Raw genomic sequence first — 242,857 nt, forward strand, 5'->3', positions numbered from 1 at the left:
TTTCAATAAAGATAATCAGAGAAAAACAGGAAAAACTACAAAAATGTGTACATTGTTCATTGAAAGCCTGAGTACAGGCAATTAATAGTCTTACTTTAGTACTTTTTTGTCATTCTATATCTGCAATGAAACAAAGAGTTATGAAGGAAATAGCAATTCTCCATATTAAATGCTGATATGCATACTGGAAACAATTTGTATATTAATATTTAAAGTTTTCATGTGGTAAGTGAGCTTACTTTTTTTCATTTTATTTTTCAATTACAGTTTACATTCAATATTATTTTGTATTAGTTTGAGATGGTGAGCTTGCTTTTTGCTTGTCAATTTATCTTATCAAGTTTGGATAGATGATAGCACTACGAAGAGAGGATCATGTATATCTAAACAGTTTCTAGGTTTGCTTCAAAAACATTCATAGTAGAGAAACCAGTCTTACAGAGATAGGTGGGGAACACAAACATTCAATTTATAGCAACCTGTTCAATGAGATTAGTTCTTTGGTGATGCCCTGACATGTTGTGACAATGTCCAATTACTATAAAAGTTTCTAAACCATCATTGCTGATTTTTTATTTATCTTGTTGTAGCTGGGAACAAACCCACAGACCACACTTTGAGTAACAGTGATATGGAGCACAGTGGTGGAATGATGAGTTGCATAATTTTAGGAGGAATATTACTGGATGACAGATGATGCTTCAGTTCTTTATCAAGACTATTTCCACATTTGGAGAAAAAAACACAACAACTCCTATACACACATTTGCATTTCAGGGGCTAAAGAAATATTTAGAGGACTACAGAAGCTATCAAAGTAATGCTACAAACTTTACTGAGGAAGGAAAACTGGGGCAGAATTTGTCCTTTCCTCTCTCACTACAAACAGTTCATACTCACAGGCTTGGGTAGTAATTGTTCACACACACCTGTGAGCTTCATGAGAGCAAAGACCATGTATTTTTTTTACTTGTAACTGGAGCACTGAGCACAGAGATGGGCCTATAGTAATCACTCAGTAAACATTCGTTAAGGGAGTGAATTCTAACAAACTTAGCTGTCTTACATCTTTGTTGGAGTGCTGCAGAGGCATAGTTACTGGGGAAAGAAGGAACAGTTTAGCAGTATAGGAGATGTACACATCTTTCCTTTTTCTTCATTCTATTTTGCTAGGTTATCTTCTCATGAAAAGCAAACACACATTCAGGTGTGTTGTATTCACTGAAAACCAATCTGAACTCCACTCTTTTGCAGAGCAGAAAGGCATTTAGATACAGGAATTCTCATTGATCCAGGTGAGCATTTTTAGATTGCTCAGAATCCTTTTTTAATTCTACTTTCTCTCTATCACAGAGGTCACTGTTAGTTATCTTAGTATTACTGCGGCCTCATAGAGGGCCTGGCACACACCCCAGGACTGTGGCATAGTGTTATCAGCACATCTGCCAGGAAAAGGCTACGTGCGTGAACTAGAGCAGAGCTCCTCATCTTTCATGTGCATGTGAATCACCTGAGGGATCTTGTTAAATGCAGATTTTGATTCAATTGCTCCAGGTGTGCTCTCAAGAGATGCCAATGCTTCTGGTCGAGGGGCCACAGTTTGAGTAGCAAGTAACCAAAAGGAATAAAAGGAACCTGAGCTTCAATTTCACTGCTTGTTTTAGCAAATGAAGCTTAAAAACTGTGGTTAATATGACTTAGGAATGATTTTTAGTGATCTGTAGCTAGCTCTTTTGGCGATACCAGGAAAGACCTTTTTAAGAAAGGAAAATAAGTCATGTGGGCCACATGTGATTCCACAATACTCCCTTGGAACTCACCATTGCCTTAGAACAGAAACATGAGACCACAACAGTCAACCATCTTTTAAAGCTTGGTACTCAAGCATCTGGTTCCATGGGGAAACAAAACACAGTGAAGCAGTCATAGGATACATTCTTTTGTATCTTCTGGAGTATATGATGGCACTGTCCTTAATTTTTTTTAATCACTTACTACTTATTACCATTATGGTCGGTGCATTGTAAAATTTCAATGTATGTTTCTTTCCAGGTTTCTTTGCTGCCAAGGCAACAAACTTGGGTAATACTCCCAATTCTGACCCATTTATGACTGTGTGGCTGTAGACATAAGCCACAGGTTCAACAGTAAAATAAGATTAACACTCCTACCTTGGAGTTCTATTAGGATAAACTGAGGGGGCACTTAGGCCATGGTGGGATCCCTGTAAATAATTTCTGTTCCCTCCAAATGTTGCCAACCTAGGCTCTAAGGCACCTACTTAAGTAGGATGAATGTGAAGCACACCCTGTAACCCAATTATACTAATTTGGAACCTAGATCTTGTCTGACTTCCCTCCTAGGAGCAGGGGATAGAGGTTGGCTAAGAAATGGACCTCCCACAGCTGTGACTAGCCTCTGGGCAGTCTAATAAGAGGGTATTCTTGAAATTCTTTCACTACTTCAGCTTGGTGAGATTTTGGAGTTTGTCTTAGCAGGATAATAATAGCCATCACTGCCCTAGACAGTTTGGCTTAGTGGATAGAATGTGGGCCCCCGGACTGAAGGGTTCTGGGTTCCATTTCAGCATATACCTCAGTTGCTGGCTCCATCCCCAGCCAGAGGAGGAAACCAATCGATGTGTCTCTCTCACATTGATGTTTCTCTCTCTCTCTCTCTCTCTCTCTCTCTCTCTCTCTCTCTCTCTCTCTCTCTCTCTCTCTCTGTCTCTCCCCCTCCCTTTCACTCATTCTAAAAATCAATGGAACAATATCCCCAATTGAGGATTAAAAATAATAATAATAATAGCCATCACTTATTAATGATTAACTACATGCTAAGCACTGTTTTGAGATATACTGGCTTTTAGTTTTCAGATTGATAACTGAGATGGACTTATTTTTTCCAGAAAATTATATTTTATTTTAGAAATAGTTATGACAAATGAGATTTTTGTAAAACAATCTTCAGATAATCACATAAGATAGAAAGTAAGCTTCTTTGAGGGTGGGAAGCATGTCCTGTTTATCTTGTTCCCACAGCCACACTCCATGTCTCACTTCTCTGAGGCAAACCCTGTTAAGAGTTCAAGACTGTCTCTATTAAGAGAGGGACAATGTCTTGGTCTAGTCGGACCACAAAGAATAACTGTGGGCCACAAGTTCTAGATGAAATCTAGCCATTTCTTGGACATCTGGTGAAGCCCTAAGCTTAATACCAGCCCCCAGGACTGTAAGTGACCAACAAGTGGTTCCAGGTTGGGGCTTGCTATAGTGGGTGGGGTTGGAAAAGCTGCTCCTGGGGAGGAGTTGGGCCTGTTTCTTCATTTCCTTCACACCACACACCTGACTGACCCTTGTAACAATGGGCTTGCAGAGAAAGCCCAAAATATTAAGGAAGTGTAAGTATCATTTCATTTTCTCAAAAAGCCTATCACAGAAGGTTGACTCTGGCATCACAGAAACCCAGGACAAGAGGCACACATGAGAACGGGAGCTGGACATGGACAGTGACACCGACTCTGAGTCAGGCTTGGACTCAAGCAGGACAACAGAACTGACACCGCAGTAGGAGGTGTGAAGGAATTCTAAAACTGAATGACCAGGAGGGGCTAGAGACAATCTTCAGGGGCTTGAGGTACCCCACGGCTGGGGAATGGTATGTTAAGCTTTTCCACTATTCCTCCAATGTTTATTAAGTGTATATTTTATGCCTGAGACGCTGCAGTGAATAGAACATGCATAGCTCAAAGTATTTCACATAAATGAACTTTTCAGACAACTGCAAGTTGTGATTTTCTTAAATACTATCAATGGAACATTTTATAATATTGTATTTGTTACATGGCTTTGGACTGTGTGCTAAACATAGGTTGTGCTTTACTGATGACTTGGGTCATCATCTAATTTAGGATTGCCAGATAAAATAAAGGACACCCAGTAAAATTTGGATTTCAGATCAGCATAGGCAATATTTGGGACAACTGTACTAACAAATTATTCCTTGTTTACCTGAAATTCAAATTTAACTGGGTGTCTGACACTTTTATTTGTTAAATCTGGCAATCCCACCATTATTATATGATGCTGTAGTAATACAGTAATGCCTCCGGTGCATTGCGCTGATTGTCCTGATATTTTGGGGCTCAAGGCTGTTGTGCTTTTTGAATTTTGTAGTTATTTTTTAATCTTTTTCTTTTTATTTATTTTTTATTGTTTAAGTTATTACATATGTGTCCTTATCCCCACATCACTCCCTACCTCCCCCCACTCATGCCCTCACCCCCCTGTTGTCTGTGTCCATTGGTTAGGCCTATATGCTTGCATATAAGTCCTTTGGTTGATCTCTACCCCTTACCCCCACCCTCCCCTACCTTCCCACTGAGGTTTGGTGGCCTGATTGATGCCTCTCTGTCTCTGGATCTGTTTTTGTTCGTTATATTCCACAAATGAGTGAGATCATGTGGTGTTTATCTTTCTCTGACTGGCTTATTTCACTTAGCATAATGCTCTCCAGTTCCATCCATGCTGTTGCAAATGGTAAGAACTCCTTTTTTACCACAGCATAGTATTCCATCGTGTAGATGTACCACAGGTTTCTAATCCACTCATCTCCTGAGGGGCACTTAGGCTGTTTCCAGATCTTAGCTGTGGTGAATTGTGCTGCTATGAACATAGGGGTGCATATATCCTTTCTGATTGGTGTTTCTGGTTTCTTGGGATATGTTCCTAGCAGTGGGATCACTGGGTCCAATGCGAGTTCCATGTTTAGGTTTTTGAGGAAGCTCCACACTGTTCTCCACGGTGGCTAGTCTTTTTCTTTACTCTCCATTGATTGTGCTGCTTGTTGTAGTCAGCGGGCAGCATCTTCGTTTCTCATTCCCCTCTCCTTCTACTTCCTTGTTCTAATTGGTGTGGGCTGAGAAAGAAGATCCCAAACATGGTTGACTTTTCTGTAAAGTAAGAGCAACTAGTTTCTGAGTAAAGATACAGGTACTTGAAGGTACATATTTGAGAGAAGTATGCAAATTTTAAAATAAGGACTTCATAAAAAATTTATTTTGACTGCCCAGAGATCATCTTGTAGTTTCTTTCAAAGTCCTTCAGGATTTTGGATGTTGTTTCTGAAAATCTTTAGGAAGAGTCAGATATATATTGATTTGGCTTGAGGAATCATAGTAATCGTGCCTTGAGTCTGGGGACTAGACTAGATGACCTTTTGAAACCACTCACAGATATGTAATTTTGATTACTTTATGACCTATCCAACCAACTCAAAATAATGACCACATCCAAAATAATGAAATCAAAGTTAAATGAGCCCACATCTTATCTGCAATGGAAAATAGTATGTATTCCAATGATGGTGCTTAGAAGAGGTTCTGGCCAGCCTGCAAAATCTTATGTGGAAGGAATTACAATGTCTAGTCCTCCCTGCTGCACCCATTTACGCAGTGATTAAACAATTTTTTTTGTCTCTAGGCAATGCTTGTTCTGAATATAGATTTGAAGCCACTCCTGAATGGGAACTACTGTTCCTAATGCTAAGCCTACCATTACTCAAACTCAGCATGCAATGTCAGCAAACACCTCTCCACACCTTACATATTTGCATTTATCTTTATTTGATGTCAGAACAATAGTTTAGAAATAATTTATGGTGCGAAGAGGATCTTCAGGCTCAGGATGATGAAATTTTGTGTCATCCAGCTATGTCTACTTTTATAAGCTTTAAAGAATGACTCATCTGAATCAGATCCTGGGGAATATTTTGGGAGGTGTTAGAGAAGTCGAGGGCCAAGCAAAGACCAGCATCTTGGTATAATCGTTTGATTCTTTTCAGAGGCTTCTGATATTATACAAACTGGAAAATGCTTGCTTGACTGTTGCAAAAACTATTCTAAATATTTCAAGCCTTTAAAGTTTGTCTTAGGCCTTTTAGTCACAACAAGAGCAATTCTGGTCTGTGTAGGTCACTGGAGCCCTTAGCTGTACTATATATTTAGATTCATGTGACCTGAATCAACTTCTTAATGTGTTAAGTATAGTTTTCTTTTCTTCTTGATCATCAAAATAAAAATTCACTTCTAAACAATGTTAAGACTTATGGGCTTTAGTATTATTTTTATTTTGGTCTAAGAAATATTTCCTTAATTTTTTTTTTCTTCAACAGCTTTCTTCTACCCTAACATGGTTGCTATAATATTTTAGTAGATATCTATCTCAAAGGACAAGGATAGTGTGGGCTACTGGAGGATAGGGTGATTAAGACATATTTAAGAAATATTCAACTTCAATTGTTGAAGTTTACAAGGTACTATACTATAGGCAAGGAGTTAAATAGTACAGTGGTGGGAGAGGCAGATTCATCAACAGAGTTATATTATAACTTAGAGGCCCGATGCATGAAGATTCGTGCAAGAATAGGCCTTCCTTCCCCTGGAAGGCTGCTGGCACCGCCTTCGCTCCGGCCCAGAGCCGCCTCGCCACCTTCTGCCTCTCACCTTGTGGCGTCAATTTGCATATTCCCTCCTTATTGGCTGTGGGTGCCGCCATCTTTATGGCGAAATGATGGTTAATTTGCATATTACTCTTTTATTAGATAGGATGTGGTGAGGGTAATGATGAAGATATGCAGAGAGGTGTCGCTTTCTCTGTGAATCTATATAACAAATTCATCCTAGAAGTGTTGAGGAGTTAGCCTAGGTTGAGTCTTAAAGGTGAGTAGTCAGGCAACAAGTTTGAGCAGAAAGCCTGAGCAAACACACAGAAGTGACTAGAGAAAGGTCCCTCTTGTTCCTCTCAGCTTCTTAGTCATTAGTAAAAGGGGAGGCTGCCCCAGCCCTGTCACTGTTTAATCATAATAGAGAGGACTGTGTAGATATGCTGGGCAGTGGTGATCACAGTGGCAGCTATTATGACTAAAATGTTGTTTACTAGGCATCCCCTACCACCTTTACATACAACTCTTTAATTTTCCAGGCAGTCCAGTGTAGCTCAAATCACCACAACCCCCTGCATTAGTTTGCTAGGGCTGCTGTAATAAAGTACCCTGACTGGATGGCTTAAACAACAGACATTTATTGTCTCACAGTTCTGGAGACTAGAACTCTGAGATCAAGGTATCAGCAGGGTTGGCTCCTTCTGTGGACTGTGAGGAGAGTCTGTTCCATGCCTCTCCCAGCTTCTGGTAGTTTGCTGGCGTCTCTGGCTTTCCTTGGCTTGTGGACACCACCTAGGTTTCTGTTTGCCTTCATAGTCACACAGTGTTCTGCCTGTCTGTGTCCAGATTTCCCCTTTTTATAAGAATACCAGTTTTACTGGATTCCCAGTAACACCTCATTTTAATTAATTACATCTGATATTACCCTATTTCCAATATGGTCACATAGATAACTAGTTTTATATTGGACTGGCGATAGATTACATGGGCAAAGGACTAGTGACAGGTTTTTTTTTTTCTTCATAAATCACTTTTTTATTACTGCTGTATTTTCTGATTAAAAGTACAACTTACAGGGAAAAGTTTTCTCTGCTTATGAAATGGGCTCAACATCTACTCCCTAGACATTGTCTTTTACTTTTTTTTTTTTTTTTTTTACCTTTCACAAGGTATACACCAATATTCAACAGAGATAATAGAATTCCCTATATCATTCACTTTTTCTCCAAAGCAAAACAATTTGGTTCTGAATGTTGTTCAAATTTTATTCAGTTACAGGGTAAAACTAGCTTAGCAGAATTACTAAGTGGATGCAAGTAACTACTTCGGAAAGGCAAAGCATCTAGTTCAGGCAAGGATCCTGTAACCTGATACTATTACTGTTCTCTCTAGCAGTCCTAAACACGTTCTATAATCTTATTTCATAGCCCCTCAAGGTGACAGGTTTTACTTTTGGCACTCACATTATCGAAATTAATCTGTCTTGGGCTGTTGTTTCTTATTTCCCGGTTGTTAAATAACTGTGGAATTGGAATCAGGACAACTACATTTTAAAGGTCTTTAAGCCTGCTTTCCCTACTGGTTAGTTTTCCTGTCTCCCAGTTTCTCAAAGCCTTTTCTTTTGCTGAGTTCTTTTACACTCAAACTGTGTGTAGGGGGGATTTAAATTCCAACCCGGAACTCGGAGTCACGCGCCTTGAATGACGGGAGTCGTAGTTTGGCGACTCCTTCCTAACCCCTTCTCACGCCGATTCCTACCCACAGTGAAAACCTACAACTCCCAGAATGCACCCTCCGGGTGTCCGCCCCTGGGCGCACGCGCCCTGACGCCGCAGGATTTGAATCGGCGGCGTTGTTATTGACGCCATATTGGGGCCGGTGGCGGGTGGAAGAGTCGTACCGCGGAGGGGGAAGTGACTGGACGTGTTTGCCGGAGCTCCTGACGCCGCCGCTGCTGCTTTGCAATCTCCTCTCATCGCCCGCCGCTCTCAAGCTTCGGACCCCCACTCGGTCATTTGAGGAGCCACGTTCCAGCCTCACACCTCACGGGGCTGCTATCGACTGCCGAAGGGAGCCGGTTTCGGCGCAGGAGCGCCTCAGGAGCGGCGCAGAGCTCGAGCGGACGGCGGGGGCGCCCGGAGCCTCTCCCGGGGGATCCGCGCCTGAGGAGGCGGGAGAGCCCCCCTGACGCGGCTGGCGTGAGCTGGCGACACCGCCCCTCCCGCTCTCGCCGCGCCGGCCCGGGCCCCTGCCCCTGCCGCGGAGGCGGCGGCCTCCCCTCACGCCGGCGCTTCCCCACACGCCTGTCTGCTCTTGAGCCCGCGGGTCAGCCGCGCTCGGAGTCCCTGCTCTCCCCCCTTCCCTCGCCCTCCCCTCCCGTCCCCCCTCTCCACCCCGCCCGAGCCCGGCACTTCGGCGGCTCCGGCCATGGCGTGCGGGGCCACTCTGAAAAGGACTCTGGATTTCGACCCGCTGCTGAGCCCGGCGTCCCCGAAGCGGCGGCGATGTGCGCCATTGTCGGCGCCCACCTCGGCCGCAGCCTCCCCGTCTTCGGCGGCCGCGGCCACCGCCGCCTGCTTCTCGGCCGCCGCCGCCTCGCCGCAGAAGTACCTCCGAATGGAGCCGTCCCCCTTCGGCGACGTCTCGTCCCGCCTCACCACAGGTGGGACTCGGCCCCGCGGCCGCCGCGGTGGCAAGTGGGGTGCCGGGGCGGGGGCGCGGGACCGGTTCTGGGGCCAAGTCGTCGGGCGACCCCCTTTCTGTAACTTCTCCGGCTTCGGAGACACAATGGAAACGGCCCGATGTGAAGGGGCGGGGAGGGGGCGCCGGGACGTGGGGTGAGTCGGGGCTGCGCCCCGCCGGGTATTGTGGGGAGGAGGAAGGTCCTTTGATTTGGGGCGAGTGACGGGAATGGAGTGTTTCCGCAGCCCGGAGAGCCCCAGCGGAAATGATCGGGGAGGGCGATATTATTCATAGGCTTAGGCTGTAGAAGGGTCACATTTCACGCGAATCTCGACGCCTGATCTCCCCGAATCGATTGGCCGCAGCTCTTCACTCCGGGACTGGGCGGTTTCGGGCGCGGAGGCCGCCCTCCTCCAGCGCAGACATGGCCGGCTTCAGCGCGGAGGGGGTGGGGGTGGCTGTCATCGGGGCGAGATCTAGGCCTGTCATTAATCACCCGCAAGAACGCCGCTTTGGCTGAGTCAAGACCTGTTTTCCTAGCAGGGTCAACAACAAAGAAAATGCTCTTCCCGAGTCCGGTAACGCGAGCGCACTACACTCTAGAGACCGAGTCTAGACCTTGAACAACTTGAACTTTTCACGAAAAGCAAATTGTATCGAAAATGGGGACTGAGTAGTTAGTGGCTTTTCGTAGGAAGGGCTTTATTTTTGCCCGGCAAAGTGCGTTGGGAGGAAGCCTCGGTCCTGAGAATAATAAAGAAATGAACCCGAGATTCCAAGGGACTTCAGACTATTTTTGCTTTTCATTTTGAAACATTTCCTGAAAGTGACTAGGGGGCAAGGCCCCTCGGGGCTGCTTTGTATGTGGCATGTGTATGCCATTTTTATGTACTTTTAAAATCCTTGTGTGCCCTGGGCACAGTCCCAGGATAGGCTTTTGTGGACTTGATAGTGTAAATCTGCTTCCTTTGTGTGTGAGCCTTTGGTAATAATATGACCTGTAGACAAAGCCTTTTAATAGCTTCATTAGATGTTTCGCTACCTTGAGCTTAAAAAAAAAATCTGTGGGTAGTATATACCACCATGTTTAGTCGCTTCCATTTGGAATTGACTTAGTTTAAATATCCTTTTCTAAATAATATAGGGCTTCCTTTTTTTCTATTAAATATTTTATCTAACTTGAGTATATATACTATCTTATAGTTGTAGTGAATTTTCAGAGAATTTCCACTTTTATTTAGTGACCACGCCTAAGCTGTCTTCTATGTAAAGGCATTTATTGGTTTATTGTTAGGCTTTACATTAAAAAAGAAACAAGAATGGGCTCCTAGTGCTGAACATTATTTTTAGAGTTTGACTCTTTAGTAAAATCATTGGAAATTGAAATGATACCATGGAACCTGTACTTAACTAATTAGGCCACTTAAAAATAGCTGTAGGTAACCAGCAATAAATTTTAGTCCACAGGGTGAATTAATGCAGTGTTAGGTTTGGGAGTTAAAGTATATCTTAATGCTGAAATAGTCTTGAGCACATAATATGGTAAACCGCTAGGAGTTACAACATTTGTCCTCACTTTAAAAGGAACTTACTCAGAAAGAATTGTGATCCTTGGCAAATTTGCTGTTTCATTGATATATTTGTAGCATTGGCTAATGCATTTGCTTCACATTATCTCAAATTTCAATTAAGTGGATAGTAAAACGATTGAAATTGCGTAAGCCTGCTGACTCAAATACATTTTCCAAAATATTGCTGTCTTCTGTTCTTCAAGGTGTTTTTGACATCTCCTGAAGTTTGATCATACCCTGAACTGTAAAATCACACCGTAATTGAATTTTATTGAGTTTGCTAATAGTTATTTACCTATTACGACTAATTTGAATATTAACCTAAAAGGTTGCCTTGAAAAAAGCAGCTAAAATCGCTAAAGTTTTGAATTGCTAAAGTTTGCTTTTTCTAATTTTGGATAACATTTTACATGTAATTTGGCCTTGTGTGTTTTCATGGCCGGTTTGGGGTATGCTCTTGTGTGGTTTTTGTAATAATGTCATAATGGGAGCTGCAGTGTTGTGCAGGTATCAAAGAGCTTCCCAGTTTTGTGGTCACCAAACTTGGAAATAACTTTCCAACCACCTAATATTTAGATTTCTCTTTTTAACAGTGGTGATTCTTAAGCTTTACAAAAGTGAATATCCATATATCCTTAGCTGAAATTAAGTAACTAGGATTGGAAATGGCAAGTGACTTACCAAATTGAGATTGGGATCTGCAGAAACTCTTTGTTTTCCTTTCATTTCTGTGAATTCAAATATAATTTAAACAGTTCAGAGCATTTATATAATTAATCATTATCATTGTTCTTTGGCTACTTAATGTTTTCTGATGTGTAGCTGAAGTCATGTTGTGGCTTTACTAGTAGTTTCAGAAAAGTGGACATCTGTTTTAAACCCTAGTTTATTTTACTCATCCCAGGAAGGTGATTCCAAAGTTTGACTTGACGACTATTACTTAAATCAATGTTTTCCAAACTGTTGCAACCTCATACCAGGAAAAAGGAAAGGGCTGGCAAATAAAGTTTTATTGGAACACAGCCTGTTCTTTTTTTTTTTTTTAAGTATTGTTTATTGCAGGTTATCACAGCAGAGTTGAGTAGTTGTGACAGATTTTTTTTTTTTTTAATTAGGGTAACTTTTAAAATGGGGGTGGCTGCAGCAGAGATAGACTTTTTTATGGCATTGCTATCTATGTACCTTGACTAAAGCTATACCACTTAAATTGCCATATTTCCTTAGTTTGGGTTCTATTTATTACATGAATATAATTTTTGCTTTATCACTTTTCATACAGATGGTGTGTGTGTGTGTTTTCCCAAAGCTCAAATATTTTGTCTGGTCCTTTACAGAAAAGTTTTGCCTATCCCTGGTCTAGAGTGTCAGCAGTTTATGATACTGTGTATGTGAAAGGGGAAAATTGAATGAGGAGAGGAGGGTAGAGGAAGCATTGACCGTAATTGGGTAAATGAAGGTCTATAATAGCTATGTCAGCACTCATGGTAAGTTAGTTGAAAACAGAGTCAAAGGTTTCTACCTTTCTCACTTGGTTTTTGAAACATCTTAGAATATTCTATTTAGCCAAAAGATCGTTATGATATTCCCAAGAACAAAATTGTTTTAATAAAACCAAAATATTATGCAACATTATAAAAGTCTGTCAGTCAAATCCAGCACAATGTTTTTCATAATTATGTAGTGAATGAATGAATTGTCTGGTTGAAAAGATCCTTCTGTAAATGTCAGCCTATTTTGTGAGTTTCCAGGCACTTTTGTACACATTGTTTTGTTACCATTGTTCTAGTCTAGTCTGCCTTAGGAATTGAGTTGGATGAAGAGTTAAATTCCACTGTAAGGACTCATTGTATTTGCTGGAAACTTGCCATTAAAAATGGAAATTGCAGCTTGTGAATGGGGAAGGGTTTGCATTGATGCATGCCTGCAAACAGAGACACCAGCTGGCTTAAATGAAGTATAAATGTAGGTTCTAGGCAAACAAATGAGATTCTGTTGGAGGAGGCAGCATTTCACTTCAGATGTCATTTATATTGAACCAGAAGTGTTTTTAATATTTTGTGGTTATTTAGACAGCTGTTAAGTTGCTTCTACTTTCTCAGTGGATTTGGCAAATAAACAGTTTTTAATGGTCTTTGTACTTGGGATTTTAAGCCTGTATATTATTTAGGACTATGTGTGTAGCTTCATTTATTTTATAATTCTATGAATTATGCATTTAAGAATCCCGTAAGCTTATGGCCATTAAAAGCAGAATGCAGTTGTACTCATTATTGAGCTATTATGTTTTGAAAGTAGAAAAATAAAGCCTAACTTCAGCACAGAAACACATTGGGTAAACATGGCTAGATCAGAGAGAAGTTAGCCCTTTAGATATAGATGCTACTAGCTACCATGGTTGCCACCAAGATATAACCTCAGATGTAAAGGAGAATAATTTCTCTGTCCTTGAATGTCATTATGGGAAAAAGAATATACTGTATTTTTCAGGTAGGTCTTTCCTAAGTGTTTAGGTAGACCGAGGAAGACAATGATAGCAATGCTTTTGTTTTGAGAGGTTAAGAATAAGATATTCAGAGGAAGTGCCCAGTTTTGTGTATTTTTCTTATTTAAAAAGGAACTTTTGATTCTCCTTCAGAATATGGGTTACAGTAAGTTTGGACCTCTTGGATAGTTGGCTTATGAAACTAGATAATGGTGCTGGGGGTGGTGAGTCTTTTCAAATACTTACTTATAACTGAACTAACCAGCAGCTTGTGGTCCCTGCAGTCTTGGCCTTAACACTGCTAGTACTGTGACTCAACAGTATGTTCTCTATGAATATGTAAAACCACAGTGAATTTCTTGCCTCTGAGAAGACTACCTACTTTCAAAAAAGTATGAAGGGCGAAATACTTGTTGGAGCCTATCTGAATCAGTCTGGCATCTGCAGTTGGTAAAGAGGTCTTCACAAATGAATTTAGTTAAAGAGATTTATCTTTAATTTTATTGCTGAGTGTAGGGATTCTAGAACTTGGCTTAACATTTCTCAGCTTATAAACAAACACACCTGAGAAATGTGATCCATCAGTAGCAGCCTTGTAGCAATGAGACTTGTTAACAGGATTTGTTAACCTGGATTTTGAGGTGGGTGGTCACATGGGTCTTGTATAATTCGAAAATAATCCCAAAGTTAATATTTTCTGCCCTCATAATCACAAAGTTTAAAATATTTATGAATTAATCAAGCCTTGGCATTTCCCAAGGTTCTTAGAGATACTGAAGCTGTTTGTGTGTTTTTTTTTTAAATATATTTTTATTGATTTTTTACAGAGAGGAAGGGAGAGAAATAGAGAGCTAGAAACATCGATGAGAGAGAAACATCGATCAGCTGCCTCCTGCACATCTCCTACTGGGGATGTGCCTGCAACCCAGGTACATGCCCTTGACCGGAATCGAACCTGCAACCTTTCAGTCCACAGGCCGACGCTCTATCCACTGAGCCAAACCGGTTTCGGCTGAAGCTGTTTTTTAATGTAATTTCAGTTTTACCCCTCATTCTGTACCAATTTTTAAAGACTTTTGGGACAATATAGTTATACTTTGTGATTATATATATTATTTTAAATTGTGATGCAACAAAATGGGTAGTGATAATAAATATAGCAATTCCTTTAAGACTTTAAACGGGACTTTTTCTTAGGCATTTGAAGTATACTTAGTATTCCCTCATCTTTCTGGATAATGGTAAACATGGATTATGTGCATTCTAGTTTTTTGTTTTTTTTTTAATGGAACGCTTCACGAATTTGTGTGTCATCCTTGTGCAGGGGCCATGCTAATCTCCTCTGTATAGTTCCAGTTTTAGTATATGTGCTGCCGAAGCAAGCATGGTTCTAATGTTTGGAATAGCCCCATTTACAAATATTTTACCATTTTCAGAGATTGGCTCATTTGAAGAAACACATTTTTAAAGATTTTACATGATTTTTAGGAGAAAATATTTTGTATTATGAAGTTCTAATCTTTTCTAAAATAATTGAATTATTTTAAGTTACAAAAATATTCTCATGTGTTAAGATGTTGCCAGCTATATTGAGCAGGGAGATTATCTTTGAAGATAAATTAAAATTCTAGTGTATGTCAAGTTGTCAGCTTTGATATTTATTTTGGGTCTTTTGATCAGAATTTTGCAAATATGCCAGATTGTGTAGTCTTCCTGAGATAATAAGCTTTTGGGGGATGGTGGTAATGGTTTTTAACATTCTAGTACTAGAAAAACAGCTCATAATAAATATACTTGTAGTTTGTCTTGGAGTATAACTTAATTTCTTCCTCTTTTTAAAAATCATAAGTCATGAGTTTTTGCCACAATCATCATAGGTCAGATCATTCTGACATGAACTAGTGATTTGCAATATTTTTATTTTATTAAAATTGTAGTCTTTCCATTGATATAATTTTTGGATTTGACTTAAATTTTAATTTCTAGGTCTATGTAAGTACGAGCTTTTACACAACATTCTTTAAAAAGTCTAAATACTTACTCTAGCAGTCACTTGCTCTAGCTTTTAACAGCCCCACTTGCATTCCAGATACTGTGCTGTTTAGGCAAAGAAAAGACAGTCTCTGGAGGGGCTGATAAAGCCACCACTGCTAATACTTTATTAGCTAGCTAAACTTGAATAAAAATACTGTAGTGTTTATACTTTATCACATCTTTAATTCCGCTTTAATAATGCTTATCCACATTAGCGTTAGTATTTTCACCTTTGGCAGCCTAAGTCTTGAAATTGGGTTACTCGATTAAATCACAGGTTTACTACTTTTGAAACCTTAAAGAAAAAGTTACTCTTTTTATGTGAGTGTTGAACCTTGTTTATTGGCTATTTCTGAAATTGCTTCAAAGTATGATGTGTAGTTTGACTTTAGCATTCATTTTCATTAATGTTAATTCTTAAAAAACACCTCCAGAAATCAAACTAAAAGGAAAGGTTGGAGGGAGGGACCTGGGAGAATTGATTTTCTTTAGTTTCTTTAAAAAAAAAAAGTATTGGTGCATTGATTTAGCAATCGAAGAACAAAACATAGAGTGGAATTTGAAAATTTGCAGAAAGCCAATTTTTAAAAACATTGTTGTCCTTGGAGTTTGCCTTTTAATTGTTGTAGAGGATTGCCTTGTTTCTAGTGCTGGCGTATTCTCTGGAGCAAAACTTTTCTAAGTGTATAATTGGTTTACTAGTAAAGTATAGGAGGTTTTAGGTTGCTATGACAGAACGGGGGAACCTGACACTCACTGTAACCACCCATCCATGGCCCATGGTGAATATAGTACATTATCAGAGGCTGGCATTGTAATCAGTACTGCATGGCAATGCTGATCTGCCAATTTAGAATACTTCCTCACTTTTAAAATACCAATAAAACATTCTGGTATAGGTGCTTATCCTGAGAGGAGACAGTTTAGAGACTCTTGAAGCATCCTTTAAGTAAATATCTGAATGTAACAAAGATTTCTTACAATCTGTTATAGCCAGTGATCGTTGTTTCAGAGTTCTAGGTAGATGAGAATTATGCTCCGTTTTGGTTACTACCTTCTTAAGAGTCGCAAAGTTTGAAGTTTCAGGGTATGATGTAGCAATTATACATGGTAGTGATCTTATATAATAAAAGCCTAATATGCAGATTGTCCCCTTGGGCGGTTCGGCTGGGAGTTCCACCACTTGCAATGGCATGCGCTGACCACGAGGGGTGTGGAACATGGCGGGCATCAGCGATGCGGCAGTGGAGGCACTGCTGGCCCTGGTGGGCCCCAACGAGAGCGGGTCTGCGGCGGGATGGTGGAGCAGGTGAGCAGGTGGCGCCAGGCCAAGGTGGGTGTGAGCGGGGCCCCATCACCCCACCAATCCCCCCACAGACTATGGCAGTGGGGGGTGGGGCCGCCACCTGGCTCCCAGGTGCTGAGGGAGCCAGGCAGGGGGCTGGGCCCCAGGCTGGGACGGGGACCTGGGGGTGGGTGGTGGTGACCAACCTCCCACGGCGCCTGGGAGGGGGTGCTGTGACCTCTCAACGGCTACCAGTGGGGAGGAGGGGTGATGGGGACGGAGGTGTGGTGAGAGTACAGGGTGTCCGCTGAACTTGCTGTCACTCCCCCTGCTACCCTCCACCGGGAGGCCAGGGCTCACACGCTGGGAAGCCCCACACTCAGGTGCCGGGTGCCTGCAAGGAGCCTGTCCTGCACCTGCGCGCCTTTTCTAGGTGAGCCGGGCCCCGCAGGAGCCCGTCTGTGGGGCTGGCCGGGAGAGAGCATGCTGCCCGCCTGGCTTCCGCATGGCACCTCTGGGTGGCCCAGAGGCCCATGCTGTGCCCTGGCCCACCGCGCTCACTGCATCTCCTAGTGGGGACCTGGGCACCATGATTCAGGTGGGGGTGGGGGGGGTTCCTGGGGGCCCAGGTGCTGCCCAGAGGTCAGCTGGGACCTGCCCTTCCACACCAGACGCTCATGCTTCGATCACTGGCCAGGCCTAGGGACCGCACCCATGCACAAATTTCATGCACTGGGCCTCTAGTCCCTCTTATAACTGGCATCCTATGTGGTTTTTTTAAAAATTAACTTTATTGTGACTTATTGTAGCTTCAGGTGATTGTAGAATGCTGGCTAGGTCTAGTAGTACAATACTGGAGAGGGGAGTGGATATTAAGAGTGTAGGCCCAGAGATCAGGGTTGGCTCTGCCATAATACAGCTGACGTTAAAGCAAAATTTCAAATTATGCACATGGTGATAGTATCTCCCTTCTAGAGTTGTTATTAGGGTTGAGCTTTCCTGTCCCTGAGTGCTGAAAACAGTCACAATAGAGCAACCTCAAATGTGACATTTTACACTGTCCAGCAATCCTGCTATTTTAGTGAATAACCTTGTCTTGTATTTCACAGAAAAAAATAGAAGCCATCGTATGGCAGACTTCATTTTTCCCCCATATCAACACTACCAACCAACATTTGTGCCTATCTTGTTTCCCTTTTAGTATCATTGAGGAAAATTGAGATCATTAAAGCACTTGACACAGTGAAGGGAAGGGTCCCACTTCTCTCCAAAGGAACATTTCCTCAACTATTTTTCTCTCCCAACCAGACCTTTGCTTTAATTTCCCATTATAAAGTAACTAAAACATCCTCATTTTCCTTCAGCAGTCATCCAGAGTCCTCCACTTCAAAATCTAATTCAAAAAGCTTTCAGGTAGTCTATTTGCTTCCATTTCTTGGGTTCTCAACTCATTCCAAATATAGTTGTGCCTCAAACAGCTCTTGTCAAGTCACCAATGACTTTCATGGCACACTGTGACTCCTCTTCTTGTTTGACCTTTCTTACAGCACATTGCAGACTTATTCCCTTTTTGAAATACTTTTTTTCTTCCCTTCTGTGACAATACTGTTTTCTTCCATTTCTCTCTGGCTGTTTTCTGTCTTCATGTGGCCACTAAACTTAGGAGTTCCTTAGTTCTAGATTCAGCTCCACTTTGTCTAGCTTCATAGTCCCTAAGCAGTCACATTTCATGTTTCAGACTTTAGTTTCTCTTCATAGATAACTCTTTAATTTATATCTTTAGTTCAGACCATTTCTCTCAGTTTGGGCCATTGAGCATTTGGACCTTTTTATTGTCATATCTTCTTAGTAGCCTTCCTTCCTTCTAGAAGTCACAATTATTGTGAAATATGTTGACTTTTAAATATTCATCACTAATTTACAATATATAGGGGATAAACAAGATGTCTGTGGGCTTCTAATCAGTACCTTCTGGTGTGAGATAGTCTTAATTGCTTTTTTAAACAGAAATAAAAGCACATGCATTCATTCACTATCGATTACATAATGAACATGGATTTTAAGAAAGGTGTGTTAGGAAAAATGAATAGGTATGTGTATGTTAATGTCATGTAATGAGTCTCCTGAGGTAGATCCAATCAAGTTCAAGTTGATTTACAGGATATTTTCCTGCTGGGGAGGAGGGCATGTCTACCATTGAACTAGAATAGCTATGCAAGTGAGGGTAGCAAAGTGTATTTAGTACACCTTACGTATATTTATACTTGTAATAATTTCTGTTGTTACTACTTTTCTTCTCTCCATTTCCTGGTATGGCCAATAAAAAATAAACCAACCACTTTTTAATTGGATAGAAACTTTAATGCCCATAAAGTTTGTGGGAACCAGTGAGTTCCAACCTTGCTATTGATCAGCAGCATCACCTGGAAATTTATTAAAAATGCAGAATCTGAGGCTCCATTCCTGTCTTCATTAAAAAAAAAAAAAAAAATCCCTAGGTGATTTATGTATTCATTTGAAGTTTAAAAGCTCTTGAGAACTTATGCCCAAAAGGTAGCAGCTATTCTTAGCTGAGTTTTACCACATATCCAATTCCTCTCTCACCCCAACGTAGCCAAAAACCGACTTTTAATGTAAAATACCCAACTTTTAAATGACAGCCACAAGTTCATACTTGTTTTAAGTATTCAAGCCAGACATGTCTTTAGTCTGTCAATCATCAGTTTGCAACCTGGTTTCCAGGTATGCTATAGCAATGTATGTGTGATTTGGGTGTCCTAATAACTTGTTGTAGAAGACTGGTTTGTTCTTCAGGTTGATTGTGCTGTCTGTCCTTCCAAGGCTTACCTTATGATGGCCATGGTAAATTGGAATAAAAGCTTCTGTAACATGCATGCTTGAGGATTTAGATTTGGATGGTTCACTTTCCCCTTTCTCTTATCCATTGTTTTGGATAAGACTGCTTTTTTGTTCTTATTACTCTGTATTTTTCTAGTTTGTAAGCTATTTGAAGAGATACTTGCAGATAGTAAAGAGCTGAACAGCAAAAGCAACAGGGTTAACATACCCCTTTAGAATCTATCTAGTGTAATATAAAATAGAGGTATGAAGCTTCTTGGATATCAGGGAAGAGACATCTGCTGGTTGAGGATTGTTGGACTCCTTGCATTAGTGACTCCCGTTGTGCAGTTAATTTGTGAAATTTATACTTAGGCCTGGCAGGGTTTTAACAGATTGAGTCATTTCAAAAAAAATACTCAATGGCTATTATAGTACCAATGAAATAATAGAATTTGACCTATAATGATTATAGTTTTTCTTCCTCCTGTAGGAAACCAATGAATGCTTCTTATACATTAAAATATTATATAATGTACTTTTTTTAAAAGAACTGTAAATAATACCCTAATGTTATATAATTGTGTGCAACTATATTACGCTTGTTAGGATTCATGCTAATCCAAGTAGAAGTTAAGACTATAGATATAACTTTATAATTTTTTGGTTAAAATTTGGTTTCAGGTCCCTTTGACATAGCAATAATTTTAAAGTGAATTAAAAACAGCATCAGCACATTCTTTTTACTTACATAGCTCTTGGCTGGATAAGAACATTGTTCTTAAGGATTCCTTCAAGGAGAGTGTGAGAACTGTTAGTTTCTGAACAGATGATCATGGGAAAATAATTGATTTACAAAAAATGGGTCTCCATAGCAACTGTTAATTGAGTATTTTAATTTATAAAGTAGGCATGACATGCCTAGTATATAGTTCAAAGCTTTAGATTTGGTCTTAATTTGGAACATTTTCTTAGTTTTAGGTTTTAATGGCTACTGCAGGTTTTCTGTACTTGTGTATAGGCTTTCCATTAGCTTTGTGTTCCTGCCTGGAGCTGACAAACTTTCAAGATTTATTTTATTATTTTAGTCCCACTGTTGGAGTCATCTGTCTAAATGAACTTTCACTTTGTGTTTTCAAAGATATGCCATAGAAAAATTAGTATACAATGTGAAAAAAAGGGTATTATTCTACACTTAAAACAGTTAATGAAACTTAGTGTTTGATTTATTAATGATGTCAGTAGGAAAACTAGTAAGTCTATACAAGTCCAGACCAAAAGTTTAGTATCACAGATGTTTAGACATTTTGTGGCCTCTACTCTAGAAAAAGATACTTGATTCCTCCCCTCCTACAATATTTTGTCCCCTCTAAACACATTTTTAGTTGCTTCTAATTCCGTATTTCTCCTTTTGCTCTCAGTCCCATCTTAATGATATTTCTCTTACCCTCATCAACTCAGGCTTTTTCTTTTCACATTTACCTGGGATTTTTTGTTTTTGTTTTGTTTCTGTTTGTTTTTCTCTTTTAATATCCCAAAGGAGTAAGTGTTGTCTAATTGATAATCTCCTACTACCTGTTAAAGGAGGGGAATTTTATTCACAATCTCAATGTCATTTACTAGATTTGGGAATGAAAAGCTATAGTCATAGAATTTAGTAATACTGATTATTTAGTAATACTGATTATTACTTAATCTAGTACAGTGGAAAAAAGAAAGTCTTAGCAGTATTCATAAAAGAGTGATGTAGGATTTTTGAAAAATGATATACAGCCATTTGTTGTGGTAGATTGTCATGAAGGTAACTACATATTTTACTAGTAAGTGATTTACTTCAAATTCAATCTATTTTTCCTGGTCAAGTATGAAAGCTGCATGATTAAAACTCAAATGTGCAACTAACTGATCGTGTAAGTGAAGCTTTGACTTTTTCTTTAATGGACTGCAAATTGTGTTGGCAAAACAATGTCAGATGTTACATGTACTTAGAATAAAATGTCATTTGCTAGTTTGCTAAGAGATGGCTAGATTTAAGTAGCTTATGATTAAGTGGACATAGGTACTTTATTGATATATGGAAGGTCTTTATGCAGCTGGTATGAAAGCAACTTAAGTCAGACAAATATCTAGGCTGAGCTTACTATGTGTGTTGTATTAAATTGAATCTAGGGAAATTTCTTGAGTTACCAGCTTCAAAATTGCTTTCACTCTGAACTGAGATAGAGGATTAAGTTTGAGGCTTGCAGTTATTAGCCTTTTGCTATTTGTGTTGCTAAGGTCTTGGTTAAGTTATTCACATGTTACCATTATTAGAGCATTTGAGGGCACATTGAGGCTTGGATGACATAGTTGCATCCTGTTAGATGTACTAGTAGTACATTTAAATTGGTGAACTAGTTTGTAAATTATATCTTAAAAAATCCTTAGCTTGTTTGATTCTTCTTAAGATGGTATGGACGTTTATAAAGCTAAAATTTTAAAAGTTTGACCGTATCTTTTTTTTTTTTTTTTTAAATCCTCACCTGAGGATATGTTGATTGATTTTAGAAAGAGGAAGAGGCTGGGAGAGAAACATTGATTGGTTTGCCTTTTGTTAGCTCCCTGACGGTATTGGAACCCTCAACCTTTTTGGTGTATGAGACTATGCTCCAACCAACTGAGCCACCTGGCCAGGATAAATTTTACCATATCTTAATCCCAGGCTAGATATTTTTTGAGAGTATTAAAGGAACAAATTGCTTGTTATAACTATTCTTTTGGTACATCTTAGTTATGCTTTTGCTGACTTTGTGAAACAAAAGGAAGACTAAGTACTGTGAGAACAGCTGTGTGGTGATCAAAGAATAAATCATATAAGAGATGTTAAGGTCAGGTTACTCTGTGCCTAGTACATTTGAAATCTCTGGTTGTGAATAAACTTTAGGATGCTTTGAATGGCACTTTTGATGGCGATGATGTTAGCTTTCAGCAGAAAATAAAAAATGAATGAGACTAAACCATCGTAACTTTGAAACCTTTTACAATATTGCTACTGAAAGTGTTAAAAAATAAGGATACTTGAGCTTGTCCTGGTTGGTATAGGATGTTGCACCAGTTTTAATGGACACATGTGAATCTAAGGAAACCCATTTCTATTAAGGTGCTTAACTGTTCAAATAGACAGCCATTTTATTTCACTGGTAACTTTGATTTTAAATTATAAACTATTGCAAATAAATGGATCAAGACTGAAAATAACTTTGACATAAACAAATGTTAATATTGTGAAAAATAAAGCTAAAGCATCCCTCACACAACTACCCTAAAAGTTAATTATTCCAAAGTGTTATTTTTGTACTTACACTGCACATTCATCTATATGTAAACAGGTTTGTTTGCACACAAAATTTACATAAATGAAATCTTCACTGAGTATATCTCTTGCAATTTTTCTTCCCCCTTTTTTCAGTTAAAATAATGAAATGGCATAATCTATAATGTTCAAAGGAGTGATTGATGTCTGCTTAGTCTATCTCTCAAAAGCCCTAAAAGGACACTTACTAGGAAACAATATAAAGTGAGAAAAGAAAATTAAATATATACCTAAGAAAACCACCAGTCTGAAATATTTTTTAAAGGATCATTCTTATCTTATAAAAATTGCTAGCCTTCAGTGAGTTTTTAGTTCATATTTAAATTAATCCATCATTGTATAATTGATAGTTACACTCTGTTATATTTATGGATCATATTATTGCCTCTTAGTTACCATAACTTTTAATTTTTATTTAATTTTGCTTTGGATTGGCATTATTAGCTTTTGGGATGTACAGTAAGTCCTCACTTCACATCATTGAAGTACAACTAAACTAGTTTTACCATGGCTAATTGATTCTCATCAATGTTGTTTTAAAACAACATTCAATGAAATGATGTTATAAAAAGACCTGTAGTTTCAGATGGGTAGCCTATTAATTTAGGGGCTGTGGTGGTTGTGAGAAAGTCTGTTAGGAGGGACATTGGAACCTCAAGGAGGGGTTTTCTGGAGAGGCTAAATGGTAACTATTTTGAATTGGAAATTATTCTAAAGTGAATCATACTCACCTTAGGGATATGCTCGATATAATTTTATCCCTGTTTCCATGGTTATGGTTGAAGATAATGGCACCATGGTATAGTGATTCTAACTAATTACCTGTGACATACCGATCATTTAACATGGGTTTTTACTCCAAATATTCAGAACAAAAGTTTGCTGTTAATGCCTTCATTGTCATAGGTTCTGTTGAGCTTTTACCATTAAATGGCTATTACCATTTAATATGTGATAATTAAGTTCCCATGTATTCTGTCATTTTGCTGAATGACAATTCTCACTTTTAATTTTTGTTTGGCTTTGGATTGGAATTACTAACTTCTTAAAGATGTACAGTAAGTCCTCACTTTACATCATTGACAGGATCTGTGACATTCAGTGAAATGACATATAACAAAACCAGTTTTTACCATAAGCTAATTGATATAAACAACGCTTTTTAAAAAACTTGAGTTTTTATCTTGCCAACTTTTAACTTTTTTCTTTTAGAACAAATTCTGTACAACATAAAACAAGAGTATAAACGCATGCAGAAGAGAAGACATTTAGAAACTAGTTTTCAACAGACGGATCCATGTTGTACTTCTGATGCACAGCCAAATGCATTTCTCCTCAGTGGACCAGCTTCGCCAGGTAATAATAAACTAAGTGAAAGGCAATGTTATTTAGTATAGGAAAAAATAATCTGTTAGACACTTAAACTCCTATTTCTCCCCTTGATTAAAAAAAAAAAACCCACAACATTTATTCAAGTAATGCATGATCACTTAAAAAATATGGTACAAAAATAAGTAAATACTATGATTTGAAGCCTCCATTTTTAAAAAAGTAACAGTATACCACGTGCTTCTCTGTTAGGTATATACGTACTTTGCCATAGCTGAATACTATGCCATTTTATGGATTTCCCACGATTATCAAACCATTAATGAATTAGACTCAGAATTTCTGCTATATAGTATTTACAAAAATTTGTCTTTTGTACATATACCCTCATGCACTTGTCCTGTTAGGATGGATTCCTAAACATGTATTGTTTTGATCCAGTGTTGTTTTATACCTACCTTTTAGTTGGGGGGAGTAGTTTGCAAATACACTTTTTAAAAAGAGCAGGAAAATGAAGGCTATTTGAAATGAAGGGAAGTAAAGCTTCTTACTGAAAAAGCCATCAAAAGTGGCTCTTACCTTTAGTAAACTTCTCAGCAAAATCGTTTTTCTTGTGACAATAGTTGCCTGCCTTCTTTCTCTTCCCTCCCAGCCGGGATAGGAAAATCTGGTAGAATTGAAAAGAAAAAAAACATTCAAAGTCTGTAAAAACAGTGAAATAAAATTAGTTTAGGAAACAAACTTATTCAAAACTAAATTCTGCAGCACTCCTGCCAATTTGGGAGGCCAGGTATAAGTGGGTGAAAATGTAGAACGGGGAGGTAAGTGTAGAGACTACCAGTGATGGCGAACCTATAACACGCGTGTCAGAGGTGACATGCAAACTCATTTTTTGGTTGATTTTTCTTTGTTAAATGGCATTTAAGTATATAAAATAAATATCAAAAATATAAATCTTTGTTTTACTATGGTTGCAGATATCAAAAAATTTCTATATGTGACACGGCACCAGAGTTAAGTTTAGGGTTTTTCAAAATGCTGACACGCCGAGCTCAAAAGGTTCGCCATCACTGGACTAGACTATATCAGAGGATGAAGATCATAATCATTCATTAGTCTGTTTATTTCATAGATCAATTAACTGTCAGGTTCAACTAACAAAGCTGGGAATTTGAAAGTAAATAAACATAGCCTTAGTGTAGTTATGCATTACTTTAGGTGGTATAAATAAAGTTCTGGGATACTTTATTCTTGCTATAGACATAGCTCTAAGAAGCAGTTAGTTAACTGGTCTCAGTCATACAGATTATAAGGAGCAAATGAAAAGAGGAATTGAGGCTACACTGGGAACAGATACACATAGCAGGAAAAATTGTTGATAGCAAATCTATGTATTTGTGTGCATAAAATACTTGCAGCAATGTTATAATGGATGCTCATCAGTTCTGAGTTCTCAAAAAGATTAATTTTAGATGTTCTTTTTAAGACATGAGGAATGATATTTTTTGAAAATAAAATTGCCTTAAGAGGAATACATTCTTAGAAATCTTTTTTTTCCCTTTAATCTTCACCCCAGGATATATTTTCATTGATTTGGAGAGAGGGGGTTGGGGGGAGGAAGGGAGGGAGAGAGGGGGTTGGGGGGAGGGAGGGAGGGAGGGAGGGAGGGAGGGAGGGAGGGAGGGAGGGAGATCGATCAGTTGCCTTTCATACGTGCCCCAACCAGGAATGCAACCCACGGCCTTTTGGTATACAGGACAACACGCCAACCAAGTGAACCACCTAGCCAGGGCTGAAGAAAGAAATCTTTTGTATCAAGCATAACTATCTGGTTATGCCAAGTGGCTTTTTAGATCAATAAATCTTTAAGGACTCTGATCCATTAAATTTAATACTGAATATTAACAGTATTTATTTATAAATAATAGTATTTATTTTTACAAAGTGGTCTCCTAGCTAATATCACTAAAAAAAACAAACTTTATTAAACTTTGTTTGTATTTTATAGTTTTCTCCACTCATCTTCAGGCTTTTCCTCTGATATATGATTGCATTCATCTTTCTGTTTTTCCGATCACAGCAAAAGATTCAGATGAGACCTCTTCCATTACAAGACGCTTTTCTATGGCAACCCTAAATCAGTTGCTTTTCTTTGTTCTTCATGTTATACATAGGGACTTCATCTGCAACAGCCTCACCTTTAAAAAAAGAACAGCCCTTATTCACTCTACGGCAGGTTGGGATGATCTGTGAACGTTTGTTGAAAGAACGTGAAGAGAAAGTTCGAGAAGAGTATGAAGAAATACTGAACACAAAACTTGCAGGTATGAGTTTATTTAGTCTCCCAGAAACTCACCTTAAGAAATGCATTATTTCCAAATTATACTTCATGTCAATTAAATTACTCCTTTCTGTATACACTGGTACAATGTTTTCTAAGAACCAGAGAATTCAGTTCAAGAAAGGAAATGCATCTTTCTGTAGCTCATGGCCCTCAGTAACTTCAAGAAATGGTGGTATTTGTTAGCCATGTAGATCAGCACCAATATTAATGAACTAGATTTATTTTTCCTGATATAAATTTGGTTGGATTTTTGGGCTTTATTTCTTTGGTGGTAACTTTGCCATCAACTTTTACTAGAAACTTGAAATAATCTAATGAGTATTGCACATCAATTTAGAGTATCAAGCTGCTGTAGCCTTTTTTTTTTTTTTTTAAAGTATGCTCTCATTGATTTTTAGAGAAAGGAGAGGGATAGAGAGATAGAAACATCTATGAGAGAGGAACATCATAGATTGGTTGCCTCCTGCACGCCCCATAATGGGGATTGGAGCCGGCGACCTGAGTGTGTGCCCTGACCAGAAGTTGAACCATGACCTCTTGGTTCCTGGGTTGACGCTCAGCCACTGAGCCACACTGGCTGGGCTGCTGCAGTCTTAATTATATTAAAAAAAAAATTTTTTTTTTTTTTTTTTTTTTGTAAAATTTGCAGTAAAGACAATGTGTTACATGTGGTAACATAATCAGAATCCTCCCACCCCCATTTTTATGCAGATTTTACGGGATAGCAATATTATAAGCTTTTTGATTCTTAAGGAATTAAATCAAGGTGCTAATATAGTCTGGCTGTTGTGGCTCTATGGGTTGAGCATAGACCCATGGAACCAGGAGGTCCCTGGCTCAATTCCCAGTCAGGACACATGCCTGGGTTGTTAAGTGTTGTCTTATTTTCTCTCGTTGCAGTAAATTTGCCATTTAATAGACAATATAATATTATATTATAACAATATAATAATAATTTCAGAATAGAAAGTCATCTTTTTATTTCAAACCCTTTATTTTTAATAGGTTAAGAAATATGCCCTACCCAGCCTATACATGGTCTTGTGCTGTGGACTAAAATGTGGATTTTTATATGATACATTATCATTATTACTGAGGTTATGTGTCTGATTAAGTGCCAACTTAGAATTGTTTCACTATACATACTGGACTTTTCAGTTTATCTGGCTCTAATTTATTACAGAGGACATTTACAAGCCATGTAATTCACATATACCTTTATTTATAGAACAATATGATGCATTTGTGAAGTTTACGCATGATCAAATAATGCGACGATATGGAGAACAGCCTGCTAGTTGTAAGTATTGCATATATGAGCTGAAAACAAGACAATCTTTTAAGAAGACATTATAATTATCTTCATACTTAAGAAGAGAATTAAACAGAAATGGTGGAAATACCCTGGTGGAAATAGGACATTTTACTAAGGCTTATTTTTTATTTAAGTATGTAGGGCAGTGACTTTTTTTTAACCAGTGTGCTGAAAGAATTTTTAAAACATGGAATACCTGACTAGTCAGGGGCACTGACCTTTCCCCTTAGATTGTCAGATAAAAACAGCAGCCATTGGGTGTGAATGAATCAAAATTATACTTTTTTTGTCTGGTGGGCAAAAATATATTTTTTGGTCTGCTGCAGAATTTTAGTAATTAGTTTATGTGTGCCACGAGATGAAAATGGTTGAAAATTGCTGACCTGGAGCAATATTGGGAATAGAGATGTGGTATATGTTTGAATTTTGAATTAGACTTTGCACTAATTTTCCTTTTCTCCCCCTTTAGATGTTTCATGAATCACATTTTCTGCATTTGTGGGCTGCCTTGTTCCTTGTTGAATTGTTGCAAGAGGTCCCAATTATGACATGCAGCAATGCGAATACCCCCCTGTGAATACAGGTTATTTCAAGCTTTCGTCAGTGACAATTACTCTTAGGCAGCAACTGGTTTTGGAAATTTCCCTGATGTCAGTACCACCTGGATATGGACCTTTGCTACCTGTATTAATACCAGTGGTCTCACTTGCTGTATCATTACAATTTGGCTTCTTATATTAATATGTTTGAAAGGATTAGCGCTGGTATTCTAAGAACATGCCCTTCACTGGTTATGTAAATAAAACTGTAGAATGACACTTCAGATGAAGTTAGTGTGATTTTAATTGTGCACTACAAGCTGTAACCAGTTATTAATAATTTAGAATGTAATCCCAGGACATTATTAAGCAAATAGCCTACAGTGCTTCCTGTGAAATAGTGAAGGAGAAGGGCATTTCTTCTTGGGGTTTCAAAATGGATTTATATGATTTTCTCTCTCCTTTTTTTTTGGTAGTTTTTATTTATTCTATCAGTCTTTTTAACAAATGTTTATTGCTGCATTTCCCCCACCCCCAGTGTATCATTGTTTTACTGCCCTTGTAGTACTGGAATTTAGTTGGAAGAATAAAATCTTTACTTCTAATCTGCTTGTTTTTTAATGTACAGATGGGTAGTATTTGAATAAAAGCAATGTTTTAAATGTAAGCATTTTCCAGGAACCATCAATTTAATCTGACTTAAAAGATAAGACTTAAATATCAGTATTTTCATTGACCAAATCTAAGATTTGAGTGCTATTTTCAAAAGCTGAGTCTGATTCCAAATTGCTTATAACTGACTGCATGATAGAAGGTTACATGATTGATCAGTTTTAATAGCTTTGGAAGTTTTACTTCAAAAGCACATTTAAGTCACTTTCAACACAGCTTTCCTATAATGAAATGAATGGAAATGCTTCAGTGAGCTCTTCTGTGAATTCTATTAGCATATCCTAGTCATAAATGGCCTAGGAGATATTTTATATATACACTAGAGACCTGGTGCATGAAATTTCGTGCACTGGTGGCCGTCCCTCAGCCCAGCCTGTGCCTTTTGCAGTCTGGGACCTCTTGCTCCTTACCGCCCGCACGGGAGAGGCTCCCCCCAACCGCCACTGCGCTTGTTAGTCCTGAGCCCCACCTTCTGGCTGAGCAGCGCTCCCCCTGTGGGAGTGCACTGACCACCAGGAGACAGCTCCTACATTGAGCATCTGCCCCCTGGTGGTCAGTGCATGTCATAGTGACCTCCATTTGTTTGATTTGCATATTAGGGTTTTATTATATAGGACTAGAGGCCTAATGCACGAAGATATGTGCAAGAATAGGCCTTCCTTCCCTGGCTGCCGCACTGGCTTCCCTCCTGCACCTGGGACCCGGGCCTTAGCTCTGACCGCTGCCTCCCGCCTTCGCTCCAGGCTGGAGCCGGCTCTTGGCGGCCTGCCGGGGTTTACAGGAAGCCAAGTGTCTGCCTGCTCCGGCCTGCTCCGGGGCTCCAGCCAGTGCCGCCATCTTTGTGGCTATGGGTGCCACCATCTGTTGCAGAGTGACAGTTAATCTGCACATTACTCTTATTAGTATAGATAGGATTTATATATGACCTAATTTGTCAGAGAAAGCAAAATGCTTATTTATCCTTTATAAAAACTTTAGTGATTATCTTTTACCAATTCTTTGTTTAAAATAAGGCCAAAATGAGGTACAGAACTTTCACAAGATCTCCAGGTAACTGATATGCCCATTAAATGTTTGAGAAACACTGGTATAACAAGGTGCCATCAATAAGGGGGGGGAGGGGGGATTCTGTCTGGTTTTAATGGACTAATAGATTCTCAACTGCAACACATCAAGTTGAGCCAGATGATTCTTTGTGGGGTTATCCTGTGTAGTATAGGACATTTAGCAGCATCTCTGGCCTCTCCCACTAGATAACAGTAGCACTGTGACAATCAAAATGTACCTCCAGATACTGCCAAATGCCGGGGGTAGGGGGAGGAGACAGTCCCCAGCTGAGAACCAATGATATAGTGGGATAGCATTTTTAGGAGAATGCAAGTAGGAAGTTAAAATCTGGAGCGACTTTGAATATATTTTATCAGAATATGAATGAATGTTCTTTTTTAGTATGTAATTTTTCACATAGTATTAAATATAAAACTGGATTTTTTAATTAAATTTTTTGGAGTGACAACTTTTTTTTTTTGCATCACAGTATTAACTGGAGAACTAGGAAAGATCCCATGTTCTAAACCCAGAGACTGCTTTAGAAAATGAGGGAGGGGAGGACTGTTAGAATCTGTTTAATATGTTCCCTAGGTGGAAGTGATTATCTTATTTGGGTTATCTACTCCCTTCGAAATTATACAGTAATTGGTATTACTAAGTGAATATTCAGCTAAAGCACCTAATAACCTGTCCCTATCTACTCAGACATGGCTCCAAAGATTGTTCCTATGTTTTAGGTAAAAACTAGATCCAAAATCCTCTCATTAAAAGACCAGTCTAGCAGTCCTCTCTCCTGCATCTGTTTTCTTTTTCCTACCTAGATCATTCCCATAAGCATAATAAACATGCCATTAGAAATCTTTTAATCCTGTAATCCCCCTCTAGCTCTATTACCCTGTTTTTTTCTGCTTTATAACCTTTAGAGCAAAACTCAAGAATTTTCTTCATTCCCACTTTTTTATTCAGAGAACATTCAAGCTGAAAACAGTCAATAAATACATTTAAAGTGAACAGTTACTGTACCATATTTGTTTATATGTTTATATTTAATTATTTCAAAGAACATACATAGTGCAGCTTCTAAGAATAAGGTAGTCCTATATAACTAGAAACTATTATCTCACTTAAAATAATACTCCCTTAATTTAACATCCAGTCCATACTCAGATTTTCCCATGTCTCCAAAATGTCTTGGAGTAGGAATGAGTACTATTAAATCAACCGCAAATACTTTATACTCCTGAATAAAGTTATTACATTTACAGACTATGTTCAAGAACATTTTATTAATATGAAAATTAGTGATAATGTGAGAAAGGTTTCAGTTACAATGTAAGCTTGTTACTGGATTCCAAAGTATGCCGAAAGTGTTTTGATATAGTCCTGTTTGGGATTAACAGTCTACTTGCTGGTTAAATATCATGTGGGGATTATACATTTGTCCTCTAGTGGTAAGTATGACTGGTCTCTCTCTTCTTTTAAACTAAATGTGATCCTTGTGGCTTCATTCATTTGCTTTCTAACAGCCTCCCCATGTTAGCCTTGCCACGTGGTCAGTCTTCTGTTTGGTAGGTTTTATAAATCCTAAAAGTTCCAGTTCAGAAACAGCTCTAATGAACCGAGCACTGGAAGATATAGTTAAGGAAATGGGCCATGTTGTATTTTGACAGGAGGTTAAAATATCAATGTTAAAACATTAGTAAATGGAAATATAGTTCAAAATATACTCCTAAATTAAACAACCCTTAAGGGAAACCATTAAATGTAATTAGAATCCAGTCAATAAGATATGACTGGAAAGTGCTTAATATTTACCTGATTTTTTTGCATAGTATGAAAACTCCTGAAAGTACATTAATAACCTTATAAAAATAGAGAATTCAATAATGACAGTTTCGGATATTTTTGGTGAATTTTGGAATATGATCTTGCTATAAGTTTCAAACCAAGTATTTTATATTTGACCTCATTTTAGATTGTTTGGATTAAATATTTAGAAACATTCTGGGATGGAATGGTTAATATCAATAAGGTTGGCTGCATCACATCTTTATAAATCTCGAATGTAGATCTTAGAAAATTATAAACATTCTATACATATACTTGGACATTGCAGAGTGGTTTTAAAAGGATACTGAATAATGTCATTCCTTTCTTCTGAGGTTATAGAATTGGCATCTGTTTTTTCAGCAGCTGTCACAACTGTTGCAAAAGCCTTTTGAGAGAGAAGACAGAAGAAAATAAAAATCTCTACTGTTGCCAAACATCTTTAATTGCCCTTGATGGCTCTATATGAAGCCAGGTCAAGCACTGCTGCTGCTAACTGGCACATTTTTAACAATTACACCAAGTTTCAGATTCTCAAAACTATATTAATATTCACTTTAAATCAAATACACATTAAAAGATAATAAGAGTGGTTCCTGCATAATGTTATTTCAGAGAAGAAATGTGCAGAGAAAAATTACTAATCAAAGTTGAAATTACTAATCAAAGTTGAATCAAATTTCATTACAAATTACTGAATCCTCTACTCCCAACCTCTATTACCCTAGCAAAATGCCTGTTTTTCTTGGAGGCAGCCAATTATTTTTAAGTGGTGACAACAGATCTGTAAAATAGGGCCTTCAGCAGTTAACTTTGTAATATTCTGAGGAGGGAAAGAATCGTTACTTAAAATAAGAACAACAGTTGTCCATGGCCTTGCCAACTATTCCTTGTGCTTCCTCATTGCTAGTGTAATTATTCTAATGGGTTTTTTTTTTGTTTATGCTGTAAGAGAAATGGTAGTTAATATACTTTTACTTTGTGGAATAACAAAACTGATCTAAACTGCTCAGCTTCTGCTTACTGTTATCTTGGATTTGATCCCATGAATGCACCATTGGCTTGGATCAGAGTGCAGGGGATTGGGAGTGGGACTGTTGAACAGTAAGCTGCTATTTTGGAGAAATTTCTGAAGCATGAGGTGATTTATGCTTTCCAAAAAAGACATTAAGAAAAACATCCCAGGAAAGTGTCATGGATAGTGTACAAATACACAGTTTGCTCTTCTCCCTCCACTTACCTCTGACCAGTCCACAAGGTTGATGAGCCTGCTGCACTCGAGGTGCAGTTTATATGCTATGCAGATGTCTGGGGCGACATTTGGAATGCAGCCTTCTTCACTTTTCAGTGCTTCATTCTAAAAATAACAGTAAACTAAGATGATTACCTTTCAGAAATGATTAGGTACAAAATCAGACAATAAAACTCCTGACCTAAATTTAGTAAATCAGTATGTGGAATATAATTTCCTTTATTTAGTGAGTTGCATTTACTCTCCAACAGTTAACTGCTTGTTTAGGATTAAGTCTTGGTCATAATCCTGGTAACTAAAGAATACTCCCAGGATCAGAAGACAAGCATATTTTTCATTTTTTTTTTTTCATTTTAGTAATACATTACTAATTTCTGCAACCCTAATGCATTTCTGGTTTCCATAAAAAGTTTATGAAATTCTTTGTGGATTTTCAACACAATGCTACTTCCAACATTTGAAATTACTTGGATTCTAGCAATTACTATAGCGTATTAATACCAACACACTACTATCAAGTCTATAATCCCAAAGGCTTATCAACACTGCAGATCCTAACCCTTACAAAAATCGTGTTTTTCAATTTATTTGAAATCCATGGTTCTTACTTAGAAACAAAATCTTTCTCACACATTCACTTACACATGGAATTTATTACACTAGAGGCCTGGTGCATGAGATTCATGCACTGGGGGGGGGGGGGGGCAGGAGAGGTCCCTCAGACCGGCTTCTGGCTGAGCAGCACTCCCCCTGTGGGAGCACACTGACCACCAGGGGGCAGCTCCTGCATTGAGCGTCTGCCCCCTGGTGTTCAGTGCATGTTAGTAACAGGTCATTCCGCTGTTTGGTCGAGTTGCATAGTATGCTTTTATTATATAGGAAGGATACTCCCAAAGACTGCTAAAATCACACCAGTTCTTTTCTGTGACCTACCACTAGCCAGAATTATTTTGTAAGAGACTTAATGTGTGCTTTATATAATAAAAATGACTTGATATTTTGTGCTGTGAATATGAAATTACTCAAGCTCCCCCACTACCCACCATCACTGAAGACCCCTGATTTATATCTTCCCACTCAAGATTTCTCTTATAATGCTTAGCATGCCTGTGTGCCATTTTGGAACAGGAAACTAGTACATTAGGATACTTCATAGGTTTCATGGAGTCACTTCTTAGGTGTCCTTTGTGTTAAGATTTCTACATGGTAAACTGAGTTGACAACTTAGTGACTAATATTTTAACTTAATATTAACTTATTAAAAAACTGTCAACAAACTTTTTAATATATGTATATTAACTTACTGCAATATAGCTTACTAAAATGTTTAAAGTGACCACTTTACCTTGCTAAAGAAAGTTGATTTTTAAGATCCTGATCTGTCTTGTACTCTCAGTATAAACAACTTCGTAGAACTATCAAATGTGTCTGGTTTTAGGAGCCTATCCCTGGCAGATTCCGGCCATCTGGAGATGCTCTCTCAGAATAGATCTTTCCTTGGTTTAAAATTCAAGATGAAATCCCAGAGCATTTCTAAGTAATTTTAGTAGGCCATATAGTTTGAGCCATTATTTTGCTGTTATTGTAGGAAACATTTATTTCACAAGAGTAGTAGCATTTTACTCATGTTTTAGTATCTACTGATTTTATCACACGAAGGGGAAGACATTTACAATGATCCAATGTTGGCAGCATTAGTTGATTATTTTCACTGGCTTAGAAAACACCCTCCGAAAGTCTAAAGGATTTTTAAAGGTATCTGACAGAGGTGACAACTCTGGGCTGCCAACTAACTGCCTGGTCACTAGGAACTGTAAATTTATGTTTTTGTGATGAGTAATTCCTGGGGTCTGACCCAAACTGTCAGAGAGTGAATCTGCTCCTTACCTTGAGATAATAATAGGGGTTGTTGAGTGCAGTGTGGAGGGCCATGCGCGGAGCAGCATTGAGGTGCTCGTGGAGGGTGTGAGCAGCGGTGAAGTACACCACCTCGTGCAGAGGCTGTGTCTCGGGAAGCAGAAGGTATTCTCTGAAAAAGCCCAAGTCAGCTATCAGCATTTAGATAAGCACAGGTTTAAATTCAATGTAACATTTTTGTGAATCTGGGGGAAGACTGAGCAATTTGCTTAATGGGCAAAATCAATAACAACCAAAAACAAACCCAAATATCAAATTCAATGCAGGTTTACAAAGAATTGTACCTATTCCATTATTTTTTAAAACTTCCAGAACTCTTTAGAGCACAAGAAACTATATTTGTTCTGATTTAAACCTTTAAGAACAAATGCACATAAATTACATTTCTGCTATGAACCTTTAGAGTACAATTTCTTAAAGTATTAAAGATATACTTTCTTAAATTGTTTAGAAAACCAAGATATCCACATTCCTGCCAGAGCAAACACTTAACTCTTGCAAATATTAAAAAGGCCTTGTGCCTGGAATTAAAAGTTTACAAAATTCTTTTTGGATCACAGAAAGTGTTTTAATTGGTATCTCTCATAGAAATGGTACCTTGAAAGTTTTTTATGTTAGAATTACTTTTTACTTTAGAAGGCAGAAAAGGCTAAATGATAGCTTCACGGAATTGAAAAACAAGCAAATTTAAAAAGTGTAACTTGGGATTCTTCTGAGTTAGATGATAAACATAATTAAATCTGAACTTAAAAAATAAAGCATTAAAAAATTCAGTTTGAGCCAATGTGGCTCAGTTGGTTGGAACATTGTCCCATGCACCAAAAGGTTGTGCATTTGTCCTTCAATTGCAGTGTATACAGGAGGCAACAAATAAATGTTTCTCTCTCACACTGATGTTTCTCTCCCTGTCCCTTCCTCTCTCTAAAATCATTTTTTTTTAAATTCACTTTGAATGTATAATGAGCCCATCAGCTGGTCTCAACCATGATAGCGACATAGGTCTTTGGTGGCCTAGAGGACGGGTCCTCAAACTATGGCCCGCGGGCCACATGCAAATACAAATATTTGTTCCCGTTTTGTTTTTTTACTTCAAAATAAGATATGTGCAGTGTGCATAGGAATTTGTTCATAGTTTTTTTTTTAAACTATAGTCCGGCCCTCCAACGGTCTGAGGGACAGTGAACTGGCCCCCTGTTTAAAAAGTTTAAGGACCCCTGGCCTAGAGGGTAACAAATTGGAAGAAGCTTTGGTATACACTACCCAAAGACAGAGTAATAAGTCACTAATTCAGTGAACTCACATGCCTTCAGAAAGATTCCTGGGGCTTAGTCCAGTCCTAGCATTAAAGTATTTTGGCCACATGACAGACTGTAACAGCTCCTTTTCCCATGTGTGCAAGCAGCGCATTTACCTCAGCCCAGTTACCAGGGAAATCACCCTCTTCTTCCTGGAGTTCTGGCTTTCTCCCTCCTGCAGAGGATACCATTCCCCAGAAAATCCCACTATTCCTGCTCACCAGTGTGTCAGTGGAGGAAGAGATAGTGAAGAGGGTATTAACCATACACATCACTCCCCAGTATCTCCTTCCTCCCTGTCTCAAGAGCTCCTGGCCCCCAGCTCAGTCCACTTATGTAGACATCTGCAGTCAATCAGAATAAAAACCAATTGCAAGGAGTATGACTTGTAACTTGACCTAAGGACCAGCATTCTGTACCTCAAGTACTGCTAACACCTTACTCAAGATTAAGTTAATTTAGCTATAGCCGCAGGAATGGTTTTGGTGATGCTGAATGCCACCCTGGATGGCTGGTTACTCATAATTTCTGACCATAATCTCTTCCTACACCAACCTCAGGCTGTTTCTCCCCAATCATTAAAGACTCTATTGACATCCCTGCTATGTAATAAGGACTAGAAGTTTAACAAGGCAACCAGATAGTTAATTTCAGAAAAAATTATTGTCTCACATTTGTAATCCTCTCCCTTTTCAACATCTTTATATTTAACTAGAGGCCCGGTGCACAAAAATTTGTGCACTCGGGGCGGGGGGCGGGGGGTCCCTCAGCCCGGCCTGTGCCCTTTCTCAGTCTGGGACCCCTCGGGGGATGACCACCTGCTGGCTGAGGCCTGCTCCCTGGGGGATTGGGCCTAAGATGGCAACCAGACATCCCTCTGGCAGCCCTCGGGGGATGTCCACTTGCCAGCAGGGAGCAGACCTAAGGTGCAGTCGGACATTCTTAGCGCTGCTGAGGAGGCAGGAGAGGCTCCAACTACCACCGCTGTACTGGCAGCCATCAGCCTGGCTTGTGGCTGAGCAGAGCTCCCCCATGTGGGAGCACACTGACCACCAGGGGGCAGACGCTCCTGCATTGAGCGTCTGCCCCCTGGTGGTCAGTGTGTGTCATAGTTGACCAGTCATTCCCAGTCTTTCTGCTGTTGGGGTCAGTTTGCATATTACCCTTTTACTATATAGGACAGAGGCCTGGTGCACGGGTGGGGGCTGGCTGGTTTGCCCTGAATGGTGTCCTGCATCAGGGTGGGGTCCCCACTGGGGTGCCTGCCCAGCCTGGATGAGGGGCTGAGGGCTGTTTTCAGGCAGGCCAAGCCTGCAACTGAAGCTCCCAGTCTCTCCTTTTTTTCTTTTTTATTCTTGGATTTATTTACCTTCTGTAATTGAAACTTTGTTGCGGCTCCAGCTGCAAGGCCGGCTGGCTGAAAGCAGGTAGCTGGGGTTTAGCTTCTATAATTGCAACATTGTTGCTTAGAGTGCAGCTCAGAGCCCAGCTGCAGCAGGCGGGGAACCTTGGCTTCCTCCATCACTGGAGCAAGCAAGCCTCATGTTCGCTTCAGCTGCCTTGCTGCCAGCCGCCATCTTTGTTGGCAGTTAATTTGCATATCGCCCTGATTAGCCAATGGGAAGCATAGCGGAGGTATGGTTAATTACCATGTTTGTCTATTATTAGATAGGATGTTTAGAATTCCTAAGGGAAAAAGTCTTTTTTAATATCCTCAAAGTATCTCCATCAGAGGTAATATATTTGCCTATATTTTGTTTCCACTGGGCTACATTAAGGAAACAACTATAAACCTGGAGATTGGCACAGAAACATTCTTCTGCAACTTATTTGCTGTGAGAAGAAATATGCAATTAGTCGGACACTACAGCATCTACCATGCTCATTTTGGATTCAGATCAGAGAGGTGTTTTTAGGGAACTGGTAGAACCACTTAATATCAGGGGCTAAAAAGTTGAAGCTTATATTTTGGTAAAAACCATTAACTTAGTCTCTGCTCTCAGTAGTCTCAATAAGGCTCATGGTACACTGGGAACCCTGCCTTTTGGAGTCTATTACTTATGTTTAATTTTTTCCCCCCAAGCAATATGTTTAACTCGATAATTTCCACAAACTATATATGAAGTTTCTAACTATCACAATTCAGTGAAGTACAAAACATTAAATAACAGGCTGTGGGAAGAAAAGGCAGCACCAATGGTAGCACCTTCCAATCTTGGTTGGCCTAAGGGTAGGGGGTGTGGACAGATTCTTTTTAAACAGAGCCCCTCCTTTCAATGTACAAAAGAATTACTACTGATATAAAATTGAATTGCAAACAAAAGTAGACTAAAAAGAAAATACTACTCTACTTTGGGGTGGAAATGGGAGTAAAGAATGAGTCCTTCAGAGTCGGAGGGGAGAGTTGGGGGGAGGTTATGTGGCTGTGACCCCCGGTGGCCACTCAACACTGTTTCACTTTTACTTTCGGTGGTTTCAGGAAGGTCCGATTTTTCTTTTCTTCCTCTTGGTATTTGCTTCGAAGTTTGCCAAATGTCCACAAGGCCATTTTGACTTTCCTCAAGCTTTTTCTAGCCACTTCCTTTCCCATTTAGCTTTTTGAACTTAAGTCTCTTCCTTTGTCACTTCCTTTCAAGCATCTCTTTGGCTTCTCTCTTCCTTTTAATTTCCAGCTCAGCAAAGTTTCACGGTCTGTTTGTATCACTTGTTTGAACAGCTCTAGATCACCTTCCTCCAGAACTCCAAGCTCTTCTCGAACAACTGTAATGTGACTGATCCTTGGCAACAGTATGGAGAAATAACGAGGGCCTTTTGACAGATGTCATCATACGGGGCCTGGGACTTTCCACAGTCAGCCTCTTGCTGGGCTTTAGCTGCTACATGACTTCTCGGGTCCCTTTTAGCTCTAATATGCTACAAATCCTAATCTCTTTCCTCCTGGGAGAGTCAATCTTAGTAAAGAAAGTCAATCCTAGTAAGGAAAATTTTGTGATTTCACAACATATTTCAATCATGTTCAGTTTTATTTTAGTAACTACTCAGAAAGGTAAAAGGTCTGACATATTAGGTCAAAGATCACAAATGGGAAATGGTTGTCTGGTTTCAAAGCCTACAATTTGGGATTTGTGAGAACTACAAAAGGAACCTGATATTTGGCTTAGAAATTATGCTACAATTCATTGCAAAATTATTTTTAGCAACTGCAATGGTCACAACCTGGTAAAAGGGAAGATCCAGGAACTTGGGTCAGGAAACTATAAGAACAGGGAAGCCAGCAGGGCAAGATTAACTCTACGAGTTCTATAAGGTCATTTCTGGTTTGTAGGTCAGTTCAACATTGCATTGCATCACTTTTATATGACACATTTCTCTCACTGTAAACTGCCTTTGTCATACTTGGTTGGTCATTTGGACCTCTTTCATGACATTAGTAATTTCTCCCCAATGACTAGGAACAATGACTCTGCCCCCACATTGTCCTGGAAAATGGAACTTTTCACTTTCAAGAAGGTCAGGTAATTTATCAGAAAACCACTTTTTGTCTTCAATAACTGAGCTGCTATATTTTTAGTACTTGATTCTATTCAGTGTCTAGCTGGCTGCTGAGTTAGACTGCCATTAAAATATAATCAGCAATGATAAATAACAGTTTGTTTTCCTACTCTTTAACTATTAAGTCATTTTCTTTTTCTCACTTGCCTTGTTTTTCGATAGCAATGATCTGGGTTTCCCAAAAAGGAATCATCTTTAAAAAACAAGCAAGACTGGTAGAATTCTAAGTTTGCTATGAGTACATTTCTCAACATGAATTTAGTGCTGATAATGAGTCGCACAGGTATTCTCTAGAATTATAAGTCCTTTCTTTACTCGGGATAAAATAGGGCATTACGGCTAGTCTGCTCTGGGGCTTGGCCCAGGTCCAGCATACTCTTAGCAGAGATAGAGAAAGAATAAAGTGCAATAATCTGAACAATAGATTTAATTAAAAAAAAAAAAAGAATAAAGTGCAATGCAAACACTGTGTTATTAGAGAGGGGGAAAATGCTTTCTGTTTTCATCACCACCCCTCCTATCCCAGTCTAATGAACTAGATCAAATTTAAACCTGTATTTTTGAACTAGCTGTAAAAGAATGCACTAAGTCATTTTGTTTACACATCTTCATAAGGATGGAAAGACGATCAAAATTACAATTCTAAGCTGGAAGGAGGAACCTGAAAAGCATAAAGCCTAATCTAGGGGGAAGTGTCCCAAAATGGGTATGGATGCTATCACATCAGTGCTATTTGGGAAAATAGCCAGATTTTTAGCCCTTAAGAGCAACCACTCACCTCACCAGACTGTCAATGAAGTTCACAACTTTTTCTCTCAGGATTTCAAACTTGGTTTGTTTCTTTCCTGTTCTTCTTAACTCCTTCATTTCCAATAGTGACTGTGGATGGAAAGAACATAGCTTTTCTGGTGATTTGGAGAAAGAAAACCCCTCAAAGGCAGCTGATGCCCTTTGCCTAAGACAGAATATGCAAGAAAGAATCAGATCAAAATGGGTTCTTTTTTATTTTTAAGGTCTGGAAAGAATCTTTCCTCCTAGTGTTTTGCTCCAAACACTGAGTAAATTTTCAGGGAAAGAGGAAAAGGGCAGTTAACATCGTTACTAAGTTATATGGCAGAGTGCTCACTATCCACAACTCATTACTTCATTTAAGTAAAGGACTTACAAGGAAAAGAAAAACCTCACCCTTTTGCCATACTAACAGAATAGATTTCCATGTGGTTTGCTTTTGCTTAGATTGAAATTTTATTCTACATTTATCATAACTTGGTATCATGCTATACAAAGAAGGTTCTATACTCTGGCAACCAAGATTCTAAAGTTAGAACTAGCCCTAACCAGTTTGGCTCAGTGGATAGAGCATCGGCCTGCGGACTCAAGGGTCCCAGGTTCGATTCCGGTCAAGGGCATATACCTTGGTTGCGGGCACATCCCCAGTGGGGAGTGTGCAGCAGGCAGCTGATTGGTGTTTCTCATCGATGTTTTTAACTCTCTATCCCTCTCCCTTACTCTCTGTAAAAAATCAATAAAATATATTTTTTTAAAAAAAATAAATAAATAAAGTTAGAACTACCTGAAAAAGATTACAATGGGTATACTGCAGTTCAATTTCTGCTCTACATGACTATACATTTAAAAAATCAACAAAAGTATCTAAAACTAATGAGGTAGGCTCAACAGAAATACCAATAAATACATCAGATAAATAATTGGATTCTTTTTTGCAACTATGTTCCCATTTTCCCTATTGCCAGTTAATTTTCTCTCTCTCTGAGGCTACAGGAACAGTTTCCACCTATGTTCACTAGTAAATTCCAGACTGTGTACATGGAGAATGAGGCTGGCAGTGAGATAAATAGGATGTTTCATTTACAAGTAAATTACAAAATCTGCTTTGTTCCTGGGTGTGATTTTAAAAGGAAAATAGAAATATCCAGGCAGAGCTAATCTACAGTACATACTGGAAAAAAGGGAGTATCACAGAAAGTCACTGGAAGGAGAAGTGACCTGACCTTCTGAAGATGATAGAGGTCTGTCTTCTGAAGCCCCTTTGACTGTGACCCAGAAGCATCTTCTTCCTCTTTGACTTCTGCTTTTAATACAAAACCAATATACAGCAACTGGGATAAATTGATTCACGTCAGGAGAACCAACATTTCTACTATTCCAAGAGAAATACAGTTACATTTGGCAGGGGATCAAGGGTCCATCAGATAAATTATTTCTTCTAGAAGCTAAAGGTCAATAAATATTACATAACTTATGCTGCAGAGGGGTCTTGAAAAAACCAGCTACTGAATTTTTAAAATGTGACCACAATGAAAACAAAGTACAAACAAATACCCTCCTCCAAAAAAACCAACAGCAAAAAGCGCCAAGTCTTTGTCCTGTTATAAATAGCTTCTAAAAATCAAATTTAAACTGTATTCCTTTGACTATGCCGATGATCAACAACATAAACCTACACACTGGCAAGTTTGGCCCTGATGTTCCAATGTACTATTTTTGACAAAATGCTATTAAAGTAATAAAGAGGGTGTGTAAAAGTTTTGACATAATCTATTAAAACACAAAGTGCACCTTTGCTCTTCAGCATAGGCCACAGTAAACCACATCTGGCCAGAGGTGCAGCTGTGCTTCTGGAGAGGTGAGGCTGTATACCCTCTTCCTCGTGCAAGGCAGCTGCTAGAACTGCACACTCACACGGCTCATTCGGACCAAGTCTGAAACAGGAGGATGCAGCTAGGGAAGCGATCTTGTTCTCAAAGAATAAACTTCCTTTTAGCTATGGATTATTCTTGGTTCAAGAAAGATATAATTTAAGGTTAAAATATCTGATAAATTCTTTGTCCCATTTCATTAACACGTAGCAGATTCTTAAAAATAAATATGACACTCTGACCTACTTAACCCTCCAAATGTAATTTTAAAACCAGACTATAATATGTAATAAGTGTGAAGGAACCGGAGATAGCATATAGTCAAATATTTCCGCTTTCCAATGTAGGGGGTTTTAATGTCACTTTATTAACAACAATGTATCACTTTTGGAAATAGAGAAATTACAAACATTTCTTCTAGACACTAGTTTTGCTTCAACTTGTAAAATTCCTTATTCTTTACACTATTAATCATCTTAATCTCCATCCTTCCCATTAAGCTACATTACTTCATGTAGTATTTAGCACATCATAGAATTTGTTCATTAGCTTATGTTACATGAACTCTAATTAAAATTATATATGCAGTTTTATTTTACAAATATCCGAATCCAATTTGGTGTGGGGTTTTTTTGTTGTTTGTTTTTATATTTTTATTGATTTCAGAGGAGAAGGGAAAGGGAGAGAGACAGAACATCAATGATGAAAGGAAATCATTGATCAGCTGCCTCCTGCACGCCCGCTACTAGGGACCAAGCCAGAACCTGGGCATGTGCCCTTGACCAGAATCAAACCCAGGACCTTTCAGTCTGCAGGCCTACGCTCTCTCCACTGAGCCAAACCAGGTAGGGCTGAGTCCAATTTTGTAAAAGATTGAAATTTACCTAATTTATCTTAAATACTCCTAAGTCTTGTACCCTATTTATGTCCTTAAAGTGGACTTCACTGTCCCAGTGACCATAATTAGGGGGCATTTAAAGTGAGAATCGGTGAGAAAAGAACAATGAGCTGGTGATTAAGAGAGGTAGGTACTGGTCTGGGTGCTAGCTGGCTGTGGGATTTTGAGCAAGTTCCTTTCTCCTCTGAGCTTTAGATTCTGTATTGAGGCTGGACTCAATGATATCCACAATTACCAATTACAGCCCTTTTGAAACATGGTTAGGCTCATGCCCACCCACAACCTGGAGGGAACCCACCCCTTAGTCTTATGGGGTACTTCCTCCTTTTGCCTGTTCCTGCCACTTGCTCTTTCACCTTGCATTAACTAAGCATTCCTCCGGTGCCTAACACTGCAGCAGGGAGACGGGGAGGGGTATCAGCAAAAGTGGTTTCCTAAATCCAAAGGCTTTACAAGACAAAGGAACACTTGCCAAACAGGAAGGATTACTATGGGCATTACAAGTAAAATATTTCCACTAATCCATGTCCAATCTATGTGCTTATACATTATCCACCAAGCTGTCTCTTTCCCCCAAGCTCCATTACAATTTTCCTGAATAGGGGAAATGCTTTACCAAAAGAATTCCATACTTTGGTGCTAGAGAGAGAGCAGAAGAGCCCATGAGAATTAATGATCAGCACCAATCTGTGGTGCCCACAAGAACAAGAAGTCCTGGAGCATGAGAACAGAACGTGGGCACTTGTACACAACCAGGTACCCCAGCATCTGGCAAATATAAATATGGTCACATGGGGGCCATGAAAATAAGGGAACTGGTAACCCTTCAACACAGAGAAATGGCAGGCTGCCTCAGTTCACTTTCACTGAAGGATTCAGGCTCTTGTAAGTCTGATTAAAGCAGACCTCATGCACTGGTAATCAGCACACCAATGAGCCTCACTGCTGTGAAAGCAGTTGAGAACTATTAATTTTTCAGGCTTCCTAATGACTTATGCAGTGTTTTTGAAATCTATAAAGGACCTGATGGAATGCTTAAGAAAAAAAAAAAATCTAAAAGGAGTCCTTAATTATGATGCCCTGCTAATCTTATCAATCTTAATATTTTTGTCCCTCCCCCACCTTTTTTTTTAAAGGTAAGTCCTCCAAATTATCCATCTGCACAAAGAATGTTTCTATTTTTCGCCCATTTGATGTTTTTCATTGCTTAAACCAAAGTTGGAAGATAACCATGTGACCTGTTTGTAATTATCAATATGTAATATTCTGAGGCTTGGTATACTGACTAATCATGAACTACTTTATGCCTTCATCTCTCAATACATCTGAACATGGGGTTTTCCATGTCATTTTAGCTACATGATTTTCATAGCCAGTAAAATTGGCAGGATATCATCTTCTCACCATCCAGGCTCTGAAGCTGGGCCAGGAGCTCCTCTATCCTCTTTGCTGTGCTGCCAAGCTGCTTTTCAGAAGAGGACTTTAAAACGCTGCAACACTTCTGAAGGATGGTCATCAGTTCATCCTTTGCCAACATTCTAGAATAGAATCAGTGACTGGAGATGTAATATAACTGGAACATTAATGAGGTTAAAAAATATTGTCTACATATGAAATGATTCTGATCAGAAGAAGATGGTATAAATTCTTCATTAGTAGCTACCAACATTTGTTGGAGAGATTTTCCTCAATATGTATGACATTCAGAAATATTCAGAAGAGTTCTCATGATGAAGCTCAGCTTAGAAAGCTTACAAACATGTGGGTTCAAAGTCTGGCTCTGGCACTTACCATGTCTGCAATATAGAACAAATTACCAAACACCCCTGATCCTTGGTTTCCCTGTCTGTAAAATGAAACAGGGACTTACCTATTTCACAGCTTAGAATGGAGGCTTAAAAACTAATGAGAAGATGTATTTGAAGACTCTAACACAGTGATTGCCATACAGTAAGCATTGAAGGTTTCCCTTCACTTCAGATATAAATGTAAATATGAGACAAGAAATGTTTGCTGAGGAAATAACACTTATGCTAAAAGAAAGCTTGCTTGGAAGGACCAGAAGAGTATCACAATAATTTCTCTAATTACTATTTTAGCTATGCTTTATATCTTTTATGGGCATTATAAACATCAGTCAGGAAATCCACTTAACTTTAAGTAACATGGGAAATTCTGCTTGTTTTGTAACAAGCGGAAGAGTTGTGTGACTCATTTAAGGCCATCTTGGAAATCTTTGTTAGAAATGGAGAAAGAACACAGATATTCTCAAATTAAGATCCTGTTCTCAGAGCCATTACTTATAGGATCTCTCCACTAAGATCATATTCAGTAACAGAATGAAATGGAATCAAGTTAATATTAGTAATGTTAAGCGCTATGACATAAGTATACAAGCTATTCTCAGCAAACAGTCCTAAATTATGAAGACTACAATGATTAAAACTTCTTATATTAATCATGAAGAAACAATCAGACAAATCCAGAATGTATGCTATTCTGCAAGATAATTCTCTTATGTTTGACAATTTTCATAATAAAAAATGGGGAAAAATACTAATATTACTAAGTTAGGGGGAAAATACAAATCTAACTAGATTATGACTACTGAAAAAATTAACCTGGTTACTTCAACTAAAATTTAGATGCCGACTGAAAAACAAAAAAATATCATACAACCAAACCAATATATATAGAAACTGGTAGGGGTGGACAAAAGGCAAACTTTTCCTGATTTAAGAAAACATGTAAAATCTTCTCTTCTGCCCTGGTCAGTGTAACTCAGTTGGTAGGAGAATCCTCCCATCCACCAAAGAGTCCAGGGTTCGATTCCTGGCCAGGGCACACACCTGGGTTTTGGATTACATCCCCCCAGTTTGGGGTGCGTACAAGAAGCAACCAATTTAAGTTTCTTTCTTTCTCTCCCCCACATCCCTCTAAAAATCAATGAAAATATATCCTCAGGGGAGGTTTAAAAAAAAAAGTGATGAGCTATGTTAAATGCTGATAATAGTTTAAAAATACAAATGCACACGGAGAATAGACCATTACATTTAGGTACAAGAAGGTCACTGTTGACCTTGATCAAGGTAGTTGTGCAAAAAACAAGTAAGTTAAAGAGAGAATGGGAGGAGAGGAATTGAAGATAGTGTGACAATGCTTTCGAATTTTGGTGGATTCCATCCAGCACATTGCCTTCAAAGAAATAGAATAAAACTGAAAAGAAAATATTTGAATTTAAAAGTATAAAAGCCATCACACTAGATTACTTTGAAGAGAAAGGAAAAAACACATCTAGGATAGATGATATTAATGTGGAAAATGAGCTATTTATCTTTAACCAACTTGATTAAGTGATTATATCACCATCAAGTAAATGGTTCAAAAAAGTCTTGTCGTACTTAGTGTGTTAAAAGTTTTATAGGTTGCCCATAAAAAATGTTTCCTTAAATGAGACAGAAAGAGAATCCTTTAGCAATCATTAAAAGCAATCATCCTGCAGGGCAATGGAGTGTTCTGCTTCATTGTGCAGAATAATATCTGGTTAAGTACTGATTATATAAACGTCTGATTGAGAACAGACTATAAGGAGAAACTAGTCAATCCACGGCTAATGCAAAGATCTGAATAATGAGCTCACAGGTTTTCAACACACCATTATAAAACTGCTTTGAAAAATATTCAAAAACGTAAACCTGAAAATATATCAATGAAGACAAGAAGAAAAAACAAAAATGCTTACAAAAAAAAAAACTACAAACATTTAGAGATTATCTTCTTCAAAGACAACACAACAAAGCAATCGTTATGATCATGACAAGTGAAATAAAATATGCATAATTCCTCCTAAGCCTCGCTATTTCATCTTAGATGCCACTTCTCCAAGAAACTGCTCAACCTCCAAATGAAAGTTAACTGTACAGTCTATTAGTTCCTCACCCATCACAGCCCTTATTACTCTGTATTTAATTGCCTATCTACTTGTCTACCTTAATCTCTCACTTGGGCAAAATTCAATGTAGGTAAAAACAAGGGTCATCTTTGCCATCAGTGGCTCAACATATCAAGCACAAAAAACTACAAAAGTATAATGCTAAATTCACAAGAAAAAATAAGTTGTCAAACTAAGTTTGATTAGCTATTTCTCCATTTTATTTCTTAGCTACCTCTTCATTTTACTAGCAGAAAAGGAGTAGTGGGCATTCACTTTAATAAAAAAAAACTTAAAATACAAATTCAGATTTTTTTTCTGTTTATTGATATAAAAAAACCATGGCTCACTATTAGCAGTTAAATACTTTTTTCCAGTTTTGGACTAAGAGATCAATTTGAGATCAATGGCCCAAAGTCATGCACTTCTCTATAATTAAGACTTATCTTTTCCTTTAATGGCTTCATTTCTTCCTCAATTTCTTTTTTAATTGACTTGAAAGAGAGGAAGAGGGTAGAGAGAGAGAGAAACACTGATGTGAGAAACATCGATCAGCTGCCTCTTGCACATTGCCTGACTGGGAACCAAACCTGCCACCTGGGTATGTGCCCTAATTGGGAATTGAACCCACCACCTTTTGGTGTATGGGGCAATGCTCCAACCAACTGAACCACCTGACAAGGGCGCCTATTCCCTTATTTTCTAGAACAGTGTTCCTCAAAGTGGTTCCTGGACCATATGTCCAAATGTGGTGGAGTGCTTGTTAAATTCAGGTTGCTGCTCACCACAACACTGAGGTTCCCAATAATAAGATTCAGAATTCTGGGGGAGAGGGCATAAATTTAATATACCTCAGCTGATTCTTATGCACACTAAAGCCTGAAAAGCATTACTCTAAAAACATTACTCTCAACATATTTTGCTGTAAAATGAACTTCAACAGTTCAGTAGTTTGTCTGACTTTACCACAAGCCTACAAATAATTGTGGAGAACCCACTGTGATGCAAATTCAGAACTGGCAATCCCTGCTCTAAACATAAGAAATTAGATGTTAATAGTGCAAGCTCATGTATCTCCTGCATGGATAAATCTAGATCAGTGATGGCGAGCCTTTTGAGCTCGGCGTGTCAGCATTTTGAAAAACCCTAACTTAACTCTGGTGCCGTGTCACATATAGAAATTTTTTGCTATTTGCAACCATAGTAAAACAAAGATTTATATTTTTGATATTTATTTTATATATTTAAATGCCATTTAACAAAGAAAAATCAACCAAAAAAAATGAGTTCGCGTGTCACCTCTGACACGCGTGTCATAGGTTCACCATCACTGGCCTAGACCATCCAAAGTTAGATTACTGCTATTTAGGGAGCATCTCACAGACTGCAGAACTGTCATTTTCATCACTAGACCTTTAAATATCATCTAAAGATGATCTGCAAAGTCAGAAAACAACGCATTATTTAGATTCCAAATCTCTAGTCTCTTTGAAGTAAGCTAAAGTGATCAAATGTTTTTTGAGTCATGTTTTTTCAACTCAGTGAAAGCTGAGCTATATATTACTGTTTAACTCAGAAGCCTTCCTCAGAAATTAGAATAATTTCTTTCAGTATAAAGTAAATTCCTTCAGCTATCAATCAACTTCAACTTGCAAATCTGTTTCTGCAACAAACTCATAAAGTTACCCTCAGGATAAGCAGACTATACACTATGGCTTCTTTTATTTATGTCTGCAGCCTGTGCCAAGATGACTAGTGTCAGGACATGACGGGGAGGAGGGATGGGGACGTTGAGTCCCCTGAAACTTGCTCAGCTGGCTCATTTTTAAATATATTTTTATTGGTTATTTTTACAGAGAGGAAGGGAGAGGGATAGAGAGTCAGAAACATCGATGAGAAACACCGATCAGCTGCCTCCTGCACACTCCCCGCTGGGGATGTGCCCGTAACCAAGGCACATGCCCTTGACCGGAAATGCCCATATACATTTCCTTTTATACCACCTTTCAAATAATTAAAACAGGATTAAAAAACAGACTGAACTTTCAAAATTCAGATTTAAATTCCAGCTCTGCTAACTGCAAAAAAATCACTCAATGTTTCTGGCTTTGGTTTCCTTATTTGGAATAAAATGGAGTAAGTATGGATGAGTAAATCTCAATTGATGGGGTAGGGGGCAGAATAAATTCCCTAAAAAGGGGCACACTTTTCATTATCCCAATTTAAGAATCGTTGCCATAGCAATCCATCGCTCCTAATGTGAGGGCACAGTACTCTTCAGGCCCAGCTGATCCATCACCTTCCTCTAAGTTGAGGACTGTGACTTAGATCAATCTTATTATGAAGCAAGGTTTTTAGAATTACGTATATCTGAAAAATTCTTGATCTAGTATTTAGTTTCTAGATGGCTGTTGAGAGAGTCTCTCCAACAGGAAGGTAAATTTTTCGTCTTAAGGTCTTTCATAGCTGACCAGGAAAAGCCAGTGTACTCCCCCTAGCTCACTGCAGAGATGGCATCATTTTTACCACTTCCTGTTCCCAAATGGCATTTTTTTTTAATATATTTTATTGATTTTTTACAGAGAGGAAGGGAGAGAGATAGAGAGCTAGAAACATCAATGATAGAGAAACATCGATCAGCTGCCTCCTGCACACCTCCTACTGGGGATATGCCCACAACCCAGGTACATGCCCTTGACCGGAATCGAACCTGGGACCTTTCAGTCCGCAGGCCGACGCTCTATCCACTGAGCCAAACCGGTTTTGGCCCAAATGGCATTTTAACTTAAATATGTCCTTATATAATTGGATGTAGTTGAGCAAAAAATTAACCAATTCATATCCTGTATGTGGTCTTCATGCTCCAAGAGTTGACTCAGAGAGGAGAAGTATGGAAGACATGCAGAACCATGTACTCATATCAAATTATGACATATTATTACGGTATACTTGCATGCTCCCCACATACACATCAATGTCTGTTGCATAGATTTTTAAAATAACTGTGATATAAAATCCTGTAGATCTTTTCCTAAAAATCATTGCCAAGACCAATGTCAAGAAGCTTATTTACCGATTATGTTTTCTTCCGGTTTTATGGTTTCAGGTCTCACATTCAAGTCTTTAATCCATTTTGAGTTGATTTTGTGAAGTATAAGATAGTGGTCTGGCCTCATTCTTTCACATGTATCTGTCCAATTTTCCCAACACCATTTATTGAAGACTCTTCTTCCCTCATTGTATTTTCTTGGATCTTTTGTCATTAATTGCCCAAATATGTGTGGGTTTATTTCTATTATGTTCCATTGATCTATCTGTCTGTTTTTATGACAATACCATTCTGTTTTTGATTACTACAGTTTTGTAATATAGTTTGAAATCATGAAGCATGATGTCTCCACCTACATTCTTCCTTAAGATTGTTTTGGTTACTAGGGGTCTTTTATGATTCCACAAAAGAACTTTTTCAGTTGGTTAGATCATTGGCTTGATACACCAAGGTTGTGGGTTCAATCCCAAGTTAGGGCACATACAAGAGTCAACCAATGAATGCATAAGTAGAACAAATCGATATTTCTTATTCTCTTCCTTCCTCTCTCAAATCAATAAAAACATTTTTTAAAAAGAATTAAGTACTTTTTAAGGGTCATGAAATATTTCATCAAGTAGATCTATGGTTATTTTAGCATGTCACTTTCCAGATAACAGGGATTTTTCAAGAGAAGATATTTGAGATGTTACTAGACTATGGTTCTAACAGTACCTTAGTTTTTCTTTCCAAAGTAACATTCAATTATAATTTTATTCTTAATTTCTTTCATCATTTGAATTGTTTGAAGACAGATGATAAGAATGTCTAGTTTCCTAAATTCAGATGATTCCTAATTAGAATGCCAAACTGACAAGTGTCTCTGACTTCCTGTCTATGTCTAATCTGCACAAAGGGGAAAAGAAATCCAGTCCAGGTTCCCAGATTCCTTCCCTTTTGTAGTGCCCACTCTTGCTGGTCCTTTCTGTAGCTGCTTTATTTGCTCTTTGTGCCTTTTACATTCCTATGTTTCTGACCTCAGCTTAGCAAAATGACTAAAACTTTGCTTTCTATTGTTTATGCTTTATGAAACCTCCAAATCCATAAGTACAACAGCTTCAAAGTGAAGCCTGGATTAGAACCTGGTTCCATCAACAGTTAAGAGAATCTGGAAAATCACTAAAACACTATCTGTGCTTCAGTTTTCTCAGCTTTAAAGTGTGGCTAATAGTATATACTAGTAATACTTGAGTACTGAACTGGAAAATGTATTGAAAGTACATAATGCAGTGCCTGGCACCCTACAAGCCTTCACACAGAGTGGTTATTATTCATGTTTCCCTACCCTAGTTTGGAATTGCTATCCATGATCCTTGACTTGTACCCCAAGACTACAGGCCAAGGGAGATACAGAAGGAAAAGAACAAGTCCTTCCCTGACAAAGGAATCTATGAGTTTGGAAATACCAACCTGGAGAAGGAAGACAATCGCTAATCATGAAGGTTTAAGAGGAAATCTAGCAAGAATCAATTGGGTGTTTGAGATAGGTATGTTAACTTGAATAGAAAACAAAAGAAGTCTCAGAAATATTTCAGTAGAAGTATATAAATACATAGAAATCTCTTACTGGCATTTAAAAAAATAAAATACAGCTTTTCAGTAGCAACCTAGTTTCCATGGGGAGTTATTTTTCCAAATAGCATAAAATTAGTTTCCCATCTTAAACTGCACCTGCTAGATCCTAAACATTTGTATTATTAAGTCTCTGGACTTAAAGTGCTGTCAATGTGAATTTTCCTCCTACTGTGCCCATCTGTTCTTTTCTTGTGGGCCCAGAGGAAGCCAAAGCTTAATAAATATTCAGTTTTCAGACATCTTTATATTTTCATATGCGCATTTATATCCACTGAGGAAAATTACAAGACTGTGTGCAGAAACTTAACTCACACTTGATTTTCCTTTTCTCATTGTCCAAGTGGTCACTATTTTTATGGAAGACTAAAGAGTCACCATACATATAAAGCTAAGGAAAACAAATGATTATAACTTTAAAAGATGCATTTGTCAAGGATGGTAACTGATCTTTGATAATAGTAACTCCACAATATACCTTACTTATTCATGTAATATTAGATAAATAATTTATGAATTATCCCATGTTGATGTGAACAGGGCCAGCTCAGGTGGGGAAAAGCATCAAGGCCACTGCCTACTCATGGTTGCTCCTCAGCGAGGTCAGCAGTGACCTCCTTCACAGGATGCATTTTCCCTAGTGATGCTGCTCCGCCACTCAAGCAGCGAAGGGCCATGGTGAGCTCGCTTTCCATGACTACCTTCCCTGCCCCGATGTCAAGCTGGCTCCATGAGAACTATCCACACCTACTCGTGTAGTGTTACTATTTGACTTGTTTTACTTTAAAAATCACACTTAAAAACAAAGTAACACCAACAAAGAAATGGACGGTTGCTACATTAAAAACACTGTAAGCTACAAACATAAATTCAAGATAGATAGAAATATTAGACACACATGGCTACTTATAAAACTACTTGGCAGGCAGAGGTCTGGAGGAAGATGTTACATATTGGCAAGCTTAGAGCAGACTAAAAAAAAACTACCTCAGCAGCTGCAAGGCCGATGCATACTCCTCTGAATCCCATATGTTCTTTTCTAAACATGTGCAGTACAGCTCTCTGATCTGTAAGTGAATAGCACACTTATGAGGAACCAAAAGTGATGTACTAAAATGGCATACTACTAGTTTGACAAAATCCACATAAATAGTCAAAAAATTAGGGTTATTAAAAACAACCATTTTCTTTAGACGACAGCAAAACTGGCATATATCACATGGATCAGTCTTTATAAGAACTTCATTTGCATACAAGGAAAACGAAACTATATTGGAATTGGCTGTTAGTCACTGGTCACTTTGCAACACAAAAATCATGAAAATGATAATGTGATTAATAAAAAAAGGCTTAATGGCAGCAATCATTTTATAAACAAGTCATTTTTAAAAAATATTTTTATTCATTTCAGAGGGGAAGGGAGAGGGAGAGTTAGAAACAGCAATGATGAGAATCATTGATGGGCTGCCTCCTGCAGACCCCCCACTGGGGATCGAGCCTGCAACTTAAGCACGTGTCCCCACCTGGAATCAAACCCGGAACCCTTCAGTCTGCAGGCCAACACTCCATCCACTGAGCCAAACCAGCCAGGGCAACAAGTCATTTTTTACATATTTATTGTCTAAACCTTTGAGTTAGGTGCAAACTTTTAAGAATACAAAATTCTTCCATTAAAATCCTACAGATGGTTCATGGGTTTATATGACACAAAGGCCGGCAGAGGATAATTTTGCAGGGAGAAGTACTAATTCCCTTTTAGTTCTTAGTATAATGCAAGGTTAACCATTAAGCATTCTTAAACAGAATTTTTCCATTTCACTAAGGTGGAGGGTCACCTTTGTTTAAGTGATGGAAAGTGTTAAACAGAGAAAGCTGAAATGCCTTAGCACAAATACACTGTAGAGGAAGCAACATCAATAGGATGGATGTGGTCGTTTCTAGTTGTGGCCATCAGAGTAAAAAATATTGTTTCAATTACCAGTAATGGGTACAGCTGGAATGGATTTAGATTGTGCACTCACTGCAAGATTTGGATCCATTTCAAATTCTGATGTTTGAATGTTACCTAAATCAAAGCAAGAAACTACCAATATTCCGACTTCACAGATTCCAAATGAGGAAATTTTGGTTACCTGTCGACCCAATGGGTACTTGGGAAGAGAAGAAGTGAACTGATGAAGACATCTCAAAGCCAGAAAGTAATTTGTATGGTACACATGCAGGCTTTCTAGTAATGATTGTGTCTCCTCCTAAAAAAATCACAGAATACATATGTAAGTCAGTAATTTAAAAAATACAACAATAAATCTACTTAATGGATATATATAATTTCAGAAAAACTGAAAAGAAATGATTCAGAATAACAAATTATCCTTCTCAATTCTGAGAATTTATAATGTATACAAAATCCAGACTAAAGGCTGGGTATTTTTTATTTAGAATAAAGTCTACTTTACACACACCAAAATTAATACTGTGATTTAATCTCCTATCTACAGCACTGCCACAAATACAAGTATGCCCCCCCCTCCCCCAAGATACATGTGTGAAAAATAGCATCTTAACTAGCCAGTGTGGCTCAGTGACTGAACACGAACCAAGAGGTCACAATTCGATTCCTGGTCAGAGCACATGCCTAAGTCATGGGCTCGATCCCCAGTAAGAGGCACGCAAAGGGCAGTCCATTGATGATTCTCTCTCATCTTTGATGTTTCCATCTCTCTCTCCCTCTCCCTCATCTCTCTGAAATCAATATTAAGAAAAACAAACACGAAAGAGAGCACCTTGTTGGATGCCTGCCTGTGCCAGGCACCTAGTGTGTGCCAGAGCAAAGTAGGCCCATTACCCTCTACCTCACTGGCATCAGAAGAGTGAGATGACCAGTAATTAACAGTTACTGAGGCCCCACTTACGATGTATGCTTTTCTTTTTTTCTTTTTTTTAAAATATATTTTATTGATTTTTTACAGAGAGGAAGGGAGAGAGATAGACAGAAACATCGATGAGAGAGAAACATCGACCAGCTGCCTCCTGCACATCTCCTACTGGGGATATGCCCGCAACCCAGGTACATGCCCCTGACCGGAATCGAACCTGGGACCTTTCAGTCCGCAGGCCGACACTCTATCCACTGAGCCAAACCGGTTTCGGCAATGTATGCTTTTCTTAAAGCACAGCTAGAGCTGTGTGCTGGGAGCCGGTCCATGCTTGCTGTTTCAAGGGACCTGGCATATATGGCATACTGTTCTTAATATGTTTGCTCACCTTCTTGGCACTATGTGTTTTAACCAAGGTCTCTGAGAAAGGTTGTTTCCCCAGGTAGGGATTTTCCCCTGAAGTTAGGGAGGGAATAAAACCTCTTAACTAAGTGCCAGGCGGGTAATTAATCACTTTAACTACGAACAATCATGCTTAAGTTACATAATCTTTACTCCCTGGAATGGAGATAAGAAACGCCCTAACCTTTGGAATAGAGATTGATAGGATTGGAATCAACTGGTATAAATACAGATGTAAGAACACAGAACTTAGAAGACAGAACCAAGAGAGACAGAACCTAGGCACAGAACCTACACAGAACATTCTCTAGAGACAGAAGAACTTCGCTGGAGAGAACATGGCAAAAGATCCTGGACAGAAACTGGCCTCAGAACCTAGAGACAGAACCTAGCGAGAGAACATGGCAAAAGATCCTGGACAGAACCTGGCTACAGAACTTGGTTGGAGAACCTAGACAGAACCTGGCTGAAGAACCCGGCTACAGAACCTGGCAACCGAACCTGGCTGGAGAACCTAGCGAGAGAACATGGCTACAGAACCTGGCTGGAGATCCTGACCAGAACTTGGCTAGAGAACCCAACCATGCTGATCAACTGAACGCTGCCTCTGAGTCCCTCTTCGCTGACTCCATCCACACCTTTGGGGACCCCTGGACCTGCTGGGGTGGGACCCCAGCAGCTGTGTTTGAAAGGGAAGAAACATCACAGGTGATTCTGCCTTTTGTTGAGATTCTTGAATATGTACAGGTTTTTCTTTCACTTCACCAATTAAGAAAAAAAATAGTGAAAAAGAGAAATCTAAAGCCAACAAGCTTTATAATTTAGAATTCGGTATGATATGAAAGATAGTGTGTTAAGAAACCGAAAGGATGACTAATCTTGCAGATCAATTTCAAAAGGTTTTTTTTTCTAGGGGGGAAGGGAGGTTGAGGAGAAGGAGCATTGTTTTTTAAACCTTCTGAAGTAGCTTAGAAATGATTTTAAAACACTGCATCCTAGCAAGAGCTTTTCAGGCCTCATATTTTCATGACTGCTTACTTCTGTAACATTTTCTTAACAGGATTATGATTTGCTTTTCAGATTTCTTTTCTCTTCTGAGAAGTCAAATAAAGGACTTTAACTACTGGCCTGTCTTTTTTCGGTAATATCTTGCAGATACCCATTAATTTTAGTAGTCAACCATGCAGAAAAGAACACTTCAGGTATCAATAAATTCAAACAAATCTAAAAAGCAGCAAATCTGAGATATTTTCCTAAACTCTAAATCACTTAGAAATCAATTCCTTGTTTCAGCAATCTATGGATTAGCCCCTAGGCCAGTGATGGCAAACCTTTTGAGCTCGGCGTGTCAGCATTTTGAAAAACCCTAACTTAACTCTGGTGCCGTGTCACATACAGAAATTTTTTGATATTTGCAACCACAGTAAAACAAAGACTTATAGTTTTGATATTTATTTTATATATTTAAATGCCATTTAACAAAGAGAAATCAACTAAAAAAATGAGTTCACGTGTCACAGGTTCGCCATCACTGCCCTAGGCTCTAGGGCAAATAAAAAAAAAAACCCTGAGAGCCTAGGGCAAATTAAAAAAAAAAAAAAGCCTTTAATATCAAAATATTTTTCTCCCCAGTATTTGAATTAGTTGGTTATTCAAAAATCTAGGTCTGCTATCATCATCAGTACACCAGTACATCAGTGCAAATAGTACTTTAACCACCAACTGGGAGAGCATATTTTAATTCTATGTTTACTGTCAACCAGCAATTTTTGCTGCAAGAATTTTTAAAACAGGTAATACCTGACTATTTAGTCAGCAACACTGATCTCTTTCCCCTTAGATTGTCAAATAACAAGAATGACAACAGCCAACACAACAATAGCCATCCAGTGTGAATGAATCAAAATCATACCTATTTTTTTGTCAGGTCAGCAAAAAATGTATTTTTTGGTGTCCTACAGAATGTTAGTAATTAGTTTATGTGCCATGAGATAAAAAAAAAAAAAAAAAAAAGATTGAATATCGCTGCTGTAAACTGTAACACAGGAATTGCATAAAGGCAACAATTGCTTCCCTTGATGAGTGCTTAAATAGCTTTTAAACAGGGGAAGCATTCCATAGAAAAAGGAATCTATTACTGAATAAAGTCATACTTTATGCTACTTGCACTACCCATTACTTTTACTCTGTGGAGTAACAATATATACAAATAACTGAGTGGTACAGTAGAACTGAGTAACATCTTTCCGGAATTGACTTGTATGAGAGAAAAGAATACTTTACACAGCATGGGCAACATTGCACACTCAGGAACTGTGCCCTGGAGTGTGAGATATTTGAAAACTCCATTTCAGATTTCTCAAACACTGATAAAGAACCCTGGGCACCTGCTCCTCAGCTTACACTAACTCTTCAATAAAGTGTTACAGAAAGTTGTGGGCTTTGACATCAGGCCTGGAAATTAATGCCAGATCTTCCATTTGCTAATTGTGACACTTTAGATAGGCAACTTACTTAATCACTTTGTGACTCCCCCATCAATACAAAGGGATGTAAAAACATCTGTCTTATGTGGTGGCTGTGACTCACAGTGAGGCAACGCATAAAAACTAATTGGGAAAAGCTATTAATATTCCCCCATTTCCCCAAACATTTGCTCATGGAAAGGAAAGTAATTTTTCATTATTTAAAAAACCTTTTCAGTATTTCAAGGCCTAGTGTTTTTTATGATCAGATAATGATGACAATTATGCAAATAAGATGAGGCCACAGTCTTATATTTCAGGCACAAGCAATTATAGTAAATTTGAAGGTTCTTTTGACTTCTCAATTTTTCATGAGATACAGTTTCCTAAATGAAAGTTTTAAAGTTGAGAAGAAAAAAAAGAAGGTTTAATTACTAAAGCAACACTATGGGGCAAAAAACACGGTAAAAGTATATCCAGTCTCCTGCTATTTCATCTAAAACCTATAGTTGCCTAACTAATAATAACTAATAATTTATCTATCTTCCATGAAACCTATACATTAAAAGAAAATTATAATGAGGAATTTAAATGACTTAACCAGCCAGGAAAAATTATTACTAATCTATTTAATGAACAAATTCATAGCATTCCAGAGCCAAAAGAAACTCTAAAGGTTATTTGGTTAAACTTCTTTTAAGGGTCTGAAAGCTATGAGTCATCAGAAGTTTCAGTTAGTGATAGCTGTGTAAGCTTATTCTGCTTAAACTTACTAGAACTTGATTGTTAATCGTCAGAGTATACTCTTTAGCCATTGTACCCAGTTGCACTGTACAATTATTCAAGGGACAGACTTTTCAGAAATAAGAAAATGCACAGAATCTTTTAGTCTTTCATCAGCTGCAAATGGTCTAATGTCCCACCTTAGTTTAAACTTCCTAGTTAATTTTATGCAAATGTACATGGTTTAGTTAGCTGAATTTTTTAATTTAAAAATGCACTCTCAAAAAGCCCAGTCCTTAAGTTTATAAAATACACAGTTGGGATACAGTTTTTTTGTTGTTTGTTTTTTAAACCTTAACTGCAATTTTTGTGTGTATGTGTGTTTTTTAATTCTTTATTGTTTAAAGTATTACATAAGTCTCCTTTTCCCCCCAATGACCTCTCCCCGGCTGCCCCCACCCCCCAGCACATGCCCTCACTCCCCTACTGTCCATGTCCATTGGTTATGCTCATATGCATGCATACAAGTCCTTTGGTTGATCTCTTACCCCCTCACCCCTGCCTTCCCTCATAGATTGGACAGCCTGTCTGATATGAGATACAGTTTTAAGACAATATTTAGTAAACACAAAGTCCATAATTTCAAGGGAGTTGAAGGTTTTTTTTAACACCTTGAGTCCAGTCAGAGGATAATGAAAGTGAATCATTTGTTCAGATTTGGATTTCACATATTAGTATAATACTTAAAATAAGGTAAGGGAAAGATAAATAACATAGGGAGTCAATCTAGTTCTGTGGTTCTCAAGAATGGTCTCTAGCATTACCTGGAACCCTGCTGGAAATACAGAGCTACAATGAGAACCTCTGGGGATGGAGCCCAGAAATCTCCTTTAACAATCTCTCCAAGTGATTCTGATCTGATAACCATTGGTTTAGTTCATTAGCGTAAAGAGGAAAGTAGATTTTTAGGGCAGAAAGAGCCCAGACATAAAGAGTATACATTTTTTGGGAATATACTTTGAGGTATATGTCTTAGAAATCTTAGTTTAGAAACTAGGTACAAAAACAAACACTAAGCCCATCCAGCACAGCTCAGTGGTTGAGTCAGGGGTCCTCAAACTACGGCCCACGGGCCACATGCAAATACAAATATTGTATTTGTTCCCGTTTTGGTTTTTTACTTCAAAATAAGATACGTGCAGTGTGCATAGGAAATTGTTCATAGTTTTTTTTAAACTATAGTCCGGCCCTCCAACGGTCTGAGGGACAGTGAACTGGACCCCTGTTTAAAGAGTTTGAGGACCCCTGGTTGAGTGTTGACCTATGAACTAGGAGGCCACGGTTCAACTCCCAGTCAGGGCACATGCCCAAGTTGCGGGCTTGATCTCTAATGTGGGGTGTGTAGGGGGCAGCCAACTAATGATTCTCATTATTGATGTTTCTATCTCTCTCCCTCTCTGAAATCAATAAAAGAATATTTAAAAAAATAAAAATAAAAATAAACTCTAAGCGTAGGAATGTCTATATAACTATGTAATCTATATGATTATGTAAAATATTTTATATATAATCTATATATATAAAAGTCCAGCGACCGCTACAGTGGGAGGACTGGACGACCAGAATAACCGGTCGCTATGATGCGCATTAACCACCAGGGGGCAGACGCTCAACACAGGAGCTGTCCCCCTGGTGGTCAGTGCGCTCCCACAGCTGGAGCTCCACTCAGCCGGATGCAGGGCTCACGGCTGGGGAGTGCAGTGCCAGTGGCGGGAGCCTCTCCTGCCTCCGTGGCAGCGTTCAGGAGCGGTGAGCAAGCAGTAAGGAGCAAGGGGTCCCGGATTGCAAGAGGGTGCAGGCCAGGCTGAGGGACATCCTCCCCTCCCCCACCCCCACCCCTGAGCACAAATTTCATGCATCGGGCCTCTAGTATTTATATATAGTATATAAAACAGTATAGTATATAAAACTATGTATTCACATGAGATCTTAATTTTTATAATAGTAAAAATAGTAACAATATGATTTACATTTACAAAAGTTTTAGTTATATTTGTTTTTAACTTTCACTTGCTGAGCAGACTTTGATTATCACTAAACCTATAAGAAAATTGTACTAGGAATTATTATCTGATTATTTAGATAAGGAAATAGAGGCTTAAATAGGGTAAGTGATTTTCTTATGTACACATGGTTCTTGAGTAGCTGAAGATAAAATGTAAGATTTCTGAGTTTAAGATAAGGATCTTTCCCTACATCACGCAGTACCATATTTTAATGTGAAATTTTTTCCAATTTTTAAAACTGTAGCAAAATACACATGAAGTTGAATTATATTGTATTTAAAAACAAAATTATAAAAAGAAAAAAGCATTATAAGAATAAAATATTCAAAGATACTTTCACTCTACACTATTCAAATCAACAGACACACTAATTTTTCATAGACCTCTTCTGTCCTTGGAATTCAGCAGGTAGCCTGTAGATAACTTTTTCAGGCTAAGGGTATAAATCTTTATGCTCCTTCATATTCTATGTAAGTCTCAAAAAATATGCCTCTAAATGAAAAAACATAAAATCCTAAAATGAATTCGGGAAAGATAAGAAGCAGGCTGATGAGTGCAACAAGAACAAGTACAGTAGAAATAAATGCTTAGAAAGTACACAAAAAGTTACTGAAAAGCAGAGATAAATATCAGGATATTTCTACAAGAGACTAGCCTAGACATTCTCTCCCTTTGTAACTCAATGGTTAAAGGTACTCTAAAAATCTATCCCTGGCTTTTAAAAATAAACTCTCGAAAGAAAGTTCTAGCAGGAAATGCACTTGGCAACAAGCTCACTTAGCAGAGAGCTAATCTATGTGATCTTAAAAGACTTTAGTAAACATGCACTCCCAGTGGCTCTTAAATTTCCTCTCTACCAAAATAACCTGCATTAGGGTTTGAGGACTTTCTGTACTGCTCTAGAAAGGTTACAGAAATTATGAAAACGATTCTTAAACTCAATCTAGAAGTAATTTTATATTAAGGCCCAGTGTGGATTCTGCATTTAAAATGATGTTTAATAGCTTAGCTGGTGTAGCTCAGAGGTTGAGCTTTGACCCAGGAACCAAGAATTAGCTGGTTCAAATCCTGGTCAGGGTGCATGCCCAGGTTGTAGGCTTGATCCCCAGTAGTGGGTGTGCAAGAGGCAGCCGATCAATAATGTTTCTCTTTCATGGATGTTTCTATCTATCCCTCTCCTTTCATCTCTCTCTAAAAAAATAAAGAACATATTTTTAAAAAGTAATCCTATATAATAAAAGCCTAATATGCTAAGTGTCCGGTTGTCCAGTCAGCCGTTCAACCAATCAAAGCGTAATATACTAATGATATGCTAAGGCCGCTCAACCACTCGCTATGACGTGCACTGATTACCAGGGGACAGACACTGACCTTTAGGTTAGCTTGCTGCTGGGGTCCGGCTGATCGGGACTGAGTGACACAGGCCAGACACACCCTGGAGCCCTCCCGCAGTCCCTCCCCGGCTGGCCAATCTCCTGTGTCCCTCCCTGGCCCTGACTATGAACTGGTGGGGGTCCCTCGGCCTGCCCTGCACCCTCTAGCAATCCAGCACCACTCGGGGGATATCGGAGAGCCGGTTTCTGCCTGATCCAACACAGGAGCTGCCCCCTGGTGGTCAGTGTGTTCCTGCAGGGGGAGTACTGCTCAGCCTGAAGCTGGGCTCACACCTAGAGAGCACAGCAGCGGTGGCGAGAGCCTCTCCTGCCTCCTCAGTAGCGCTAAGGATGTCTGACTATTGGCTTAGGCCCACTCCCCGGGGGTAGCAGGCCTAAGCCATCAGTCAGACATCCCCTGAGGGCTCCCGGACTGTGAGAGGGCACAGGACTAAGGGAGTGCACGAATGTCGTCCACCAGGCCTCTAGTCTATATCTATTTATCTATATAAAGAGCCAGGGTCCATAACAACCAAGGTTCGACCAAACACCAGAAGTCAGTGCTGGGTTGCCATGGCGACCCAGCACTGACTGCCAAGGGGGCTGTGGATCAGGTCCAGAGAGAGGCCTGCAGAGAGAGAGGCAGGGTCTGATTCCCAGCCTCCGTGGAAGCTGTTGATCAGCCGTTGCCTCTCTCTCTCCCGGCTTCGCCAGCAGCCATGCCTCTGTTTCTCTCTGGGCCTCCTCGAGGGCTGCTGATCAGCCCCACCTCTTTGATCAGGCCCAGAGATAGGCCCGGAGATGCTGACTGGCACAGAAATGTACCAATCAGAACCAAATCTGGGTGAATGCCAGGAGCCAATGGCTGCCTAGGAGGCAGAGCTTCTGACGCTGACCGGCATAGAAACTGACCAATCAGAACCTAGTCTGGGTGAACTGTGAAGGCAGAACCTAAGGTGGGGGCTGAGGAGGGGTTTTAAGGGCAACAACTGTTTGGTGTAAGGTGTAAGAAAGCAGTTCAATTTTTTCATGACCAGTTTGGTAGTATAATGCTTATGGCTGGCTATCAGTCCATAAGGATTATGTGTTTTTTTCTGTCCAGAGCATCTCCTCCCGCTGAAAAAGGCAATCATATCCTATATAATCTATCTATACTACTAAAAGGGTAATATGCTAATTAGACCGGGTCGACTGGCCATCTTCCGGACGTCCAACTTCCTTCCAGACAAAGCCGTTGTGGTGAGGGCCGAGGCAGAGGCAGTTAGGAGCGATCAGGCCAGCAGGGGAGGGCAGCTGGGGGTAAGATCAGGCTGGGAGGGGAGGGCAGTTGGGGGCGAGATCAGGCCAGTAGGGGAGGGCAGTTAGGGGCGATGAGGCAGGCAGAGGCAATTAGGGGTGATCAGGCCAGCAGGGGAGGGCACTTGGGGCCAAGATCAGGCCGGCAGGGGAGGGCAGTTAGGGGTGATCAGGCAGGCAGAGGCAGGTAGGGGCCATCAGGCAGGCAAGCAGGTGAGCGGTTAGAAGCCAGCAGTCCCAGATTGCAAGAGGGATGCCCCCAATTGGAGAGGGTGCAGGCTAGGCTGAGGGAAGCCCCCTGTGCACGAATTTCGTGCACCAGGCCCCTAGTATATATATATATATAAAGGCCTAAGCAACCATTACGAGCAGTTGACTGGTCGACCAGTTGCTATGACGTGTACTGACCACCAGGGGGCAGATGCTCAATGCAGGAGCTGCCCCCTGATGGTGAGTGCGCTCCCATAGCAGGAGCACGCTCAGCCAGAAGCTGGGCTCACAGCTGGTGAGAGCAGCTGTGGCGGTGGGAGCCTCTCCCACCTCCGCAGTAGCACTACCGAGCGGTGGCAGCAGGCACAGCAGGGCCGGGATGAGTGGAGCGGTGCCCGCCCCAGCTCGGGATCCTTCCAAGCCGCCTGCCACTTTGCACACTGCTACATCCCCCGAGGGGCCCAGGATTATAAGAGGGCACAGGCCAGGCTGAGGGACCCCACCGGTGCACAAATCCATGCACTGGGCCTCTAGTGTTTAATAAAAGTGTTTAATTCTCTATTGTAATGTTGTATGTCAATTGTACCTCAAGAAAACCATTCTTAATAATTTTTTAGATTTTACAAAAAGGAGGTAAATTAGTATTTAGAACTATACAGAACATATGCCCTCTGGGGACTAACATTCTTTTACTCAAAATCTGAAAATAATACATAATAGCAAAACTCACACATAGCACCAGAGCTTAACTTCAATCTCATCTTAATTTTATTACAATTTTCTAACAACTTTTTCCTTAAAATGGCATAAAGAGTATAAAAATAAGTGTGACATTATGAATTTCTATTGTCCATCAGTAAGAGACTTGTTAAATAAAATGAAGGGACATTCATTCAATAAAATACTATGCCACTGTTTAGTACAGATATGCAATGATTTCCAAAATTAAGTGCAAAACAAAGCAAGGTAGATATAATAGTGTATATAATATACTTATTTCTGTAAGACAGTGGAGGAAACCCCCATAATATATATATATAATTACTTGTGTATGTGGAGAATATCTCTAGAATGATATGTAAGAAACTAATAACGCTGGCTATATTCAGGAAGAGAAAGAGGGCAGTTGGAATCTTTTCACTCTATATTGCCTTTGCCTTGTGAATGATGTACCATGTCCAACTATTATTCATGAAAGATATAAACCAAACTCTTTCTTTTGATATTCCCTTCATTTTATGGCTAATTCATAATATTTTAAGCTCATTACTTCTTTCCTGGCATTATATTATCAATATATAATGACATTGTATCAAATCAATACCCACTTAGCAGTGGGTTCCTAAACTACATGGCTTCTATGTGCTTTTATTTATGACAGTCTTTAAAAGGACATTAAAATGAAACTGTCTGCAGTTTCCAAACTGTCATGTGGAAAGAAAACTGAGATCTAAAAGTGTTTTCAAAATAGACCATAGGAGAAATCTAATGTTCTAGTTGTTAATAAAGTCTTATCTTTGATATGAGGTTTAGTGTAATCTTTAATAGTCACATTCCTATATGATTATCAAGGACTACTTCATTCTACAAAGCATATTAAGATATACAAATGTTTTGTAAAATTAACTCAATATATATTATGTGTATATTCTTTTTCATTAAGAAAACAAGGAGAATAAAACTGAAATACAGCCACACTCCTACCTTTAAAAATCTCTCATTAGTCAACAGTGCAACCTGCTTTTCTGTAGCTTGCTTTTCCACGTACCTAAAATGTTTACCGTATCAAACACAAAAAGAGAAAATTAAACATTCTAAGTATTTGAATAACACATGGGGGAAAAGAACTACCTAGATTGGTGGTCACATTCTTTCATTTCTTCTCAAAAATACATTCAAGATGATAGTTTAATGATATTTTTAACTCCTTAAGTCAGCTGCAGTTCACAGTCTAGGGGCCCAATCATAATCTCCAGAAATAGGAAATGTTATTTATAAAAAGTAACTCTGGAGAATCTGTAAATTATGTCTCCTTGTAAAAAATACTTTTCTTCATGCCAAATTTTCAAATCCAACAAAGAAATCTCACAGTTAAAAACAGAAGGGGCACAGCCAGTGTGGCTCAATGGTTGAGCATCAATCTATGAACCAAGAGGTCACAGTTTGATTTCCAGTAGGGCACATGCTGGGTTGTGGGCTCCATCGGGGCATCAGGAGGCAGCCAATCAATGATTCTCTCTTATCATTAATGTTTCTATCTCTCTCTCCCTCTCTCGTCCTCTCTGAAATTAATAAAAATATATTTTCAAAAAACACAGAAGGGTTTAAATCTGCTCTAAAAAAATTAAGTTTCTTTTTCCTTTTTCATCTTTAAAAATAACTGCATCTGAGATCCCTCATTTTGGCCCAAACTCTATCGTAAGACATGTTAAATATACACTTTATTTTTTTTTACCTCCTAAATGATGGAAGACGTCGGATGTTTTCACATTGATTATCTGATAAAAAATGTATTCTTCTCTTGGCTTCTGGGAGATTACAACACAGAACACTGAGGGGCTGGGAATAGAAATGCTCTAATAGAGAAAGCTGAAAAAAATGTAAAGGTTAAATATATTTGTTATATTTTGGCTGTAAATCTTTTGCCCTATGTCTGCTCAATTTTTTAGTTGTTTTTTTAAACAGCAGAAGTATTTATGACACAAAACATACTTAATGGTCACAGTAACACTGCAAAAAATACATAAATGGTTAATACCTTTAATATTTTAAGGTTTTCATTTTGTGGACAAGGTCAAAACATTATAATCTCTGAAGTATAAACTAAAGAAACTAATACAAATAGATAAATTAGTTATTTGCAGAAGTAACTCACTTAAAATAGCAGTACAGTAAATGTTGTGGGGATGAGACTGGGATGTGACCTAAGGTTCTAATTGATGTCCCAAAACTCATAAAAAAATACCAATCTAGAATCAGTGTAAAAACTGGTCTGCTAAATAAATAAAAATGTTACAATGGTAGAAGCTTTGCCTATTCTTTTTTCATAAAAAGAATAATGAAAAGTGATGATGGCTAAAGAAAATGTATCTTTTAAAATTCAGTTTTACTTCATGGAGGAAAACATAGTACAGTATCTGATAGGTACAAGTAATCTAGTAACTAGAATGCTGTAGTTGTCACAGTATAAGGATGAATGATTTTCCAGATTCTGGCATAACTGATAAGATATATCTCGTAAAACTCTCCAAATATTAAAAACTTTGACTCTAAGCAACCTTTTATTGACCAGTTTGCTTTTTTCCAGGTACCTTGATACTGGAGAGACAGTTCCCTACATAGTAGACAAAACACACTGTGATCACTGGGAAATAGCATTCCCATCACAAAATAAGAAGTTAATATGCTAGTTTACATAACACTCTTAAGGTATTTGAGCTTGGTCCTTCCTGGGTAAAATAATAATGAATTTCTGAGCCTACAGAGCTACAGACCAGATACCCCAGGCTAGAGAAAATCCTCCAAAATAGTTCATTCTGGAGGAAATATAAGGCTGTAAGGTGAAGGACCAGCCTAACTTAAAAACAAGTATAAATCAGAAAGCAACTATCCATGCCAAGTGCTAAATTATTTTTGCACATATTAACATAATCTTGTTTCTTACTTATATTTTCCAATGACATTAATGTGGTAATACTTATTCTAATGTTAACACCATTTTTTAAACATAAGAAAAATAAAAATCAAACATGATAAGGAACTTCCTTGAGAAGATGAATGGGAGCAAGTCACAAGTTACAGTAGAGCTACAAATAGGATAAGAACCCAGTGTCACTTAACTATTTTGTCCAAGTGCGTCCTCAATCTCTGGGTCAATTAATAAGTTGGTTAACATATCCACCTGATGAAGGAAGGATTTAAACATATGCAGAATGATCATATTCCCTATTTATCACTACAGAAATCAGGACTTACACATATTTCCCACTGATGATTAGGAAAACTGGAAAAATGGGGTCTAAATGTTCTGCCACTTATTAGCTATGTGACCTAGGCCAAGCTACTTACCCTAAGGCTGTATTTTCATGTGCAAAATTGAGGGTAATAATACATTAATGAAACAAAGAAAATACTTAGTAAAGTGCATAAAGGAGGTGCTTAGTAAATGATCAGAAACCTATAAAATCATCCAATCTGATTCCCCTGATTTTATAGATGAGAAAACTGAGACCCATAGAGATTAGTAACTTGGTTAATGTCCTTTTCTTCACTCACTTTTTCAATGGTATTTGAGACTACAATTTATATTTCCTAAAGCTCCTTCTTCCCTTGACTTCAGTAGTATTCTACTTTCTATTGGCTTTCCTTTTGTTTTTAGTCTCCTTTTCTATTGCTCATGTTTATGTATCAGTCTGCCTTACGGTTCTACTCTTAGTGCGTTCCTTACTCTTCTGCTTGATGCTTCATACTCATTACATGACTTCAACTAACCACCTTTTAATGATAAATCCTAAATATTTCTAGCCCAGATTTTTTTCCTCAGTGCCAAGTCTTTATATCCAAGAAAACCTAAATTAACCTACTCAAAAACTCACCCTTTTCTAACTGGCTTTCATTTATATTAAATGTACACTTAATAAATGGTACCAACCTCCAATCTATCTGCCAAACCAGAATCTTTGTATCTGTCCCTTATGCTCCTCTCTTACACATCCTATCATCTACTTAAGTCACCAGATTCTGTTGATGCTATCTCATCCTCAAATTTGTTTCCTCCTCTCTATTCCCACTATCACTACCTTATTTAGCCCTTGTCATATCTTGTCTATATTACTGCAGTAGATCTCTGATAGATCTCTCCCTCTCTGGTTGCCTTTGCCGGGACTGCTCTTCCAATTCTGACCTGGCTAGCTCTTCTTCCTTAGGACACACTTCTTTCTATATAATCTCCAGGAATGTTTCTTTCATAGCATTGACTCAGAACTATAAATGCATGTTTACTTTTCTGCCTCCTTCATTAAGCAATGAGCAATTTGAAGGCAGACATTTCTTTGTCTTATGCATTTCTAGAACTTAGCATGGTGCTTGGATTTTAGTAGGCTCTTAATAAATAATTATGAATAAATAAATAAAATGAAATGAATAAGAAGTTAGAAGTTGTTATAACTCCATCATCATTTAATTTCACATATTGCTAAAGTAAATATTTTCTTGCTTTTAAATACTTTTATAAAAAATATCTAAACTGAAAAAAGACATATATTAGCCACAACATACCACTACAGTGTTTTATATGGAAGAAGAGTGGATATGGAAAGTAATTTATAATCATCTAGGCACTACATAAACATGAGGTATTATATTGTGCTTTTGTACTGACGTTACTAATATACAGGTTTTAATCAATTTGACAACTGACATATGTTCACAATGATTACACTTTGCTAAGGTATTTTAGGTAGTCACCAAGAGAAGGAAATAATATTAAGTTTTAAACAACTAAAGAATGGGGTCTATTTTTAGTTTAGAATAGATGTTATGAAGCTAGGTTAATGAATTTTTTTCTGGCAATTTAGGAAATCTTGGTGAAAATGCATTCCCAATATATAAGAATAAATATAAATGAACACATACACATATATGCAGAGGACAGCAAGCTATGACCCACAGCCCATTTTTATATGGCCTAGGAATGTTTTTTATATCTTTAAAGGGTTGTTGTTTTTTTAAAAGAAAACAAAGACTATACAACAGAGGCCATATGTAGCATGCAAAGCCAAAAATATTTAATATCTGGTCCTTTACAAAAATGTTTGCTGACCCCTTATATATAACACTAGAGGCTCAGTGTACGAAATTCATGCGGGGGGGGGGGGGGGCCCAGCCTGCACCCTCTCCAATCCAGGACCCCTTGGAGGATGTCCAACTGCCAGCTCAGGCCCAATCCCGGGGATCGGGCCTAAACCAGCAGTCGGCTATCCCTCTCACAATCCTGGACCATTGGCTCCTAACCACTCACCTGCCTGATGGCCTGGTCACCCCCAACTGCCCCCCTGCCGGCCTGGTCGCCCCTAACTGCCCCCACTGCTGACCTGGTCACCCCCAACTGCCCCCACTGCTGACCTGGTCATCCCCAACTGCCCTCCCCCTGCTGGACTGGTTGCCCCACGCAGTCTGCTGTTCAGTCGTTTGGTCATCCCTCACTAACTCCCCTGCTAACCTGGTCGCCCCATGCAACCTGCTGCTCAGTTGTTTGGTAGTCCCCTCACTAACCCCCCTGCCAGCCTGGTCGTAGGCAGCCATCATGTGAGGGCATGAGGGTCAATTTGCATATTACCTCTTTATTATATAGGATTTCCTAGGTAGAAAGTCTATAAGCTTTCATCAATTTTTTTTAAAAAGGTCTCTTGCCAAGACTGGTTTGGCTCAGTGGATAGAGCGTCGGCCTGTGGACTGAAGGGTCCCAGGTTCGATTCTGGTCAGGGGCATGTGCCTTGGCTGCGGGCACATCCCCAGTGGGAGGTGTGCAGGAGGCAGCTGGTCGACGTTTCTCTCTCATCGTTGTTTCTGACTCTCTATTCTCTCCCTTCCTCTCTGTAAAAAATCAATAAAAATATATTAAATAAATAAATAAATAAATAAATAAATAAATAAAAAGGTCTCTTTTCCCACCCCACCCCCTAACATGGTTAAGAATCATTGGAATGGACAGGGGCCCTTTTCTATTTTGCTATCCAATTAATGCATTCTCTATATTTTTGCTGCAAGGTAACAAAGCAATAGTAGGACCTAGAATAATATAACTTGAATTTACTTACTCTAGATTTTGCCATTTAAAATGCCTTAAATATCACACTAGTCAATTTGAAATAACATGCAAATTATTTAGAATCAGCTTGGGAATTTTCAAATCCATTAGTGTCTTCTTACCTGAAGTCCTTTTATAAAGTTCTGTATTGAGAAATCATAATATAAAAAGATGCTGGTCAGAATCTGTAATACTTTTTCACTTAGTTTAAAGGGAAACTGAGTTGTAAGAAGTAGCTGAAAGAGATAAATGGGGGATAGGACATACTCCTTGTTAGTCTTTATTCTTCATAAATATCAAGTATAAGTAATGAGTCAAAGAATAAGACTATGACACAGTAACTATAAGAGTTATAATAGTAGCTAGGTTTTTTAGGTTTAAACATCAACTAAAATTTTAAATTAATTTACACAACAATAACAAAAAGGAGCTGTTCATACCACATGCTCAAAATCAAAGATGTCCATCACCTCCTATTCAATTCCTCATTTTTAAAAATACTGCCTATCAACTATATAAACCCCTTTCTCCCACCAGAAGCCATTGAAGCTACAAGTTTTAGCAATTCTTGTTATCTGATTTCTTTCTCATCCCTACTGATACACTTTATGTACTATTAGATAAGAAACCCCAAATTAACATGTTTATTTCAAAAATATAAAATAGCTGAATTTGTATTAACTAGCTAATTTTCAATGGCCTATAGTGAAGATTTCACATCTGAAAATGAAGTCATATTAGACTTCAAAATTTTTTTTTATAATTTATCTTTATTGTTGAAAGTATTACAGATGTCTTCCTTCCTCCTCCCTCATTGGCCCCCTCCACCCCACTCCTGCCCCTCCCCAGGTCTAGACATTTTAAACAAAAACATGGTCATAGAAGGCCAACTGAACTTGGCTACAACCAAGCAATTTTAAAAACTATAGCTGGAAAAATTTTCCCTAGAGTGTCAGCAAACCAATGGATACCACCTTTATGGGGAAAAATTGTAGAAGTGGTTAGTAACTAAATGGAAGGTTGTCATTAGTTTACCTTACACAAGCAACATAAAGCACATCTCAAGGGAGCTGAGTCTAGCAACAATTTGTGGAAGGTCAATACTAAAGAAGTGTATTTCTATTTAGGTAGAGGCATAGAGCTATGGTTTGGGAAAATATTAGTATTTATTTTCAGTCAAGAGCAGCATGACAAGAGTCCACTAAAAATTTCAAATCATTTAATATTAAATATGAGTCAAAATATTGTTACCAGGAAGTCATTAAATTCTGTAAAAATTTATTTTTAAAACCAATAATTTTCCATTGAGTAATAACTGATTGATAGCTATAGATTGACAGATATCATTCTTTTCATAAATCTTATCTCTTTATCTCAAGAGGCAATACTATACCACAAAATCACTCAATAAAAATATTAAAATATGTGAAGGAATATGTTCAATATCATACTCTGAAGAGATGCAGAAATTTATCATTAACATTTATACTTATAATCTATTCTTGGCAATTTTCTTTCATCCTATTTCACTGATAAATTTCTTTATTTTTACCTTATCAATTACTGTAGTCAGGTGCTCCTTGCAAGACAAAGATTGGAATATTTCTATACACAACATAGATGATACTGCATGAGGAAGCAACCGATGGATGATAACAGGAGATGTGGCAATTCCAAAAATGAGTATTAGTGGAAATTCATGTAGATGCTGACTAGTTTAAAAAAAAATACAGAAGTGGGATTTCTTTAGCAAATATATTTCAAAACAATCTCAAGTGTTAGAAGAGGTGTAAGATACCATACAATTTAACCTCTCACCCAAAATTTGAGTCCCATTTATAGTCTTCCTCAGAGTTAGTTATCCAGCCTATGCTTTAAGAGTTCAGTGACATGAAGATTACTAATTTTCAAGGTAACTTATTCTATTTATAGACATTTCTAACAGACACATTTCGAAGACATAGTTTTAGTGGGCATTACTAAAAAATATTACATCCTTTCCTCGCATCCTTAACTCAACCTTATTGAATATGATTGATTCTTAGCATTACCAACAGGAACACAAATGACTTCCCCAGAGTAAAACAGTTCTCTTCTTGAGAGCTACTGCAGGTTAGTCCTATGTAACAAGGCTGCTGATCTTGCTTAGTCCCTCCTGTTAGCTATTGCTTTTCATAGTATAGCTGTATACAGTTCTACCATCATAGGAGTATTGCATGGACTCTGTTACTGTTTTAAGTTCTTTTTCCTTACTTTTGATGGTAAAAGTAGTCACAAGTCTGAGCTTCATAAAAGTAGAGCTTTTCCATCACTATTCTATACTGTACATTTTTCCAGTATGTTAAGCATTCAGTATTAGCATTACGAAAAGTCTGAGGCCCTAACTGGTTTGGCTCAGTGGATAGAGCATCAGCCTGCGGACTGAAGAGTCCCAGGTTCGATTCTGGTCAAGGGCATGTATCTTGGTTGTGGGCACAAACCCAGTAGGGGGTGTGCAGGAGGCAGCTGATCGGTGTTTCTCTCTCATCAATGTTTCCAACTCTCTATTCCTCTCCCTTCCTCTCTGTAAAAAATAAAAAAATATATATATATATTTTTAAAAAGTCTTAGGATCTAGAAATCTTAGTTTTAGTGGGGAAAAAAGACACTATCAAAATAGGAATAATAAGTATATTAGTAAATTAAACACATGTAGCCCTGACTATTAAACAAGTTAACATATAGGAAACAAAATAAATTATACTTTAAGAAATGTACCACGGGTAATGCAAGCTATTGGATTTTAAAATAGAGTTAAATCTCACAGGACTGCCTTAAAGATCCAATGAGATCAAGGAAGTAGATTCTCACTAGATATCTACAACAATAAAAGCATAACACGCTAATTAGACCGGATGACCTTCTGGACGAAGCTGTGGCGGTGGGGGCCAAGGCAGAGGCGGCCACCACGGTGGCGGGGGCTGAGCCACTTGCACAAATTTTGTGCATCAGGACTCTAGTATTATATAAAATAATATTATTTAGAAAACATTCTTGCTCAGTAGAGCTAACTCAAACAGTAGGGCTAACTCAAAACTTCTAAGGGTGGAGAGGTAACAGAAAATAATACCTGACAAAAACATCTCAATCTGTAATACTTTATACATTCAAGGAGCAAGTAAGAGACAGACAATCTTGGCGAGATAGAAATTAGGTTCTATACTGCCTTATCATGCTAATTTAAAATTGGCTGACTTTTGTCTTTTGATTCTCATTCTTTGGTCAAAAAGCAAATGAAAATCTGATAGGAGATCTTTGAACATTCAATTATAAGGAATTTGAAATCATCTTGCTTTACATCCTTTTGGTATTAAAATAAAGATTATGTTGCCATTCATTTTCTCTGAAAAAGATTGTTTTTAAGTTAAAGATGGTATGGTTTCTTAATACAAGAAATTTTGTGCAAAAACCAGGTGATACATCATCTACCTGCTGATAATTATGAAGTCTTGGAGTACTTTTGTGGTGAAGCTTTCCATATCTTTTAAGATAAGCACAACAGGAGGAGATTGCCATTGGCTAGAAGTCCTCTTTTTCCGTGGCTTTCCTGGGTCTGTCTTCTTTTAAGCCATTGTGAAAAGAAGGAGTTAAAAAGTAAGCCTTACCAACCAAATAATGCTATACCTGTAGATCTCTCTCCCTTTATATTTCACAGTAACAGTGTGTGTGTTTTTTTTATTTCTCCCACATATTAAACTGAAACTCATTCCAACATTTATTAGCAGAATCTTTCCATTTGACATGGGAATAATAACCAAGAAGAAAAAGGTCCAGTAAAATCTATAACTCATAAGAAATATTTATATTTTCTGCTATCTGAAAAAATGAACGAAAAGCATAGGGAGAAGAGAACATTCTCTATAAAATTTATTTTTCTGTTGGCAGAATGTCATATTTTCCTTTGCTTTAAAGGTGAGAAGTAGTATTTTTAATTAAAATGCATAATGAATAACCCAGCTCCACTACTGTAAAATTTCAAGTTGAAAAGCATCTTAAATTATCATCTAGTCCAATCCCAATCTTTTAAATTGCATACAGTATTTGATTTCTACAAAATCTAAAATTCTGGCCCTGGCCATTGAGGCTCATTTGGTTGGAGTGTTATCCCGTACACTGAAAGGTTGTGGGTTAGATTTCTGGTTAGGGTACATACATAAGTTGTAGGTTCAATCCTCAGTGGCGGCATACAGGAGACAACTGATCAATGTTTCTCTCATACATTGATGCTTCTCTCTCTTTTTCTCTTTCTATCTCTCTCCTTGCCTCCCTCCCTCTCTCCCAACCTCTCATGAAACACATGCAGGAGTCACCCAATTGATGTGTTTCTCTCACATCAATGTTTCTGTCTCTCCCCTTCCCTTCCACTTTCTCTAAAAATCAATGGGAAAATAACCTTAAGTGAGGATTAATAACCACAACAAAAAATCTAATTCTGGATCAAACTAAGATACTGCAGTAAGCATTAGACCCAATTTGATACCTACATATTGCAAAAGGAAGCTTCACTTATGATGACTTCAGCAAATACATCCATCAAAAAATGTCAATACAGTATTTTTTCTCATACTATCTGGCTACACAGCATCACAAACTAAGGCTATAGTTTTATGGTATAGTTACCCATGAATCACCTAAGTTATTCATTTTCACCAGAGACTAACATGGTAGAATAAAATTTCTTTTTATTTATCTGTTTATTGAATACACTTTACTTACAGAGCATTTACTCCCCAAGAATTCTAAACATGGAACAAATTTAAAGTTCTTAAAAATATATACCTATGGCTATTTCTCATCAGACTAAGTTGATAACAGATACTGACAGCATGGTTCTACTGCACAAAAGCAAATATTGAGGAACCTATGAGATAATATATTAACATTATAGACATTGTTACAGAGATAAAATCTGCAGCAGAACCAATTCCAAATGCTGTTTTTGTCACTAGATGACATTCTCCCACAAATAAAATGGCCTTGTAGGAACCTAAACTTCTACCAGGAAATAGGCTGCATACTGATAAAAGAAGCTACTATTAAATTAACAGCTAGTGCTACATAAGCATATCCTTATTAGAACAAAATAGTACTATGCTTAATATAATCCCAAGCCTCTTCAATCATATGCCAATTTCCTGGGAGAAAATTGTCAGTGTACATTTACCTGTGTGACATTCATATACCAACTCGAAAGAGAATCCATTGAACAATGTGTCCTTTTCTGGATATCTTTTTCCTCCTCTTTGGATTCCACATCTACACGGCAGTCCATCAACTGTGAGAACACCTTTTGTAAAAAATGTTTCATATCTGCAGTAGATAAAACGTAAGAAAGTTTATCTCTCCTTAAAGCAAATCTAAAACAACTGAAACTTCCCGATCAGTAGAATGTGTTTTCTATACTTAACATTAATTAGCATAACATTTAATGTATTGACTATTAATGTTCATTAGTATTCTCTCAATATTTAAATTTCATTAATTGAGACTAACACTAGGCCAAAGTTTATTTGTATTGTCTATAATAAAAGTGTTACCTAAATAAATGTATAACTATGAAAACTATTAATTATATTAGGAATAATATATATTTTAATTACTTCAGGACAGCAAAATGTTTTTAAGGACCCTAAAAAAGACCAAAAGTGTTATTTACATAAGTTATTTTACTGATTATAAATCTTCCTTAAAGTCATTTTTACAGATATCCTAAGGGCTTTTACTTCATTACAATCAATTAATGAATATGAAAGTAATATAAAGCACATAAGCACATCAGTCCAAAGCTAAGCACATTTTACTCTTAGTGTCTACATCCTTTATGATTTATTTAATGGCTTCAGATACCCAAGGTAAGCTCTGACAATGGACCATTTTTACCAATGGTGGCCTTTCAAAATGGAACAATAAGATGATCTGAGCCTATAAATATAAGCCTACGTAATCTATTCTCTGTTAGGCTAAGTAAGAACTCCCAATTCCTCAATTCTCAGCTCTCTGTCCCAAACATTCTAACTTGAAATGCCTGGACTATTACTGGCAGTGAAGCTCATATGGCAGGAGGAGGGCTGGAATAAAGTGTCAAAGACTCCTGCAACTTGGGAGGCACTAAACTTCACCCTGCTAAAATATAGTACCATACTCTTCCCACAAATAAAAAGGGATGAAGAAAGCTTGAGAGACACAGACAGACAGATATGGAGAGATACACAAAGAAAGATGGAGAGAGAAGGGCCAAAGAAATTGGTAACACCTCACCAAGGTTATTAAAGCATTTATACTTTACCTGGACAGTCTCTAGCTTGTAATGAGACTACATATGGAGTGACATTATTCTGAACGGCTTCTGTTAGGCTTCTGAATGTAAATTCATGATCTGTTACATTCACACCTATGGGATTATACATCAATATTACACCATCATTTTTATTATTAATAATTTAACAACAAAAGCTATTTAACATGTCAAGTGAATTGCTAAGTAAAAGTATTTTTACATGATTAATAAAACAACACACTGCATAAATGAAGAGATCTCCAGTAATACTAGATATCTAGAGGCACACACTATACTTATTTGTTAGGAAAGATATTTAGCACAATTTCTCTTTTAAAAAAAAATTACTGGGGATGTGTAGTTGACCCTTGAAAACATCTTAAGAACATCTTGAAAACATTTCATTTCTTTGTCACATTCATTAAGAGCTCTTTAAAATAATTACTCAAAAATAAAGACTATGGATTCCAATCTTACTGTGACCCTCATTTAACAGCTGAGGAGAATCCAATCAGTAATATTATTTATGATCACAGTAGTAAATATAATAGGTAAAGTGTACACTAAACTGATTCCTGAGGAAAGAGTCTAAAACCAAATTATATTATAGTTTTTGGTCCTTTAGGTATTTACTAAATTCCAATTCTCATTTCCACACATCAGAATTTTAGTGCTCTTCATGCAGTTATCAGAATTGAGTGAAAACTTCCCACTACTTTGGAAAAAATTCTATTAACTGGTAACTTCCCTAAGGTCCCAATCTGTGCTTTCTAGAAAGAGCTTAGGCATTTCGGCAGATGCCAGCAGCAGACATCCTGAAACTACTTGAGGCTTGCTACTATAAACCTTCAACTGCTTGCAAGAAAGGTTCAGAATCATCCAGACCACCAATAGTCAACATTTTTTTCCTAGGAGAGGCAACACACAAAAATGTTGGCAGGATATTTTTAAACAGACATACACTAAAAGAAATAAACATATACCTTACGGAAAATAGAAACTGTGCAATGTGCTTAAATAACTTTGAGTACAGATTTTTTTTTTAAAATATATTTTATTGATTTTTTACAGAGAGGAAGGGAGAGAGACAGAGAGTCAGAAACATCGATGAGAGAGAAACACCGATCAGCTGCCTCCTGCACATCTCCTACTCGGGATGTGCCCGCAACCCAGGTACATGCCCTTGACCGGAATTGAACCTGGGACCTTTCAGTCCGCAGGCCGACGCTCTATCCACTGAGCCAAACCGGTTTTGGCTACAGATATTTTAAAGTGTCAAAATGATATTCCTAGCATGCATTACAGTCTAAGATTATGATACTACATCTCTGAACAAATTTAGGAGTTTAGTAAAGCACTGGCTTATCTTGTCTGACTGACTTTGTAAGCTATTTAACACTGTTCTTTAAGATAATGCACTTGTCTATTGGAAACAAGATAATCAGCGTCTGTAACTGGAAAAATGTTCTCCTCAAACTACTGACTTTCAAACACATGATTTCCATTAGCTTCTCTTCTCCTTTTGGCACGAGGCAGAGAAGAGATTTAAACAGTGCTCTCACAACAACCTATCAGGCCATCCCTCTTGATCGTGTTTCTCCCACTTCAATTACTGTAACATGGTAATAGAGAAAGAAAGCACCCAACAAACAGTATAAGCCAGCCATCACTGGGCTTCAATTTCTCATCCATAATGGAAAGAGTTTTCAAATTAATTGGCAGTTTGCACTGAGAAGCTGATCCACAGCATTTTAAAATCATTCCACAAAGTCTTATTACTCAGAATGGTCCTGGGATCAGCAGTGTTGGCATCAGATAGAGGCGTATTAGAAATACAGTGTTTTAGGCCCTGCCCCAGACTTATTAGTGAAAATTTTCATTTACTAAGATCCCCTAGAAGTTATTTTTAGGTACATGAAAGTTTGAAAAGTACTGCCCTGAATATCAGGAAGATAATTAACAGTATTAGGCAGGATGTTTTAAACGAAATGAAAAAAACCTGCTATTATTTCAAAGAAAATTTTTCCATTACCTGCAAGCCAGATATTTGGTTAAAATTGCATGTTAATGATAGAAATTTAAGTAACTGAGAAATTTACAACCTGTAGTCTGAAAGTAGTTTATATATAATTCATCCAAAATTCTTTTAAACAATTACTACTAATACAAAATTATGAAACAAATATTAAAAAAACTACAAGGAAATAAAATTAGTCATAGAATAACTGCACTGAAGAAATGATAAAAAGATATAAAAATAAAACCTTTTAATATACTGGTTTCTTTATTACCAAATTCAAATCTCATCTACTTTCATAATATAACTAAAGAAGAGAAGAGAAAGATATATATATTTCCCCTTCATTTTTTAACAGAAAGTTGATGAGGGTACTAGCTAACCCAAATCAATTTCTTCTAATTTATAGATTCATGATCAATATAAAGAACTTTTATTGGTTTTGAAATTATGCCTAACAAAATATGATTGTTTTAATTCTGTAAATGAGAGCGACAAACAGGTTTACCAGAACAGATTATTCCCCACTATTCTCAAAAACAGAGCCACCAATTTTAAAAAACAAACAAATCTGTACATACCTAGAATAAGAGCAGCAGTTGGAATTTCTCTTAGTTTTATTTGACAGCCCCAGTCTCTTGAATTCTTCTGGAATCCAGAATGAGACTTTTGTAGAAATTTGATTAGACTGTCAAACAGGTTTTTATTTAATTCCTCTTGCATTTGCTACACAGAACACACAAAATTTATTCATTATAATTAGCAATAATCTGATGTGTCTTTCAAAATTTGGGAAAGAAAACTGTCATGAATTCAATTCCAAAGATTACATGTAAAATTACAATCATGATGAAAAAAATGTTTTTCTTTAAATCTCCAATGATTAGGGCTTTGGATCTCCTCATTAAAGAGACTCATTTAATCATTCAACAAACACTGATTAACCACCATCTTACAAACGAAAGATACAGTAGGTCCTCAGGTTATGTTGGAGATCCGTTCCTACGGCGCAATGTAACACGATTTTCGCATTAAGTGGGAACCCACCTCCATAAGCACCTACGTTACTCACATGGAGCACATACACAGCAGTAATGAAGTGAAACAGTAAAAAACATTTAAAAGAAAGATAACAATTCCTGACCTTGTGGTAAATAATAAAAAACATAAAACACATATGTGCATACGTCGAAATGACGGAACTTATTTTTTTATAAATAAATGGGAGATGGTGACGTAACCACAAAACTACGTACGTGAGTCCAACATAACCCGAGGACTGTCTGTAGTCCCTACCCTAAAATGTAAAGAAATTGAGCAAGAACACTTAAAATGCAAATAATGTTGTGTAGAGTGCTATGACAATATAGGAATAAAGAGTAGGACCATCCAACTTAAGCTGAGGAGGTGATATATCTGAGCCAAAGCATTGGAGCAGGTGATGGAGTTGGTGATGGTAGGTAAAGGAAGTCTGAATGAATAAATAGTAAAGGAGGCAAGGAAGGAAGAAAGTACCAAACAACCGAAGAGTCACAGATATAGCTAAGCATAAAGAACATGAAAAGTGGTAGGGAATGAGATTGGACAAATAAGCAAAGGGCTAGACCAAGAAAAAATATATTTGATGGTAAAGAGTTTGGATTTTATCATGTAGGGAGAACCACTGAAGACATTTGAAGTAGAGATATGATTAAATCGGGATTAGGAAGGGTTAATCTGGCAGCACTGTGAAGGCATTTGGCCCCGGAGTTGGAAAACCCCTGTTGCAGGACCTAAGACTGTATCTGCATGAAAGGAGGATTTTTCTAATTTGGCCAACAGTGCCACAGGGACTAGTGGCAGATCTGAAGGATTTTACACTAGAGTCAGTTAGGAGGATATCATGACAATCAGGTAAAAAAATAAGGAGGGCCTAAACTGGAAACCACAAACTCAAATATCTTCAAGGGTCACATGGAATACATGCATGAGCAAAGCCACTAGGTGTAAAGCAATAAAGTGTGGCGGGAAGCAGTAATAAACTGAAAAGCACATAAACGTCTGAAAGGCATTAAAAAAAAAAAAAAGTAAGACTGGTGCAGCCACTGTGGAGAACAGTATGGAGTTTCCTCAAAAAACTAAAAATGGAACTCCCATTTGACCCAGTGATTCCACTTCTAGGAATATACCCCAAGAAACTAGAAACACCAATCAGAAAGGATATATGCACCCCTATGTTCACAATGGCACAATTTACCATAGCTAAGATCTGGAAAGAGCCTAAGTGCCCATCAGCAGATGAGTGGATTAAAAAACTATGGTACATCTACACAATGGAATACTACGCTGAGGTAAAAAAGAAGGAATTCTTACCATTTGCAATAGCATGGATGGACCTGGAGAGCATTATGCTAAGCAAAATAAGCCAGTCAGAGAAAGCACATGATCTCACTCATTTTATGGAATATAAGGAACAACATAAACTGATGAACAAAAACAGATCCAGAGACAGAGAAGCATCGCTCAGACAGTCAAACCTCAGAGGAAAGGTAGGGGAGGGAAGGGGTAAAGGGGAGAGATCAACCAAAGGACTTGTATGAATGCATATAAGCATAACCAACAGACACAGACACCAGGGGGGTGAGGGCATGAGTGTGGGAGGGTGTGTGTGTGGGTGGGGGGGGGGACAATAGGGCGATAGGACACATATGTAATACCTTAATCAATAAAGAAAAAAAAATACAACACTGTGTTGGCCAAAAAAAATCTGTTAGCTCTAGAACAATGAATCTGCTATAGTGGAGAAATTTTTCAGAGCTGGAATATAAAGAACATAGTAACTGGATATAGGATGAGAGAGTGAAGTATTTAGAAATAGCTTGATTTCTTATTTGTGTAACTGAATGGGTAATTTGGACAGTGCCAGCATTTCAAAGCTGTGAGGATATGTAAAGAGCCCCTTGCCTTAGCAACTATCATTATAAACATAAGTTCCAGTACCTGAAGCTATGCTTAATACTTGGAACATGAGGGTTTTGATTTTTTTACGATATACAGATTGTGCTTAACCAGTATTACCAACATTTCATCAATCGTCTTATAAACTGGTGGAAAAGAAGATGAGAAACAACAAATATGAGATTTACGGTATTAGAGAAATGTTATTAAAAAAAAGTATTCACCTCAGTTTCAGATTTCATCTGCTGCCATATCAACTGATAAGTTTCAAATCGAAGCTTACTGTCCTCAGACTCATTTTTCCCTTCATTAAAATACTCCTCTGAAAACACAGAAATAAGTCAATGTCTTTTTTATATAATATGTGTGTGTGTGTGTGTGTATATATATATATATATTTGGGGATAGGTAACATTATCTTTTATATTTCATTTTATTTATACATCTTAAATTCTTATTGTAAGTATTGTAAGGTTAAATATCTTATTTAATTTTTATAATGTATTTCTATCATTTACTTCTGAACTTCTAAGTTTTTATTTAATGGTTTTGATTTGAAATGTATACATTCAATATTAATATATTCTCATTATTTACTCTTATTCTAAGGCTGTATATACTTTGTTTTATATATCTGTTTTGAGTTCTCCTTTATTAAATGATTCTTACTACTACTATCCTTGTTCATTTGTTCAACTGAGACAGTTTTAGCCCAGACTTATATTTATTCTGTCTGCATTATGTTATATATTTTTGGAATGTTTTCCTCCCAGTGGTTGGCCATTTATCAAAATACCATTTGCTGAAGTGGTTTTCAAACTTTTAAAACCATGATCCACCTTATGGAATACATCTTACATCATAATCCAACACACACACATATAATAGAAACCAAAACAAAGTCCCACAAAACAATACTTACCATGTGATACCAAATGTTTCCTATTCTCTTTTTTAAAACTCTCAACACCCACTAAATTCATTTCATGACTTGCACTTGGATTATATGTAAAAATTTTCAGTTTGAAAAACAATTCATTTCTTCTGATTTGGGATGTCCTTATCATCTAAATGCTTATAAAGACATTTGGAACTATTTTTGAACTTTTTCTTTTGGTCTACTGAATTTAACCATACCAGTCCTGAACTATTTTAATTATTGTAGCTAATATTTAATAAATTCAGGTCTTCTTCCCATCACCACAAAACATCATCATTCTTTTTCAAAAAAATTTAAGCCATTCTTTCAAACTAATTTTGTCATTTCTAAAAAATAATTACACTGGTATTTTGACTGGATAAAAGAAAATCTATAGATTGATCTGGGGAGAAAATATATTAAAAATTCATGTCCAAAATACTACAAGTCTCTTCTTTTCATCAATATTTTACATTCCTTAAATCTTGTTCACTACTAGGTATTTTATTGTAATAGCTAGAACTTTCATGATATTACATAATTGTGAAAGTACACATTTTGTTCTTGACTTCACTGAAATGCTGCTAGTATTCCACCATCAAATTTAAATGTTAACTCAGAGTTTGTAATAGAAATTCTCTTTCATATTAAGGAACTTTCCTCCTAATCACAGTTAACTAAGTTTGGGGCAAATACTGATTTTTTAAAAATTTTATCAAAGGGCTTAGAATATACTGAAGTCATCATATAGTAAAATGATAGACAAGGTTATAGTATAAAAATGCAAACAACAACAAAAAAGCAAGGGGATATACTAGTACTAAGAGACAAAGCAGAATAATAAGTTAGCCTTAAACAGAATGAAAATAGTCATCTTTGAGAATCAGTAAAATCCTATCAAATGTTAAAATGGCAAATCAAGACATGAATTTTTTTGTGGTGAATAACGCTGCATCAAAACAGATAACAAAACACTTCCAAAAATTGGAAAACAAGAGCACAGGACATGTTAACCTGTTACCAAGACTTCTCTCAGTCATTTATCAATCTAGTAGGAGCTACAGAATAAATGCCAGCTTTCAACGCTGACAGGTTCCCTCCTGCTTCTACTCATAGCCCTCCCAACCTCTCTCTCTCCACAGAATACTGAGGAGGAGAGTCACCAATCTTTTCTTAGACAGATGGTGGGCACAATGCAAAACATCTTCCTACTTATTCAGGCAATCTTGTTTCAAGAACGGAAGCCATTGAAGGCAAGTGCTAAATTCTGGATGTTTTCTTCATTTCTGGTCCATCTGTCTTAAAATTAGGGTCAGTTCCTCTAAGATTTTCATATTATAACAATATCTGTGGGTCTTAGATCAGCACAATGGGAAAAACCTAATGTACCTCAAAGTTCATATTATACAATTGTACACATTAGGTTTACTAATACTAAAAACTTTATACAAATCTTAATAAATTATAGCTGAAATTCAATACAAAAAAAGTTCTAAGCAAAAACTCACCTCATATTTTGAAAGTAAAAGTTAGACCATGGATTTGAGAATCAGACAGCTTGGGTTTAAACCCAGCTCTGTCACTTACGAGCAACATCACTGAAAGTTCTTTATGTTTAAGTATCCCCATTTGATATGTCCTAACAAAAGTATGCACTCTCATGACCACCCCCTCAAATGTAGGGAACTATTTTCCTAATTCCAAAAAAGTCCCTATTGCCCTTTAGCAGTCAATACCCCCTATTTTGCCCCAGAAAAACCACTGAGATTTTTAGGACAATCTCTTTTAAAGAATGGTGACATATCCTTTGAAGGAAATTTACTTTTCAATTTGCCCTTTGTAAGCCATGCTTAGACAAGAAAAGTACTAAATTCAATCAGGGGTAGAAAAGTAACAAATTTGATATTAAGACATCATACCTATTGGCACAGAGATCTTTCTCTTCTTGAAGTTTGGCTTAAACACAAAACAGCCCTATAAAAACAAATACAAAGCATAAAGTCAAAGTAGCCAAGGAGCAGATAAATCTGTTAACCAAGTATTCTATGGATAAGCAGATTTTTTTAAAAAAAGGTGTTTCTTTAAAGTGCTAAAATGGCTCTTTTCTATCTGAGTTATAGAAGGAAAATTCTTAAACAAGGACTATCCATTTCTTTCTCTTCCTTCTCATGGGATGTTCATCTTTGATTATGTTCTCTGGGACCTGATCTAAGAGACAGACAAAGAAAATAAACTCTGATGAAATTTAAATGCAGAAAGATTCCATTTTTATAAAACTTAGAGAAGAAAGAACATTAGTAGTATACATTAAAATGAAGATCAAGAAGATATAAAATAGTGTTGCTCTCCATCTCAAAAGAAGTATTTGTTAATTAAACTCCAACTGCCGAACCGGTTTGGCTCAGTGGATAGAGTGTTGGCCTGCGGACTGAAAGGTCCCAGGTTCGATTCCGGTCAAGGGCATGTACCTGGGTTGCGGGCACTTCCCCAGTGGGAGATGTGCAGGAGGCAGCTGATCGATGTTTCTCTCTCATCGATGTTTCTAACTCTCTATCTCTCTCCCTTTCTCTCTGTGAAAAAATCAATAAAATATATTTAAAAAAAAAACAAAAAAAAAAAACTCCAACTATCTAACCATGATGGGAAATAGATAATTTGGGCCATTATTGTATCACCTTTCTTCATCTGATAAATACATATTCATTTATCTATTACAGATCAACTCAAACTCAGCCACTCTAGTTAGAATTATTCTTTCTCCTACGCTCTCACAGGACTTGAGTATCTTTATTTTTAATCACTTTCACTCTGCATCATAGTTATTTTGGGTTTGTCTCCCTAAATAGTTTCTGAGTGTCTTCAGAGCACAGATTGCATTTAGTGCATGATCATTTTCCCAATGTTTAGGACAGTGTTAACATATACACTAGGCAATCAGTATATAGAATGAATGCTTGCCAAGTAATATCCCTGGTAATTTCCTAGCTACATCTAATTTCATGTTATTATTTGATTAGTGATATATAGTCCCCAAGCTACTGGTCCTATGTTTATTCTCCCAATCCTAAAGCATGGACAGCTTATTAAGACTGCCATTTCTGTGGAAATGAAAAAGTAAAAAAAATATAGGGTTTCTGAAAAAAATGTATATACACTTTAATAGCTGATAACTCAATTTTGAAAATGAACTGTATGTTAATAAACACTGACTTTACAATCATTCAAAGTGTGTATATCTTTTTTGGTGGATACCTGTGTATCTAGAAAAAGTCAGTGCAAATATAAAGTGGCCATTTGGATTACAGGATCCAAAGTGAGAACTTTGCCCTATACTCTTGTATCTGCAGCTAGTGCAACTATTTAAAATACACATACATATTTAGAAAAATCATGTGGTACCACGACAAGCTTGTTATCACCTCCTTTCTATATCTATCTGCAATTCAGTAAAGGAAAAGGAGCTTTGAAGGAGTGAAATATAGTGTCAATAAGGAATCCTAATGTATGGCAGTGGTAGTAATATGGTTAACCACTTTGAACTCCTGATCAAGGAATGTTTGAGATGAAGGAAGAAGTCTAGGAGGACAGCTGACAGCAAGAAAATATGACAAAGAAAGAGAAGTTTAGATAGGTTAGGGAAAAATAGCTTAAGATTCTTATTCACGTAAGGTTCCCTTCATAATCATCTCAATACAAGCGTTTCTGTTATAATGCCGTTAGTGCTTTTCTGGGGGGGAAAACTCTCACAATTCTGCAAGATATACAAAAATAAGAGGCTTGCCCTGGCTGGGTGGCTCAATTAGTTGGAGCGTGCTCCCATACACCAAAAGGTTGCAGGTTCAATTCCTGTTCAGGGGATACTTAGGTTATGGGTTTGATTCCCCGTCAGAGTGGGTACAGGTGGCAACCGATTAATGTCTCTCTCTCACATTGATGTTTCTTTCGCTTTCACACCCTTCCTTTCTCTAAGAATCAATAAAAACATATTCTCAGGTGGGGATTAAAAAATAATGAGGCTTATGCAACAAAAGGGATTAGAAGACAGACCATCCAAAATCTGTGAAACTTTACAACCAGGGCAAAACAAAAACAGTACCAATCGTAATAAAATTTTTTTTAAATACTAGCAGTTAAATCTCTTCTAGCTTGCACCTAGCAACACAGTTAGTCCTTTGTAAACTTAACCCTAAGCTTGTAGCTCCTCCTTGATATATAATCTTGGAAGGCACTGTTCTCATAATTTTATTTTAATTTTAATCATTAAAAATTAGATCCATGGTGTAGCCTTCTCCATTCATCTGGTTTCATACATAGAGAAATGTCTTTGCAGCTTCTTCATCTGCATTCTCATTTTTACCAGGCAGCATTAACTTAAGATGCTTCCAGTTGCACTCATATTACTAAAGGTATTACTTGACCGTCTATAGCAGTGCTATCCAATAGGACTTCCAGTAACGAGGGAAATATTAAAATCTGCACTAGGATGTAGTCATATTAGTGAGACTGAGGAACTAAACTTTTTTCTTTTTTTAAAAACTGTTTTATTTATTTATTTTTTAAATATATTTTATTGATTTTTTACAGAGAGGAAGGGAGAGAGACAGAGAGCCAGAAACATCGATGAGAGAGAAACATCGATCAGCTGCCTCCTGCACATCTCCCACTGGGGATATGCCCGCAACCCAGACACATGCCCTTGACCGACGCTCCATCCACTGAGCCAAACCGGCTTCGGCAGGAACTAAACTTTTAAGTTTACTTTATTTTCATTTAAATACCCCCATGTGGCTAATGGCTACCGCACTGGACAATAGGGCTCTAAAGTTTATCTTCTTACCAACTATACCAGTGGTCGGCAAAATGCGGCTCGGCAAACCGCGGCTCGCGAGCCACATGCGGCTCTTTGGCCTCTTGAGTGTGGCTCTTCCACAAAATACCACGTGCGGGCGCGCACATACAGTGCGATTGAAACTCTGTGGCCCATGTGCAGAAGTCGGTATTTTGTGGAAGAGCCACAGTCAAGGGGCCAAAGAGCCGCATGTGGCTCGCGAGCCGCGGTTTACTATACCATGTCTTGCAATCCCTGGCCATCCAAGCAGCCAGTATGAGAAGATCTATATGATCTCCTCACACACACACCCGTACACTACTTTTCATAAGGCTCCCTTTTCTATTTCTACTCTAATTATACAGATTTTTCAACTCCTTTATTTAATATGCCATTTTACTTCTATCTTCTGGACCAAAGCACATATTCTCTTTGCGAACACCCTCCACCCCCCACCCACGCCCCACTCCTTGACCTAACTTCTCACTTTTCAGGTCTCAGCTCAAATGTCTTTCTCCAAAGGCCTTCCCTGACCTCGGGCAATCTAGGTTCTTCTAGCTCTCCTGCTCTCTCGCTTAGAACTTTCTTTCTTGCTCACATTTATCACAGTTTGTGCTCAGTTTACCCGTGTTTAATGTGTTTCTGCGGTGCAAACAGTCTATTTTGTTAACCCCTGTATCCTGGTACCGCATGGAGTGTTTGGCACAATAAACATTTGAGAAGGAAAGAAAGAGGACGGCTGACTGGGGCACATCCTCCGGACAGCCGACCTCCACAAACCAGAATTTAAAAATCCTCCTAGCCAAAACACTAAGGCAGGCGGGCGGGCGGGCGTCTTCGCTCCCCAAAGTTGGCCTGAACCGGACCGGGAGCCAAGATCTCAGCTCCGACCGCCACCTTCCCCTGAAGTCGGTACACCGAGGCCCAGGTAACCTCCGCTCCGTGCCTTCCCCGAAAGGGGATGAGGTTGCGGCGGAGTCTTAGTGGCCGCCCGCCCCCGCGTACCTTGGACACCGAGGAGGTGGCCATGGTCCCAGCGGCAGAACGGCATCCAGAAACTCGGGATTTCCCGCGCTCCTTCGCGGCAGCAGGGCAGAGGTTAGTGACGAGCCACTGGGCTTCTTGATTGGCTGGCATCACCCTCGAGGCGGGCTTCCGGCGCGTGAAGGCGGGGCTTCAGAGGAGGGCGGGGCGTGGCTCCGTCTGGAAGCTCGGGGACGCACTACGTGGAAGTAGACATGGCGTGCGGCTTCCGCAGGTCCATCGCCGGTCAGGTACGGTCCCAGGAACGGAGCCCCGCGCCCCCGAAGCCGTCAGCGGACGGGCGGATTCTGAGGAAACCCCGCTTGTTTCAGCCGCAACCCCGCTTGTTTCTGCCGCTTCCTCATCGTCCTCTGGATGCCTCCGCTGCGGAGGCAAACCCAGTGGAGGGTCGGGCGTGCGGCTCAGACCAGCCTTCAGGGTGGAAAGTGAACTTGGAGAGGCGCGCGTGGCTTCCCTCACGCCTTCCCACCCTACAGCTTTGTACGCCTTATCTGGGTGGGGGAGTCACGGGGCCATGATTAGACCCCACAGAAATGAACGTTGACCTAGTCCTAGGGAAATCAGGAGGCTTTGGCTAAAATGAAAGATAAAGGCTTATTCAAGGGTCTTAGGGTTTGTAAACCGAAGATATAGCCGTGCAGTACCCAGAGTGTTCTGAAGGAAGGAAAACTGAGGGTTCTTATAGTAAAAAGGAAGTTCTGGGGAAATACATGGTTCTGCCTTCTTGCCCTCTGAATCCCTAGGTGGTGGTAATTAGTCCTGATTGTTAACAGGGAGGGCAACTGGTGTCTCCCTAGACCAGTGGTTCTCAACCTTGGCTGCACATTAGAACCACCTGGGAATCTTTTTAAAATCCTGGTTTCTGGGCCTCATTCTCCGGAAATTCTGTTTCTTTGTTATGGGGTGAGGCCACAACATTAGTAACGAAGAAACAGAATTTCCAGAGGATGAGGCCCAGAAATCAGGATTTTATAAAACAAAATCCCGGGTGATTCTAATGTGCAGCCAAGGTTGAGAACCACTGCCCTAAACAGTGGTTCTCCAGCCTTGGCTGCAGACTGCGGTCACCTGAGGACCCTTAAAAAATACCCAAGCCCAGGCCCCCCGTGTGGGGGCGGGTCTTGAAGTTCTATCAGGTGATGTTGATGTTCATCCAGGCTTGATAACTGCTAACCAAGGACGGCCAGGAGGCAGAAAGGTGTAGTGCAGTGGTCCCCACACTTCTCTGCACACTACAATCAACACAAGAACTTACTAACATCCTGTGCTCACACCCCATCCTGTGCTGGTTAAATGAGAATGTTTGCATCAGTGTTTTCTAAAGATCCCTGGGTCGTGCCGATGTGCAGCCACGGTGGGAGCCATTGGTATAGTGATTAAGAACACTGACCATGAGGACATGTGGGTTTAAGTCCCGCTTCTCTGGTAGGTATGTGAGTTCTCTGTCCCTCATTTGTAAAGTCTGGAAAGTTATTTAGCTACTTTATAGGATTGTCATGAGGATTTAATGAATCAATCCGTATTTAGTACTTGGGGGTTGTGTTTGGTACATTGTATACACTCAATAAATATTCATTACTCTTAAATTAGAATGCTGAGGACGGTATTTTGAATCCCCTTGCTACACTTCTGATCTGGGAATCTAGTTATACATTATTCTCAGTGAATGCTTTAGTCCCACATGAGGTTAGGTCACCAGAAAGCTACGTATCTGAACCCTAATTAATTTTCAGTGAAAATTCCTTAGCAGTACTTTTATAAAGTCAGGAAAAAAGAAGGAAGGAAGATAGAAAAACTGGGTAGATAATGCTTTTTATAAAAATTGTAATGAGTTTTTATTTTTAGGTTTGTTTGCTTCTTTAAAAGTTTTATGATGAAAAATGTCCAACTACTAAAAGTGTAATAGTGTTAGGATTCCCCATGTATGCATAACTGAAATATTGTTTTAAATAAGTATTAAGCATAGTTTTGCTTGAATTTAATGAAAGAAAAAGAAACCAAAGTGCAATGCAAAGAATTATTGATGTATTTTCTACACGAATCCTCTGCAGTTAAGAGATTATGCAGAACAATACAATTTGGAATGTTTCTTTAAAATCTTCATGTTTCATATTTAGACAATATCAACCCCTGGTGTGAGAGACGAGGACATTAGAACTCTTATAGTTGGCATAACTTTCCTCTACCACTCCTAATTTGTTTGGGTAACTTTCTCATTCATTTGTAACACCCATAGTCTGTTTATTAGCCATATATGCACAACTTATCTGCTGTTCACTTTATATTGATTTGGATAAGATGCTTATTACCAATACTTTTCCTGGTTACATGGCTTAATTGGCCGGATTTCTTTATAAATATATTTTTTAAGAAGGGCTCATGGTGCTTTATTTTTTTCAAACATTACTTTAAAAAAAATTGACTTCTCAGATAAAATAATCTTGGAGGTTTAATTATTAAAAAAATTAGCATGTTTAGAAATATCAAAATAGATTTGGAAATATAAAAAATCTTCATTTTAGAAATAAAGCAATAACATTATTTAGTTCTAATTTTGAATTTTCCAAAGACTTATACCATATGTACAAATGCATACAACAATCCAATGTTATTTTTTAAATTTCCAATTTTCATATGTTAGCAACTAAATCAAACTAAAAACAACTGAGCAAGTGAAACAAACATGCCTGTCTGTAGTTTTTCTAGTGGATGAATTTAGTCCTATATAATATTGCTAAATTATTTGCTTTAACCATGTGATTAGGCAACATGAATACAGAGTAAAGTTCTTTTCATCTCTAGATTTTTGATTGGATGCTTTATCTTTTGAAATTTAGTAACTTAGCCTGATGTTTCTTTGTTAAATTTTCTGTGTTATATTTTCCTGACATACTAATTTACTATCATCTGTGGATTCAGTTTGTTTCTTTTTTTAATGAAATATTTAATCATGGAGAAGAAAATAGATAATATTCATGTACCCATTACTAATTGGGATGCATTCATATGTTGTAAATGACATGCACAGATATGGTAAAACAAAACCTCATATGTGAGGAAAAAGAATTTGCAACCAGGGATGAGTAGCCAGGAGATTTTAATATTTACAATAATTTATTTTTCAGTTATTAATTTTTTTTTTTTTAAATCCTTACCCAAGGATATTTTTCTATTGATTTTTAGAGAGAGTGGAAGAGAAAGACAAATATCAATGTGAGAGAAACACATCCATTGGTTGCCTCCTGCTTGTGCCCAGACCAGGGCCCTGGCCAGGGAGGAGCCTGCAACTTAGGTACATGCCCTTGACCAGAATGGAACCCAGGACCCTTCAGTCTGCAGGCCAACACTCTATCCACTGAGCCAAACCAGCTAGGGCCAGTTATTAAATTTTATATAAGTGATAATCAAACTGTAATTATCCTTCTGCAACTTGGGTTTTTGTTTGTTTGCCTCAATTTTTAAAAAATATTTATAAAGATGTATGGAGGTTTAATTCTTTCACTGCAGAGTGGTGTGCCATTCCCATAATATACCACAATATAGATTTGGTTCTTTATTTCAGGGACATTTTTCCTGTTATTGAATATTATGCCCTATTATCTCCCATCACTTGATCACACCTGTGATTCCAGCTGCCACTTTTGTGTGAACAGTTTCACATGTGCTCCCATTCCTTATTGCTAACAGCATCCCATTCTGTTTTTGAAAGCCTGCTAATCCCAGCCTATGGGCTCAAGTGTGGTGGAGTTAATGTCAAGGACAGCCCTCAACCAATGGGGGATGGAGGCTCCTGCTTCCTATTTTTGGATGGGCATCATGTATGCTTCTTAGGAGGTGGTACATAATGGAAATTAAGGCTCCATTGCCTATAGTAGTGGCCTTGATAGCACAATCTTATATTTGCTTTTTCTCCTCTTTTACTCTCCTTCCATCACTTCTGCCCTCAGGGTTCACCTCCCAAATAAACTACCTGCATACAATCCTTTTCTCAGGCCCTGCTTTTGGGGGAGCCAAGATATATATCAACAAATACTTTAGAATTTTCTTGGGTTTTGTTTATTCATTTCTATAGCTTCTGATAAGTGAGACCAAGTTAATGTCTTTCTTTGGCTATCACTTTTTGAAGAGTGGCTTTGAGCTTTGTCTCTATCCTTATGTCTTTGCTACTGGAGAACCAGTGTACCTATCATCCTGTCCTCTTGCTTCTACCCTTTTTATATTTTAGGGACATCAAATATACTAAGGATGGATTGTCGTCATGCAATTTTTATATTGCTCTGATTACTTTAATTACAAATCTTGAAGCACTTATGAATAATGTTTTTGTATTTATTAGGCTATATTTTTCTTTCAGACAAGAGTTCTTTGATCTCCTATATGCCACATTCCTTCTCTTCTGTATTTTTCTTTTCCTCCCTCTCTTCTCCCCTTCACTTCTCTCTCAGTTTGTTTGCCTATTTGTGATGCTTATTCTTTCTCATCTCGCTGAGGCTTGTCACCTCTGCCCAAACTCTGTATTTGTTCCTGCATTGTGTGGATGACTTCTTCACTTTCCATTTCAGATTTGTTCTTGGCTCACCTCACTTTTGTGGTTACAAAAATATAAACTCCACAGCTGTCCATTCCCCTTTTGCCTCTCCAGTAGGTTGTGATGACTTGTACACATATTTCTGAACTCTGACTTAGCATATTCGATTTCTACTAGGTAGCCCTGATACTTTCTATCTTCCCACAAAAGTTCCTTCTCTGATTCTTTCTACCCATGCAACACCAAATCAAGATTTACTTCCTGTACTTGGGGGAATGTGTTGTGTTTTCACTGGGAGGCTCCTCAGTGTGCTGTCCTAGAATCTGCACTTAGGCTGGAAAGTGCTGAAATTCACTTCTGTTTTACTCTTCCCGAAACTCTGTAGCATCACCTATTCATCAGTGAAAAAAAATAATGGAATTCATTCCATTTTTTCTTTCTCCAGATTTGGGGTATTAATGAGAATTGTTAATTCATGTCAGGAGCCTTGCCAAACAGGCTGCATCCATTCCTCTTCAAAATTTGTATCTTTCCTTGGCTATTGCTTTAAGTGTATATCTTTGGACTGTGCCTATCTGTTGTATTTGATAATGGAGAACCGATAACCTACATACTTATTACGTACCTTCCTTCCTTCCTCTTCTCCCTCCTTTTCATTTTAATTTGAAAATAGGTGGGAATTGGGAGGTGGGAGAGTATATACAGAAGCCTTCATTCCACTACTTTATCCCAGTATTTCTTTTAGAGTTTTGTTTTGTTTTTAATTATGGGGAAAGATACATAACATAAAATTTACCATCTTAACTATTTGTAAATGTACAGTTCAGTAGCATTAAATACATTCACATTGTTATGCAACCATCACCACCAACCATCTCCAGAATTCTTTTAACCTTGCAAAACTGAACCTCTACTCATTAAGCAGTAAATCCCCATTGCTCCTTTTCCCCCAGTCCCTTCTTTTTGTTTTTTAATTTGCATCATATAAGAATGTTTCTGTGCCTTTGTAAAACTACTATTGAAGATACTTTCTATTTTGGTGTTCATATCTCCGTGTGAATATAACTTGGTCTTAGAATTTACTTTTAGGAAAAGTTGGTTCCTCCTGACATGCTAGATCTAGCCCAATATATAAAAAGCCAGGGGCCGTCATAACCGAAACAACCTGGAGACGACCGAACAGCAGGCTGCCTGGGGTGACCAGGCCAGCAGGGGGGTTAGTGAGGGACGACCAAACGACTGACCAGCAGGCTGCATGGGACGACCAGGCTGTAAGGGGGGGCAGTTGGGGGCGACCAGGCCAGCGGGGGCGGGGGGGGGGGGTTGGGGGGCAGTTAGGGACAATCAGGCTGGCAGACAGGTGAGCAGTTAGGAGCCATTGTCCCAGATTGTGAGAGGGATTTTCAACTGCCGGTTTAGGCCTGATCCCAACTGGTAGTCGGACATCCCCCAAGGGGTTCCAGATTGGAGAGGGTGCAGGCTGGGCTGAGGGGACCCTCCCTCCCATGCATGAATTCTGTGCACCGTGCCTGTAGTTACTAGATAAAACATGCTGTGTAGTTATGCCCTTTTACCTTGGTTTTCAAGAAGCATAGTAACTATCTTTAGCTTGGTTTTCTGGTATAATTTTACACCTTCATTTTATTTATATGTTCTTAAGCCCCACTCGGAGCCCTTTTGGAGCAAATAAATGTAATTTAAAAAAGAAACATTTAAAAGAGTTTTTAGTTTATATAAGAAATTTTTTGTTTTGTTCACTTGAATTAAACTTTAAAACTTTCCTACATCACTTTTTTTCCCCCCAGCAAAGTTTAGTTTTATTTAAGAAAGGCAGAAAATGTTAGTGGTTGTGGATGTTTTGAGATGTAGAAGGAAATAGGATTTATTACATCCTTATTATGTGACACATTTTTCTTAATCCTCACAAGAGCCCTACCTGGTTTCTTATTTAATAGATTTATTATCCCTGTTTGTCAGATGTGTAAACTTAAGTTCATGCATGTAAAATGACTTTCCCAAGGATGCAAAGCTAGTAAAACTAGAACTGGAATTTGAACCCCTTTTTTTCTAAGAGAAATTATAACAGAACCTTTATTACTGAGAATCTCTATTGGCAGGAATATTTTGTAGTATAAATAAGAAGTATTGCAGCTTTCATTCTATAAATGCTTTGAAAATATCTACTTCTGAGAAAATATCCTAAAGAAATACCTTTTTGTAGGGGATACAGTAATGGCAGTTCCTAAAGACCAGAATTTAAAAATAAAGATTGCACTTTAAAATTTAAAAGTCAACCTTTACTAGATCAAAGCAGAAAATTACAGAGCATCTTAAAGAGAAATGACAGCTCCAGGTCGGCAAGTTTTGACTTTTTTTTTAATGTTTGTGAAATTCAACTTTTTTTTTTTTTTTTTTTTTTTTTACAATTTGAAGGTAATACTACCAGTTAGGAGACAGTGCTTTTAGTTTTATTCTTCTCCGGAATAGTTACAAACACATCTGAAGAAGAGTTCTTCCTACATTCTTTACTTCCTATTTACCCCATTTCTTCCTTGTCTTATCCCTCAACAGCCATGGTTTGTCCATTGCAAAGGCTTCATAAAAATTAAGGAGACAAGGAGAAAAGAGGAAGGCAGTTCTGAATTCATTATGGCAGTACTGCTATCTCAGTCTTTTCATGCATTGCTCATTGAAAGGATATGTGTATGACACCGGTTGGGTGTAGGTTCTGGTTTTAGATTGCTTGTGTTAACATCTGAGCTTTTTCACTTAGGCATGTTACATAAATTCTCTGTATTTCAGTTTCATCGTTCTTGAAATAAATTCTATAATAGTGTGAAAGTCATGGAATTATTTCAAGGAAAAATTAAGGCATGTAAGATGTGCCTGTCCTGTAAGAGTCATTCAATAAATAGGATTGACTAAAGCAATAGTTCATAACTATGGCTATGCATTATATTCATTCAAGGAACTTTTTAAAAATACAAATGCCCCTGCCCCTGCTGTTCTAGCTAACCTTTAATAGGGCCTGGGGATCATATTTTTCTCCCATTATTTATTTGTTTATTTTTAAGTGCCAAGAGATTTTTATCTCTCTTGTTCATTGCTATATCCCCAATTTCTAGAACAATGCCTGGCACAAATTAGGCACTCAATAAATACTTTATTAACGAATAAAATGAATTATCTTTGATTCCTCAGTGGTTCATCTCTTTTAGGAAAAAAACATTAACTCATTTTTAAATTTATAAGTGCAAAATTCTTTTTTTTTAAATATATTTTATTGATTTTTTACAGAGAGGAAGGGAAAGAGATAGAGAGTTAGAAACATCGATGAGAGAGAAACATCGATCAGCTGCCTCCTGCACATCTCCTACTGGGGATGTGCCCGCAACCAAGGTACATGCCCTTGACCAGAATCAAACCTGCGACCTTTCAGTCTGCAGGCTGACGCCCTATCCACTGAGCCAAACCGGTTTCGGCGCAAAATTCTTTTTTTGAGGGGGTAGGGGACATTGTGTTTGTTACTTATAGTCACACCCTCTTCTCATCCTCAGTCCCTGGAAACCATGATCTATTCTTCATCCTTACAGTTTGGGGTTTTCCAGAATTTTAAGTAAATTGAATCATACACTATATAGCTTTTTTAAAAATATATATTTTATTGATTTTTTACAGAGAGGAAGGGAGAGGGATAGAGAGTTAGAAACATCGATGAGAGAGAAGCATCAATCAGCTGCCTCCTGCACACCCCTTACTGGGGATGTGCCTGCAACCAAGGTACATGCCCTTGACTGGAATCGAACCTGGGACCCTTCAGTCCGCAGGCCGACGCTCTATCCACTGAGCCAAACCAGCTAGGGCCACTATATAGCTTTTTGAGTCTGGCCATTGTCACTTAGCATATTGTATTTGAGGTTCATTTATGTTGTTAAGTGTCTCAATATTCCTTTTTCTGCTAAGCACTGTTACAGTGAACCTGGAACAAATATATTAACAATCTTACTCTGTTTTGTTTTGTTTTTCTTTATTTTTAGCTTTCCAGAGTATTGGATCTTCCACCAGAAAACTTGATCAAGTCAATATCTGCAGTTCCAATTTCTAGAAAAGAGTTAAGTATAACATACTTGTAATAATATAAAAATGTTGCTTAACTTTGTAGATACCAAAAAAGAAAGTTATTCTTCAATTTATAGAGTAGTCCTTAAAATTAACCCTTTTAGTAACCTTATGTTGTTTTGACATTTATGCTAATAACTATAATTATGGCAAAGTCTTTAAGAAGAATGCAGAATGAAGTTCAAATTTAATTGTGTAACAGCAACTAAAAGAAATAAGATTATGGTTAGGATCTAAGGGTTTTTGAAGGACTCGGAGAGATTATACACCTGATGCTTGAATACTATTGTACAATATTTACCTGCTAGTTTTTTTTTTATGGTTTTTTCCCCCCTCCATTTGGAGACTCACGGTGTTACAGGGAACTTTTGGTTAGGACTACATGCAGCCAATAGTTTACCTTGTTGGTTGCAAGGGAAAATCTATCTATCTGTGAGTTTTATCATTCTAAATGGTACTTGTTTACCATGTGACTAGAAAACTTTAATATTTGGATAAAATGCCCTCTTAGTCAATTAATAATGACAAGAAATTTGCTAGACATTTAAGCCCTAAGCTTTAGAAAGATGTAAAGATATAATCATCAGTATCATTATGTCCTTATGTTTTGTCCCCTTTGTCAGGAATTTAGATTCAGTAGGATAAATATTCTTGCTCCCAGGTAGGACAAACAGATAAATGGAAAAGGAAAAGAAAGCTACATGTAGCATTGTGAAAGAGAGCATCTTTAAAATGGCCTGATGCAACTTTCTCTATATTGAGTTCTAAGGCCCACTGACCAAGGGGAACTTATAATTATACTAGAGGCCCAGTGCACAAAATTCGTGTACTCAGGGGTCCCTCAGCCTGGCCTGCACCCTCTTGCAGTCCAGGAGCCCTCCGGGGATGTCCGACTGATGGTTTAGGCCTGCTCCCGCCAGCATTTGGACATTCTTAGCACTGCCACGGAGGCGAGAGAGGCTTCCACCCCCGCCGCTGCCCTCACCAGCCGGGGGCCTGGCTTCTGGCACACTAACCACCAGGAGGCAGCTCCCGCAATGACGTCTGCCCCCGGTGGTCAGTGCACATCATAGCGACTGGTTGTTCTGATGTTTGGTCGATTTGCATATTAGCCTTTTATTATATAGGATATACACTGATGTAACGTTCCAAACCAGTTACCTATTTATAAAGCCTCTAAATGACATTCTGCATAATCATGGGAACGTCTCTGTTTTTATTTTATGTTTCAAAGAGCTTTAATAAGCTGAATTGTCTTGGCCTATCTTGTGAATAACATTTCCTTTACCTGCCTGGAGCTCCTTTGGGCAGTTCCACTTTAGCACTCTGAAATGCTAAGACTTTGATTTATAGAAAATAAATACTGGGGAGGACCTCAAAATTTTTCTAGGCTACAAGTATAAAATTATACATATTTATTTAAAACAAAGGGAATTTCTAATGCTTTGTCATAATAAACCCAAGTGTCCTTTACAGTACTAAAACCAAGCCTAACTGTTCTATATTTCTAACTTTATTCTAAAATACTATTAAGTGCCAGAATATTAAGAAATACTATTTTTGGGGTAAGAGAGCAACCCAAGGACTTGTATGCATGCATATAAGCATAACCCATGGATATAACAGTAAAGGGGTTAGCAGGGGTGGGCAAACTTTTTGACTCGAGGGCCACAATGGGTTCTTAAACTGGACCCGGAGGGCCGGAACAAAAGCATGGATGGAGTGTTTGTGTGAACTAATATAAATTCAAAGTAAACATCATTACATAAAAGGGTACGGTCTTTTTTTTTTTTTAGTTTTATTCATTTCAAACAGATCCGGCCTGCGGGCCGTAGTTTGCCCATGGCTGGGTTAGGGCATGTGCTGGGGGGTGGGAATAGCCGGGGAGAGGTCAATGGGGGGAAAAAAGGAGACATGTAATACTTTAAACAATAAAGAATTAAAAAAACAACAACTCAGTAACTGTAAAAAAAAAAAAAAAAAAGGAAATACTATTTTTGTTAATGTGACTTATTTAATGTAATGTGAATCAATTTGCTCAGGTCTCCTAGTTCAAATTTGTCAATTATGGTGAAATTTCTATTTAATAGTGATCATAGTAGAGAAGATTAATAATTATTATAAGCCAGTAGTACTCAAGTGTAGGGATTTCATTCCAGCACAACAAAAACTCCTCAGAAATAGTGCAAAAGTAGCTATTTTTAAACCTTTTCTTTTAATTTAAACAATAATAAAGTAGAGGAAATAGATTACCATAATGACCCCTACATGCCCATCAGTTACTGTCATTGTCTCATGGCCAGTTTTGTTTCATCTATACTCCTGTCCACTCTCCTTCTTCACAATGGGTTATTTTCACAGTTACTGCTTTTTATAGTCTAGACTCTAGATGTTATGTATTGGTATAGTTTTTTCTTAATTTGTTTTTCTATCACAAGAGCAAAACAGATAATGTTAAGGAGATTCAGGAAGAATAAGAAGAGAAAAAATTCCCATTAGCTTTACTGTGTTGAGACATCTGATGTTAGCAACTTGGTGTGTTTTCACACTTTCTTTTTGAATATGTCTTGCAGCCTTTAAAAACAAACAAACATAGTTATAGCCTGGCCAGTATGGTTCATGGTTGAGCATCGACCTATGAGCCAGAAGGTCAAGGCTCAATTCCTGGTGAGAGCACAAGTCTGAGTTTGGGCTCAATCCCCGGTAGTGGGCTTGCAGGAGGGAGCCAATCAAGATTCTCTCTCATCATTGATGTTTCTATCTCTCTCTTCCCCTCTGAAATCAATAAAAATATTTTTTTTTTACAGCCACAAAACATAGTCATAAAACTGTATGTATAATTTTTAATTCTTTCTCTTGACATCAATCTTTTTTTTTATAAGTATCACTTAACAATAGCTAATTAATACTCTAATGCTCCCCTTTGGACGTTTAGAATGTTTTCAGGCTTTTTACATAATTCACATTTAAGAATACGTCTTTAAATAGACAAAGCAAAAGTTTCTTGTGGCTATATAATTGAAAGCTCCCCAAAGGGAAAATGGTAAAAGAGGTCAAGTCTGGTTGAGTTCCACCTACCTCCTTAAAGCATTTATTTTTCTTTTGGGTCTTTTTTACTGCCAAATAACCCTTCACATAATTTCAGAATTCATGTTTTAAATATTCCTAGTTTAACAAATGATTGTTCATCATTTTTAATAGACTAAAAGGGTGATGTTTTAAAATGTGTCCTATCACTGAACTAATTGGGAATATTTGTCATGGTTCTATTGAAATAATAAAATTTTTAAATTCAATTGAACTATTTTATTATTCGTGTCTAGAATAAAATTGTATTCATGATTTTAAATAACTATCTATAGAAAATCATGTGACCTCTGTGTTTCCTAGATGTTTTGAGAGCCCACCTATAGGTTTATGGTCATATTTAACCTTTTATAAATTATCCTTGCTTCATGTTAAAAATCATAGCTTTTTTTAATCTTTATTGTTGAAAGTATTACGTATGTCCCCTTTTTAAAAAAATCATAGTTTAATCTTTGGTATATTCAAATCTGTATAATTTCAATTAACATTGTTTGTATGGATTTTATTTTAATTTAGTATTTTTTCATGAAAAAAATCTTTATGTTTGTGTGTTATTCCCATTTTGTTAAATTTATATTTTCAATGTCCCACATTATTGGCACAAATACTTGACTAGGCTGTCAGAGTCTTTTGGAAAGAATAGGTAAAATAAATACATCTAGACCTTATGTGAGTTTCCAGAGTTAAAATTAATCTTTAGAAAATCAAATTGTCATTTTATCATTAGAGAATAGTCTTAGAAAAAAAAAAAATAGAGTACAGTTTGCCAACCAACCTACTGAAGAACTACAGACAGAATAATTCCCAGGGCTCAGTACTGGTACTATTAAACATTTTTATTTAACATCAGAATTAAGATCAGTATTATTTAACTAGAATTTAATTTTTCAGCAACACTATGAAGTAGGTACTGTTATTACCATTATACTGAGGTTACAAGGGAGATTTAAGCAACATACCGAAGATCACACAGACACTGATTAATAGATGAACTTGGGTTTGTAGTTACAGCTTAAATGTCAGTAGATGAGTTTGGGTAGGTAAATATAATTCACACTAGGCTGCTGGATAATGGATTAAGGCTCAGGAAAATTCTCAATGGTCATTGTTGACTAGGTTCGTTAATGTGCTGTTAAACGAAAGATACACAGGATTTTTTAGGCACATCTCTAATTTGAAGAGTGATAAGAATGGAGTCACTTGTGGCCCTCTGAAATGTGTCTTTTGTGTCAGTGAGAGTGGGCTAGCCGCTAGACAACGGTTTAACCCACTTACTCTGCCCATAGATTCTCATTCTCTGGTTTCTTATTAAATATCAGATGTTCAATATGGGTAATTATGTAGATGTTTCTATATCAATTAAAATTATTTTGCACTTTGACCTATTGTAAACCTACAGAAAAATGTATAGAAAACAATGTAATAAACACTCATGTGCTTACTTTCTAACAAGTCAGGTCTTAATTTTTTCCAAAGTGGCTGCTCTTCCTATCTCACAGAGATATTACGAAGCTACAATTAGGTAATAGAAGAGGAAGAATTTCATAAAATGATAAAAGATAAAGTTCTAAAATACAAGGTGATGATATTTCTAATTACTTTTATATTAAAAGCATAATACCTTTTTCTTATAAAATTATGTCAATGTGGGAAACTCATAATGATTAATCTTTTTTTGTTATATTAATAATGTTTGTAGGGTAATAACAGTTTTCCCTACTTCTTTAGAGAAGTAGCTGATTTTCAGCTTTCTGTGGATTCTCTGTTGGGGAACAATGACTATTCAAGACCAGATATTCAAGTTCAAGCCACACAACTGGCAGAGAAGGTACTTTAGCACTATTACTTGTTTTTACTTTATAATACAGTTATTATTTTAAAGAAAAAAATACTCTGCAGGTTATCTCACCCATACTAATGAATTTAATAATGTTTCTTTGTTGAAAGCACCTTGGAAAACATAATTTAAATTCATTTTAGCCATGTACTGTAAGATTAGTATGATTTTTCAAGTTAGTTATAGAGCATTCTTCTTGAGCTGACATTGTTCAGTTTTTTTATTAACTACAGGAGGACTGAAGTGTTAATTAAATTTACAGATTGAAGCTGGTTGGACTTCTGAATTTAGGAGAACAAGTTGATAAATTAGAGCAGTGGATTGCACTTCTTAAAATGAGTTTCTGAGAAAATGAACATTAAAATATGAGAAGAAATTATTAGATTGCAATAGAATTATGATTGCAGAGACAAAGTGGTTAGATGATTTAATAAACCTCTTTCATTTCTAATTTCTGTGATGAATTTGGTACCTAAAAGAGAAATTGAAAAGATTGTAGAGAATGACCAAGTTGCTAGTATAATACCACCAGAAAAGGCAGGTGTTGGACAAGTTTTTTGTTGTTTTTTTTTAAATAAGGTTATTACAAAAGAGGTGTGTGGGTACCCTGAAGAATTGGAACAATGGAAGTCATTATCATAGAAAAGGATGCTTAAAGAATGAGTGTGATAAAGGAGCTTTGGTAGCTGAGTATTTATTTGATCAAAAACCACCCCAGATTTTTATCAGGAAGTAAACCAAGAATAGAATCATCCTAATTACAATATTTAGTGTCAAAATAAAAACAAGTGGTTCTTCAGTGACAAGTGTTTTTTCAAGGTCCATGGGTATATCAGGTGCTTTGAATATCTAGTTGGTTAAAATTTTAAGGCATATTCACTGAAGGCAAAGTAAGTTATTTACATTTTATGTGTTGACACAAGTGCTTTAGCATAGGCCCTGACATAATGTCTTGTTCTGTGGCTTCTGCAACAGGTGGGTGAGATAAAATAGTTCATTGCATGTCAGGGTACATAGGGTGGGAGTAAAGCGGTGCTCTCCCTTTTCCATGTCAGATGGAGAATTTGAGGCGAGGGAATGAAAAAGAGGAAGCGACTTGGAATACAGAATAGTATTCTAATCAGTAAAGAAGAAAACATGTTTACCCAAATAGAATGATTGATTTGAAGGGACTGGCTAAGGCCCAGGTCCAAATATGAAGACAGACAGATGATGCACCTTTTGCCTTTAGACGGTTGAAAATCTGATAATTTTAGAACTACAACTTTCATTGGGCTTACTTTATAATATAGCTCTTTTACTTGATCTGTTATCTTTTCAGCTAAAATGTGATACAGTGGTGACTGAAATCAGCACTGGTCAAGGGACTGTAAATTTCAAAATAAACAGAGAACTATTAACAAAGGTAAGAATGGGTTGTTTTAGCTCTTGCATCTTCACTCACTCTCTCTGTTTTAGCTACAGTGGTTTCCCTCCAGTTCTTAAACTTATTGTGCCTACTCTTGCCTCAGAACGTATGCACATTCTAATGCCTCTGCCTGGAATGCCACCCCATGTTAACTCCTGCTTATCCTTCAGATCTTGATATTTCCTGGGCAGTGGCCTTCTGACACCTTCATTTGTACACTCTCATAGCACTGTACATCTCTCCATGTAGAATTTACCATAGTTCCTTTTACATTCTTTTTATTTGATTAATGTCTGTTGCCTTTAAACTCTGATTTCCATTAGGGCTTATAGTTTCTGCTTTTCTCACTCACTATTAAATCCCCAGTTCCTAGCACAATGCCTGGCATGTAGTAGATGTGAGATAATTATTATTGAATGAAGTAATGGGCTCTGTATCAAATGTAAGAAAGGTACTGGTTTCTGCTCTCAGGTAGCCTGTATTCTATAGGAAGCATAAGAATTATACAAATGCAACCGTAAGACAGCTTTTTTTAAAAAAAATAAAACAATAAATAGTCCTGGCCAATGTGGCTCAGTTGATTGGAGTGTTGTCCTGTACACCAAGAGGTGGTGGGTTCAATTCCAGATCAGAGCACATACCCAGGTTGCAGGTTTGATCTCTGGTCAGGGCACATGCTGAGTGCGGGAAGCAACTGATCAATGTTTCTCCCTCCCTCCTTCTCTCTAAGATCAATAAAAAAAGAGAATTTTTAAAAAAAACAACAATTAATAAAGATGATTGGTACAATAAGCATAAGAAAGATCAAAAATGGAAAAATCAGGATGTCCTGGAGGGTTGGGGAAATCGCATAGAGGAATTAGGTCTCACATGAGTAATGCCATGGAGGACATGTAATTCTGGATAGGCAGTGGTATGAGACCTTTTGTTGAGAATCTCATCTCAAACATTAAAACTTACCATAATGCAGGCTTTGGTGTAGTATAGTGGTCAGCAAACTGCGGCTCGCGAGCCACACGCAGCTCTTTGGCCCCTTGAGTGTGGCTCTTCCACAAAATACTGGCATCTGCGTATGGGCCATGAAGTTTCAATCGTACTGTACATTTGCGCCCACAAGTGGTATTTTGTGGAAGAGCCACACTCAAGGGGCCAAAGAGCTGGGCTCGCGAGCCACAGTTTGCCGGCCACGGGTATAGTATGTAAAAAAAACCCAAAAAAACAAATCACACCAGTATTGAGTTGGTCAGGCTTAGTAAATGCTGCCGCTTGAATTGAAAATAACTATAAAACCAAAATTTCTAGTAATATATTTTTTCACTGAAAGAGAGAGGTGTTTTATACTTGTCTCTAGATCTTTTAATTTTTTTCTTTTATCTTTTTTCACTCTTACTTCAAGGTAAATTAGTTAACCAAAATCAGTCACAAGGACAAGAAAGAACAATTTTTTTTTGAGCTTTTTACAAAGTGTCTACAACAGGGGTGGGCAAACTTTTTGACTCGAGGGCCACAATGGCTTCTTAAACTGGACCGGAGGGCCGGAACAAAAGCATGGATGGAGTGTTTGTGTGAACTAATATAAATTCAAAGTAAACATCATTACATAAAAGGGTACGGTCTTTTTTATTTTTTTAGTTTTATTCATTTCAAACGGGCCGGATCCGGCCCGCGGGCCGTAGTTTGCCCACAGCTGGTCTACAACATGCTAGGCTCTTGATAACATTTCATGTCAATTAAGCAAACCAGTGACTCTAATTTACCATTTTTTGAATTAGTGACTTTTCTAATTGTTGACTTAATTTTGTTGAAGTATAAATACAGCTCACCAAAGTGCCTACCAAACTTTAGGCCATTTGGTAGGCAGCAATATTGTACTGTTTTTGTTTCTTCTAAGATGGGAAAATGTACTGTGGTAGATGGAGTTTGCCTTTACAGCTGGCTTAGCTGAAAGAGATGTGATTTGTATTTTAAAGCATAGCATATATTAATAATTTAAAATTTTAATGGCCATGGATTTTCATGCTTTATTACAATTAAATAGATTTTCTCTGGTTTAAGGATGCCCATTTGCTTGCTTATTAAAAATATTCCCAAATTCTTCTCAGTTGACAACAGAGGGAATAAGAGTTAGGGCCTTGAGAATCTGGATGTTAGTGTGATTTTTGTTTTAAAGGAACGAGCAGATTGCTCACATAGACCTTCTCAGTGTCACAGTAAAGATACATCCTAGAGCAGTGAACACCCATAGACTAAGGAAAGAATATTGAATGTACCTGTGTTTATAAATTATAATTTTTTTTATTAACAGAACATTATTTTTATTGGCAATACAATCATAATTACAAATGGCTTGTGTGAACGTATTGGGAAATAGTCTCTTTGGGGGCCTCTTCTATATTTTATCAACCAATGGCAGTAGGCTCTAGATTTTTTTTTTTTTTGCCTTTTATTTTTTTTAATTTAAATTATAATTTTTAAATGATAATACTTCTTTGCTCAAAGTCTAATTTCAACAGTGATCATTTGCATGTCTAATGAATTTTTCAGGTCATGTCAAGAAAAAAATTCAACCATTTTAGGTCCATTGTAAGTCTTTTTTCCTTTTTTTTGTTTTTTTTTTACGTTTTAGAGTTGGCAAGATTGACATGTAGCCAATGATCTATGTCCAGAATTTACTCCTCAAGCAGAGAATTGTGAATTTGTCATTGCTTACACGTGTATAAACTTAGACGGAATGAAACATTACCTGTCCGTGAATTGCTATTGAATTATTAGCACTGGCAGCACCAGGGATGATTAAATGTTAGCTTAAGTTTGGATCACACATAGTGGCTTAAAATCTCTTCATATAAATCATTCTCAAGGGTAGGAGGCTAAAATATGAAATTAAAGGCAATAGAAACTGCCAGATATGTGGGACTAAACCATAAATTTTCAAAGCTAGAAGATTATGTGACCAGTTCATACACTGTGAAGAACTATCACTTTTACCAAACTTCCACCTGTTAGTAGCTAAAGGATGACTTTTAAGAGAAACTATAACTTTGAGTAATAATTAATTCAGTCTAGGGAGAGAAAAGAAAATAAGAGTTTAACTAGGAAAAGGGCAAACAAAATCCTGTTTTTTAGGTGTGCCCTAGAAATACAGTGGATGACATTTTATTTTACATGTACAAATGCATTTTTTATTTTCCAAATTCAACTTTGTATACTTTATCAAGACTTGAGAAGAAGAAAAAATGATACTAATTTTAGTGGTTCTAATTCTGTTCATTATTTGACTAATTAAGTTTGTCAGTAGGCAGTCAGGATGCATTTAAGTCATGTGTAGTGCCAGTTGGCTGAACACACGGAACGAATGAATAATTAAACACTTCTCTACTATTGACCAAAGAATTGACTAGACAAATAGTTAGTGGTAGCTTGTTTACAAATCCTGTTGAGAGCTGTACAGAAATAGCAACCAGCAGAGTTAGATAAAATGACAAAAGTTATCCACAGGAAAAGTGATGGTGATCGACAAACAAAAAATGTCAGCCAATTAAAATATTAATTTTCTAAAGCATTCCAAAAAGTAAAACCTTTGAAAGATTTAATTTTTTATTATAAACTCATTATGCACCTAAGTTTACTGAGTACATTTTACATTTTGACATTCTTATTGGTGAATGAATTGGCCTCTAGCTTGTTCATCTATTGGAATATAAGGAAACTTTACTAGCTCACTGACATTCTATAGTTAATAGTTTTCTTCTGTGTGGCCACTAATTTAATAAGCCTCCTGCTTATTATTTATCAGGGACTATATTATAGAAATCTACATAGATCCTACCTTTTAGGAACTTACAATAAAAAAAGAAAAGCATAGGCCTAGCCATTTTGGCTCAGTGGATAGAGCGTCAGCCTGCGGACTGAAGGATCCCAGGTTTGATTCAGGTCAAAGGCACATGCCCAGGTTGAGGGCTCAGTTCCCCAGTGAGGGGTGTGCAGGAGTCAGCCTAACAATGATTCTCTCTCATCAATGATGTTTCTATCTCTCTTTCCCTCTCCCTTCCTCTCTGAAATCAATAAAAAAAAATATATTAAGAGAGAAAGAAAAGCATAAAAAATGGTGTAATGTGTGATGGGTATGATAATATGATGGCTAATATCATGGAGGCGTTTAAAGTTGCAATCCAGGGGAAGAACCAAGATGGCGGTGTAAGGTACAGACCTGTGCGTGCTGCCTCCCACAACAACATCGAGACTACCAACTATAAGACAAACAGCTATCATTCAGAACCATGGGAAAGCTGGCCCAGTGGAAGCTCTGCAACTGGAAGGAAAGAAAGAAGAGCATTGAGACTGAGTAGGTTGTGCAGAGGCTCCAAGAACGGAGGTACGGAGTCGCTTGCCAGGAGAGCTGTAACTAGATGCGTGGTTTTTTTCAGTTGGAAGGGCTTGCAGGCTTTCAAATCCATTGAGCTTGTTTGGGGCAGGATTCTGAGGTCCCAGACCCCTACAGGGAGAGGTGGACGGCCTTGCAATGGGTCAGAGAGCGAGGGTGGTTTTCTTGCGGAGCTGCTCGCCGGCACTCGGGGACGCAGAGTCGCGGAGAGGCGAGGAGTCACGGAGACGCCATTGCCCTTTGCTCCGCCCTGGTGATTTGCCAAGAACAGAGGTGCGGAGTCTCGTGCCAGGCGGGCTGCAACTGGATGCCCGGTTATTTTCAATCAGAAGGGGTTGCAGACTCTCGAATCCACTGAGCTTGTTTGGGCGGGATTCTGAGGTCCCAGACCTCTACGAGGAGAGGTGGGACGGCCTTGCAACGGGTCAGAGAGCGAGGGTGGCTTTCTTGCGGAGGTGCTCGCCGGCACTCGGGACGCGGAGACGCGGAGTCCTGGAGAGGTGAGGAGTCGCGGAGATGCCATTGCCCCTTGCTCCGCCCTGGTGATTCCCAGAGACCCAGCCCTACTCAATTTATATCCCCACCCAAGCTGTGTCAGTGGCACAAAAGGAACCACCTGTGCTTTTGCAGCCCAACCCAGCAGACTGCAGATTTCAAGTCCTCACATACATAAGGAACACACCCAAGAAGCAGAATCAGGTTCGGAGGGAGCCGGAGCCGGAGCTGGACCCGGCTGGGCTGGCGTCGTGGAACCGATGTACCAGCAAACTCACAGACAGGTCCACCAAATCCAGTCTCACATGGGACGCTGGGAGACGGCAGACAAGCATTCTGTGCACTTAGTAGAAAACGAAATCCAAGCAAGCATACCAGATATTCAGCCACCAAGAATGCCTGGAGATTTTGTCCAGCAAGGAGCCACCCAACAAAAGACAGAATGCCAAACTTCATGTTGCTGAGACGGCCCCCATGAGGATGAGGCGGCCCCCGTGAGGCTGGGACAGCCCCCGTGAAGCTGGGGCGGCCCCTGTGAGACTGAGACGGTCCCTGGGAAGCCAAGAAAAATACCACATGATTTCACTCATTTATGGATAATAAGGACCATTATAGACTGATGAACAAAAATGGATACAGAGGCAGAGCAGCATTGAGCATACTGTCAAACTACAGTGGGAAGCCTGGGGAGGGTTGGGGGTGGGGTAGATCAACCAAAGGACTTGTATGCATGCATATAAGAATAACCAATGAACACAAGACACTGGGGGGTGGGAGAGACCGGGGGAATGTCAAGGGTGGGGGGGGGGGGAAGGAGACGTGTAATACTCTTTGTAATACTTTAAGAAATAAAACAAAATTAAAGTTGCAATCCAGGCTAAATAAAGGTACACTTAGGTCTGTCTTGAGGTGAGAGGAGATAACTTTGAATTGGGGTAAAAATGAAGAATATACCTGGGAGGTACAAGGGCAGGCATTCCAGGCAAAGGGGACAGCTTGGGCCAGAGTGCAGGCAGTCAAGAACATGGCATTGTCTGGAAATCAGCAGATGATTATGTTTTGCACACAGGATGGTATGGGAGAAGATATGAAATTATATACTGTGAAAGGCCTTATATGCTCTGCATAAAGAATGTTAGCTTTTTCTATTTAATCATTTTTCATGGTATGTTATGTGTACCACAGCTGGTACATGTGATGATTTTTGGTATTACACTAATGAAATTTAGTTTTAATAGTTAAACAGTTGACTCTTAAATAACACAGGTTTAAACTGTGTGGCCCACTTATATGTGGATTCTTTTCATAAATACAGTGGGGCCTTGACTTACAAGTTTAATTTGTTCCGTGACAGAGCTCGTAACTCAAATTACTCGTATGTCAAATCAAAAAGTGAACAAGTGAGACACGTGATGCTGGGCTGATGTTGTGGCGTTCACTGTGACGTTCACTGTGCCAACTAGCGGTGGGGTATCTGAAGCTGGCTTGTAACCCGAATTTTAGCTCGCAACTCAAAGCAAAAAAATCGGCTCGTATCTCGAAAAACCTGTTAGTTGGGACACTCATAAGTCAAGGCCCCACTGTACTGTAAATGAATTTTCCTTATGATTTTCTTAGTATTTTTTCCTCTAGCTTTCTTGTAAGAATACAGTATTTAATACATATAAGTACAAAAATGTGTTAACTGACTTTATTGGTAAGGCTTCCAGTCAACAGTAGGCTATTAGTATTTTGGGGGAGTCGAAAGTATACATGCATTTTTGACTGCACCAGGAGTCAGCGCTCCTAGCCCACACATTCTTCAAAAGCCAACCATGTATTCATATGTACATTATATAAGAAGGTAGTTAAGGTATAATTGTTTTTTAGTGGTGTAGCTGAGATGATGAGGGTCTAAACGAGGCCAGAGGATAACTATAATTTTTGGGAGAGAACATGAGCAGGGCTTGGTGATTAATAGATGATTGGTTGTGAATATTAGGGAGAGAAAGGGTAAATCTTAGGAACTCCTAGGTTTCAGACTTGGTTAGCTGGGGGTAAAAGTCATGGAAATGGAGAATGCAGAAGGAAGAGAAGTATACTATTTTGTTTGAAGTGCCTGAGAGAGCTGTCTAATCCTGAGCTGTATATATCACTCTGTGGCACAGGAGAGATTTTGTTAGGTAAGTAGTAGTTGAAGTGTTAGCAGTTCCTACCTAGGAGATGTGTAAAGTAAGGAGCTAGAAGCAAGGAAGTAGTACAGGGAGGGGAGTGGGGGGGACAGACAGTGGAAGAGGAACCTACAGAGGAAACTGAGAAGTAAAAATCCGTAGACAGTGATGTCATAACAACCAAGGAGGAAGGATAGTTGCAAGGAGAAGAAAGTAATCATCAGCTAAGTTGGTGTATGAAAGTGGTTACCCTGGAGAAGGCCGGAAGGGACTGAGGAGGTTAGGGTGGATGATGAAAAGGAACTCTAGACTTTAGCCTTACCTTAATTGTTTATTTGTTCATTTCACAAAAGAATGTATTCAAAAAAGTAATATAATAAAATTTAAGCATTCATTTAGGTTTGGCATTTGGAATTTTGATTTGGAGAGCACTTTCAGTGAAACAGTAGAGGAAAAAAGCTCCAGGTGGCAGATAAGTCAAATTGTTAAAGGAATGTTTGGAAGTGAAGCATATAAGACAGTTTTTGATTAGTTATTTTTTTTTTTGTTTGTGCCAGAGAAATCAACAAACAGAGAGTCACTTGTAAAAGAGAATTCTAACTTATTGCTATTACCATTTATGGAGTCTACCATCCATTACTTGAAAAGGAATGGAAAATGAAAAAGATGCTTAGACTTTAACTTTAGAATAATCTTGAGAATGAATTTCTTTTCACTGTTTACCTCCTCACTTGCAGTCTTCTTGTTGCCCATATTCTTGGAGTAATTAACATTTAATAGGCCCTTAGTGTATGACAGACTATTCTCTTTAATGTCTATATATTTATTAATATTATATCTCTGTGTCCTACTGTACGGTGTGAGTGAAGAAAATATTATTTTCTCTGTGTCCTTGGGCAAATACATACTGTTTCTGAACCTTAGTTTTTACAGCTGTTGCCCACCTCTAAGATTGTGGGTCTTATGGATAACATAAAAGCATCTAGACTTGAACCTAGCACTCTGTAGATGTATCTTAAAAGTATTGCTTTGCTGTTTCTTTTTACCTCTCTGCCTTTTCCATTAAGTGACCATTTTAACCTATGATAGTGAAATTCTTTACATCATAAACTGCACATTTAGGACTCAGAATCCAATTTGAGAAGCAAAACCAATATAAGAGTAAATTAAAGTCTATCACAATAAATTTAAAGCCTTGAAGTAAATAAATCGTCACCATTAGCAAAAAAAGTAATAAAATATGAATTTTGTGAACTATACGCTAGTTCTGTGTTAATAACTAAAAATTAACCTGGAATATGTTTTGGCAGTTTCTGTATGGTTTCTTGTTTTTATTTACTTATGTAGCCAACTAGAGGGCTGGTGCATGAAAATTCATGCACTTGGGGGGGACCCTCAGCCCGGCCTGACCTCTCTCACAGTCCGGGAGCCCTCAGGGGCAGGAGGCAACCTGGGGATCAGGGGAAGGTGATGCTCCCATCACACCTCTGCTGCTGCCACTGCCGACAGCGCAAGCCTCGGCCAGCCCTGGTTGCCTGCACCTCGGGCCAGCCCTGGGCGGCTGAGGGGTCTGGGGGCCTCCAGTGGCAGGCGTGCAGCAAGGCCAGGCTGCCTGGGAGTGGGCCTGGCCTTGCCATGTGCCTGCTGCCCTGGTGAAGCCGAGGGAACTAGGCACCGCCATCTTGTGGCTGTGGGCGCCGCCATCTTTGAGAGCATGGCAGTCAATTAGCATATTCCCTCCTTATTGGCTCTGGGCACCTCCATCTTTGCGATGGTGTGAGGGTCAATTAGCATATTCCCTCTATTAGATAGGATAAGCATTTGAATTATATTTTGTTTTCTAATCGCTTCTCGGCCTCTCGGCTAAGATCAAGTGTAGTATCTGTTCTTATCAGTTTAATATTTTGTTTTCTACCATTGCTTGTTATCATTAGTATCAAAAAAAGTAGCAGCATACAATAGTTAGCTATGGAGAGAAAACACTTTTCCAAGGTATGACCTTGGAAAGTTACTTAACCTTTCTGTGCTTTTATTTTCTCATTTATAAAAAATGATACTTATCTCTTAAGATTGTTGTGAGGATTAAAAAAGTAAATACATAGAAAATATGTAGAATAGTGCCTGACACATAGTATGCAGTCAATAAATATTCAGATGCTGCTTCTGGTTTCTTTATTACTACTTGCTGTGAGACTTTTGGCAGGTACTTAACCTCTCTAAATTCTGTTTCTTCACCTCTAAAATATTTACTTCATCAATCACTGTGAGGAGGAACAGACAGCATGTATAAAAGAGCACAGATGTGAACTCAAGAAGGTGATGCTGCTGACAGTTCTATAAACGTCTCAGTTCCACAAATTGAAATGAGCAAACTAGCAACGTTTAGTTTCCAGTAGCAGAGTACTTAAGAAAACTAGTTTTTTTTCTATCATTAAACCCCAACCTTTACTTTTCAGACAGTGTTAAAACAAGTTATCGAAGATGGTTCAAAATATGGATTAAAAAGTGAGCTTTTCTCTGGTCTTCCCCAGAAGAAGATCGTGGTTGAATTCAGGTCAGTGCCTATTCTTCTTATGTGTTTGTTAATCAATTAGCTGATCAGATGAGTGTTTTACTATTTATAATAATAAAAGCATAATATTCTAATTAGACCGGACGTCCTTCTGGACAACCTTTGGGACGAAGCAGGGCTGCTAGGGAAGCCTGGGTCCCAGGTGCCTGCCAGCGGCCAGAGGAAAGCCTGGGTCCTGGGTGCCAGAGGGAAGCTGGTGCTGGCATCCGGGGGAAGGAAGGCCTACTCTTGCACGAATTTTGTGCATCCAGCCACTAGTTACCATATAAGGGCTCACGAAATTAACGTCTTTAAATTGATGCAGAACACAGCACCGTCTTCTCTAGTGATACATTTCAGTACTAACTATATTACTCACGCTCCTTGCTGTTACCTAACCAATAGTAAAGGAAAATCAGTAGGAAGGTGGTACAATATCTGTTCCCATGCATACATCCTTGAAATAATGCCATTGTAAGTTTCTTGAAACTTGAAAAGTTGCCACTAGGGCTCACTCCTAGCACCTTTCTCATTTTCACTTCACTGTTACCATCTCTCCTCCCCAACTAAGCTCAAAATACCAAAACTTTAGTCTTCCTTACTCATTGATTCTCTGGCTTTTCTCCTCAGTTTTCATTTCCCATATACAGTCAAACCTCAGTTCTCTAACATCTCCCATCTCAAATAATTCGCCTCTCAACCCAACACCCTTCACGCTTATACCTGTATGATCAGTCACATCTCTCTAGGGCGACAAAGGAAAGAATGTGCGAGTATGAGTCAGTTTACTACTAAACCTCACATTGTTAACATCCCCAGAAAGTATGCTGTGGATATTTGTGTGTGTATGTGTTTGGTGGTTTTTTTTTTTTTGCTTTTGTTACTGCTTATTTTATTAAATTTTCATTTTTTACTGTACATTTTATGTCCTTTTATTAAATTTTCATTTATATTTCATGTCCTTTTTGTTTTTAAAGTATTTATTTATAGATTAAATAGTACCTTAGACATGTACTATATATAAGAAAGGTTAAAAAAGGGAGTCATTTGGGAGTCTGGAACAGATTAATTCAATTTACATTACTTCTAATGGGAAATAATGATTCAGTTTTCGAACAGCCTTCCGGAATTAAGTTCAAGGCCCGAGGTTCCATTGTACTGCTCTTTTTGTTTATGCTTGTAAGAAATGTCTAAAAATAACCTGTTCTATTTGAGTTGTATTCTGTAGGCTTTTTCTCTGGTGTTATTTGCCTATGGATTTGTCCCTCTCAACTTTTTTTCTATAGCAGTTACGGAGGTCTGGAACTTAAACGAGCATCTGAATGCTGATGAAGGCAGGGTCCCTTTCCCAGCAGCCATCTTTGCTCTCTGGCATTGCTGTGGGATGACCATAGCTGCCCCTCCCTTAGAAGTTTTCTAATTACTGTGGGGCTTACCATTGTGGTTTCAAAGTAGAGACAGACAGGTGGGGGATGGGGCAAAATTGATAGAAAACATTATTCTTGAATTTCTCCTGAAAATGAGAGAGATGACTGAAGAGAATGTTTTAAATATGTACTATCTTAAATAAACCAGGCAACTTTCCCCACAAAAGCAAGAGATATAATCACTGTGCTCAAGAAACTTGCTCCTTGCATAAAGATGTTGATGATAATAGGTCAACTAACTTGCTTAGGGTCATAGCGCTAACTGATTCTGAAGCCTACATAAGTAACCTTTACTGCCTCCCTGATACAGTGTTGATTGTCATAATATTTTGTCAGATGTCGGAGCAATGTGATGAAGGACCAGAGTAGATAACTGTACCTGGTAGGTGGTGTAAAACTTATAGATAACTACTATTGCCTCTCCTCTCTGCAAAGTCAGCCTTTCCTATTTTGTTCAGATCAAACCTGCAGGAGCACAGTCAGCAGTTTCCTCAACGTAGTCTTCTCCCACCCTCTGCTGTTCCCAGTCTGAAGTGTTCTCAGAGAACAGATTGAGGACCTCTGATTGGTAAAATGAGAATCCAAAAGATGAGAGTACCAGATCTGACTGTTAGTAACTGATTTGGTGATCTCAGATGAGACAGCTTTTTTTCCCTGGTCTCTTCTTTTCTGGAAAATAAGAGCAATAATATTTGTCTTTTCTTACAAAATTGAGAAAGTTACATGAAATAATTATTTATAAGTCCCAATAAGTTGTCCAAACTATAATTCATTCATTGCGGCTACTTTGGTTGCCAAAGGAGTTGAATTTGTATTTTCCATTTTATTGATTCCCTTCCCAGTAGGAATATGGTAACAGAGAATGGCAAATTGATGATTTCAAGTGATCTTTTATCAAGGCTAAAGACCTACATAGATTGAGTTCTTCTAATCCTAAAGGAAAAAATATAAAAGCTCTGTGAAAGCAAAAAAACAAAAAACAAAAAAACTCCTCATAATATAAATACCTAGTTTGAAAAAAATCAAAGATTGCAAAAGGATACTCAGTGAAAAGCAAGTCTCCTCCCCATCCAGTTTCCTGGTTCTCTCCTTTGGGCAGTCACCAACACTACTTATTTATCCAACTAGAAATAGTCTTTGCATTTATAAACAGATCTCACACATTATATATTGTTCTCCTTGCTTTTTTTTTTTTCACAAAACAATGTATCTTATGCTCCTTTAATATCAGAACATCCAGGGCGGTTTGTAATTTTTATTGTTTCATAGTAGTCTGTTGATTTTTTAAAAATCATCTTTATTGAGGTCCAATTACATACTATACAATACAGTTCACCATATTTCAACATATAATTTGATGAGTTTTGGTAAAGATGTACAGTTCATGTAACTACCACTACACTTACAGTATAGAACATTGTCTGTCTTTATCTGTTTCATTGATTTTTGCTTTTATTTGTCTCATTCTCTTTTATTTTGCTTTCTTTGGTTCTCTTTTTCTAGTTTCTTAAAGGAAAATCTTAGATTATTGATTGGAAACCTTTTTTCTTTTCTAATATAAACATTTTGTGCTATGAGCTTTTCTGCTTTAGCTCATAGAGTTGCTTTTAAGGCAGTCCTAGGGATCACCTTGTTCTCATTCTCACAGGATCACAGATCTTATACAGTTTCATAAAACCAGTGTTTTATGTATGTTTCTGGTTTCCCGGTCAATTTACCTTTTTAGTATTGAAAAACTTATGAAAATTTCAAACATATACAAAACAGAAGAGTGTAAGGAAATCCCATGTGCTCAGCACTAAGATTCAAGTCATCAACATATTGCCACATTTGTTTTATCTCTTTTTCCTTGTTGTCTCAGTTCCTTCAGCTGTAGAATAAGAGTACCTTACTTCACACCTCTTATGAGTATTAATTGAGTTAATGCATAAAACTGCCTGTCAGGTAGTGAGTGCCTTAGAAGCACTTGTAGTGTTAAATGATTGATTAAAACTTCTCAAAACACACAGAGTAGTTATAAAGGTGATGACTGAGAATTTTAAGTGGTGAATCAGATTTCTGATTATTCTGGGAAGCTTAATGCATGAATAATTTTATATTTTAATTTCTGATCCAGTAAATATTGATAGATATTACCATACAGAGTAAATTTCTTTGGGGTCCTGAATTTTAAAAGGATAAAGGATTTGTTAACTGGTGCACTAAATTTAATTCCCTATAGTCAACATTGTGTCAAAACAATATCTCTGAATTTCTTCATCTTTTTTTGAATCCTTAAATGTATCTGCGTTTTCCTCAGTTTGCCACTTCTGTGTATGTTACAGCCTCATGAATCACAGGGTCATTTTCACTACACATGATTCTTTGAGTTCTAATTTATCTTTGCTCTAAATTTGTAATTTTTAACTTATCTTTGCCCTAAATTACCAAAGGCCTTAGTTCCCAATTGTATCGAACTATGGAGGCATGACCTAGTTCACTTTAGAACCTTTGTTCTTAGCACAAAAATATAACTTTTGCAATTATTTGCAGTTCACCTAACGTTGCCAAAAAATTTCACGTTGGACATTTGCGTTCTACCATCATAGGTAAGTGTTGTTTCACAGAAAATATTAAACAAGTCTTTGGGGTGCATTTGATAATACTGTCTAATGGTTTAATGCTTAAATAGCAATAGGACAAAAAGTTCAAATTTATATGAGCCTGGTGCTCATTAAATATTACATGAAATGGGAAAAACTGGTTTAGAAGTGGAAAAAAGAAATTTGTTTCAAAACTTCAAGATTAACTCAGGAAACAGTTTTAACTGAAATGTTTGTTATGATTTTAACTTTTAAAAAATTTGTATGCATATGGAGAAAATATGAAAATGTTATGTGAAGATGATAGTGATCTCCCCAATTTTTTTGTTCGTGTATTTTGTTTTAAAAAAGAAACTGTTGCCTGGCAGGCCTGGCTCAGTGGTTGAGCGTTGACCTACGAACCAGGCAGTCACAGTTCAATTTCCCCCATCAGGATGCCCGGGTTACAGGCTCGATCCCCGGTAAGGGGTGTGCAGGAGGCAGCAGATCAATAATTCTCTCTCATCACTGATGCTTCTATCTAGTCTATGTGTGAGGAAACGCAGATACCAAAAATAACTTTTCCAAAATCACATAGCTAGCTAAGTATCATAGCCAGGGTTGGAAATTAGACAGTCGGTTCCAAAAGCCTAGGTTCAGTCTTTCAGTTGGATTTGTAACGTAATAAGGTGTTAAGAAAAAATAGGAATACAGTCTGAGTACCACCTGAAGAGGTGGTTCCTGTTGCTGGGACTCTATAGGTTGGGAAGACCTTGAAATAGGGAAGCTGCAGTAGTTTAAGTCAGATATACATATAAGTGAGGGATTATTTGCAGAAAACTGGATCTACTCTAGTAAAAGCAGGAAGGGATTTACTACAGGATATTGATTAATTTACAAAGTTGTTGGGAGTGCTGAAGAAGCTTTGGATTAAGCTGGCAAAAATTACTCCTAAAACTATACCATGAGCTTGGTCATCAAGGAGCATCTCCCTTTTCTGCAATCACTTCCACTACTTTAGAATCATGCTGCCACTGCCGTAGTCAGAAAACTCCACTAGTCCCGCCTTGCCTTCTATAATTCATACTAGCAAAAGAGGCAGCCCCATTCATTCTCAGTCTTTCAGTTAGTTACCTTGGAGGATACATGGTAGGACACCAGGCCTTCTATTTGTGGTCACATACACACAAGCCCCACAACTATGTTTGTCAGAAATAATAGAAGTAGTTCCCCTTCCACCTTCTGAATCTCATGCAAAGTATATCTGATTGACTAAAGCTAAATTACTTCTGGAACTTTAACTGCAAGAGATTCTGGGAAATGTAATTTTTAGGTTTCCAGCCTCTGCAGTATGTTGAGTGCACACTAGAAGGAAAGTGGAATAGATGTTGAATATCAAACCAGTATTAGCCGTTCCGGGAAGCCTTGGGCTGCTGTGTGCTGTTAGGGAGCAGGCATGAGAAGATGGACTTCAGTGATTGAAGGAAATTAAAGTGAGCTATTTAAAACTAAAACCAGTATGGCTCAGGTTCTGTAGGGCACAGCCAAATTATTCCTTACTAATTACTAAAACAGTATTATTTTCTGCCCTTGGGATTAACTTGGAATGGCAATTACTCTAACGTGTTCCCAACTCCCATTAATGTTAATGAAAATTCTGTTCTTATGAAAGTTAGGGGATTTCTTGTAATAACCACCCGCCCAATAATGCCTTACTTTCCATAACATAGATGAAAACACAATAATGAAAGTTTTACTAAAAAACAAAACAAAACAAAAAAAAACTGAACTGGTAAATTTTGCCAAAAGAATTTTCTGTGTTATATTTTGATAATAGAGAAGCACACGATTCCTATGCCAAAATGTTTAACAAGAATGAGAAACTGTATATTTTATCATTACTAGGAAATTTCATAGCAAATCTCAAAGAAGCTTTAGGACATCAAGTAACGAGAATAAATTACCTTGGAGATTGGGGTATGCAGTTTGGTAAGTAAGTTCAAGATTTTATTTTTCATTTCACTGTTAAATTTAATATGTTTTAATATCATGTCACTTGGTCATCTGCACAGAATATAAGCAGAATCCCATTAGATAAAATAGTACCTCCTGCTGAAACCAGTTTGGCTCAGTGAATAGAGCTTCGGCTTGCAGACTGAAGGGTCCCAGGTTCGATTCCGGTCAAGGGCATGTACCTGGGTTGCGGGCACATCCTCAGTGGGAGATGTGCAGGAGGCAGCTGATCGATGTTTCTCTCTCATCGATGTTTCTAGCTCTCTATCTCTCTCCCTTCTTCTCCGTAAAAAATCAATAAAATATATTTTTTTTAAAAAATAGTACCTCCTACATTTTTTTTCCTAATGGCTCTTTTGCATAAATCTTGTATTTTATTTTTTAGAGTAATTCTCACCACACAAGTAAGTTTGGGTGAGGAAACTTCACACATTCAGAGAAACACCTGATAATACAGGCCTCTTGTGGTTTTATTAAAGAAAAATAGCTTATATTTGTGAGTTAAATGGAGGAGTGCGTATACAGGGAAGAAGATAGGTCTAGCTAGCTATATACACCCTTGTCAACCACAGCCCCTTCTGGGCCATTCTATGTGAAGAGTGATCTGTTTTTATATCCTGGGCCCGTGGCCTAGAGGGAAAAGAGGAGTGAGATCCAGACAGGTGAGTGCCACAAATGATCTCCAATGTCCAGTTCAGTCAGAAACATTCCTAGTTCATATACACCAGAAATTAAGGTATAAGAAGGGCAAGGTAAATGTAGTTGCTAAGGCAGGAAAAGACTGAAAGCATGTGAAGTGCAAGTTTTTAAAAATCTCTGGCAACTACTATGTTTGTTTTAAGATCTAGCTTTTACACCAGGGGTCCTCAAACTTTTTAAACAGGGGGCCAGTTCACTGTCCCTCAGACGGTTGGAGGGCCGGACTATAGTTTAAAAAAAAAACTATGAATAAATTCCTATGCACACTGCACATATTTTATTTTGAAGTAAAAAAAAACGGGAACAAATACAATATTTGTATTTGCATGTGGCCCGTGGGCCGTAGTTTGAGGACTCCTGCTTTACACTGTCACGTCTAAAGCATTCTGACACCCAGACACACCCTTGCCCACCTTCTTGCATCACCAAGTTCCTAGTACCCAGCTCTATTCAAAGAGGTTCCTGTCTTACTGTCTTCTTATTTTTGTCCTTCTTTCCCTGCTACACAATGTTTTTTGAGGGCATGGAGTGTGTCTTAATTATTTTTGTATCCATAGTGCCTGGCACATTAGAGGCACTCAGAATGATGAATGACTCTGTCCTGGAACGTATTTTACAATCCTAATCCAAGAGAAAGGCTAGGTAATATTTTAAAGTTTCTTTAAGGTGTAGTGTACACTGCTAGTTCTAAAGTTCACTGTTAATAGTATGTTCCATATCTAGTGAAATGGAATCAAAGCTTTCAAAAGACAGACTTATCAGGACCTTCTCTTGTGAATATTATACTTTTAGTTAATAAAAATCTTTCTTAGACCTTACAGTGGATAAATTTGAACCTGTTAATAGTGCCCTTTTATTCACTGTAGAGGAATCAGAAAACATGCCCTGCATTTAAAAAATCTATCTGTAGTTCACAACAGCTAGCAGAGGTTTAGGCTCTAGGCTCAATAGTCAGACTTAATAGATGGTATCTACTTTATGTTAGTTTGTCTGATTTAGGCATTTCACAGGCATTAGCAAATATGTGATGATGATATTCATGGAATTTTAGCTGCAGGATTTTATTGTAGTTTTTCTCTAAAGGACTACAGTGGTTAATGACCTGTTAACATTTCCGTTATAACCGTCATTGTTGAAGAGTTTTAATTTTGGTTGTTTCAGCTATCCCTTATTGAAAGTTGGCAGAGATACCTAGGCACAGAGGTTTTGAAAATATATTAGGTGAAATGTTAAATGGAATTGGCCTTTTCTTTTCCTATTTCTGTTTTTTAGAACACTCTGTGCATCTTTCCACACCCTGCTTATTCCCAAGACCCTGAATCACAATCATATTTGCTTTTGCTTGAAAGTGAATAGAGCTGGTACATATTTTAGTCATCTTTCTAGTTCCTGTCTAAGCTCCAAAGTATCTATACATATGAAGAGGTAATATGCTAATTGTCCGTTATGGTGTCCCAGTAACAACCAATTTGCATATTAAAAAAATATATTTTATTGATTTTTTACAGAGGGGAAGGGAGAGAGAGAGTTAGAAATATCGATGAGAGAGACACATCGATCAGCTGCCTCCTGCACACCTCCTACTAAGGATATGCCCGCAACCTAGGTATCGAACCTGGGACCTTTCAGTCCGCAGGCCGACGCTCTATCCACTGAGCTTAACCTGTTTCGGCCAATTTGCATATTGACAGACCAGCATGGGGCTGTGCGGGCAGCAGGGGGCGGGCAGCTGGAGGCAAGTTCCCAGGGGTCTGAGGAGAGGAAGAGGAAGCAGCCATGGGAGCTCTTTCAATCCCCCTGCACGGACACCCTGCCCCAGTCCCTGCACCCCCAGGGGGACGGACGGACACTCTACCCCAGCCCCCGCACCCCTGGGGGAACAGGGAGGCTGGCTGGGTGGGGAGAAGACCCAGCCTCGGAGGTAGCTGCAGCCCGCACCTCCGACTCCCAATCTCTTCCCCCGCCAGAGGCGCCCACAACAATAGCACGCCAGCGACCACCCATCAGTAACTCCGGGGCCCATGGCCCGCTGCTGCCAGGCCCCCTCCACTGAGACTGGGCGTGCCTCTCCTCCCTACAACTCCAGACTCGAGTGGAGTCAGGCCTAAGTTGTCCCCCAGGGTCAGACCCTTCCCCCCGACAGCAGCAGCTCCGTCTCCGCAGCAGAAGTGCGCTGAACCTCGCTGGGGGCACGGCTAAACTTGCCCTCCTAGCTTGCCTGGCTCCGCCCTCGTCTGGCCCCCACCCCATTCCAGGAGATTGGAGCCCCTCCCTGAGCTGGTCAGCTTGAAACAGCCATGTACAATTTAAAGAATGATGCCAAGAAGGAAGGTTTGACAGTTACTCCCCCTTCAGCCGCACCACCGCCCTAGCACCCCCCTAACGCCTTGCCCCCCGCCAGCACCTCCAGGGACGACCACCGCTACAGGGCTGCTGGCCAGAACCCGCCCCTCTGAGGCCTGCGGAACCCTCTGCAAAGCTTCATAGCTACAGTCCCAGGAAACAATCATGCCCTCTTCCCCTAATCAGCATCTGCTACCTGCAAGGGTACCCGTGAGCTTAAAAATAATAATCTCTTCCCATTTAGACACCACTTACTTGATGAAACATTTCTAGGTGTATTAGCTCAGAACCTCCTCATGACAACCCAGTGAGGTAGGCTGAGAAGAGATTACAATTCCCATGGTATATGCATATGTATTCAGAAATGAAGATCCGAGAGGAAAAGTGTCAAGCCCAGTGGTTCCCAAGGTGCAGCACATGCCCCACAGTGGGGGCAATTTCATTTTAAGTGGGGCAATTTGAGAATGAGTTAACAGTGAATTTTTTGCATTTCTTACGGTTCTGGGAGGCCTCATCTACAGCATATCCTACATAATAAAAGGCTAATATGCAAATGACCGAATGGTGGAATGACCAGTCACTATGATGCGTGCTGACCACCAGGGGGCAGACACTCAACGCAGGAGCTGCCCTCTGGTGGTCAGTGTTCTACAGCGGGAGCGCCTCTCAGCCAGAAGCCGGACTCACGGCTAGCGAGCACAGCGGCAATGGTGGGAGCCTCTCCCACCTCTGTGGCAATGCTAAGGATGTCCAACTGATGGCTTAGGCCCACTAAGCCGTCAGTTGGACATCCCCCCAGGGCTCCCAGACTGCGAGAGGGCGCAGACCAGGCTGAGGGACCTTTCCCCCACAAGTGCACGAATTTCGTGCACCGGGCCTCTACTTGTATACATAACATGTCAGTAGCATCCCACTGTCTGCTGAGCCCATGTAGAAAAATGTACCCCAATCAGCAAAGCCCAGTGGCAGTAGCTCCTTTAGAGCTGAAGCTTGGTAATTGATACACTTGTAGAAACAGATGTTTTTTTAAATAATTAAACTACTTTTTATTGCTGTTGACCCCAGGCTGCAGATATCCTTTCAAACTGAAATTGTGATTATCTTTTAGCAAAATATTTTAAGAGTACAAATATTCACATTCCAAACTAGGCATTTTCATTGCTGGTTTATAAACTTTAATTACTATTTTTTAAAAGGGTTCAAACTAACACTGTCACTGAATGCTAAACTTCCCACCAAAGATTACCCCCCAAAAATTGTCAAATGGCAAAAATTTGACCAAGTAAAAGAATTTTGTTGCTTGGTCACCTTGAATGAGAGAAGTAACCAGGGGTGTTTTGAGTTTTATCTTTTACTGTTTTCATTAATTATTTGTGTAAGAAGTGATATTATAATATCCAGAGAATTCCTACCTTTGTTTTATTTTAACAGCTACAAGTTTAAAAAGAAAGTTTTGAAATCACTTGCCATCAGTTTGTTTTCACAAATTTTGAGTGCCCAGTGTCCAGCGGGGGCAATTTTTGGTTTTCCCCAGAGTTAGCTGCTCAACAAATGCTACTTTTATTATGTTTGCTAGGGAAGTGTGGAGCACTGTTAGTACAAAGATAAATTACTTTTACCTCTGCCTTTGATGAGCTCATAGTCTATTGGTTTCTGTAAAGTTAATTTTAGTAACTCAATATATTGAACTTGTGATTCAATATATTGAATTTGACTTGTGTTAGTTTATTGGGTAGCAGGTGATAGCATGTGTTTTGCAGTGTTTCAAGATACATAATTATGGGAGCTTGATCTTTTTGTAGAACTATACCTGTTCCCTGCCATGACTGATCTCTACTGTTCCATTTTATAATGTTTTCACTTATGGATTATTGTGGTAGGTCTTCTGGGGACTGGCTTCCAACTGTTTGGCTATGAAGAAAAGCTCCAGTCCAATCCTTTGCAGCATCTCTTTGAAGTAAGTTTCAATAAACAATATTAGAAAATATTTCAAATTTTTTTTTTTTTCCAGAGTGCTATACAGTTTGGTAACACATTTTTAATCCCAGAGGTTTTAACAAATGTTCCTTAAAACAAGGAACTACAAAATTGAAAATGTTGCTTTTATTTTACTGGGGAGTTATTTTAATTTTCAAATCCAAGAGTTCTTTTATTACTATTTTAGTTGATTTGGGACACTAGTTCTCCAGGTATCAAATCTTCTTAGAATAAACACATAGGATAAAAATTTAATAATACAGAGAGAAATTTCTGAATTTTTGTTAGTTGTTATATACTGCAGCTTTCTTTTTTTTTAAATATATTTTTATTGGTTTCAGAGATGAAGGGAAAGAGAGAGAGAGATAGAAACATCAATGCTGAGAAAGAATCATTGATCGGCTGCCTCCTGCAAAACCCACATGGGATGGATTGAGCTCACAACTCGGGCATGTGCCCTGACCGGGAATCCAACTGTGACCTCCTAGTTCATAGGTCGACGCTCAACCACTGAGCCATGCCAGCCAATCAATGCTCCCCTATAAGGCAAAAGAACACTTTCGTGCACCGGGCCTCTAGTTGTATACATAACGTGTCAGTAGCATCCTAGTAGCATCTCTTTCTCCTTCCTTTGCAGGACAGCCTTTGAAGCTTTGTTCATGGTAGTAACTATAATTTATTTAGACTTGAAAAAACATGAGATTATACTCTTTTTGCTCTTCTTCTGGTATGGAAGAAGGGAGGTGTGTTTCTCTCTAACTTTATATGGCCTTTTTTCATTTCTTTCAGCTCTTTATCCTGGCTCTTGCCCAATGTGAACTCTTCTATTCTACTTCATTTAGTCCCTTCATTTCTCTGTCATCAATCCATCCTGGAGTTCATTAATAAAACTCTTCCTGTCCAATTAATCTCCAAGGATGTGTTTCCTTTCATTGTCTCAGTTGTTATCTCTGCTATTTCTGGGCCTCACATGAAGAAATACAGATACACCATTAGCCATGTTGGTGACAGTCCATGGGCTCAGACTAAAGATGTTATGCCTGTGCTGTGTGTGAGGAAGAGTGGGTGTCAAAATATGCTTTATTCCTCTAGCCAAAGCCACCAAGAGCATTTTGTTAGTTTTCTTTTCTTTCTTTCTTTTTTATTAAGGTATTACATATGTGTCCTTATCCCCCCAATGCCCCCCTCCCCCGCTCATGCCCTCACCCCCTGGTGTCTGTGTCCCTTGGTTAGGCTTATATGCATGCATACAAGTCCTTTGGTTGATCTCTCTCCCCCTTACCCCCACCCTTCCTCCCCTCCCCTCCCCTCTGAGGTTTGAGCATCTGATCAATGCTTCTAGTCTCTGGATCTGTTTTTGTTCATCAGTTTATGTTGTTCATTATAATCCACAAATGAGTGAGAGTATGTGATATTTATCTTTCTCTGGTTTTCTTTTTGTTAAATGGTTTTCTCTTGCAGCTGGTTTTGTAGTTAAATTTCACAAAAACACATTCTAATTCTTGAAAATCTTTAAAGATTTGTAATTTCCTTCTGAGTCCATGCCTATACTGCACTTGAAATTCCTACATTTTTATATATAATACTAGAGGCCCGGTGCACAAAAATTTGTGCACTCGGGGGAAAGGGGGGGACCCTCAGCCTGGCCTGTGCTCTCTCGCAGTCTGGGACCCCTCGGGAGATAACGACCTGCTGGCTTAGGCCTGCTCCCGGGTGGCAGAGGGCAGGCCCAATCCCTAGGTGCAGCCCCTGGTCAGGCTCAGAGCAGGGCCAATTGGGGAGTTGGGGCGCCGCCCCCTGTCATACTCAGAGCAGGGCGGATTGGGAGGTTGCGATGCCACCCTCAGTCACGCTCAAGGTAGAGCCGATGGGGGATTGGGGCACCGCCCCCTGTCACACTCAAGGCAGGGTTGATGGGGAGGTTGCAGCGCCACCCCCTGTCACGCACAGAGCAGGGCCCATCGGGGTTCGGGAGCTCCCCCCTGTCACGCACAGAGCAGGGTCAATCAGGGGGTTGCAGCGCCACACCGTCACTCACGGAGCAGGGCAGATCAGGGGGTTGGGGCGCTGCCACTGTCACACTCAGGGCAGGGCCGATGGGGAGGCTATGCTCTACCCCATCACACACAGAGCAGGGCCCATGGAGGGGGTGGGGGGGTGGGGCGCCGCCCTCTATCACTCACAGAGCAGGACCGATCAGGGGGTTGGGGCGCCGCCACTCTCACACTCAGGGCAGGGCCGATGGGGAGGTTATGGCTCTACCCTGTCACACACAGAGCAGGGCCTGTGGGGGGGGGGGGGGTTGGGGCACCGCACTCTGTCACACACAGAGCAGGGCCGATCAGGGGGTTGGGGCGCCGCACCCTGTCACATACAGAGCCGCAGGGCGATCAGGGGGTTGGGGCACCTTCCCCTGTCATGAACAGAGCAGGGCAGATAGGGAGGTTGTGGCCCCGCCCCCTGTCACACACAGAGCCGCAGGGCGATCAGGGGGTTTGGGTGCTGCCCCCTGTCACGCTGATCCCGCTGCTGGGAGGCCTCTCGGCTCCGCTGATCCCGGTGCTGGGAGGCATATTACCCCTTTACTATATAGGATAGAGGCCTGGTGCATGGGTGGGGCTGGCTGGTTTGCCCTGAAGGGTGTCCTGGATCAGGGTGGGGGTCCCCACTGGGGTGCCTGGCCAGTCTGGGTGAGGGGCTGAGGGCTGTTTTCAGGCTGGCGGGTTACTGAAGCTCCCAACTGCTCCTTTTTTTCTTTTTCTTTTTTATTCTGGGCCAGCTTTAGCTCTGGCTCCAGCTCTGAGGCCTCTGCTGCTGAAAGTAGGTATCTGGTTTGTTTGGGTCCTATAATCGAAACAATGTATAACTCCAGCTCTGAGATCCCGGCCAGCTGAAAGCAGGTTTCTGGGGTTTTGTTTAGCTTCTATATTTGTTACAATGTTTCAAACTGCAAGCTCAGAGGCCGGCAAGGCAGGCGGGAACGTTGGAGTCCTCCGTCCCTGGAGCAAGCAAGCTTCATGTTTGCTTCCAGCTGCCTGGCTGCCGGCCGCCATCTTGGCTGGCAGTTAATTTGCATATGGCCCTGATTAGCCAGTGGGAAGGGTAGGGGTCGTACGCTAATTACCATGTTTCTTGTTTTTAGATAGGATTAACCAAAAGATTTTTTTCTCTCCCATTAAGAGTCTTATTGATAGGCAAGAGTTTTAAAAATAATTCTTTATGGTTGTCTATAAATAAAGTATGTCACATTAATGCCTGGAATTTTTACTGTGTTATTTTATTAAACTTTGAATAATGGCAAGTATTTTTTACCACAAGCTTAGTGAACCTTTCATTTGATCCAGGCCCACAGAGACAACCCAGGATGCAGAAAATACCAGCCTTGGAGACCTTGTATCATTCAGAGAACATTTTTAAGAATCTTGAGTACAGCCCTAGCCAGTTTGGCTCAGGTTTAATTCTGGTCAGGGGCAGATACCTCAGTTGTAGGCTCAATCCCTGCCCAATCCAGGTCAGGAGGCAACCAATCATGTGTCATTCTCATATTGATGTTTCTCTGCCTCTCCTCCTCCCGTCCATTCTCTCTAAAAATCAATGAAAAAATATCCCCACGTAAGGATTAACAAACATTTCTTGGAAGAAAATTACTTTTTAAAAAAAGAATTTTGAGTATTGCTTCACATGGGAGAGTAACTGTTCTCACCTTTCTGCCACCCCACACAAAAATTTTTATTGAATCTTGAAAATAGTAAATCTTTGTTGGCCATAGTGTTTTAAATATTTTAGTAAAGTCTGTTCTTAAACTCCATAGAAACCTAAACATGTGTTTCTTTCTATGTAGTTTAATGTAGCTTCCTGTCTTTTGAGACTCATAGGAAGATCATGGGTCTGTGTTAGAGGTGACTATTTAATGGATACACAGAAGGAATAAATGGGCAAGAGTACTCCTATGAATAACTAAAAACTCAAGGAACAATGGCTTTGCTTTCATTAAGTGTTCTTTTGCCTTATAGGGGAGCATTATTTATGGACAAAAGAGTACAAGTCAAATACACCCACCTTGCTGTTTGTAGTAGAAGATAGAAATCCATTAGAGCACCCACCTGCTCTCTTTCTCCTTCCTTTGCAGGACAGAGAAAATGCAGTGCCTAAAGTGACATCCTTCAGGTTATTTTAGCTTTGTGCTAATTCTTGCAGACCTAGATTTTATTTTAAAATTACAGTTGTCACTGTAGATTACTTTCAACAACTTTTAGCATAAATGTGGATTTTTCCCCTTTTTTAAAGCTTTAAGCAAATATTATAAAATGACTTTATCCTGTTCCAAAAACAAACAAGCAAACACACAAAAAAACCTGACCTGTGGTCTAACCTCTGGTTTTTTCCTTGTCAAATTGTAGTTGTAAGCTCTTTGAGAGAAAGGACTGTGTTTTCCTGATCTTTTATCCTCAGCCCCAAATGTTATGCCTTGCAGGAAATGTTTGAATGAATTTGGTCTTGCCCCTTTCTCTATCTTTCATTTAAGTTATGCAGTAAAAAACCTGTGTAGCTCCAGGAAAGGGCTAACTGTGGTAGGACATACTAGTTACCATTTGTCAGATTCTAACTTACTTTGTTATGCAGTTTACTAATGAAGAACCCAAGGACCAGACCCAGAATTCCAACACAGATAATTTGGCTCCCAAGTGCACTATGTACTACACTGTCCTGCCCCCACTGGCACTATAAAAGTACCTTTTTGAGCCATTTATTTCCATTGGTTGTAGTTGTTTATATAGCATTTTTCTTTTCTTTCATCATCAAATTGCTGTAGCAGGGATGCAATTAGTAACTTAGTTTTGGCAGTTTCAACCTCTGGCGTATTTGTTTTGAATTTGGCTTAAGTCATCTAGTAGCATATTTTGTGTCCTACCTCCCTTTAAAATGCACCATGGTCACTATCTCCTTTTCAGTGTTTCAGCCAGGTTGGAAATGATATTATAGAATACTTTTAGCATTTCTTTTCTGTGATGAAAATGTTTAACACTTTTAGTCATTTCTCTACTGCATTTCCATTTTTGTGCTCATTATTAGTTTTTCTATGTATGTGTAGTCATTCTTTGCCAATGACATCTGGTTGTTTTGTACATAAAATTAGGCCTTTGTAAGCCAACATTTGAAACTTTTTCTTTTTTCTAATTTGTTGTTCTAATTTGTTGTAACAAAATAGGGAAATGGTTTCATAATAGTTTCTCCCCAGTGAATTGGCTGATGAGTTAACAAGTTAATGCATTTGCTGTTTAGAATTTGTACTGTTAATTCAAGGAAAACATTTGTGATAAATTTTGGAACACTTACAAAAAGACTTTCCGTTTATGTTGAAAAGTAATTTCTTATGGTAAAAAGTTAACAAGTGTTAAATCTAAATCATGGATATATAGGTGTCATCATTTATTTTTGTTTTAATGCTGATATTTAGAAGAAATTTCTCAGGGTTCCTCCTAGATTTAAACTACTTGAATAGACCTTGATTACATCTAACGCTGTACCTTTAGGAATATATATATAAACTTTTCTTTCTTTCTTTTTCTTTATTTTGCTACAGAAGATTTTAAAATTCGACTCATTGCATGCTTCTTATTAATATGGATTTTGATAACTATAGATATTCCTCTGAAATACTAGCAGCCTCTCACAAGAGTTAAAAATTATGTCAATAAGTACACATTAGCTCTGTACCCTAGCTCTGGCATTTATAACGGTAACAAAATATATTAAAACAGATAATATTAGTTTTTTATTTAAAAAAATTATTTTGTTCATCAGTTTCTTTTGTTCATTAGAGTCCACAAGTGAGATCATGTGATACTTAATCTTTTTTCTGACTGGCTTACTTCATTTAGCATAATACTCCTGAGGTTCATCCATGCTGTTGCAAATGATAAGAGTTCTTTCTTTTTTACAGCTGCATTATATTCCATTGTGTAAATGTACCACAGATTCTTTTTATCTATTCACCTGCTAATGGGCACTTGGGCTGTTACCAAATCTTAGCTATTGTTAATTGAGCTGCTGTGAACATAGGGATGCATGTTCTGATTGGTTTTCAGGTTTCTTAGGATATATTTCTAGAAGTGGATCACTAGGTCAAATGGGAGTTCCATTTTTAATTTTTTGAGGAAATTCCATACTGTTTTCCACAGTGGCTCCACCAGTCTGATTCCCACCAGCAGTGTACTAGAGTTCCCTTTTTTTCCATATCCTCACCAACACTTGTCCTTTGTTGATTTGTTGATGATAGCCATGCTGACAGATATGAGGTGATACCTCATTGTCGTTTTAATTTACATCTCTCTGATGATTAGTGACTTTGAGCATTTTCTCATGTCTCTTGGCCTTTTCTGTGTCCACTTTGAAGAAGTGTCTATTTAGGTCCTTTGCACATTTTTTAATTCAATTGTTTATCTTCCTTTAAGTTGTATGAGTTCCTTATATATTTTGGAAATTAACCCCTTATCAGATGTATCATTAGCAAGTATGTTCTCTCATGCAGTGGGCTCCCTTTTCATTTTGTTGATGGTTTCTTTTGCTGTAGTTCAATTTGTTTATTTTAGCCTTCGTTTTCTTTACCCTAGGAGATGTATCAGTAAACATTGCTGCAAGAGATGTCTGAGATTTTGCTGCCTATGGCTTCTAAGATTTTTATGGTTTCACAACTTACATTTTGAGTTTATTCTTGTGTATGGTATAAGTTAGTGGTCTAGTTTCATTATTTTGCAAGTACCTGTACATTTTCCCCAGCACCATTTATTGACAAGACTGTCTTGTATGCTCTTGCCTCCTTTTCAAATATTAATTGAGCATAATGGCTTGGGTCAATTTCTGGGTTCTCTGTTCTGTCCCATTGATCTTTATGCCTGTTCTTGTGCCAGTACCAGGCTGTTTTGAGTGGCTTTGTTGTATAACTTGATATCTGGTATTCTAATTTCTCCAACTTTGTTCTTCTTTCTCAAGATTACTACTGCTATTCAGGGTCTTTTTTGTTTCCATATAAATTATTGTAGCAGTGGTTTTAGATCTGTGAAATATGCCATTGGTATTTTAATAGGGATTGCATTGAATCTGTAGATTGCTTTGGGTAGTATGGACATTTTAATGATGTTGATTCTACCAATCCATGAACATGGTATATTCTTCCATTTGTTTATATCTTTATCTCTTTTTTCCAACATTCCGTAGTTTTCTGAATGCAAGTCTTTTACCTCCTTGGTTAAGTTTATTCCTAAGTATCTTAATTTTTGTGTTGCAGTAGTAAATGGAAGACAGCTGTGCTCACCACTATGCCACCAGCACTGCACTGCAATTGCAAATGGGATTGTGGGGTTGTTTTGTTTTGTTTTTTCGTTTTTCTCTTCCTGAGAGTTCATTATTGGTGCATAAAAATGCCATCAATGCCATAATTTTGTATTCTGCTACATTGCTGATTCATTTATTGAATCTAGTAGTTTTTTGATGGAGTCTTTAGTGTTTTTTATGTACAATATCATGTTATCTGCAAATAATGATAGTTTTACTTCCTCCTTTCCAATTTGGATGCCTTTTATTTTATAAAATTTTTTGTAAGTTCAAAATGATCCCCATAATATTTTATTTTTACCTTGCTCCATTCGAAATGGATTTGAGGTAATGACAGTAATGGGCACTTAAAAAAGACACAGAAAGTCAGAGGATAACATATAATTAGGAAATCTATATATATATAAAAGCATAATATGCAAATCGACTGGATAGGGCAGGGGTGGGCAAACTTTTTGACTCGAGGGCCACAATGGGTTCTTAAACTGGACCGGAGGGCCGCATCAAAAGCATGGATGGAGTGTTTGTGTGAACTAATATAAATTCAAAGTAAACATCATTACATAAAAGGGTACGGTCTTTTTTTTTTTTTTTTTTTTTTAGTTTTATTCATTTCAGACGGGCCGGATCTGGCCCACGGGCTGTAGTTTGCCCACGGCTGAGATAGGGGAACGAACAGTCACTGTGATGTGCACTGACCACCAGGGGGCAGATGCTCAATGCAGGAGCTGCCCCCAGCCCACAGGCCCCGATCACCCAATGGGGGCCTGCTGGCCAACCTCTCAGCCCCTCCCCCCAGCCAGCAGGCTCCGATCACCCAATGGGGAACAGGGAACCAGGCTGGGTGGCAGCGGGCAGCGCCAGGCCAAGGCAGTGTGAGTGGGGCCCTGATCACACTGCTGGGTGCCGCACACACAGAAGACAACTGACAGCGGCAGCCAGGGAAGAACGGCCCTGATCGCAGGCCAGGCCTAGGGACCCTACCCATGCATGAATTTTGTGTGCCGGGCCTCTAGTAGTATATAAGAGATTTGACCCTGAGTTTCCCTGTATCAGTAGCAAAAATAAAAGTAAAAAATAGTAGTAATTGAAAATACAGGGCAAGATCAAAACCAACTTGATGAGTGCTAATTTGATGAGTGATCTCATGATGCTCTCATTCTTTAAAATGTGGAGGAAAAGTATCTACTCCTTAAGAGAGCATATTTTTTTCTGGTGTTGAGTCCCAGAACAATTCCTCAAACTTAAGTAAAGAAGATAATTCAAGACTAAATTGATTCTAGACATCCAAATAATTTGCCTTTTTATTTCCTTTGTGTCTAGATCTAGGCTCAAAAGAAAGCTGTTTTCAAATGCATACTTTCTAAGAGTAAAAACTTTGTAGTAGTTGTAAATTAAAACCTACACTTTCAGAAGTACACAGTATTAAATTTATTTGTGAAAGAAAAGGCATTTCTTTTCTAAAACAGTGATGAATGTTAATAATTATAGTTTCTACTAGAGGCCTGATGCATGAAACTTGTGCAAGGGGCTTCGTCCGGACAGTCGTTCTGCTGTTTGGCCTAATTAGCATATTAGCTCTTTATTATATAGCATTGTGCCTTTATAAGCTAATTGTTAGGTGCCAATTGCGGGTTTTTATTGTTCTGTTTGACAGTGTCAGTTGATTTTCAGTAATATTTGGTTTATAACTACAAATTGCTGAAATGCCAAGATTCTTAAAGTATTAGAAAGGGTGGGGTTTTTTGGTTGTTTGTTTGTGTTGTTTTTGTTTTGAGGAAGGGAGAGGAAGAAATAGAAACACCAATGATGAGAAAGAATCATTGATTGGCCACCTCCTGCATGCCCCCACTGAGGATTGAGCCCAAAACCCTGGCACGTGTCCTGACGAGGAATCGAACTGTGACCTCCTGGTTCACAGATTGACACTCAACCAGTGAGCCACGCTGGTCGGGCAGAAAGGGTTTTTATGTTTTGTTTTACTTATTTCTATTTTAAAATTTAAGAAAGGAAAAAGATTTTGGTTAAGTTTTTCAAAGAATATTCTTACTAGTAGTTTGAATGCTTATTAGATTTTTAAATGTTTGGCTATTTGAGTTTAGAGTCCTAGATTTAAAAAGACTAAAATATTTCCTCTTCTGAAAATAAGGGTATTTTGTGTATGTTTGCTTATAAATTGTGTGTATATGTTTGAGAGAGAGAGAGAGATTGGTTTTTAATCATAAACTATATAGGTATATGTCTACTCCTATAGGCTGGAGTAGAGGCATACCTCATTCATTGTATTGCACTTTGCTTTATTGTCTTCATAGTTGTAGGCAGTCTTGAGGTATGCCTGTATTAAGCAGTTGTCATTGTAGATAGGTCATTCAAGACTCAAGAAGTTTGCAACTTACCCTCTTACATTGACTCTCTCAGTTGCCTATACTTTACCAAAATCATGTTTTTCTGTTTTCTCACTTATTTGGACTTACTCATAGGACCATATGGAAATTAATTTTTATGATATTTGCGTCAGGTCTCCCAGGTTTGGTGATTCACTAGGAGGACTCACAGGACTCAGCATATAATTGTACTAATAGCTATTATTTATTACTGCAAAAGCATGCAAAGCAAAATCTGTGAAGGGAAAAGGCACTGGGGAGAAGTCTGGAGGAAACCAGGCCCAAGCTTCCCAGGGTCCTTTCCTAGTAGGGTCACACAGGATGCACTTAATTCCTTCAGCAGCCAGTTGTGACAATGCATGTGTGAAATAATGTCTACCAGGGAAACCATTAGATACTCTGCGTCCAGGAGTTCTTTTGGAAGATCATGTAGGTACCCTCTACATAGCATGTACTAAAATTTCAAACTCCCAGAGGAAAGCAGCTGTTTAGCATAAACCGTAGTGTTTGCACGAACAGTTTAGGCACAGTGGGACACTTTTATCAGTGAGGTTGGTGAGAACATTCCCAAAATCCAAGTTCCTAGATGCCAGTCAGGGGCTAACCTTGCAAACAGAGTGTTTTAAGGATTTCAGTCTCAGACTTGCTATTTTAACTCTTTTCTACACAATATACTTTAAAGAGGAAAAATATATTAGGGTAGTTTTTGCTTTTAGTTAGGTATGTATTCATTCAATTCTGCCATTCCAATAATTAACACAAGCCATCTATGAAAGATGAGATATTTGTACCTTGAGACAGATGTTTAATGCCCTGTCCCTTGTGGTAATATCTCATGGGTATAAGCCATATTCTGGTTCTCCCAACATATTCTCCAGCAATCAATGCATTTTCTCTGTAAATACTCCTGCCATGATATTTTGATGATATTACTGTCAGAGTTTAGAGGCCTGATTTTTTTTTTTTTTTTTTGGTAGTTTGTCAAATTTTATTACTTTCATGCTACTTTAATAGTTTTCTGGGGGAAAATTATGGGGGTAGGTAACTTATTCCTGTTTCTCTCTGGAAGTGAGTTACAACTTGTAAATAAAATCTTTATAGTCCATATGCATAACTTCAAAACTACTTGAGCTATAATGTCAATTTTTAACCTTGCATTTTGGAAACTGGAAAATAATTAACTGTGTTGTGGACACAGAATCCTAGAACTGCCAGAGTCCTTTATACGCTCTCCAACTCCACACCTGTCATTGGGTGGTACAGAGCTGAACCAGCCAAGGCAGATGGTGCAAAAGCACTCCAGCGGTGAGGGCTCTACGCATTTTCAGGAGCCCACGTTGGAGTATAATTAAGCTAAGCTAACTGTCCTGGATCACCTATTTTACTGGTCTTTTGTGCATTTAGAGAACAATTAAAAAATATTTCATTAAAAAAAAACCTGCTAAATCATTCTTTGGCCTTTTCTTTGCCAGATTGAGCCAAGTTGCAGCAATAACAATTTGACTTTTAAAAATAAAAAAACAAGACATGCTATTCTAGTCTAAGCCAGGCTTTCTTAATGTAAGGGTCTGTGAACTTGGATGGGAAGAAAAATTTACACATTTTCACTAACCTCTATCAGAAAATTAGCATTTTCCTTCATTACTATATCTTAAATAAAAAATATTTGGATAACTGTATTTCAATGTAATTATTTCCTTTGTAAATGTATGTATTTTACTTTATGCATTTAGAGAAGAAGGGGTCCATAGGGTTCACTAAAGGCTCATGGCAAAAAATAAAAGAAAAGGTTACACTCTGTGATGAGGGTAGTTGGATAACCTTTAAATGAGAATTTTTAGGGTTGTTTTTCCTTCTTTTCCTTATTGAAGATAACTGTGACTAGTAATATGTATTACTGTTGTGCTTTTAGGTTTACGTACAAGTTAATAAAGAAGCAGCAGAAGACAAAAGTGTAGCCAAATCAGCACATGATTTCTTCCAGCGATTGGAACTAGGAGACATGCAAGCACTTGCACTATGGCAAAAATTTCGGGACTTGAGCGTAGAAGAGTACATTCGGATTTACAAGGTACCTGAGCTCTCTCCTGCTTTCTTGAGATACGGTGCAGCTCTTGACTGGTACCACCAGGCAGCCATGTTTCTTCTTATGCTCATGTTTTAAGAGCAGATTTGTCATTGAGTTGGAATTTAGGACTCAAATATTGTTCTTTGGGCTGAAAGTTAGAGCTATGAAATAATCCTACAGCCTATGAGCTTAACAGACTGACATTCTGATACTTCATTTCGGGGAGGCTTTTCTTTTCCCTATCATTCCTTCACTTTTTTTTTTTTTTTACAATTTTTTCTTCATGATGGGTATAAATTTGTTCATTTAATTAACATTTTAGGGCATGGGAAAAATACAACAGTGAATAAAAAAGATACGTTTTCTCATGGACTTTACATTCTAGCATGGAGACAGTGCATTAAACAAAGGCAGTGTGAATTAAATAAGAGCATGTAGTCTGTTAGATGGTAATGATGCTGTGGAGAAAAATTAAGCAGGGAAGAAGAGGTCAGGCATGCGTGGACTAAAGAGAGTTTCTGTAAAGAAGCCCGTGTGGCTGGAGTAGGTAAGCAAGATGCGGACTATAGGAGAGGAGATTGAAGAGGTTGTAGGGTGGGACGTGATGTGGGATATTTTCCAGGGCTGTCCAATCTGGCTTCGTGAGGTGATGGAAATGTCCTATATCTTTGCTGTCCATTATGGCAGCCACTAACCTTGTGTGGCTACAGTGTGAGTAATGTCATTGAGAAACTAAATGTTTAATTGTATTTCATGGGAATTTCAATAGCCTCCTGTGCCTAAAACTACCATATTGGACAGTATGATACTGTTGGGAGGACTTGACTGGTGGAGGAGCCTTTAGAAGATTAGAGCAGAGGAGTAACTTGGTCTGTGTGCCAGACTGTAGGGCAGAGGTTCTCAACCTGTGGGTCACGACCCCTTTGGGGTGGGGGGTCAAATGACCCTTTCACAGGGGTCTCCTAAGACCATTGGAAAACACATATAATTACATATTGTTTTTGTGATTAATCACTATGCTTTAATTATGTTCAATTTGTAACAATGAAAATACATCCTGCATATCGGATATTTACATTACGATTCATAACAGTAGCAAAATTACAGTTATGAGATAGCAACGAAAATAATTTTATGGTTGGGGGTCGCCACAACATGAGGAACTGTATTAAAGGGTTGCGGCATTAGGAAGGTTGAGAACCACTGCTGTAGGGCATCCTATTTTGTCTTAGGGTAAGGTAAAGGACATTTAAGTAACTCTTTTTCTTTTGTTTCTGAACCCTTTTAGCGTCTAGGAGTACATTTTGATGAATACTCAGGAGAATCATTTTATCGTGAAAAATCTCAAGAAGTCTTAAAGTTGCTGGACAGTAAAGGACTCCTGCAGAAAACAATGTATGATCAGGCTACTATTCTTTAGTAAAGGTTTTTCTTCTTTTTTGAAATTGGTGTTGATATATTCACTCAGTAAGCACAACAGAATGTGCTTTGCAGCCCTTTCTGGCATTTTTTTTAATAGTGCTTTTGCTATTCGAAGTACTTTTACACATGCTGTCTTTTGCTGCCATAACAAAAGTCTGGTAAGGTTGGGAGAAAGGATGTTATCTGCTGTTTGCACATGAGCAAACAAGAACAGAAGGTACGCATGACCTGCCTAAGGTCACAACGGCTGATAATGGTATAACTGTAAAAAAGCAATAGAATTAACAACTTCTTACTTAACCCTGCCTTTTAAAAAAAAAGTAATCCTATCCTCGTCAAAAAAAAGATTTAAAGCAGCTCATGATAATAGGTGTAATACAACAAGCTTTTGAAAGAGTGAAGGAGAAAATCAGGAAGTGGGGGCAGAAAATAATATGAAGTTAGGGTGATATTAGTACGTCATGTAACACACACTGGGATTCTGTTTCCTGGCTTAAGGTAGATTTCTAATTTAGCTTTGAGCTTCCTGTCAACCAAACAGAAAAATAGTACCAGTCATAGCAGCTCAGATATCTGTAATGTAAAAGCAAACCAGTTGCTTAGAGGGGCTGCTTTTCATAGAACCAAAGAGCAATTTCTTTTACCATCTTTATAAGGAAGACATGGAAACTGTGTTTAATAACATCCTTAGCAATGTCGTTAAGGAAAATTTTTAGACTACTGTATACAAATTCTAATTTTTGCTCAGGCAGGAAAGACAATAACAAAATCCCATGGTTTTATTATTCAAGGGTACTTTATGGCATCTCAAAGCTAGTCCAATATTTAATATTAAAATAACTGGAATTAGAGAAAAAATATGATGTTTTATAGTTAAACTACGGTTGTAATTGCATTTTTTTTAGGTATGTTTATGACATTATCTAAGTACCTTACCCAGAGTTACAAGATAACCAAATATTAATTGCACTAGAGTCCCAGTGCACGAAATTCGTGCACTCGGGTGTGTGTGTGGGGGGGGCGTCCCTCAGCCTGGATTGCGAGAAGGTACGGGCCAGGCTGAGGGACCCCACTGTTGCATGATTGGGGCCAAGGAGGGACGTGGGAGTTTGGCCAGCTGGGGAGGGACCGCAGGAGGGCTCCAGGGCGTGCCTGGCCCATCTTGCTCTGTCCCAATTGGCCAGACCCCAGCAGCAAGCTAACCTACCAGTTGGAGCATCTGCCCCCTGGTGGTCACTGCATGTCATAGCAATTGGTCTACCAGTCAACTGTCTGCCCCCTGGTGGTCGGTGCATGTCATAGCAAGTGGTTGAGGGACCTTAGCATATCATTAGCATATTACGCTATGATTGGTTGAATGGTTGACCGGACGACCAGACAGTAGCATATTAGGCTTTAATTATATAGGATTATACCCGCTCTTAATAGATTCATGGTCAGATTCCATCTTATTTTTCTTTGTTGTTGGTTATACCACTTACTGCTACTTAAGCAATAAAAACAGCTTCTGGTTTGCCAGAGATAATGTTATAGATATTATACTTTTAAAGGTCTTAATTTTTATTATGTTGCTTCAAGTTACCTTTTTGCATTTCTAGAAAAGGAACGGCTGTAGTGGATCTTTCTGGGAATGGTGACCCCTCCTCAGTTTGTACTGTGATGCGTAGTGATGGGACATCTCTGTATGCAACCAGGTTTGTATCTTATGTGAAGGTCAGCATTAGAATTAGCATGTGTATATGACTTCATGTTATTTGTTCTAGAGTTAATGCTAAAACAATTATGTTATCCTCAAAACTATTACCAAAGGCTAGTTTCTAAATCTCTTGTTCTCATCACTAAAATATACTTTTTGGGTTTCTGTTTAGTGCGAGTTATATTGCCTGGGAAGGTTAAAAATCATCAGAAAAGTGACTGAAAACTACTTACAATTTGTTAAGAAAACGTCATAGGATTCCACATTATTCTACCAACTATAAAATTGAGATTTCTTATAATCAACTATAAATACTTTACAATTGCATACTGGGAGGGAATGTATGCTAAAAGGTGGCTGTGTGAGCTCAGTGGTGTCCTCACTCTGTAAAGACCATCTTAACAATCAGTCCTCATGATTGTGGTAAAACAGGCCATTTCACTTAAATTTTTTTCTTCTGTCTCCATGACTGACTTCTGTGGAACAAAGCAGTCTCTGTTAGTAAGATCTAGGATTGCCAAACACACTTATTTCTGAGACAAAGCTAATAGGAAGGAAAAGACAGAAAAATAAAAAAGCCACACAAGCAAACATGGCCATACTCAAGCAATGCTGGCAAAAGGCTCTAGTCTCTTGGGCTAGTTTTATATTACATCACAAACCTCTTGTAAGCATAGTGACAGTAATGATATTTTTAAAAAATTTTTGTTAACTACTATCATTTGTTCCAAATGATTTTAAACAGCCATCCATCTACTGTCCTTCAGAAAATTCATCTACTTTTTATTACTTTTTGAAATGTCCTTTTATCAATTCCATACAGTTGAGGGTGAGAAATGAAAAGAACTTATATATCTAAGAAGTACATTTCTTTTTCTAGATACAAAAAATAAATAGTAGAAAACATTATTGTGCCAGCTAACTATTGCTGGACAGATTACAAAAGAAACCCATGAGCAATGGTTATAAGAATTGTGTCCACCCAGAATGGAAGTTCCATGACATGAAGACTCTGTAACTGCCCTGAATCTGGTATCTTTTTGTGGTTATTATTAGGTCTAGATTTTTTTGTGTACAGTCATCCCTTTGTATCCATGGGGGGTTGGTTCCAGGATGCCCCACAGATACCAAAATCCATAGATACTCAAGTATAGTATTTGCATATAAACTACGCACATTCTCCCTTATAATTTAAATAATCTCTAGAGTACTTAACAATTCTAGTACTATGTAAGTAGTTGTTACACTGTATTGTTTAGGGAATAATGGCAAGGAAAAAAAAGTCTATACATGTTTAGTACAGTTGCAACCATCATAGAGCAGTCCTGACTACACAGTACACATGTAACAACAACATAACCTTTTTGTCCAAAATTTCCTATTTACAGTTGTGATACCTGTGGGTGTGGAGGGCCAACTGTATTTATCATAATACTTACACTTTCTCTTTTTTCTTTGGAAAATGATTTTCTTTTTGCTACTTGTTTGAAGTGTTTGATTTTTTGCCTTACTCTATCTTTAGTAATTTCTGCCCTTTCATTGGGTTCCTTATAGAATACATCTGTGTAAGTGTGAGTTAAAGGAGTTGTTATAACAACAAAGAAAAGTATAGAATACTGACAAGAGCACAGGGTGAGGCTGGATACCTGAACTTCTGGGACCAGGCCCATCACTTACCCTCTCTGGGCCATGGTTCCATACTTTGTGAAATGAGAGGCCTGAACTAAATGACCTGGCATATCTTCTAGCTTTCAATTCAAGTTCTACAAACTCAACCTACAACTTTTTCTTATATTCCTCTCGTTTATTCTTTCAACGGATCAGAAGGTTTATCTGTTTTGTCCTTTGCTCAAACCAAAAAGTATAATTGGGGTATATATATGTGACTTCATTTTGGGAATAATTGTCTCTAGACCAGTGTCGCACAACCTTTTTTTTTTTTTTTTTTTCATTATAATCCCTCTCGGGAACCATTTTTCCTACTTGGCTACTCTCATGAATTTTAACAACACAGATATACTATATACCTGTATGTATTGTATGCAAATATGTGCTTCATACATAAAAAGAATAAGATTTTACTGTCCCTAAAGAGCCAGTTTTTGCCTCCATTGAGAGTGCATGTTTTGTGTTATAATGGGACTAGAGGCCCAGTGCACAAAATTCATGTAGTGTAGGGTCCCTAGAGGCTGCCGGCTACCAACCGGGGTGCCTCCCTTCCCCCAGCTGCCTGCCGCCACCTCAGACCCTGCCACCTAATCGAACTCCCAGTCTAGGGGGCAATTTGCATATTAGGCTTTTATTACATAGGACTAGAGGCCCAAAGCATGAAATTCATGCAAGGAACTCAGCCCTCACAGTCACTACAGCTTGCCTCGGCCCTCACAGCCCTGGCTTCATCCAGAAGGACGTCCGGAAGGTCGTTCGGCTGTCTGATCTAATTAGCATGTTACACTATTATTATAGATTATGAGGTGAGTACTAATGATATTTTGATAATCCTAACATTTCAAAAGATCTAGGAACTTTTTAAATCCTCCCCCAGTATCATATATTATCAAAAATCACTTTAATTTCAACATTTTTATCATCTTGACTTGAAATTTCATAGTTTATGGTTTATTTTTTATTATTTTATATAACATGTAAACTGGGTCTTTTCTAGTTAATCAGAGATGAAAGAGTTAAATAGAACTTTTATTAAAATACGTTATAATCTTTTAAAATGCTTTAGAAAATATTACTTATGACTGATCCAAGACTGAAACTCCTTAATCATACTAATAGAGGAGTAGCTAGAATTTATCTATTTAGATAAAAAATCAACTATTTTTAAATGTGTTCTTTAACAGAGTGGATTGCAAATAGGTGACAATTAGGTGATTCTTTACAGTAGGTTTTTTATTTTTATAATTAAAAGATACTGAAATACTTACCTACAGACAATTACCTAGAGCTATCTTATTTATTTATTTATTTATTTATTTTTTACTTTAAATCTCATTTATTTTTAACTTTTTCTAAAACATGTGTGAAGACACTTATACTTCCTTTTGACATTTCTTGAGATTTTATTTTATTAAACATTTATTGTTTTTGAACTTACAGAATTAAAAGTACCAAATGTAAATCACTAACTTCTCCTCATGTATCTACTCCCAGAAGTGACATTGAAAATTAAAGTAAAGCAAACTAGTTATTTCTTTTTTTTAAATTTAATTAAATCTTTATTGTTCAGATTATTACAGTTGTTCCTCTTTTTCCCCCCAATAGCTCTCCTTCACCCAGTTCCCACCCCACCCTCTTCCCTTACCCCTCCCACTGTCCTCATCCATAGGTGTAAGATTTTTGTCCAGTCTCTTCCCACAACCCTTTCCCCCCAAGAATTGTCAGTCCACTCCCTTTCTATGCCCCTGATTCTATTATAATGACCAGTTCATTCTGTTCATCAGATTATTCACTTGATTTTTAGATTCACTTGTTGATAAATGTGTATTTGTTGTTCATAGTTTGTATCTTTACCTTTTTCTTCTTCTTCCTCTTCTTAAAGGATACCTTTCAGCATTTCATATAATACTGGTTTGGTGCTGATGAACTCCTTTAGTTTTTTCTTATCTGTGAAACTCTTTATCAGACCTTCAATTCTGAATGATAGCTTTGCTGGGTAGAGTAACCTTAATTGTAGGTTCTTGCTATTCATCACTTTGAATATTTCTTGCCACTTCCTTCTGGCCTGCATAGTTTCTGTTGAGAAATCAGCTGACGGTCATATGGGTACTCCCTTGTAGGTAACTAACTTTTTTTCTCTTGCTGCTTTTAAGATTCTTTGTCTTTTGCTCTTGGCATTTTAATTATGATGTGTCTTGGTGTGGTCCTCTTTGGATTCCTTTTGTTTGGGGTTCTCTGCACTTCCTGGACTTGTAAGTCTATTTCTTTCACCAGGTAGGGGAAGTTTTCTGTCATTATTTCTTCAAATAGGTTTTCAATATCTTGCTCTCTCTCTTTCTCTGGCACCCCTGTAATTCGGATGTTGGTACACTTGAAGCTGTCCCAGAGGCTCCTTACACAATCGTCGTATTTTTGGATTTTTTCATTTTGCTTTTCTGGTTGGGTGTTTTTTGCTTCTTTGTATTTCACATCTTTGACTTGATTCTTGCGATCCTCTAGTCTGCTGTTGGAGTCTGTATAATATTCTTTAGGAGAAACCAAGATGGCGGCATAAGTAAACACCGGAGATTGCTGCCTTGCACAACCACTTCAAAAATACAGGAGAAACTAAGATGGCGGCATAGATAAACACTGGGAAATTACTGCCTCCCACAACAACTTCAAAAAAACAACATAAAGACAAAACGGACATCATCCAGAACTACAGGAAGGCTGGCTGAGTGGAAATTCCACAACTAGAAGGAAAGAAAACCACACTGACAGCCAGAGGAGCTGCGGAAGTAAAGTGCAGAGGTACGGAGGGTCGTGCGCGCAGAAAGGGGCTGGCACCTGAGGACGCGGCTGTCTTTTTGAATCGGGAGGGAGTCACAAGCTCCTGACTGCTCTGAACTCCGGTTCGGGAAGTCTCTGGGGAACCAGGACTCATATGGGGAGAAACTGGACTGTCTGGCAGTGGGCAGAACTCAGAACTTGAGGTCGGCTTTCCCTCTGAGGTGCTTGCAGCAATTACCGGGACACTGAGACGCGCGGCCCCTTAGGGCAGGGCTGAGTATCAGCCATAGCTGCTTGCTCCGCCCTTTGATTCCCTGAGACCCCGCCCCACCCAGGCTGTGGCAGAGGCTTTTGCATATGAATGCCCCGGCCCTTTGGAAACTGAAAAATACCTAACTGCAGCTGGGCCAGACAGACCCAGAACTTCCAAGAGAAGGCCCAAGGCCCCACAGCAGCTTGCATTGCTTCACAGCTGGGCCTCATCAGGGTACCTCCAAACTCCAAAAAAGGAAGGGGAATCTGCAGTTCTCTTCGTAGCTCCTGCTGTGTAACCTCAGGCAGAGGCTAAATTAGCACCTCCTTAGATCCAAGAGCCAGTGTACCCAGTGGTCAGAGGGGGACCATCCAGATTACAACTCCTCAGATCCATAAGGGACACACTCAGGGTGCAGACTCAGTGAGCACCAAAGCCCCCTGAAGCAAGTCTTGCCCCAGAAGGGTGTCTTCAGCACCGAAGTTCTCCCACTGCAGACACAGCTGATTCTCACTGCCAATTGGCCTGGAGGTCAATTCCTCCCAGTGATCCTACAACAATCAAGGCATAACTACAATAAGACTGTGCAAAAAGCCCACAAGGGAGTGCACCAAGAGTGTCCCACCTTAGGTAACTAGGGAGGCTGAGCCACTGGCCCTACAGGACACCTAACACACAAAACCACACTACCAACACAGGGAAGCATAAAAAATGCGGAGACAAAGAAACAGGTCACAAATGACAGAAATGGAGGAAAGCAAACGACTGGATATAGACTTCAAGGCACGTTTATAAGGTTTTCCAAGAATTTTATGGAAACCGCCAATAAATTTAGTGAGACCCTCGATAAATCTAGTGAGACTCTCGAGGATATGAAAAAGGACCAACTAGAAATTAAGCATACACTGACTGAAATAAAGAATAATATACAGAGATCCAACAGCAGACAAGAGGATCCCAAGAATCAAGTCAAAGATTTGAAATACGAAGAAACAAAAAAGACCGAACCGAAAAATAAAAAAGAAAAAATATTCCAAAAATATGAAGATAGTGTAAGGAGCCTCTGGGACAACTTCAAGCGTACCAACATCAGAATTATAGGGGTACCAGAAGAAGAGAGAGGACAAGATATTGAAAACCTATTTGAAGAAATAATGACAGAAAACTTCCCCTATCTGGTGAAAGAAATAGACTTACAAGTCCAGGAAACGCAGAGAACCCCAAGCAAAAGGAATCCAAAGAGGACCCCACCAAGACACATCAAAATTAAAATGTCAAGAGCAAAAGACAAAGAGAGAATCTTAAAAGCAGCAAGAGAAAGACAGTCAGTTACCTACAAGGGAGTACCCATACGACTGTCAGCTGATTTCTCAACAGAAACCATGCAAGCCAGAAGAGAGTGGCAAGAAATACTCAAAGTGATGAATGCCAAGAACCTACAACCAAGATTACTTTATCCAGCAAAGCTATCATTCAGAATTGAAGGTCAGATAAAGAGCTTCACAGATAAGAAAACGCTAAAGGAGTTCATCACCACCAAACCAGCATTATATGAAATGCTGAAAGGTATTCTTTAAAAAGAGGAAGAAGAAAAAGGAACTCTTACCATTTGTCACTGCATGGATGGAACTGGAGAGCAGATAAATACCACATGATCTCACTCATTTGTGGAATATAATGAACAACATAAAGTGATGAACAAGGACTGATCCAGAGACGGAGAGGCATTGATTGGACTGTCGGGCCTTGGAGGGAAGGTAGGGGAGGGTGGGGGTAAGGGGGAAAGATCAACCGAAGGACTTAAATGCAAGCATATAGGCCTAACCAATGGACACGGCCAACGGGGGGGTGAGGGGTGAGGGCATGAGCGGGGGTGGGGGGGAGTAGAGGGTAATGTGGGGATAAGGACACATATGTAATATCTTAATCAATAAAAAATATATTTAAAAAAAATACAACTAAAAGACAGAACGGACATCTCCCAGAACCACAGGAACCCTGGCTGAGTGGAAATTCTACAACTAGAAGGAAAGAGAAATGCATACCGAGACTCAGAGGAGGCGCAGTGCAGAAGTAAAATACTAAGGTGCGGAGGTGCGTGCAGAGCGGGCTGGCGGCTGAGGGCACGGTTGTCGTTTTCAATCGGGAGGGAGTCTCAGGCTCTGAGCTCCAGTTCCGGGCGAGTCTCTAGGGACCCAGACTCATACGGGAGAAGTGGGACTGTCTGGCAGCGTTCAGAACTCGATGGCAGCTTTCTCTCGGAGGAACTTGCAGTGATTACCGGGACATTGAGAAGCAAAGCCTCTGAGGGCAAGACTGAGAGCAGCCATAACTGCTAGCCCCGTCCTGTTGATCCTGTGGGACCTGCCCCGCCCAAGGCCTGCAGGGAGGCTTTTGCTGGATAGCCTCAGGCAAAGGCTAGATTAGCACCTCCCTAGAGATCCAGGAGCCAGGAAGCCCAGAGGTCAGAGTGGGACCATCCAGTTTGCAGCTCCGTGGAAACATAAAGGACACACTCAGGGGGCAGACTCAGTGAGCAACAAAGCCCCATTGATGCGAATCTTGCCCCAGAGGGGTGTCTCCCACACAGAAGTTCTCCCACTGCAGACACAGCTGATTCTCACAGCCAATTGGCCTGGAGGCCAATTCCTCCCAGTGATACCTACAACAATCAAGGCTTAACTACAATAAGACTGTGCACAAAGACCACAAGGGGGTGCACCAAGAGTGTCCTCCTCAGGTAATTGGGGAGGCTGAACCACTGGGCCCTAGAGGACACCTAGCACAGAAAACCACTGTATCAACACAGGGAAGTATAAAAAATGCGGAGACAAAGAAAAAGGACACAAATGACAGAAATGGAGGAAAGCAAACTACGGGATATAGAGTTCAAAACCACACTTTTAAGGTCTTTCAATAATTTTCTAGAAACTGCCGATAAACTTAATGAGATCCACAAGAAATCTAATGAGACCCTCGATGTTGTGATAAAGAACCAAATAGAAATTAGGCATACACTGACTAAAATAAAGAATATTATACAGACTCCCAACAGCAGACTAGAGGATTGCAAGACTCAAGTCAACGATTTGAAATATGAAGAAGCAAAAAACAACCAGAAAAGCAAAATGAAAAAAGAATCTAAAAATACGAAGATAGCGTAAGGAGCCTCTGGGACAGCTTCAAGTGCACTAACAAACGAATTATAGGGGTGCCAGAAGAAGAGAGAGAGTAAGATATTGAAAACCTATTTGAAGAAATAATGACAGAAAACTTCCCCTATCTGGTGAAAGAAATAGACTTACAAGTCCAGGAAGCACAGAGAACTCAAAACAAAAGGAATCCAAAGAGGACCACACCAAGACACATCATAATTAAAATGCCAAGAGCAAAAGACAAAGAGAGAATCTTAAAAGCAGCAAGAGAAAGAAAATCAGTTACCTACAAGGGAGTACCCATACGACTGTCAGCTGATTTCTCAACAGAAACTTTGCAGGCCAGAAGGGAGTGGCAAGAAATACTCAAAGTGATGAATGCCAAGAACCTACAACCAAGATTACTTTATCCAGCAAAGCTATCATTCAGAATTGAAGGTCAGATAAAGAACTTCACAGATAAGAAAAAGCTAAAGGAGTTCATCACCACCAAACCAGTATTATATGAAATGCTGAAAGGTATTTAAGAAGAGGAAGAAGAAGAAAAAGGTAAAGATTCAAATTTTGAAAAACAAATACACATTTATCAACAAGTGAATCTGAAAATCAAGTGAATAATCTGATGAACAGAATGAACTGGTGATTATAATAGAATCAGGGGCATCGAAAGGGAGTGGACTGACTATTCTTGACGGGGAAAGGGGTGTGGGGGATGTGGGAAGAGACTGGACAAAAATCGTGCACCTATGGATGAGGACAGTGGGTGGGGAGTGAGGGAGGAGGGTGGGGTGGGAACTGGGTGGAGGGGAGTTATGGGGGAAAAAAGAGGAACAAATGTAATAATCTGAACAATAAAGATTTAATAAAAAAAAAATTCTCTCTTTTGTCCTGAACATTTGCCATGGTAATTATGATGTGTCTTGGTGTGGGTCTTTTCAGGTTCACCTTGTTTGGGACTCTGTGCTTGTGTGATTTTTTTCTTCCCCACCTCTGGGAAGTTTTCTGATATTATTTCTTCAAATAGGTTTTCTAACCCTTGTTCCTCTTTCTGTTGTTCTGTGACCCCTATTATTCATATGTTGTTTCATTTCATGGTGTCCCATAGCTCCCTTAGGCTCTCCTCCTGTCTTTTAATTTTTCTCTCCAATTGCTGTTCAGTTTGGGTATGTTTTGTTTCCCTGTCTTCTAATTCGCTAATTCGGTCCTCTGCTTCTCCTACTCTACTGTTGAAGCTTTCAATGGTGTTTTTTATTGCAGCTATAGGAGTTCACCCACCTTGTGCTCTGGCAGAGGGAGGGTGAAGTGGACTGGAGCTATGAGAGCAGAAGCCAGCACTGGGGACTCGGGGGACAGAGCTCAGAAGGCAGACACCCCAAGTCTCTTCATTTCTTCTTGGTTCCTACATAATTTATTGATTTTTTCATCTGTTTCTTCTTGCTTCTTGCATAAGTTGTTGATTTTTTCCTCCATCCGGTTTATGCACTCTAGCACCCTTAATCTGAATTCTTTTTCTGTCAAGTTGCATGCCTCTGTATCACTTAGCTACTTTTCTGGCGAGTCCTCCTTTTCTTTCCTTTGGGGGTTTCTTTGTCTACCCATGTTTGATTGTACTGCCATATCTAGATGTTGAGTCGTTCAGTGGCTGCTCCTTGGGTGGCAGTGGCTCCTCGGGCTGCGGTTGCTCCTCAGGTGGTTGTGGTAGCAGCTGCTCCTCAGTTGGTAGCAGTTCCTCTGGTGGGTGCTGTTCACAGTTGTGGTGGCTCCTCTGGCTGGTGGGGGGAGGCTTCACACACAGCTGCTGTTCCTCAGACAGAAGGTCTGGTGATCAGGAGGCTGCTGTTCCTTGAATGGGGGCGGGCTACACAAGCAGCTGCTACTCCTTCGAATTGTTACTTTTAATCTCATAAGCGGCCTCAGGGCAAGGTGTTTTCCAATAGGATGTGTCAACTGCCTTCCCCCCAGGCAAGGCAGATGTCTATGTGGCTGTGTGAGGGAATGACTGAGCCGAGGAGACTTGGGGTGTCTGCCTTCTGAGCTCTGTCCCCCGAGTCCCCAGTGCTGGCTTCTGCTCTCATAGCTCCAGTCCACTTCACCCTCCCTCTGCCAGAGCACAAGGTGGGTGGCTCCACAGGGATTGTTTGTGCCTTGGCCCTTTAAGAGGGTGCCTGAACTTTCAGCTGCCACTCCCTGGCAGACAGCACCCCACTGCTTTTCATAGCTTGATGTTATGTGGATACCTTCCTCAGTTTGGTGCTTTCTGCTGAGGAGCCCAGCTCTGGGATTAGATCCCAGAATTCTCAGTGGCACACCCCCCCCACCACCACCACCGCCGGCTGAAATATCTCTCTGGGGCTTCAGTTCCCCTCTGTGGGTCACGTCTCTGCCCCTCCTACCAGTGTCTATGCCGGCTCCACCTTCCACCTTCGGTCCTTGGGTATCAGGGTTCTCTCCTATGAGTTTTCCGTTGATTATTCAGGAAGCCTTCTCGTATTTCAGTTGTAATTCCAGCTTGTTCCTGGGAGCATGACCATGCAGCATCCTCCTACTCTGCCGCCATTTTTAATCTAATCTCCCTAGAGCCATTTTAGTTATTATTACTACTTGTCCCAGAGACTTACTCATTTATTTTTTTATCTTTTCATAGCACACTTATTATTGCTTTTCCCAAAGCTATTTTCATTATTTGGTATCTCAAAATATGATATTGGGATTATACAAGCATGGGTAATATACCCCAGCCTGTGGGATAACAAGAGTTCTTAACTAGAAAAGCTTCATTACTATTAAATAGGTAAAACAAATTATTACCCAGATGTGCTTAATAACTCGTAATTTATGTTTTCAGAGATCTTGCAGCCGCTATAGATCGAATGGACAAATATAATTTTGATACAATGATTTATGTGGTAAGTAATCAACAGTAAAGAACAAAAGGTTATGATCCCTACCTCACGAAAACTGCAAAGATAGAAATTGAGTTGAAAATGTATGCCATGTTGAAAAATTATGGAAAAATAATTTTGTCAAACTATAGAAAGAATTCAGTACTAAGTGTGATTAAGGTGGTAACCACAATGTTTTAAAAAACACATAAAAATTTGAAAGTTCACATTGTTTCATAGTAAAAACAAAATTATCTAAATCAGGAAAATGGTTATATAAAATAAATATGTACAGGTCACTGTCATACACTTTAAAAAATAATTTTCTATTTTAAATATATTAATACTCACAATAAGTTTTAAAATAGGATAGAGTTTTCATATGCTCTCTACCTAGCCTTCCCCAAAGATAGTATCTTACATAACCATAATACTATGTCCATACCAAGAAAGCGACATTGGAAGAGGCCTTAATTAAATCTTGCCAGTTTTTACATCACTGGTATAAGGGCCTGAATGTTTTTGTGTGGTGTGTTTTTGTGAAATTTTATCACATATGTAGATGCACATAACCATCACCACATTCAGGATACAAAACTGTTCTATCACAAAACAAACTCCTTCATGACAACCACACCTTCTCCCCAACCCTAGCCCTTGGCAACCACTTCTCTGTTCTTCATCACTGCAGTTTTGTCATTGTACAAATGTTATATAAATGCATTCACAGCGGGTGACCTTTTGAGATTGGCTTGTTTTCCTCAGCATCATGAATGCCCTTGAGAACCACCCAATCTCTTGTTTGTATCTGTTCCATTTGTTGCTGAGTATTTTAGTCTCTTCTTCCCTTTCACTTCCATGTGCAACCTCCTTTCCCCTAAGAAGAAGCGTTGCCATTAAATATCTTTTTAGAGCTTAGCTTTGTTCTTCTTTGAGATAAAGATCATAACAGCTGGGAGAGAAGGAATTTAAATAGAAGATTCAGAATATTAAAGTTTGAATTTCCTCCTTACAGTATAGCAGCTCTTTCTTCCTTCTCATCTAGTGCACTCACTAAGACAGTCTTCTGGTGGCATCCTCTTTATGTGTTTATTTAAATCATATCAATTAGCCCTAACTGGTTTGGCTCAGTAGATAGAGCATCGGCCTGTGGACTAAAGGGTCCCAGGTTTGATTCCAGGCAAGGGCATGTACCTTGGTTGCGGGCACATCCCCAGTAGGGGGTGTGCAGGAGGCAGCTGATCAATGTTTCTAACTCTCTATCCCTCTCCCTTCCTCTCTGTAAAAAATCAATAAAATATATTTTAAAAAAATAAATAAAACATATCAATTAACAATGACTGTAGTCTGTCAGAACTCAAATATTTTCATTTAATTCATGTCCACCATATTTCTGTAGATTATCATTGTTCTTTTATTTTAAATACTTTTTTCTCTCCAAAGACAGATAAAGGGCAAAAAAGGCATTTTCAGCAAGTGTTCCAAATGCTGCAGATCATGGGATATGACTGGGCAAAAAGGTAATGTGTACACGGTTCTTAATTACCTGCCTCCAGAATCATTGTTAGGTCAGCCAAATCCAAAAATGTGCCAATTTTTTAAAAATTTTCATTGAAACTTCACTTCTAAGTTTCAAGGTGTTAGTGTGGAAAAGCGGATTTTTTATGTGTGTTAATTTATGCCTGGCTGTGTTAATACGTAGCTTATATAAACATTTAATAAATGCTTTTATTAGGTGTCTGCTCTCAGTGGCTTGATTTTCAAAATTCTTTTTTTAATATATGTTTATTGATTTCAGAGAGGAAGTAGAGAGAAAAACATCAATGATAAAAATGAACCATTGATTGGCTGCCTTTTGCACGCCCCCTACTGGGGATCGAGTCCACAATCTGGGCATGTGCCCTTGGCTGGCATCAAACCCGGGACCCTTCAGTCTGCAGGCCAATGCTCTATCCACTGAGCCAAACCAGCTAGGGCTGATTTTCAGAATTCTTTACCCCCCTTTCCTGTTTTTCATAAAGGCAATTATGCTAGTGATTATCTCTCTAAAATAATGCTGTGTGTTTAACATTTGTGGCATATAATAAATCACATCATGTTTCAATCTGTTAATTTTGTAAAACCCCATTATGAGAGTTAAGTTCAGACTACTCTCAAAAGGGTATTATTCTATCCTTTGGTAACCAGCTCTTTCTCAGTGTTCAGTTAACTAAATGCCCCTCCATTTCAGGTGCCAACATGTGCCCTTCGGAGTGGTGCAAGGAATGAGGACTCGAAGAGGAGATGTCACTTTTCTGGAAGATGTCTTAAATGAGATTCGATTAAGGATGCTACAGAACATGGCTTCTATTAAGAGTGAATTCACTTTTTTTTGTTATACTAACTTACCTTCCTTTTTTAACAAATCTTTATTGTTGAAAGTATTACATACGTCTCCTTTTCCCCCCATTGACCTCTTCTAGCCTGCTCCCATCCCCCACCCCAGGCCTTCACCACCCTATTACCTGTGTCCATGGTTTATGTATATATGCATATAAGTTCTTTGGTTAATTTCATCCCACCCATCCACCTACCCCTAGCTACCATCAACAAATGACAAGTGCTGGCAAGGGTGAAGGTTAAACAAAGGGAACCCTAGTATACTGCTTGTGGGAATGCAGACTGGTGCAGCCAAAATGAAAAACAGTATGGGGTTCCCTTAAAAAATTAAATACGGAACTGCCATTTGACCCAGTGATCTCACTTCTAGGAATATATCCTAAGAAACCCGAAACACCAATCAGAAAGAACATATGCATCCCATGTTTATAGCACCGCAATTTACAATAGCTAAGATCTGGAAACAGCCCAAGTGCCCATCAGTAGATGAGTGGATAAAAAAGCTGTGGTACATTTATACCATGGAATGCTGTGCAGCTGTAAAAAAGGATTTACTCTATATGCCACTTGCGTATTTTGCTGGACTTTTGTGCAGTGTGATTTATTATGACCGTTCCTCCATTGAACTTTCACTAACCTTGTTAAAAAATAGCTTTCACTAATTAAAGGTGCCGGAATTTTCAGACTTGGCTGCTCAAGTATTGTTCAGTTCAGTAATCTGAGTTGATATTACCATGGCCTCTTTTCATGGCTTTGTTTAACCTTTACCCTTGAAAAAATAAGTGCCAGCTATATCTATTGCCTTAAAGGATATTTTCTTATAAGGGCTATTTATTAAAAAAATAAATTTGAGTATTTTCCCTTTTAATGAAGGCAGGGGAATTATCATTATCAAAGGTAAATTAACCCAAATTAGAAAAGTAAATTGCCCACTATAAACCTGTTTGTTCTTGATACTGCCAGCATCCGTTTTTGTCAGATTTTGTCTCCACTTCAGTCCCTGACTCTGTGTAGGTTCATGCAGGTTAACAATACCACCTTTTTCTGTTTCAGCCACCAAAGAACTGGAGAACCCGCAGGAGACTGCAGAGAGGGTCGGGCTGGCAGCACTCATTATTCAGGTCTGTTAGACTGCTTCCTGAGACCCTTTTGTGTGGTAGTAGAACGGATTCCAGCACTGAGATTCCTCTGTCATTTTAGGACTTCAGAGGTTCACTCTTATCTGACTATCAGTTCAGCTGGGACCGTGTGTTCCAGAGTCGTGGGGACACAGGTGTCTTCCTGCAGTACACGCACGCCCGCCTCCACAGGTGAGAAGAGGCTGCAGGGAAACAGTGGGCCACTCTGCCCTTCCCAGGGTGGGGTTTGACTGCTGCAGTCCTAAGACCAAAGGCCCTATTTTCCAGGCTTCTCTGATATCTCATATTCAAAACTAATTAAAGTACAGTGGACTGCTTACCTGTTATGTTGGTTTTTTTGTGGGGTTTCTAAAATATTTATTGAGCACCTATGTAGGAAATGCTTTTATGCATATTACTTAATTTAGTATTCACAATAATCCTACCAAAAGAATATACTCCGTTTTCAGATAACGATACAGATTTAGGAAAAATTGAGGCATCAAGCCCTGGCTGGTGTGGCTCTGTTGGAGCCTCATCTCATACACCAAATGTGGCGAGTTCAGTTCCATCAGGGCACGTAGCGCAGGTTGTGAGTTTGGTGCATGGTTGGTGTGCATGCGGGAGGCAACTGATCAATGTCTCTCTCTCTCTCTCTCTCTCTCTCTCTCTCTCTTTCTTGTTTATCCCTCCCCTCTTCTTACTCACGCTAAAAAAAATTAAATATTTTTTAAAGAAAAATTGAAGCATCAGGTTGAACTTACCTTTAAAGACAGGCCCTGTCACTAAGTGGAGCATGACTGAGAAATGCGTTCTTGGGTGATTTCATGATTGTGCACACATCATAGAGTGCATTTTCATAAATCTAGATGGTATAGCCTGCTACACACACCTATTACTCGGTAGGAGAGCAAAAATGATTTCCCTGTACCCTTCCTTCTGGGTTCCTGACTGAAATATTCCTATAATAAAAGACAGATTAGCCCTAACTGGTTTGGCTCAGTGGATAGAGCATCGGCCTGCGGACTAAAGAGTCCCAGGTTCGATTCTAGTCAAGGACATGTACCTTGGTTGCGGGCACATCCCTAGTGGGGGGTGTGCAGGAGGTGGCTGATCGATGTTTCTCTCTCATCGATGTTTCTAACTCTATCCCTCTCCCTTCCTCTCTGTAAAAAAAATCAATAAAATATATATTTAAAAAAAGAGATTAGCAGGAGAAAAACTAAAGTTTAATAATGTGTATACTTCCAGTGTACATGGAAGAGACCCAGGAAAACTGAGTTACTCGCCAAAATGCCTGGAGCCACCAACCTAAAATACCGTCTTCAGTTGAAGACAAAAGGAGATGTTGGGCGTGAGGGTGGTCAGTTATGGAAGGTTACCAGGAAGAGCACAGTAAAAAACAAGGGTGAGATTGTTACGCAGATTTAATTCCTGGTCTTCTGCATTGATAAGAGTTTCTAGAAATAAGGTCATCTTCATCTTCAGGGTACCACAGGGAGACACCCTTACAAATGGAGATTCTCTTACAAATATAAATGTCTTTTACAAAGTGTAACTTCTACTTGATTTTCAGAGCTTCTCCCCTATTGTATCTACTATCTCTTAAAATTAACCAGCCTAAATAATCCTTATGCCAAATAGACATATTTTGGGGTAATAGATACTGTTTTCCTACAGTTCATAGGCTACAAATCTGTACAGCATGTTACTGTACTGAACACTGTAGGCAATTGTCACGCAATGGTAAGTATTTGTATAGTGCATTGTACTCCAGTGTTATGACAGCTACAATATCACAAAGTGATAGGAATTTCTCAGCTCCATTATAATCTTATGGGAGCACCATCCTATACTCCGTCCATGGTTGACCAGCATTATGCGGCATGACTATATATTAAGGAGAGCAAGACTGTATTATGAAATGGTGTTCATCACTTACAATTATGTGTCCTTTGATGACTTGTCTAATCCTTTATTATTTCAAACTTTTGATTACAGTTTGGAAGAGACTTTTGGATGTGGTTATCTGGATGACTACAACACTGCTTGTTTACAAGAGCCGCAGTCTGTTTCAATTCTCCAGCATCTTCTCAGGTATGGTTTTCGAGTATTATTGAGTCAGCTTCTGCTTAGTGAAATTGTTCTGAACCCAGGTTCCTATGCCCGATGTTTCGAAAGGCCAAAACTCAAAACCTCAGCATTTGGAATTTATTGATTGAGGAGCCAACCAAGATGTATGAGCCCTAATAGTACCTCAAATCCATCTTACCGCTGGACGAGGTTAAGGATTTTTAAGTTGGGAGAGGGTGTTAGGGTAAATACCCATGGTCTTTGGTCTCTTGATAAGGTCTCAAGGAGTAGATTCTAAGATGCTGTCAGAGGGCACATGGGTCATGGGTGGTATTGAGTCTCCATCATTTTCTGCAAAGTCAGCTTGTAAATTATTGCCCTGTGACCATTCCTTTCTCTGAAGAAGCAGAAACATTGAATTAAGATGTTATCTGTGGTTTTCCTGAAATGTTGTTTGACCAGTAGGTCATAAATTATTAATCCAGGTACTGGTCAGTCTTGCTAAGCCCCACAGTTTAAACATTAAGCAGCCTATCGCTACAAGGGAATGGGTGGGTTAATATAGTTTTGTTAGGGGAAAACAGAGGACCTAACTTGCAGAGATAAGCAGAGGGCCTGGCCTGTGGGGTCTGGTTACAAAATGATTGTTGATGGTTTGCTAACCACTGGAGGGAACAGGCTAGTAGCTAGCTCCTGCCTCTAGACAACATTTTCCTCAAGGTAGACTAAAAAGTGATTGCCCTTTAAGGGTATACAGAGGGCATATGAATGAATAGTCATTAGGTTTTAAAAATATTACCACCACTGAATTAGCCTAAGAGCCTACCACCCTTTAGGTAGTATGAGAATGTGAACCCTGGTAAAAGCATAACTATAATTTTTTAAAAGATCATCTTCTCACCCTCTCTGATAAGTAAAGGAAAATCCTTGCCTTTACACAGCTTCCCTGAGTCATTTGCCTCTTGGTTTCAAGTCACAGTTTCAAATATGCATCTGTCTGATGCCCTCATCTGGGCAGGAGACTGCACCTTTGAGCTCTCTGCAGCATCACTGGGGAAGCCAGCCTTGTGAGAGCTCAGGCTCCAGCAGGGATGCGGACGGTTAACAAGGCAGTTTTGTCTGATTGCCACACAACGGTCAGTGATTCTTTCCTGGGATCAAAAGTTTATGAGGAAAAATAAGCCACCTTGGATTTCTTGGCATTGAGGCTAGACACTGTTTGCTTGTCCATAAACATCACTAAGCAGCTTTTACATTCAGTTTAACAGCCATGGTTTGAGTCCTTATGCTGAAGTAGGCCTAAGGAAAAGATGACTTAGAAAGTGCCTGCCATCTAGAAATTTGTGAGAGAAAAATGTGCCCTTACCTTCAACTGTACACAGGTCTTTTTTCATATACCTCCTACCCTTAGTGATGTCAGGTCAACCTTACATCTTAGATATCTGTCTTAACAGCTTAGCGTAGTGTAACATGTGCACAGTCTTCCCCTGACAGTTGCTCCTGACATCTTTCTTTTAGGTTTGACGAAGTGCTTTATAGATCATCTCAGGACCTTCAACCCAGGCACATTGTCAGCTATCTTCTAACTCTAAGGTACTTTCATAATCTTGCTATTTTCAGGTGTAACCAGACAGCTGAGGCCTGATCTGACAAAGGACCTTTCCTTCATCTGAAGTGTTCCTATAAATAAATCCTTTGGCCTAAAAATATTATGCGCTTTAAGTTACAGGAATTCTTGCTTCATCTTTGCAAATTAGCAATCAATGTTCATCTATTCAACTCAGTCAAGTGAACAGGAAACAGCAGCCTCATAGGAGGTTACAGAACAGTGCATATGTGTTAGGCTAGAGTGGATGTGAGAGAAAATGTCAGGGCACTCAGCCCAGCCTTGAGGGATCAGAGAGGGCTTTTCAGAGGAAAGGAGTAGATATTAACTAGGAGAAGCAAGGTGGCAGAGGAGGAGGAGAAAGCCCAGAATTAAGCAAGAACATGATCATTAAAGGAACGATCAGCATAGTCCTGGGCGGGGTCAGATGAAGCATTTCTGCCATGTACTAAGGCATTTCATCTTATTTTCAGGGCAGCAGGGTCCACAAAAAGGCTTTAAGCAGAGGCGTAGAAATATCAGCTAGAGGGCAAGAATGAATTGAGAAGCAAGTCAGTGACACTCTATGATAGGCATTTCATGGTAGCCATTTTAGAAACTTGACTATTTGATTCTGTCTTCTGAGTGATAACTGTCTCCCCATAAAGCTATTTAAGAAATATTTGTTTTTACTCAAGACTTATTGAAACCAAAGATTTATTGGGACTGTTCTCTTAATTATGCTTTTTATTTTGTCTTCTCTAGATTTAAATAATTTTTTCCTTTAAAGTCCACTTAGGCATATAGAAATGAAGAAGCCAGAAAGTCTTATTAAATGCCACTTAATCATTGAAACAAATGTCATAAGCATCATTTCTCTGGTACACTGCTGTAATTGCTGCCTTACCTAATTAGAAAAAATGTTTTAAAGATGAGTGGCCAGTATGTGTGCAGCGTGCACTCATAACTAGTCTCTACCTGACCTCTTCACCATACAGAGGGGGAAAGGCCAGACTATAAAGGAAGCCTATTGAGGAAAAGCTCATTAGAAAGGGGTCTCCTATACTTATAAAACTAATAATGAAACCATCATCTTTTTTCAGAGAGGGAGGGAGGGAGGGGGATCGGAGAGATGGATTTGTTGTTACACTTACACTGAGTGGCCAGGTTATTATGACCACCTGATGTTTGTAGGCAAATTAGGTGTACACTGCATCGTATGGGATATGGAAGCCGAAGGCCTGTTCAAACACCTTTGGTGTCTGCAGTTACCAAGATAAAACATCTCCAATTCGCACAGGAACACAAGGATTGGACAGTCGAGCATTGGAAAAAAGTCATGTGGTCCAATGAATCATGCAGTTGCATCCCACATGCAATGAGTACAACCCTTCAAGCTGGTGGGGGCAGTGTTATGGTTTGGGGCATGTTTTCCTGGCATGATTTGGGCCCTTTAATTCATGTGGAACAACATCTGAATAGCACAACATACCTAAGTATCGTTGCTGATCAAGTTCATTCTATCATGTTGATGGCATATCCCAATGGAGATGGCTTCTTCCAACAAGACAATGCGCCATGCCACGGTGCTCGTATTGTGCAGGAGTGGTTTCAAGAACATGAGGGAGACTTTACCTTGCTTAGGTGGCCCCCACAATCACCAGATCTCAATCCAATTGAGCATTTGTGGGACGAAGTTAAAAAAGCCATCAGGCAGCTGGTTCCACAACCATCAAATCTCACAGAACTGGACAGTGCTATTCATCAGATATGGTGTCAGATTCCTCGCATCACCTTTAAACATCTCATGGAGTCAATGCCAAGAAGAATCGCCACAGTATTGAAGGCAAAAGGTGGCCCAACGAAGTACTGATGGGGTGGTCATAATAATCTGGCCACTCAGTGTATTTATGCATTCATTGGTTGCTTGTTTCCCAAAACCTTGGCATCTCGGGATGATGCTCAAACCAACTAAACTACCCAGCCAGGACCTTCAACTTTTGATACATTTTAATGGTTGTATATAGGCTTTGATTTTTTTCTTTTAATCTTTAAATTGAGGAAGTAAGATTAGATATCAGGCTTATATGTTACAACAGGAAATTACTACTGGTCCTGATCAGGATTTCTCTTTTCAGTCACCTTGCAGCTGTGGCACACAGAACACTGCCCATAAAACAGAGTCCTCCTGAAGTGGCTGGGGTATGTTACACTGAGTGTTTTGTGTATAATCTCTAGCTTCCCCAGACTAATATTACTGAGTCAGTCTTGCAAATGTTTCTAAAATAGTATCCAATTGTTCAACTACAGCAGTGTACTTAATAATTAGAATTGGGTTGTAACAATCAACATTTATCTACTTTCCAACATACTAAACTATGAAGTAGATTTTCCTACATAAAGTGTTAGAGATTGGTTCCCTTTTTGAATCTGTGCTGTATGATGATACTGTCACTCTCTCCCCAACCCTTGGGTACCAGTGTTACTGTTAGGGATTCTAGGAATTTGTATTCCCTTGCCTACAGCAAACCCCAGGGAACTTTTCAGATATTGTTTGTACTTAGAAGAAAGTTAAATTTATTCTTAAAAACATTCTTATTCATTTTATAATTAGCCTATTATTGAACATTTAATCATTCTTTGATTTATTTTGCAGGCCAGACTTCATCTTTTCAGAGCTGTCCGTTCTGTCCTAGCCAATGGAATGAAACTTCTTGGAATAACACCTGTATGTAGGATGTAATTTCCAATGAAAATGGCTTTTTAAATACTAATTAATTCTAGTTATCTATTCTTATATGCCTTGCTGTTTAGAATTTTATTATTCTGTGTCAGAATCTGTATATTAAGTCTATAAGTGATTTATCAACTGATTAAATCTTAATCCTTAAAAAGAAATCTTACGGTCATTAAGTATTAAATAGACTTTTATAAAATTCATTTAAATCTTTTCAATGCATTGTGGTCTAACAGGAATAAAGGGTTAGAGTTTAAATTCTACTTTGAGGTTTCTCACAATGTCATTCCTCCAGAAACTATTCTTTATATATATATATATGACTTTTTACAGAGAGGAAGGGAGAGGGATAGAGTCGGAAACATTGATGGGAGAGAAACATCCATCAGCTGCCTCCTGCACATCTCCTACTGAGGATGTGCCCACAACCAAGGTACATGCCCTTGACTGGAATCAAACCTGGGACCCTTCAGTCTGCAGGCCGACGCTCTATCCACTGAGAAAAACCAGCTAGGGCCAGAAACTGTTCTTATAACCAACTAAGATTACCTAATGTTTACATCAAATTTGTTATAATTATGACTAGTCTGAAAAAATTTAGAGAGACTAGTATTACACCCTTTTGCCAATATAGCTGATAACACCCAGAGGACAGATCTCGTGTTTATCTTTTTGTTGATACGTATACAGGTAACTTACTGCGTGAACTCGGGAACTGGATACATTGAATAACAAGAAATTACTTGTACATAAACCGTTTACTTCACGTATCTGCATATTGGTAAAGTATGTTTTGTGTGATTGTTTAGGTTAACATGTGATCTGTTTGATCAGTATGGCTGCCAGCATTTCCATTTGGGACTGCTGTAATTTATTTTAAATGTTGCTACGAGAAGTCTTCTCTAGTATCAGTATCAGTGATTATCTAATTTTACAAACCAGAGGGGAAAATTAGCATGAACCAAACTTCTTAGTTGAATGAATATAGTTTTATATTAGCAAGTATGGTATACCATCTTTAGTCATAGTTGGCTACTATTCGCAACTAAAAAACACTAACTAATACAATTTCAACATAGAGAAAATTTTAAATGTAATGTTTGGGGTTTATGTTTTTGGCATTACCTTAATGGTATAGCTATAATACAAAAAGTGATCAAACCGATTTCATATAAAGTTTATTGCTGAATTTCCCTATTCATATAAAAATTTTTTTAAAAAACAGAATTTTATAAATTATTGAGAGCCCCACAGCTAAACATACTTTATAAAAAAAAGTACAAAAGACAGTAGAAATATTTTTTGGAGAAAAGTATATCATCTAACAGCAAAGAAATATGAATCCATACAATAAATGGCACAAATACAGCACTTACAGGAGTATTCAGTCACCACCCAGAAATCATTGTCTTGAGTTATGAAATATTCAGTTTGAGAAGTTCCACATTCAGTTTGTTTCTGACTAGCCTGTCTTGTTTTTGTCTCCCTTGTAAGAAAAGAGTTAGGTCATTACTGCTGCTGGAACAAAATACTCTACATGAATTGGGGAACAAGGAGGGGCCATCCTTCTCCCCTGGTACCTGAACAAGACAACAGTTAGTACAGAAATGGCTTTGGCACTTTAACCTTTAACATTGTCCCAAACCTTATTATTTGAATATTATATCCTCACATGATTTTTTAACCGTACTATCTCCATATTTTTATATACATTATATATACAATAAAAAAATTCATTCTAAAACAAAATGGGTTGACCCCAAACAGGTCACATTAAATCTTGGTAGCAATTCACTAAAGATAGCTTTCTTCTTAATTCTTATACCACATAGTTAATTGGTTATTCTTTAAGCTACCTTCTGGGGTTGACTTAAGGCTCTAGTTTAATGCAAATGGTTTCAATCTTAGTAGGAATCTCCTTTGAGGCTGAAATTACACACCACTGGCTCTTCCTTTTGAGGCTGTTTCTCCTTGTTGGATGGATGTAGTATCTTGTCTGGGTAATCCATAGAAATAAATAGAAATACATACGAGAAGAGTACCCAGAGCAAAGGTGAGTGCTGAAAAGGAAACAAAATAAGCTTAATTTGTATTGTGTCTGTAAAACTAATATAACAAATGATTGGTTTAGAATTTTAAAGATTTTCAATTATGGGTTCAGACCATTCCTCTATTTGCATTTATGACAAGAGTCAATTTTAAAATGGAATGTAAATATGGAAAATACGTAAATCTGTTTCTATGATTATAAGGTTTAGAAAGACCAACGAAGTGACAGTATACATACACTTTTCAGAATACAAGTATGCCTATCCTGAACCATTGACAAAGAACATACTAACTTCCCTCTACACTGACTGAAATAAAGAGAAGTGGAGTGTGCTTTTCATGATACTAGAAACCTATGCAAATTTAGAGCCAAGGTAGTTAAGTAACCAATAATTAAATCTACTGAAGATTTCTAAATAGGAGAAGTGGTGATTTACTAAGTAAAATTCCATTTTCTGCTAACCTTGTTTTTTTTATCATCTTAATCCTAAAAATCAGGACACCACTGAATTACAACTTGTCTCAACTTGACCAGTAGTCACTAGAGGGCAGATGCTCCGACCAGTAGATTAGCTTGCTGCTGGGGTCCAGCCAATCAGGACTGGACAAGAAGTGCTGGACACGCCCTGGAGCCCTCCCTCAGTTCCCCCACCCCCCGGCCGGCCCCAATCCTGCACCGGTGGGGTCCCTCGGCCTGGCCTGCCAGGACTCCTCGGGGGGATGTTGGAGAGCTGGTTTCAGCCCGATGCCAGCAGGCCAGGCCAAGGGATCCCACCGGTGCACGAATCCATGCACTGGGCCTCTAGTAAATAAGAAACTGGAAGATTGCTAAGACAGTCTAATTTCCTTGACCATCATTAACACAGAACATTGACCAAAGCCATTTTATACTGTTCCCAAGTACAGTGGGGCCTTGATTTACAAGTGTCCCGACTAACGAGTTTTTTGAGATACCAGCTGTTTCTCGGCCAATTTTTTGCATTGAGTTGATAGAGTAATTTGAGTTAACGAGCTCCTTAACGAGCTCAGTCTCGGAACTAATTAAACTCGTAAGTCAAGGCCCCACTGTATTATTTAGGAGCAAAGTCATAAGGATTTGTTGAGCATAAGGATGGATCAGAACTTCAATTAAAAGTTCACCCAAATCAGGTAAGAAAAATATCTAAAGGAGGGCCTATACCTGACACTTAAATGGTTGGCCTTATACAGAATACTTACTACGTGACAGGCACTATTCTAAGAACTTTCCCTAAAACAACCCTAGGAGGTAGGTGCTATTACCATTCCCGTTTTACATATGAAGAAACTGAGACACAGGTAAATAATTTCCCCAAGGTTGTACAGTTAATAAATGGCACAGGCAAAATTTGAGCCATCAATAATAATAAAAGCATAATATGCAAATCAACTGAACAGCAGAACAACCTTCCGGACGACCACCCTATGACACCAGGCCAGCCAAGACAGGTGCAATGTGATTGGTTGGGGCCCGGCCATTGCCCCACAAACACCCTGCAAAAGGAGGCCCAGGCCACCGGAACAATCAATCGGGGAGCTCCATGATCACCCCAAAGAGAGAGTCCCAGAACACTGACTGGCGGGCTTCGGCAGGTAGGCAGGGCCTCCCTCTGCGGGGCACAATCTATCACCCCAAAGAGGGAGGCCCAGGCTGCACTGCAGCGAGGCCTCCCTCTGCAGTGGTGATCCATTATGGAGCTCCAGCCAGGTTGGTGGACCTCCCTCTTTGGGGCAATCGATCAAAGGGCCCTGGCCAGATGGGCAGGGCCTACCTCTTTGGGGCGATCAACGATCAATCACAGGGCTCCTGGACTGTGGAGGGCACAGGCCAGGCCAAGGGACTCTCTCCTCCCCACCACCACCCAGTCCACCAATTTCGTGCACCGGGCCTCTAGTACTATAAAATAGTTTCTAAGATGTCTACAAGGTTGGTATTTCTCTACTTGCATTTATAACAGGAGTCAATTTTTAAATGAAATATAAACATGTTTCTTTTCAGTGTTGATATTTGACAAATTTTCCTCGTATTATTAAATAAAATTATTATTACAGCATAAAACCCCCTTAAATGTTAAGTCAGCATCAATGCTTAAATAAGAAACCCAACTTAATGCTGGGCGTGGGCTAGGGACAACTGTATTAAGAGGACTAGTATAGTCCTATAGTAATGAATTTTATATCAGTTACATATTAAATGAAACAAAGATATCTTTATAAAAGAGAATAGAACATTTAGGTTTGAATTGTAATTTCAAAACCAGTTTGCACCCAAGTCCAAAACAATTAGGAAGGTACAAACTAAGGGGGAAATGAAAGAATCTGTCTGTTCTTTACTCAAAAAGCCTTGCTTATTCTAATTCTACTGCTTTGAAAGTAATAAATTCCAAAAGTCCTTATACTTATTTCCTCATGTATCTCATCATAGTATATTCTCCCTGAAGCATTTAAGTTGTCTTATCTAACATCTGGGGAATTGGGAGGTCTTGCCTGTAAAAAAGCTTAACAGTAGCCCCCTCACTTTCATACACAATGAGCACCCCTCAGCTTAAGCTCTAGAACTATTTAAAAACTAACACCCAAGTACTGCTGATCCATATTCCACACAACTATGAACTGCAGCACTTGTAGAATAAATTATAACGAAACTAGGAATTTCTGTAAAACACCATGACCATGCCACATTTAAAAGACAAATCAAGGAAATGAGAGGCTTTTCCATGTTAAAAACTTGAAAATACAAACTAAGACATACTTATCTGTAATCCAAACAGCAGCACTGAAGCAATGGTAGAAAGAACAATGGCTGCTGCTGCAGAAAAGCCTTTCATGATGTTGTCTGTGTACTTGACCACAACAGAAGTGTAGAGGCCTCCAACACTTGCGAGAACTTGTATATAGAAAGAAAGAAAATGTTAACATGCTAATAAATGAAACATTCTATGATGGTAAGGAAATGTTCATCCTCAAAGGTGGCATACTATTTTCCTTAGAAGCAGCCACCTGTGAGAGTTATATTAAAATTTAGCAATAGTTCCTACAAAACTGTTTTTCAGATGCCCAAAGGGCTATGTGGTCCACTATTAAATTGTACACATTTATTGCTAACACATTAGATAATTCTGATTAAGAAAGCAAGATTGCTTTGGGACAGCTATGCCACAAAATTAAGTCAATAAAACCAAAATTACATTTTCAAACTAGTGTTCACAATATAAAGGAACAACTTTAAAATGCTATAAACGCTTCAAATAGACATCTGACTCTTTTTTTTTTTTAAGGGTCTACCCAGAACCTTTGATTCCTGGATACTTACAGATGACAAACCAGACATAATATGTGTAACCATAGAAAAATCCTTTTTCTTTAATTTCAGCTCCATCTGACAAGTAGACGCCAACTAATGTCACAACAATCCCTGATAGATACATTTGAATGTTTCTCACCCAAAGGGAAGTGTCTGAACTCTTTAAAACTTTTTCAAAGTACACTCCTAAAAGAAAATTACACATGCAAATATGAGACAAAGATATTATTAGAAATTAACTTAAAAAGAACTTCCTAACTCGCATTTAACAGGACTCTAAATTACGGTTAAGAACAGTTCTGCCATTATTATAGCAGTAAGATACATCACAAAACTCTATTAATGCTAATAAAAAGACTTACATTGGTCAGCTGGAAAACTATACTATTAGAGTCAATATCGTAATCACATCCTTATAAAATCTGCCTATTAGTGAATATTCCCAGCTTTGCAAAGTAACCTGTATAATCACCACTTGGGATTTTTTCAGAGGAAGTAACACAACCAAAATGAAATTTTAATAGAACTTGCTGAGTGGAGCCATTTGCCTTTAAAGCAAGGCTCCCCAAGCCACGTTCATACACAATGTCAGAAGGACCAAGAACTCTGCATTTTTCTGTGTTTGGGACGACCACAGCTTTTTTCAAATACTCTAAAAGAGCGCATGATACCTCCCCATCCACCCCCAATCAGTATTGTAAGTTTTACTCTTGAAATGAACACATTTAACAAAGATATTGAAGATTTTAATTATAAATACCATGTGAATTAGAGATTTAGAAATCACCACTGAAGTACTAATCCACTAAAAATTCTAATGAAAAACAAGATTGATTTTGACAAACATATTGGGAAGAGCCAGAAAATGGGGAAAAACATATAATTTCCACCTATGAATTTCCTATCTGGGAAAACCTCTTAACTAGTGAGTGCTCAGTTATTCCAGTATAGAGGGATAGTAAGCCACTCACCATTTCTTCAACTGTTTATTAAGAAATTGAACTAACTAGAATGTTGGACACAAACATTTAATTGTTAAAAGTAATGCTAAAAAATCAAATAGTATATTATTTGGGGGGGGGGGGCAACACAACTTTGTTTCTAATTTGCTCGTTACTAAGAATAAAAATTTAGCATGATGCTATCATTAGGTATGTTCTCAAATTTAGATATTCCCCTCTCATCAAACATCTTTTTTTATAATCAATATTTCACTTCCATATCCAGCCTACTTTCCTAGTCAAAAGTAAAAGCAGAGTCCAAACTCTTGAAATAACACAAATAGAGGTAAAGTCATATAGCTATAACTAATATACTCTTTACCAGAAAGAACTATCTCTAAAACACATTTTATTTCTTATGTTACACATTCATATACTGTCTCTTGATTGAGTGCAGAATGGCTGTCTCTACACAATTCCAGATTTCTTTATTTGATGTTAGTGATTTTGATTATTGTCCCTCCATTTTTGGCTGTTACTTTATGTATTAAGTGTTCTGATACCCTCTACCCCACCCCTTTTTTCTCCCTGTTGAAGCAGGAAGTTACGAGGGAAAAACAAATACTGGGCTGGACTAAGAATGGTCAAAACAAGTATATTCTTAAAGAACTGCAAGTATGAGTAAAGAGTGAGGTCTGAACTGAGTTAAACACTACCATGCATTTATTGGAAAAATAGCTGACATAAACTAAACTATAGGTAAGCTTTAATGGAAATAAAATGTTATAATAAAACAAGATAAACTAAATCCCTATTTAAAGCTTGATATTTTTAAAATTGGGTAACAGTAAAATGCTTTTATGATTTACCTGCAAATCCTGAGCACAATACAGCAATAGCTATAGCACCAAACCCTAAAAATGGATTCTGTTCCACCTGCAATAATAATGTTTTAAGTTATTTTTAGTGAATAATAAATAGAATTCATCCAAGAGAAGAGACCAAATAAATGAACACAAAAATTTGTGTTACAGTTTTACTTAAAGTATTTGCCATATTAGACACGGCTATTCTATAGTCCTAACTCTTGAAATAATACAAATAGAGATAAAGACATATAGCTATAACCAGTTATAGAATGGAATACCCCCCCCCCCAAAAAAAAACCCCACAAATATAATCTTGATTTAACAAGTCTCTAGTATTTAGAACAAAGTTAATTAGCAAGTTACATCTCACACTGCTCAGTCAACATCTAGAGATAGTGTAAAGTTTTAGGACATAATGAGGAACGGTAACAGATGAATACATCTAGAAGAGAAATACAGGGAAGTATTGGGGCAGGAGGCAGGAATCGGGAAGTCTCTAGAAACCAAATTCTAGAAAGAAGCCACAAGGTTGTCTCAATGAGGAAAAAAGGCTTGGAGAGGAAGGATGTGACACTGTCCTCAAACATTCAGAGGCTATGTGGGAGATAGTAGGAATTTGAGTTATTCTGACAAGAACGAAGAACAATGAGGCAGTTACAGGAAGCTGTACCCTGTTTAAAGCATAAAAGAACTTTTTAGAGCAACGATTTTCAACCTTTTTCATCTCATGGCACACATAAACTACTGAAATTCCAAAATACACCAAAAAAACATAACTTTTGCAGATCTGACAAAATAATATTTTGATTCACTCACACCAGACAGCTATGGTTGTTGTCTTGTTTTTTTGTTTTGTTTTTAATTTCAAAATCTTAGGTAAAAGAGGTCAGTACCCCTGACTGAATAGTCAGGTATTGCATGTTTTAAAAATTCCTGTGGCACTGGTTGAAAATTGCTGCTCTAGAGGTATCCAAAAGTAGGATAAGCTGCCCTAAACTCTGCTTTAGTTTATTAAACTCTTCATGCACATTACCTACATGAGGTGGACCTAACATCTTTTCTAATGGTGTGAGGTATTACTTAAAGTTCGTATTTAACTTTTAATTACATATTGGCCTTATTTCCCAACAAATTTCTTTGAAAGTCTACAACTGAGTTCAATATGCAGTGCATGGTTATCAGTGTTTTGAAATGTCACCAAGAATATGAGCATGTTTAAACATGTGAAGACAATAAATATTAATCTAAAACTCATTTTCTTGGGGGGCGGGGGGGGGGGGGGAGAAATCTCCTCCAGACTAGAAAGGAACTGACTTCCTGTTTTTACAGGCTCTCCTTACATCCCCAGCTGCCCTAAATTCCTAAAAAAAGCTTTCATTTATTAAAAGTTGAAGTCTTCCGTTGTAGAAAGAAACTAATGACTTTCAGAAAGTCATTCACTGGAGTTCCACTTCCTACAGCTCTTTAAGAAAATAACCAATTAAAGCGTATAATATTTTTAAAAATTCAGGTATGTACCTTAACATTTAACTTTTAGCAAACTAAAAGTTGTAAGTAAAGTACACATTTTGCCCTATTTTAGTTATCAATTATCAGTAAAAACACTACCCTTTAATCTCTATGACTGACAGTGGGAGTATATGCAAAAGGATAAAAAACTGCCCCGGCTGGGTGGCTTAGTTGGTTCAAGTGCCATCTCATACACCAAAAAGGTTTCAGGTTCTATTCCCAGTCAGGGCACATACCTAGGTTGGGGGTTTGATCCCCAGTCTAGCGCACATGATAGGCAATCGATTGTTTCTCTCCCCCCAGCCCTTCCTCACGTTCTAAAATCAATATACATATCCTCAGGTAAGGATTTTAAAAAGGGGGATAAAAAAACTGTGAAGTTGGGGGTACAGAGAGATGAAAACTAGATGGACAAAACGTTGCCCAGTGTTTCTGAGAAAATGTCTTAACGAGGCTTAAAAGTTCTGAACATACACACTTTGGTAGAAGTCACAATTTTAGTTACAGGTTACTTCACCTCTTTGGACTTCAGTTTTGTCATCCATAACATTAAAGAACCTTCCATCTCAAACATTTATGCATATTCCCCTCTAAAAACAAAGAAAGCCAATAAATTACATTATCCTTAGTAATACACTAACGGGATTTTAAAAGCCTATAAATAGAGCAAATATTTTCAATCAAAGAAATATAATGGTACTGTATTCATCATCAATGTGACTAAAGTATATAAGACATAGGAAGTTTTCTATTTTAGTTATGGTAAGCATTTTGTTTCTTACCATGACTTTCGTAGCTTGAGCTGGTTTCCACTGTACAAGTATAACTCCACCACACAGCATAAAAACTGAAATCCACTGTACTTTGCTGAGTGTCCGGTTCAACATTAAAACAGTACATAAAGCAGTACAAGGAATCTTCAATTGGTAGGTCACCTAGAAATAAAATAATGAATTAATGAACTTAACATTAATCTCTGACACCACTATGTCTGTTATCATTAATAGAATTATTGAGAAAAACATCTGATAATGTGATAAAGGGTTAATAAAAATAATTTCACCATAAAAACATTTTTAAAGATTCTGCTCTCCATTATCATTTATTCCACTTACCTGGTACACTGCTGCATCCAGGTTGCTAAGAGCTAGGAAAGCCATGTTGTTCTGAACAGCATACACTAATGATGGCACACTTAACTTCATCAGTTCTTTGGGGCTCCCCAATACATTTTCTCTTAACGAAGTCTTGAATCTACCCAGACTACCAGTTTCTCTTTTAAAACAAAAGGGAGGAAAGGAGAAGGAGTTGAGGAAAATTAAAGAGCATCCTTTGGATAAGAATTCTTCACACACAGAATAGCTATATTAAGTCCATTGATGTTAATTTAGCAAATTTATTGTCTTTATAATTTTCAACTAATTTTAGATTTTAAAAAATGCCAACAATTGCATAAAAGAAAAGCAGTTAATAAGTTCTCTTTGGGAAAGTATGAAAACAGGTTTACCATTGTCAGCCTCTGATGAAAGTTCCAGGAGTTTTTGAGTATATTAAATAAATAGTAAGACAGCAGGAAGCCAGAAATGCTGACGATTACCTATTTAATTTAACCCCTGACACTTTAACTGCCATTACATCAAGTTCACCCTGATTATTTCTTAATCAGGTTGCATATCCGTTTTTAAAGTTTTTTTTTATTACAATAAATTTAAATTTTAAAAGAAAAAGGCTTTGGTAGCTATGGAAGTTACTTGGGATAGGAATTGATGGATTCAGGTCAATATCATTTGCAACTTAGCTCAGTGCTTATGAAGTATAGTGGACAATCAACTTTTAAGCATATTCTCATAAAACTCAAGTACCTATCTATAATTTTGCAGGAAATCTGCAACTAATACCAACAAAAACTATAATGAATATAAAGTTTACTACTTGACTGCATATTGATTATCCATGCTCTTAACTATTCTTATTTTTCCTCAGGAGGAACAAGACAATCTGGCTTATTTCTCCCATTGTAAATCATAATAAGCATCACACCAAAAAAAGTACTTTATCAAAAGGGCCTAACTGCAATTCACAATATACTTAGGAGGACCATAATACTTTGTTGACCTGTTTCAACTCCAAGTTTGATACAGTTAACTTATTAGAATCGACAGTCATTGATTTTTCTCCTACAAAAATAATCATCAATGTTCTAAGGAGGAGCAAAAAGTCCATAATGTTAAATTGACTACCTATACCTATCCAGGGTACAACACTCCAGCCCCCAAGACAATGCTTAAGTGCTTAATTAAGTAAGGCAGGAAATTTGGCCTAGGCCACGGAAACAAAAGATATCCTGAGTTACAGATCTTCCTCTGTTGCCAAATTCACCCTGCTCCAACGGTAAATCTATATGCTGAGAAGTTGAGAAGTAACACACATGGCTTGGTGGGAGATTGCAATCCATCCAGAGGAGGCAGAAAATATCAGAAAGGTCACTCTGAGAAATTTTACAGGGTAGGGGTTTCCAAGGATCTGAAGATGGGCCCTTTAAACATTTCACATTCTTTTTTAAATTACTTTTAGTGCAAATCTAAGGTGACCTATACACTTTCTCAACATCTTAAAACAGAGTATAAAGAATTTTTCAAAGAATGTTTTCCCTCAATTATCAAATTGAAGAAAAAATTAAAGAGAAAACAATCAGAGTTCTAACCATCATTAACAAGGTGACGTATTAGAAACATAATTCAACATTTTCCTTAATGTCATAATTCTCACTAGTAAGCAATTATATGATAGTAGAGATATAAATCTTACAGATTTTGTTAAGTATAGAATACTGCTTTCACCATACTTTCAATGCCCTTCTAAAATACTGACATATATTGACATATTCAGAGTGCTTCCCCAAGGAGCTACTGAGATGTACCCATCTGTACCCATTTCCCACATTCTACCTCCTTCCATGTCCACTGATCTCCCACCTAAGACTCCCCGAACTCTAGTATAGTCACTATTTTTCCTTTCCCTAATCTCCTGCTATGGGCAATACCATTTACCTTCACCCATTAGAGATACTCTAAGCCAGCGGTTCTCAACCTGGGGGTCAAATGACCCTTTCACAGGGGTCGCCTAAGACCATCGGAAAACACATATATAATTACATATTGTTTTTGTGATTAATCACTATGCTTTAATTATGTTCAATTTGTAACAATGAAATTGGGGGTCATCACAACATGAGGAACTGTATTAAAGGGTCACAGCATTAGGAAGGTTGAGAACTACTGTAAGCCTTCAACAGCATCAAGTTAATTTTTGGCTAATGAGAGAATACAGTTGATCTATCACTGGTACCCTTTTGCCTGTCGGAATATGGGCTACTTAACGATCTTATTGCTATTTCTAATAACCATACCTGTACCAATAATCAAGATTGCTGTAGCCCCTTTCCTCCCTGTCACTTTTCTCCTTTCTTATCTCTTCTTCCATACTTTCCAGTTTTCACAAAAACATGGCCCTATGAGACCACCAGCCAGTCTGAGTACACCTTTCCTTACATGTGACAAACCACTAGAGAACAGTGTTTTGGATTAACCTTCAGATCTTTTGCTCTTCTGACTATATCTTTTGTTCAATGCTTCGGAGCTACTACTTACTCACTGCCAGTAAGGTCTTAGCATCTTTTTCTGGTTCCTTTGCTAATGTGGACGTTTGAGAAGCCAAGCTATACCAAAATGCTAACTACTAGAATGCTCAAATTTCACTGTAGTACCTCAGAATTACAGCAATATTATCCTATGTAATAAAAGTCTAGGTGGCGTAGCACGAGGCTGTCACAAGATGGCCACGCGCACAGCGGAGGAGGGGCCCGGCGGCCACTCCGCACAGTGAGGCCTGGGGGTCCCGCGGCTCTGCAGGCAGGGGAGCAGTTAGGGGGCAATCAGGCAGGCAGGCAGGCGAGTGGTTGGGAGCCAGCGGTCCCAGATTGTAAGAGGGATGTCCAACTGGCAGTCAGACATTCCCTGAGGGGTCCCAGGTTGGAGAGGGTGCAGGCCGGGTTGAGGGACATTCTTCCCCGCCCCCCTCCCCCCGCATGAATTTTGTGCACCGGGCCTCTACTATAATTATAAGGTATTTTGAAAAAAGTTACAAAAAATGTCAGAGGATACTAAAAGAACTTGTAAAAAGAAAACACAAGCTCGGGAATAAAAGAAAAATAGGTATAAGAAAGAAGAAAATGTGGGAATCAGTACACAGAAAGTTTTAAAGATGATGATAATGATTTCAGTATTAATCAGATTAAATCCTGCTTAATTTAACATGTATTAATACAGCTCTGAAAGCTTATATTTAGCTTTAATCACTACAGTTTAAAAAAAAGTAACAGCAATATATCTTCCAGAAAACACTAGTAATCATCAATCCTTTTACTATTTAGTAGACAAAAATAAATGATCAATTCTAAATATACTGCAGCCTTAAATATACTATAAAAAGTAACAAATAAAAACCAATGCCCCCTCTCTCTCTCTCTCTCTCTCTCTCCCCCGCCCCTCCCCACCCCACCCTGACCCCCAGCTTAAAAAAAGAAAAATCAATGGCCATTTTCTTCTTCCATTTTCATGCCTTCATATTTACCCAAGTACCTTAATGAGTACCTTTTGTTAAAAACAAATTTATTAAATTTAACTCTGTAAATGGCAATGCTAGATAAGAGAAAGAGCATGTATAGACAAAAAGCATATACTCGTTTTCATAAACGTATTTCCTACTTGAACAATGTTATTTTTATCACTAAAACAAAATCTATGTGCAGCCTTTTGTTACCTGAAGAAATTGAGGCTCCATATTGATTGCAGAGAGATTCCAAGGCCTCCACCCCTCATAAATTTCCTATCAAATGCTGCAACCAATTCTTTCTGACCTATATTTGGTCAAAAGTAGGGCTCATTCTTCCAGCTCCTGATCTGACGAGAACTACTAGGAGGCATAAAATCCTTGGCTAGGTTACCAAGGCACTGTGCTAAATGGAACACAGCATAAGTTACTTATGAGCGTAAGAAATTTAAATCTTACAAATTTCCTATCATCTGTAAAGTATAATTAACTTACATAAAAGACTTAGGGGGCCAGGTATAAAAACCAATAATGAGGTCATATGAGGACAAAAATACTCATATGAGGTACAAGACTTTTACTATCACATGTCCCTACACCCCTTATAGCATGGATACAGAGAGGCAGTCAAAATGTAAACTCAGCAGGAGAAATAGAATAGGGCTGGATAATCTACAACATAAGTATTTGATAGCTACATTAATTATTCTAGGTAATACTTGAAATAATAAAAGAATTTCCTCCAGCCTTATGTGGATAGTAGCTCAAAGATTTAAGACACATGTGCTTTATTACTAAACACACCCAAAGTATATGTACATTTATACATCCTACTAGATTTATTTTATAAACTGTGGTGAATAGCAAACAATAAAAAGTTGACTTTGTTCTGGCAATGTGAAAGTGTTTTCATTTCCTTCTCTTCATAGCACAAAAGACTAAATCAAAACTGTCCGTTTTAATAGCTATGACGGTTTAATAAATCATACAAGTAACCAGTAATTTTCCTGTGAATTATAATAGTAATTAGTTTTATGAAGAACCAAAATATTTAAAATGTTATACTGTTTTATGTTTAAATGAGATTACAACTTAGAAATTGGTAACTTATAATTCAAAGATTTTAGAAATTAACTATTCACATAAGAGCATTTACACCACCAAAATATTAATTTGCCCCCTCACCAAAACAGAATTTAATCGTTCCCTTCTCAATTTAAAAGTGATCTGATGTAATCATACATGTACACTACAGTGTATGTAAAAAGATAATTATTTCATTTTTGTAGTAGCAGAAGACTGGAAATGACCCAATGCCCATCAATAGAGACTCCTATATCTGATACATCCATACAATGGAAAACCATGCAGCTCTCAAAAAGAATGAGACGGATTTCTATGTACTGACATGGAACAATAATCTCTAAGGTAAATAAAGAGGAGTACAGTCTATACTGTGTATATATAGACACACGCATATAACTAAAACTCACCAATTAGACCACATATACCTTAAATCTTATTTATCAAAGTAACTGTCCATTCATTCTTCCCCATACTCCATTATGTTCTTGCAGTTCTAACTTATCTTCTCATTGAAATAAGTATATTTTCCATTCCAAAAATTACTGCAAATTATAAGTAAAATCAACAAGCATGGGAAAACCCAAATTAATTACTAACAGAAACTAAAAAGAACTGGTCAGTTTTTTTAATTACAAAATTACACTGAAGCAGAAAAATAACCCAAGTATTCCAAACAGTCTATGTGCTCTAAAACTAAAGGCAAAAAGAACTATATACAAAAACTGAACTTGTTAGTAGGTTTGTTTTTCATATTGTATGTTAGAAATTCTAAATCTACTTATGTATTCTAGAATTGAGCAAATAAATATCTTAAGAATAATGGGAGCCAGACTCGCCACCACTGAAGAAGGGAACAAATATGAAAAAGGGGAAGGTTTAATCAACTCTGCAGTGTTGGATCAGAATTATAGGCATCAAACAATATGTAACTCACACAGTTACACACACAGACATATATATGTATACATATGTATACACAGGTAGGTGTGTATATGTGCACATACATATATTTCCTAGCTCTGTCTGCTGAGAGGGCCTAGAAGCAATGATACCCCAGTAGCAATAAGCACACTAGTATCTATATTCTTGTTAAGTACCATTCTGGAAAAAAAAAAGAAAGAAAAAGGAACAAAGCTTCAAGGCTTCTTGGAGAAATGTATGGTTTCAGAGTTGGGGCAGGGAAAATCCAAGATCAGTCTTGACCACCTTGGCATGAAAAAAAAGATAGAGAAACTGTTCTAGATTAAAGGAAGCTACAGATACAGCAACTCGATGTAAACTTACTAATTTACTATTAAAGGACAATAGTGGGCAATTGGCAAGGTCATCTAAGGTCTGTGAATTTAAACAGTACTGTATTGATGTTGATATTGTGTGATTATGTAAGAACTAGTGGCCTGGTGCACAGATCCGTGTACACTGAAAGGAAATTAATTAGAAGAAATGTTTTAATATCACTATTCGCCCTTTCTTTATAATAGAAGTGTCAGCCAAATTCACGATGGAAAATAACAAACACACGCATGCAACTGACGCCAGCGAGAGCTTTATATGTATCATGCATACATGAGGCAACTTAGCCTTTTATATACACAGAATAAACTTGCTTAATTAGGCCTGCTTTCTGATTTAGCTAAACTTTTTCCAGCGCAGTGAAGCACCCCAACTTGTCTTTCAGGTAATTGTTAGCAACACAGCAGTAAATATCAACACAAAGCAGATTATTATTGTAGATCACGCAGGGAGAACAAAGGCTAAAATATTTAACTGCAGCAGTGTTTGACTATATTCTGCACAGTGAGAAAACCTGAAGTCATTTTTGAGGTCCACCATTTCTTCTTTTCAGTCGGGTCAAGTTTCTAAACTTTCTAAATCTCCATTTTCCAGCTAACGAAAAGAAAATAGGATTCTACTGAGTCTCTATCTACCTACTCCAGGACTTCTGTGAAGATCAAATGAGATGAGGCACAGGAAAATGCTTCACAGACATTTGGTTAAAGTGTGAAATGTTTGCACCTGGTTATAAAGCAAGCAAGTCATGTTCCTGGGCTGAAGAAACTGCAAGGAGGCTAGTCGTTGCTAGGGAGAGGAAGCCAGGTGTTGCTATATGACGTCATTACCCAGATGGACACTTAGCATATTAGCCTTTTATATATATAGACTAGAGGCCCGGTGCACAAAAATTTGTGCACTCGGGGGGAAGGAGGGGTCCCTCAGCCCGGCCTGTGCCCTCTCACAGTCTGGGACCCCTCGGGAGATAACGCCCTGCTGGCTTAGGCCTGCTCCCGGGTGGCAGAGGGCAGGCCCAATCCCTAGGTGCAGCCCCTGGTCGGGCTCAGAGCAGGGCCGATTGGGGAGTTGGGGCGCCTCCCCCTGTAATGCACAGAGCAGGGCGGATTGGGAGGTTGCGATGCCACCCTCAGTCACGCTCAGGGTAGGGCCGATTGGGGGGTTGGGGCACCGGCCCCTGTCACACACAAGGCAGGGTCGATGGGGAGGTTGCGGCGCCACCCCCTGTCACGCACAGAGCAGGGCTAATCAGGGGGTTGGGGCGCCGCACCCTGTCACACACAGAGCAGGGCCGATCAGGGGATTGAGGCGCCGCCCCCTGTCACACACAGAGCCGCAGGGCGATCAGGGGGTTTGGGCGCTGTCCCCTGTCATGCTGATCCCGGTGCCGGGAGGCCTCGCGGCTCCGCTGATCCTGGTGCTAGGAGGCATATTACCCTTTTACTATATAGAATAGAGGCCTGGTGCATGGGTGGGGCTGGCTGGTTTTCCCTGAAGGGTGTCCTGGATCAGGATGGGGGTCCCCACTGGGGTGCCTGGCCAGCCTGGGTGAGGGGCTGATGGCTGTTTGCAGCTGGTCACACACCCTTCAGGGTGGGGGTCCCCACTGGGGTGCCTGGCCAGTCTGGGTGAGGGGCTGAGGGCTGAAGCTCCCAACTGCTCCTTTTTTTCTTTTTTTTTATTCTGGGCCAGCTTTAGCTCTGGCTCCAGCTCTGAAGCCTCTGCTGCTTAAAGCAGGTATCTGGTTTGTTTGGGTTCTATAATCGAAACAATGTATAACTCCAGCTCTGAGATCCCGGCTTGCTGAAAGCAGGTTTCTGGGGTTTTGTTTAGCTTCTATATTTGTAACAATGTTTCAAACTGCAGGATCGAGGCCAGCAAGGCAGGCGGGGAACGTTGGAGTCCTCCCTCACTGAAGCAAGCAAGCCTCATGTTAGTTTCAAGCTGCCTGGCTGCCGGCCGCCATCTTGGCTGGCAGTTAATTTGCATATCACCCTGATTAGCCAATGGGAAGGGTAGCGGTCGTATGCTAATTACCATGTTTCTCTTTTATTAGATAGGATGTCCTGTTTTTAGGAAATATGCCTTAAAGAATTTAGGGACATATGGCATCTTGTGTAAAACAGTTCAGGAAAAATTATACACACAAATACAAATACATACATAGAATATAAAACATGAATGGTAAAATGTTAACATCTAGGAATAAAAACTTAAAGAGAAAAAATAAAATTACTGAAAATCATTGAGATATTTAACAGTGCTATTAAGTGTTTATCTTTGTCTTAGTTAATAAAAACAAAAACAAAAAAAAACAAAAAAAAAAACCTGCTTAGTAATTTCACTAGAGATCAGGGAACTTGTCTTCTATTCCTATCACTGCAGTCACTTTCTAGATATTTTTGACAAATTATAACTTCCCTCAGCCTAAAGTTTCTCATCACAGATAAAATAATAGATACAGCTAAAGAGGTACGAGAATGAGATGAAAATTAGCTGTATTTACCTGTATGTTTCCCTCACCTGTTTTTAAGGGGAGACAGGAAAGAACATTTTCTTAACACCATCAGTCTGGCAGCCTGCCATTCTCAATAGCAACAGTCCTGAACGTCTGAAGGCAGCAAACTTAGTTGCTGCAATCTTAAAAGAGGATGTTTGGCACTTTACATAACATGTTTTGACAGTGATTTAACAGTTGGTATCCTAGAGAGTAGTTACTTGCTCTCTAAAAAAAAAACACAGAAATTTGATATCTGCTCATTAGTTTCAAAACCTCGTTTTTCACAATAGCCCTCCCCAAAAGAACATTCTTCTCTGGTTTTTCTAAGGAAATTTTAACTTAGGTTATATATTATAGCAATGATACATTTTAAGAATTTTCCTCATAATTTATTGCCCAATTTTCTTGGAGATCTCACCAAGGTATGCATTTCCCTGCCTGAAAGAGGTGTTTTTACTTTTTTTCTTAAGAAATATAAATGAAGTCTGTGATCTCTGTTCCCCAATATATATCAGGCACTCCTCACTGAAGCAAGTCTATATATCTCTTCTAAGAAGCTAAAAATCCTAAATACATCAGGGAAAAGATTTTCAAGTCAATTCTGTTTATAATTTTTTACTTAGTTCTTTTTAAAATATTATAAATAAGTAGGGCAGAAGAAAGATTTGCAATTAAAATTAAGCTATCATCATGCAGTGTTTTGGCAAGCCAGCAATACCATGCAGCTTTCAAAGGTCTTAACAATCTGATAATGTGAACATTAGGGTACTCATGCCTCAGGGATGCAGTTCCGCTACTCCTACCCCAGGTAAGGGGAAAAGAGAAAGAACCAAAGAGAATAGGTGTCAGCCATTTGACCTAGATTGTAATTGTGAGTTCTGTCCAAATAAGATTCTGTAGGTATAGAAACTCTGGGCCACTTCCAAGCCTGACAGAGACTGACCTTCCACTGGGTCTGGAACCTTGATGTTACATTTGATTAGGTAACATTCATTAGCCAAAGATTACATCAATTAGTCCCTTTCTAGGCTCAAAGTTCTCACACTAGAGAAGAGTAACTAGAGACCTCAGGCCTTCAAAGGCTCACCAGGATCCCTGGAGCTACAACGGCCTCTGCATAAACTCATGGGAACTCAAGATTCTAATTTGCCTGATCTGGGCCCTGGAGTGAAGTTATCCTTAAACCTATCCTGCTTCATTTAATTCATAAAATTATTGGACACTGCTTCATATCAGACTGTTATTTCTTAAGCTGACTTTCATTTGTCTAAACACTGTAACTATTATTGTATGTCCTCTTTATATTCTGTAGTTTCTGGTTATACTGTACAGAAAACAATACTCTTTAATGTACACGGGGTCAAAGGACATTGAAAACGATACTTTTACAAGATCACTCTTTTAACAGTCTTTTAATCCTGAGATTAAATACTTTCATGTGGTAAGGATTCCCATATTTATTTTTCCAGCCCAGACCTCTGTTGTGTGTGTGTGTGCCTATTCTGTACCTCTTTTTCCATGCCCACTAGGATGTCTCAGAGGCATTAAAATTTTACATTATACCTACCCCAAATTAATTGTTGGTATCACCTTCCCTCAAAGCTGCTTTTCTCCCTGTCTCAAAAAAGAAAACACAAAATCTCTATTTACCTACTCTTCTATACAAAGAAAGATATGATTCTTGACACCTCCCTTACTCTCGTCTATTGCAGTTGATCCTCATTAGTCATGGATTCTGTGTACAGCAGGCCCTCGGGTTACGTCGGAGATCCATTCCTACGTAAGCACCTGCGTCACTCACATGGCGCACATATACAGCAGTAATGAATTGAGACAGTAAAAAAAATTAAAAGAAAGATAATTCCTGACCTTTACTTGTGGTAAATAAATAATAAAAAACATAAAGCACACATGTACATACGTCAAAATGACAGAACTTTTTTTATAAATAAATGGGAGATGGCGACATAACCACAAAACGACGTACGTCAAGTCCGATGCAACCCAAGGACCGTCTGTATGCGAATCTGCCAATATGCTAAAATGTATTTGTAATCCCAGAATCGATCCTCACAGCACTTTCAGTCATCGGTGGAATGTAAAGTTGCAAAAACATTCAGTGGCCTGATGCTCACATTTTCAGCGGACGTAAAATAAAGGCAATACTCTGACTTCTTATTTCAGCTCATACTGTAAACAAGCACAGTCTATCTAGTGCCAATTTTTTTTATATTTTTGTGCTTTTTAATTTTTTTTTTTTTTTTTTGGTGATTTTACTGTTTAAAAATGACCCCCACGAGTAGTGCTAAAAAGTGTCGTGCTCCTTAGTGCAAGAAGGCTGCTATATGCCTTAGAGAGAAAAACACATTAGGTAAGTTTTGTTCAGGTATGAGTCTAGTGTTGTTGTCTGTGAGCTCAATGCTAATGAATCAATAATATATATTGCGAATCCGTGCACAAGTAGCTCGCTGCCACTTGCTTCAGCTGGCCGCCCCGCCCACCGCCGCTCATGGCTCTCCACCGCACGTAGCTCGCTGCCTCACCCTCCTGCTGTTCAGTCTTTATGTGACAGCGCCCCAACCAATTTGCATATTACCCTATTATAAGTATAGATAAGGTGTCTTTAAACACAAACACACATAAAACAACGTCAAATAAAATCCAAAATCCTTCACAGGCCCATAGGGTTGCTCTGATATCCTTCTGATCTCTTCTCCTTTACTCCCCTCTCACAATTCTCCAGACACACTAATTCGTTATTCACTCTTCTCTCTGACTTCTCTCTGCTCTTTTCTTGTCTATCTTCTACTCAATCTTCAGGTCTTAGTTTAAATATAATATCCTCAGAGGGAAAGCCCTCTAATCCAAATGGAAGCCCTCTATTATAGTTACAGCATCTTCTACTTCTCCGTAACAACACCAATTTATTATTTGCTTAAGTATCTGATTCTCCACTAGATTGTAAGTTCCATGAGGACAGAACTGTGCCTTCTTAGTTTTCAGCTATACTTCTTACATCTGGAACAATGTTGAGCACATGACTGGGGCTTAATAAATGAATGAAACTGATTATCCCATTACATCTTTTTAATAATATATTGAAATAGACATAGCATGACTATATGCTTAAAATGTGTGGAGGAAGTGAAACACCTATTATTTGGATGTGGCAGTGATATGTTTCTCTGTAAATGAACCTTAATTATAAGCAAGACACTATGAAATTCAAATTTATTGAGTCTCTGCCATCTCCACATAGTATAAAATGATGTGCACTTACTTTAACAATTAGCCAAGACTACACATATTACTGAGTAAAGAGTGTTACTATGGAGACCATACTAAATAAGCAGCCAAACAAGTTGATCTATAATGAGGTAAAGCTTTGCATAGCTCAGATAAAGTTCTGCAATGATATGCGAATCAACTCGATAAAGTTATACCTTACCATAGGTTAAAGTGGAAAGAAGAGAAAAATAACTTACTCCCTTCAATAGTTTTCTCCATTTAAATAGCAGTTCCAGTTTATTTCCTTTTTCTGTCATTCTCTAAAAATTTGAAATAAAAATTCAGTAATATTTTATCTAATTTTTACATTAACTTTATTTTCCTGGGAACATAGAGGAAATTTATTATTTTAATCATCAAAAAGTTTTTTTTCCTGTATTTTCTTCTTTGAAGAGGTTTTTCAAGTTCTAAACCTTTTGTTATTTCTCATATAATTCTTTCACATTCTCCCACAATATCCTGAAATGGTTATCCTTTCTCAAAAATGGTGAAAGTATTGCTCCTACTATGAAAACAAAGATTTTTTTAAAAGTCTAGTCTCATCGAAAGAATTAGCTGTATAGAAAGAATTAGTTTAACACTGTGGTAAAGAATTTTCTAACAGATATAAATTCAAAAATATGAAATCAACTTTGGTTAGCTTTATGTATAACAAATCAACTCAAAATTTTTTCAAGTAACAAATATTTTTGATATTTAGAAGTTTCTCCATCACAGCAAATAAAGCACTGGCAGCCAATATGTGTTTTTTAAAAACTATATAATATCCTACTTGCCTATGAAACTTATTTTTTAATTACCAATTTTAATGTGAACAAGAAATGACGCATGGAGAACGTCTGGAAAATCTTTTACTTTGTTGCAAATGTCACACCAAGAAATAGAAAAGACACATATAAAGTTCTAAGCTCTTTAATTTGTTGCAACTCTTACCTGTTCGATTCACTTAGTGGCCCAGCCATAGTGCAGCCATGTACTTTATTCATCTTTTCCCTATTTTCAAATTGCTCCAGGTGCATTATCATAAGCCAACTCGCCTCTCAAGATCTACGATCAACTTTCAACATTTTTACTGGTTATCTTTCCCAAACTGGTAGCTATGCTTTCATTTCATTAAATCAATCATCAGACAGTGCTGAAAAAGCAATCACAATGTCCTTCCATTTCAGTGTGTAGCTACCAATCTGTGACCTTATAGGTTGAAATAATTCTCCTTTATCTTTATTCCAAGAAATTAACATTTTCACAGATATCCTCTGGAAAGTAAACTCTTTTTTCCAATAAATAAAATATTTTTTGTTATGAATAGCAGGTATTCAGTTTCTGCCAATGTGTTTTTGAAGAAGTGCCTGATAATTTGCCAACATATTTCTCCATAAAAAATCATATTCACTTTAAAATCCAGCAATTTCAAATATATTTCACTTTTTTCATGGTCTATAAATTTTTTCCCACTTAGAAACTCCTTGTGTTTAAAATATTTTGAATGGCCCTGGCTGGTTTGACTCAGTGGGTAGAGTGTCGGCCTGCGGACTGAAGGGTTCTGGGTTCAATTCCAGTCAAGGGCATATGCCCAGGTTGTGGGCACAAATCCCCAGTGGGGGCATGCAGGAGACAGCCTATCAATGATCCTCTATCATCATTGATGTTTCTCTCCCTCCCTCTCCTTTCCTCTCTGAAATCAATAAAACTATATTTAAAAAGACAGAAAACAGGCATTGACCAAAAAAAATTATTCACTTAAAAAAAAATCTTTTGGCCGAAACCAGTGGATAGAGCGTCGGCCTGCGGACTGAAAGGTCCCAGGTTCGATTCCGGTCAAGGGCATGTACCTGGGTTGCGGGCACATCCCCAGTAGATGTGCAGGAGGCAGCTGATCGATGTTCCTCTCTCATCGATGTTTCTAACTCTCTATCTCTCTCCCTTCCTCTCTGTAAAAAATCAATAAAATATATTAAAAAAAAAAAAAAAAGGGGGGGGACATGAATAAGAAATTTAAAAAAAAAAAAAATCTTTTGAATGATTCTTCTTCACAGCCAAGTTTTTGTTAGCCATATAATGTGAAATGCCAACCACCAAAACTCTTTATATCATAATTCCTTCATTTTTCCTGATTGTCCCTGGTCTTTGTGTACTTTGCAGGTAAATGTTCACAAAAGAGTCTCTACATTATGCTGGTGACAGAAACAGCAACTAATTATTGATGATGATGTTGATTAAGTATAGTAATTGGTTTTCCACACTTGTTATTTCAATACCATTATTTGACTTGTCTGGGGAGTTTTAGAAATTTGTGTGCTATATCTATATCTATGTCTATATCTATATATCTATATCTATATCTAAAAGCCTAAGCGACTGGCTGATTGGCCAATAGCTATAACACGCACTGACCACCAGGGGGCAGATGCTCAACACAGGACCTACCGAGCTGTGGTCACTTGGCAGCGGTGGTTCTCCAGTGCCGCACCCAGAACCAGAGAGGAGAGAGCCTGATTCTGGGGTGTGTCACCCGAAAACTGCCCTCTTGCAACCCGGGATCTCTCGGGGGATGTCAGAGAGCCAGTCTCGGCCCAACCCCCACAGGCCAGGCCAAGGGACCCTACTGGTGCATGAATCTGTGCACTGAGCCTCTCTAGTTTTTATATAATTTCAAAAAAAGTTTCCACAAAACAAACTATAACTGACCATACCCATAACACTGAATATCTGAAAAATTAGAAATACTACACACCATAAAACATCAAAATAGAACAAAGTCTGTGCAGGTGGGTTGGCAGAAGACTAGCCTAACTGCTAAGTTACACCAAAGGCCTCATTGCTTTTTTTTGCACATTGGTTTTTTAAAATTCTTAAGAGTCACAAAACAACTGAACCATAATTTGATTTTACAGTTTAAAATGCCTCATTTCATGCTTAACAGTCCTATTTCAATCTTGAGTCCCCAAGGAAATTAGGAAATAAAGAGAAGAAACGTGTTCCCCTATCCTTCTTCCAACAGCCCTATATTTGTCTTAAAAGAAGTTAGACCTTAAGATTTTGTTCATTTAGTCACTCTTAGGTTGTTATATGGAAACTGTCCTGAAGTTTTAAACATACAGACTTTTGCCTTTGGAACACTTACTTTTTTAAAAAAAGTATATTTTTATTGATTTTCAGAGAGGAAGGGAGAGTGAGAGAGAGAAACATCAATGATGAGACAGAATCAATGATAGGCTGTCTCCTGCATACCCACTACTGAGGATCAAGTCAGCAACCCAGCATATGCCCTTGACCAGAACTGAACCTGGGACCCTTCAGTCTGCAGGCCAACACTCTATCCACTGAGCCAAACCCACTAGGGCTGAAACACTTTTTTAATTGATTTTGGAGAGGAAGGAAGAGAGAGAGACAGAAACATCAATGATGAGAGAGAATCATCGATCAGCTGCCTCCTGCACACCCCACGGGAGATTGAGCCCACAACCCAGGAATATGCCCTTGACCGGAATCGAACCCGAGACTCATCAGTCCACAGCCAACACTCTTTCCACTGAGCCAAACTGGCTAGGGCTGAAACACTTATTTTTAAAGGCACAATAAGGCCTCTCATTTAGCTGACATTATCCAAAATGAAGAATCTTTTAATGAAAGCCAAATATCAATAAAAATAAATCTTGTTCAGTAAGAAACTGAAAGGTCTGAGATTTTACCTTACTTTCAGCCTAACAAGTTAGGCTGCCTGTAAGATATATTTTAAACTCAAAACCATTAAAACTTTCTACCTTCTGGCCTGAGTTACGTTCCTGTTCTTTCCTCCCTCCCCAAGCCATGTTTAGTAATTTTCCCCACATGATCATTTGTAATCATATGTGTTTACTGATTGTCCCTCTTCTACTAAACCTAAGTTCCAAGCAAGCAGGAACCCTATCTATTTCATTCACACCTGTACATTCAGCACCTGTTATAAAACTGTCACATAGAAATCACTTAATAATCATGTTAAATGAAATTTAAATGTAATTTTTTCTACCTAAACTCTGACACATCCTATTCTGCATTGGTTCCCCACTCATATCTCAAAACCTGTAGGAAGTCTCACCTGCTCACATGACCCAGATGGGCTCACATATCATAAATCTTTCCCTAAGTAATTTCCTACAAAATGTTATTTCATTCTCACAACCCTGTATTTTTTTCTCCCATTAAATTAGGAAGAAACTAAAGCTTAAGAGGTAAGAAATGCATGTAAAGTCATAATCCCGGTGAGGCTAGGATGAAAATTAGGTGTCTCACTCCGAAGTCCCTATTCTTAATCCTCTTTTACACTGCATCCTTAGCTAAAATGATTCTCATATGATGTTATTTGATTCCAAGCCCAGTGCTGCCACATATTAACAGTGTAATATTGAGGACCTCAGATGCTGTACAAGTAAAATAGGGGTAATTGTAGCACTTACCTACAAATATAAAGGTTAAATGACATAATGAAAAGCACAATGCACAGTGCCGAGCACTTAACACAGAAAACACTCAAGAGATGTTCACTATGATCATCATTATAATCCTCTAAACAGGTCAGCAAATTTTTTCTGGTAAAGGCCGAATAGCAAATAGTTTAGGCGTTGTGAATCATACGGTCTCTGCTGCAACAAAGCAGGCAGCATGCTGGATTTGGCTCAAGGTTCTCCAACTCCTTGGCACTACTCATATCTAAGGCTGGTTAATTCTTTGTTGTGTATGGCTGTCTTGTGCATTATAGGATGTTTAGAAGCATCCTTTGTCTACCCACCACATGCCAGTAGCAACCCCCAAGTTGGGACAACCAAAAATATTTCCTGGGGAGCAAAATCGCCTCAAGTTGAGCAATGCTACTCTACAGCAATCAACCATAAAAATGTAGCTTGATTTTTTTTTCTAATAATGAAAATACCTTAAGTGGAAAAAGAACTTAATTCATTAAGAAGTAATTATACTCACTTAGCTAAAATTCCCACACTTAACAATAACTTTATAACTTCTGTGATACACACGGCTGTGGTTGAAAAGTAGAGTTCTTTGTCTGATGTCCTTGTGTATCTTAAAGCTATGGTATACGTTGCAGCCACCAGGGTCATCACTGTCAAGCAGTATAACTTGAATAATAAGCTGACATTTTCTGGAAAATATCAACGAAGATATTATTTAGTAGACAATATCAATGTATATAAAAGTTAATCAACATTATACCTCAAAATGCCTTCCAACCTCAAGCACAAAATAACTTTTTAAACCCATATTTAAAAATTTACTTTAAAGCAATATTTTCCACTTATATGAACATAAACAAACACACATACACAGAACACAGTGAGTTTGAATATCAACTGGTTAAGAACTGATTTTGTTCCTGGGAATGCCTCAATTGCAAGACTGATTCTAGTTTGGGATGTTATAAATTACCTATGTATAATAATCTACATTAATAAAAGCATAATATGCTAACTAGACCAGACAACCTTCTAGACGAAGCCACAGCGAGGCAGAGACAGCCACCATGGTGGCGGGGGCCAAGCCCCTTGCATGAATTTCGTGCATCGGGCCTCTAGTTTTATAATCTTTATAACTCAAACTTATGAAAACAATTATAGCATTTTATATCCTAAATTTAAAGACAGCAGAAAGAAAAACAAAAAGGACTGAGTGATAAAAATGGAGCTTAATATAAAATTTATCATATAATAAAAAAAAACAAATCATGTGGCCTCTTGTTTCATAGCTTTATGCACAGAAAAATACTTCATAACTCAAAAGAAGAGTATTAAGAATGAAGCCCTATAAAACTGGGAATGTTGGATATGTACAACTTATAAACACTCAACTTAAGAACTGCTTGCAAGTATATGTGCGTTGCAGCCATCACTCAGGCACCAGGGTGGGTCCAACAACCTCCATAAAGCCCAGGCAATGGGGTACCAGGTCTCCCTCACACTTCGCTCCTTACTCCCAGCCATGCTCTGATCCTGCCATCACCCAAGGCTCAAAATATTTCTACTTTCTTTACAAACCTCCCACCTCTCAATCTTAACCTTTCAAAGCTTCAAGCTCAGGTTACACAAGGGTCAGCAACATTTTTTCTGTAAAGTGCAAATAGTAAACATTTTAGGCTTCTCACCCTACCAGGCAAAATCACGAATAACATGTAACATAAGAGAAAACAAATTTTCTGACAAATTCAAAATATAACAATTGAGTACAATGCTTTATAATATATGTCTGCTATTGAGAACAGAATTATTTCAAGGGGTAACATTTTGCTTCATTGGTCTTCAGAATTACTGCTCCATCAAATCAATTGCAACTGTTCATCTGTAAAAACCATGGGCTGTACAAAACCAAGTGACAGGCTGGATTTGGCCAGTGGGCCATACTTTGGCAGCCGGATGAAGAATCAGTCACCCCTCTGGACAGGGGTGACCCTGGGCTGCTACTGTAACTACAATATCCACTAAGTATGCTTTTGTTCACTGCTTTGGGAGCCTAACCACAATTCAAAGATGGCTTTCACAGGGAAATAAACCAGGAGTTACATATGTGAGGCAGAAACCTTCAAGGTTACAGGTTCTTCAATATAAATATTTCCCTGGGGGCAATTAAAGAATTATTTGTAAATTATAGACAATTTTTAAAATTATATCAGTTATTAACTAAAAAGTAATGTGGTAGAACAAAAGAAGTAGAGCTTATATCTGCCTCAACTTTCTTTCCAAAAGATCTGAGCCAAAAAGCAATGTCTATGTGAAAGGAAGTGAAGATCACTACAATACTTCCTTTGTTTTAACACTTTCCCTAATCAAGGGAAAAGTATATAACTGCAAAAATACACAGCAATAACCTTTAGTTACTCAATAAATGAGAACGCACTTCCCATCTTCTAGATTAGGGGTGAGCAAACTACATCTCATCTGTCATTGTTATACAGCCTGCAAGTTCAGAAACAATAGTTGGAAAATATGTTTAAATAATCTTTTGTGACACAAAAATTATATAAAATTCAAATTCCATATCCATAAATAAATCACTATTGGAAAACAGGCATGCTCATTTGTTCCCACTTTTTTTTTTTTTTTTTAATTTCAGAGAGGAAGGGAGAGGGGGAGAGAGAGAAACATCAATGATGAGAGAATCATGATCACTTGGTATGGAATACTTAAAAACATAAACTTTAAATAAATACTTAATGCTTTTAAGCATTATTTTCTCTCATTTCAGTTTAACATTGGATCAAAATAGTTCTTCACTCCATTCACAAATTCTCCAGTATGGAATTTCAATTACTAGCAATTTCAAATTTTCAAGGTAAAAATAAAAAGTTCATGTCATGTACTCGCTGTAAATTCTGCTAAGTATTCGCATTGTGCCCAAGGCCTGTAACTATAAACCTAGCCCGCAACTCACTGAGTTGGCACACTGGCACGTTAGCACATCTGCACTGGTTTCCATTTCCCAAAGTTCCCATTCGCTCCCTCACATTATTTGTTCCTGTGTAGACTAATGTTCCCCAAAAGGGATGTACGGTTTGAAGTGGTTTTTGTTTTTGTTTTGTTATATTTTACTATATTTTAGAGTGGGGATTATTTTTAATGCCTGAGAACTTGGAAGTTCTAGCAAGTTCCAGATAAATCTTTGGGAATATCCGGAAGCTATAGCAACTGCTTTTCTGTTAGGATTACATGTTTCTAGATTGCATAAGAGATCTATAACATGACCAAGGCACACGAATATGTACTGGCAATAGCCTAACCAATAAAATGTTACAACTATTTCAGATAATGACCCGGATTCCTTTAAGTTTCACTCATTACTCTTGCTGTTCCCACCCTGTTAATTATCAAAACAATTCTGTCTTTCTTCCTGTGTTTCCTGTGCTGTGCTGCTTTTAAGGCTCTTAAGGTTGGACTGACTTGAAATGGGAACATGCATAAAAGCAGCATAAGGAACTACAGGCAGTCATCCTGGGCAGGGCTAAATGATAAATGCGGGCTCCCCAACCAGGAAACGAATCTGGCACCCATGCAAAAGTACTCTTTAAATATTTGTTCGACATTTACCCAGAGATGAAGCCAAGTGCTCTATGGGGAAGGGTGTCACCCGACCCCTCCCGGCCAGTGCTCGACCGCCCTACTGACCCCACAGCAAAGCGGGAAAGCTGCGGAGTCCCTCCCGCTCACCCTCAGGAGGCGGCCACCAGTCACCCAACAGCACCAGACGGGCCATTCCTGCGGAGGGTGGGTCTCCGCACCTTCACCCACACACCCGGTCCCTTTAAGCACCCGCAGCACCGTCCTCGGGACACGGCTCTCCCCGCCGCCCGGGGGTCAGCGCCTTAACGCCCAGGGGCCTTCCCACCGGCGGTTACGGGACCAGCCGCGCGGGGGCTCCGCACGGGAGCCGCCCCCGCGCCTCCGGGCACCGCGGCAGGAGGCGCACCTGGGACCGCGGGCGCGCGCGCCGGGCCGGGACCGCTCCCGCCGGGAGCCGCGGGTCCAGCAGGGACTGTGCCCGGCCCTCCCCCGGCCGCGCAGCCCGGGCCGGTCTGACTTGGTTCCCGCCCACCCCGCTCGTTGGGGCCGACGCGGTCTGGAGCCGCCGAGCGATCCCGCGCGGAGGCAGCCGCAGTGGGAGGCCGGCTGCCCGGACCAGCGGCGGCGCGGACTCCCGGGGGCGGCTCCGCACGCACTGCTCATGCCGGCGCCTCCGCCGAGCCCCGCAGCGCCGAGGGTGCTGCCGAGCGCTGGCGCTCCCCTGCCGCCCCCGCGCCCTCCCCCATTCCCGCGGCCCCAGGCTCACCTTTCGCCCCTGCCATCTTCCCCGACAGCCCCGCGCGGAACTGACGCGCGCTCCTCCGCGCCCGCACGCTGAACACCCGGGACCGCCTCCGTCGTCATAGAGACGAAGCGCTCGGCCTAGAGTGCCCGGCGGCCGGCCGCCCGCTTCCCGGCCATCCAGGGACAAGGATTAGGCGCGGAAACCCGTGCCACTCCCGACAGTGAGACGCTACGGCTGGAGCGGAGGCCTTGCTGACAAGTGCGTAAAACTCGACGGGAAGGCGTCTTCTGTGAACTACAACCCCCAAGGGAGTGGAGCCAAGGGAGCAGAGCGTTGCCTTCTGGGACTTGTAGTCCAAAGCAAGTCGACAGCGAATAAGGATTTGCGGTTAGCCTTCATGATTCTTGTAGGTCCAAGCTATTGCAGAAACTCCCACAACTCATAACAGAAACTACTTTCGGCAACGTTGTAACCTCCGGCAAGTCCATTCCCTTCCAATGTCACCTCTTACTGAACCTAAACAATTTACATTACATATTGTTCAGAAGTCTTGTGCCTGTGTCCTTATAGTCAGGATTATCATCCTGTATAATAATCCTATATAATAAAAAGCTAATATGCAAATCGACCGAATGGTGGAACAACTGGTTGCTATGACGTGCACTGACCACCAGAGGGCAGACGCCCAATGCAGGAGCTGCCCCCTGGTGGTCAGTGTGCTCCCACAGGGGGAGTGTCACTCAGCCAGAAGCCAGGCTCACCACTGGTGAGCGCAGCAGTGGTGCCTGGAGCCTCTCCCACCTTTTTGTCATTCGGACAGCCCCCGAGGGCTCCCGGACTGCAAGAGGGTGCAGGCTGGGCTGAGGGACCACCCCCCAGTGCACAAATTTCGTGCACCGGGCCTCTTGTCGATTATAATTAGCCAGACATTCTAACTACACCATCGTTGCACAACAAAAGGGCTTCAAAAATATTAGATGTGTCAACTGGCAATTACTTCAACCTCTATAATCTCCACTTTCAATAGAGGTTATTAGCATTAGCAATGTTAGAAATAATTTATTGGCAAAATGAATGTCTTTCAAGATGTGTGAATTGGTTAAAAATACTACAAAGGTACTTCATCCCTCAAAGGAACAGGGGTACAAGATTCTGAGATGCACAGCAGGTTACACCTTCTGTAGAATATTTCCAAAATGACTTTAAAGGTTTGAGTAGTTGATGTTATATACTATTTTCTTATCATCAGATATACACACAGATATATCTAGTCTATTTCCAACATTATTGGAAAATTTTGCCATATTAACATCTCATTAATTTTAGGAGGCTCCTAGGAGACCACAGTTGACTTTGTACAGTTGTCTAATCTCATTTGGAACAGGGTTGGACCTTCCCCTCTACCTGGTTGTATGTGTGTCCACTAGTGTTAATCAGCTCTTCCTGTAATTGATACATTTCTCACTTGTAGAATTATTCAGTTCCCTGCTGTGTGTGTGTTCTTATACATACACACACAAAAAAACACGTGTACTTGAAATTACTTTTAAAAATTAAAATATTCTATCATATTCATTCTTTTGTCTTACAACTAATGCCTTGTCCAGTTTATCTCTTTCTGTTTCGAGTATCATTATAGTCTCAGTTTGGATTAATTAACTATAATTATTCTCCCTTTTGATGCTCCAAGGACTCCAATGTGGCCCCTTGTGAGCCTGCGCATTTCTTGAAGCTTACACACGATTTTGAAGCATTCTTTTTCATTCTAGCAACAAGAGGTTCCAGGCCAATCCTGATGTTTCTGTGTTCAGCGTCCTGGACTCCACAACACTTCAAGGAACTACATGGTTCCTTCTGGTAGAGAATAGTATCACACACACACACACACACACACACACTCACACACACACTGATCACATGAGCGTGGTGGGTAAAATGACGAGAGGCCGCTTTTGTAGCATTTTTGATGCAATGAACATATCATGCGGCTGAACCTACTTTTCTTATAGATTTTCATTACCCACAAAGACTTCCTACTACACTGACACAAACCTAGATTTTGATGCCTTTGGTCCTAACTTGATCAGCTCAAGACCGTAAGGGACAAGACCTATAGTCAAGTAGAGTAAGGATTTTTTACCAGTTCCAGTGAAGGTAATTACATACCAGAGAAACCAAGGAACAGGGTTATAGAATTTGGAGGGAGAATGGACTTAAGTGAAATTTAAAGACAACAGTGTGTAACGAGGACAGCATCAGACCCGGACTGCAGGACAGTGTGGGGATCCCGTTTCTTGGAAACTACACAGTTCCCACGGGTGTGAACTGTTGTAGTCAGGAGCCCCTGAATCGAAGGCTTTGCACCTCGGTTGGAAATTGAGGCTGCTTCTTTGTGTCTTTCCTCCAAGCAAAAGTAGGGTGTTTCATTCTTTTAAAAACAAACAAACAAACAAACATGTTTTTACTGATTTTTAGAGAGAGAGGACGGGAGAGGAAGAGAGAGAGAAACATTATCAAGCAGCTGCCTCCTGCACGCCCCCCACCAGGGATTGAGCCCTCAACCTGGGCATGTGCCCTGACCAGGAACCCAACTGGTGACCTCTTGCTTCATGGGTTGATGCTCAAACACTGAGACACACCAGCCTGGCGAGTGTTTCATTCTTAATGACATAATTTCAACAGTAAAGCTTCTAATAGTGTATGATTGTTCCAAAATTTGTCAGTGAGTGAGAAAGTAGGCACTAAAAGGAGGGGAGTGTTATTAAGACTTTACAGCATATCCTTAGGAGAAATATTATTTCCTATTAACTTTATGGCTGGGTTTTCTGCTCGTTAACCTAACCCAATAAATAGCCAACCAGATATTTACATTCTTAGAAATAATTTTTCCTTTCCCAATCTGAATTAGCCTAAGTCTTGGAGGAGACAATATTGGCTTAATATGTTTCTTTTATGTATGCCTAGCTTTCTACACAACACTGGTTAGCGCAAGAAGCATCAACTCTTAAACATGTGAACCACAAGGTAAGTTGATAATGAGCTAAGCTGACAGTCCTCGAGCAGCAATTTCTATTGCCATTTGAGAGCCTACCGATAGTCCTGATGGTACTGTCAAGCTTCAGGATTTGTCCTGATACTCTGCTCACCTCTCTCTCTGCTCAGGCATGAGAGCTTACCATCATCTCAATGAATTATATACAAGGAAACCCAGTACTGTACCCAGGGGCAATAAAGTGAAAGTGTGAACTTAAACAGAAAGGCTGTGCAGTAAGCAAATACCAAGACGCATAGGGAGGTTATAGTTAAATTCAGCTATACAACAGGTTATTAAAAGTGCTAAGGTTTAAAGTATAGTAAACCATTAACCATAAAGAACATGTAGACAAATGCAGATACTTCAACATAATTGTTTCCATGTCAGTTTAAACATATTAGTCTTATTCTGCTATTAAGAAACGCATACAAAACCGATTTGCTAGGTTATTGTTATTTTAGAACAATTCTTTCCTGTGGGGTAATATTACTGAAGACAAGCAGAAGAATTATTGCGTTTTATAATTGAGAAAATAAAAAATACACTGGGCCTCTAGTATGTTATAATAAAAGTCCATGTGAACATGGTCTCTCTTTCTCTCAAAATATCTTATTCAACTGTAGGTACAGAGAGGATAACTGGACAAAGGGATGATTCACATCCTGTGGAATGGAGCAGGAGGATGTAAGGTTTCATCAAGCTACTCTGAATGGCATGCAATTTAAAACTGATAAATGTTTTATTTCTGGAAGTTCCTAATTAATATTTTTGGATCAGACAGAGGGTCAATGAAATGGTGAAAGTGAACCCGTGAACAACTGTAACCAATGAAATCTATGTTAACCATGAATAGCTAATGAAGCTGAAAATACTGACTAGATCTTAAATTTTTTCCTAGTATTGAATGATTGCTATTTTGTAGTCAGTTTCTTTTTTTAATTCTTTATTGTTTAAAGTATTACATATTAGATTTTAAATTTTTAATGTTTAACACTAAATATGATTTTAGAAAGAAATTTCTAACCCAGGCATAATAATCTAATATTAACATCTAAATGGCATCATAATTTCAGTCTTAATGTGCCAAACTTTTCTAACAAATAAAAGATGAATGGACCGAGTTTTATTTTTCAATTTTAATAGAATGAAAAATATGCCACAGAAAACCATTTGTTAGTTTTTTCAAAAAAATTCACACAACTAATGAATGTGCCAGCACCACAACATTTGTGAAATTTCATGGATGCAAAAATACTTTTAAATACCTGACACTGCTCACAGTTTGGTGATAGCTTCTTTAAAAATATGGTCTCTAACTAGGTTTCATCCACAGCTCTGGTTAGGTTCACCTTGACAGCCCCGGTAGTTTTACTCTGCCCCCCGCGGAGACCAGCTATGAAAATCTGAGGCCTGGGCACTGCGGTGCTGCCTTCCCTCTTGCACTGCGTGCCCACGAGCTTTAAAGGGTACACCTGTGAACAATTCTCTCTTCTCATGTGACTGAGATCGGTTTGTACCGAGTGAGTAACTTTCCGCCGCAAATTGGCCTACATAGAAAGAGAATACATAGGGATTAACATTTCTCTAAAAAAACGAATAATAGAAAATATTATCAGGCACCAGCTAATATCTGGCTATTTTTTTCAATCCATAAAGAAATTAGTTTTACAACACAGCATTTTTTCAACAAAACATTAGAGCATTAAAGAAATCTAGGAGGGAATAGAAAGTACCCTTTGCTGCAAAGTAGGAAATTATATTAAATAATGAAAATGGACCCAAACAAAGAACATACAGGCTCAGACTTACAGTGAGCTCCATCATTTCTTAAATAATCTTCTAATTCCTTCATCACTTTGAGATTCATACAACTTACTCCTTTTGTGAATTCTTAGTAAACATGAAGTTAAACAGATTACTCAGGCTGAGAAGCAAGGAGGAGCTTATAAGAAGACTAGGACTGGCCTGGCCAGTGTGGCTCAGGTGGTTGGGCGTCATCCCATACACCAGAAGGTGGCAGATTCAACTCCTGGTCAGGGCACAGGACACAGGACACATACCGAGGTTTGCAGGTTCCATCCCCTGCCCAGGAGCATGTAGGATGCAGGAGGCAACCAATCAATGTATCTCTCTCACATCAATGTCTCTCTCTCTCTCTCTCTCTCTCTCTCTCTCTCTCTCTCTCTCTCTAAAAATCAATGTTTTAAAACTGTATTTTAAAAAAAGAATAGGAGTTATGGTGAAGTGCAAGAAAAAACACAGAAGGCATTAGAGCATGTGAGTTAAAGAGAGACCTAGAATTAGAGGAAACATTTCAGAGTTTGAGATACTGCAGGTGATTGAGAACCAAAATCACTTCCCCCCACATAGCTTATTATCTACATTAATATAACTTTGCTATTTCATTGTCTTCATTCTCATCATTTTACTATTTCAAGAGACTCCTGCCAAACCAAATAACTTGACTGTTCATTACAGAACATCCTAAAAGATGCATCATTTCTTCAGAAATAAGCATTAACACGTAGATTAAGCCCTAGCATTCTTTGCATCCCTTGCCCCAAGAGTCACCTTGCTATTCCCCTCCATGCTGCTGCTTCCTCATGACCTCTATCCAGTCCGGCTCAAGCCCTTATCCCGTCCCTGATCTACTCCTGGCACCGACAGGCCTGCCTTCAACCGAACTTCAGGTTCTTAGTAAGTGCTGCCCTGGCTGCTGCTCCTCTGCCGAGCTCTGCTGAGGAGGTGGTTTCCCTGGTGACTATGAGGCAATACGCTCGGCTCTGTCTTAGTAGCAGGTTGTGTGAGCAACTATGGGGCGCTGGGTTCGAGGTGATGCGACTGGAGGGGATAATTAGGTCCACGGTGGGACTCAGGATGACGTGGAGGTTGAGGAATGAGGAGAGGGTTCATCAGTATGCGGTTCAGCCCCACTGAATACCCCATTCTCTTAACATTCCTACTCCAGACCTGTGCTGTCGCCTCCACCTCTCATATCCCATCCAGCCATCACGCCCCTCTTCTCCTTTGCCTATTTGTATCTCAAAACCAACTGAAAATGTCACCTAAGTCAATTTAGTAGAATTTTTATTTCACTCCTGTCATGCCACTTAGCAAGAGGTAAAGATTTATAGCGTCTCAGTGCTACTTGGTAAGACTCTCAGCTCCTGAAGGACAAGGCATTGGAATCTACATGCTACCTGGTACCTATCTGATGAGTTAGAGTGAGGGTTAGTAGGAAAGGAATATGGGGACTGGGCGTCTCAAGAACCGCAGGAGAGAGGCGGATAGTGATGCTAACGGGACAGTGATCTAGAAGATACACCCCTGGGCTGAACCTCCCTCAACCCAGGAAACCGGGGGCCTGTTTGAAAAGCTGCCACCAGAAAGGGTGGCAAGGGAAACGAGGTGGTTAGAGAAGAACCTGTGAGACACAAACAAAGGCCAGACCTTATGTGAGGAGAGAACTCTAACCCACAGCCCCGCAGCACCCAGTGCGGGAGCCCAACCACAACCCTGCCCTGCAGCAATCCGGGCTCAGACCCTCCGGACCTGGCAGGCATCCCCATTTGTATGGCCGTCCCCTCCCCCAGCTGGGAACCAACCCGAGAAAGCCAAACACGCTCACCAAACCACAGACCTGAGATGCCCGCCTCTGCTTTGCCCCTGTCAACAACCTCCCCCCATTTTTTCCCTGTAAGGCTTTCCTGCTCTGCTCCCTGCCCTGGAGTCTCCGCCAAAGGCAAGTGATGGCGATGCCCTCACTGCAGCAAGGTCTGAAGAAACAGCCTGTTCTCGTTTGGGGAGTCTTCATTTATTTTGAAACCTGACCTCAGTTAAAGAGATGGATAAAATATGCTAAGAAAAAGCTAAAGATATCAAGTGTTTGTTGTCTTCATACTACAGTGAATGGTTGTTTAAAATGACAAGACACTTAAATAGAACTAGTGGGGGTATTCCACGGAGTCAGATAGGGATGGGACAGGCTTTCACGTGAGGCACCGTCTGTGATTAAGATGACTGAGAATCAGGACTGGAGAGCTCAGTGTCTGGAAAGAGCATGTCCCCAGGAAGAGGGGGCGTTACTTACGATGCAACAGAGGTACATTCTGCTCCTCACTGGAGTCCAAAGAAGAGAAGGGCACACTTTATGATTAGAGGAAGTTGGAAGTGCTTTATTTTTTAATAATAAAAAAATATGTTCTTACTGATTTTAGAGAGAGAGGAATGCAGAGGGGGAGAGAGAAACATCAATTGGTTGCCTCCTATACCCACCCTGACCAGGGATCAAACCCACAACCTGCGTATGTGCCCTGACTGGGACTAGAACCTGAGATGCTCCAACCAACTGAGCCACACACCGGCCAGGGTGGGAGTGCTTTAAATATTAGCACCTCATAGATTAGCATAATAAATTAAAACTATTATATAGATCAACAGAAAGATAAGAGAGAGAGAGATCGCACACATCGCACGCACGCTAATGGAACAAGGCTCTAGAACAGTGGTTCTCAACCTTGGCTGCACATTAGAATCACCTGGGAATCTTTTTAAAATCCTGATTTCTGGGCCTCATCCTCCGGAAATTCTGTTTCTTTGTTACTAATCCCCCATAACAAAGAAACAGAATTTTCGGAGGATGAGGCCCAGAAATCAGGATTTTAAAAAGATTCCCAGGTGATTCTAGTGTGCAGCCAAGGTTGGGAGCCACTGCTCTAGAAGTATACCAGGAAGCTGAACCTGGCTGGGATAATTTGAGAGTAGTTTCATGCTTCCATATTTCCACATATGCTTAAAAGCAGAAGACAATCTTACAATGTAAAGCTGGCAAATGGTAAGTTTTTATGTTAACAAAGAACTCTGTACAACTCCGTATTTTGTAAAAATAATTAAACTTAACTCTAGAACAACATATTAAAATTTTCTAACCTATAAGTGATTTTAGAAAATATGGTTACAAACCAATTTTATAGCTTTTCTTCTTAATTCCCATTCATTCCACTCATATGATCTCACAATTGTTGGTGGTAATATGTGTGTATCCGTCTGTGTGCTGGTTTCACTCTTTGTAATTGGTTTTATAAAACGTTTGCCAGTATCCTTGAGCTAAAGAAATGGAGTTTTGTAATTAATATTTGCAAAAAATAAACATTATTTACAGTTAACTAATAAAGTAGTCAGCTAAAACTAACAAAAGGCTAGAAAAAACAAGAAATTTTGAGCATGGGATATACTTGTAAATACCAGCAGAGAAAATGGCTCAGAACTAGTGAGACGTTTATAATTTATCTTCCTGGGCATCGTGGCTTTGTCTGATTTTGTGACTTTAATGCAGGAGGTGGGTTTTGGAAGGGGTAAACCTAACACCACTCACTGCCAAGTCAAATGCCCCCTCTCTGGCTTTGACAAATGGCCGCATAAGAGATACCTTATTGGAAATGAACAGAAGCTTAAAATAGCTATTAAATATTTGGTATAAAACACATTTCTTTAAAGTATTGGAACATAGGATATATCTGAAACTCAAACTAGGCATACATAGCCAGATTATTATCCAAAAGGGGTGTGTGTTTTAACTGAATATGTGAATTTTCTGCTGGGACATAATAAATGAAAGCTCACTATTACTATTCACATAGTAAGGACTCAGTAATTCCACGCTAACAAGGTACCGTTATGCTGGATATGAAGTTGCTGGAGGAGTGACAGGGATTTAAGGAGCTCAGACACAGCATAAAGGAGAGAGAAAAGATTAACTTTTTTCCCAAGTCAAGCAACAGATATGAGTGCCTACCATTTAACACGAGACAGAATTTTATCTTCGCAATGAACTTATGATATAGTAAGGTAGATAAAAACATGCTGAAAGATAATTAACGACATTATACCATACAGGTAAATGGCAAGTAAATAACAATACGGACTATAGCACTGGAGGGAGAAAACTTACTTCCATGGTATTGAAGGTCACTGAAGAATAGCTGAGAATTAAATGGAAAGAAAGGGGGTGGGGATGGGAGCGGGTTGGGAGAGGTTAATGGGGTGGGGGGGGAAGGGAAGGGGACCTAATACTTTCAACAGTAAAGATTTTTTTAAAAGAAAAAAACAAATAGAAAGAAAGGGAAAAACAAGACCAGGTATATAGGGGAACTTTCCTCTATGGTGGAAAAGTATGCATTGTTTACATACAGCACACCTGTCTGGCTATCCCATTCTAGCCTTTCATTGTCTTCAAGCTATCTCACAACTCTAAGTTATAGGTCAGTGATAGAAAGGCCAAATAAATCTTGTCTATACACATGCAAATTTGTAACTCTTTCAAGGTTTTCTATAGAACCTGGCAATGTGATTCTCAAATTTACATGAAAAGTAAATAGTCAAGTATAGTCAAGATTCCTTAGAGAGAAAAGGGCGGGGCAACTTACTCTACCAGATATTAAGACTTATGAAGTTATAGTAAGTAGAGACACAGGAATTTTTTTAAAAACTGAGTATTTGTCCTAACCGGTTTGGCTCAGTGGATAGAGTGTCAGCCTGTGGACTGAAGGGTCCCAGGTCCGATTCCGGTCAAGGGCATGTACCTGGGTTGCAGGCACATCCCCAGTAGGGGGTGTGCAGGAGGCAGCTGATCAATGTTTCTAACTCTCTATCCCTCTCCCTTCCTCTCTGTAAAAAATCAATAAAATATATATTTTTTTAAAAAATAAAAAACTGAGTATTTGAACAGAATAGGGAGCCTAAAAAAATAAGCCTGTGCATATAAGACAGTGGGGAAAGGAGAGAGTATTAAACATACAGGCTGGAACAATTTGCTGTTCAAATGGGGGAAAAAATTAAAATTAGATTTTCACCTCCCACCAGACGCAAAACATCAAATCCAAGTGATTAAAAATTCTATTGTAAAAGCCAAATTTATGGAGAAACCAAGATGGCGGCATAGGTAAACACCGAACTTGCTGCCTCCTACAACAACTTCAGAAATACAACAAAAAGACAAAACGGACATCATCCAGAACTACAGGAAGGCTGGCAGAGTGGAAATTCTACAACTAGAAGGAAAGAGAAAAGCACACTGAGAGTCAGGAGCTGCGGAAGTAAAGTGCAGAGGTACGGAGGCTCGAGCGTGCACGGAAAGGGGCTGGTACCTGAGGACGCGGCTGTCTTTTTGAATCGGGAGGGAGTCACAAGCTCCTGACTGCTCTGAACTCCGGTTCTGGGAAGTCTCTGGAGACCCAGGACTCATACAGGGAGAAACTGGACTGTCTGGCAGCAGGCAGAACTCAGAACTTGAGGGCGGCTTTCCCTCAGAGGTGCTTGCAGCAATTAAATTACCGGGACACTGAGATGCGCGGCCCCTTAGGGTAGGGCTGAGAATCCTCCATAGCTGCTTGCTCCGCCCTGTTGATTCCTTGAGACCCCACCCCACCCAGGCTGTGGCAGAGGCTTTTGCATATGAATGCTCTGGCCCTTTGCAACCTGAAAATTACCTAACAAACTGCAGCTGGGCCAGACAGACCCAGAACTTCCAAGAGAAGGCCCAAGGCCCCACAGCAGCTTGCATTGCTTCACAGCTGGGCCTCATCTGGGCACCTCCAAACTCCAAAAAAGGAAGGGGAATCTGCAGATCTTTTCGTAGCTCCTGCTGGGTAACCTCAGGCAGAGGCTAAATTAGCACCTCCTTAGATCCAAGAGCCAGTGTACCCAGTGGTCAGAGTGGGACCATCCAGATTGCAACTGCTCAGATCCATAAGGGACACACTCAGGGGGCAGACTCAGTGAGCACCAAAGCCCCACTGAAGCAAGTCTTGCCCCAGAAGGGTGTCTTCAGCACAGAAGTTCTCCCACTGCAGACACAGCTGATTCTCACAGCCAATTGGCCTGGAGGTCAATTCCTCCCAGTGATACCTAGAACAATCAAGGCATAACTACAACAAGACTGTGCACAAAGCCCACAAGGGGGTGCACCAAGAGTGTCCACCTTAGGTAACTGGGGAGGCTGAGCCACTGGCCCTACAGGACACCTAGCACACAAAACCACTCTACCAACACAGGGAAGCATAAAAAATGCGGAGACAAAGAAACAGGTCACAAATGACAGAAATGGAGGAAAGCAAATGACTGGATATAGAGTTCAAAATCACGTTTATAAGGTTTTTCAAGAATTTTATGGAAACCGCCGATAAATTTAGTGAGACCCTGGAGGATATGAAAAAAGACCAACTAGAAATTAAGCGTACACTGACTGAAATAAAGAATAATATACAGAGATCCAACAGCAGACAAGAGGATCCCAAGAATCAAGTCAAAGATTTGAAATACGAAGAAACAAAAAATACCCAACCAAAGAAGCAAAAAGAAAAAAAAAATCCAAAAATATGAAGATAGTGTAAGGAGCCTCTGGGACAGCTTCAAGTGCACTAACATCAGAATTATAGGGGTACCAGAAGAAGAGAGAGGGCAAGATATTGAAAACCTATTTGAAGAAATAATGACAGAAAACTTCCCCTACCTGGTGAAAGAAATAGACTTACAAGTCCAGGAAGCGCAGAGAACCCCAAGCAAAAGGAATCCAAAGAGGACCACACCAAGACACATCATAATTAAAATGCCAAGAGCAAAAGACAAAGAGAGAATCTTAAAAGCAGCAAGAGAAAAAAAGTCAGTTACCTACAAGGGAGTACCCATACAACTGTCAGTTGATTTCTCAACAGAAACCATGCAGGCCAGAAGAGAGTGGCAAGAAATATTCAAAGTGATGAATAGCAAGAACCTACAACCAAGATTACTTTATCCAGCAAAGCTATCATTCAGAATTGAAGGTCAGATAAAGAGCTTCACAGATAAGAAAAAGCTAAAGGAGTTCATCACCACCAAACCAGCATTATATTAAATGCTGAAAGGTATTCTTTAAGAAGAGGAAGAAGAAAAAGGAAATATATATATATATATATATATATATATATATATATATATATATATTTTATTGATTTTTTACAGAGAGGAAGGGAGAGAGATAGAGAGTTAGAAACATCGATGAGAGAGAAGCATCTATCAGCTGCCTCCTGCACATCTCCCATTGGGGATGTGCCCGCAACCCAGGTACATGCCCTTGACTGGAATCGAACCTGGGACCTCCCAGTCCGCAGGCCGACACTCTATCCACCGAGCCAAACTGGTTTCGGCAGAAAAAGGAACTCTTACCATTTGCCACAGCATGGATGGAACTGGAGAGCATTATGCTAAGTGAAATAAGCCAGTCAGAGAAGGATAAATACCACATGATCTCACTCATTTGTGGAATATATGAACAACATAAACTGATGAACAAGGACTGATCCAGAGACGGAGAGGCATTGATTGGACTGTCGGGCTTTGGAGGGAAGGTAGGGGAGGGTGGAGTTAAGGGGGAAAGATCAACCAAAGGACTTACATACAAGCATATAGGCCTAACCAATAGACACGGACAACGGGGGGGTGAGGGAATGAGCGGGGGGTTGGGGGGGTAGGGGGTAATGTGGGGATAAGGACACATATGTAATATCTTAATCAATAAAAAATATATTTAAAAAAGCCAAATTTATATTTAAAATAGCAATTTAGGAGGATATTTTAATGATCTAAGGATACATGATTTCTTAAATAAGACATAAAAGTTCAAGACATAAATTAAAAATGTTAAAAATGAAAAACTTTTATCAAAAGACACCACAAAGAGAATGAAAAGATAAGCAACACAATGGAAGAACACATCTGCAAAACATATCTCACAAAGAATTAGTATCAAAAATGTTTTTTTTAAAAAAAACACCTCCTACAAATCACTAAGAAAAAGACTTACAATCCATAGAAAATTGGGCAAAAGACTTAGTAATTTCACAGAAATATATTGTTTAGGAATATAGACATGAATAGCAAAAAGACAAGGAATGAATAACACCAAATTCATAAAGTAGTTACTATTGAGAAGAGAAAAGAAGGACATTGGAAAGGGATACATAGGATTCTCTGAGATACTTGTTAAAAGTGACATATGCAGATGTTTGTTTTTCATGCTTGTATATAGTGATACATTTTGCATACTCTTTGGTTTGTATAAATATTATACAATTCAAAGTTAAAGTAGTTATTTATTTAAAATGAGTGAGACATATTTCCCTTATGTAATGTCTTTTTTCAGCCTTTTATTTTTATCAGAATTGATACATAAGTGGGTTTCTTTTTAAGTTATCTCACTGTTTTAGAAGTAGACAGAGAATAAAATACAAATAAAACCATTAAGTTTTATTAAGGCATAGTTAATGAAACTACTAATGGTAAGAACAAAAACTAAGCAAATGGGGTATTTTTTAATGATGGAACAACCCAATATAATAAACATTTAAATTCCTCCACAAATTATTGAATTATTTTAATGCAATACTAGTTAAAATCCAGGAAGATTTTTGGGGTTGAGGGAGTTGGCAAATTTATTTTTTAAAATTTACATAAACATACAAATATCCATACATGAATGTCTAAGTCAATTTTGAATAAAATAAAAGGCAAGACCTATCAAATAATAAAATATATTACAAAGCAATAGGAATAAAACAGTATGGTCTCAGCATAGAGATAAACAAATAGGCCAGTAGGACAAGATTGAGAGCCTAGAAACAAACCCATTTCATATGAGAATTGCTAATACAGAAGAGGTAGTATCAGATTTAGTGGGAAAGAACATACATTATCAGTAAATGTTAGGAAAACTGGCTCATTACATGAATAAAAATAAAGTTAGAACTCTTTATTATCTCCAAATAGACTAAAGTTTTAAAAGTGAATAAGTTGGCCCTAACTGGTTTGGCTCAGTGGATAATGCGTCGGCCTACAGACTGAAGGGTCCCAGGTTCCATTCCGATCAAGGGCATGTACCTTGGTTGTGGGCACATCCCCAGTAGGGGGTGTGCAGGAGGCAGCTGATGGATGTTTCTCTCTCATCGATGTTTCTAACTCTCTATCCCTCTCCCTTCCTCTCTGTAAAAAATCAATAAAATGTATTTTTTAAAAGTGAATAAATTAAAACAGAAGAAAATATAAATGAATAACCTCAAGACAGCAAAGGATTTCTAAAACAAGACTTCAAAAAGTGCAATCTTTAAAGAGAAAAATTAATAGTTGTGACTACATTAAAATTAAAGATGTGTCTTCAGTGAAGGCCGCAACTGGCAAAGCTCACCGAGAAGTGACAGGCGGGGCAAAGACATTTGCAACTTTTACAACCGATCAAGAATTAATGCCTATAATAGACAAGGAATCTCTGCCCATCAACAGGTTAAATACAGAAAGAGTAGTATAAAAAAGAAAAAACTGGCAAAAGTTATGAATAACTGGTGTATAGAGAAGGAAATCTGAATGAGTAATAGACGTAGGAAGAAATGCTGAACTTCATTATCAGAAAAATGTACGCTTCCACAATAATGATGTAGCATTTTAAATTCATCACACTGGTAAACATTATAAACGCAGGTAATAGCAGTGCTAGCAGGGTTATGGGTAAGTGACAAGCCCCATTGACTGAAATTAAATTGGTCCAATTATTTTGAGAGTCATGTCTCAGTTGAGCTAAAAATTGTAGACCTACCATTTGAGCCTCATACAGAAATATACTAAATATACTGTCTCTGTCCACGTCAGGAGAAGCCTAGAATGCCTGGAGCATTGCCGTATCCAAGAGGAATGCCGCATTCATAGACTGGTCGCACTCTGTCAGATAAGAGCGCCAACTGAGCTGTCCAAGGTTTGACCGCCACAGCGGCCTCCACACCACTCCCCACCGCTGTACCCTTAGCGTGTGCCAGGCTCCTTGCCCAAATGTTGAGACTACCCTCTGTGCCTCACTGTCACCAGCCCAACTCTCCTCTTAACAGTCACTGCTTTGGTCCCTGCTGACCTGGTCAATTGAACACAAACCCACCTGCATCATAGTAAAAAAAGTTGATAAAATAACACACACACACACACACACACACACAACATTTCAGGTTTTTATTTTAGTGAGTTTAAAAGAGAGGAACTGCCCAGCTGGTGTGGCTCAGTGGTTGAGCGTCAACCTATGAATCAGGAGTTCACAGTTCGATTCCCAGTCAGGCCACATGCCCAGGTTGCGGGCTTAATCCCCAGGAGGAGGCGTGCAGGAGGCAGTCGCTCAATGATTCCCTCTTGCCCTCAACCTTCCTCTCTGAAATCAATAAAGTTTTTTTTAAAAAAAGAGGAACTGAGCCCTAGCCGGTTTGGCTCAGTGGATAGACAGAGCGTCAGCCTGCGAGCCGAAAGGTCCCAGGTTCAATTCCGGTCAAGGGAGCATGCCCAGGTTGTGAGCTAGATTCCCAGTGGGGGATTTAAAGGGATCATACATTTAAAAGAGAGAGAGAGAGAGAGAGGAACCGAATGAGAGAAGAGACAGAAAAGAACAATGAAAAGGTGAACAAAAATGAGAGACAAAGAGGAAGAAAATGAGAAGAACACAGCAGTAGAATGTGAGCCCATGGAGGTGGTGTTGTTTTTTTAATCTGTTCTGTACACTGCCAACTCCAGTGCCAAGCTAGTGCCTGGTTCAGAGTAAGTGGCTCAGCAATTAATGACTAAGTGCCAACATACAAAGAAACACACCTTCAGATCCATCTTGCGGCCTTTCAGACTTGCAACTGAAACATGTTAAATTATTTTACAGCTCTGAGTGCAAATGACCAACATGCTGTCTGTGCTGCGCTCCTTCAATTTTAGACAAGAAAATATGTAGTTGCAATTATTTCTCTAAATGTAGCTTTTCTTTTTCAGATTTTCCCAGTCTAATGCATCAATTTGACTCCTTGTCTTTTTTTTTATTATTATTGATTTTTTACAGAGAGGAAGGGAGAGAGATAGAGAGTTAGAAACATCGATGGGAGAGAAACATCGATCAGCTGCCTCCTGCACACCTCCTACTGGGGATGTGCCCGCAACCCAGGTACATGCCCTTGACCGGAATCGAACCTGGGACCTTTCAGTCCACAGGCCGACGCTCTATCCACTGAGCCAAACCGGTTTCGACATGACTCCTTGTCTTGTCTTCACTATTGTTTGTGGATTTCCTTAGTTCCATCTTCAATGTGCATCCCTTTCAGATAACCTGTAAAGGCCCTCATCTGACCCTGTCTCTGCCTGGGTTTGGGGACAAGATAAATATAACTTTTAAGTTAACTATATTTTTAAACAGATAAGAACAGATACTACACTTGATCTTAGCCAAAAGGCCAGGAGGCAATAAACTAACTGTATTTTTAAGTGTCATAAATTCTTTATTTTTTTTAAATCTTCACTTGATTTTTTTTTTTAAGAGAGAGGGAAAGGGGGCGAGAGGGTGAAAGAGGGGGAAAAAAAGGAGAGAGAAAAGAAAGAAACAACAACACATCAATTGGCTGTCTCCTGTACACACCCCGGACCTTCTGGACAATGGGCAACCACCCGAGTCACACCAGCCAGGGCTTAAACATCATAAATTTTAAATATCTACCCTGCTTACCTCAGAACAGGGAATGAGGGTTTCAAATTGTTCGTGAAGTTCCAGTAGCTGAATTAATTCTGCATGCTTTTTGGCCTTTTCTGTAATCAAGTTAATGTACTTTTCAGGGTTTTCTGCAAATGAATATGCCGCATCTCTGGTATTGAAAGTGTAATATTTTTCTTTATATTTCAAAATTCCAATTGCTTGATTTCCTGAAAGTTAAGAAAAGGAACTGAATGGGCTATGAAATATTAAGTTGATTCTGTGCTTGTAATATACCCATAGAAACATTTCCTATATACTGCATTTTTAACATATCACTTATGTTTTTATTTTGGTAAGAAAGTAATTTTAAAGTATACATTTTATTAAATTACAGTTTCTCTGAAATTCATATTAAGTTAATTAATTTTATATGCTTTTATTTTAAAGCATGCTTTTATAGAAAAATGTTTCACTATCTAGATACAAGGTGTTTTAAAAATCTCTTAAGAGAAGCCAATTGCCTGGCAGGTTTCACAGATCTCTTTCAACTAAACTAACTACCATATAATCATTGTTTAAAAATAATTCTGTAAGAAGTGCAAAAATGGGACCTCCTTTTCAAAATGTACGTTTGCCTGTTAGAAAGCATTTCCCACTGTGAACAGATACTACCTAAAATATGGATTATTAAATATCCACCTACTTTGTGGGAGTTACATAGAAAGCACGATCTGTCTTACTTATTTGTTCTTTCATTTATTCAACAAATAGCTGTTGGCCCTGCTCTTGGCACTGAGGATACAGAAGAAAACAAACTCCCCACTCTCCCCAAATCAACAATTATACCCTCGGCCAGAGAGTGATCAGTGCTACAGAAAAACAACAACACAAAACCTAAGTAAAGCAGGTTAAACACACAGTAATAGGAAAGCGGAGGAGGTTGAATCTTCCATTGGGTGATGGGGAAGAGGGAGTAAAATAAGCAGCAGTATCCGTAGCCACATGGCAGGTACAGCTTCCCAAGTAGAGAGCATAGCAAGGACAAAGGCTCTGGGGCGAAATGAGCTTAGCACGTTCAAGAACAGCAAGGAGGCCAGCGGGGCTGGAGTAGTGAGCAAGGGTAAGCGTGGCAGCAACGAAGTCGGTGAGGTCATCGGAGAAGGACCATGACTGGGGAGCCACGGTACCCGCGCAGGGTTGGCCTCTTGTGGTCTGCAGGACCGAACCGAGGCCGGGAGGTGCTACAGAATTCCTCTGGGGCGGTGCCGGTTGCTGCTGCCCAGAAAACAATGCCGCGAGTAGAAGTACTACTGCAGTGAACAGACATAGAGCAGTCGGGACTGGCTCACTCCGAGAGGATTCTAAAACCCGAGCCCCGCCAGCTCCCCACTTTTCCACTTTCCCTCTTTCTTAGAATCACAGTGTACAGAAGCTGGCAGGGACCAACAGACCTCCTACCTAGTTGGTCCTTCCCCTTTTCCGGACTTGGAAACCGTGGTCCACAGAAAGCGTGAGATTTGCTGAAGGCTACGCAGCCCACTAACGGCACAACTGGGACTAGAAACCAGACTTCTGAATCCCAGCGCATCGCTCTTCAACCTCATCAAGCGACCCCTGTCGCTCCACACCCCATGTTTCCTTTCGTGTTTGTGTCTCTCCTGACTGGAGGAAGAAATGGGGGGGAAGGAAGGAGGGGGACAGAAGGAAAGCTAAGGAGAAAAGAGAAGCAGCCATCTTTCTGCATTCATTCCATTGCTTCTACTTCCTTGAATGTTTTCTCCCCAGTATCCATGACCCTCACAGGGGTCTCAGAAAACTATTTTCTCAGTTCCCCACGGCAACCCTTCTGTTAATCCCATTGTGAAAAATCCAATACCATAGAAATGAGTCCGTTTGTGTGCTCTCTAGCCTGTATATGCACAATCCAATAATTATTTGTAAACAAGTAATACCCACCTGTGAAATATAACAAAAGAAATAAAAAAGAAGAAAAGGAAGGAGGAGCTTAATGGTATAAGGGAAATAAGACACAATCTTGTCAAACTGTTCCCATTCTAGTCCTAGCCTACATCTTATCCCAAATTCACACAGGACTTTTTGGATAATAACTTATTCCATCTCAATTCCTGATTTGCTGTTTGCTTTAGAAGCTCTAGTAATATCAAGATAGATTTTACTTGATAAGAAACTGGCCATTTCCTTAGTGGTATCTGCCTTATACAGAAATCCTGATCTATGGTAGTGGAATGTAAAATGACAGAGTATTTTAAAATAAAATATCAATAAAATCAGTGTTTCTCTTTCATGTAATTACTTTGGAGGAGGATGCATTTCAGTGCGGTCATGTAACATTTCTACAATCCATCACCGGACACGTGAGTCAGCCCCTATTTATGATGCGGCAGCATCCATACTTTATTATTACACATTTAATTACTTACCACACGAGTCATAATTTCATGTTTATGTCAATCTACCAGATTACACTGTGAGTACATCAGAGAGGAACATGTTGTCTAGGTCATCTTTGTAACTCCTTTCTGAGTTCGCCATCAGATCCCATAAAGATTTAAAAAGTGAACAAGTGACAATGACAGCACTTCATTTAAAGAAAGAAAAGGAAGGAAGTGGGAGCAGTGTTATTTCCAGCGGTACCTGGGAGGAGAAGCCCATCTGTCGTAGCCAATGTGTAACCACAAAACCCCCGGTACTGGATTAACAACTTATCAAAATTTGCTGTTGTTTCTGGGAAAAGCCATTGTTGTCTTTTGAATTCCATTGGATGCACTCTTTCTCCTACAATGAAAGAGGAGGACAAGAAAAACTTTATTCAACGAGAAGACCAAACAACCCAAGGAAATGGGCGGAAGGACCTGGCTGCTATGGACTGCAACAGAGATGCATCAACTTCACTCAAGAGGCTGCAGCTCTTTACCCCAGGCGGCGCTTACATAGCAGGACTAGTGCTTCTTGAATCAGGTGAGACTATTCTGAACAGAAAGAGTCAAGGAAATATCTCTTTGTAGCTTCATTTTCATAACAAGGTGTACAATTTTTGTTTTTTATACTTTTAAATATTCTTCCCAGTGTCAGTTAGCTAACCTACTTCCATTTGATAAGCAAATTGACTATTTTTACACAAATAAAAACATGCCTTTGTAAAACATTGATACCCAAGATTCTTAGCTGTCGTGATCCTACTACACTTCTGTGTCTGGCTCTATATCCAACGATCAGATGCCACACGTGACCTCATGGCTACGACGAGAAGTAAATTCATACTTTGGAGAAAATAAGCTTTCCCTCTTTATTTCCCGATATGCCTGAAAGTCGTGAACAGTTATGACATGTGCCAAGTGTCAAGTGAGTTCTTTCAGAAGAAAACTGGGTCTGGCTAGTGTGGCTCAGTGATTGAGCTTCGACCAAAGAACCAGGAGGTCGCTGGTTCGATTCCCAGTCAGGGCAAATGCCCAGGTTGCAGGTTTAATCCTCAGTAAGCGTGTGCAGGAGGCAGCTGATGGATGAGGTCCTCTTTCATCGATGTTTCTATCTCTATCCCTCTCCCTTCACCTCTCTTTAAAAAAAAAAAAAAAAATATATATATATATATATATATATATATATATATATATATATATATATATATATATATATGAGAACATTGGGTCTCCCAATTCACTGGAGCAGTATCTTGAGAGTGTTCTAGTGGGTACAAAGTTCTGACCTATGGTGGGAAACACATGTCTAAATCTAAGTTGCAAGTGAACTGTCTTGCCGATATGGTTGAGTTTAATATTTACTATTGAAGTGGCTGTACCTTTTTAATTTAATTTAGTAATTGCATAGATATGCTGTTTTAATAAAAATAAAATCAGTAAGAAAAACTTTAATTGGAAGCATGCCTTTGAGTTTCTTTGATCTTGTTTTCAGATTTTGTGTGTTCTAACAGTTTAAGAATGAAACTGCTGATTCAGTTTTATTTTCCACTTTACAAAAATAGAATTTGAAAAGGAAATTTGGAGAGTAAATTATCTAATTTGATTTTCTGGAAAAACTTTCTTTTCAGGCAACAACTCAAATCCCAGGCTCTATTTTGGCATTTTTCATGAATTTTAAATTGTCTTTAGGGTAAGAGGGACCAAAAAAGTAAAGAGAAGTTTATTGATAAAGACAGCCTTTCAAGAATCAATGCATCTCTTAAAGGGTCTAAAATAAGCTCAATAAATTTTACAAAGATAAAATCTATTAATTTATAAATTTCAGCCTCAATTTGAGATAGGTATATGGCAAACAGCACTCCAATAAATGAAACTTAATTTGCAACAAATATAGCAAAAATTAATATCCCTTTCTACTGCAAATCAATAATAAAAATCACTAAAACTAGAAGAGAAACATGTAAGCAGAGAAAAATCATTATTAACCTAAACACTAACCATAACATTAGGAGTGGTTATTGCTGAAAAGATACCCAGTTTACATATTTTTGTTTTCCAAATTCTCGATATGAAAAATTACCTTACAATCAAGAAAGATGTTTAACACCTTATAAGAAAGATATACTATGAAAAAATTAAAACAAAAGAGTGACTTTATTCCAGAGGTGATTTTAAGAGGAAGGAAATAATAGATGATTTCTATTACCCATGTGTTCTTTCAGTCGAATCATGTCCGTTTTCACAGTTACTTCATCAAGAAGATCTTGCATTACTTCTTCAGGAAACAGCAGTTCATGAGGTCCCAGAAAGCGCTCAAGGTTAGCGGTTAAATTAGTGAGGATTCCAATCAAAACAGTTTCATCCTGAAAGCCAGTCCACACATTGGAAAGTGCAATGAAGATGGGCTGAGGAAGAGAAAATAAAAGTTCAAAATGTAATTGTTTAATTCAATTATAATCACTGTAGTCTTGAAACTAAATACAATTTGTAAAGAAATTATTCCTTAAGACAAATAAAAGTCTCATGAAGTTAAACAACAGAATCTAAATAGAAAGTGGACTCATAAATTATGAGAAAATAAACTTATATTTTATTTGAAAGCATTTTATTTTGGTGTGATTATTATAACATTAATTTACTCAAACAAACAAACAATACAAAAACCAAACACACACATTTGATCGTCTGGCTCTGTTTCCAAATAGCAGACACCACCAATGACCTTGTGGCTACCACTGGGACTAAAAGCACACTCTGGAGAAAACAAACCTTTCCTCCTCTTCCCTGACATCCTGAAAGCAGAAAGATTTATGGGTGCTTCATCTCAAAAGGTCAAAGGGAAAATAACTTCATTTGTATTTTTTTTAAAAGCTAAATCTGACACATGATTAGATTTATCTGTCTCAACATGATTCAAAAGAACATGTAAAGTCTAGCAATTTATCTTGGGGCATGTCTTGTGAGCTGCAAGTTAAAGATTTTTAGGTCAGCGAGACAAAATATTTGTATTAAAGATCACAGACTTATAGAACAAACAAAAAACTATTCAGGTTCAAATTATAAGTGAAACAACTTAGCCTTTGGCTTCTTAGTTTTTAAAACCAACTATTGGGAATGATTATAGAAAATTATCAAAGCCCCAAAGTGCTCTATAAAATACTGCATTTGCATCTTCTACCTCCTTGGGGCTACCAGATTTGTCCATAAGATGGTCCAAATAATCAGAAAAGTCAGCATAAATGCAGGTCTGGTCATCAAAGTGGTTATTATTTGTCTTTTCAGAAAAGTCACAAGTTGCATCACTTCTTTGTTGAAGGCAGTTAGAAACCAGCTACTGTGAACACATTTTCAATACTATATTATGGATTATTTTTGTTGCCACAGCCAATACTGATAGTATGGTTGTCATTACATACTAGAGGCCCGGTGCACGAGATTTGTGCACTGGGTGTGTGTGGGGGGGGGGGGGTACCTCTCAGCCCAGCCTGCGCCCTCTCACAGTCCAGGACCCCTCGGGGGATGTTCACCTGCCGACAGTCAGACATCCCTCTCGCAGTCCAGGGCTCTCACATTGCAGGACCCCTCACTCCTTACCGCCCGCCTACAGCTGAGGCAGGAGAGGCTCCTGCCACCGCCACCGCTGCGCTCACCAGCCATGAGCCTGGCTTCTGGCTGAGTGGCGCTTCCCCTCTGGGAGCGCACTGACTACCAGGGGACAGCTCCTGTGTCGAGCATCTGCCCCCTGGTGGTCAGTGCACGTCATAGTGACCAGTCATTCCGCTGTTTGGTGAAATTGCATATTACACTTTTATTATATAGAATAGCTGTATTTTCTTCAGCAGCAAATGCCTACCAAGGGAGTTCTGTCATCCAATGTACACTATTACTACAAAATTACCAAAAAGAACAGAATCAACTTGTATGAAACCAATATTAAATTTTTAATAATTAAATACAGGGTAGGGCGAAAGTAGCTTTACAGTTTTGAATACACAAAACAGTTTATCCTTGTTTAATTTTTTATTAATTATTGTATTCTTTTCCATATGAACAAGTGTAAACCTACTTTTGCCCCACCCTGTATAATCTTAATTACTTCTGACTCCGTTTTATAGGACCCAAACCATATTCATCCTTCAAGAAGGTCAAAGTTGATGACAGATACTTACAAAGACTTGCGATGTTGGGACAGCCGTCTTGGACTTCACAGTCATTATTAATTGTTCAAGTAGGGCTCCTAACTGCTTTGTCAGCAATTCCACTTCTTGAGCACAACTAATTATTTCTGACTGCGAAGACAACATAATTTGCATTAATATTTTTATAATTTCACCTCAAAAATCGTATGTGTTTCAAGCCCCATCTGCTCTCTGAAGGTCAGTCAGAGATTCTCTGCTCCGTGGCTACCCCGACACCAGGAACAGTGCTGGCATATGGACAGTGCTCTACAAATTGTTGGTGGATGGATCAACCTCCTGAAACACAATGGCTATACTTTTTCTCAAATGTATACTGAGTTCCTGAGAAATGGATCCTATGGCATAGCTTTGCATAACTGTTATTTTCAGTGATAAAATTAATGAGGTGTTCTTCTGAACACTATTTTGATATCCTTAAAAATCTCAGTATTGACAGAAAAATAATATATATCTGATACAGTAATAGTAATATGAAAATAGGTGCTGAAAGCTAAGTCTGAAATAATTGCTAGCATTTATTCTTACTATGTACTAAAGCCATATTAAATACATAAGTACAAAAAGGAATACGTACAAATAAGAAAACCAAGGTATAGAAAGGAAGTAAATTGCCCAAGAATATCCAGCGAATAAGAGGTAGAATCATGATTCTACCCCAGACCATCAGCGTGCAGAGCCCAGCTCTTACCCATTATACTGTCCTGCCAAGATGCCATCAGAAATGGCAGTGGTATGGCTCTACCGGTACGGTGTAAAAGAGTGACATTTACTTGAAGTGAAAAAAGCGTATTTGAGTTTTCAAACATCTGTACCTATTTTTGAATTAAAAAAACCATTTACTTCACAAAAATATCTAATATTACTGTATTTCAACTAATTAAAATTTTTTTTTGTTAATCCTCACCCAAGTATATTTTCCATTGATTTTTAGAGAGAGTGGAGGGGAAGGCAAGAGATAGAAGCATCGATGTGTGACAGACACATTGATTAGTTGCCTCCGGTAGGCACCCCAACCAGGAAGGACTGGGGCCAGAGATCAAACCCGAAACCCTTCAGTCCGCAGGCTGATGCTCTATCCACTGACCCAAACCGTCTATGGCAGGGGTGGGCAAACTTTTAGACTCGAGGGCCACAATGGGTTCTTAAACTGGACCGGAGGGCCGGAACAAAAGCATGGATGGAGTGTTTGTGTGAACTAATATAAATTCAAAGTAAACATCATTACATAAAAGGGTACGTTCTTTTCTTTTTTTTAGTTTTATTCATTTCAAACAGGCCGGATCTGGCCCGCGGGCCGTAGTTTGCCCACAGCTGGTCTAGGGCCAACTAATGAAATTTTTTATTCAAAAATGTAACATGCATCCTGTTTTAATTTTACCCTTACGACTCTTTAAGCATCTTCCTTCTTTTTGCTTCATTCTCCCATATCATATTATCTATCCTATCTAATGGGTCTCTTGTCTAATCCCCCAGAAAATTACCTTCCTAGATGTTAGCTCTGTTTTAGGAATCAAATATGAAAATGCAGTCCTTGAAGTCTTTTCAGATTTGTGCAACAGCAAACAAGAAACAGAAATAAATATGCGTATGTCCTCCAAATCACAACTTATATCCAACACATAACACTTCTTAAACCCTACAATTGAAGATACTCTAGAGCAGTGGTCGGCAAACTGCGGCTCGCGAGCCACATGCGGCTCTTTGGCCCCTTGAGTGTGGCTCTTCCACAAAACACCACGTGCGGGCGCACATGTACAGTGCGATTGAAACTTCGTGGCCCATGCGCAGAAGTCGGTATTTTGTGGAAGAGCCACACTCAAGGGGCCAAAGAGCCGCATGTGGCTCGCGAGCCGCAGTTTGCCGACCACTGCTCTAGACCAGTGGTTCTCAACCTTGGCTGCACATTAGAATCACCTGGGATTTTGTTTTATAAAATCCTGATTTCTGGGCCTCATCCTCCAGAAATTCTGTTTCTTTGTTATGGGGTGGGGCCACAACATTAGTAACAAAGAAACAAAGAATGATACTCAGTGGGGAAAAACTAAAACGGTTCTCCTGGAGATCAGGAACACGACAAGGATGCCCACTTTCACCACTTTTATCCAACACAGTATTGGAAGTCCCAGCCACAGCAATCAGACAAGATAAATAAATAAATAGAAGACATCCACATTGGAAAGAAAGAAGTGAACTGTCATCATTTGCACATGATATGATACCAGATATAGAGAATCCTAGAGATTCCATTAACAAATTACTAGAACTGATAAATGAATTCAGTAAAGTAGCTGGATACAAAATTAATATTCAGAAATCAGTTGCATATTTATGCACCAATAATGAATTATCAGAAAGGGAAACTAAGAAACAACCCAATTTACAATTGCATCAAAAAAATATATCTAGGAATAAATTTTACCAAGGAGGTAAAAACCTGTACTTAAAAAATTAGAAGGCACTAAAGAAAGAAACTGAAGAAGATACTAATAAATGGAAGCCTATGCCATCCTGACAGATGGAAAGAATATCATTAAAATATCCATACTACCCAAAGCAATCTATAGACTGCAATATAATTCCTATTAAAATACCAATGGCATTTTTCACAGAACTAGAATAATCCAAAAATTTATATGAAATAACAAAAGACCCCGAATAGTCACAGCAGTCTCGAGAAAAAAGAATAAAGTTGGAGATATCACGCTACCTGATATCAAACTATATTACAAGGCCTTAGTATCAAAAAAGCATGGTGCTGGAATAAAAACAGATATATAGATCAATGGAACAGGATAAAAAGCCCAGAAATAAACCCACACCTCTATGGTCAATTAATACATGACAAAGGAAACAAGAACATACAATAGGGTAAAGACAGTCGATTCAGTAAATGGTGTTGGTAAAATTAAACAGATACATGCAAAAAAATAAAACTACTGGTCGATCACCTTCTTACACAATATACAAGAATAAACTCCAAATCAGTTAAAACCTTAAATATAAGCTCCAGCTGGTTTGACTCAGTGGATAGAGCATCGGCTCATGGACTGTGGGGTCCCGGGTTCAATTCCTGTCAAGGGCATGTACCCTGGTCGGGTGTGTGGGAGGCAACCAATCCATGTGTTTCTCTCACATTGATGTTTCTCTCTCTCTGTCTCAGACCTCCATTTCACTCTCTAAAAATCAATGGAAAACTATCTGTGGGTGAGGATGAACAAAAATAAATAAATTAAAAAACAAATAAACTGAGCAGTTATTAAGGTTGCCTTCTTTATCAGTGACCTGGTTCTACCTTTTGTTTCAGCTCAATATCTAAAGAGATTGAAGTCTATGGAAAAGGCCAGATCTTAAGACATTAACTCACCAAAATGATCTGAAGGAAGATCTCATACTGCCGCACATTATAGAGCGCTTCTTTTAACATATACTGCTGCAGGTCTGCAGCCAGGAACGGGTTCTCTGTCACCTTCTCAAGGATGGCCGTGTAGCGGTATGCCTGTTCTTGAGCTATCTGTAGTTGGGAGTCAATATGTTGAGTGGTGGCTGGGATTGCTTCCTGTAGAAGAGCTGGCACTGTTTTTAAAGGTATTGAGAGAGACATTAAGAAATCTAAGCCCTGGCCAGTGTGGCTCAGTTGGTTGAGTGTTGTTCCATGCATTGAGAGGTAGCCAGTTGGATTCCTGGTCAGGGCACATGCCCGGGTTATGGGCTCCATCTCCAGTGGGGGAGGTGTGCAGGAGGCAGCTGACTGACCTTTCTCTCTCGCCGATGTTTCTCTCTCACACTCTCCCTTCCTCTCTCTCTAAAGTCAATAAAAACAAATTTTTTTAAATCTAAAATGTCTAGAAAGTGGTCATATTTTGAGCATGAAGTTGAGTTAGTCTTATGTCAGCCAAATTAATAATGCTGAGGCATATACTTCAATGGGTCCCAAACCATGAAAAAGAAGATTCCAAAAAAAATCCCTGTCCAAACAAAAGACACTGTCAGAATAATAACCCAAAGGAAGAGCAGATCAGTTTTTGCCACTGAAATACAGAAGAGCCTGAAAAGCTGGTAGGCTGTGGTGCTGTGTACTGTTGACCACGAGCCTCTAGAAAAGTCACTCTATCTTTCCTTCTGTGTCATCTTTTCTGTTTGTAAAGGAGAAGAAAAAGCATACACCTTAAGAAAGTCATTACAATACTTAAGAATAACAGAACAGTCTAGCAAAATAGAGAACTTGATGAAGAATGGGAGCCTGACTTTTTAGAACAGTTTTCAAAATGCAAAACCTTACTCCATTGTACTAGATCAGTGATCTGGTAAAAAAAAAAAAAAATACTAACACCCTAACAGTGGGTCTATATGTGCACCAAACTCCTAAAGAAGTTATTTCTACTGGTAGATCCTTGATGAAATATTTCATGAGTACTTTTGGACGTATACACAGTACATGCAGTAAGTGCATTACAGCACAGTAAATGCTCCTGAATTTACAGATTTGAAGATATCTTCTCTTGGACCTTTTCATTCCAGTAACTGCATCAGCAACTGTTTCATTTTCAGAGTGATTTCTATTTCTTAAATCATTGCGTTTTACTCCCTTTTGGTCACCTGACTTGGAGTACAGTACACAAAGCCCGATGAATGGTTTCCAGGCAGGCCTCCTCATTCCTTTCACGGACTCCCTCTTCTAGACTAGCTCCATGACACATAAAACTTAAAGTCCTGCCCCGGCAAAATTAAAAATGACTACACATTATGAACTGTAGTTGTAACTAAGGTACAATCAAACCTTCAATCTAAGAATAGTAGTGTTGTGTTGGCAATTGTTTTCCTCACTATGCAAGTTAAATGTTAAACCTGCATAACCCATAGAATTAACCTAACGATATACCTACGGTATTCAATGCTTTCTCCTCCCTTTCCAGTCTCTCGGTTAAATAAACGAATTCCCGTAACAATCATGGAGAGTTCTTTCAGCTGGTGTTCTTTTTCCTTCTTAGAGAGGCTTAGAAATGTCCCAAGTTCGGCCTGAGGAAAAATACTCTGTAGGGCAGCTAAAACAAACCACAAAAAGGACAACAAGGTGATACAATAAAAACATCAGGACTCAAACCACAAGTTCCTTTCAGCAGAAGTGTTAAAAGGCCTGTCTTTGTAGAATCACTTACATGATTCTTTAAATTTCTGGTACTGATTTCAGAAAACAGAGCAAAATGTATCATATGTTAAAGTGGAGCTACTGAACTTCTGCCAATGCCTCATGTCTGTGTTTAGTAAGTAAGCATCCATCAGTAATGTTTGGTAATGGGCATTAAAACAAGCCTTCTAATGAGAGGTACAGTGTAAAAGGAGTCTGGGTAAGTTTTAACCTCTTTCTTGTGCTAATTTTGTTTTCAGGTAAAAGGGAACCTTCAATCTTCAACACTTGTAACTCAACACATTTTATAAGATACAGTCTTCAAATATTTTCACTTATAGAATGGAAATTGTGTGTTGTTGGTTTTTTCACCTGTTGCCTCTCTGACAACCTTGAGATCTGTAGGGGATCCGACCCCAGAGCGCAGTAACACATAGCTGACGATCTTTCGGTAGAGGCTTTCCAATTCTTCTCGAGAACATGCTCTGTTATCTGTAATTTCTTTGATAATGAAGCCTAATTTAGACTCCATGATCCGGTGATGTTCTTCAATAAACTCCTCTAAAAGGGGTAAAAGACAATGTTTCATATATTTGATACTTAGAATTCTTCTCACATAAAAAAGTAGGACCCAGAAAAAAGAAAACGGCTTGGGTATAGCAATTCTACTGCATAAAAACAACAATTTTCATCAGCTGTCATAATAAACAGAGGTCAGCAGTTAACCTCAAGGAAAAAAATCTAGTGGGAAAGATTTAACACGGCAATTTAAATAGCATACTTGTCAAAACATATAAGACTTTAAATGGACAATCCACACAGTAATATCAGAGGGCTAAGACCTTCCAATTAAGCAGAAACTATACAAGACAATTTATAATATATACATAATAAACATTTGGTATAAATATTTGTACTATACACGTATGCTTACTGTAAGCACATACAGTATACACATAGATGTCGTGTAAATATTTCTGTTCAATTGTGTGTATTTGTATTTTAGTTCTAGATAAATTTCCTTTGACAACTAGCATTACTGATAATATAATGCTGCCTCAAGAACGGTACACCCCCCCCTTCTTCCTGTGATATGAAGAGGTCTACGCTTAATTGTAGCAGTAGCCACAATTTACCAGCAGCACAATTCCTGCAACTAACTCAACAAAAACACTTCATTTTATAATAATTACTATATTAACCATGTACAGTTCATACCTATAATCTTTTTATTAAAAAAACAGAACTTTTTGGAATTAAAAAATCTAAATGAAGGCATCAATTTCATGATTATTTATTGCTTACCATTTTCATTATTATTAAGCAAAAAAAGCAAGATATATGATTTTACATATGAAGCATAAATGAAAGTTCAATGCATGGAAGGAAAAAAAGACAATGCAAATAAACAAATGATTAATAATGATTGCATTACAGTGGGACAGAGGCAGTATAGTCTATAGGGGAATTCATTTTCCTTTATCTCATTTCCAGTTTTTCTTTGATGTAGCATTAAACTATTTACATAAGAAAATATGTCCTAAACTTAAATTTACCATCATTCATTTCATTTTTGTGTTAGGTACATAATTTAGGTAAGCACTATGAGATAATATAAGCCAGCAACACACAAAAAAATCAGCAAATTAAAAACTTTTAACTTTAATGGGCTGGTTGCTTTAATTTCTAATTATTATGTATCAGAGGTATAACAGTTAAAACACAATAGATTTGCCCTGGCCCAGTAGCTCAGTTGGTTAGAGCGCTGACCCAATGTGCCAAGGTTGCAGGATACCCGGTTAGGGTACATACAAGAATCAACCAATGAATGTATAAATAAGTGTAGCAACAAATTGATGTCTCTCTCTCTCTCTCTCTCTCTCTCTCTCTCTCTCTCTCTCTCTCTCTCTCTCTCTCCACACACACACAATAGATTTAGAAACACAATTATTATGGGTATAATAATTAGAATGTACTTTTAACACTCAGAAAGGCCATTGGTGTTTTTCTCCTTTAGCATTTCCAACATTATTACTAGAGGCCCAATGTACGACATTCGTGCATTGTGGGGCGGGGGGGGGGGGGGGGCGTGTGGGTGTGGGGGGGAGTCCCTCAGCCAGGCCTGCGCCCTCTCTCAGTCCAGGACACAGGGAGTGGGTCTAAACCAGCAGGCGGGCATCCCCCGCGGGGTCCTTAGCGCTGCTGGCAGAGGCAGGAGAGGCTCCCGCAACCGCAGCTGTGCTCGCCAGCCGTGAGCCTGGCTTCTGGCTGAGCGGCGCTCTCCACTCCCCCTCTGGGAGTGCACTGACCACCAGGAGCAGGTCCTACATTGAGCATCTGCCCCCTGGTGGTCAGTGTGCGTCACAGCGACCGGTCATTTTGCCATTCAGTCGATTTGCATATTAGCTTTTTATTATATAGGATTCTTCAAAATTGGCACAAATTTCAAAAGATAGGCCAAAAAAATTAAATTGTTCATTGTCAACCAAATAAAGCCCTTATTACCTTAAATACAATATGAAACTTTCTAAAAAGCATATTAAAATAGATATGTTACCTCGATTTGTGTAATTCATATCAAAGTAGACTTGCATCTTAATGGTGGCCAGGGATGGATTTTTATCATCCAGTAGCCGATTCACACAAACCTAGAAAAGAATACCCCATGAATGCTTCTAGTTATGGTTTCTAAAGTGATCCAAAGTATTTTCTAAACTTATTTTTAAAAAATAAGGAAAACATCGTTTCTGAGCTTTTGGCTAAGATTAAGTATGAAAATAAAGGAAACATCAAAGTAATAGTTTTTGATACTTATCTACCAATAACTCCTTTTATTATTTTTTCTTTTTGAGGACTTCATACTTTATTATTCACCAAACCAAGAACATTTATTAAGTAATAAGTTATTTCCCCAGAGTTAACCAGTATCATCATACCCAGGTGGGTTAATAGTCTAGTTCAGTGGTTCTCAACCTTCCTAATGCTGCGATCCTTTAATATAGTTCCTCATGTTGTGGTGACCCCCAATTTCATTGTTACAAATTGAACATAATTAAAGCATAGTGATTAATCACAAAAACAATATCCTATCTAATAAAAGACAAAAAGGGTAACTGACCATACCTTCGCTACGCTTCCCATTGGCTAATCAGGGTGATATGCAAATTAACTGCCAACCAAGATGGTGGCCAGCAGCCATGCAGCTGAAGCGAGCAGGAGGCTTGCTTGCTCCAGTGATGGAGGAAGCCAAGGTTCCCCGCCTGCTGCAACCTGGCTCTGAGCTCCGAAAGCAACAAAGTTTCAATTATAGAAGCTAAACAAACCCCAGATACCTGCTTTCAGCAGACCGTGGCCTCAGAGCTGGGAGCGAGCAGGAGCCGGCTCTCAGCTCCAGTGATGGCAACAAAGTTTCAATTATAGAAGGTAAATAAATCCCAGAATAAAAAAAAGAAAAAAAGGAGAGGCTAGGAGCTTCAGTTGCCAGCCAGCCTGAAAACGGCCCTCAGCCCCTCACCCAGACTGGCCAGGCACCCCAATGGGGACCCCCACCCTAAAGGGGGTGTGGCCAGCCTGAAAACAGCCATCAGCCCTCATCCAGGCTGGCCAGGCACCCCAGTGGGGACCCCCACCCTGAAGGGGGTGTGACCAGCTGCAAACAGCCATCAGCCCCTCATCCAGGCTGGTCAGGCACCCAAGCGGGACCCCCACCCTGATCTGGGACACCCTTCAGGGCAAACCAGCTGGACCCCACCCGTGCACCAGGCCTCTATCCTATATAGTAAAAGGGTAATATGCAAACTAACCCTAACAGCAGGACTGGGAATGACTGGTCACTATGACACACACTGACCACCAGGGAGCAGACGCTCAATGCAGGAGCTGCCCTCTGGTGGTCAGTGCGCTCCCACATGGGGGAGCTCTGCTCAGCCACAAGCCAGGCTGATGGCTGCCAGTACAGCAGTGGTGGTGGGAGCCTCTCCTGCCTCCTCAGCAGCGCTAAGGATGTTCAACTGCAGCTTAGGTCTGCTCCCCGCTGGCAAGTGGACATCCCCCGAGGGCTGCCGGGCTGCCAGAGGGATGTCTTATTGCCAGCTTAGGCCCAATCCCCCGGGGAGCAGCCTAAGCCAGCAGGTGGTCATCCCCCGAGGGGTCCCAGACTGCGAGAGGGCACAGGCCGGGCTGAGGGACCCGCGCCCCAAGTGCACAAATTTTTGTGCACTGGGCCTCTAGTGTAATTATATATGTGTTTTCCGATGGTCTTAGGCGACCCCTGTGAAAGGGTCATTCCACCCCCAAAGGGGTCGTGACCCACAGGTTGAGAACCCCTGGTCTAGATGAAGACAAGAAACTTACATTTTGGTTAGTCTATAGAGTGAATGTGGGTAAATGGTCCATGAAGCTCATGACTCATGTCTAGAGCTTTTCTCAAACTCCTCATTCCTACTTAATTGAGCCTTTAAACAATACTCTCTTGCTGATGCTGGAGGGCATATGCATTTTATACAAAGCTGCTGCAGCTACCCTCCTCTGCTCACAAAATTCATCTGGCTCTGCCTTTCATTTCAAAATGTCTTCCTCTTGTCTGTTTTCTCCTATTTCCCCTTCTCTGCTTTGCCCTTTAGATTACATGATCAACCTGCACTTCTGCCTCCTTTCCTCCCCCTCCCCTCCCCTCTTCACCGCCCCCTCCCTCACACACAATCTTTCCTGTCTCACTCTTTCACTCTTTAGGCTTCATCTGCAGCTGGCTGGCACGTCTGCAGCGTCACCTGCCCCCCACCTCCCCAGCACCAGCCCTGCCTTCCTGGGAGGGTGGGAAGAATGCAAGAGGACAGGACACTGTCTGTATGGAACCCGTGCACCTGGGCCCCTCCAAGTGGAGGAGGGCTGTTCTAAACAAGGAATTTACGAGGTCTACCTCATCCAGGTGATTTGTTTTTGCATTTTTTTAATTTTAATATTTTTAATATTTTTAATAATTTTAATATTTTTTTAATAATTTTAATATTTTTCAGTAACAATTTATATTTAATATTATCCAAGTAATTTTAAATTGAGAAAAAAAACTTTGTCATTTTAATTGTGATATACATTGATAGTTAATATACCTGTCATACTAAAAGTATACTGAGCTTGATTCTCTCCAACTTAGCTGAATCAGAGGAAAAAAGAAAAACTCATCTTGAGCCAAGAAAAGAAGAAAACTATGTTCTGCCCCTCCTCGATTCTCCACTGCTTTCCAACAGAATTTCTCAATGACCGTCAGTCATTGCCCCTATTGCTACGAATAGGTTCCATAGCACATTTAAAATCAGCACAGAGAGGCCCCGCTCCAGGCTGCCCTGCGGAACCATGGAGTCTGTACTTCCTGCACAATCACCCTGGCAACATTCCCCCCAGTTCAGGCTCCCAAGGCCTTCCGGACCCTTAGCATCTGCACATAGACCTGTGCTCTGCTGTGTGAACTGCTGACTGTGAGAGAAGATGGGGATGATGAAAATTTTCTCTGCCATTTGTTTTGAACCCAGAAAATATCCATATACGAGATGGGGAAAGCTTGTTTCAAGTCTTCCGTGTAAAGAAGGGAATTAAAATCATTAAGCCCAGAATAAATTTTTTAAATGTTGAACTTTTAGGGAATACATTTAAGAATCTTTTAAAAATAAATATTTAAGCTTTAAATCCAGTGAGTCAAACTTAAAACATATGAAAAAAATTAATGATGTTCTTTAGTTCTTAAAAATGGTTTTCAGCCCGGCCGGCATAGCTCACTGGTTGAGCATTGGCCTATGAACCAGGTGGTCACGGTTCGATTCCTGGTCAGGGTACATGCTTGATCCCCAGTGTGGGGTGCACAGGAAGAAACCAGTCAATGATTCCCTCTCATCATTGATGTTTCTAACTCTCTCCCCCTCTCCCTTCCTCTCTGAAATCAATAAAAATTATTTTTAAAAATGGTTTTCAGGCACATCTACCTGATTTCTAATTATGAGTTACTTTACTTTGGCTTCAATTTTTTCCTTTAGAATTGAAAAACACAAATTACACTGAATCAATAATTATTTGATAGCCCTAGCTCGTTTGGCTCAATGCACAGAGTGTTGGCCTGTGGACTAAAGGGTACCAGGTTCGAGTCCAGTCGAAGGCTCTATTCTGATCAAGGACACATTCGTCGGTTGCAATCCCTGGCCCTGGTCAGGGCGCATGTGCAAGGCAACCAATTGATTCTGTCTCACACAGATGCTTATCTCTCTTCTCTACCCTTCCCTACCACTCTCTCAAAAAATCAATGGAAAAACATCCTCAGGTGAGGATTACCAAAAATAATTATATGAGAGCTCATGATCATGGACAACAATGTGGTGACTGGGAGTGAGAAGGACAGTAATTGATAGTACAGGAGGGTATAGGGGGGATAAATGGTGATGGAAAAAATAAATAAAATTATATGAATTTTAATTTAGTACTATGTAATTTTACAGTATATGACAAGTCAGTTAATAATGTTCTGGAAAAAAAATAATGTTCTGAATGTAACATTAGATTAATTACAAGATGTCTCTAAAATACTGTGGCAGACATTCTACCAGCCAGTATTTTTTTTTTTTTCTACTAACAAAGCCCCAATTTGGATTGGGGCAAAGATTTGTTCAACTGAAAAAGAAAAAGAAAATCAACATTTCAGGCTGACTTGCAGTATTCTGGTCAAGCAGCATGGGAGGGATCCTGGGAAAGCTATTATTTTCCTAATAGAAAGTGAGAGACCCAACTGACACACACATTTTGCTCTTCGTCCTTCCCCCTTACACCTGCCTTAAGGTGGAATAGCTATCTTGTGACCCTGGGATGGAATCCATACGCATGATGGTGACCCAGGAAGCCAGGAATAACAGCCTATGTACCTCTGGACTCTGCTTTATGAGAAAAAACAAGTCTCTTATTTGTTCACATCATCATTTGGTGGGTTTTTGTTTCATGGAGCTGAAGTCAATTATGGCTAACACTCATACTATATTTATAATTGCAAATAGGTATTTCAAAATTTGAGAATTGTTGGCTAATCACCTTAACAAGTTTCTCCACGTCACTTCTGATGAGGGTTCTATCCATGTTAAAGCCATTTCTGGGATCCAGGACAACAGCTTTCACCTGAGGGCAGGAGCGAGCCCATTAAATCATCCATTTCACATTATTATGAAATCAGCTTAATATGTTCCCATTTTTTAAGCTACTGCCTCTTGATTACTCAGGGTTGATGATTCCGCTGACTTTCTTGTTACTCAGCTCATCAGCACCTTCACTGGAGGCTGAAGAAAGGAAGTACTGAACACCAAACCTGAATATGGTGTTCGAAAAATTACCGGGAGAAATAGGCTAAAAGCCATGGCTAGATGTTAGATTGGGAAACTGTTTGAATATTTTACTGTGCTTTTATTGTGTACTGTTAAACCAAAAGCAAACAGAGAAACCAAGGCAGCAAGTAATGTTTACAAGTAAACACTGTAAACTCTGAGCCCAGCCAGTGTGGCTCAATGGTTGAGCATCGAGGTATGAACCAAGAGGTCACGGTTCAATTCCCAGTCAGGATACATGCCCAGGTTGTGGCCTCGATCCCCAGTGTGGGGCATGCAGGAGGCAGTAATCAATGATTCTCATCATTGATGTTTCAATCTCTCTCTCCCTCTCCCTTCCTCTCTGAAATCAACAAAACATATATTAAATAAATGTAAAATATTAAATAAATAAAAAACTCTGACACAGTACACTATTGATGTTTCTAAAACTCAGCAAGATCTTCTAACTCAGTCTCTATAATTCTAGAATTGACATGCTTTATAGACTTTTTAAAAAAGTATTTTTTGCTAACTTGTCTGATGATCTCAATATGTTTTCAACTGAATAACATTTAGGAAAGTTTCACAGAAGCTTAAGAGGAAAATAGGTACCACTTAAAAACATTTTAAAAATAAACCAGTAATTAACAGAAATATTCATTCTTACCATAAAAGCAACCAGAGTTTCAGAGGCCACTTCTCCATGGGCTGCACATTCTTGTCCTATTTCTCGAATGATATTCTTTATAACACTTTCTGCCTGAGTGGGAGGCATTCTGACTAAATAAAACAATAATTATTTTTAAAAATTTGTATTTATATGTTGTTTCTTGTTTAGATTTTATGTTTCATCTGTAGAATCATAATATTATTTATTAACTTATAAGTATTTATTAGCATGTAGGCTTCTCCTGTTTTGCATTAGTTAATTTGCTTTATATTTATAAAAATGAAGAACTTTGCTGATGACAGAGAAATTGGGACTTCAAACAACTGAAACATTTCCTTTTTATTTAAATAATAGTGGTCACCAAAATAAATTTATATCATATTTTTAAATTTTAAAAAAGGTTAAACAGTATGGGGCGAGGGGGTAGAATTAATGGGAAACCCCACCCTAACGTGTGTAGGTGGCAGAGTACAGCTTTAAAGTGGAAATGCTTATTCCACCACACTCACCAAATGACCTTTCATAAGTATAAGGCACTTGGAGAGGCGTTCTTGCTCAGATCATCTAAATTGTCTTGACTGCACATCCAAGTTGGAGTGTAGACTCTTAATTAAAAACATAAAAGCCAAAATTCCAAACATGAGAGTTATGCATCATGGAGAAAAATGAACTCCTGGTTATTACTTCCATTTACTATAAACCAGGAAAAGCTGGTAGATGTTAATGGCTATGGGGTGCCCGGATTTCCCCGAGCATCAGTCACAGCCTGGGGACTGAGCAGGGAAAGCACAACCAAGGCAAGCGCAGGGAGATGAAGCTAACGCTCAGCACTATCAGCGCTCAGGGAAGAGGTAGCACCTGGCATTCTGTCCAGTACAACCAGACTACCTGGGGTCCATCGTGACGAGGACCGCGTTCTATGTAATATTTGGTGGTTACAATAGTGCATGGCATAAGGTAAGCGCTTAAAGTAGCCTGTAACAAGTACTCAGCGTTAGTCGCCCCCGTGCGCTTGTGTCTGTGCGCCTGCGCGAACGCCGTTAGGGTCAGTGCACCCGGTCGCTGTTGACGCCTCCTAGTACCCTGCCCGCCCCACTCCCTGAAGCGCCAACTTTCCCGAGTTCTGGCCCTTGGGGGTGCAAGCGGCGCTGAACAGAGACAGGAAGACGAATTAAAGTCCTAACCTGCGGACGGAAGTGACCGCGGTATCCGCTCTGCGGCGGCCGAGCAGGAGGAGAGAGACCTTTACAGTCAGACTCAACCGGCGGCGCGGGATCCGCCAGCGGTCGGGGCTCTGCCCGCCGCCTACGCTCGCCTCTTCACGGGACGCATCTCAAGGGCACGGAGCCCTGAGTGGGCTGACCTTGGCCGGAATCCAGAGCAGGAGCCCAGTTTATCCGTCTCTTCTGGAGCCTCTAGGGCAGCTGGGCATTCTCCGTGGCGGCCGCGTAACTATGGAGACCGAACGCTAGAAACCAGGGGCGGGGCCACCGTGTGGGCGGGGCCAGTGTGTGGGCGGGACCAACCTCGAGAGTCTGTCCCGGAAGGATGAGTGGGAAGAATTTTAAAAACCAAAAAAACCCCCACAAATGCCCAGATCCCAGTCAGAAAAAGCCAGGTTCATTACACCTCAGGGTTAAGGGTGTTAAACACGAAATTTCTTAAACAAGGGTATCAACTTGCTAGTGTGGGAACCTGTAGGCATTTTAAAAAAGGAGGGTCTGGGAGAGGCGGGAGCCTGTTCCCAGAGGATGGGAAAACTGAAGTGTTGTATTGTTGAGAAATGAGTCCATGTGAAAGTATCTAGTTTTAAAAAACAAGGGTAAAAAGGATCGCAGTTTAATTTCATGTCCTGTTGTCAAAGAAAGTCCATAAGAGAATGGTCCAAGATGCCAGAAGAGAAAAATGCATATTGAAAGGACGTCTGCAGAGTGAGCAGGGTCCCTCAGGCAGGTGGGATCCCTCAGCCTGGCCTGCAGGGGTCAGCTGAAACCCGCTCTCCTACATCCCCCAGGGGTCTCCGATTGCGAGAGGGCTGTTCTCCGGTGACCGCACCCCAGATTCGGGCTCCCTCCTCGTGTGTCACCCAAGACCAGCTGCTGCCAAGTTTTCGCAGCTCTCGCGTTGAGCATCTGCCTCCTGGTGGTCAGTGTGTGTCATCCCTACCGGCCAGTTGGTTGGTGGCTTAGCCTTTTATATATAAAAACTAGAGGCCCGGTGCACAAAAATTTGTGCACTCGGCGGGGAGGGGGAGCCTCTCAGCCCAGCCTGTGCCCTCTCGCAGTCTGGGACCCCTCAGGGGATGACCACCTGCTGGCTTAGGCCCACTCCCCAGGGGATTGGGCCTAAGATGGCAATCAGACATCCCTCTGGCAGCCCGGCAGCCCTCGGGGGATGTCCACTTGCCAGCAGGGAGCAGGCCTAATCTGCAGTCGGACATCCTTAGCGCTGCTGAGGAGGCAGGAGAGGCTCCCACCACCACCACTGTACTGGCAGCCATCAGCCTGGCTTGTGGCTGAGCAGAGCTCCTCCCATGTGAGAGCACCCTGACCACCAGAGGGCAGCTCCTGAATTGAGCGTCTGCCCCCTGGTGGTCAGTGTGTGTCATAGTGACCAGTCATTCCCAGTCCTGCTGTTAGGGTCAGTTGGCATATTACCCTTTTACTATATAGGATAGAGGCCTGGTGCACGGGTGGGGGCCCCGCTTGGGTGCCTGGCCAGCCTGGATGAGGGGATGATAGCTGTTTGCAGCTGGTCACACCCCCTTCAGGGTGGGGGTCCCCACTGGGGTGCCTGGCCAGTCTGGGTGAGGGTTTGAGGGCCGTTTTCAGGCTGGCGGGTGACTGAAGCTCCCAGCCTCTCCTTTTTTTCTTTTTCTTTTTTTATTCTGGGATTTATTTACCTTCTATGGCTATCACTGGAACTGAGAGCTGGCTTTGCTCTGAGGCTTGGCTCTAGCTCTGAGACCTCGGCTGCTGAAAGCAGGTCTGGGTTTGTTTGGCTTCTATAATTGAAACACTGTTGCAGCTGCCAGCTGGCTGAAAGCAGGTTTCTGCGGTTTGTTTAGCTTCTATATTTGCAACATTGTTTCTTAGAGTGCAAGCTCAGAGGCCAGCAGCGGCAGGCGGGGAACCTTGGCTTCCTCTGTCACTAGAGCAAGCAAGCCTCCTGTTCGCTTCAGCTGCCTGGCTGCTGGCCTCCATCTTGGTTGGCAGTTAATTTGCATATCACCCTGATTAGCCAATGGGAAGGGTAGCGAAGTTACGGTTAATTACCATGTTTCTCTATCGAGAACTGTGCCATAAAATGCTTTTGGAGTTCTCACGGTGCCTAGCCTAGTGCTCGGCTCTTAGGGCTGATGTTTATTGGTTTCCTAAAGTTTATTAACTTTCTATGAAGCAGAAGACCCAGGGAAGAGGGCCATTTTGTCCCATCAATCGGGCTGATTTTAAAAATAAAAAAGGTCTGGCCAGATACTATAGTCATAATAGAGAACCTATACTGAGAAGGTACTATGAGCCTGGTACTGTGCTAAGTATTTTTATATATTAACTTATTTACTCCCTTAAAAAGTCCTTTCAGAGAGGAACTATTATACATAGTTTATTGACGAGGAATCAGCAGCACAGAGAGATGAAGTAACCTGCCTAAAGCCACTCATACCTAACTACATGCTATGGTCTCACACTTACTGTGCGAGAATACTTATCTTTAAAGAGATTTAGAAACCGTGGCCTTTTCCAGAGAACTCCAGCTCCTAATCTTGTAGCCGAGGTGCAGGTGGGAGCATCTCCTGCCTGGGACAGGCCCTGGGGAGTCCCCTGGTGGCCGCTGCCAGCATGGCGCTGGCCTCAGCAGGCACTGCTCCCCTTTAACACCTTGGCTTACTGGCTTGCTTTTAAAACCCAAGCTGTCCTGAAGCAAGGATGGACACTTAAACCAGAATGTGTCAAAATCGAGGGCAATAAAACAAAGAGAGAGCATAACAAAGAGCCCCATGCTATGGTTACAAAATGTGGCCTGCACTTCAAGGCTGACTCTTGATCTTCCTTCCTGCAGAGGCTCCATGCCTGTGTTCACCACCCCAGGGCATTCACCGGGTACCTTCCCTCTTCACAGGGGGCTCTAGAGGGCTGGGGAGGAGGCGGGAGGAGGGGAATTCCCTATGAAGGGGGGCAGAATTCTGAATTCTGCTTCCTGTCTGAGGGCCTGCCTCTTCCACAGACACTGGACAGGAGCTCTCCTGGGGAGTTGCCTGCCCTCCAGCCACTTCCTCCTGGAATAAGACGTGTTCTGAAGGCTCCACAGGATAACACAATACGTCTAAGGGCTGTATGAAAGAGTTAAATGTAAAAAAAAAAAAAATGTGCAGCAGTAGGAGGCCACAAACCAAGTTTTTAGTCAGGGTATCAAGGGACAAAAGGAGTTCTCCCTCCATGATGCCTGAGAGCTTAGAGAAGCCAAGGAATTGCACGAACTCCAGCCAGGAGCACATCCCAACAACACTGTGTACGTGTGCACACACGCCTGCGAGCATGCACTTGGCAGTGGTGACAGGCATTTTTGTCCCCAGTGACTGTCGTCTGAGGTACTAATGATGGCGAGATCACCAGGAAGAGAGCACGTGGAGACAAATACTGAGGAAAGTGTATTGGTCATCACTTCTACTTGATGTCGCCTCCGGACCTGTTTGTCCCCTGCTGCCAGGGCCCTAACTACCTGGAGGAGAACCCAACCCATAACTGTCGATACCCAAAAGCTATTCGTTAGTTTACTAAATGCGTGTTTAATGTTTTTCTTTTTCTTTTTGAAAAACAACTATCTCTGAATCTGGCAACAATGCCTTACCTGGAAGTTTCTTTTCTGCTGTTTGCCTTGAGGCTAATTTGTCCTTTGCCTCTACTGAATCCACCCCAACGAGTCCCCAGACATGAAGATTCTTTTATGTCTCAGCATAACTTCTAATATGGCACACACCAAAAGTATAAGGCACTCCCCAATCAGGGACTATGGTGAAGATAGATGAAAATCATTTCCTTCCTGGTCATTTAGAAATAATGTACCAAGTTGATACATGCAACTGTTTTCTCAGAAAATCTACAGACACTGATATCTGTGATAGCTTCCCATCAATTACAGCTTACAGGCCAAATCCATCCCCTCCTGTTTTTGTAGGGCTTGCAAGCTAAGAATGATTTTTATATTTTAAATAGTTGAAAAAAACAACAACAAAGAACAATACTCTTTTGTGACATACGAAAACTATATGAAATTCACATTAATCTATAATAATAAAAGTGTAATATGCTAATTAGATCAGAAGTCCTTCCAGGCGACCTTCCGGATGAAGCTGGGGCTACAAGGGAAGCCTGGGTCCTGGGTGCCTGCTGGGCCTCTACCTATGAGGCCTGATGCACGAAAATTTGTGCAAGAGTAGGCCTTCCTTCCCCCGGCTGCCAGCACCAGCTTCCCTCTGGCACCCGGGACCTGGGCTGTTTCCCTCTGGCCCTGGCTTAGTCAGGAAGGACGTCTGAATGACGTCCAGAAGACGTCCAGTAATTAGCATATTATCCTTTTATTATTATAGATGGACAATTTCAGTGTCCATAATAAAGTCTGACTTGAACACAGACCTGCTCATCCATACTCATCCGTGTACTTACTAAGGCTGCTTTTGCTCTGGGAGGGCAGAGTGGAGTAGTTGCAACAGAGCCGACATGCAAAGCCTACTATTTCATATGTGACCCTTTACAGAAAAAGTTTAGCAACCCCTGACATAGTGTAACAGACCCCCTTACTTTCATGCATAAACTATATCTTCTTTGTTTTTCAAATCACCTTAGTGGTTTTATTTTAGGGATGAAGAAATAAGAGACCAAAGAGGCTGTAAATAGTTTGAATGATACAGAGCCTAAACTAAAACTCTTGGCCAAATTACTTACACTCTCTAAACCTTAGTTACATCACATCAGAAAAGAGTGTTGACCTCATACAGTTGTGGTGGAGTTGAAAGGAAATAATATATGTAAGGGGTTTAGCACAGTGTCTGGCATATACGCCTCTAAACATAGCTAGTTTTATTGGCTAATATCATTATTATTATTAAAATTTAGATCTTCTGATTCAACCTAGTACCCTTTCACTACAATAAACAGAACTCTCCCTCAAAGAAAAGCAGAAGTAGGTTATAAATCATTGATCTTTAAATGAAACTGGTGTTTTATCAAGACTCCAGTTTCCACTCATTCCCTAGACATCTGAACTACCCATGTCCTCAAGTTTCTACAAAGGTGACATCATAATGGGCACAGATGATCTTTTGGGAGATGCATATAACTTGCTCAGGAAGACCCTAGAACCATTTTACCTCATCGGCTCTCTAAAATGAGAATAAGAATGTCTGTCCTACATAACTAGAAGCCCAAAGGGAGATAGACGATGGACACAGGGAAGAAAGGAAGATGAAGAAGGGAAGGGCAGACTGATGATCAGTGGAGGTAATGAAGGCATTTTGAAAAGTGAAATGTCTTTGCAGTAAATCACACACCTATGAAGAAAGCAGGCCATGGAGAGACTTGTCATCATGTGAGCCATGACCTAAATATCACCCTTAGGTTTCTTTATTCCTGGATTTAGGGAGCAGCAAGAAGTACCCAGCTCAGAACTTGAGAGAGTGCCAGTGCTGAAGAAAAGAGGAAGCGGCCATCGTAGGGAAGGGAGCACCTGAGGGAACCCTCCGCAGCGTCCTCCCAGCTGTGTGCATCCCCCACCCCGGGCCTCTCTCCTGTGGACCCGCTCTGCCTCCCGCAATCTGCCGCTCCTCCTTTCCATCTTTCTTTCTCCTCCTGTTTTCCCTGTTTCCTTCTTCCATCTCCCTCCCCCTACTCCAACCCCACCCTCCTTCTCTCTCACTTGAGAAGAAAGAATTAAATAAATAGGACTTTATTGTTTGCAAAGCCTTCACATGCGTTATTTTGTTAAGCTTTAGGTCCTCTCAAAACCCCCTTCGTAAACAGTGTTCCAAATTACAAAAGTGGGTGATGATAGCAAAAAGCTTCCACCCGCTTTTATTTGTCTGAATAGGGAAGCATCTCTTGACTGAGCAGAAGAGCTCCCTGCACCATGAATTTGGAGTATCGATGTGGTTGGATTTGTTCTTTATTTTCTGATTTTCCTCTGATCCATTTTAAAGGTGCTCATGATCACGTTATTGCCTAGCAAGTAAGTTCCCAGTTCTCTAGCATGGTGTTGGAACGCCTCCATGATGAACTCTGACCTCTCTTTTCAGCCTTATTTCTCATGACCCCCTTGGTGTACCATCCCAGATCACATTTTCCTGACAGTGCCCTCCTCATAAATTACTCTACCTTCTTCTTACCCAATCTGCCAAAAGGACTGGACTGGTCCTTCAAGGTCCAGATCAAAACTAGCCGTTACATTTCTCTGAACCCCTAACTGCTTTGTTAATGCCGCCACGGGCACTCCCCAGATTTGGCGTGTTGTTATTACTATTGTTTACAGATCCATCATCTCCCACTGCCGTCTGATACATCTCTCTAGTCCCCATGAACCCAGCACAGTGACTGCACACCATAGGTTTTCCACGATCAAACCTACTGTCTCCAGCCTACATTCCTTATTTAAGATCTGAAAAAATTCAATTTTAAAATATTTTCATGTACATTTTTATTCCCTTTTGGAGTCAAATCACTTTGCTTCTTTAGTATCAGGCTTTACCTTAGCATTGATGACATAATGATGGATACGCCCCTGCTAGGTATTCCTCTAAAGTCCTAATTCTGGGGAAAATGAAAAACGTCTGCTATAGGTGCTTATTCGAGCACTGCAGTCACCGAAGGATCAGGCAGACAGGACTATGAATGGATGATGCTGACCTTTAAGATGGCTTCAGGTTTGGCAGAACTATTACATGACCTCAAGGCTGGCTTTACTTTCACATTTCAGTCATCCAAAGCACTCCAAATTATTTATTACTCTGCAATGGGTCATAAAATGTGACATTAACATCCTGGAATAAAATTACATCTGAATCCATTTATAATGGAAAGAAAATACAGTTAATGATATTTTTTGGAAGTGCCCATCTCTACAAAGTAGAAATAGGTTATCTAATCATTTATTTTAAAATGCAATTGGTACTATATTAAGACTAAAGACATCTGCTCCACTAATGTCTCCAAGCTTCTGCCATGGCAGCTTTAGAATGGTCCCAGATGGCCCTTTGGGGGGTGGACATCACTCAGGAAGGAAGAAAAAGTAGTATATACTCTGCTCAGATTTCTTAGCAACATAAAATAATTTTGTTAAAATTCAAAAGCCATTTCCTTTAAAACCTAGGTGTTTTTTTTTTCCTTTTCAAATTCAGCAATTTCCCCTCAAACCCAAACGTTTTCATATTTCCTTTTAAAGTTTATATAACCTATCCTTATGACCTTTTCTAAAATGACAGTCCTTGTTCTCCTGTTCTAGGACTCACTACGCTTAAATGGAAATGGTTATGGTGGCAGAAATACTGAGCTGAGATTATGTAAAACAGAGTCATGAAGCGAGTGAGGCGCCTCTGCCCTGGGAGATGAGGGATGGAGAGGGGAGTCACTTTCTGGCCTGCTCAGTCAGCTTCTCCCTCTGTAGAAACCCTCAGTGTCCCCATAGCCCTACAGATGTCTATGCACAGTTGCAAGAATCCCTAACACAGAGTCCCTGATGTTAGCTGCTGTGCTAAGATATGGTAATGTATTCAATAATATCTTCAGGCTGACTTCCTAGTCTCTGGGAAGTGATGGCTCCTAGGTTAAGTCTTCAGAAATCCGGCTTGTGAGCAAAGTTGGTTGATTTGTTTGTTCTTCAATAAAAACATGCCTGAGGGCTCCCTTCCCCTCTTCAGTTGTAATCTGTCAATACCCATAGCCCTTCCTGAACTCTCAAGTCTTGTACAAATAAACAGTTAACTGCACATTTAAGTTTTATCATAGTCTGAGGGGCTGTTTTTAAAATCCTCACTTGAGGATATGTCTTTATTGATTTCTAGAGAGAGAAGTAGGGAGAGAGAGAGAAATGTCAATGTGAGAGAAACATTGATTGGCTGCCTCCTGCATGTGCCCCAATCTGGGATCGAACCAGCAACCTAGGTATGTGCCCTGACCGGAAATCAAACCTGACCGGGAATCAAGCCTTTTTGGTGTATGGGATGATGCTCTAACCTACTGAGCCACCTGGCCAGGGCTGAGGGGCATTTTTGGTGAAAACCATCTATTTGAAGCAATTCAGAAACTCATTTAGGCAGTTGGATAAATAAAGATGAAAACACGCAAGTATTCCTCTAGAGATGCTCCATATCATCACTTACTATTTCTCCGAAGGAAATAGACTTGGGTCCCAAGGCTGGTCAGTTTCTCTGAGGTGCTCTGTCTGTGATTCCTTAGTTGTACACCAGGTCATGGGACCTGACAGAGAACACAGGGAAATAAGTTTCTTGTTCTTAATGAAGAGATTCTGAACTTTCTCAGTTCCTGATGACATTAGTGTCTGCACAATTTTTTCATGGCATCCCCAGGCCAAAAGAAGTACAGTACTGAACTGTTTTGGACCTAGGCCAAAACAAGTACCTAACAGGTCTAAACTACTTAATAGTTTGTGTGGTATCTGACAAATGTCACTGTTTCCCTGGAAATATAAAACTATTGCCAAATCTGGTTTGGCTCAGTGGATAGAGCGTCGGCCTGCGGACTGAAGGGTCCCAGGTTCGATTCCGGTCAAGGGCATGTACTTGGGTTGCAGGCACATCCCCAGGGGGATGCAGCTGATCAGCAGGAGGCAGCTGATCGATGTTTCTCTCTCATCGATGTTTCTAACTCACTATCTCTCTCCCTTCCTCTCTGTAAAAACTCAATAAAATATATTAAAAACAAAACAAAACACAAAACAAAAAACAACAACTATTGTGCGTCACCTGTGAGTTTGCTACAGTGCCTTGGGGAACCCGGAGGAATATGGTCTTAATGTTTTAGGGCATTTAGCAAATAATCCAATTCCAATTCTACAAAGTTTCCTTATGAAAAATAATTAAAATTATGATTTCACTTCTCTCTAGATAACAAAAGTGACATGTATCAACAATAATGGCATCTATTTAAACTTTATATCTTATTTATGAACTAGAGGCACCGGTGGGATCCCTCAGCATGGCCTGCGGGGATCGGCTGAAACTGGAAATCCAACGCTGCCTGCTGCTCCTGCTCATTCGGGCCCCACTGCACCTGCCGCCGCTTGCTGGGTAGGCTCACTGTCGCCCTGCTGTGGTCTCTGGACTGTGGCGGCCAGCCATGAGCCCTGCATCTGGCACCCGTCAGTCAGCTGAGCAGCACTCCCTCTGTGGGAGCACACTGACCACCACGGGGCAGCTCCTGCATTGAGCATCTGCTCCCTGGTGGTCAGTGCACATCATAGCGACGACTGGTCGAATTGCAACCAGTCGCATAGGCTTTAGGAGAGTGGTTACCTCTAAAAAGGAAGGAAATGGTACTGAAAGGAGAATGAAGAAGACCCAAATTTTATCTGTAATATTTTGTTATTAAAACATGTAAATCAAACATGACAATGCTATGGACTCAATGTATCCTACCCCCTCCCCAAATTCATGTGTTGAAATCCTAATCCTCAATGTGATGCTATTAGGAGGTGGGTCTTTGTGAGGTACTTGGGTCATAAGGATGCTGCGCTCATGTATAGGATTAGTGCCCTTATAAGAAGAGACATGAGAGTTTGCTTCCTCTCTGCTCTCTACCATGTGAGGATGCAATGACAAGACAGCTGTTCACAAGCCATGGAAACGGCTCCATAAGACACTGGTGCCTTGGTCTTGGACTTCCCAGCCTCCAGAACTATGGAAATAAATGTTTGTTGTTTAAAATGCCAAGGCTAGCCCTGACTGGTTTGGCTCAGTGGATAGAGCATTGGCCTGCGGACTGAAAGGTTCCAGGTTCAATTCCAGTCAAGGGCATGTACCTTGGTTGTGGGCACATCCCCAGTAGGGAGTGTGCAGGAGGCAGCTGATCAATGTTTCTCTCTCATTGATGTTTCTAATTCTCTATCCTTTTCCCTTCCTCTCTGTAAAAAAAAAAAATTAAAAAAAAAATCAATAAAAAATAAAATAAAATGTCAAGTCTATGGCAATCTGTTGTAGCACATTGAATTGATTAGGACAATGACCAAATGTTGACATTGTTAATTCTGGGTGGTAGGCTATATAGATGTTTCTTATATTAGTCTCCATACTTTTCTGTATTAAAACAAAGCAACACACAAAAACTAGAAAGTGTTTTACAAGAATTCAGAGGTAAATCAAGTCTAATTTTTCCTTTCTACGTATAATTTACCCTTATCTTTACCTACTTAATGTAGTTTTGGATCCTAAAACAATTCTGAATCTTTTCTGAGGGCCATAAATTGCCATATCATACCTACTGATATTGTGCTAAAAAAAATAACACCCCAGCAGTGGTGCTTTATAATGACTGCTTGCTAATCCTAATAAGGATTATGTACCTTTTGCTACTAATTAGTTCTGGAAGACAGAGTTAGATTTACATTTAAGTTTAACACATTATTGTGTAAAAGAACAGACCTACCTTGTTAAATGTTAAAAATTTTCAGTATCTCATATATAGTATGTTCAATAAATGCCTTTCGAATCAGTAAAACTAATTCACCCTTTTCTCAGCATTAAAAATTATTTTTAGCAATGAGAAAACATTTTTTGGCACATTTATGTAACAGTTTTATAATGTGGGTTATAATTTTTATTATTTTTAAACATTAATTTTAAAATGTAATATATTCATATGGTTAAAAAAAAAAGGTTTAAATTGTTTTACTAAAAATTAAGGCTCAACATTTGATCCCCAGCCACTCAGTTCTCTCCTAAAGAGGCAACCAAAGTGACCAGTTTTTTTGCATATGCCTGGAAAAGATATGTTTTATAGCTTATTACAAGCAAAGGGATATGTGTGTTTGTGTGTGTGTAATAATAAAAGCCTAATATGTAAATAATAAAAGCCTAATATGTAAATAATAAAAGCCTAATATGTAAATTGTCGCCTCTACTGGGAGTTCGACTGCTCACTATGACGTGTGCAGATCACAAAGGGGTGGCACGGACCATGGTGGGCGTTGGCGACGCCCTGCGACCTCTCCCCATCTACCTGGGGGCAGGAGTGACCGGGACAGGGATGGGGACAGGGACGGAGGTGCGGTGAGAATGCAGGGTGTCTGCCAAGGTCGCTTTCATTCCCCTGCTACCCTCCCCCGGATGCCAGGGCTCACACACAGGGGAAGCCCCTGCAAGGAGCTTGCCCCACACCTACGTGGCCTCTTCCGGGTGAGCTGAGCAGCAGCTGCCGGGACCACAGGGGCTGGCCAGGCTCCCAGTGGGTTCACACAGGAGCCAGTCTGCAAGGGTGGCCAGGAGAGAGCATGCTGCCCACCCGACTTCCATGCGGCGCCGCTGGGCGGCCCAGAGGTCCACGCTGCGCCCCGGCCCATGGCATCTGGCTGCGCTCATCACATCTCCGTGTGGGGACTCAGGTGGAGGGGGCGTGCAGGGGCCTGGGGGCCTAGGTGCTGCCCGGGGCCAGAGGTTAGCTGGGACCTGCCCTTCCACACCAAACGCTCATGCTTTGATCACTGGCAAGGCATAGGGAACACACCCATGCACTAATTTTGTGCACCAGGCCTCTAGTGTGTATATATATGCACACACACACACATATGTTACAAATAGTAACATAGTCATACTCATGGCTCTCATACAGATGACATTGACTAGACAGACATTTGCATGTCTAATACATATTTCAAATTCAACATGTTCAAACGGAATTCCAGTACTTTCCCTCCAAACAAGCTCCCCCTGCAGCCTTCCCATGCAGTCCCCAGCAGCCCCAGCCTTCAGGTTGCTCAGCCATCCTTGACTCCTCTCCTCCTTTCACGCACCACATCTTGTTTCCAGAACCTGATCCTGTCCACTACCTCCTCTGCTGTCACCAAGGTCGCAGCCACCAGCACCTCTCCTCCAGTCACTGCCATTCATGACCTCCCAGTGCTCTCTCTGCTCCCACCCTGGCCTCTCACAGCCTGTTCTCCACAAAGTACTAGAGCAGCGGTTCTCAACCTGTGGGTCGCGACCCCTTTGGGGGGGGGTCAAACGACCCTTTTACAGGGATCACCTAAGACCATTGGAAAACATATATAATTACATATTGTTTTTGTGATTAATCACTATGCTTTAATTATGTTCAATTTGTAACAATGAAAATACATCCTGCATATCAGATATTTACATTACCATTCATAACAGTAGCAAAATTACAGTTATGAAGTAGCAACGAAAATAATTTTATGGTTGGGGGTCACCACAATGTGAGGAACTGTATTAAAGGGTCGCGGCATTAGGAAGGTTGAGAACCACTGTACTAGAGGGATCCTTTTCAATTTTAAGTCACAAGATGCCACTCTGGGCCTCCAAACCCGACAATGGATCCCTGTTCACTCAGAATAAAAGTTAGTCTTAACAAGGCCCTGCAGTGATCCCATGATCTTCCTTACCTTCTTTCTACTTCCCCTTTTGGATCATTCTGCTCAGCCTCACCCACCTCTCTAATGTCCCCAGTGCTCAACAGACACATACCCAGGCCTTTACTCTAGCTCCCTCTGCCTGCAGCTCTTTTCTCAGATACTCTTTGGGCTAATTCCTTCATCCCCTTCTAGTCTTTGTTCAAATCTCCCTCCAGCAATGTACTATTTTCTCACATTTTCACCAATACAGTTTTAGAATTTTATTAGCTTTGCTAATCTGATAGAAAATGAATTCTTGATGTAATTTTAATTTGCATTCTTTTTGAGTGATTGGAACATTTTTTCCATTAACTTTAAATAATGTTTGATTCTTTTTCTATTTATATTTTAAATCTATTTTTCTATAGGATTGTTTATTTCTTATTCTTAGGAGTTCTTTTTATTGTACAGAAATTAGCTCTTTGTCTGTGATAGGAAATGCAAATATTTTTCTCTGGTCTGTGGTGTTTTGGCCTTGCTTATAATTTTTGGCCTAGCAGGCTTAAAAAACACACCTTTTTTAATAAAGTTGAATTCATCATTTTTATTCATACTTTATTTCTTCTAGATTGTGTCAAACACAGAAGGCCTTTTTCAATCTGATTTACTTAATCATCCTCAAAATAGTTTCCTCTAATACTTTTGGAGTTTCATTTTTACTTTTAAACCTTTGATTCACCTGGAATATATTTTGATGTGTTGTGGGATAAGATTCGAGAATTTCTGTCCTCAATCACTATCCATTTGCCCCAGACCATTAATTGAATAAGCCATCCCTTTTTTACTACTTTAAGTTGCCATCTCACCATATGCTAAATTCGTAAGTTACATTAAGGAGCTTCAAAATTGAATATCGTTTGGGACAGCATCCCTGTTTTCCTTACCCCTTTACAGTTGAGTCAGAAATTCCATTCTGTGCCACTGAGCCTAGTGCCTGTGCACAGCCCAGAACTGCTGTGTCAGTATCTAGTGGCATAAAGTGAAAAGACTAGTTCCACGTGCATTTATTATCAGAATTTCCCTGAATACTCTTGCTGCTTATTTTCCACCTGAAATTTAGAATCACACTGTCCACTACCTCTCAAATAATGCTAAAACCAACAGCAATAGTAGCCCTGGGATGTTTCTGTGGGTTTGTATAACTTTCATCGTCTCCAGCTCTAATCTTAGCTACTGCCGGTAAGCATATTGAAATCACTGATCAACAAAGTCTCTTCCTGTTTTATCTGTGAGCCAATTCTGAAAGGAGTTTTAGGAGTAAAGTAGGCAGGATTAGGGAGTTTTAGGAATAAAAATGATCCATGGAAAGGAATGAGACCTGAAGACACCAGGGTGTTTATCTTACTTGTACAGAGGATAGAGAAATGCCACGGGCAAATAGAAATATATCTGGCCTGTGCAATTAAGACAGCCATAGACTGAGGACAGACAGGGGCAGCTCTGGCCTGAACAATTAAAGTGACCATAAGTTAAGCCATAAGTAGCCCTGACCTGCGTAGCTGGGAGGGCCATAGGATAAGGCTTTCTCTGCCAACACAACTGGGAGAGCTATAAGATAAATCAACAGTGACTCCAACCAACAAGATAAGGGGGAGAAAAGGTGGGGGACACCTTCTAGGGGACACCATGTGGGCTTTGAGCTCTGAAAACTAACTATATAGCAGAATAACTAATAAGAAGGGGTCAGGTTCAGACAAAGAACTACAGCCTATTTAATGCCTCAAGACAAGAAAGCAGCGGTCACCCTTCTCAGGGACAGTCTGAGGCTTAGAATTTAGAATTAGGTTTTAGAAGTAGTGTCTGCTTGCAATACAGTTTCTGTGCTTTTCACCTCTCACCTTTTGTCCATGGCTTCGTTCTTCAAATCCATCAGGACAAGAACCCAGGAAAGCAAATCACCTGCTCAATAAACCAACCCACATCAATTCTTTCTGATCTAATTCTTTCTTCTGGTTGCAGGAACAGTCATACCTTCGTGACTGCCTTGGGCTGTTTTTCTGGGCTCTGAGCCCAGCAATCCTGATATCCCTCTATTCGTTTTTTCTATCAGTTCATGTTATAGCATATTTTAAAGTGGTTTGTTCAAAATTATAAGGGACTTACCATAATACTCTTTTTTATTAACTTCTTTTAGACAGAAAAGTCTTATAATCCTGAAATAATCAAGCAGTCATTCCAATTCAAACCGTATGTTGTGATCCTGCCCTCTCAGTTGATAAGCATACTTTCCACCTGAGTGGTTCAAGATTCACACACGACTGCTATCTACGTAACCACTCAGGTGAAGCACATGGTCTGACTTGTAGCTTTCCTTCCATCCCTTAGCAGAGTGCTTAACATCTGTAATCAATACACATACCCCACAGGGTGAAAAAGAAAAAAGAAACAGCAAAATAATTTTAAAATACATGTCAGTAGGCATGTCATAAGATTACATTGTTTAAAGCTAAAATTTTTAAAAAGTTCTGCTCATCGACTAAATATATATTTAAATCTATAAGTAGTAGATAAGCCATAATTAATATTTATATATAAACACAAAAAACTGAAGAAATAAAATAAACAAAATGGGTATATTCTTAAAATTAGAAGGGGGTAGGATTTGCATGAGAAATGCAAAAACCATATAGGCCTTGTGGTCTCATTTTTGTAGGGATGAAAACCAATAACTAATGTTTGGAGTACATTCTTTGACTCAGGTATTCTACTGAATCTTTTCTAAGACTCCGTGGTCTGGGTACAATTATTATCTCCATTTTGTATATGAAAAAACCTTAATAAGCCATTTGTCTAAAGCCAGCCAGTTACCAGCTGGTAGACCAGGATTTATACCTAGGAAGCCTTAATGCAGACCACTACGCTGCAATAATGTACAAGTGAGAAGCCAGAATAGGAGCATTTGCAGGATTTCTTCCATTCTGGGGTACTTATGATTTTTTTAAAAGCCAGCTTTATAGAAGTCTAATATACATAATGAAATTCACTAATTTTCTGCACAATTAAATGCATCTTGAAAATGTCTTCAGTAGTGTAACCATAACCAAAATTATAATTTCCATTATCCCAAAAAGTTTCCTCATGCTCCTTCTCAGTTGAGTCCTTTGTCACCATACTCCCTGGCTCTTGGCAATCACTGACCTTCTTTCCGTTATGAGAGTTATGCCTTTTCTAAAATTTCATATAAATTGGATCATACAGTCTTTTGAGGATAAATTTTTAAAGGTATCTTAATGTATTTCAGATTCTTTATATCGTTGTATCAATAAGATATTACTTGTTAATGTTGAGTAATATTCTGTTGCATGGGTATGACACAATTTGTTTATCTATTTACCAACTACTGGACATTATTTT

General features: G+C 39.2%; 5 protein-coding genes, 1 non-coding gene and 2 pseudogenes across 19 annotated transcripts; 3 read left to right on the forward strand and 5 right to left on the reverse strand.

Moving 5' to 3' along the window:
• Positions 1-8,269: 8,269 nt before the first annotated feature.
• On the forward strand, positions 8,270-28,817 carry AKIRIN2 (akirin 2). Of its 3 annotated transcripts, XM_036316654.1 has the most exons (5): positions 8,293-9,103; positions 23,898-24,041; positions 26,189-26,338; positions 27,587-27,658; positions 28,143-28,817. In XM_036316654.1, the coding sequence occupies exons 1-5, from the start codon at positions 8,869-8,871 to the stop codon at positions 28,151-28,153; spliced, it is 612 nt and encodes a 203-aa protein (XP_036172547.1). In that variant the 5' UTR covers positions 8,293-8,868; the 3' UTR covers positions 28,154-28,817. The 3 variants fall into 3 exon arrangements, with proteins under 3 accessions (XP_036172548.1, XP_036172550.1, XP_036172547.1); XM_036316657.1 differs by lacking the exon at positions 27,587-27,658 and having other exon boundaries at positions 8,287-9,103; XM_036316655.1 differs by lacking the exons at positions 27,587-27,658; positions 28,143-28,817 and having other exon boundaries at positions 8,270-9,103; positions 26,095-26,276.
• Positions 14,456-14,562, reverse strand: LOC118660950. The gene has a single exon (XR_004969112.1). It is a non-coding gene; the product is annotated as a U6 spliceosomal RNA (small nuclear RNA).
• A 2,384-nt stretch (positions 28,818-31,201) lies between the features above and the next one.
• ORC3 (origin recognition complex subunit 3) lies at positions 31,202-88,280 on the reverse strand. Of its 4 annotated transcripts, none has more exons than XM_036316643.1 (20): positions 88,168-88,280; positions 84,254-84,308; positions 81,640-81,737; positions 79,060-79,204; positions 76,471-76,575; positions 75,349-75,494; positions 73,614-73,741; positions 71,698-71,857; positions 70,268-70,381; positions 65,793-65,926; positions 65,042-65,105; positions 54,059-54,175; positions 52,914-52,993; positions 44,740-44,873; positions 41,790-41,869; positions 40,556-40,656; positions 34,901-35,042; positions 33,002-33,118; positions 32,070-32,149; positions 31,202-31,559 (listed from the first exon to the last, which is right to left on the reverse strand). In XM_036316643.1, exons 1-20 carry the CDS (start codon positions 88,189-88,191, stop codon positions 31,454-31,456), a joined length of 2,130 nt encoding a protein of 709 aa, XP_036172536.1. In that variant the 5' UTR covers positions 88,192-88,280; the 3' UTR covers positions 31,202-31,453. The 4 variants fall into 4 exon arrangements, with proteins under 4 accessions (XP_036172536.1, XP_036172535.1, XP_036172533.1 ...); XM_036316642.1 differs by having other exon boundaries at positions 41,790-41,866; positions 73,614-73,744; positions 88,168-88,279; XM_036316640.1 differs by having other exon boundaries at positions 73,614-73,744; positions 88,168-88,279.
• A 72-nt stretch (positions 88,281-88,352) lies between these two features.
• On the forward strand, positions 88,353-160,059 carry RARS2 (arginyl-tRNA synthetase 2, mitochondrial). Of its 3 annotated transcripts, XM_036316646.1 has the most exons (22): positions 88,413-88,436; positions 96,772-96,845; positions 101,417-101,519; positions 101,640-101,768; positions 103,099-103,182; positions 112,671-112,768; positions 116,725-116,780; positions 118,659-118,742; positions 123,689-123,765; positions 135,417-135,575; positions 136,861-136,967; positions 138,593-138,688; positions 149,384-149,444; positions 150,864-150,940; positions 151,651-151,775; positions 152,853-152,920; positions 153,000-153,109; positions 154,919-155,014; positions 156,509-156,583; positions 158,714-158,777; positions 159,232-159,303; positions 160,003-160,059. In XM_036316646.1, exons 3-22 carry the CDS (start codon positions 101,490-101,492, stop codon positions 160,042-160,044), a joined length of 1,710 nt encoding a protein of 569 aa, XP_036172539.1. In that variant the 5' UTR covers positions 88,413-88,436; positions 96,772-96,845; positions 101,417-101,489; the 3' UTR covers positions 160,045-160,059. The 3 variants fall into 3 exon arrangements, with proteins under 3 accessions (XP_036172538.1, XP_036172540.1, XP_036172539.1); XM_036316645.1 differs by lacking the exon at positions 101,417-101,519 and having other exon boundaries at positions 88,353-88,436; positions 101,669-101,768; XM_036316647.1 differs by lacking the exons at positions 101,417-101,519; positions 156,509-156,583; positions 158,714-158,777; positions 159,232-159,303; positions 160,003-160,059 and adding an exon at positions 155,932-156,076 and having other exon boundaries at positions 88,354-88,436; positions 101,669-101,768.
• On the forward strand, positions 112,058-112,231 carry LOC118660911 (annotated as a pseudogene).
• Positions 160,060-160,475: 416 nt separating the features above from the next.
• On the reverse strand, positions 160,476-189,842 carry SLC35A1 (solute carrier family 35 member A1). 6 transcript variants are annotated; one of them, XM_036316650.1, is made up of 10 exons: positions 185,737-185,876; positions 180,975-181,037; positions 179,057-179,103; positions 177,513-177,714; positions 169,118-169,277; positions 168,785-168,937; positions 166,494-166,560; positions 164,693-164,869; positions 164,132-164,266; positions 160,476-161,372 (listed from the first exon to the last, which is right to left on the reverse strand). In XM_036316650.1, exons 4-10 carry the CDS (start codon positions 177,554-177,556, stop codon positions 161,245-161,247), a joined length of 864 nt encoding a protein of 287 aa, XP_036172543.1. In that variant the 5' UTR covers positions 177,557-177,714; positions 179,057-179,103; positions 180,975-181,037; positions 185,737-185,876; the 3' UTR covers positions 160,476-161,244. The 6 variants fall into 6 exon arrangements, with proteins under 6 accessions (XP_036172543.1, XP_036172544.1, XP_036172541.1 ...); XM_036316651.1 differs by lacking the exon at positions 179,057-179,103 and having other exon boundaries at positions 177,513-177,629; XM_036316648.1 differs by lacking the exons at positions 177,513-177,714; positions 179,057-179,103; positions 180,975-181,037 and adding an exon at positions 189,586-189,841 and having other exon boundaries at positions 185,737-185,914.
• A 3,763-nt stretch (positions 189,843-193,605) lies between these two features.
• CFAP206 (cilia and flagella associated protein 206) lies at positions 193,606-227,315 on the reverse strand. 2 transcript variants are annotated; one of them, XM_036318365.1, is made up of 14 exons: positions 227,056-227,315; positions 226,381-226,476; positions 225,869-225,981; positions 224,933-225,016; positions 220,425-220,515; positions 218,240-218,428; positions 217,626-217,784; positions 216,107-216,315; positions 212,713-212,832; positions 210,750-210,948; positions 208,761-208,901; positions 206,139-206,332; positions 197,561-197,704; positions 193,606-194,145 (listed from the first exon to the last, which is right to left on the reverse strand). In XM_036318365.1, the coding sequence occupies exons 3-14, from the start codon at positions 225,974-225,976 to the stop codon at positions 193,915-193,917; spliced, it is 1,869 nt and encodes a 622-aa protein (XP_036174258.1). In that variant the 5' UTR covers positions 225,977-225,981; positions 226,381-226,476; positions 227,056-227,315; the 3' UTR covers positions 193,606-193,914. The 2 variants fall into 2 exon arrangements, with proteins under 2 accessions (XP_036174258.1, XP_036174257.1); XM_036318364.1 differs by lacking the exon at positions 226,381-226,476.
• LOC118660912 lies at positions 205,778-205,881 on the reverse strand (annotated as a pseudogene).
• Positions 227,316-242,857: the final 15,542 nt, after the last annotated feature.

The sequence above is a fragment of the Myotis myotis genome, unplaced genomic scaffold, assembly GCF_014108235.1.
Source record: "Myotis myotis isolate mMyoMyo1 unplaced genomic scaffold, mMyoMyo1.p scaffold_m19_p_7, whole genome shotgun sequence".
Classification (NCBI taxonomy): Eukaryota; Metazoa; Chordata; class Mammalia; order Chiroptera; family Vespertilionidae; genus Myotis; species Myotis myotis.

Coding starts and splice junctions, on each gene's coding strand:
- AKIRIN2 (XM_036316654.1), top strand. CDS start 8,869: ATGGCGTGCGGGGCCACTCTGAAAAGGACTCTGGATTTCGACCCGCTG. Junction 9,104..23,897: donor CTCGTCCCGCCTCACCACAG/GTGGGACTCGGC, acceptor TTTTTCTTTTAG/AACAAATTCTGTACAACATA. Junction 26,339..27,586: donor ACTGAACACAAAACTTGCAG/GTATGAGTTTAT, acceptor CTTTATTTATAG/AACAATATGATGCATTTGTG.
- ORC3 (XM_036316640.1), bottom strand. CDS start 88,191: ATGGCCACCTCCTCGGTGTCCAAG. Junction 52,994..54,058: donor AGTACCCATTGGGTCGACAG/GTAACCAAAATT, acceptor ATTCACTTACAG/ATCAGAGAGCTGTACTGCAC. Junction 33,119..34,900: donor ACCCCTATTATTATCTCAAG/GTAAGGAGCAGA, acceptor TGTTATTTTTAG/AATGAAGCACTGAAAAGTGA.
- RARS2 (XM_036316645.1), top strand. CDS start 88,401: ATGGCGTGCGGCTTCCGCAGGTCCATCGCCGGTCAG. Junction 123,766..135,416: donor CTTTGCAGCATCTCTTTGAA/GTAAGTTTCAAT, acceptor TTGTGCTTTTAG/GTTTACGTACAAGTTAATAA. Junction 156,584..158,713: donor AGCTATCTTCTAACTCTAAG/GTACTTTCATAA, acceptor TTCTCTTTTCAG/TCACCTTGCAGCTGTGGCAC.
- SLC35A1 (XM_036316648.1), bottom strand. Junction 164,870..166,493: donor ATTGTGCTCAGGATTTGCAG/GTAAATCATAAA, acceptor ATTTTCTTTTAG/GAGTGTACTTTGAAAAAGTT. Junction 161,373..164,131: donor GCTGTTTGGATTACAGATAA/GTATGTCTTAGT, acceptor TTTCCTTTTCAG/CACTCACCTTTGCTCTGGGT.
- CFAP206 (XM_036318364.1), bottom strand. CDS start 225,976: ATGCCTCCCACTCAGGCAGAAAGTGTTATAAAGAATATCATTCGAGAA. Junction 225,017..225,868: donor AAACTCTGGTTGCTTTTATG/GTAAGAATGAAT, acceptor TCCTGCCCTCAG/GTGAAAGCTGTTGTCCTGGA. Junction 197,705..206,138: donor CCCTCATTCCCTGTTCTGAG/GTAAGCAGGGTA, acceptor CCATTTCTTTAG/CTCAAGGATACTGGCAAACG.